General features: G+C 43.1%; 2 protein-coding genes across 2 annotated transcripts; both read left to right on the plus strand.

Moving 5' to 3' along the window:
- Window positions 1-17,431: 17,431 nt before the first annotated feature.
- LOC126252621 (protein enabled homolog) lies at window positions 17,432-166,744 on the plus strand. Its single transcript, XM_049953522.1, has 6 exons — window positions 17,432-17,519; window positions 40,048-40,151; window positions 91,808-91,924; window positions 107,247-107,331; window positions 110,468-110,676; window positions 166,217-166,744. The coding sequence occupies exons 1-6, from the start codon at window positions 17,432-17,434 to the stop codon at window positions 166,742-166,744; spliced, it is 1,131 nt and encodes a 376-aa protein (XP_049809479.1).
- Window positions 166,745-185,843: 19,099 nt separating this feature from the next.
- LOC126252622 (uncharacterized) lies at window positions 185,844-264,960 on the plus strand. The gene is made up of 4 exons (XM_049953523.1): window positions 185,844-186,011; window positions 206,252-206,580; window positions 240,679-240,842; window positions 264,710-264,960. The coding sequence occupies exons 1-4, from the start codon at window positions 185,844-185,846 to the stop codon at window positions 264,958-264,960; spliced, it is 912 nt and encodes a 303-aa protein (XP_049809480.1).
- The last annotated feature ends 23,398 nt before the right edge of the window (window positions 264,961-288,358 follow it).

Here is a 288,358-nt window from a genome sequence, read left to right on the forward strand (position 1 = left end):
CAGCCATCTGACAGGCTTTTACTCACTGCTGGCACCTTGTCGTGGTCTTCTTTGACCAACATAAAGCGTATGACATGGCTTGGCGCCTTCACATTTTAGTTACCTACATGACTGGGACTTCCACCTTCCGATTTTTATCCATGAGTTTTTATCTCACTGGCTCTTCCGAGTTCAAGTTGGCACTTCACTCAGCGGCCCTCAGATTCAGGAAAATGGTATCCTACAGGGTTGTGTGCTAAGTGTCACACTCCTCCTCATTGGCATCAATGGGCTTTTGACTTCTGTTGGGCCTCTGGTTACCTGACGTTGTACATCGACGATTTTAGCATCTGGTGCAGTTCCCACTCTGTAGCATCTGCTGAGCGCCAGCTCCAAGATGCCATCTGATGGGCCTCTGCCATCCGATGGGCCTCTGAGTGGACCACCGCCCATGGTTTCCAGTTTTCTCTCTCTGAAATACGGGTTACGCATTTTTGTTGTTGACCCACAGTACACCCCAGTCCAGAACTTTATTTAGACAACCAGCGCAATGTTGTAGCACAGTCCCGTTTCTTGGGCCTTATTTCTGTTAACAAGCTGACATGCATGCCCACATTTGCCACTTAAAGACTACATGTATGTGGAAGCTTGATGCTCTCTGCCTTCTGGCCCACACATCTTGGGGTGCAGACTGTTCCACTCCTCTCCATCTTTACCATTCTCTGGTCTTGTCCACACTAGATTCTGGTAGTCTGGTTTATGGCTCAGCAGCTCCTGCCACTTTGAAACTCCTTGACCCTGTCTATCATTGTGGGGTGAGTCTGGGTATTGGTGCCTTTCACACTAGTCCTATTGATAGTCTCCTCACAGAAGTGGGGATTCCCCCTATTGACATCCGACAGAGCCAACTCCTTTTTTCTTATGCAGTCGCCATTTGACAATTCCCTGACCATCCTGTGTACCTTGTGCTCTTTGTCAATGACGAATGTCTCCCTCCTTACACCCGTCCATGGGTGGGATTGCCAGTTGGCATGCATCTCACTTCCCTCTGTCAGAATCCCCATCTCACTGGACTGCATCCTGTGTCTTTCCTCCCATACCCCCCCCCCCCCCCCGCTCTTTGATGGTGCCTAGACCACTGATTCCAGGGTTATAAGATCTCTGTCGCTCCTATGGCTTTCTGGTGTCTTGCATGTGCCATCCTTGCAGAGTTCCAGGTGCCACCATCTTTAACACTGATGGTTCTAAGACAATTGATAAGGTGGGATATGCTTTCAGGTCTCCTACTGGCTTTGAACACAATTTATTGCCGGGATCATGTAGTGTGTTCACAGTAGAGCTTCTAGCCATTCACAGGGCCCTCCTTTTTGTTTCTCAGGCCTTCCTCCACACTGTTTTAATTTGTTCCAACTCCACGAGCAGTCTGCAGGCTATCGACCAATGCCACTCTCGTCACCCTTTGGTCTCTGCTATCCATGACCTTCTCTCTACTCCTGAACGAGCCGCCTGTTCAGTCATCGCCGCCCGGAGTGACCGAGCGGTTCTAGGTGCTATAGTCTGGAACCACGCGACCACAACGGTCGCAGGTTCGAAACCTGCCTTGGGCATGGATGTGTGTGATGTCTTTAGGTTAGTTAGGTTTAAGTAGTTATACGTCCTAGGGGACTGATGACCTCAGCAGTTAAGTCCCATAGTGCTCAGAGATATTTGAACCATTTTTTTGTTCAGTCATCTTTCTCTGGGTCCCAAGTCATGTGGGCATCCCAAGGAATGAACTGGCCGACCGTTTGGCTAGAGAAGCTTATACTTACCCCCCTTTCCTTTCACGATTGCAGCTGCAGATATGCGGATCTATGTCAAATCTCATTTTGCCCAAAAGTGGAATGCCATCTGGAGCTCTACTGCTCATAGAAATAAACTGCAGAATCAAGGAGTCTACTGCAGTTTGGCGCTCTTCCTTCTGCTCCTCTCAGAAGAAGTCTGCCGTTTTATGCCATTTATGCATTGGTGATACCCGGCTGACCCATTGTTTCCTCCTATGTAACGACCCAGCCCCACAATGTGGTTGTGTAGCTTGAGTGACGATATCCCACATATCGGTGGAATGTCCCCTTCTAATGGCTCTTCGTGTTAAGCAGGCCGCGGTGGCCGTGCGGTTCTGGCGCTGCAGTCTGGAACCGCGCGACTGCTACGGTCGCAGGTTCGAATCCTGCCTCGGGCATGGGTGTGTGTGATGTCCTTATGTTAGTTAGGTTTAAGTAGTTCTGAGTTCTAGGGGACTTATGACCTAAGATGTTGAGTCCCATAGTGCTCAGAGCCATTTCTTCGTGTTAAGTATAGTCTTCCTAATTTCTTATATTCAATATTAGCAGACGATCCATGGATGGTTGAACTGGTCCTCAGTTTCCCCCATGGAAGTGGTTTTTATTTCCGGATCTAAAGTTCTACATTAGTCTTGGAGCAGGGGTAGGTTGGCTGTGGTTAGGACTTATTTTACAGTCTTCTTAGTCTGTGACCCCACGACCACCCCCTCTTTCTTCCAGTTTTTAGATTTGGTCTCACTTTTTATGCCTTTACTATGTGTGTTTAATGTTCATTATTTTATAATTTGACTCCACTGACTGGATCCGCCCACTTTTAGCAGCCCCTCTTTCTTCTCTGACCCCCTTCGTAATCACGGGACTGATGACTTCGGCACTTGGTCCCGTAACCCCTCTCAATTAATCAATCACTCAGAAGTTATGACGATTTTATTTCATATAGTCCAATAATTGTCAACCTGTAAAAGCACAATTTGTTCATTGTGGTTCCTAAGAAAACCACAAAAAACTATGATTTTTGGGTACCTAAAGCACCAGTTGTTGGGATGGTTTCCTCTATAATTTCTATTCATGGTCAATCTTCGTAATTTTTATCATATGTTCTTAAGATGACATTCTCAGAGGACCCTGAAATTTTTTTCGATATCATTATCCATTACCGAGATTCAGAGATTCGAAGTTGGCTTTATTATACATGTAAACTACACATGTAATATTAGTTGGAAGCATAAATGTAGTTAACTGATGTAGTGAACATGAGACAAGGGTTCTGAGATCGCCAAACGATGTTTCAGTCGCCATTTTTTCAGCAAAAAACATTTATGATGTGCTGTCTTTATATAATGGGCACTTCGCTTCTATACGGACTGTGTCATGTGCCATGAGGCAGCGTAAGCACCTTACAAATGATGTGTATTTTAATGTAAAGTAGGGTAATGTGAACTTCCATTGAAAGGGAAAAGATATTGTATTAATCTTATATTATGCATACGCATTTGTTGTTTATATGTGTAAAAACATGTCAATGTGTCTAACTATATAAATAAATTGTCAAAACCTTGCTGACTTACAGAATTCTTTTTATATAAGCAGCACACACCGCTATAGCAGGGAAAAGAAGGGAACCAGCTGAAAAATAGTCCTGTCAGAGCACAAAAAGGCGAATATGTTCATCTTTAAAGACTCTGACAAAAAAGTGAGGAACCAGCTGCCTCAATCGCATTGCCACCTTCCTGACCAAAACTTTTATCCTGCAGATATATTCGCGCTTTTTTTTGCTGAAAGAGAATAGCTGAGAAACAGATAGTCAGTGGGAGACAGTGGCAATAAAAGAGAAAGAGAGACAGATGGAGATAGTAGCGGTGGGAGCAAAAGAGAGATGAGTCAGTGAAAAGAGACATGAGTGGAGATAATACATACACTGGGCGGAGGGAGGGGAAAGGGGGGGAAGGGGGTTCGCCTGCCCCGCTTAACTGGCGAACTTAAACGGGATAAAAATTGTTCACTTTCCCCCTCTCTTTATACCCACACATTAAGGTTTCCTAGTCTAGGTGTCAAAACCTCAAACAAACCATCGCCAAGGAAATGTGTGGAGAGGAGGCAATGGTAGTTAATAGAAACACAGCTGACTGTTAGTGAGAAACAAAGAGGCAGTGACTGTGGGGGAGAAAAAGAGTCTAACAAAGACAACAGCAGGGGAACAGTGGGACAGTCAGAGTGGAAGAGAAGGAGACAGTGGTGACAAAAAGCAAGGGAAAAGAATGAAGACAGTGACAGTGGGAGAGACAAATGGTAGAAAGCACCAATGGCTGAAAAAGAGGAGGGGTGAGACAGTTGCAGTGAGAGGGAGATGCCGAGTCTGAAGTCTTCACTTCCAGGAGAGACTGGGTGAAAGGATTTAAAGTGTGATTATGTTCGCATGCCAAAATTTTTGGCGAGGAAGGCGGAGTGCGGACTGGAGCAGCTGGTTCCCCACTTTTCCGTCTGGGACTATTGAAGAGGAGAATATTCACCTTTCTTGTGATACGACAGCAGCATTTTTCGGCTGATTTTTTAAAATAATTGTACTTTTTCATATAGAGACATTTTTCAGTGCTATATAATACCTATGCATTATTAAAAATTGGTTTAGTTCTTCTATTCATATTGATATAAGCATAACAGGGACACAACACTGATTCATTTCTGCAACTGTCCCAAAGTATTCTTAGTACATAACATTTACTTAGTGTTTTATTCAGTACTTCTAGGTTCTTTACCCATCTCAAGTGCTCGTCCACCCATACGCCTAGAAAATTTGTATGTGGAGCTTATGTACTAGTGTAGTTCCATAATTCGGCTATTATGCTGCTTCTAATTTTACTTCTGATATTACTGAAATGCATCCACACTGATTTTTCCATATTTACGACCAAAGTATTTAATCCCTAAATCATTTTCCAGCCTCATTTATTGCCTTAGAAACTTTGTGCTGTAGATCATTGTCAGTGCATCCTTTTAGAAAAGTGCTTACTCGCCATAAGCAAACTACACTTCCATCAGCTACCATCAAATGGTTTAGAGATCATTTAAGTTTAATTCTGAAAAGTATTCCTTGCCTTCATGACATATTTGTACTCTCTGTTATCTGTTAAAGAGAAAGGACTTTGAAGCATTTAAAGGTGAGGCTCTGGACCCATAACAATCTACTTGTTGTCGTATGGTGTTTTCGGAAACCGAATTGATGTAGACTGATGGAAAGAATAGTAACACCAAAAAGTAATTAATACAGAGTAATGAAATTTCGAAAATACATTTATCTAGATAACATATTTAAATGATGTACATTGCAAGATCACACATTAATCCTCTAGGACCCACAACAATTAATATTAACTGTAGGTTGTTCTTAGCAGAGTATTATTTACAGTTACCAATATGTTGGAGGACAAATGTATAACTTTTGGCTTTTTTTCATTTTTGAGTGCTTTTTTACACTGCGTTACACATATGTAACATTGGAATTCAAGGTAACGGATGGGTAAGATAAACGTATAATCACAGTTTTGCGTTCTGAATCGGTTTATAACAAAAACTCATACAATAATGCAACAATAAATATATTTACACACATTTCTTTTAGTAGTGGAATCATCTGAAGCAGTTTCCGTTTTCGTTGAAGTACAGAAAAACTTTGCATTTTTGGCATTAACAAAAGTATTCTGATTCTTGCAAATTTTGCACCTTCCTCTTTTGTTATTCCACTGAGGAAAGCTGTCAATTTTGTTCTTCTGGCATTCTAGCATTGGAGTTACTGTAGTAGCAAGTTTCTTGAATTTTCTGGACATATCTTCAGTACTTGGACCTTCCATCTTGAATTTTCCTTGTCCAGCAGATACCAATGCACTTGCAAGATCATCTTTAAACTGTCTGAGGGGAACATGTTTTTTCAGACAGAGCCTTGCAGTCTTCTCTATATTTCAGCCAACTATTGACAACAGCTATTGTTATTGTGTGCCAGAAGATATACAGATATCATCTTCTAGATTTTATGGGATATTTGTATAGCGATGTAAACATTTCATGAAGATCTACTCCTCCCATATTGCAACTGTATATTTGAACAATGGATGGTCTTGGGAGAAGAATATGTTCTTTCTTACTTCTATCTCATCTTTTTGCCATGTCCTTCGGCTCTACACCTGTTGGTGAAGTTAAAAATGTAACACATTTGTTATCATACCGTTCCACAGTGATGAACATGCCCATTGTGTCAGCGTGTGCCGGCCAAAGTGGCTGTGCGGTTAAAGGCGCTGCAGTCTGGAACCGCAAGACCGCTACGGTCGCAGGTTCGAATCCTGCCTTGGGCATGGATGTTTGTGATGTCCTTAGGTTAATTAGGTTTAACTAGTTCTAAGTTCTAGGGGACTTATGACCTCAGCAGTTGAGTCCCATAGTGCTCAGAGCCATTTGAACCATTTTTTTTGTCAGCTTGTGAAGCTATAGTATTGTGTCCTTTCATCTGCTTTCCGTCTGTAAGAGTACATTGCTTGAATCTTCTAGCTCTTATTGTGCCTGTATAACACATGCCCCTTTTCAGTAGGCTCTCAGCAACATGATACAATGTGAACAAGTTGTCTGCATAAACCCGAAAAAAAGCGATTGTCTTCCAATGCTGCAGTTAGCTTCATCACAAACATTGTAGCCAAGACCTTTTCTAGGTACATGCTTTGTTGCCTTAGAAGTTGCATCTTGTTAAAAGTCAAAATCATACAAATATCCTGAGGAACCAGCTATAGCCCACATTTTGAATCCCCGTCTTGTTCGCTTGTTTTGCATATACTGTCGAAGATTGCTGCATCCTTTGAAAAGGATCATTTTTTCGTCAACACACTGATTCTGCTCAGGCAGTTTTCTCAGGCAAGCTTATGAGAACAAAGTAAGTCATGGTCGAATTTTCCAAAGCTTATCTTCTTTCTGTATTAGTTCAGTAATAATAAGATTGTCCCAGAAATGCAGCAGAGATAGTAGTTTCTGAAAGTGGCTTCGAGCCATTGTATGAGAAACCAGATTATACACCTTATGTTTTTCCCAATAACGTCGCATACTAGGCATTTGAGCCAAACCATAGTAAATAAATACCTAAAAGCTGCTCAAGCTCACGTAGGATAATGCCAATAGTTGTACCCAATTTCTGAATACTAGAAATATTAGTTTGTTGAACACAGAGTTTCAGCATTTCACGTGTCACCAGAGATCAAAAGTACTGCAAAGTGGTGAGCACTTCTTCAGGTTCGTCTTCTGGAAGCTGCACAAATGGATGAATTTCTGGAGTAAAGTCACCATCGATCCGTGACAACTCCGTATCTTCTGGGACATTCTCAGTAGTAACTGAATCAAAAACAGTCGACTCTTGCAACACCTCTGGATTAGAAGTTTCTCTGCCGTCATGATACATGCTACCATAAGTTGGAATTTCATCATCATCTTCACCATCAAGTTCAGAAACATAACTTTCATTGGGATTATTTAGAACCTCAAGAATCTCCTCAATCGTTAACTGGAAGTAAAAGAAAATGCCTAAATGTCACAATACGAACATTCATAAACATAGCCCTAAATGCCCACTGCTACACATATGTAACATGAGTTCATTTCAACATTCCTATGGTATTTCAATTCGCAGAACCAAAAGAATGTAAATAATTGGTCCGCTAGTACTCATTTAAAGAGATAATATTTAATATATACCGATTAAAAACATATTATCCACACAGAAAGAGGATCCCACATACCTTGCGTGACATGATGGCGACCATCTTCTGCCCTGGAGCACCTAAAAAGTTACAAACATGGTCTAAGATAATATTTCTACAGTTGTTCCAATTATTCCTCACAGAATAAGCTGCATGGCTTGTACAAATGTGTAACAGTGGGCGTTGGTGAACTAGCAATGGCTAAAGACCAGTAAAACACATATGAAACTCACGTTACATATGTGTAACCAACGGTACTAGAGGATTAATGTAAGCACGAGGTAAGCCACTGCAAATGTGAAATGCTGGTACATTAATAAATTGTGTAACAGCAGAATGTTGAATGCAAGCAGGCAAATGTGGATGCATTGTATTGTGTAGGTGCTGGTTGTCAGTTTGTGTAATGGTGTTCCATGTCTGTTGCACTTCTTCAGTCAATGGAGGGATGATGGTGGAGTTGGCGTCCAATGACGTCCCATATGTGCTAGATTGGAGACAGATATGGTGATCGGGCAGGCCAAGACAATGTGTCGACTCTCTGTAGATCTTGCTGGGTTACAACAGCGGTTGCAGGCGAGCGTTGTCCTGTTGGAAAACACCCCCTGGGATGCTGTTAATAAATGACAGCACAACGGGTCGTATAAGCAGACAGAAAAACAGATTTGCAGCCAGGGTGAGAGGGATAACCACGAGAGTGCTCCTACTGTCATACAAAATTGGAGCCCAGACCATAACGCCAAGTGCATGTCCAGTGTGTCTAGCATGCAGACATGCTGGTTGCAGCCCCCCCCCCCCCCAATTGGCCTTCTTCTTACCAACACTCGGCCATCACTAGCACTGAGGCAGAACCAGCTTTCATCAGAAAACAGCAGATCTCCACGATGCCCTCCAATGAGCTTTTACTTGTCAGCACTGAAGTCGCAAATGGCGTTGGTTTGGGATCAGTGGAATGCACACTACAGGGCGCCTGGCTTGGAGCTGTCCTTGAAGTAGCCAATTTGTAACAGTTCGTTGTGTCACTGTGGTGCCAACTGCTGCTCAAATTGCTGGTGCAGATGCGGTACACTGCGTCACAGCCATACGTCGAACATGATGGTCTTCCATATCGGTAGTGCTACATGGCCATCCGAAGCCTGACCAACGCAACCAGCGCTCATGTGCAGAGGCTACATTCCTTTCAAGTCCTTCTGCAATATCACAGGAGGAACATCCAGCTCGTCGTAGCCCAACTACACAACCTCGTTCAAACTCAGAGATGTGTTGATAATTGCGTCTTTGTAACCTTAAAGGTATTCTTGGCTAACATCAACTCACTTCGTCCAATCTGAAGGGTAACTAACGCTCACGATCGTTACAGCGTGTATTTAAAGGAAATCTGATTAGCATCCTCATGACACACTTGTGCACCTGGCGCGAAATTTGAGTAGACATCACCGTTCTGATGCAGAAACAAGCCTGCCAACTTTCGTTTATGTCTCTCAACTGCTTCCTGATGTTGCAATTTTTCCGTAAGTGTATGTTATGGGTGTTGTAAGTTTTGAGGAGCTAGTCATCTGTTCGTAAACAATGTACTCTGATGCGTCATAATTAGATACTCTGCGTAGGTGGGCGTCAGAAGAATATTTTCGCATTCGGAGGAGAAAGTTAGAGATTGAAATTTCATGAAAAGACCTCGCTGCAACGAAAAACACCTTTGTTTTAATGATAACCAGCCCAATTTGCGTATCAGACCCGTGACACTCTCACCTATATTTCGCGATAATACAAAACGAGCTGCCCTTTCTTTAATTTTTTCCATATCCTCCGTCAGTCTTATCTGGAAAGGATCACATACCGCGCAGCGGTACTCCAGAAAAGGACAGACAAACGTAATGTAGATAGTCTCTGTAGTAGACCTACTGCATCTTATAATTGTTCTTCCAATAAAATGCAGTCTTCGGTTCGCTTTTCCCACGATATTTTCTATGTATGTGATCGTTCTCGCGTTCCATACGCGATCAGAAAGAGAAGAAACGCTAACATGTGATAACATGTTATATGCTTTCTGTCACACCCTTGCAAGCGATTTGCAGAGTATGTCGTAGATGTAGATGGCTTGCTATATGTTACGTGTAGAGAAATCTTTTAAGGAAAAGTGATATCTTGTGGCTGATAGTAAAATGGTTGAAATGGCTCTGAGCACTATGGGACTTAACTGCTGAGGTCATCAGTCCCCTAGAACTACTTAAACCTAACTAACCTAAGGACATCACACACATCCATGCCCGAGGCAGGATTCGAGCCTGCGACCGCAACGGTCGCACGGTTCCAGACTGTAGCGCCTAGAACCGCTCGGCCACTCCGGCCGGCTGTGGCTGATAGATGGTCGTAACTTAAGAGTCGGTGGGAACCAAGGAAAGTGTTCAGTGATGGCTGACAGATGTTTACTTTAAGCCTTTGAGTCCTAGCAATATGAAAAAATATATAGTTTTAAAAATTTTCACGAAATTAACCTTTATTGTCATCATAAGCAACGAAAACAACTAGAAATTGTCAAAAAGCAAATACCCGATTGTTTTATGGAGTTGATTTCACTTTGCAACCTCCCATCATTACCTATGGAAACAAGATCAGGATTACTACCACGGGAGATTCATTGCTTGTACCTGCATTTGGTTTACCTTTTCAGAGTAGTCATGCACACACGTATAGGACGTAAACACTGTGAGTTTATCGTGGTAGGCTCATCTTCACTATCGCAATCAACATCGTCGTCAACTGCATTTTCAGTGAGTATTTCAGAACCTAGCAAAGGAACTGAGGTTCCTGGGGTATTTGGCTGATGGAGAATGTGGTGTCACCGCCAGACACCACACTTGCTAGGTGGTAGCCTTTAAATCGGCCGCGGTCCGTTAGTATACGTCGGACCCGCGTGTAGCCACTGTCAGTGACAGCAGACCGAGCGCCACCACACGGCAGGTCTAGACAGACGTCCTGGCACTCGCCCCAGTTGTACAGCCGACGTAGCTAGCAACAGACACTGACGAAAACTTTCTCAGTTGCCGAGAAGATAGTTGGCATAGCCTTCAGCTAAGTCAATTGCTACGACCTAGCAAGGCGCCGTATTCAATTGCTATAATACTTCTGTATCATCAAGAGCGATGTTCTACAATTGTGGATTAAAGTTAAGTATTCCAGAAGCTACGTACCTTTCTTTATAGCATTCATTACGTATCCTGTTTCAGACCTCACGCCAGCCTGCGTGAGCTTATAGCGTGCATTTCGGTCTCCTCAAAACCACACGGTGTCGGCACTTCTGCCGACACTTCATATTGGCGACGAGGCTTAAAAGAGGATATCGCGTTCGTATTGCACTACTTGTGTCATGGCTTCGCCACACTCTCCAGATGTACTGTCCGAATTTTATCGCTTGCAGAATCAGCAGACGCAGGCCTTATTGGATGCCCTTGGACAGCTCGTCCAGGGTTAACGTGCTATGCAAAACGATGCGGCAGCCGCCGCTCCACCGCTACCGCAGCTACAACATGCAGTTGCACCACCTTTTCGACATTTCGACGCGGAAATGGAAAGCTGGACGGAGTGGTCACGCCAATTTGGATTCCATCTCGCCGCCTACAGAATTCAAGGTAATGAGCGGCAGCCTCACTTATTATCGTGTGTCGGCGTGCACACGTACCGTGTGATAGTGAAATTGTTTCCCCGCCGCGACGTAGCAACTCTGTCCTACGAAGAAATTTTGTCGGCATTAGATGCATATTTCAAGGAATCCGTCAATGTAGGTGCAAAAAGGTATACGTTCTTTCGTACAAAACGTACGGCCGGTCAGACTAATAGGGAGTGGGTTGCAACTTTGCAAGGCCTTACTAGGGATTGTGCTTTTGAGTGTGAATGTGGACTCCCTTATTCAGATATTATGGTGCGTGATGCAATTGCACAGAACGCTTCTGATGTTCGTATACGGGAGCAAATTTTGAAACTAGTCAATCCCTCCCTTCAACAAGTGATAGACATATTGGATAGGCAAGACACACTTGACTTTGCTCAGGAATCATTTGCAACTTCGCCAGCAGTGTGTCACGTTAACCGGCCCACCGGGCGAGCTGCACGGAACAGTAAACTGCCCTCGCGCAGCCACGTGTGCCGCGTAAGCACGCAAATGCAGTGCTAAAATCATGCCCGCGGTGTGCTACTAGACATTCGCGTGAGAATTGCCCGTCACGCCAAGCTATTTGCTTTTTCTGTAATAAAAAAGGACATGTTCAGAGTGTGTGCCAGAAAAAGCTCAGATCGGACACTCACAACGTTTCTAGGCCCTTTGCTTCGCGGCGGAATCGAACCAAGAATACTCAGGCTTGTGAACCTTCGCCCATGGACATTCATGTAGTTAATTCCACTCCGCCCAGTGCCAATCTCTCTAACAGTGACTATGTTCGTCCCACAAAAAGTGTGCGTCGACGTCGCCGGAAGTCACGTCAATTAGCAAGTGATTCTGTACCAGTGTCTGTTCACGTTGCACGAGACAGTCGCTCTTGTCGTCAGCAGGACAATAAACTTTTTGTCGATTTGGACATAAATGGCCACGTAATACCATTCCAGCTCGATACCGGAGCTGCAGTTTCATTGCTCAATAAAGACACGTACAAACAACTGGGCACACCTCCCTTGCGTGCCGCGAATGTTAAGCTCAAAAGCTATTCAGGACAGAATATCCCTGTGTTAGGACAGTGCAGCCTTCTTGCAACATACAAGGGACAAACAAAACTTGTGTCATTTTACGTACTTCGTTCTTCTTCTGCTGTGAACTTGTTTGGTTTAGATTTATTTCAGTTGTTTAACATGTCTATAGTCAATCAGGTCCTATCAGTGAACCAGACTGTGCCTTCAGACAGTGTTTCTCGTGTGTGTGAAGAATTTGCAGACATTTTTGCACCGGGCCTAGGTTGCGCTAAGAACTATGAAGCACATTTGGAACTGAAAGTAAACGCGCAGCCGAAATTTTTCCGAGCGCGCAATGTTCCCCACGCATTGCGTGATGAGGTCGCAAGAACATTACACGATTTGGAATCACAGGTTGTAATTGAACGTGTGCAAGCTTCTCTCTGGGCATCACCCTTAGTAATTTTGCCGAAACCTTCCGGTAAATTGAGACTTTGCGTGGACTTCAAGGCAACAGTGAATCCACAACTAGTGATTGCAACTTTTCCTTTACCCCGCCCGGAAGATCTTTTTGACAAACTGTGCCCGGGTAAATATTTTTCGAAATTGGACCTAGCAGATGCGTACTTGCAAATACCAGTGGACGACGAATCCCAGCGCGTCTTGGTGGTTAACACGCATCTTGGTTTGTATCGCTTCAAAAGACTGTCATTCGGGTGTGCATCCGCCCCTGCATTGTTTCAGCAATATCTGGAAACTGTTTGTGCGTCGGTCCCTACTGCAGCAAAGTATCTGGACGATATTGTGATCTCCGGAAAGACGGAAGAGGAACATTTCGCCAATCTCCGAACATTATTTCAGGTCTTGCGACAAAATGGTCTTCGCTTGCGGAAGGACAAATGTGTGTTTTTTGCTCGTGACTTACCATATTTGGGACATGTAATCAATGCACAAGGCATACATCCGAGTCCAGAGCACCTCTGTGCCATACAGGACTTGCCTTCGCCGCAGAATTTGAAGCAGCTACAGAGTGTGCTGGGTAAAATAAATTACTATAGCAAATATATCCCGCATACCTCTTCCATTTCAGCTCCGCTTCATCGCTTACGCCGTAAAGGTGTTCCGTTCGTCTGGACGACGGAATGCGAACGCGCCTTTCGCCAGTTGAAATCGGCGTTGCTTTCAAATACTTGCCTTACGCCATTCGATCCCCAGAAACCCCCTTTGTTGATGCTAGATGCATCAGATTTCGGGATCGGTGCTGCGCTTGTGCACAAAGATGGATCGCATGATCGCCCTATTGCCTTTGCGTCAAAATTGCTCTCGTCTGCGCAAAGAAATTATTCACGGATCGAGAAAGAAGCTTTGGCTCTCATCTTTGGTGTTACTAAGTTCCATGATTTCTTGTATGGTCGTCACTTTACCATCATCACAGACCACAAACCATTGACATCGCTTTTTCATCCGAACACGCCTGTACCTCCACGTACAGCGCAGAAATTCATTCGCTGGTCTATTTTCCTCTCGCAGTACCGCTTCGATATCTTGTATCGGTCCACTGCTAAGCACGGAAACGCTGATGCGTTGTCCCGTTTGCCTGTTGCTGAGGATAGAACATTTGATTCTTCCGAACTTGCTTGCATGTTCATTGATTCGGAAACCGATGACGTGGTCGAATCGTTTCCGATTGATTTTCGTCGTGTAGCCTACAGCCACAGCTGCTGACCCTGTCCTTGCTACCGTTTTGCGTTTTGTTGCTACGCAATGGCCATTGTCCAAGTCACGGATCGAGGATCCGTTGGTTCGCCTATTTTTTACACACAAGGAGAGACTTTTTGTATGACGTGGTGTTTTGCTGTTGCGTTCTGATAATGATCAGTCCAGAGTCGTGGTCCCACGTTCGTTACAGGCCTCTGTCTTACGGCTTCTCCACCAAGGACATTGGGGTATAGTGCGAACGAAACAACTTGCTCGTCAGCACTGTACTTGGTTCGGAATCGATGCTGTGATTACGCATATTTGCTCTTCTTGCATGGCGTGTGCCGAACAACAATCCGCACCACCGCGGAAATTCTTTGCATGGCCAACAGCTACTTCCCCTTGGCAACGCTTACACATCGATTTTGCTGGTCCATTCTGGAATGCTCGATGGTTGGTTGTGGTCGATTCTTTCAGTAATTTTCCTTTTGTTGTCCGGATGTCTGCCACGACGTCATCTGCCACCATCCAAGCGTTATCCGCTATCTTTTGCATTGAAGGTCTTCCACAGACTATTGTTTCCGACAATGGCCCACAGTTCATGTCCGCAGAATTTCAGTCATTCTGCAAGACCAATGGTATTCAACATCTGACATCCGCGCCGTTTTCGCCTCAGTCAAACGGTGCCGCTGAACGATTGGTCCGGACTTTCAAGTCACAGATGTTGAAGTTGCAACAGTCGCATTCTTGGGAGGACGCGTTATTGCTCTTTTTGTCTTCGTATCGCTCTCAGCCCCGAGATGGTCGCTCGCCGGCTGAGTTGTTGCACGGTCGTCCTCATCGAACCTTGATGTCTTTGCTGCATCCGCCGCATCAGGTTCCTGTGCAGCGGCAGCCACCTGCTTTTGCTCCAGGCGACGTTGTATATTATCGCAACTATCGAGGATCACGGCGTTGGCTCGCAGGGCGCATTCTTCGCTGCCTCGGCCGCGCTATGTATTTGGTTTTGGGGGCCTCTGGTGAGGTGCGTCGGCATCTCAATCAACTGTGCCTCTTTCGTCGCACGGGTTCTGCCGCTCCCCGTCTGCTTTCAGCGACGGTGCCGTCCGGTCAGCGCCCTGGGGACCCATCTACTGGCTCGCCTCATCCCCAGATTTTACCGACGCTGCCTTCCATTTTGCCCCATGGCGACGCGCCGCCGCCGCCGCCTGTTCTCCCGCCGGCGACGCCCGCAGTAGACGCGTCGCTGCAGCCGCCCAGCGCCTCCCTGGGTCACGCGCCGCCGATCGCTTCCCGTGACCAGCTGTCCTCCGACATGGACCTCTTGCCCGCTCCGGACCAGATGTCGTCTTCGCCCGTTGGGTACCCCGACGCGATGGAGGTCGAATCTTCGGCCCCTCCTGTCTCTTTACGGGCGCATACACCGCATGTTGGCGAGCACCCTGGACTAGGTTTTCAGGCGTTTCCTAGCTCCCCTCGGACCGAATGGCAGGGTGCGGGTGGCACAGCCTCGCCTGTTGTTAGGCTCCCCACCGCGTCGCATACGTCACCATGGGGTCCTCCCCACGGCGGGCGGAAGCCTTATAACACGACCGTTCGCCGATTTGCGGGGGAGGAATGTGGTGTCACCGCCAGACACCACACTTGCTAGGTGGTAGCCTTTAAATCGGCCGCGGTCCGTTAGTATACGTCGGACCCGCGTGTCGCCACTGTCAGTGACAGCAGACCGAGCGCCACCACACGGCAGGTCTAGAGAGACGTCCTGGCACTCGCCCCAGTTGTACAGCCGACGTAGCTAGCAACAGACACTGACGAAAACTTTCTCAGTTGCCGAAAAGATAGTTAGCATAGCCTTCAGCTAAGTCAATTGCTACGACCTAGCAAGGCGCCGTATTCAATTGCTATAATACTTCTGTATCATCAAGAGCGATGTTCTACAATTGTGGATTAAAGTTAAGTATTCCAGAAGCTACGTACTTTTCTTTATAGCATTCATTACGTATCCTGTTTCAGACCCCACGCCAGCCTGCGTGAGCTTATAGCGTGCATTTCGGTCTCCTCAAAACCACACGGTGTCGGCACTTCTGCCGACACATCAGAGGATATTCACAGAAACACCCTTACGATCACGTTCTGCCTAGATGTCTCTGAATCCAAATTACTCGCAATCACTTCTTCTAAAAGACAGACGTTTAGATCGTGGTGGCGTTTCGAAACTTCCATGAGCACATAACGCCTAAAAGACATTATAGTCCTAAATAACAAGTAAAGCATGGGCCATAAATTTAATATCCAGTATTTACGTCCAGATACAAAGTTTTATAAAAGTATGTATAGGCAAAAATTCACATACAGTAATTGTAGATACAGTTTACTTAAGCCGGTATTACACTATCAAATTTCTTTGTCAAAGATTTCATCAAAGATATGATCAAATATTCCGTCAAATATATTTGACAAAGATCTTTGACGTAGCGCTAGAACGTGTATTACAGTCATCATATTTTTCGTCAAAGTTCAAGATGGCTGACAACAACATGTTATTAACCGCAGCGGTTGCATGTACCACAATTGCACTGTGTGCACATGCGGAAGAGAAGCGGGGGGAAAAAAGGAAACACACCTGAGTGAAGCCGTGGGTTTTACGACTACACGATAAAAGCATTCAACAGAACTTGTTACGTGAGCTTATAGTAGAGGACGTCAAGTCGTACATCAATTACTTAAGAATGGATGAGCATACATTTCTGTATGTGCTCATTGAAGTGTATCCTCATATCACAAAGTACAATATTCACTTAAGAACTGCTACATCTACAGAAGACAGGCTCACTGTAACACTGATTCCTTGCTACAGGAGAGGGTTAGGTTAGGTTAGGTTAGGTTAGGTTAGGTCAGGTCAGGTCTGGTCTCCAATCTTCGTAATCTATTTTTGTATTCAATGTGCCTCACATTGTAAAGCGCCTCATCAGCTTCATACATCTATATTAATTTTGTAGTTGTCGGCACACACCAATTGTATTTACCGGCAATGTTTATAAAAACACTACAGAAGACAGAATGCAGCGATGTGGTAACATGTCACATTGCAGTGAACAGAAGACAAGCGACTTCTTTGAATAAATCTACAGCGAGGCTCTAGATTTGATCAAATATTGGACGACATTTGACAAAGTTCCCTATTACACCATCAAATATCTTTGACAAAGATATTGGACAAAGAAATTTGTTAGTGTAATATCGGCCTTCTTTCCATTGTCAATGGTCTCCTCAGTATCATCACTATGCAAAAAAATACGTCAGTTAAATTGGATAACAAAAATTTTGAACACTGTAAGCGACTGCTGCATTGCAGTTGCACTACATTTGTGGAAGTGCTTAAAAAATTATAAAAAAAATAAAATTAAAATAAAACGTTAATAAATAAAATGGTGCTTTGAAGCAGACATCACTAGGACTGAAATGCTTTTTCGTGAGATCTAGCTGTTTCATTATTGGCGATGGTGACTGTTGCAGGGAGTGTGACGTCACTAGTTGGCAGCCATGGCGCGCAAGGATGCTATGCAGCTGCAGTTGGAGATCAACTCGGACGAGGAGTGGAACGATCTGATCTCCAAGAGCGGTCTCATAGGTAGGCTACCATCTCTAGAGGCGATTGAATGGTGCTGAGGGAAAAAAGCTCCGACTTGTGACGTACACCATTCCTTTCTCTGTAGCCCTGGAATGATAGTCTAGGTATTGTTTCCAAAGTTCGCGTCTCACTGGCTCGAGAAAATAATCTGGATCCTCTTTGCATCGATGTTATTGCTGGAAAGGAAGGGAAGCAGTGTATCAGATTATTCATATCTTCAGTTCTTATTAATTAAATATTGGCACAACTGCAAAAAGCGTCGTTTACCGAAGCTTAGACATAGCAAACGCTGTTTGGTACTAAACTTGCTTGGCAAGCGAAGTATTTTGGCACGCAAAGAAAAAACGTACCCTGTTGAGTACGGTGTATGATAAGAATGAAACTATAATCTAGGGACGAAACCTTTATCCACTTCAAAAAGATTGAACGTAACTCCACCGGTAATTCAATTTCGGGAGAGATTTTTGACGTGCTTAGAGGCACTATAGTGGTCCACACCATACCAGTAAGGGAATTACGGATTGTTTACCGATGTTTTTAGGGGACCGCTGTTCTGTCGCCAGAGAGAACAGAGCGAGGCCCACGAGAAAGACAGGCCGTGGCGCTTACGTCACAACACGTCACTCTGCGGTTCTAACGAGTGCCAGCAGCCATTTCCGGCGGGGAGCGAGTAACAATCTCAAACTAGTTTGATAGTTCTTGAATGCGCTTTTAAACGCATGCAAGCTCTCGATAGCACACGACAAAGTTAAGACCTGTTGTGGGTACCTTTACATCGACATAAGGTAAACCCGGGAGAGATGGCGCACGTTTTCATAATCGCATATGTAAAGTGTCATGGTGCATTTGTATAACTTTTTTTTTGTACAACTAGACACACTAGTTGTCTATGACATACAATCTTTTTGGCTCTTTCAATGTAACATTTAAACATAATATTTGACCATGAAAACATCTTTACATTGAGGCGTCTGTTCCCTTTGATATGGATGATGTGGTGCATGCTAAAAACTGCAGAACGACCTTGTTTTTTACGTCAGAACCTCTATGTATACACTTATAAATACATTTTTGTTACAAATGTTTTGTGGGGCGAAGAAAAAATTTTAAAGTGCTGGCAATAGTTTTTTAATATCTTGGTTACATATCTACGTAGTTCATTGGTGTGCGAATTTTCATTCAACTGTATATTATTAGTTTTTACAATATTCCAAACAGCTTTCATTTTATTGGATGCGTTTCTTATGTATCCCTCATTTTCCATCATTTTGGCACTTTTTATTACTTTCCTGAGAATTATTTTATAGTTTTTAAAATACCTGTCAAATTCTGATGTTGTGCGACATGTTTTGTAACTCTGTAAAGGAATCGTTTCTCTGCACATGACTTTTTGATCCATGTAATGATCCTTTTGCTTGTGTGGGACAGTTTTGACCTCCTAATTTTAAGTGGAAATGCTACATGAAAATGATATTTAATTGTATCCATAAGATATTAAATTTGTCAGATATATTTCTAGCACCATAAATTTGCTCCCATAACTTTTTTAAAGGATTTCCAAATATTTCAATATTTCTCATTGTAAGATCTGGTCTCATATGTACTTGTCAGTTTGTTCACCTGATCACATTCAATATTGAAACTTAATGTTTGTCCACAGTGGTCTCCAAGTGCAGTCTTTATTATTTCTGCTTTGTAATGTTATTGATTAGAGTTAATTATTATTTGGTCTATTGTGGATTTTGAAGAGTAAGTTTTTCATGTTGGGGAATGTACTGTGATTTGCAAGTTATAAGAAACTAAGGAATTCAGTAGTTCTGTTCTTATTTTATGGACACAGCACCTCCGAGGTAGCAATGATGTGGGAATTTTTCCGTATGACCATTTCACGACTGTAACGTTAATATCAGGAATCTGGTAAAACACCAAATCCCCGACATTGGACTATTGTTGACCAGAAACGTGTTGCTTGGTCGGATGAGCCTCGTTTCAAAATGTGTGGAGCGATTGGACATGTACATGTATGGAGACAACCTCATCAGTCGATGGACACTGTACGTCAGCAGGGAACTCTTCAAGCTGGTTGGAGTGATATGGGACCCCTGATACACCTAGATACGACTCTGACAGGTGACACATACATAAGCATCCTGTCTGATCATCTGCATCTATTCATGTCCCTTGTGCATAACGACGGACTTCGGCAATTCCTGCAGGACAATGCGACACCCCATACGCCCAGAATTGCTATAGAGTGGCTCCAGGAACACATCTGCTGGTCACCAAACTCACCAGACATGAACATCATTGAGCATATCTGGGATGCCTTGCAAAATGCTGTTCACAAGAGATCTCCAACCCCTCTTACTCTTACAGATTTATGGACAGCTGTGTAGCATTCATCGTGTCAGTTCCCTCCAGCACTACTTCAGACTAGTTGAGTCCATGCCACATCGTGTTGATGCACTTCTACATGCTCACAGGGGCCCTGCACTATATTAGGCAGGTGTACCTGTTTTTTTGGCTCTTTCTTAATTATATATCTAAGTAGTTCACTGGTTTAGATAACTAATTCACTTACTGACCCAAGCAGCTTTAGAAGGGTTGAAATGTCCGTTATCGATTTGTGCCTCAGATGACATCCAGTGATTAGTTCACATTGGAAGTCACTGAGCACACCTGACAGAGTCATTCTGCTGTTAGTTCTGTACTGACGACACAATACTCTCCACCTCCTTTTATATAGGCGGGACCACCTCTCGTGACGTCTACTGGTTCAATGCACGTGACATAGAGGTGTCCAGACACTTTTGTTCGGCCATGTATGCAGGGGGCGAGGCTTACTTCCTCCACTCCACCAACCCCCCCCCCCTTCCCCCTTCCCCCCTCTCCCCCCCCCCCCGCCCCCATTGCCATCGGGCGAACACCCTGCACAAAGCTTCGAGAAACATAATAAGTGAGAGATCAGGAAATGCACAACAGCCCGCTACCTATCACTCCTGTAGGCACTGCGAGGGAAAGATTGGTTCAAAAATGGTTCAAATGGCTCTGAGCACTATGCGACTTAACTTCTGAGGTCATCAGTCGCCTAGAACTTAGAACTAATTAAACCTAACTAACCTAAGGACATCACACACATCCATGCCCGAGGCAGGATTCGAACCTGCGACCGTAGCGGTCGCTCGGCTCCAGACTGTAGCACCTAGAACCGCACAGCCACTCCGGCCGGCCAAAAGATTGGTCTAAATACAGTGCCTGAAGAGGCATTTTGAGCAGCCATCCTTCCCGCTCTTCATACGGGAATGGAATAGGAGAAAGACTGTTTACGTGGTACCTTGAAAAAAAAAATGGTTCAAATGGCTCTGAGCACTATGGGACTTAACATCTATGGTCATCAGTCCCCTAGAACTTAGAACTACTTAAACCTAACTAACCTAAGGACAGCACACAACACCCAGCCATCACGAGGCAGAGAAAATCCCTGACCCCGCCGGGAATCGAACCCGGGAACCCGGGCGTGGGAAGCGAGAACGCTACCGCACGACCACGAGATGCGGGCGTGGTACCTTGAGAAGTGTCCACTGTCATGTACTTCACAGTACATTTCGTGAAGTATGACTGTCCGTAGGGACTTCAGAAAGTACGTCATATGTTACACATGTCGTCTCAGGTCTACATTACGTGTAATACTTATCAAAAAATATGTAAAGATATTGACACTAGTAATGTAACTAGCAGGTTAAGATGCGCTTGACGTCTAAAATATGACCGTGGACTGTAAAATTGTCATAATGCTATTCTCACATCCAACGTTGCAGCGTCGTAATACATAACTAAAGAGTGCAAATGGAAAACATTCTCAGTATCATTTTTTTCTTAAAACGCGTTTTCAGTGCTGTTGTGTTCTTGGTACTCTGTTGTAAGTGCCTAGAGCTGACCCAGATGCCAAATTACGGTGATAGATTTTCAGACATGCGTTAGCAGATGACGCCTGGTCTTTCTGCCAAGCTGTGCTTCCTTCTGGAGTACCGGAATTTAAAAGATTTGGGAAGTGGATTTTACTGACCACAGGTCTACTAGTTAAAAACGTATTGCTGTACTTGTACTGTCACAAATAGGTGGTGGTGTCTCAATATTAATGACACTTGCAACAAAAACAATCTTCCTGCTATTTTGTCGAAAACTGGTATTTTCGAGACCATGGCTGTGTGCAAAATACGAGTTGATTGTTGCAAAGGAGAAAACTGTAACCATGTATTTATTTACTCAGATAGCACCGTTACTTTCAGACGGCTGTGCAAGTTTATATTACATTTGATGCTGTTCTGGCTGACTGTTAAAACAGCCACCAGCTAATGAAACAACAACAACAAACCAAACCAAACGTGAACAGCTGTCTGAGGATGAACCTGTCGGTCGAAACTGGTAACGGCGTTATCTGTGTAAATAAATAGCTGGTTGTTGTTTTCTTCTTTGCAAGAATCAACTTGTAAAAACTTTCTTATTGACACTTACGAACAACCACGGCCATGGTATGACACTTAGAGCTTTTATAATAAAGCAGTTATTTTCTAATCTGAATCCTTTTTCTTCCCCCCGCGGTGATGCAGTGAGCTGCATAATTCTGTCGTATCAGAACACCTTCTCAATTTTCTGAACACAAATAATTTATGTACAAATAACCGTGTCTCAGCCGCTTCACTAGGTATCCTTTCTTACACAAGATACGTTGATGATATTCTAGTCATCTATAACGGACCCGCCGATAGTATTGATCATATATTTAAACTTTTTAACGATCTCCATGAAAAAATTTCTTTCACTATTGAACTCGAAAACGATAACCGACAATTAAATTATTTAGACTTGACGCTTACAATAGAAGACAATAACATCACTTTCAATATTTTTCGAAAAGAAACGTATACTGACCAAATCGTGCCTGCTTCCTCTTTTCATCCACAGTCTCAAAAAAATGGCCTTTTTTCACTCTGCCGTCCACCGAGTCACCTCCATACCACCTTCAACAGAAAAGTTTAATGAGGAGATTAATTTACTTAAAACCATAGCAGTCAATAATGAATATACGCCTAACATAGTGGACGATATCCTAAAAAAGAAAACTGCAAGAACTACCACGCCCAACACCTCATGCACTGAAATTAACCCAAAAAAACGTTTTGCTATTCCTTTCATAGAACTCATTTCCTATCAGATTCAGCGCATGCTTCGCAACAAATACAACTGCAATGTTACCTTCTCTACTAATAATAATCTAAAGAGAAACTTCATTCATAATTTGAAATCCATTCGCTCCCCTACAGAAAGTTCTGGCGTTTATAAGATCATCTGCGATACCTGCTCCTCCTATTATATAGGGCAAACCGGACGTGCTTTCACCATCAGATATAAAGAACATCTTTTGAGAAAGAACGGCACCAGTCCCCTAAATTCATCCTTTGCCGATCATCTCTCAATTACTGGACACGTACCTAAAGCCATAGGCGATAACAATATTCTGCATACCGAAAGGTTAGATGTCTTAGAGGAATTGGAGATTTTCAAACATCTCACTGGTCGTGATGGCCTCATTCTCAACGAACAGCTGCAGCTGCAAAATAAAAACTTTTTTGACTGTATAAAGCCAGTGCTTGATCTTTGATTCAGATTTCCTCATGCAGTTTACCGAAATGTTGTTTTCCTGTAACATCTTTGCTGTTTTCTTGTATGTCATAACTAACGTTTTTACGTTACAAAATGTATCTCTATTTAAAGCAGATAAATACTTAACTTCATCCTGTTATTATTAATGCTTACGTTATGCCTGAATCAGCTGCATCACATTTTCATGTGTCTAAAATGTACAGTAGCCTAGTTGTTTTTGCGGCTACTAGATGGCGCTCGTAGCAACACCATGTTTACTTGCCCACACTTTCTAAAGTGGGCACCTCAGTCTTGTTGCAATCCTTGTTCACAGTACGAGCAGCCCTTAGCGGCTCGCCATCTCACAAGTCTTCATGACGTCGCCTTTCCGGCTTAGATTTTTTTCAATATGTGACTTGTAAGTACTGCATCTTTTCGAGTGAGTACAAACTTTAATTTTATTAATGTACTATATACTTAATGTTTTAGTACAGTTGATCTAATTCTGAAGACGACGCTCATAGTAGCGTCGAAACCAGGTCAATTTGACTTAATATTTGTGACCGAGGGCTTATTTGTTACAATATAATACTTTTTTTTTCATTGTCCTGCAAATGTTAGATTTGGGACTTAGAACGTTTTTCCATTTCCGCTCTTCATTTAACATTGAGCGTACAGAAAGAAGGGACATGAAGTGGTTACAGACAGGTGCAGATCCAGGGTTAGGTCACGAGGGGGTTGGAGGGTGTTAGGGGGAGCGCGTGTGTGGTTCATAGTTTGTTACTATCGCCCTCCTCTCCCTCGATATAATTTGCCGTCACCCATACTTAGAACATGAATAATAATAACAACAATAAAAAATGTAACATTTTTAAATGGAACATTTTTATGTTCGTCTGTAAACTTCACAAGTTTGTGTGGCACGAAATTGCTTTAAGAACTGAAAACAGCAACAGAGTCCCACAACTTTTAACAAAATCATAAATTGCATGACATACGACCGAAGTGTGCACTCACGATTATCAGTATTTTCAAGGCGAACGCAAAATTACCTGTCTTACCACGGGAAATATTTCAGTGATCACCTATTCAAGGTCTCACATAAGAGACGAAATTAAGTAACGTGAAGACACAAAACATCGATGTAATAGGATCAAAAGCACACGCTTCAGTGCAGTGACCTATTGCTGTATTTCCCAATTAGGCTTAAAATAATTACAATATCTGAACAAAATACTTCTTCAACCGTCTCTGTAGGGTTGCACAGCTATTTAGTTTCCAAAGTGCAGGTGTGGGATTTCCATAATGTGGACAAAGCAGAGTGGAATAGAACAAAATCTACATACTTAAACCCACTTTTTTCACAAACAGTATCACTTCTGCATTCAAGAGTCCAATATCAAACAATTACATTTTCAAACGATGATAATGGTGGCTCAGTTGTCACAGCCTGTCTTTCGTGAAGGAGTTTTATTTCGGTGCAAGAAGTTGGTTTTACAACCCAGGGTAAAGTCTGATCCTAAAATGACGATCTTGTACATTTACTTGTGGTTTTTCAGAGTACACTCTTACAAAATCAACAGTCCTCCTCATGTACAGCTTATGTTGTCTAAAGGAGCACATTATCAAGATGATGGCAATATTTTGCTGTCTTTGGTGCGTTCTCGGTCGTATTTTATCGCTATTTTGTCTCTTTGCTTTACCAAAGTTCCTCTCTAAGATATTCAATAGGTGATCATGCACATGTTTTGTCGTGGTAACAGATATAATTTTGCAAGCGAGTTGCACCTGTCACTATTCTTGGGATGAGCAGCTTATATTTCAAGAACATTTTCTTGCAGTTCTGAGAGCTTGAGATCACGTACACCCCAGTAGTGGAACAAAGCAGACGTCGCTCCACTTACCATTGTTGCCAGATGCATCCAAGAAGGCAGCGATTACGTCATCCAAGATCGCGACCTGTAGACTTGGACACATGACATCATCCAAGATGGCGGTCGTGACGTCATCCAAGATGGCGGATTGTGGCAGGAAAATAGGTCACTTGGGCTACTTCAACCAAACTAACCCCCTCCCCCAGAAAATGGCGGGAAGTTCAAATTCCATCAGGACAATACAACAACCCTATTTAACCAAAAAAAAAAATGGCTGGAAAATAGGTCTTTAGGGATACCTCCACTAACTTTAGTCATCCGACTGCCACCTCTTCCTAGGAACTGGCGGGAAGTTTGAATTCCATCAGGACAATGCAACACACCTTTACTGACCTAAGAAAATGGTGGGAAAATAGGTCACTTGGGCTATCTCCACTAACGTCAGTCGCCTGACCACCACTTCTTCCTACGGATTGGTGGGAAAGGACCCTTCCTATGCTGGACATAAGTCTTTATTTTGCATGCAGTCTTTATTTAAACAATTTGATCCAGTACAGCCATCCAGTGTATTCACCACGAGGTCTGGAGTCCAACTGACCTAGTACACAGTACCACCACCAGAGGGCACTGTCGTCCATTCCATGACATAATCCAAGATGGTGGTCTGGGTTGGGGAGAAATGGCGGGCAACAGTGCGATCGCCATGGTGTCTGGAGTTCAACGGACCTAGTACACAGTACTGAAACCAGAGGGCACTGTTGTCCATTCCGTAACATAATTCAAGATGGCGGGGGGAAATGGAGGCTAACAGTGTGGCCGCCATTGGGTATGGAGTCCAACTGACCTAATACACCGTATCGCCACCAGGGGGTGCTGTCGTCTGTTCCGTGATGTAACCCAAGATGGCTGTCTGGAGGGAAAGTGACTCAGCCTGTGCTGGGCTGCTGGAGAGAGGAAGGACTGTACTTTATTTATTTTGGAACAATTTATTTAGGGATGGATTTTAGATAGTATATTTATCACACTGATACAAAACACACACTCTGTCATGCTTGGGGTCAGGCCACACAGCCTACAGACTTGTAAACTACATCTAAATTACTGATATAATGCTCTGCAGACACGCAAACAACTCCTCAATTACCGAAATAATTTCAGTACACAACAAACAGACATGCAAACTCCTCCTACATAATGCAGTTCATTGACATAAAGACACAAAATCAACTCGTAAACTGTCCAAATAACGCACAGCACAGCCTACATACCTGCTTGCAAAATAATGCAACAGACATGCAAATAACATGCGCAGGCACCTCCTGCCGCCCACCGCCCCCTGTCCACTGGACCACACAGGAGACTACCGCACAAGCTCCCAGAAGTCGGGATGAACCAGCAGCTGCCAAGCTACGCACAGGTGCCCGTTCAGGTCCCACAAGCATGAGGCGGCGGCAACCCTTTCATATCTGACACCTCAGCAATTCTTCTCAAAATACGTGATTACCTAGGCACCATTGCTGACGTGACCAGACAGGAGCAAAGATCTATTCGCAGAGTGCAGACGCTCCAATGGCGTGTGTCGTCGCCACCACAAGCTATTGCCAGACACAGGCCAGCATGAGTCATTGCTCTCACGCCGTACTGCCTACGGTGAGCAGGTGAGAGTTGGGTCTATTTTTTGGTACACAGAGTTTTTCGAGTGTTATACTGACATTACAGAACTCCAAGGCTTGCTTACGCTGGTCCCATACACAAGACGCCTCTGGGCAGCACGTGTCATTACCATTGCTGACGTGATACCTGCGGATACTGACGTCACAGAAGAGCGCAGGGTGCATTGTTCCTAGCGATCCTGACAGGACATGTGACCTGTATTAGCCATGCACGTGTACCCGCTGTGGCTGACGCATCACGCGAAATGTTCGTCCTGCTATCAATATATATCTCAGAAATGTTAAACGTACTCCTCACCGCTAAAAGCCTGGGCACGCTCGCGAAAACACCGTTAATCATGGATTCTTGTTGTTTGGAAAGACAGCACTCTGTAAACACAGATGTGGGGAGGGGGGCGGTGTGAAGCAGAGCAATTACGCAAACAGAATTCAAAGCACTGTCTTACAGAAGAGAAAAAAATTGCCAGAATTTTCGGTATCCTACAGCTACAGGTCTGGAGATGTCCTAATGCCACAGTGGCAGATGAGAGACGACATCCCCGCTAGAGATGGATGGCCTTCTTCAACTTGTCTTTGAACACTTGCTTTCTCAGAAAATTCTGTACATACCCTGCCTCCATCTTGTTCGAACCACTTTGTAGACACTCCTATGTCCCGGCACAAAGGATGCCCTGTGAATGAACAGAGCATAATTATTGTATTTTGTAAAGATCACCATATTGCACCAACAATTAAACCTTGCAAAGTGGCCTACAGATCGTCAAATATGGAAAGACTCTTACTCAATTACACTGCTCTCCCACTGAGGACAGGAGCTTGAATATTAGAGCGCAAAACGGATGTCCAACCCAGCAATATATCACTGTGTACCATGTCGAGGTAGTAAACATACAATTCGTACCCTGCGCCATACAAAATCAGCTCCTTTTACATCATTTGTACATATACCGCGAAGACAAACAGCATTTTATACAATCCTCACAGCAGTAGATATTTCCTGTGAGTTCAGCTGTCATCCACCCCTGACAGGTGACCAGAGCGCCCTCAGCAGACCGAAGTCACTGCCAGAACTGTTCTACAAATTTGGGTCGTTCCCCCTCTGCAGAAACGCGTTACTGTTTCTGCTTGCTTGCTTGCTTTTTCTACACTCATCTCGAGACTCTGGGATTACAAGAATACATGTATTTTCGCATTGTTTGCCACAATATTATACCATTATCGTGGTACTTCTCGATATCAAGCACACAACAGTATCCTAACGATCTCTCATGCAACATAATTCCGAAAATATAGACTGGAAATTATTTCTCTACAAACCCGAAACTTTAGCTAGGTGGGGCGTGCTGTAAACCACTGCCTAACTAGAAACTTGTCACGTCTGCGAAGACATTTATGTGGAAACTCGAAAAAAATAGAGAAAACTGATATTTCCACTTGCGAATACCGACGTCCGTGATGTAGCAGATTCCAAATCATCCCTATAATTTAAAAGGTCAAGAAAGGTGTTTCCATCTCTAGTCAACCGGCAAACGTGTCTTCCAAATGCTAGATGCACACAGCACAATCGATCTTCTCTCAGGCGCGAAATATGCAGAAGTGGTTAACCGAACAATTTACATGGGAGGGAATAACGGTCCAGCGCAAACACACCTCCATATTCAATCTTCTCAAGTTCCCACGCGGACACGAAAGCTACCCAACACATACTACGTATTAGTTCACTACTCGGTCGTCTACATGGTTAAGTCACCTACATTCGGACACTCCAACAGGCCTCTCCATTCAGACAGCTCCTACCGTTAAGGGGAAACAAGAATCATCCCTGCACAGGTCACCAGCGCTGCACGCCAAGCACTCACAGCTAGAATCATCATCCTAAGAAATCGGTCACATATATATTTTATCCCTGTGCTTACAACTAAATGTTAAGATCGCGATCTCAGTTGAATGACATTCGACAATGAGCGAAGTATCAGAAATACACCCTGTTGATGGCTGAAGCTCTGGAAAGCTGTGGATAAGCAGCAGCCAGCAGCAAGTCGCACTCTTAGCTCACTTATTTGTTTTATAGTTTAATTTTAATTTCTTTGCTTGTTATTGGGTACTTGCATAGTTTAATTCACAAATTTCGGGCGTATTATAGTATTTGAGAGTTGTAGCATCGCGTTTTAGTGCCCGTATAGTGTAAATTCGCGTAGTCGTCAGTCAACTGTTTGTTTTGAACAGCGTGTGAGATAAAAGAGAGGAAAAAAATTGTTAGGAATGGATAGGGACTGCGCCTGTTGTGTGTGGATTCAGGGGGAATTGGCCACAGTCCGTAAACAGCTGGAAGCTGTGTTGGCCGTGGTCGACAGGCTCCAGGCTGTCGCCCTGGGCCGCGGTGACATTGTGACACCCAAAGCGAGCGCCTTGGCGCCTCTGGAACCTGTAGCATCGCCTGGGATCTCTGATGCCACTGCGCCCTCGGAGTCATACGTCCCTGCCGGTCGACACTTGCCTGACGGTGATTGGCAAACTGTGGCAGGGTCGCAAATCCCTGGGCGGAAGGCGAAAGCTGGTGCTGGCCGCAAGGCCTCCGTAACAGGTTTGAGGTACTGCCCACTGCTGAAAGTACTTCTGAGCCAGAAATGGTGGCCTCGCCTGTTCCGGCAGTGGCCGGTCTTCCTGAGAGGTCCGGACAAGCGCAGAGGGTGGGATTGCTTGTCACTGGGAGCTCCAATGTTAGGCGGGTGATGGAGCCCCTTAGGGATATGGCGTTAAGGACGGGAAGAAAACCGATGTGCACTCTGTGTGCATACTGGGGGGAGGCATCCAGGATGTCGAAAGGATCCTTTCGGATGCCATGAAGGATACAGGGTGCAGCCAACTGCAGGTGGTAGCTCATGTCGGCACTGATGACTTGTGTCGCTATGGATCGGAAGAGATTCTCTCTGGTTTCTGGCGGCTATCTGAGTTGGTGAAGACTGCCAGTCTTGCTAGCGAGATGAAGTCAGAGCATCGTCGACACGACCGATTGCGGACCTTTGGTACAGAGCCGAGTGGAGGGTCTGAATCAGAGGCTCAGACGGTTCTGCGACCGTTTAGGCTGCAGATTCCTTGACTTGCGCCATAGGGTGGTGGGGTTTTGGGTTCCGCTAAATAGGTCAGGTCTCCACTACACACAGGAGGCGGCTACACAGGTAGCAGGGGCTGTGTGGCGTGGACTGGGCGGTTTTTTAGGTTAGACAGTCTCGGGAAAGATCAAAAAGGGCTCCAGTCTCAAAGGGTGCAGGGCAAAGAAACGACGAGAATCGACCAAGCAACAGTCGGTATTGTAGTTGTAAATTGTCGTAGCTGTGTTGGGAAAGTACCACAGCTTCAAGTGCTGATAGAAAGCACTGAAGCTGAAATCGTTATAGGAACTGAAAGCTGGCTAAAGCCGGAGATAAATTCTGCCGAAATTTTTACAGAGCCGCAAACTGTGTTCAGAGAGGATAGATTAAATAAAGTAGGTGGTGGTGTGTTTGTGTCTGTTGGTAGTAGCCTATCTTGTAGTGAAGTTGAAATAGATAGTTCGTGCGAATTATTATGGGTAGAGGTTATACTCAACAGCCGTACCAAAGTAATAATTGGCTCCTTCTACCGTTCCCCCGACTGAGATGATATAATAGCTGAACGGTTCAAAGAAAAGTTGAATTGCATTACAAATAAGTACCCCACTCATACAGTTATAATTGGTGGAGACTTCAATCTACCCTCGATTTATTGGCGAAAATACATGTTCAAAGCCCATTGGAAGACAGAAAACATCTTCCGAAAGTGTGCTAAATGCTTTCTCTGAGAATTACTTCGAACAATTAGTTCATGAGCCCACACGAATTGTAAAAGGTTGCGAAAATTCATTTGACCTCTTAGCCTCCTAATCTAATAGAGAGCGTCATGACGTATACAGGAATTAGTGAACACAAAATAAACGCAAAATATATCTGTTTAAAACAGCAGATAAAAATTCGCTTGATGCCTTCCTAAGAGAGAGTCTCCATTCCTTCCAAGCTAATTATGTAGGTGTAGACCAGATATGGCTCAAATTCAAAGATACAGTATCGACAGCAATAGGTAGATTCATACCGCATAAGTTAATAAGAGACGGGACTGATCCACCAAGGCACACAAAACACGTCAGAACACTGTTGCAGAAGCAACGAAAAAAGCATGCCAAATTCAGAAGAACGCAATATCCCCAAGACTGGTTAAGTTTCACGGAAGCTCGAAATTTAGTGGGTACGTAAATGCGAGATACTTTTAATAGTTTCCACAATGAAACATTGTCTCAAAATATGATAGAAAACCCAAAGAGATTCTGATTGTATGTAAAGTACACCAACGGCAAAAAACAGTCAATACCGTCAGTGCGCGAAGGCGATGGAAATGTTACCGATGATGGTGTCACAAAAGCAGAGTTGCTAAATACAGTTTTCCGTAATTCCTTCACGAAAGAAAACGAAGTAAATATTCCAGAATTCGAAACCAGAACAGCTATTAGCATGAGTGACTTAAAAGTAGATATCTTAGATGTTGCAAAACAACTCAAATAACTTAAGAAAGGCAGTCTTCCGGACCATATGGTGTACCAATCAGGTTCCTTTCAGAGTAAGCAGACACAATACCGCCTTTCTTAGCAATCGTATACAACCGCTCACTTGACGAAAGGTCCGTTCCTTAAGACTGGAAAGTAGCACAGGTCACACCAATATTCAAGAAAGGAAATAGGAGTAACCCATTGAATTAAAGACCCATATCACTGATCTCAATTTGCTGTAGGATTTTGTAGCATATACTGTACTCGAACATTATGAATCACCTTGAAGAAAATGACTTATTGATACATAACCAACACGGATTCAGAAAATATCGTTCTTGTGCAACACAGCTAGCTCTTTATTCCCATGAAGTAATGAGTGCTGTCGACAAAGGATCTCAGATCGATTCCATATTCCTAGATTTCCAGAAGGCTTTTGATACCGTGACTATTAATCAAATTGCGTGCATATGGATTATCGTCTCAGTTGTGTGACTGGATTCGTAATTTCCTCTCAGAGAGGTCACAGTTCGTGGTGATAGACGGTAAATCATCGAGTAGAACAGAAGTGATATCTGGCGTTCAGCAGGGTAGTGTCATGGGCCCTGTGCTGTTCCTGATTTACATAAATGATCCAGGTGATCATCTGAGCAGCCCCCTTAGATGACGCTGTAAATTACCATCTAGTAAAATCATCAGACGATCAGTTCCAATTACAAAATGATTTAGAGAGAATTTCTGAATGGTGCGAACAGTGGCAATTGGCACTAAACAAAGAAAAGTGCGAGGCCATCCACATGGGTGCTAAAAGAAATCCGATAAATTTTGGGTATATCAATTCTACTAAATACCTAGGAATTACAATTACGAGCAACTTAAATTGGAAATACCACATAGATAATATTGTGGGGAAGGCAAAACAAAGACTGCAATTTGTTGGCAGAAGATGCGACAAACCCACTAAAGAGACAGCCTACATTACACTTGTGCGTCCTCTGCTGGAATATTGCTGCACGGTATGGGATCCTTACCAGGCAGGATTGACGGAGGACATCGAAAAAGTGCAAAGACGGGAAGCTCGTTTCGTGTTATCGCGCAATAGGGCTGAGAGTGTCACTGATATGATATGCTAGTTGGCAGTCACTGAAACAAAGGAGGTTTTCTTTGCGGCGATATCTATTTACGAAATTTCAATCACCAACATTCTCTTCCAAATGCGAAAATATTTTATGACACCCGCCTATATAGGGAGAAATGATCATCATAATAAAATAAGAGGAATCAGAGCTCGATCAGAATGATTTAGGAGTTCCTTTTTCCCACGCGCCATTCGAGAGTGTAATTGTAGAGAAGTAGTATGAAAATGGTTGGATGAACCCTCTCGCAGGCACTTAAGTGTGAATTGCAGAGTAACCATGTAGATGTAAATGTAGAAATAGAAATATCAGTACCATTCTTATGAGTTGACATACTCTTCCCTTTTCTATCACAGTACTCGGCGTCAAATCCTTACGTATGGATATAGTCATTTCCTTTGCCTGATGCTCAAGGCGAACCTATCATGCACCCCTAATTACTAAGTATCATACTTCATCAATAACTGATCGCTGGCGATACGAAATAATGCTGACCGAAAATCAATGATGGGTGGACCTGTCTCATAAATTTTTCTTGCGAGTGCTAACACTGTTTCTTAGAAAAAGAGGTTTAATCGTCTTACAAACCGCCAGATGTTAAATAAAAAGCGATCCCAACAACTACTCTATGTTACTGTCACAAGCAGCCTTGGGTCTACATGTGAACACAAGTATCCATGTTAAAAGCTACATCGACTTTATAAATCCACGTATGGCATTCCCGACGAATCATGTGGTTTTTCGAGACAAATACCGAGATGGTGATCGCCGGAGTGTATATTGTCAGACCAGCAGTCCAGTTTCACGTAGCCCACGATGCAACCTCGTCATAAAATCGCTGAATTTTGAAAGTGATTCGTCTAAGCAACCCCTCACGCCGCTGCCACTAGATATTTCCTCAGTATATGTAACGTATTCTGTCTCAATACCATGTCAGAGGTTCTGCGATATATCCAGAGTTATAGGTGATGACTAATTCAGGAGGATCACAACCAGTAGTGATTGAGGTCATAAGAAATGTACACTAGCTTTTCAAATGTCTAGTGCTACACTGTCCACTAGAAATGATGTCTGTGATTTGGAATCAAGTCTTCCCATTCAACCACATACATGCATTGGATCTTATGGAGAAGTCTTTCAATGATTACAGCAATAAGTGAATCATATTCCTGGCACTCTCATATCTCGAAGTGAGTCATCTTCCTCGAACCTATCTGCTACAGTAAAATTCACACCTCGTTTTAGGTAGCTCCTATGCATCTTGAAACTACCCCTCAGACTCTGCACTATCATCCCTGCAGCTTTGCGCACGTGATCGTACCAATGTAAGTCGGATTTGAGTAGGGGTCGCAGGAAAACTACATCTACCACCTTCTGTAACCCGTGTAGAAACAGGCGAAGCTGAGTTACTGTGACAGAACTGTGTTTTGACCATTTGACGGAAACGAAGCCTGCTCCTGCAACACGAGGTAGTATAAAAGACGGTATGGGAAACGGGGGAAGGACGTGGATTTTGCTACTGCATTGTGGTGCTTCTCCAAACTACAAGCAGGTACTACAGATCCACGTCCCTCAGGGCCCATTCACGTCTAACGCCCCAACATTCTTTAATCGTTATTCTTTTCCATCCGCCAAAGAAAAATTATGAACTATAAAAGCTCCACTGACGTCATCTGATAGGGAACTCATAAGATTTTTACTGCATCACTCTCCTCCCATATATCGAAAACAAATACTGCACGCATACTGGCATTGAGCACAAGTGACGATCCTATTAAAAATACAGGCATTGATCTACTGCACAGACCAGTTGAAAGTTTCATCATCTGTACTGTAGGAAGATGACCATATCCCGCAGACCATACTGTAAGTCGCAAGAGACACTCCCTGTGACCCTGCATCGTTGTTTGAAACATTGTTTTTTTTTCTCCTGTAACACGCTTTGTACACTGTTTTTTTCTCCTGTAACATGCTTTGTACACGGCTACACATGTTTCTTTTCCACCATGACTTCGAGGTCTGTGTCAGGTTCTAATCTGAATTAACACATTCTGATACATTGCCTCTCACAGAAAACTAGACATTGCACTGTGTAAATCAACTTGTTACTCTGGCTACCGTAACGTGCCACACACACAAGATGATTTTAAATAAAAAACAGTTACAACTTTAGGAAACTCGAAAAGTTTGACGGCGTTGTGGAGAGTTTCCAAGGGCATCCTTTGTGCCAGGACATAGGAGTGTCTACAAAATGAATCGAACAATATGGAGGCAAGGTATGTACAGAATGTTTTGAGAAAGCAAGTGTTCAAAGACAAGTTGAAGCAGACCATCCATCTCTGGCAGGGATGCCGTCACTCATCTGCCACTGTGGCATTAGGACATCTCCAGACCTGTAGCTGTAGGATGCCGAAAATTCTGGCAATTTTTTTCTCATCTGTAAGACAGCGCTTCCAATTCTGTTTGCGTAATTTTTCTGCTTCATCCCCCCTCCCCCCCTTCCCCGCCATCCCTCCCCCCCTTCCCCGCCATCTGTGCCTACAGAGTGCTGTCTTTCCAAATAACAAAAATCATTTTATGATTAACGGTGTTTTCGCGAGCATGTCTAAGCTTTTAGCGGTGAGAACGTTTAACGTTTCTGAGACGTATATTGATAGCAGGACGAACATTTCGCGCGATGCGTCAGTCACACTGGGTACACGTGAATGGCTAGACGCAGCTCGCATGTCCTATTAGGATCGCTAGGAACAATGCATCCTGCGCTATTCTGTGATGTCAGTATCCGCAGGTATCGCGTCAGCAATGGTAAACACACATGGTGCCAAGAGGCGTCTCGCGTATGGGACTGGCGTGAGCGTGCCTTGGAGTTCTGTGATGTCAGTATAACAATCGAAAAACTCTGTGTACCCAAAAATAGACCCAACTCTCACCTACTCGCTGTAGGCAGGAGCAGCTTGATAACGATGATTCACGCAGGCCTGCATCCAACAGTGGCTTGCGGCGGCGACGACGCATGCGCTCTGTCGGAGTATCTGCACTCTGCAAATAGGTCTTCGCTCCTGTCTGATCGCATCAGCAATGATGCCTAGGAGATCACAGATTTCGAGAAGAATTTCTGAGGTGTCAGATATGAAAGGGTTGCCGCCGCCTCATGCTTGTGGGGCTGAACGGGCACCTGTGCGTGGCTTGGCAGCTGCCGGTGCATCCTGACTTCTGGGAGCGTGTGCCTCCTGTATGGTCCAGTGGACAGGGGGCAGCAGGCGGTGCCTGTGAACGTTGTTTGTATGTCTGTTGCTTTATTTTGCAAGCATGTCTGTATATTGTGCTATACATTATTTAGACAGTTTATGAGTTGATTTCATGTCTGCACATCAGTATACTGCATTATTTAAGAGGAGTTTGCATGTCTGTGTGCTGTGTACTGAAATTATTTCGGTAATTTAGGAGTTGTTTGCGTGTTTGCTGAACATTATTTCAGTAATTTACGAGTATTTTACAGGTCTGTAGGCTGTGTGGCGTGACCCCAAGCATGTCAGAGCATGTGTTTTATATCAATATGATAAATATACTATCTAAAATCCATCCCTAAATAAATTGCTCCAAAATAAATAAAGTACACTCCTTCCTCTCACCAGCAGCCCAGCACAGGTAAGTCATTTTCTTCTCTAGACAGCCATCTTGGGTTGCGCCGTGGAATGGATGACAGTGCTCTCTGCTGGCAGTACTGTGTACTACGTCAGTTGGACTGCAGACCCCATGGTGACCACACTGTTTCCCTCCATTTTCCTCTGCCATGTTGTAGTACGTCACGGAATGAATGACAGTGCCCTCTGGTGGTGGTACTGTGTACTAGGCCAGTTGGTGTCCGGACGTCATGGTGAATATACTGGATAGCTGTACTGGATCAAATTGTTTAAATAAAAATTGCATGCAAAATAAAGACTTATGTCCTGCACAGGCAGGGTCCTTTTCCCACCAGTACCTAGGAAGAGGTGGTGGTCAGGTGACTTAGGTTAGTGGAGGTAGCCCAAGTGACCTTTGTTTGCACCATTTTCTTATGTTATAAGACATGTGTTTCATTGTCCTGATGGAATTCAAACTTCCCACCAGTTCCTAGGAAGAGGTGGCAGTCAGAGGACTTAGGTTAGTGGAGGTAGCCCAAGTGACTTATATTCCCTCCATTTTCTTAGGTTAAATGGGGTGTGTTGCAGTGTCCTGGTGGAATTTGAACTTCCCGCCATTTTCTGGGGGAGGGGAGGGGTTTAGGTTAGTGAAAGTAGCCCAAGTGACCTATTTTCCCGCCAAAATCCGCCATCTTGGATTACTTCACGACCACCATCTTGGATGACATCATGCACTGTGTCCAAGTCTACAGGCCGCCATCTTGGATATATCTGGCAACAATGGAAAGTGGGGCAACACCTTCTTTGTTCCACTACTCACCCCCTGTTAGCAGCACAGTTGTGAAAACAGGTCTGGAAATGAAGATTATGGAGCGTGCAAGTGAGAAAGGTTGTTTCTTTCAATCTTCTTGTTGCTACTTTATTAGTGGAAAATCCTTCCCATTTTCTCTTCTTTACTCAACTTGCTGCAGTTTGCAGTTCACCCACAGATGCTGACAGTCATGGTCACTCTTTGAATGGATGCCTTTACCTGGCTTGAAGTTAGCTAGTTAGTTCATCTCTTGATAAACTATATGATGTGAAACATGTCATCAGAATAGATGTGGACGAAGTTGTTAAGAGCAACTTCTTTAATCTATATTTGAAAACAATTCTGCTATCTGTGAGATATTTTATTTCCCTGAGTAGATTGTCAAAAAGTCTTACAGCTGCATATTTTTCTCCTTTCTGTGCCAAAAGGTTGATGGGTAATGCAAAATTTTTCTTTTTAGTGAATATCTCTGTTACTCTTAAAAGGATTGTTGTGTAACAGGTTGATAGGGGAAGGTATGGACATTATTAAATACTCGTATTTCCTCCATTGATGCTTCCTTGCTTGGTTACACAACAATGCCTGTATCACCAGCTGAAAAATACACTTAGCTTGTAACTTTCCATATTTCCTTGCCATCTTCGAGACTCGTATTCTTCAGCTTTATTCTTCGAAAACTATCTCAGAAATATGGAATTTGATATATGTAAAAATATAAACGCTTTTAATAAAACTGCTTTTGGAAGGTGGTGCCATGGTACCCATGACCCCTCCCCTCCTCCAATCTTCCCACACTTCATCCACGAACAGAACATGAAAAAACCTTAAAATGCACGATAAAAAGTATCAAAAGATTTCAGTGTAACTTTCTTAAAACTTTTTGACAGGAAAAATGAACTGGAATCATCATTTGGCTATTTCATTCTGATTCTGTTGGTAAATTTCTCAACTCGCTTGCAGCAAGGTAGCATGACCCTGTTTGATAACATTTTTATGGACAGTACTCAGGTTGAAACCTTTAAATAGCTACACAGTTGTTAATGATCTGTCTACTCACGATGCACAATTAATGGAAATGAACAATGTAGCACCTTACAGCTCCAAGGCTAGTTCATATCAAGCAGTGTGACTTATCAATCAGAACAAGATACAATGTTTTGAAGAGTAAGTTAAAAGAGGTAGTATAGGATGAGTTTCATACAGTAAGAGATACCAGTGTGAAATTCAGTACAATGTTTTAAAAGAGTAGGTTAAAAGAGGTAGTGTAGGATGAATTATATATAAAAAGAGATACCAGTGTGAAACCCAGTATATTCCATAGTTAATTTGTATCGATATTTGAAAGTAGCTTTCCTTAAAATTTATCAAGAATGTTCATTGAGAAAACAAGTAAGCCATGGATAACTAAGGCCATTAAAATTTCAGGTCAAGATCTGACGTTACTTGCATTCTCCAGAAAATACCATAATATTTTAAGGAAAGTCATCGAAATGTCCATAAGCATACATGCTTACACAGAAATTAATAATGCAGAGTATAAAGTTAAAAGTATATGTGACATTGTGAGGCAAGAGACAGGACAGGGATTCAGTATATAAATGCCGCAACAATTAACGTAAATGATAATTTTGCGAACTATAATTCACAAGTTTAAAGTATTTTTAACGGTCACTTTCTAAATGTAGTGGCTAAAATAAGATTAAGTGTTTAATTTGAAGAAACAAGAAAATATTTTTAAAATATCTTTCCATGAAACTTTATACAATTACAAGCAGCCCCGATATTCTTTACTGAAATTTATACAATTATAAAAACTCTAAAAAACAAAACCTCATATGATGCTGATGGAATTTCAATCAGAATTCTGAAAAAATTTTCTGCCTCATTAAATAATGTCCTTACAGATCTATGCAATGTATCACTGGCACAGGGTATTTTTCCAAACAAATTAAAATATTGTCGTTATACCTCCTTATAAGAACAAACAATTAAGTTCAGCTCCTTTTCTCTTTGTGTAATTACTAATCTTGGGAAGAAACGGGTCAACCTCTTGACATATTTTGCATATTTACACTTTGTAACACCATATAGAATAATTTTTTGGGATAACTCATTACTGATCGCACAAAAGCTAGCAGTAAAAATAATATGCTGTGTTCGTCCACAGTGTCATGTAGGTACCTGGAAATGGAAATGAGCGCATGGCATCGTTGGCCCCGAGGCCCCATCTGGGGAAGTTCGGCCGCCAAGTGCAAGTCTTATTTCAGTCGATGCCACATTGGGCGAACTGCGCGTTGGTGATGAGATTGAAATGATGATGAGGACAACACAACTGTTTCAAAAAGTTGGGTATTTCAACTACCCCATCAAAATAGATGTATTCGCTATTGAAATTCGTTGTAAATAACCCATCACAATTTCAAAAGAATAATGATAAAAATGATCTTCATTACTCACTGTTAAAGCTGTCAGCGGGTCAGGAAGCAGTTCAATTTGTAGCAACAACAATTTTTGATAATTTGTTTGACCAATACCATAAAACGTCTGACAGGTACAAAAGCAAGTTTAAATCTAGCGTAATATCGTTTCTCCTGAACAAGTCTTTCTAGTTCATGGATGAATTTTTATGTAAAAATTGGTAGCCTGTTAAAAAGTTAAAGAAACCATCTGTGTTGGATTGGGTTCAAGAACATCGGACAGCAGCTGGTCGATGAAATGTAATAATACTGTACCAACAGTTTTGATTGTTTATTAGGCAACCAGTTTAGACAGTCCAATCATGTCATTTTGAAGCCTGTTGCATGAATGACCACTCGTGCATCTATAAGTCAAGGCACTAATAATCGTACTGTTGGTACAATATTATTACAACATTGTTGAAAGTTGCATGTTTTGACTAAAAAGTTGTATGTTCACTAATGTTAACAGTAATCATGTACACATGTCCTATAAACTTACTCATTCCATATCATCAACAAGAGAATCGTTCAAATGATCTACGGAACTTGTAACTGACTATCATGTACCACACATTTTGCAGTGTGTCTCAGATCATACTTTCGGATGTCGATGCGGAAAAATAAGTACTGTTTACGTAAAACGAAGTTCTTTATTGTGAGATCAAGAGGAATAGGTAACAGTTAAAAGTAGACAGACGACACCACCTGCTCCGTGTCTGATGCGCGCGCGATGCTTTTGTCTGTGTCGCAGTGGTGGACGTATACGGAGAGTGGAGCGGCCCGTGCGCCGCCATGGTGAACCTACTGCGGAAGATCAAGATGGAGATTGGCGGAGACATGCTCGTCCTCGCCATAGTGAGTACACAGATTTTTTCTCCACGATTCTTCGTAGTAGACAATTCCTGCTTAATATGCATACGATCCAAGATGTTTTCCTCTTCTGTATCATCTGCATGAAGTTACTCTCCTCTCCTGTCCTGCTCAACACCTCCTGATTTCTCATTTTGCCGATCCATTTCACTTTCTTCTCCATAACCACATTCCAAAACTACCCAAATATGTTTGTTCTTTCTGTCTGACTGTCCTTTTTTTGTTCTTTCTGTCTGACTGCCCAGGTTCAGAACTATAAGACACCACAATGCACACAAAAGATTTGGCGAACCTGTTCCTAAGTATAAGGGGAATGCTTCTGGCTCTCAGCAAGCCTTTCACTCTCCCCAGAGCTCTCTTTCCCATGGAGAGTCCTCATCTCGCTTTCTCTGTACAACGTCTACTGGAAGTTATCAAGTTTCCCAAATGCTGGCATCACCGAACCTGTTCTAATACCATTCCATTTAGTGATATATCAATTGTGTCGTCTTCTTTTCCGATTCTCATCACTTTGGCCTTGCCTCCGATCAGTTTCATTACAAAGTCTTTAAGCACCCTTACAATATTATCCACCATTTCCTGGAGCTCTTCCTCCATTTCTGCTAGTACAGTCTTATCATTAGCGTACTTGACAGTTTTTATTCTTTTTCCTCCCACTACAAGTCATTTTTATTTTTCCAAACCCTTACTGATTCACTTTTCACCGTATACATTGAAAAGCGCTGGTGACATACAGCAGCAAGCCTGTCTCACACCTCTTCTAGTACCCAACTCTTCATTTTCATCTTGTTCTACTCGAACAACGACTTTATGTCCCGTGTAGAGTTGCTTTGCGAATCTTCTATTCTTCCAATCTATCCCCCTACCTTTCAGAATCTTCAGTAGCATACTCCAGTCAATTCTGTCAAGTACTCGTTCCCAAATGGCAAAACAAACATAAATTTTTCTAATCGTCTCCAGAAATCTTTCTACCATCATCCTCAAGACACCCAATTGCATCTGTGGTCCCTCTTGCTTTTCTAAATACGAACTGATCTTCTTGTATATTCCCCTCTATTTTCCTTTCTTTTCTTTTCAGCACTATTCTGGCCATAGTCTTGGTAACATGGCATATAAAATAATTGTCATACAATGTTTACATTGATTGAAAATTAATTTATTTGGCAAGGGAACCATGATGGTCTTAAGGAGGTCTTCACCTCACAATCTGTGAAGAGCTTTTGGATCGCGCAAATGAGAAAGAGATGTTCATTAAGAGAATCGTAACTGGTGATGAGATGCGAGTCTACGGATCTGATGTTGAGACCTTAGTTTTGGGAGGTTTGAATAAATTATTGCCTGGGTACGAACTTCATGATTAACTGGCCAAATGCAGTTTTCTTTTTATCTTCAGTTTTACTTTTTGAATTGGTATCAAACTTTAACAACACTGTTCATTTAAATATTCTGAAATTGTTGGTTGATTGATTAATTTGGGGGAGGGGACCAAACAGCAAGGTCATCGGTCCCAGCGGATTATGTAAGGATGGGGAAGGAAGTTGGCCATGTCCTTTCAAAGAAAATGCCACACCATTTGCCTGAAGCGATTTTAACAGAACTTTTCCATAACTTCACAAATTATACATTGCATGATCTGAAATAAACTAAACACATTAGAACAACTGGATATTGCTAGTATCACTGCCCTAACATGGAGAAAAAAATCAACTGACTGACTGAAAGCTGTGTCACCCAAACATATGCCCTATGAATACAAGAGCAAAACATTGTAAGACCTTTTTTTGTCGTCTACATAACTGAATGTATAATTAAAATTAAGATTTCCCACAATATGTTTGATACAGCATAATACCTTAGAGAACAGAGGAAAACTTTTGATATAATTACATTGTTGGTTAGTGTACATTTCCAATTTGAGAATCACTGAAACAAGATGTCCAAACAATCACATTGGAACAATTCCTAATTATGTTTTAATTATAACATTGTTTTATACTAAGGCTTAAACAGAATCTTTATGTGGTGTAAATGTTATTGATTAACACTTATGAAATGAACAATTAAGAAAACACGATGTGAGGAACTGATGATATGCCAATCTTCCTGGAATATTCTATGACAGTAAATTTGCATGAAATTAAATGAAGTGATAGCCAAAACTATGTCTTCATGACTGAAAAATAATTTTAAAAAATTCATATTCAGATGGAAACAGTGGACTTGTTAACCATTACCTATAGTGTATGTGTTGTTCTGTACAAGTGTAGCATGTAGGATTATTCACCGTCAAAATATCGACAATTTCATAATGTTGTTTCCTGGTCTGCCATGTCACAATACAAATGGCGGCTCTGACCATGGGTGTACCCAGTAAGTGGCAGGGAGGGCAGTCGCTGGTTCCTCCACCACCTCTCAGAACGTGGCTGGTAGAATGTGCACCTACAGACATTTGTCATGATATCTCAAAACTATTTCGTCATTTGCTCATAAATAATTGTCATCCACCCAAAGCTGTGACCCTGGGCTCACTTTTGACCACTATCACCAATACACTGTTGGCCACGGCAGTTGACTCTGGTGACTATGGTTTTCTGCATAGTGATGAACTCACCTCTTGACGCGGTAGCAAGTGCTAAGCCCAGGGCCTGCTTGTCATCAGAGATGGAATATTCCATGAGCTGGGTACACACTACCCACCTGCATTCGAATGTGCTGCTACTGTGCATCTGGAGCACCCTGTACCACTGTCATGCCGATGACTGGCTGTGTTGGTCATGACCGTATTTTCTATTAAGAAGGGAATCATTTTACTATTTTCAATAATACTTAAATATAGATGAGTACAATTCATAATTGAGTCTGTATAGTTCAACAATGGCAAGTTGATTTAAAATCTCAAGTAGACTTTCTTTCACTTTGTTTGGCAGCAAGTTCTGAACAATGTGAGTTGCTCCATCCAGTTCTCTGAATGGTGTCATGCATTCAGATTATACATCTCGCTTATCATATGGTCAAACTACAGTCATAATTCAGTTTTCCTTTCAAAATCTGGATTCTCTTGAACGTAACTTAATATAAATGTTTTTGTACTTGATATTAAACATTTATTTCGTATAATGGAACATTTATGAGTATGAGTTATGTGTTTGCTACCATAGTGAGTAAAATAGATATGTCCTTTTTTCCAGTTTGAGACTTAGATATTTGAAAAAGATGGCGGATTTCAAATACAGAACATGTATGGGTCGTGTGCGAGGATACAAGTTCAAATATGTTCAACAAGGTGGGAGAGGTCAGTAGGTGGCAACTTAAAAATATTTCTGGATGTACTCCAAGCCCATGTCCGCTTAGTGACTGCTGTCCAGAGTGATTGCTGGTGTATATCTTCAGGTGTCATCCGGCTCAGGTCTTTCACACTGTCCCCTGAATTAAAGAACACTGTGACCTTTCGTGCTGCCATCTTTTGTCACCGTTGTCGCCATTGTCTTGTGTATGGGGATTAGGCACCTGTCTATACCGTCTTCACAAAGTCTGCGTCCATCGTTTCCTTGGTCAATCTATGTTCCTCCTTCCTTTCTTTTTGTAGTTCTAGATTTCCTTGGCCAGATTTCCCTCTCTCATCTTCTTTCCACACCTGTATGTATATTCAGTTATTTCTTCATTAGTTGCAAAAATGGTTCAAATGGCTCTGAGCACTATGGGACTCAACTGCTGTGGTCATTAGTCCCCTAGAACTTAGAACTACTTAAACCTAACTAACCTAAGGACATCACACACATCCATGCCCGAGGCAGGATTCGAACCTGCGACAGTAGCAGTCGCACGGTTCCTGATTGCGCGCCTAGAACCGCGAGACCACTGCGGCCGGCCATTAGTTTCATCTACTTTCAAATCACTCCTTATTAAATCTCTTGGTGTGCAGCCCTTCACTCTCGTTGAGAACCTCATCGCTGCTGCTCGTATTTTACTATCATCTTTCTTTTCATTTATCCAAATTCTGCATCCTTATAACCGAATGCTTTTGCCATTGTTTTATAACATTTAATTTTTGTATGTCTTTTGGTTTTTGGATATGTGCTCTGTTTCTTGTTCCACACATGGCTTGAACTTCCTGCAGCTTTTCATCTATCTCATTATGTGTCCATATATGCTGAAAGATTACCACCTAGTGTTCTACTGTAAGACAGTCAGCCTTTGCTAATTGACAGGTGTGCCCCTAATATTACTGCACATTATGTACCATGGCTTAGAATTTGACTTTAATTATTTCAGTGAACAGGCCCAAGAAATTATTTGGTGTATGAGTCAATGTAACCTCTATTGCCATTGTTTTATAACATTTCATTTTTGTATATCTTTTGGTTTTTTGGATATGTGTTATGTTTGTTGGTCCAAATATTGCTTGAACTTCGTGCAGCTTTCCATCTATCTCCTTATCTGTCCATATATACTGAAAGATTACCATCTGAGTCTTCTATTTTAAGATAGTGAGTATTCGCTCATTGACAGGTGTGCACCTAATATTGCTGCACATTATGTACCATTACTTAGAACTTGACTTTAATTATTTGGTGTATGAGTCAATGTAACCCTTTCTCAAAATTGTTATAGTGATTAATTAGGAATGCAACGAATAACACTAGAATGGCGAGTTGCCATAGGACAATACACACAGCATAGGAGCTCATAACACTTCCTTTGTAACTGCCACAGATTGCTTTTCTGTAGGATTGCTACATTGACTACCTAATTACCACAACTCTTTCTTTACTAATGGCAAGAATAGTGATTATGGGAGTAAATTATTTTCTTTGGGCTTAAATGATAGGAAGTGGTAATAAAAAAAACTTTACATTTTCTGAGCCTCACATTTATTTTATACTAAAGCAAGAAAACATTAAAGTGATAAGTTGCCACATTATTCAAGGTCATAGAGCGCGGTGTTGCCTACAACGACCCTTAAATTTGATTTGTATAGGAACATGGCTATAGTCGCACATGATTTATCGATGGGAGAGTGGTGGAATAGGAACATTACACTCATCAACACAATAAGCATGCCATTTCACCCCCACACGCATGCTACTAGTGCAGTAAAGGGTGTGTACCAAAAGCTATGTAATGCAATGAGAAACGTAAGCAAAGTTAGGGTCTCCACTCGGCAATTTTCTCTACTATTTGGCTGTCACAACCGTTTATGAAACCACTACAACATGCAACTGATTAAATTTCTTTCGTCAATTTATGCTAATATGCATAATATTCTTTCAGTAAAGTTAATAGTAACATGAATGTACTCAGTGAAATCTGTCCACATGGACCCAAACCTGATACTGGCATACAAAGACAAGAGGGTATTAAGAATATACAGGGTGGTCCATTGATTGTGACCAGGCCAAATATCTCACGAAATAAGAGTCAAACGAAAAAACTACAAAGGACGAAACTTGTCTAGCTTTAAGGGGGAAACCAGATGGCGCTATGGTTGACCCACTAGATGACGCTGCCATAGGTCAAACGCATAACAACTGCTTTTTTAAAAATAGGAACCCCCATTTTTTATTACATATTCGTGTAGTATGTAAAGAAATATGAATGTTTTAGTTGGACCACCTTTTTCGCTTTGTGATACATGGTGCTGTAATAGTCACAAACATATGGCTCACAATTTTAGACGAACAGTTGGTAACAGGTAGGTTTTTTAAATTAAAATACAGAACGTAGGTACATTTAACAGCTGCAAGGGGGGGGGGGGGTTTCCTTAGTGGTGGGGGAGGGAGAGGGAGGGATAGGGAACAATGGGTTAAGGACCTGTCAATCAAAAGGAAGGTGCCTTTTAGCAGAACAATAGGTTAATGACCTGTCAATCAATGGAGAACAATAGTTTTTCCCCTGAGTGCGTACCTGCCCCTGATGTAGGCCACCCGTACTAACAAAATGCGCTGGCGTCATTGTTGCCCTACTACTTATAGTCAGTGTTGACTTCAATCTACGCTTGAAATGCTATAAAATTATACGTTTAAAGCCAGTGGCAGGCATAAAACGTCATCTAGATTGTACTGAATGCTTTCTCGAAAATTATTTAGAACAATTAATTCACGAGCCCACTCGAAGCGTAAATGGTTGTGAAAGCATACTTGACCTCTTACAAGGGAACATCCCTATCGCACCCCTCTCAAATTTAGTTATAAGTTGGCACAGTGGATAGGCCTTGAAAAACTGAACACAGATCGATCGAGAAAACAGGAAGGAGTTGTGTGGAACTATGAAAAAATAAGCAAAATATACAAACTGGGTCGTCCATGTGTAATATAGTCAATATTAAGGGCAGTATGAGACGAGGAGCGCCGTGGTCCTGTGGTTAGTGTGAACAGCTGCAGAACGAGAGGTCTTCAGTTCAAATCTTCCCTCGACCGAAAATTTTAACTTTTTATTTTCAGTTTATGTGAAAAACTCTTATGTTTTCATCACTTTTTTTGGAGTGATTATTACATCCACAAGAAAACCTAAATCGGGCAAGGTAGAAGAATCTTTTCACCCATTCGCCAAGTGTACTAGTTAGGTGGGTCGACAACATATTTCTGTCATGCGACGCACACGCTGTCACCAGTGTCGTATACAAAATATCTGACGTGTTTTCCTGTGGAGGAATCGGTTGACCTATGACCTTGCGATCAAATGTTTTCGGTTCCCATTGGAGAGGCACGTCCTTTCGTCAACTAATCACACGGTTTTGCGGTGCGGTCGCAAAACACAGACACTAAACTTATTACAGTGAACAGAGACGTCAATGAACGAACGGACAGATCATAACTTTGCGAAAATAAAGAAAGCAAAATTTTCAGTCGAGGGCAGATTTGAACCAAAGACCTCTCGATCTGCAGCTGTTCACGCTAACCACGGGACCACGGCGATCCTCGGCTCAGATGCCCCTTAATGTTGCTTATCTTACGCATGGACGACCCAGTTTGTATATTTTGCTTATTTTTTCATAGTTCCACACAACTTCTTCCTGTTTTCTCGATTGATCTGTGTTCAGTTTTTCAAGGCCTATCCACTGTGCCAACTTATAACTAAATCTGAGGGGGGTGCGATGGGGATGTTCCCTTGTTAGCAACAAATAATCTTGGACAAATACAGGGATTAGCGACCACGAGGCAGTTGCTGCCAGCCTGAATGCTGTAAGACCTACAACCATCAAAAAGAATCGCAAAGTATATCTGTTTAAAAACCCTGATAAAAATGCTCTTAACGCCTTTTTAAGAGACAGTCTTTACTCCTTCCGATCTGATCTTGTAAGAGTAGAAAAGTTCTGGAATGATTTCAAAGAGATAGTATCGACAGAAATTGAAAGATATATACCACATAAATTAATAAGTGAAGGTATTGGTGCCCCATGGTACACAAAACGGGTCAGATCGCTGTTGTAGAAGCAGCGAAAAAAGCATGCCAAATTTCAAACAACGCAAAATCCCCAAGACTGGAAAAGTTTTACAGAAGTTCGAAATATAGCGCGAACTTTACTGCGAAATGCTTTTAATAATTTCCATAGTCCGTAGTAATAGACTGTAAGTCACCGCGTAAAATAGGAGTAATATACGGCGTTCCTGTTCCTGATTTATATTAACCATATAGGAGACAATCTTAGTTAGCTGTCTTAGATTGTTTGCAAATGATGTTGTCATTTACCGTCTTGTAAAGTCATCAGATGACCAAAAAACGAATTGCAAAATGATTTAGATAAGATATCTGTATGGTGCGAAAAGTGGCAATTGACCCAGAATAAAAAATAGTGTGAAGTTACTCACATGAATACTAAAAGAAATCCACTAAATTTCGTTTACGCGATAAGTCATAAGGCTGTAAATTTAACTAAGTACTTAGGGATTACAAATACAAATAATCTAAATTGGATCGATCACATAGATAGTGTTGTGGGTAGAGCAAACCAAAGACTGCGATTCATTGGCAGAACACTTACAATTAGAAGGTGCAACAGGTCTACTTAAGAAACTGCTTACACCACGCTTGTCCGCCCTATTCTGGAGTATTGCGGTGCGGTATGGGATCCGTAGCAGGTGGGACTGATGGAAGACATCGAAAAAGTACTAAGAAGGGCGGCTAGTTTTGTATTATCGAGGAATAGGGGAGATAGTGCCACAGACATGATACTTGAATTGTAGTGGCAATCACTAAAACAAAGGCATTTTTAGTTGCGACGGGATCTTCTCATGAAATTTCAATCGCCAGTTTTCTCCTCCGATTGCGAAAACATTCTGTGGGCACCCACCTACATACGGAGAAATGATCATCACGATAAAATAAGATAAATCAGGGCTGGCATAGAAAAAGTAAGTGCTCGTTTTTCCCGCTGCCGTTCGAGAGTGGAACGGTAGAGAGACAGCTTGAAGGTAGTTCACTGAACCCTCTGCCAGGCACTTTATTGTGAATAGCAGAGTAATCACGTAGATGTAGATAGATAGTATGACAATGTGATTGGACACCACTCACAAAGAAACTTGGTACAAACAAAAAAAGAATCTCACAAAAAAGTCACAGGCTCTTCTCAAACTGTGGTAATTAACTTTGCAGTGGACGAAATATCACATGGACACAAAAATCACGCTGATTTAATATAACAGGTGGCCACTGGTGTGCCCATATCGTTGGCAACAACTCAAAAAGGAAATGACAGAAGTTAAATACAATTCCCGCGCGAAACGGCTGTTGCCTGAAATATACTGAACCGATTAAACTCCTGCTGGAATGAAATTACTTGCAAATGTAATCTAAGCCAAGTCAGTTTAGCGCAGGACAAATGGCGTGATGATGTGGTCGAACATAAATCACAAAATAAACATCAAAAATTTGATAAGTCTCCCCTGGAAGCACAGTATAGTAGCAATCAAATTCACTCAGCTAACTTTAGAGCACAACTGGAAACACATTAGACGACGTAAGTTCGTGGCAAGTAATGCCACCAAATGGCCAGGTACTGCATACAAAGAAAATCCTGATACTCCTAAACCAATGAACCAAATGTATACCGTTCCAGCAATAAATTTTACACCGAACGAAACTGAGAAATCACCTTGCACTCTTAAAAAAGGAATGTGAACTGGTAGTCTACACTACACATGAACTCGCGACTTATTCCCCTTCTTTTACCATCTAATTCCCCAAAATAATGATTTTTTTAAACACCTGACTAAACTGACTCTGAAAGGAACGTACCTAGCGTTCTGCACGACTAAACAATGTACTCTAATTCCTTCTTTTTACCATAATGTGAGGAGCCGCACCCATTTACGTTCCACAGTTCGCCAGCCAGCCCGCGTCTGCTCAAAATGGCGGAATTACAAGGGCAACGACACTCTGTTCAAACTCAGTGGAGGAGGTAAGTTCTCCTAACACCCTCTACTCTGATAAGTTGGTTTATCTTTGATAGATCCCCTTTACTGAAATGGCTCAGAAAGTTGAGACAAACTTTACTCCACTGCCACTATCTCTCGTCGGCCCTGATATCGCTATATTTATCCCAGACTCACTTTCATGCGCTCAGACGCGCCAGTATGGAAATGGAGGGAAGGAAAAAGGGACTGCGACATGAAAATCAAATACAGAAGAGTCCGCTTTTCAGCCACCAGGCGTACGACGTCAATAAAAAACAAAATAGTTATTGATATCCCAACTAACGATAACAAATTTCCATTTCATGAAAATAACAAATGGAGCGAAATAACACTGACGCTCAATATCAAAAGTAGCAAAAACTGCAAGCAGTTTGTGGAGCAATAAATAGAGCACTTAATTACAAAACCCGAAGAGACACAAAAAACCCTATTAGTCCCGTTTCGTATGGGTCCCATACCTTGAGCATCATTCAAGGATGAGTTGCACGATTGTTTTGTAAGCAGTCTCCTTCCTATATTGATTGCATTTTTCTATTGTATTCTAAAGTCTGCTACCTGTTTTATCCCTATGTTTCAGCTTATGTGATCAATCCATCATCCTTATAAATTGTTAGACCTAGGTGTAATGATATGAATAGTGACTGATTGATATTGTAGTCATAGGACACTACGTTTTGTCGATTTGGAGGCTACACACTTTTTCTTTTATGAACATTTAAGGCAAGTTGCTAATCTTCACTCTCTTTAAAATCTTATTGCTATCTGATTGGAATTTTTTCAGCTTTTTTGAGCTAGTAGTCCATCACTGATAACTGCACTGTCTGTAAAAAAGTCTGAGGTTACCGTTAACCTGCCGTATTATCACAACATGGACAGCGAGCGTCCATGGGGAGACGAGTGGCTGGAAGTGAAGGATAGTAACCTGTGTCTTAGTATAGTCCAGAATGGGGACGCTGTGTACCTCCTTACAGCTCAGCAAAAGGGATGAGGCCCTTCTCACTTTTCTTCGCATAGGACGCAGCAATAGGACGCGTGGCTTCTTGTCCCTACGAGAGGTCCTTCCAAAGTGTGGTGCTTGTGGAGTGCAGATCGTGGTGCGCCATATTTTAGTAGACTGTCTTTTGTTTCAGACAAGAAGGTAGCATCTAATTTGCCACTCGATTTGCCCTCTCTTTTAAATGACAATTACACAAATGTTTCTTGCAGTGTCCGACTCGTTCCATGAACTTTAAGGGGGGCGTTTTTAAAGTGTTGTCAGGGTATCTGGCTTATCCGTGTTTTTTGTAAGTGATCAGCCAGCCTCATATTCCCGTGAATCTATCTTGCTTTACCTCTTGTCTCACTTGTGTTTGGATTCACATTTTTGGAACATGTGACGATTTTTAACTTTACATTTCATGATGTGAGCTAGTGTGATAATGGGTGAGACAGGGAGAGATATATTGGTTTGGGAGAGAGATATATGCATCAATTATTGGGAAGCCGCACCAAAACTTGTCTTCCCAGACAGGCAAGCAGGTATAGATACACGAATGTTAAGAACGTTGTCGCAATTCTGAAACATTACATGAATGTTAGCTTCTATAGTTTTTTGGTCTATGGCTTGGCATTTACCTTTTCTCCCCAACGATATACAACAGTGTCAGCGTGGCTCCGGCAGCTATTCTTTCTTCGAGTTGACTTCCTCTCCGAAGAGTTGAATTTTAAAATGCAAGTCCTCGTCGCGTCGGGAGAAGGAAATTAGGACGTAGCGCGATAGTAGAATGAAAAACTTGCGACTCCCACATATTAGAACTTTTACTTAACGTGATACTGAGACAACTAGATTACATACGTCTTTCTCGCGCCAGCTCAGAAGACCGACAGACACAGACATCTGTGAAAAAAGACAGACGACTTACATAAAGTAATTGCTATTTCTGGTCATCAGTTTTCTGTCAGTGTAGATATGATCATACATCCATACGACATCTTTGCCGTACGGAGAAGGTATATGTGTAGGCCATTTAGAGAACCTACATGATTTTATCTCGGATAGATTTTCTACGTTCTAACCACATTGGTGTGTACTAATTTTCGTATGGGCGTTGATAACATCGTCGCTAAACGACGCTAACCCACAAAGAAACACACACACACACACACACACACACACGCACACACACACACACACACAAGCCGGCGGCTGTGGCCGAGGGGTTCTAGGCGCTTCAGTCCGGAACCACGCGGCTGCTACGGTCGCAGGTTCGAATCCTGCCTCGGGCATGGATGTGTGTGATGTCCTTAGGTTAGTTAGGTTTAAGTAGTTCTAAGTTCTAGGGGACTGATGACCTCAGATGTTAAGTCCCATAATGCTTAGAGCCACAAACACGAACACACACACACACACACACACACACACACACACACACACACACTGCAGTTACTTCTGCATCTATCGATCATTCTGTATCCAAGAAAACATGCTGATTTCGTGATTCTAAGTACAAGTTGTCTGAGTGGTAGTAGATAATAAGTAACATGTGCAGAGAAGCTCTACCGTTTGTGTTTGTGTGTGCAGGCGAACTGCGACAAGATTGAGGCGCTGAAGCGGTTCCGAAACAATTGCGAGCCGACCTGGCTCTTCATAGCGGTGAGTAGCCTAACAGTCATGCGGAGCGTGTGTGGTCTGTGCTCTCCCAATGCATGTCTCTCAGATCGATTCACATATTTCCTGATAATGGTTTCGAAAGACTTTCAAGTCAAATTACGAGGGTTGCCCAGAAAGTATACAGAGAAGTTGCAGCATTAGAAAATTGTAGCGAAATGCAGGAAGATCTGCAGCGGATAGGCACTTGGTGCAGGGAGTGGCAACTGACTCTTAACATAGATAAATGTAATATATTGCGAATACATAGAAAGAAGGATCCTTTATTGTATGATTATATGATAGCGGAACAAACACTGGTAGCAGTTACTTCTGTAAAATATCTGGGAGTATGCGTACGGAACAATTTGAAGTAGAATGATCATATAAAATTAATTGTTGGTAAGGAGGGTGCCAGGTTGAGATTCATTGGGAGAGTCCTTAGAAAATGTAGTCCATCAACGAAGGAGGTGGCTTACAAAACACTCGTTCGACCTATACTTGAGTATTGCTCATTAGTGTGGGATCCGTACCAGATCGGATTGACGGAGGAGATAGAGAAGATCCAAAGAAGAGCGGCACGTTTCGTCAGAGGGTTATTTGGTAAGCGTGATGGCGTAACGGAGATGTTTAGCAAACTCAAGTGGCAGACTCTGCAAGAGAGGCGCTCTGCATCGCGGTGTAGCTTGCTGTCCAGGTTTCGAGAGGGTGCGTTTCTGGATGAGGTATCGAATATATTGCTTCCCCCTAATTATACCTTCCGAGGAGATCACGAATGTAAAATTAGAGAGATTCGAGCGCGCACGGAGGCTTTCAGACAGTCGTTCTTCCCGCGAACCATACGCGACTGGAACAGGAAAGGGAGATAATGACAGTGGCACGTAAAGTGCCCTCCGCCACACACCGTTGGGTGGCTTGCGGAGTATAAATGTAGATGTAGATGTAGATCATCATCATCATCATCATCATTTGTGACGGTGGCTCGATTGGATGGCGCGAAAAATTGGATTGTGTAAAAATGACTGAGCTGTGGAGTGCCCCACAAACCAATCATCATCGTCAAGTTATGTACGTTACAAGCAATTTCTCACTGCAGAGAAAGAAACTTTGGGGAATGTTCACAGACGCTTGTGCAAAGTCTATGGAGAGTCTGCTGTCGACTGAAGTAGTTAGCCGCTGGGCACGGAGGGCTGGGTCATCAGAAGGTAGTTTGGCGAGGCTCCACGATTTGCAGCGGTCGGGGAGACCATCCACGGTTTTCACACCTGACACACCTGACCTAGCCCCGTCGGACTTCCACTTGTTTGGACCATTAAAGGATGCCGTTCGTGGAAGACATTTTGAGGACGATGGGGAGGTGATTCATACAATGAAGCACTGACTCCGCCTCCAGGGCAAGGATTGGTACCCACAGGACACACAAGCCCTCGTTTCGCGCTGGAGGAAGGCCATAGACGGGATGGAGATTACGTAGAAAAGTAGAGTGTATATATAGAACACTATTCTTTCGCGTATGTTATTCTCATTATGCTCAATAAGTAATTGTTGAAGAAAGAAATGCGGTGCATTACTTTCTGGGAAACCGTCGTATTTACAGTAACAGTTGTTAAGAAGGCAAACGGCGAGTCAAAGAAGAACAGTTGCGATCAGGGATTTGTACTTCATCCAAGCAGGCAAGTAGGTTTATTTCAAATTTCTTACCGTACCGCCATTGTTGAAAAATGCAAGGAACATTGGTATTAACTTAACAGCGACTGTCGACTGTAGAAGTATTTCGATAAAAGCAGTTCTCAAACGTATTTAGCAATGGAAAACGCCGAAAACATTCCAGTAATTATTTATCGTGTAACTGAGATTTAAAAAAACATCTTGAGTAAATAGTTTGTAACATAAAATCGAACGGCTTAGTTGAAACTTGGATATACCGTTCTTACTTCAGCATCATTCCTGATCGTTCAAAGTTTACCGGTGGGTCTCTGTAGAAATTAGCTTTAGTAACTCAACATCCATTTTGTTTAGCGCTTCCTGAAAACCCGCCTACTATTTATTTGCGCATTACAAGACGAAACTTGGCGCTGTGGCTCAGTCGATACAAATCGAAGGTACCCAACAGCCACTGACAGCTTCCCCTCGCGGAGTTAAACGACACGCGACACAAAATTCATCACGGCGAAGGCAACACAGAATGGCGATAATAGTGCAGCGGCCTGAAATAAATGAATATCACTGACTTGTAGGTTCTGCTACTCCCACGAGCGATGATTCTGAGTGTGTTTTTCGAGTGCGGAAATACGACATTTCTACTCAAACTGCCGAACGATTCTCATTATACGTCACCGCATAGGCCTCCTACGATGACACTGCAGCATCCTAATATGCCTGAAGTACTTGTGCGTAAGGGTACTTTTCGATCAGTCTGGCACAGCGGTTCCCGAGTGCAATCAGAGGTTACCTGACATCCCAACCCCACCCCCACTATTATCTTCCTTAGTATGTAATAAAAATTTAGAATGAAAATAACTTTTTAAATATTTTTATTTTTAAACTGACAAAGTTAAGGAATATTTCGTTTTTGCGGCTATTTTATTAAACTATGAACGCTTTAAGCAGGTCTTGGAGTCACTCACGTCCATCTAGAAAGTATTTACTGAGGCTAACGAAGGCGATGTTGGCCTGATGTTCTCGACGATGCCCTGTCTAAAGGATCATCCTAAGAAATACCAAATTAAGATCAGCCTGAAGATGCTTAAATAAGGTGAAACGCGTAGTTGATAAATAAAAAACAACTAATATTACAACCAAGACTGTTTTCAACTAATACCGTTAAATACTGGTTTTCTGATTCATGCCACAGACGGATTGGAAGAATTTCTACACTATAAAATAATCAGTTAATGAGAGAATTCGTAATGCATATTACAACACTTATTTAAAAATGATGAAATGGTTCTGATTTCCTAAAACTTTTCAGAAAAGAAAGCTAACTGTTCACGTTGAGGGTAGATGCTTGTTATAAAACCTGATGTCTCTGTATCACTCCTCTCCTTATGGACATTTGCTTCATACACACCCTGCAATCACATTTAAAATCAGCCAAGTCAAAATATGTGCACTATATTTACTATTTGTAAATCACTTGATTGCTGGAGTGCTAACTGTTCAACTGGCGGGAATTGGAAGACTTCATACTGCCATTGATAATGTCTGACCACTGCCACTAATATAATAATATTAATAATAATAATAACGGCAATGCTTGTGTTTGGCCACTGTCGCAATCTTCTTTTCCTTTAGCGTTTGTCCCGCCTGGCGGCAGGGTCCGCTGAATGGATTCGCTGTCTCCATTTTGTTCCATAGTGGGCCATACTTGTATGAAGATTTACAGTCTTCAGGTCGCTGTACAGTGTCCGGTCCATCGTTGTCTAGGTCGTCCCTTGGGTCTCTTTCCCATAACTTCCACTGTCTATGCTGCCTTTGTAATGATATCGTCCTTTGCATACAGCATGTGTCCAAACCATCGCAGACGGCTTTCCCACATTTCCTCTGCATCAGTTCGACCCCGAATTGTTCCCCGATAGTGTCATTGACACGTGATCCAGTCCAGTCATGCCACCTGTCCATCCAAGCATCTTAGTCTCCATAACCCCCAATCGTCATTCTGCCCCTTTTGTAACTGGCCAACACTTGGTGCCGTAGAGACCAACAGGCCAGATGACAGTCCTGTAGATCTTTGACTTCAGATGATCCTTAATCCGACGATTGCAGGTGACACCCACTTCATCCAGGCTGCCTGTGTCCTTGCATTGACCTCGTCTGTAGGATAGCCATCGCTAGAGTTTGTAGAACCGAGGTACTTAAATTTTTCTATTCATAAGAGATCTTATCCATCAACGCTGATGGTCCCAACTTCTCGCGGACCTGATGTCATGTACTTGGTTTTCTTTTTGTTGAGCCTCAGGCCATATCGCACGAGTTGTCCATTCCACTTTTGCGTTTGGTGCCAGTGATCGAACTTGTTCTCTGTAGCCAACGTGACATCTTCAGCATAGAGAAGTGTCTATGGCAGTGGCATGTGGAGGTCTGATGTGTAGCGTCCATCACAAGAATAAACAACTTTGGTGATAAGGTCGAGCCTTGGTGAACTCCTACTGTGATGCGAAAGTCATTTGATGCTCCTGCTGTCGTTTGGACATAGCTCCTCCGTTCTACATACGGAAGCCATACCCAGTTGACAAGGTACTTTGGAATGCCATGGTCTCTTAGCGCTAACCGGATTAGACCATGTGGTACACGATCAAAATGGTTCAAATGGCTCTGAGCACTATGGGACTTAACATCTGAGGTCATCAGTCCCCTAGAACTTAGAACTACTTAAACCTAACCAACCTAAGGACATCACACACATCCATGCCCGAGGCAGGATTCGAACCTGCGACCGTAGCGGTCGCGCGGTTCCAGACTGAAGCGCCTAGAACCGCTCTGCCACTCTGGCCGGTGGTACACGATCGAAAGCTTTTTTGAGGTCTAGAAAAGCAAGGTCCATTGGCTTGTTTCCAGTGTCACAATAATAATAATAATAATGCTGTGTAGGTCCTACAGCAATGTAGTAGCAATTATGCAGGGTGTCACTCCTAAAGAGTCATCAGCCGCATTTTCTCTGGTTTTTGGGCCGATATTTGCAATTTCGTTTTTGTAATGGGTAGCCAGAGTCAGCCCGACTGATACTGCTCATTACGTTTTTCATGCGACGAAGCGTTTCCCGTTGCAAACAAAAATTATTTTTCAAAGAGGAATTTTACGCGCTCCTAGATTAGCCTAGTGCGATATACAAACAGGGACTGTAAAACACAGAGTACAATTGGTATTGTGGCAGCGACTGAGTAGCGCGGCTGTAGGGTGGTAGCAGTCTAGCACGGAGCAGAGCGCTACTCTCACTGTTAGAGAACTGGGGATACTTCGTGTTTTACGCTCCCTAGTGTGGAACAGCTTTATCGAATGGGCAGGTAATATTCCTTAAAATCATCTTGTTTGTAATGGCAAAGCCGACACCGACACTTTCCACCTAGGCTGGGCGTCGCATGGAAGACATAATGAACGGTATTTGTTTGGGCTGACTTGAGCTACACAATGCAACAACGAAATTGCAAATATCTGCCGAAACACCAGAGAAAGTGCCTCTAACGACTCTTAGGAAGGACAGACGGTACAGTTACCATTGCGCTGTGGTGTCAATTAGTTCGTTTATCTGTTGCGCAGTAAATAATGAAGCAACTTGCAGTCCAAGGCAGAAACTACCTAGAACTCAGAAAAGTCATTTTAATGATGTATTTAAGCATATGTGACGTATACATCTCAATTTTCCTGTTATAAATGCATGGTACAAAATACGAAGTATGTGTGTAGTTGATGGATTATGTGACTCAAACGTTGTTCATACTTACTTACGTTTCACATGCACCTCCACCGAGCGAGGCGACGCAGTGGTTAGCACACTAGACTCGCATTCGGGAGGATGACGGTTCAATCCCGCGTCCGGCCATCCTGATTTACGTTTTCCGTGTGTAACGTTGTTGCATTAATTTGTTCTGATTACGGTGCTGATAGACAATAAAAGCGGGTTAAAGCTGTGAGCTGTCTGGGGAAGTTAACCTTGCATTACTGAGCAACTGTTTCACCAGGTATCCAGTCTAGCTTACCAAATTCCCAACCAGACTAACATTAATTATAATCTTTTAATCGTCAAACGACAACCGGTGATATATATATATATATATATATATATATATATATATAAGAGAATTTAAATAAAAAGAAATAAATAAGTTTATATTTGGAAATTTATTTTAACATTGATCATTGAAATTTCAGCATATTAAACTTGAGTCATAACTAAGCTGGTGCCTTATTTAGGACTGTGAAAATGTGAGTTTGTAATCTACGGAACACATCAAATAGGGAGCCAAGATTGGGTGACTACATAAAAACACTGCATTCATAAAATAACACACGAAGAACGTTGTAACATATTCAAGAGGAAATTAACCACAACCAATCGATTCAATTTTCACCCAAAGAAGTTACGTTCGTAGCGCAATCCTGTCCGTCATGTAATTACCACACACTGGTATACTAAATTCATACAAACACTCTGTGAAATCTTCCCGAAAAGAATAGCTGAGGACTACTTTGATGATTACACCACATGCTTCACGTGGTCAACTTGGTTTACACAAAGAGTGTAACTCCACCATAATTTTGATAATTAAAATAAATTAGATCGAAAAGCAATTTACAAAAGAAAAACCTCGAACTGGTTACTATCGTCTTACTATTAACCTGATGGGTCAAACAATTGTACGAGGGCTATCCACAAAGTACATTACGTTTTGGAATTAAAAAAAAATAAAGTATTGGAAATTTTTTTATTATATACAGATGACAGCCACACTTAAATACTACTTTTCTACATAGTTGCCATTTAAATTAAGGCACTTATCGTAGCGATGGACGAGCTTGGAAATTCCTTCGTCGTAAAATTCGACCGCCTGCGCCTTCAACCACGTGGTTAATCAGTAACGCGGTAAATATACGATTTTTGTGGATTTTCTGGAAAGAGGCACTACTATAAACTCTCAAAGGTATTGCCAAACTCTGCACAACCTCCGGAGAGCAATGCAAAACAAGCGCAGGGGAAAGTTGGGCTCAAAGGTCTTGCTGATTCACGACAACGCCAGGTCCCACACGGCAAATGCCACTCGTGAAGTTCTCGAATCTTTTAAGTGGGAGTTGTTTCCTCATCCGCCGTACAGTCCCGACCTGGTACCGAGCAACTTCCACTTATTCCCAGCAATGAAAAAGTGGTTGGCTATGCAGCGTTTTGATGACCACGCACAGCTTCAAGAAGAGGTAACCACGTGGTTGAAGGCGCAGGTGGTCGAATTTTACGACGAAGGAATTTCCAAGCTCGTCCATCGCTACGATAAGTGCCTTAATTTAAATGGCAACTATGTAGAAAAGTAGTATTTAAGTGTGGCTTTCATCTGTATATAATAAAAAAAATTCCAATACTTTATTTATTTTTAATTCCAAAACGTAATGTACTTTGTGGATAGCCCTCGTATAAGCACGTGGTACTGGTCTCACAAAGTACACCCCACGTGGGTTGAACATAAAGAAACGTTGCTATATTGAAAAATATTGTCAAGACGAGACGTTATAATCTCACGCACATTCGCATTTAAGATTGATGAACTTAGTTAGAGTTACTGATCAACACGTGGTTCCACTTTACTCACAAAGTAGTGACAAAGCAACTACCGGAATATATTCTGACCTTCACACTCGAATTACACTGCGTTGCAATTTAAGATAACATTAGATATTTTAGCGCTACACCTGAAATAAAGGCGATTAAATTTTCAGTTAGGCTGAACTTAAGAAATCCATTGTCCTGCGGACTTAGCAGACACGCGCTTAGCCGGAGATCTTACCACTTCAGACGCTCGCCGCTGACAGACTGCCATGGTCCCTTCCTGAGGGTGGCTCACAAATACAAACGGAAGTGGCCACAGGGGCAGCTTCCTATACCAACATGACAAGGGACGGACAGGACCATACTAAGAATAGAAACCTCTCTGCTTTTAGAAAGCGTAGCTACCTGTTCCGACGTTGCTCCTACTGTTCTCTAGCAGACAGCCTTGTCTGCTACCCTCAAGCATACAACTAGAAATACATTTGCTCATTCATCCTCTCACACAGAAGGGAAGCGGGATGACAGTATCTTATCATATACAGTATATAAAAGAAAGCGGATGTAGGTTCCGTATGAGACTGTGTGACATGAATTACATATAAACTGTGTTTTAAAGTGTAGTAGTGTGACAGATCATTCTTGTTTATGTGTAAAAGTAACACGTTCCACTACTCAGTCTCCTCCCAGATAGTCAGAAACGCCACAGTAAATTTAGAAGAGGAATTTATGCCGTAAATGACAACAGATTTAAGAAATGAACATGAAAGGAATCCAACAAAGACCTTTCACGTGATTTCCCTAAATCGCTCCAGGCAAATGCCGGGATGATTCCTTTGAAAGGGCACAGCCGACTTCCTTCCCCATCCTTCCCTAATCCGATGAAACCTATGACCTCGCTGTCTGGTCTCGCCACCCAAACAACCCAACCCAACCCTCACATTCACCTCCACCTTATTTTCAGGCGTTTGTGGTGCCAACAGCAAAAAATAAATATATTACTTATTGGTATCGTATAATCGGGATTACAGTCTTATGAAATGTTGATAATATTTATTATTTTTTGAAGAGAGTTTAATTTCGTGACCGAAACACACTCGTATTCTTTTGTTGTAACCCAGCAGAAAATTTTACTTTACCACTTGGGGGGAGAGGGGTGGGGGCGGTAATTACCCCAGGTTGGCAACCACTAGTGTAGCAGAACGAGCTGATCCGGTTTTAGGAACAAGCGAGACAGGCTACCGCTTGGGACACCAACCTTCAAAGTGGTACCAGGGATGCCCAAATATAATATTTGTGTACAGTGCGTATTACAGTTAGTAGCGAAAACTGACAGGCCGATAGCGTACGAGGCAGATGGGAGGGGCGGGGGCGCCAAATGATAAGTCGCTTGTTTAGAAAAATGTTCTCGAGCCGACCTTTAGGATGGATGTCAAGAAATGAGGTCGCTTTGTGCTTTTCAGGTTACCAGTCCCTTGATTCTAAATAATCGCACCGTTGAAAGTATTGATCACATTTTATTTTGTATATGCACACGAATTCTTTACAGACGAATGGAAAAACTGGTAGAAGCCGACCTCGGGGAAGATCAGTTTGGATTCCGTCGAAATGTTGGACCACGTGAGGCAATACCGATCCTACGACTTATCTTAGATTAAGGAGAGGCAAATCTACGTTTCTAGCATTTGTAAACGTAGAGAAAGCCTTTGACAATGTTGACCGGAATACTCTCTTTCAAATTCTGTAGGTGGCAGGGTTCAAATACAGGGAGCGAAAGGCTATTTGCAATTTGTACAGAACCGGGGGGCATAAAAGGGAAGCAGTGGTCGAGAAGAGAGTGAGACAGGGTTGTAGCCTATCCCCAATGATATTCAAACTCTATATTGAGCAAGCAGTAAAGGGAACAAAGCGGTATAACGCACTGCTTTCAGGGCGTGATGGCGTGCCGGTTCCCGGCACGAATCCGCCCGCCGGATATGCGTCGAGGTCAGGTGTGCCGGTCCGTCTGCGATGGTTTTTAAGGCGGTTTTCCATCTACCTCGGCGAATGCGGACTGGTTCCCTCTGTTCCGCCTCAGTTACACTATGTTGGCGATTGCTGCGCAAACACTTTCTCCACGTGCGCATACACAATCATTACTCTACCACGCAAACATTGGGGGCTACAGGCGTCTGGTGTGACACGTTCCCCGGGGGGTCCACTCAGGGTGCGATTTGTGCTTTTACCAGTGGGGGGGGGGGGGGGGGGGGGGATGTCGTAGGGGGTTAGTACAATTATATATGTTACTAGCTTGGACCGTGGCGTTACGCATGGTTAAACAGCTGTTTATAAATAGATGTTAATGCCGAAACTCACTATTCACGCGTATGCACTATCAGAAAAGCCATCCCTTGTTATATCTTTAAAAAGTACATTATAGGTAAAGGTTATTTACAAAATCATCTACATACAGGTATACGAGGGGAATTCAAAAAGCAGAGGCACATTTGTGAAAAGCTGTACTTACTCTGATGACAGAAAACTGAAACGTATTAATAGTAAGACTTATTGAAAACTTTCAGTGTTCGGCTCCACAAATTTAAATTATATGTAAAGTTTTACTCCAGTGCGTGGGAAATAAACATCCCATGTTGGGATGCATAAACTAAAACCAGAGGAGGGGATGGGCTGATGCAGAGGGGGGTAAATCCCCCCCATCCCCCCCTGCAAATCGCACACTGGGTCCACAGAGGGCCGAACCGCACAATAACCCTGGGTTCGGTGTAGGGCGGCAGTGGGGTGAGTGGACTGCTGTAGCCTGTTGTGGGGTTGTGTACCACTGCGGGCTACAGTGGGGACGAAGCCTCTCCATCGTTTCTAGGTCCACAGTTCCATACAGTACAATACAATACAAAGGAAACAATAGAAAAATTTGGAGTAGGAATTAAAATCCATGGAGAAGAAATAAAAACTTTGAGGTGTCCCGATGACATTGTAATTCTGTCAGAGACGGCAAACGACCTGGAATAGCGGTGTCTTCAAAGGAAGATATAAGATGAACATCAATAAAATCAAAACGAGGATAATGGAATGTAGTCAAATTAAATCGGGTGATGCTGAGGGAATTAGATTAGGAAATGAGACACTTAAAGTAGTAGATGAGTTTTGCTATTTAGGGAGCAAAGTAACTGATGATGGTCGAAGTAGAGAGGATATAAAATATAGACTGGCAATGGCAAGGAAAGCGTTTCTGAATAGGAGAAATTTGTTAACATCGAGTATAGATTGAAGTGTCAGGCAGTCTTCTGAAAGTATTTGTATGGAGTGTAACCATTATGGAAGTGAAACATGGACGATAAATAGTTTGAACAAGAAGAGAATAGAAACTTTCGAAATGTGGTGCTACAAAACAGTGCTGATGATTAGATGGGTAGATCACGTAACTAATGAGGAAGTACTGAATAGAATTGTGGAGAAGAGGAATTTGTAGAACAACTTGACGAGAGGAAGGGATCGGTTGGTAGGACATGTTCTGAGGCAGTAAAGAATCACCAAGTTAGTATTGGAGGGCAGCGTGAAGGCTAAAACTCATAGAGGGAGACCAAGAGATGAATACACTAAGCAGAATCAGAAGGATATAGGGTGCAGTAGTTACTTGGAGATGAAGAAACTGGCACAGGATAGAGTAGCATGGAGAGTTGCATCAAACCAATCTCTGGACTGTAGACCAAAACAACAACATCCACACGTAGCCAGTTTCGACTTTATGGCCATCATCAGATCTACAAAGAGACAATAAAAATACACTGTTTTATCTTCATCTGTGCAAAAGAAAATTATGACGAAGACTCTGATTTCTCTAACCCGTATTATAAACGGCTACGCTAACTCAATCCAAGTGCCGGTTGCCTATCTAACGGCTTCCAGAGACAACAAAAATTTTATTTTCGATATTTCATACTACTATTGGCCGAATTTAAAAATTTAAACTACTGTTATAATCTACGCTTCAAAAGGTACAACCTTACGTGGAAGGTTTTCCACAGTAAGTCAAGTACTAAAGTTAGAAACTTTATCACTTACTACATTACTACATTTCTGCTGTTACTGTAATAAAACTGCAGCACGTGTCATGACTTTTCATTTATTACTTCTTTATTACTAACTCTATTCACAACACATTTCGCAGGTGGTATCCACATATCACTAAATGTACCTGCAAAAATTATATCATTGTATGACACATAGTCAGCACATTGAGACGCGAGAAAAAGAAGGTTTTCTTAAAACAGAGTACAAATTACTGAGACTATACTGATCAGGTGTTTGCTACTGAGAGCACCCTGCGACTTTCAGCAAACTTTAAACATAATTTCAGGCTTTTTCTCTCTTACACCTAAAAAAAAAATGACTTTTTCATAAGTCTGTGGGTCAATAATTCGATAAGTAATAAAGCCAACATAATTAGGTTTTTGCGTCTTCAGCCATAAAGGTTTCAAGTGCTTCTCGTCAAATATGCACCACAGTAACTCATCTGTAAAGTACTCCAACGTTTGAAGCTGTTTTATGGACGGCAGATCGACTGCTTAAAATTTCGGAATGGGAGTTACTGGTTTATCAAAATGGTTCAAATGGCTCTAAGCACTATGGGACTTAACATGTGAGGTCATAAGTCCCCTAGACTTAGAACTACTTAAACCTAACTAACTTAAGGACATCACACACATCCATGCCCGAGGCAGGATTCGAACCTGCGACCGCAGCAACCGCGTAGTCCCGGACTTAAGCTCCTAGAACCGCTTGGCCACCGCGGCCGGCACTGGTTTATCTAGGGTCGACATTGGTACTCATAAGAGCTGCTTCCTGTTTTACAAACAGGCATAGTTCGTTTCTTTAAGTGAACTCGGAAAGTGTCACGCCTCGAAGAAACTAGAATATACTACATCATTTATATTCTCATTTCTGTAAGAGATCTGCTAGGAATGACATTCCATTTGGAAGAAATTATACACTTTTTTCTTGCTATACAGAAAAGGTTCAATATTCTCTTACCACCATCATGGTTCAGAACACGTAGTGTCTGAAAGAAAGTAACATCAAAAGAACTATTTAGTTCCTACTTTCCTTTTTTTCTTACTTCCTTTACTCATCAAATATTCTAAAACATTTTATGTTTACAAAATGAAAACTGAGAATGCGTTAACGTCCTTCTTAAATTTTTAAAGTGAGTCACAGAACTTTTACTCACACTGTTATATCTAGTTGTACATTGTATCGCTGCAGGAAAAGATTCCTCTATCTCGCATTGTGGTTCTAACACATTACCGTCTACTCATCCGCTTGTTGGTGTCTGGTGCGCCTTGGGAACCTGATACGCGGACGGCGCGTCTCCGAAAAGCTGAAAGAGATGCAATATTACTTACTTTGTGCTTCGCAGTCAGAGTCAACTTACTCACTATGTATTACCAGGCTCCGTCAACCCTCAGCTCCGTTGTCTTTCTGGTGCAAAACTGTTTGGCTTATCATTAAGAACACATTTACAGGTATACTATTAGTAAAATGCTTTAAATAAAACGAAAAATACATTTTTGTTATGTATGGACTGGGGAGAAGTTTGTGACACAACTTGACTAGAAGAAGGGATCGGTTGGTAGGACATATTCTGAGGCATCAAGAGATCACCAATTTAGATTTAGTATTGGAGGGCAGCGTGGAGAGTAAAAATCGTAGAGGGAGACCAAGAGATGAATACACTAAGCAGATTCAGAAGGATGTAGGCTGCAGTACGTACTGGGAGATGAAGAAGCTTGCACAAGATAGAGTAGCATGGAGAGCTGCATCAAACCAGTCTCAGGACTGAAGACCACAACAGCAACAACATGCTTTTAATTCTTTGTATATTTGAGACCATACGGGGCACCAAAACATGTGAATTCCAATAGAATGAAAATTTTCTGAGTAAGATCGTGTAAAATTTAATAAAAATAATGATTTTTTTAGAATAGAAGGAGGACGTTGGTATCGGAAAAAATTGAAGAAAGAAAACCACAGTCAAATGTATTGTGAAATGATTTACCTAAAAGTAAGAAATAAAGTACATTAAAGAAATGTTTGATGCGCCTTCGAATGCTTCAAACTATTTGCAGTAGTCGATAGTACGCTAAAATGTTAGTCACATAAGGAGACCTATGAATGAAATTCGGCCATACAAACATTCGCTACTAATCTTTAAAATTCTAAGATTCTAAATTAAACACTGAACTTTTAAATTCTAACTCGGCACCTCATTTGCTATATGTGATTTCGAGCATCATTGAAAGTTGCATCAAATGTTTCTTTGATTTATTTTATTTCTTACTTTTAGACAACTCATTTCACAAAACACTTGACATTTTTACTTTCCATTTCTTTATTTTTGAGGTTTATTCAGAAAGCATGACGTGTAATATATATTTAAATATCGGCTGGTATTTTATTATTAAGAGCGTATTGATCAAGAGAAAGCAGAAAAGTAATGTTATTTTTGCTGTAATTTGATATTTTTTGATCTTTGATTTACAGGAGCAGCTTTTCATCAAATATTTCAGTTTTGTTTTAAATTACTAATGAAAATTTTCTTAATTACCATCACGACTTTCAAGCAATTAATTTTTTTGTATAAATGTAGACATCAAGCTGGTCCATTTGATATCCAGTTTGTCCGTTTCCCACTCTTTATTTGGCTATGAAAATTCTGACAAAAAATCTTTTGTGTAATTTCTAGGGAATCTTATTTTCCCTCTGCTGAAACATTTGACTAAAAAGCATAATTGCATGAGAAGCCAGGTAAAACACAGGATGTGCAGGAAGTAACGTTTAGTGACCAAGCCATTTCAGTTGTCTGTGCTGCACTTGCCAGCACAGTATATACTGACAGCGAACATACACATAACATTACAGTTTCTCAGGTCGTGTAAGTTAATGCTATTATCAGTACTGTTGCATGCTTTTCTTATGTTGTTACTCGTAGGTTAGCACGTCCTTTTTCTCTTTAGACGCATCTGGTGATGGTCTTGTAACCGAAACATAAAATAAAGAAAACATTTTGCGCTAAAAATCATTTTTCATCTTCACAGATTTTGAACATCATAATGTTTTATTTTAAAATATGCTCTAGGATTCTGCAACAGACGGACATCATTGACATTGGATATATGATTTAATAAACACAGTTCTGGTGGAACTTTACCAAGAAAAACTACCTGATTTACATTTCCTACGATTGTGTGAAGGTCTCTGTTTGTGCAAACATGAAACACTTCTGGCAAAAATGGTATGGCGTTGAAGTTATTCCCCTTGCATGAATGGAGACAATCTTAACGATAGAGAATATATGACCACAATAACAAAGGACACGATAGGAATAAAATTAAATTCAGAGTTGGGACACGTCGAATATGGTGCTTGGTCCAGTACTGTTCTTTATCTACATAAGTGTTTCACTTTGGATATTTGAGCCGTCGTCATAAAACTGCGACGTTTGCCGATGTCACTAATATAGTGACAAAGAATCACACAGACACACACACACACACACACACACACACACACACACACACACACGCCAAACGTACCTGGAAGAATAATGGAACATCTGCACAGATGGTTCAAAGAAATGGCTCTAAGCACTATGAGACTTAACATCTGAGGTCATCAGTCTCACAGACTTAGAACTACTTAAACCTAACTAACCTAAGGACATCACACACAGCTATGCCTGAGGCAGGATTCGAACCTGCGACTGCAGCAGCAGCGCGATTTCGGACTGAAGCGCCTAGAACCGCTCGGCCACAGAGGCCGGCGCTACAGCTGGTTCACAGCAAACAGTTTTACCCTTAATGTTACACTGGTTAATATTATGTAAATACAGCAAATCCAAATCGTTTATAGGTACCAGAAGTAAAGATGAAGAGGCACATCTTGGATGAGGTTCCATGTGTGAAGTTCCTAGGCTTATTCACTCTTACAGTTATGTGCCACTATATATACTCCCTATGATATTTTAGGATATTATAAGTGGTTAGTTAGAATGATGTATGAGATTCATGACTATGATATTTAAAATGAAAATAATTGCCGTGTAGGCGTTACATCTAATGTTTAGAAAGGGGTTTTCTGTGCTAGTGCAAAAGTCTGTAAAAGGTTATCAGTATAAATTAGACCGAAATCAGAAATCCCCTGGCATTCAAAATCAAAGTAAAAGAGAGTCTTATTTCCTATCCCTATATTTTGGGCTCAGGGATTCCCATAAACTTTAATGTTCATATAGTCATACTTCTAACTTTTCCAGCGTACAGGAAGCTGATAATGAGGTCTAAAGTCGACACAAAGTTACATAACTGCTGTGTATGAAGTCGTAGATAAAAACAGCAGCAGTGTGATGTAAGACGAAAAATAGGTAATTTTTTCAATGTAGCTGCTTTTCGATTGCAGTAAAAAGTAATAGAGGTAATTATCAATATTAGCAGTGTGAGTAGATTAGCACTAGATGTAACTGGTTGTTAGTATACTGAAGTAGCCTGCAATGAATGTTCCTGTCTTTTTAAAGTATAATTTGATTAGATCCACATCGCTGAAGGCTCTCCTTCATGTAGGGATTTACGCACAGCACTGTGTCAATGAACGAGTTAGTGGAAGTTAACAATTTTAATAATGTCAATGGCTGCGTGGGGAAAACGAACCTCGCTTCCCTGTGGCAGGCGAACGGCTTCACGTTTCATTCTTACAGAGAGTGTGAAGCTCAGCGTTTGGGTTAGACACAATACGTACTTACACTTAGGCTGAAATCATTTGGATTCATTTTAATACCCAAGTATATAGATACTAAAATAGCACACCAGGATCGACTTAAATTCAAAGATTAGAGGAAGCACTTAAGCAGTGGACATAATGCAGTGAATAAATACAAAAAGAGGTTCAATCATATGAGCTGTCTTTAGTATAAGAATATATGGGCCAGTAACGTACATCGCTACATCGACAGGGCTTGGCATAATTTAAACAAATCCTCACACGATAATACACATGCACGTACCACAGCGGAAAACTGAGGGACCTAGGGTATCAAAGCATCTTTGGCAGACATGTCGAGAAGAATAGACACTGAAAACTCATTGAATAAATTAGGCTGTCATGAGCCCAAAGATTGGTTTGGACACCACAGTGTTTTACTATACTTCGTTCATCATAAAAATAAACTTGTTTTAAAGAAAAATAGTCGCGATAATTTGTCAGCAGCCGTAGCACTTGTACACTGGTGCTGCAAGTAGCTTCAACTTACATATCAGATACCTTACTAAGTCACTGTAAGTGAAACTTAAAGATATTCTAATGCATTAAAAACCCTCAACGTTTTCTTTAATCGTACTTGAGCCACGTAGTTTTCATTTAAAAAATCGTGTACAGTGATAGTGGGTGGGGCAGGAAACAGTTTGGACAGGGATCTGACATATGACATAGGAGGTAATCTGGAAAAGATAGCTTCCCTGACTCATGGCACCAACGTACACTTTGTTGAGCAGTTCTGGCACCATGATCGACCACACCTCGATGGAGCTGCGAGGCAAATCAATGTGGGGTTAGGATGGCTCTGAGGACAGCCAACTTTGCTCATCTTTCTCTGGTGCCCGTCGAGACTATCAACAGATGGGGTTTCACTAGACATGGCCTACACCTAAACAGGACTGGGAAAGGAAGATTGGTACAGCTGATTCATGAAAGTATAGGGCGTGGATCTTGGGCCACACAAGGTCAAATACTTGTTGTCATAGGTAGGAAAAGTAGGTCTTTTTTAGGATAAATCCAGACAACAGGATCCCCTGCCTAAAGAGCATTTCCAGCACTTTAAAAAATACTGAAACAATCACTCACAAGACAGATTTTAACACCCCTCAAATATGACATATACCAGATGTCACAAAGAAAAACAAACCATTGGAAAGAATAACATGGGGCATTTCACAGACTTGACAATCCTCCATCAAAATGTGCAATCAATAAAGAATAAGATACAACTGTTAGAAATTGAGCTCCAGTCTTTGAACTGCACAGTAGTTTGTATTACTGAGCCCTGGTGTAGAGACACAGAAATCCAACATGTAGTATTATCATTGTATGGAAAGGCAAACTCTTACTGCAGAACTACTTCAAGGGGTGGAGGATCATGCATTTATATCAGAAAACGAACACAGTTCAAATCAAGACATGACCTCAGTATCGTAAGTGAAGAGAAATACTTCGAAATATCAGCTATTGAATTAACAGGGCTTGATATCACCAAGAAATTAATCTTATTGTGTGTGTATAGATCTCCCAGTGGTAGTATGGACACTTTTTTCAATAAGTTAACAAAAGTTATAGATAAAATCTCAAGTACCAAGGTCAACATAATTCTGTGTGGGGACATTAACATCAACACTAACATCATAAATGAATCCAGCAGCACCTTCATAAACATCCTTCAAACTCTTGGCATGTCCCTATTGGTCAATAGTGCAACAAGGGTTACAACAACGGCTTCATAAGTAATTGTCCGTGTGGCCACTAATATGGACAGGGAAAAATGTGATGTAGCTGTAAAAGATCTCGGACTATCAGACCATCTCTGTCAAATAACAACAGTAAAACCAGGTATCGAATCATTCCCTAAACTACAAGCTACAAACGACATCTTTCAGAAATCAGAATAAAAGATTTTTCAAAATAAATCGAAAAACAAAGCTGAGATGAAGTGTATAAGGAAATCAATGTGAATATGAAATTCTCTAAATTCTCCATATTGTTTAAATTGAACGTTGAAAAGGCATTTTCAAAAGTATGCATGTCTGTATCTCAACAAAAAAAAAAAAACAAAAAAAAAACAGATGGATAAGAGCAGGTATTAAGAAGTCCTCCCAAACATTTAAACACTTCAGTTCCATGAAAAAGATTCACAAAAATTCAGAATTCTTAAATTTCTATCATAGAGACAAAAAGATCTATAGAAAGGTGCTGATTGTTGCAAAAAAGTCATTTAATGACAAAATAATATATAATGCAGAGAATAAAAGCAAAGCAGTCTGGGATGTTATAAAAATGGAAATGGCGAGAGGCAAACAAATGCAGAATAACATACTGCTAAGGGAATGGGATAAGGTAATAAATGATCCACAGCACTTAGCAAACTATGTAAACGAGCATTTTTCAAGTATTGCAGTGAAGTTACAGCAAAAATTCCCCCAAACAAATATAACACCTGTAAATAATGTTGCACTAAATACAATGATGTTACTTCTAACGACAGAGAATGAAGTCAGTAAAACAGTTCAAAAAATAAAAAATAGAAAGTGAGTAGGCTTAGATGAAGTACCAATGTGTGTACTGAAACAGTGCATAGGGATTATACGAGGCCCTTTAACAAATATAATAAATGAATCCTTCACATCAGGGACATTTCCAGAGCAGTTAAAACAGGCAGAGTTGTACCTTTGCTTAAGAAAGGTAATGCAGAAGACGTAGAAAATAACCGGCCCATTTCCCTGCTGTCAGCATTCTCAAAAATAATAGAAGAAATTATGAAAGACAGATTGATGAATTACCTGAATAAATACAATCTTTTAAACGAATCACATTTTGGTTCCCGAAGTGGCAAAAATACGGAGTCACCCATGGTAGAATTCGCAAAAGTTGTACTTGATGCTCTTGATAAAGATGAGTGTGTCACAGGCATACTGTATTCGAGACAGCTTGACTTGCTCGCGACGAGAAACGAAACCCAATAACGTTCCAGAACACGCGGAAGAATACACGGTGTAATGTTTAAATGTGATTACGTCTTCGCCTTCCTTCGACCGTTGATTTGACTTACTCAGCCAGTTACTTGTGGACATACGTTTTAGCGTAAACTCCGAATTTCGGTAGAATTTGGCATTTCTCCTTGAAGTTATCGCCTGGCAGAAAACAACTTTTTTATTTTTTTTTCTTGTCGGCTGTAACTGTTCGGAAATTAAAATACCTTCTTCAATAATCTTTTGCCATATAGTTTTATTGTCGCCATCCATTAGGTTCTGTGTTATCCATTGATCCTCCTCCAATCCTCAAATTCGGAATTGAATGAATGTGTGCGAATTCCTAGGGGACCGAACTGCTGAGATCATCGATCCCGAGAGAGGACTAGAACCTTCGGCGGGAGGGGGTGCGCATCAAATTAGGACATTAAAGGCAAATGTAAAAAATACATAAATTGTAATTTAAAAATCTTCGCACAAAACAAAATAAATGTCATCTTCTTGATTTAAAAATCGTCAAAATGAAATTCAAGTTTTAAAATCAATGAGCGCCAATCTGTCATATGAGCTTACATTATCCTTTCGTCCTTTCTTGTATGATGTAACACTAAAGTTTATTATTCAACTCTGTTATCAATGACTTGACAGCGTTCTTTCTGGACATCACAATTAATCAAAAATAATGAAAAAATCGAGAAAACGCTCTGTTCACTTAAATCTGCACGAATGTTGATTCAAATTTTGTAATTGGCGTGTGAAGATATTGTGTGTTTAAAAAAAAAAATTGGCATAAGTCTCCTTATACTCGTTGTCATGGTTAGACTGCGATGTTGCATGGTGAGATATAGCCATAAATCTTTATTGCATTTGGTACCTTCTGTCAAGATGTAACGGATCGTATGTCACTTAAACCAACTGATAGTATCTCTTTTTGTGTAGCAGTATGGAACACCATTCGGATGCAAAAGCTTGCCAGTGTGATGCTGTTTGGTGCTGTCCTTAATACGTATGCCAGCTTCTGCTGGATAGTTTGTCAGATGTCCTTTACTCCTTCACACACAGTCCTGTGTTCCTCAGTACCAATAAATCTACAAGAAGCACACAATGGCGGCTCTGTTAGATGAATAGCAGGAATTCTGGAGTTGGCTGGTATTTTTCTATACATGACCTTGTACCACATCACTTTCAAATTTGAAGGTAATTCTCAGTGACTAACGTTTTCCAGATTTCCTTCCAGTTGTAATGCGGATATTTCTCTTCTATCATATTTCTATTCATATATTTCATTAGTTTCTGATACATATCTTTTACTTTTATCGCGTTTTTAACAGAGAGTTTAATTTGAATCACTTTTCGTAGCTCCAGGTGCTAATTTGCTGTGAATCGAGCACCAGCTGGATTCTACCATCTCTTTTCTACGCCACCCACAGAGGGTTTTTGTACGAACAAATCACTGGTTCAATCACTTCTTGGTCCAGCTTTACTTGTATTTCTTCATGTACTTTCTACTTGTCCACAGGCGGAGAAGCAGATACTTGCGTGAAAACTTGGTGTAATCCCTCACAGAGAATTTGCATAGAAAAAGTTTTATGGCGCCCAGCTTTCCGAGGAAAACAGACCCATTAGTGTTCAATACATCGTGCAGTACCTCCTTCTATCCGTCCTGGCATCTCTAATCGCTTCTACTTGGTTTTCTATTTGATTTCGTCTTCTGTTGTGGATCGATCACTTGAAGGATAACCATTTCTACTTTCAAAACGTCTCTCTAATTCAGACTTCTGCTCTTCTGATTCAACACAAAGTTTCAAGCAGTTTTTCGGTAGTTGTTTGTGTGGCACGTGATCTTCAAACAGTAAATGTATCGAGTGTGCTTATGTAAGATAAATTTTACGTGACCTAAGTCAGAAATGCCTGATTTGCGCTTAAAAAGTCTATGCCAGAAGTCTGTGGTAGCGCTATCTTTGGCAATCCAACTAGTTTGCCAGGCATCAAAACTCAAGTTGAACTTGGCTGTCACACCTCCGTGCTCTTTCCTGTTAGCGTTCCTTGAACTTCCGTTTTCTATAGTATTGTTGTTGTTGTTGTGGTCTTCAGTCCTGAGACTGGTTTGATGCAGCTCTCGATGCTACTCTATCCTCTGCAAGCTTCTTCGTCTCCCAGTACCTACTGCAACCTACATTCTTCTGAATCTGCTTAGTGTATTCATCTCTTCGTCTCCCTCTACGATTTTTACCCTTCACACTGCCCTCCAATACTAAACTGGAGATCCCTTTATGCCTCAGAACATGTCCTACCAACCGATCCCTTCTTCTAGTCAAGTTGTGCCACAAACTCCTCTTCTCCCCAATTCTATTCAATGCCTCCTCATTAGTTATGTGATCTACCCATCTAATCTTCAGCATTCTTCTGTAGCACCACACTTCGAAAGCTTCTGTTCTCTTCATGTCCAAACTATTTATCGCCCATGTTTCACTTCCATACATGGCTACACTCCATACAAATACTTTCAGAAAATACTTCCTGACACTTAAATCTATACTCGATGTTAACAAATTTCTCTTCTTTAGAAACGCTTTCCTTGCCATTGCCAGTCTACTTTTTATATCCTCTCTACTTCGACCATCATCACTTATTTTGCTCCCTAAATAGCAAAACTCCTTTACTACTTTAAGTGTCTCATTCCCTAATCTAATTCCGTCAGCATCACTCGACTTAATTCGACTACATTCCATTATCCTCTAGTATTAGTAACGGCAAAAAGAGGGTTGTCACAAGTCTTCTAATGCAGATTCCGATATCACCGACAACTGACTTCCCCTATCTAGAATAGCCTCCAGTCTCACATCTCCTATTAATGCCTTGACAACTTGGTGCAAATTTTGCGTGCTCGCATTCTCCTTTACTTCTAGTATTGGTTTTCACAGATTTTCATACCGGTCAGTGTTTATTTCGGATGACCCAATGTCTGCCACCGGTTGATCCATTATTGTTCTCGCGCTAGCTCCTTGTCATTGCTGTGGTAATGGGCCAGCAACCGGGTACGATCAAGGGTCTCAAGATCGAACCTGCTGTTGATGAGGTTATCGTGCTTATTTGCACCCTGTCTAAACCTCGGGTTATAGTTTTACTGGTAACGATTCAATCCTCATCTGTTTGTTTGGTATGGCTGGAAATGACTACGACCATTGGTTTAGAAACGGTTATTACAGTGCTCATTATGAGGTCACTCTGATCCTTTAAAATCTCGTCTCCTACCGGTGCCAGATATAGTCTCCTCTTAGCATAGACACTACGTCTTGTAGCAAGCCGTTAAAGGCCTCGATATCTTCACCACAAAGCCTGGCGAGAATGTGCTGATAATTTTCAGGTCGCATCTGATAGCAAAAGGAACTGTAGGGAACGTACAGGAACTGATTTTTCTTCATCATGTGCTCTAAGAATTTCACTGCACTGCAGACTCCGGATCGCTCCAGATCGTGACCCATAATTATTTCTGCTTTCACTCTTTCCTCTGCAGCCTTTGACCAGTAATCGTCTAGGAAAGCATATCTGAACTCTTTATACGCTGTACACTGGGGTGCAGCCAGACGCATCCTCAACCGCCATTTCGCAGGCTGCGGATAAACTCAAAACGGTGCATCAGCGACCATGACGGTGAAAAACAATGGTAACATTCCTCCAAACAAACCTCGAGATGTAGATTGTTCCCTCTATCATTGAAAGTCTGGAAATTGTGTACAAATAGGTAATGGTAGTAGTGAAATTGATACGACTCACATGACATCGTCTGCCAGTTGGTGACCAGAAATTGTCCTACCTCGATCCTAGGTCACGCTGGTGATCCTAACCGAATATTTCTTAGCTCCTGTACATAGCATTCGACCCAACGTGCACGTACAATGCTTGAAATGAAATGAAATGAAGTCCCATGCTTCTTTACAGAGCGTAGGGGAACGATGCGGGAGACCCGCACCGCCTTACTAGGCAAGGTCCTAATGGAGGTGGTTTGCCGTTGCCTTCCTCCGAACGTAATGGGGATGAATGATGATGATGAAGACGACACAACAACACCCAGTCATCTCGAGGCAGGAAAAACCCCTGACCCCGCCGGGAATCGAACATGGGGCCCCGTGCTCGGGAAGCGAGAACGCTACCGCGAGACCTCGAGGGGCGGACCGTACAATGCTTAGTGGTACGCAATTATTCACGCTGCTGTCGTCACTGCTCCAACCTTAAACTTATCCTATTTTCTCCTTAAAGCCACCATGATCCTATTCAAAGTGTTCAGCCGTCTTCTGCTGTTATTTGTTTAACCCCTACTGCTGTTCTTTGAATGCAAGAAGTGCTTGCACTTCCAGGGCTCCTCGTAGTGGCACCAATGTGTCCGATAGTTTCTTCCTCACATTCTTTATTCCTTCCAGAATTATGGTACAGTTAAAAACTGCGAGCTGAGCTATGGCTGCGCATAAACGTTGTTCAGTTTCATCAGATGTTCGGCTAGATTCGTCTTCAAACTTATTTATGCATTTGTCAATCTTTTTGATGTGGTCTTCTTGTTCTTCTTGGCAATGGTCCACGTCCCTAACATGTTTTAGTACCAGAATTTGCTCCAACTTTATACCCATTTCATGAACTTCTTGTGTCTTCTTCATCTCCTGCCCAGTTTCTTTCCTCGTTCCTTTAAATTTTTCCTTCATACTCTCCCTTGCCTTCTTTACTTCCTCTCTTGCAATTCAGTCCCACTCTTTTGCACTCTTATCCATTTTCTTTAGGAAGTCAAGGAGCCCCAACCGTGTATCCCGCGGCTCGGACGGTGTGTATAGAGATGGTATTGTCGAACTCAACTGAACATTTCACAGAGGTGTGCTACGCATTTCTGTATTGTCCTCTTCTTCATCGTTGCGAATCATCGCGATTGCATCTATTGGCTGTGGTACTATCCAGTCCCCTTAGGCAGTAACATCCCCTCTCACTCCAGCAAATTCCAAATTATCTCTTGGGCCTGTCTCAGTATGCCTATCGTTTGACATCTCCTGCTCACTGGGGAACAACGCCTACTCTCCGGCTGCTCCAGCTCATCCTTATCGCGACCGCCCACCAGATTTTCCATCTGATTATTTTGCTCTAGACCTCTTTCTAACCTGGCCTGACTTCTAATGCACATTCGACAGAGGTTAACTGCAAAGTAACAAGATTCTCGCCACAGTTGTTCTACCTGGAAGCATCTCATATATTCTATCTATACCCTGGCATAACACATAAAGAAACTCATTTAAAAATTTATTCGCAACAATGTAAGAACACTGAACAGAACAGACAAGAAGTTCAGGTATGCAGAAACATCAAAAATAAAATAAAATCTGAAAATAAGCACATCTGAATTAAATAAATACAGCAGCCACTTAAACTTTTTCTCCGCCGATCACCAACATTCTTTAATATGAAACTCAAAATTCTCCTTTGAACAGAACATAATTAATTTTCCTTAAATTTTCTAATTTTCACATATTCGTTAACTATTTTGAAATCAAACTGCTTTTATCATGCATGTGCAGTGCTAATGGCATCCCTACAGTCAAAATTATGTAATCATCAGGTTTAGAATGTGGAAAATAACAAAACAAAAGAAACGCAACCTAAGAAGTTATGAATTTAAGTGACCCACTTGGAGAATACCTACCGTCAAGCATCCAGAGAATGTTCACAAATTAATGCAAGAGTTAAATTATCTGACGCAGTCATACGATTACCTACCAGAAGGAATCCTCGCACAGTTGTCTTGTGACAGCCAGAGCGAGAGCACCAGTAGCAGCGAGTACTGTTTGTATAAAGCGTTTATTTTGCATTTTGTTTACGACCTTCCACTAAGGAAGGGATTCTATTTGTGTTTATCTGCTCTGCATAGAAACTAACAGTTCTTGATCGTTAGGAGAGAAATTTATTTTGTACTTATTTGCTGTGCTTAGCTTTTAAATAGTTTTTCTGGGAAAACCTAGCGTAGTTTTCGCGTCTCGTATTTCAGTGAGTGTTTCTTGATTATCAGAGTAGCTCATCAGAAGATTATCTTGGGAATTTGTCACCGTATAGAGTAGGGTAAACATAGTCATGTGTAGGGACTGTGGTTGTTGTGAGCGGACGCAAGGAGAATTGGCCACTCTTCGGGGGCAGGTGGAGGCTTTGTCTGTTAGGCTCATCGAGCTCGAGGCGCAGGCGTCGGCTCGTAGTGGCGTTGGGGCAACTGTGGTGAGACCTATGCCTACTTCGGTGGCCTTGGAATCACATGGAACCCCTGATGTCGCTGCGTCTTCCGGCAGTGAGCATCTTACCGGTCAGCCATCACTCCAGGGTGAATGGCGGACAGTGGTGGGCTCGCGCGTGCCTGGCCGAAAGGCGAAGGTGGGATCTGGCCGCGTGGCAGCTGCCTTACCCCTTTCCAACAGGTACGGGGTGCTTCCTAGTGGTGATGACATCGTTTCCGAGCCACCACAGGATGCCTCGCCTGTTGGGCCAGTGGCCGATTCTCCGGCAAGGTCCCGACAGTCACAGAGGGCGGGCCTATTAGTTATAGGGAGCTCCAACGTTAGGCGGGTTATGGAGCCCCTCAGGAAAATAGCGGGTAGGTCGGGGAAGAATGCCAGTGTGCACTCGGTGTGCTTGCCGGGGGGTCTCGTCCGTAATGTGGAGGAGCCCCATCCGGCAGCTATTGAACGCACTGGGTGTGACCGGCTGCAGATAGTAGCACATGTCGGAACGAATGACGCCTGCCGCTTGGGTTCTGAGGCCATCCTTGGTTCCTTCCGGCGGCTGGCTGATTTGGTGAAGACAACCAGCATCGCACGCGGAGTGCAAGCTGAGCTTAATATCTGCAGCATAGTGCCCAGAGTCGATCGCGGTCCTCTGGTTTGGAGCCGTGTGGAGGGTCTAAACCAGAGGCTCAGACGACTCTGCGACTATAATGGTTGCAAATTCATCGACCTCCGTTATTGGGTGGAGAACTGTAGGGCCCCCCTAGACAGGTCAGGCGTGCACTACACACCGGAAGCAGCTACTAGGGTAGCAGAGTACGTGTGGCGTGCACACGGGGGTTTTTTAGGTTAGAGGGACCCCCCCCTTGGGCGAAACGATAAAATACCTGACGGCTTACCAGAGAGAACATCAGCATCGTTGATAAAGAACGTCCGTCCTCAGAGACCAAAAACAGGAAAAGTTAACGTAATATTGGTAAACTGCAGGAGTATCCAGGGCAAGGTTCCTGAATTAGTATCGCTTATTGAAGGAAATAGTGCGCATATAGTATTAGGAACGGAAAGTTGGTTAAAACCGGAAGTGAACAGTAACGAAATCCTAGACACAGAATGGAATATATACCGCAAGGATAGGATAAACGCCAATGGTGGAGGAGTATTTATAGCAGTAAAGAATTCAATAATATCCAGTGAAGTTATTAGCGAATGCGAATGTGAAATAATCTGGGTTAAGTATCAAAGGTGGGTCAGATATGATAGTCGGATGCTTCTATAGACCACCTGCATCAGCAACCGTAGTAGTTGAGCGCCTCAGAGAGAACCTGCAGAACGTCGTGAAGAAGTTTCGTGATCATACTATTGTAATAGGGGGAGACTTCAATCTACCAGGTATAGAATGGGATAGTCACACAATCAGAACTGGAGCCAGGGACAGAGACTCTTGTGACATTATCCTGACTGCCTTGTCCGAGAATTACTTCGAGCAGATAGTTAGAGAACCAACTCGTGAAACTAACGTTTTAGACCTCATAGCAACAAATAGACCGGAACTTTTCGACTCCGTGAATGTAGAAGAGGGTATCAGTGGTCATAAGTCAGTGGTTGCATCAATGACTACAAGTGTAATAAGAAATGCCAAGAAAGGAAGGAAAATATATTTGCTTAACAAGAGTGATAGGGCACAAATCGCAGAATATCTGAGTGACCACCATCAAACGTTCATTTCTGAGGAAGAGGATGTGGAACAAAAATGGAAAAAATTCAGAAACATCGTCCAGTACGCCTTAGATAAGTTCGTACCGACTAAGGTCCAAAGCGAGGGGAAAGATCCACCGTGGTATAACAATCATGTACGAAAGGTACTACGGAAACAAAGAAAGCTTCATCATAGGTTTAAGAGTAGTCGAATCATAGCTGATAAGGAAAAGCTGAACGAAGCGAAAAAGAGCGTAAAGAGAGCAATGAGAGAAGCATTCAACGAATTCGAACATAAAACATTGGCAAACAATCTAAACAAGAACCCTAAAAAGTTTTGGTCATATGTAAAATCGGTAAGCGGATCTAAATCCCCTATTCAGTCACTCGTTGACCACGATGGCACCGAAACAGAGGACGACCGAAGAAAGGCAGAAATACTGAATTCAGTGTTCCGAAACTGTTTCACTGCGGAAAATCGTAACACGGTCCCTGACTTCAGCCGTCGCACGGACGCCAAAATGGAAAATATTGAAATAAACGATATCGGAATTGAAAAACAACTGCTATCACTTAGTAGCGGAAAAGCATCCGGACCAGACGAGATACCCGTAAGATTCTACAGTGATTATGCTAAAGAACTTGCCCCCTTTCTATCAGCAATTTATCGTAGATCTCTGGAAGAACGTAAAGTACCTAGCGACTGGAAGAAAGCGCAGGTCGTTCCCATTTTCAAGAAGGGTCATAAATCAGATGCGAATAATTATAGGCCTATTTCGCTTACGTCAATCTGTTGTAGAATAATGGAACATGTTTTATGTTCTCGTATTATGACGTTCTTAGATAATACAAATCTCCTTCATCATAACCAACATGGATTCCGCAAACAGAGATCATGTGAAACTCCGCTCGCCCTATTTGTCCAAGAAATTCACAGTGCCGTAGACACTGGCGAGCAGATTGATGCCGTATTCCTGGACTTCAGGAAGGCATTTGATACGGTTCCGCACTTACGTTTAGTGAAAAAAATACGAGCTTACGGAATATCGGACCAGGTTTGTGATTGGATTCAGGATTTCCTAGAAGAAAGAACACAACATGTCATTCTTAACGGTTCAAAATCTGCAGATGTAGAGGTAATTTCGGGAGTACCGCAAGGAAGCGTGATAGGACCTTTATTGTTTACAATATACATAAATGACTTAGTTGACAACATCGGTAGCTCCGTGAGGCTATTTGCAGATGACACGGTTGTCTACAAGAAAGTAGCAACATCAGAAGACTCGTACGTACTCCAGGAAGACCTGCAGAGGATTAATGAATGGTGCGACAGCTGGCAGCTTTCCCTAAACGTAGATAAATGTAATATAATGCGCATACATAGGGGCAGAAATCCATTCCAGTACGATTATGCCATAGGTGGTAAATCACTGGAAGCGGTAACGACCGTAAAATACTTAGGAGTTACTATCCGGAGCGATCTGAAGTGGAATGATCACATAAAACAAATAGTGGGAAAAGCAGGCGCCAGGTTGAGATTCATAGGAAGAATTCTAAGAAAATGTGACTCATCGACGAAAGAAGTAGCTTACAAAACGCTTGTTCGTCCGATTCTTGAGTATTGCTCATCAGTATGGGACCCTTACCAGGTTGGATTAATAGAAGAGATAGACATGATCCAGCGAAAAGCAGCGCGATTCGTCATGGGGACATTTAGTCAGCGCGAGAGCGTTACGGAGATGCTGAACAAGCTCCAGTGGCGGACACTTCAAGAAAGGCGTTACGCAATACGGAGAGGTTTATTATCGAAATTACGAGAGAGCACATTCCGGGAAGAGATGGGCAACATATTACTACCGCCCACATATATCTCGCGTAATGATCACAACGAAAAGATCCGAGAAATTAGAGCAAATACGGAGACTTACAAGCAGTCGTTCTTCCCACGCACAATTCGTGAATGGAACAGGGAAGGGGGGATCAGATAGTGGTACAATAAGTACCCTCCGCCACACACCGTAAGGTGGCTCGCGGAGTATAGATGTAGATGTAGATGTAGTCCCTAGTTTAATGCAAGACTTCCGATGAGAGTCGAGCTTGGGATTTCATGGCTAGGTCCAAAGCTGAGCCTGTGATCTGCATCAAGTGTACCTCTTGATATGTTGATCTACCCTGTTCAACTATTAATGACCATGACGAATGAGTCGTGGCTATGGTCCTTGACTAAATTAATAATATGAAAGGAGTTAATGGATTAATGTACCTACTGAAATCAAAGATGGTTCCACTTGGACCAATACTTATTGTTATAAAAAAGAGGATGAAAAAAAAAATCAAATACATTATTTATATATGAAACAGTCACGCCAGCAACAGATAAGTGGAAACAGGACTCCAGGCTCCACACAATATTCAGTTAAAATGAAAACAGTACAATACAGCAAAGTCTACTGGAAAGGGAAGGGACTAAACTTGTGTTTAACTGGAAAGGATTAAACACATGATTCTGAATCGGGAAGATGACTGTATTGGTCAGTGTGGAGTAAAGGAAAACACGTGCAGGAACCCAGCTACTTGAGTAACGAGCAAGCCATTGTTCACAATGTAATTCGAAACAAGATCCACTCAGCTTCAGAACAATGCAGCTAAGAGTGACTAGACGGTATCAGTCTGCAATCCCATTGGCAGCGTCAACATATTGTGATGCTGTACTACAAGAAGCTAGACTGCAACATAAGTAGTTGCTGAGGCTGGAGATAAAATCATCTGCAATCAAAGAGCCTCAACAGAAGTGCCCGTAGACGAGATCTCAGAAACGAACCTGTCCAAGAGACGGCCACAGGGTCCTCACAAAGAGCCACAAAGAATGACGTTCCTCAGAACTCTACACAGAGAAGCCACCAAAAGCTGCCTATTTTATAATCCGCAAGATTGTTAGATAAGCTCCCAGTGAGACGCTGCGAAACAAAGCTTGCCCTTTCTCCTCCTAAAAGTTTGTTTATCAGCCAGCCAGTCTCTGAATTTTGCAATTTTAAACAAAATGGCAACAATCTGATACAGACTCTTACTCTTGAAATGTCGCTGCTGCTCAGACTGATGCAAGCAAACCCACACTTCGTTTTCTTGGAAATAAGGTGCCCTGGCTCTCACTCCATTTACTTTTTAGGCACCTATCAACCTTATTGTCTCCGCTCTGTACAGCTTGTGATGATGGTTCAACAACCTCTGAGTGCCGGTGACAGAAAGATGCCAAGGAACTTCTTCAAAAAACGGGCTGATATTCTGCAAGTTTAACACTCCCACAGACCTGACGATGTTATCTCGTGAGTTGGCTATCCACACTCTGTTTGTTTATGACTGGCATCTGTCCTGTGGCCAGCAAACGCTATAGAGGGCAATTTGGGTCAATAGAAGAGACCGTTAAAAAAAAACAATGTTCCCCTACAGTTCCGACGATTCCTTTATTCCACACTGCCGTGGGCTACATTGTGCGGACCATCTGCTTGATATCTGCTCAGTTTCTGCAAACAAACCTGCCAGCGTCGTCACATTGGCGCCCTGCACACAAAGCTCGGCGGACCGATAACTCACCGCAGTCTCTGGCCCAGTGGGTGTGTGACCTACCCTGTGCAGTGGCAAAGCTCTTCCAATGGAAACTCCCCATCACATCGCTCCTCAGACTTAGTGGTAAGACAGCCCAGTGGATAGTCCGTCAAAACCTAAACACAGATCACGCATGAAAACAGGAAGAAGGTGTACTGAAATGCGAAAAAAGAGGCAAAAGAGAAACAGTGAACAGCCCAAACTCAAGATGAGCCACGGCCTAGTGGTTGTCTGGTCACGGTGTTGCACTGCAAAGCGGGAGATCCGTGTTCAAATCTCGCCTGTGCCCCATGTTTTTCACAAAATTGTGAACTTGCCATGTGGTCAGTGACGTGTCTGTTCTCCTTCTGCAGTATTGTCAATTTTGGTACTATACATTGGTTACAGAATATGAGTCATGTGCTAAGAATATATTACCGTCGCAAGTAGATGTGGTGAATAGCGGGAGCAGCCGCATAGACCTCTCAAAGAAATGAAAACAACAATTAAACGGGTGTGAACTATATTACAACAAAGTAATTCAAGAGTCCAAACTTACAAAACGGAACGCAAGACTCGTAATATGCGGACTTGTGTAGAACAAATGGGAGACACGTACGTCTGGAGGTCCCTTCCTTAGATATCACTGTTGCAAATGGACGTTACACCACGACACAGACACAAATTTTAATACAAGGGACAGGCACGTCAGTGACCGCAAGAACAGTTCATAATTATGTGAAAAAAATATGGAGCTCAAGGGCGATTTGAGCACAGATCTGCACCTTTGTAGTCCATCTCCGTGACAACATAACCACGATGCCGTGACTATTGATTATCAGTCGATGTTCCACATATTGAGCTTGGACCGTTTACTGTTTCTAGTTTACTTCTTTTTTCACAGTTCAGTACCCCTTCTTTCTCTTTTCATGCTCGATCTATTTTCAGTTTTTGACAGACTATCCACTGGGTCACATTACCACTAAATCTGAGGGGGATGCAATGGCGAGTTTCCCTTGTTAGAAGTCGTGAAAGTCGGTTCCCACGGAGCTGTACCGTTCAGCCAACGGCACCCAAAGCTGCGAAGGCTGGCTGAGACCTGGCCAATTTAGCAGCCTAGTACAACATTCCATTATAACTACTGGTAGCCTTGGGAGAGCCATCCCTGAGAAAACTCTACCATCTTGTCAGCAGACTTCAAGAAGAATATAATAATTCCAATCCCAAAGAAAGCAGGTGTTGACAGATGTGAAAATTACCGAACTATTAGTTAAATACGTTTCGGCTGCAAAATACTAACACGAATTCTTTACAGACGAATGTAAAAACTGGTAGAAGCCGACCTCGGGAAAGATCAGTTTGGATTCCGTAGAAATGTTGGAACACGTGAGGCAATACTGACCCTACCACTTATCTTAGAAAATAGATTAAGAAAAGGCAAACCTACATTTCTAGCATTTGTAGACTTAGAGAAAGCTTTTGACAATGTTGACTGGAACACTCTCTTTCAAATTCTGAAGGTGGCAAGGGTAAAATACAGGGAGCGAAAGGCTATTTACAATTTGTACAGAAACCAGATGGCAGTTATAAGAGTCGAGGGACATGAAAGGGAGGCAATGGTTGGGAAGGGAGTGAGACAGGGTTGTAGCCTCTCTCCAATGTTATTCAATCTGTATATTGAGCAAGCAGTAAAGGAAACAAAAGAAAAATTCGGAGTAGGTATTAAAGTCCATGGAGAAGAAATGAAAACGTTGAGGTTCGCCGATGACATTGTAATTCTGTCAGAGACAGCAAAGGACTTAAAAGAGCAGTTGAACGGAATGGACAGTGTCTTGAAAGGATGCTATAAGATGAACATCTACAAAAGAAAAACGAGGATAATGGAATGTAGTCGAATTAAATCGGGTGATGCTGAAGGAATTAGATTAGGAAATGAGACACTTAAAGTAGTAAATGAGTTTTGCTGTTTAGGGAGCAAAATAAGTGATGATGGTCAAAGTAGAGAGGATGTAAAATGTAGACTGGCAATGGCAAGAAAAGCGTTTCTGGAGAAGAGAAATTTGTTAACATCGAGTATAGATTTAAGTGTCAGGAAGTATTTTCTGAAAGTATTTGTATGGAGTGTAGCCACTTATGGAAGTGAAACGTGGGCGATAAATAGTTTAGACAAGAAGAGAGCAGAAGCTTTCGAAATGCAGTGCTACAGAAGATTGCCGAGGATTAGATGGGTAGATCACATAAGTAATGAGGAGGTATTGAATAGAATTGGGGAGAAGAGCACTTTGTGGCACAACTTGACTAGAAGAAGGGATCGGTTGGTAGGACATGTTCTGAGGTATCAAGGGGTCACTAATTTAGTATTGGAGGGCAGCGTGGAGGGTAAAAATCGTACAGGAAGACCAAGAGATGAATACACTAAGCAGATTCAGAAGGATGTAGGTTGCAGTAGGTACTGGGAGATGAAGAAGCTTGCACAGGATAGAGTAGCATGGAGAGCTGCAATACACCAGTTTCTGGACTGACGACCACAACAACAACAACAACAGTACAACTTGCAGACCTAATACCAAATTGCTCGGAATGTCGTAATTAGTTGTATGGTATGAGGTCTGCAAATATCTGTGTCCCAATTTGAATATAAGATTTTGCATCACTTAAACAGGGAATAGAAAAACAAGTGTAATTACTTTATGATTGAGGAGGGAGTAATACTAATGAAATTGAAAAGGCAGAATGGCTCCCGTCCGATGCGTTTCAACTTCAGATGAATACTCAGGAAGTGGCTCAATCAAGACCACGGTCAAGTTACTTCGCCATTCTTCCGTGCTAATAACTAAGTTTCAAGTGAGGGAGATGACACTTCAGCTGGCCGGCGGACATTTCTTGTCAGTCACTGAGGTTCGATCGTTTTTAAATTCACTTACAAAAATTCCCGTGGTTCATACAACTTTCACCATACCGTAAAACCAAGGAGAAAATATTTTAGCCGATATTTCATCTGTAGAAATAACAAAACGGATCACTGAACGTTCTTCAGCTTACGTAGAAACTTACACGTCATCGTTAAATGCGATGTTGAGGTCATAAACAAAACAGTTTTTATGTCTCAGCTGTTCTGAGCTCGTCCGAGTGATGCGAACCTAAAGTCATGAAAGTACAAAACTCCTACAAAATGTTTCTTTTCTACATCAGTTTATTTTATTAGTTATTGAATGTCCCTCGTATATTAACTTCCGCAACATTACTTTCCTCTGATCTATCTACTTGGGGGAGTTTGAAATGTTAGGAGGTTTGACCTTCCTCGACGCCTGGTATCTCCAGTTAAGTACAGTTAACACTGTGATTATACCAGCAGCTGACTAACTCATTATGTCTTACGGGTATCCGAAGATTACCAGGGGATGGAACGGTCGAGTACGTCGCAAACTGTGCGATAGACTGTAACTTTTGCCACTGCTCCCTTCCTCACTTGTTTTGTAGCGGAGTCAGGCCTTCCGTGTTATTGACACCACGTTTCGCTCATGCTTGTGACTTCTACTTGGCACTTGGCACCGAAATCGCAGGTAGACAAGAAGTTCAGAGGAAGAAGTACGCAATTCGACCAACAGACAGCACACGGCGTTGCTACTTGCGATTTTTTTTTTCTTTATTGTATTTCAATTCCCCATCGGGGCGGGCTGGCAGCAGCATATGCGATGCTCTTTAGCCGAAAGACATAGAACAAACAACAGAAGACAGTGAAAAACGTTCAAAGGAGAGAATATGGTGAACATAGATATAAAAAAAGGGGGAACATCATGGAAGGCAATAGACAAAAAAAGGGGCGACTGTAAAATGGAGATAAAAAACTGTAAAAAAGTAGCGCACACAAATAGCCACACACTGCGACAATTAAAAGAACACAAGGCACAGTAGGACCGGAGCATAAAAAGTGTCGACAGAGGGCGTAGCACATAACAAACACTGACAGCGAACCTCAAGGCAGTACACAATTAAAATCACACCTCTTGACACACAGGAGAAACAGCACTAAACACAACACTGACGATCAAAACGGAGGATCTGCCAGGCGCAAGGAGATGAGGGAGACCGGAAGAAGGGAGGGAGGGGGGGAGGGGAAGAGAGGGGGTAGATGGGCGGGGGGCGCGCTGAAGAGGGCCAGGTAGGGCGGGATGTGGGAAGGAAAGAGGCAAGTATGGGGTGCAGGGTCTCAGGGGGGAAGGAGGAAAATCCGCTCTGGAAGAAGGAGGGGAGAGGAAAAAGGGGGCCCTGGGGAGGGGGCGGGGGGAACAAGGCCAGGTTATAGTTGGAAGGAAGGGTAGATGTCACGGCGAAGTTCGTCATCCAGGAGGGGGACATGCTGGAAATTGCCCTGATGAAGGAGATGGTGGGTGTGGAGGTGGAGAGAGGGAGGGATACAGCAATAGAGGCGTGACAACGGGTAGGGGGGTGGAAAGGAAGGAAGAAACCAGAAGGTGGGGGAGATCAAGCCTGCGGACAATGTAAAGGATGCGGAGATGTTGGAGGAACAGGAGGAGGTGGGGGAAGGAAGGCGGATACAGAAGGCAAGGCGGAGTGCATGGCGTTCAAGGATTTGGAGGGCCTTGTAAAAGCAGGTGGGGGTGGAGATCCAGGCAATGTTGGCATAACAGGGATAGGACAGATGAGGGATTTCTAGGTGTGGAGGATGGTAGAAGGATGCAATCCCCATGTCCGGCCAGACAGGAGTTTCAGAAGGCGAAGGCCGGAATGGGCTTTCTGCTGGATGGTCTGGAGATGAGGGGTCCAGGTGAGGTGTCGGTCGAGGGTGAGGCCAAGGTATCTCAGATTGGGGGTGAGCTGGATGGGACGGCCATAAAGGGTGAGGTAGAAATCATGGAGACGAAAGGAGTGAGTGGTGCAGCCTATGATGATTGCCTGGGTTTTGGAGGGGTTGAGACGGAGGAACCACTGGTTGCACCAAGTGGTGAACTGGTTAAGGTGGGTTTGGAGGGTACATTGGGACCGTTGAAGGGTAGGATAGAGAGCCAGGAAGGCGGTGTCATCAGCATACTGGAGAAGGTGGAGTGGTGGGGGTGGCTTGGGCATATCAGCTGTATACAAGAGATAAAGGAAAGGGGAGAGGACAGAGTCCTGGGGGACGCCAGCCGTGGGATAAAAGATACGGGAGTTGGTGTTATGGAAGGTGACATAGGAAGGACAGTGCGAGAGGAAGGAAGTGACCAGATGGACAAAATTGATAGGCAGGGCGTAGGTTTGGAGTTTAAAGAGGAGACCGGGATGCCATACACGGTCATAGGCATTTTGGAGGTCAAGGGAAACAAAAATGGTGGAGCGATGGGAGTTGAGCTGGAGGGACAGAAGGTGAACGAAGTTTAGGAATTGGTCTTCAGCAGAGAAGGAGGGTCGGAAGCCAGACTGGGTAAGGGGGAGGAGGTGGTGTTGAGTAAGGTGCTGATGGATATGGTGGGAGACGATGGATTCGAAGACGTTACTGAAAACAGAGGTGAGGCAGATAGGACGATAGGAAGAGGTGGCAGAAGGGGGTTTGTTGGGTTTGAGGAATAAGAGGATGCGGGAGGTCTTCCACAGGTCAGGGTAGAAGCCAGTAGAGTGGATGACATTATAGAGATGGGCGAGGACAGTCAGCAAGGAATAGGGGCTTTCTCGAAGGTGGCAGTAGGTGACACAGTCGTGACCAGGGGCCGTGTTGCATTTGGACCGGAGGATGAGTTTAATGTCTTGTGCTGTGATGGGAGTGTATATGTCGGAGGGGGGCAACTGCCCCAAGTACTGGAGACTAGGAGCAAGTGGAGCAACCGAGGTATCGGCACGTTCCATGATGGTGGGGAAAAGAGAATAATCAAAGTGGGGATCATCTGGGATGGAGAAGACCTCGGAAAGGTGGGAAGCGAAGTGGTTGGCCTTACTGAGGATGTCAGGAAGGGGGCGATCGTTATGGAGAAGGGGGTAGTGGGGAGTGGAAAGAGAAGCAGTAAGGCGATGGAAGGCTGACCAGTACTTGGAGGAGTTGATAGGGAGGGTGGCGTTGAGTCGTGTGCAGGTCTGGCACCAGTCTCGGCGTTTCGTTGCTGTAATAAGGTTCCGTACATGTCACTGTATTTGCTGGTGGCGTTGGAGTGTATCCCTGTCACGAGTGCGCAGGAAGGAGCAATAGAGGCGGCGGGATTCACAGAGGAGGAGGACAGCCGGCAGAGTGAGAGTGGGACGGTGTGGGTGGATCGTTTTAGAAGGAACATGGGCCTCCACAGCGTCAGTAATTACCTTCTGAAGGAAGGACGAGGCATGGATGATGTCGTCAGGATGGCCCCCTTGGGAGGGGGTGCAGGGTGCAGAGCCGGAGGGGGGCGGTGAGCAGACGTTATAGTGAGGACAGGGAGTTAATTGCTACCTGTGGGGTCAAGGACGCCGACGGCGATATGCCCAAGGAGGTTGGCGGAGGCAATGACAACATCGAGGGTGGTATCACTTACGGGTCAGGTTTGCTGGGGACGGGGAACAAGGTCACCTTGGATCGTGGAGAGGAACTGATGCCACCGCCGAAGGGCAGAAGGAGTGCAGCTATGGATGTTGAGGTCAGCAGCAATCACATAGGTGGAGAAGGTGCGGTTAATGTGCGAGATGAAGTCATAAGGAAGAGGAGCAGTGGAGCAGACATAGATGGTGGAACAGGTAATGGTGAGGGAGGGGAAGAAGACGCTGAGGATAAGGTGTTCAGTGGGGTCATTGAGGAGAGGTTGTGGCCAGACGGGGATATGCTTAGGATGGACAATCACGACTCGACCTTGTGCACGAGGACCAGGAGCGTCAGTGCGGTGGAGGATATAGGAAGAGGTGCAGATAGAATGGTGGGGCTGGAGAAAGGTTTCGTTCAAGAGGAAGGTGTCGACCTGGTGGTGGGAGAAGGTGTACATGAGGAGGTATTTGTTGGAGCGGAAGGAGCGAATGTTCTGGAAGAAGATGCGATACTCATGCCGTGCCAAGGCAGGAAGGAGGGGCGGAAGAGAGAGAAGGGAAGAGGCTTAAACTAGGCAGGTGAAGGTGAAGTGGGCTTGGTTGTGGGAGTAAGTGGTGAAGGTGTTTAGGTGAAAAACGGAGCGAGCGGCAAGGGAGATTTGTTGGAAGGTGTGGGGGCACTGAAAAGGGTGAATGTTTTGGAGTACAACGGTAAGGAACCGGATGATGTCCTCGGCCGTGGGGGGTGGACAGAGGGAATTGTTGGGATGGACAGGGGGATCAACGGGACGAACAGTGACTGTAAGCTCAGGGGTGGCTGGAGGGGGTTTAGCTTTACACTTGTGGGAGTAGGTGGGATGGGGGCCATTGCAGGTATTACAGGAAGGAGGAGCAGCAAGGTTGGGGCAGTTCTTAAGAAAGTGGGAGGCCTTGCAATGGGGACAGGTGGGGGAGTTTTTGCAGTTGGGAGTCAGGTGGTTATTGTACATCAGGCACGGCTGGCAACGGTAGGATTGGGGAGGGGATTTGGAGTATTCAACAGGGTGGCGACGGTGGTATATCACGGCACCCTGGGTGAGGAGATGGTCAATGGAGGGGCAGACTCAGAGAAGACCGGTATGAGGTAGGTGGGACAGGAGGCATTGTGGATACGGCGGGCAGAGCGGATTTCCAAGTCCAGGTGGGAGTTCAGTTCTGCCAACACTTCATCCTACCTAATCACCGGGCTGAGCTTGGTGATCACAGCGGTGCAGGTGGGGGGGGGGGGGTGATGGGGAGGCTGGGGCTGACGAGGAGTGGAAGCGGAAAGGAAGGGTGTCAAGTGAGGCGTGGTGGCCAAACTCGTGGGAGTTTACGGAGGAGGTCCGTGAGAAAGGATGGGGATGGGGACTTGATAAGGACTGAGTCCCTGCAGGGAATGAGTTGGGAGATGGGAGCACCAGGTAAGTACTTTCATATCTCCACAGTGAGGGTACGAGCATTGAGGAACTTAGGATCGGGAGTTGACAGGACAAAGGTGTGGAGGGTGGGGGCTGGGGTGGGGTATGGGTGGCTGGAGGAGGGGTGGTGTCCATGGAGACGACAGGAGGAGGGGGAGGTTGTGCTGACTTTTTTTGGGAAGTGGCGGGAGCAGAGTCGGTAATGACGCGCTTTTGGGGTTTTTTGGAGACCGGAGGCTGGGAGGAGCGGAGAGGGACGGGGAGGAGAGGGAGGTGGCGGTTGGCAGATCCCTGTGGCATAGTGGAGGTGCCGGGAGAAGCAGCCGGTTCAGTGGTGGCGATGGTGGCTCATCGCGACGCGATGCGTGTGGGAGATGCAGACGACGAAGCGACGGGGTGGGTGAGAGAGGGGAAGCCGACCACCTGAGGGGTGGCAGCAGAGGCGGCAACAGAGGTGTACGTGAAGGTGGGGGTAGTAGTGGGAGCTGTTGAGGGTGTGGAGGCTGGAGGAAGGGTGTAGAGGTGTGGGTATACAGCAGGGGAGGAGATAGGGGGATGGGTAAGTGGGGGAAGTGGAGGTGAGGTGTAAGGAGGAAGGCCAGGGGCGGCAATCCAGGAAGTGACTGTGGAAGAGGGGGAGGGGGAGGTGTAGATGACAGTGGAGGTGAGAGTACTCATGGCGGACGAACGGCGACGAACAGACGGACGGACAGCAGGCAGCGGCGGCGGCGACGGCGGACGACGATGGACGGCGAGCAGGCAGGCGGACGGACGAACAGCTACAGCAGCGAGCAGCGGGCGGGCAGACAGACAGACAGACCGACAGACAGACACAATCTTCGAAGACGGAGATTCCACCCTGAGAGTAGCCCAGGCTTTGCTTTCAAAGGAGGGGGTCCAACCTTCTAGATGGCTACTTGCGACTCGTCACTGAAATCGCACAGGGAGAAGTGCGAAATTCGGGCAACAGATGGCACAAGGCGTTAGATATTAATGACTACTCTAATTGTGACTGAAATCGCAACTAGATTATGTATAGTTGTTACTGTGATATCTGTGATTTCTCAGTCAATGTGATTTATAACAGATATGCGATTTCTTGCTCACCACTATTTGGCTGCCGTGTCGGCAGGGCGGTGGCCTGGTGAACCTCATGTTCGGGGCGAACGCGCCGCAGCTGCGCAGACTCATTGTGACCGAGCTCGAGATTCAGGCGGCCGTGGAGGCGGGAACTGCAAGGAGGCACCCGGTGAGTCTAGCCGAGTGCAACACTGTGACCAGCAAATAGTAAATGCTGCCTGGTGGCACTGCAACCGCGTGGCGTGCTAAGGTAAGATTGTAAGCGGAACAGAGACGAACAGGGGAATCTTCTCGCTACAATATAGGCCGCAAATGGGCAAATACTTTGACATCAGACACTGTAACAAAGGTTGCCCTCCATTCAGAGGCTGTTTACACGCAACGACTGTTATTAACTTGTAAATAAAGGATTTCAGCTATCAGTCGTCCTTTTGATATGTTATTGGCAGGTCTAGATTTCAGCTAAAAACTAGCCATTCTCAATGCTAAGAATACAACAGTTACATAGTTAGATGATGTCATAAAAAGGTGCAATTAATGACTTAACTCATTTGGTTAAAAAAAATGGCTCTGAGCACTATGGGACTCAACTGCTGTGGTCATCAGTCCCCTAGAACTTAGAACTACTTAAACCTAACTAACCTAAGGACATCACACACATCCATGCCCGAGGCAGGATTCGAACCTGCGACCGTAGCAGTCCCACGGTTCCGGACTGCGCGCCTAGAACCGCGAGACCACCGCGGCCGGCAACTCATTTGGTTTGTATGTTATATACCACTATCATTTTTGATCAATGCATGTAATGGCTGTTGGTCAGGCTTCGTTCACAGTTCTTGAATACTAATGTTTGCAGAAGGCGGCTGTGTGGAGATCACCTCGGTCGGTTACGATGGAGGGAACGAGGTAACACCTTTTTTTCCCTGTATTTTTATTTTAATACCTGAACAATCAGGTAGGCTGGCAGCGGCATGCTACGCCGCTCTTCAGCCATAGTGTTGACAATAACAGAACACAGAATGGAGAATCAGAATGAACATAGTGAGGGCAAAAAAAATAGTGGTCACAGAGACACAAAAAACACGGAGCTGTTCACACTCGACGATAACGACACGGAAAACACGTTGACACGGCGCACATAACACTGATGAATCCGACGGCACAAGTGAACGTAGAAGCGTGACGGCAGACACTAAAAACACAAAACGGCGTCACACACACGAGACACTGATGGCGATGATCTCCGGCGCGCGAAAGTCCACGTAGCGTGTGCGAGTCCGGGGACCTGCCAAGAGGGGAAGAAGGGTGAGGGGGGCATGGAGAGGGGAGAGAGGGGAGAGGGGAGAGCAAAGATGCCAATGGCTGAGGAGATGGGAGGAGGAGTAGAGGGACAGGGGAGGGGAGGCCCAGGCGAGGAGTGGGGACGAGGTAACACCATTTTTTTTTCTTCATTGTTATTTTCAAACCTGTTAACAGGCAGGCCAGCAGCAGCATGCTACGCCGCTCTTTGGCCTCAGAGAAACACACAAGATACAAATGAAGACATCGAGAGAAAAAACATGGTGGACATAGAAACGGAGACAAACACTTTTTAAAATACATGGAGCCGTTCACGGGCGTAGAGTCCAAGATAAAATTTGTTTAGATACTTGGACAGAGACGAATAGTGTCACACGTGAATGTAGGTGCACAAAAACGAATAACACTGAACCACTTAAGCACAAAACGACGACACACACAGAACACGAGACGCTGATCTCCGGCTCGCGAATGTTCACTAACCGTGTACGCGTCCGGGGACCTGCCAAGGGAGGAGGAGGGGGTGGTGGGAGAGGGAGAGGGGAGAGCAGATGCCAAGGGCAGGGGAGATAGGGGGAAGGGAGGAATGGGGAGGGGAAGCCCGGGGGAAGAGGGGAGAAGGGAGGGGATGGGGGAAAAGGAAAGAGAAGGGAAGGGAGAGAAGGGAGGGAGGGTGCCTAAAGGAAAGGACACAGGAAGTGGGGGGGAGGATCAAAGTTGATAGGAGGGGTAGATGGAGGGGAGGAGGACATCATCAGGGAGGGGGAGCTGGCGGAAGCCACCTTGGGAGAGGGTAAGGAGGGTGGAGAGATGGAGACCGGGTGGGACGTGGGAATACAGGCGCGGCAGCGGGCGGGGGTGGGAGAGGATGGGTGAGACAAGCGGATGAGGAGGATCGAGTTTGCGGGAGGTGTACAGGATCCGTATCCTTTCAAGGAAGAGGAGGAGGTGGGGGAAGGAGATGAGATCATACAGGATCCGCGTGGGGGAGGGGAGACAGATGCGATAGGTGAGGTGGAGTGAATGGCGTTCAAGGATTTGGAGGGATTTATAAAAGGTAGGGGGGGCAGAGATCCAGGCCGGATGGGCGTAACAAAGGATAGGGCGGATGAGGGATTTATAGGTGTGGAGGATGGTGGAGGGGTCCAGACCCCACGTATGGCCAGAAAGGAGCTTGAGGAGACGGAGTCGGGAGCATGCCTTGGCTTGGATTGTCCAGAGATGGGGAGTCCAGGAGAGGCGACGGTCGAGGGTGACGCCAAGGTACTTAAGGGTGGGAGTGAGGGCGATAGGACGGCCATAGATGGTGAGATAGAAATCAAGGAGGCGGAAGGAAGGGGTGGTTTTGCCTACAATGATCGCCTGGGTTTTGGAGGGATTGACCTTGAGCAACCACTGGTTGCACCAAGCGGTGAATCGGTCAAGATGGGATTGGAGAAGGTGTTGGGAGCGCTGCAGGGTGGGGGCAAGGGCAAGGAAGGCGGTGTCATCGGCAAACTGGAGGAGGTGGATGGGGGGTGACGGCGGCGGCATGTCCGCCGTATACAAAAGGTACAGAAGGGGGGAGAGGACGGAGCCTTGGGGCACACCGGCGGAGGGGAAAAAGGTGTAGGAGTCGGTGTTATGGATGGTGACGTAGGAAGGACGTTGGGAGAGAAAGGAGCCGATCAGACAGACGTAGTTAATGGGAAGGGCGAAGGTTTGGAGCTTGAAGAGGAGACCGGAATGCCATACGTGGTCATAAGCTCGTTCGAGGTCCAGGGAGAGGAAGATTGCAGAGCGACAGGAATTAAGCTGGTCGGAAAGGAGAGCAGTGAGGTGAAGGAGAAGATCGTCAGAAGAGAAGGACGGCCGAAAGCCACACTGGGTAACGGGAAGGAGGCGGTGCTGGCGGAGATGCTGGTGGATGCGGCGGTTGAGGATAGATTCCAGGACCTTGCTGAAGACTGAGGTAAGGCTGATGGGATGGTAGGAGGAGACGGCGGACGGCGGTTTGCCAGGTTTAAGGAACATCAGGATACGGGAGGTTTTCCACAGGTCGGGGTAGTAACCGGTGGACAGAACTACATTGTAGAGCCGGGCCAGGGTGGAGAGGAAAGAGACAGGAGCTTCACGAAGGTGAAGGTAGGTGACACGATCGTGACTAGGAGCGGTGTTGCGTTTTGTGCGGAGTGTAGCAATGAGATCCTGTGTAGGGATAGGGGCATTGAGTTCCGTGTGTGCAATATTGTCCAAGTACTGGAAACCAGGAGCGAGGGGAGGGACAGACGTGTCGGTTCGATCGTAGACATCCGGGAAGAGGGAGTAATCGAACTGGGGATCATCGGGGATGGAAAAGACATCGGAGAGGTAAGAGGCAAAGTGATTGGCCTTACTAAAGGAGTCAGGGAAGGGGTGATCATAATGGTGAAGAGGATAGTAGGGGGAGGGTTTAGTTCCGGTAAGGCGACGGAAGGCTGACCAGAACTTGGACGAGTTGATAGGTAGGGTAGCATTTAAACGGGTGCTTGTCTGTCGCCAGTCCCGGCGTTTCTTAGCCGCGAGCAAATTACGAATGTGTCGCTGGAGTTGCCGGTGGCCTTGTAGTGTGTCCGGGTCACGCGTGCAGAGGAAGGCACGGTAGAGACGGCGGGATTCACGGAGGAGGAGGACGGCCTGAGGGGGTAAGGTAGGACGGTGCGGGTGGACGGCGACAGTAGGGACGTGGGCCTCCTCGGCCTCAGACAAGGTCTGCTGGAGAAAGGAGGCGGCATGGGTTACATCGTCAGGGTGGTGGTAGGTGAAGGGGTGGCTATCTACCTGGGTGGAAAGGATATCCCGGTAGGCATTCCAGTTGGCATGGGAATAGTCATGGATGCACTTAGGGGGAGGGTCATTACGAGGGTCAGGGCGGGGGCGACGACTGTCTGAAACGGTGAGGAGGACAGGGAGATGGTCGCTACCAATAGGCTCCAGGACATCCACTGTTATGTGGCGAAGAAGGTTGGGGGAGGAAAGGATAACATCAGGAGTGGAGTTGGATTCGGGACGGGTGTGCTGGGGGATGGGGACGAGGTCGCCTTGAAGGGAGGAGAGGAACCGATGCCACCGCCATAACTGGGCGGTGGAACGACTATGGATATTGAGGTCGGCGGCGATCACGTAGGAGGAGAAAGTATGGTCAATGTGGGAGAGGAAGTCGAAGGGAATAGGGGCGTTAGGGCGGACATAGATAGTAGCGCAGGTAACGGTAAAGCCGGGGAAGAAGAGACTAAGGATCAGGTGTTCGGTGGGGTCGGGAAGGAGAGGTTGGAGCCGGACGGGGATCTGGCGGTGGTGACCAATGGCAACTCCGCCACGCGCAATCGGAAGGGGATTATCGGAGCGGTGGAGGAGGTAGGGCGAAGTGTGGACGGTGTTGTGGGGAGGTAACGCCTACAGTCTTGCCCATATGTAGCAACCATTTGCATTATACTATTCGAGTACGATGAGTACAATTCTGAACCAACAGAACTTCTTCCATGATATGTTAGGTCAGATGCATAAACAGTATTATTAACAGCAATTCCATATATTGGTTGTTTTACATGTACAAGGAAAATCGGCTTTAAGGAAGAAAGAGGTTAGCAACCTCTATATCTATAGCGGAATAGCCAAATTGTAATAACCATCCATCTGACTGATGTTTCGCCCCATCTATGAACTATTTAGAAAATATGACGAACTATATACTTATTATGTTTTAATAATGGGAAATATAATATAAAAATCAATATATTTAAGCCATATCAACCAATAGATGTATACAGCACGTGTCTTACAGTGTTTTATAAATTTAAAAAATGTTTTTTAAAAAAAGTTTCACCCACCTGACGTAATTTAAATCTTTTAATAATAATAACGGACTCACAAGGAGTCAACATGGAAATTTTATTACTTGATGATAAATATGAAATAAGTCGGACCACAATGTAAGAATTTTACTTATGTTCCATTTTATGTAATTAAATTTGAAGTGGTTTACTTCCATTGAGGTTTATATGCACTTCACATAGAGGGCGCCATGTAACCAACAGAGGTGTTCTCCACACAACCCGCCTTCTGCCTTCCGTATTCAATGAACTGTGAATGAAGCCCGACCAATAGGCATTACATGCATTGATCAAAAATGATAATGGTATGTAATATACGAACCATACGAGTTAAGCCAATAATTGCAACTTTTTATGACATCATCTATGTACCTGTTGTATTCTTAGCATTGAGAATGGCTAGTTTCTAGCTGAAATCTAGATCTGCCAATAAAATTTCAAAAGGACGACTGATAGCTGAAATCTGTTATTTACTGTAACAAAGGGCAGGTTGTTATGTGTCGGCATGAGGGGACTAGCGCACGGAAACGACGAAGCTGCTCGGCTCTTCGCGAGATACCGTCGTGAGCTTCTATGGGAACCGGCTGAAAGACAGGAAATTACTAATAAGCGATAACGTACTGGACGTCCACGCCTCGACGCAAAGTGTGAAGGTCGGAGGCTTGCCCCCTCTATAATGCAAGATACACTCCTGGAAATTGAAATAAGGACACCGTGAATTCATTGTCCCAGGAAGGGGAAACTTTATTGACACATTCCTGGGGTCAGATACATAACATGATCACACTGACAGAACCACAGGCACATAGACACAGGCAACAGAGCATGCACAATGTCGGCACTAGTACAGTGTATATCCACCTTTCGCAGCAATGCAGGCTGCTATTCTCCCATGGAGACGATCGTAGAGATGCTGGATGTAGTTCTGTGGAACGGCTTGCCATGCCATTTCCACCTGGCGCCTCAGTTGGACCAGCGTTCGTGCTGGACGTGCAGATCGCGTGAGACGACGCTTCGTCCAGTCCCATACATGCTCAATGGGGGACAGATCCGGAGATCTTGCTGGCCAGGGTAGTTGACTTACACCTTCTAGAGCACGTTGGGTGGCACGGGATACATGCGGACGTGCATTGTCCTGTTGGAACAGCAAGTTCCCTTGCCGGTCTAGGAATGGTAGAACGATGGGTTCGATGACGGTTTGGATGTACCGTGCACTATTCAGTGTCCCCTCGACGATCACCAGTGGTGTACGGCCAGTGTAGGAGATCGCTCCCCACACCATGATGCCGGGTGTTGGCCCTGTGTGCCTCGGTCGTATGCAGTCCTGATTGTGGCGCTCACCTGCACGGCGCCAAACACGCATACGACCATCATTGGCACCAAGGCAGAAGCGACTCTCATCGCTGAAGACGACACGTCTCCATTCGTCCCTCCATTCACGCCTGTCGCGACACCACTGGAGGCGGGCTGCACGATGTTGGGGCGTGAGCGGAAGACGGCCTAACGGTGTGCGGGACCGTATCCCAGCTTCATGGAGACGGTTGCGAATGGTCCTCGCCGATACCCCAGGAGCGACAGTGTCCCTGATTTGCTGGGAAGTGGCGGTGCGGTCCCCTACGGCACTGCGTAGGATCCTACGGTCTTGGCGTGCATCCGTGCGTCGCTGCGGTCCGGTCCCAGGTCGACGGGCACGTGCACCTTCCGCCGACCACTGGCGACAACATCGATGTACTGTGGAGACCTCACGCCCCACGTGTTGAGCAATTCGGCGGTACGTCCACCCGGCCTCCCGCATGCCCACTATACGCCCTCGCTCAAAGTCCGTCAACTGCACATACGGTTCACGTCCACGCTGTCGCGGCATGCTACCAGTGTTAAAGACTGCGATGGAGCTCCGTATGCCACGGCAAACTGGCTGACACTGACGGCGGCGGTGCACAAATGCTGCGCAGCTAGCGCCATTCGACGGCCAACACCGCGGTTCCTGGTGTGTCCGCTGTGCCGTGCGTGTGATCATTGCTTGTACAGCCCTCTCGCAGTGTCCGGAGCAAGTATGGTGGGTCTGACACACCGGTGTCAATGTGTTCTTTTTTCCATTTCCAGGAGTGTAGGTGGCGACCGTGGCGGATCCGCTGGCGCAGGCGCGAGTGTTTGGGAGCACAGTGCTCGGCACACGTTGTTCAAGACGGGGCTCCACAGTACACGACCGCTATCGGTTGCCTTGCTGGCCCAACGCCGTCGTCAACTGGGATTGCAGTGGGCACAGGAGCATCAGTTTCTGTCTTGGTGCGGCGGGGTGGATCGGTGTCTCACTATCCTTCAAATAATTGGTCCACCAACCTGGATAGGTTTCAGATTGTCTGTCCCTTCTCTCTGCAATGGTAGCTACTAGTTTAGCCAACAGAATCAGCGTTGACGAAAAGTCGACTAAATACCTACTACGCAATGGTCACATAATTCCAGTCCAAGGGCAGCAGCTGAAACTTAGTTACACTATCGAGTGTTCGTGATTCTTGCATGAGTCGTTTGAAAAAATGTCTCAAATTTCCTTTAAGTTGATTTTTGTCTTTAAAACACTGAAAATGACTGTCAAGTCCTTATTTAATACCCCGACGTCAATTAATGCAATGTAACTGACGGGCTCTATTACAAGTTCGTGCCCGAAAACAGGCAGCAGGTATTTAGTCCGACCGGATATTCTGAACGTCCTGAACAGTCACTGACTCACGACTGCTTGCGAGTTAATACTTTCAGTCGTTCAGTAGACTCCCTGTAAAGAAGTGCACGCCATAATGTCTCGTAATCTGCACGAAACACACCGCGCGGAGTTTATGTACAACATGAAATGTTTACACGCGAATATCTCCTAAAATAAACCACTCACAGAGTTCAAACTTTCACTAAATACTCAATACTGTAGTTGCTTTTTGTCAACGACACGAGAACTGATCAAACGCGCGAATTTCTACAGTTTGGTACAAATGTGATCAGCGTGGTTTAACCCGGCAATGTCGCGCTCCTCGTGGTTGCGGGAGCGGTCGCACCGGGCCTCACAGACCCGAGAGTCATTTTAGCTGTTTAATGTTGTATATTTAGTTCTCCTAAGTCACCTCATATGTTTACCACCGTTATAGAATACAATAAAACGAAACTCAATATAATAATATGTATAATACATGTATTTACCAATTATATTTATAAAGAAATGTTATAGGAAATATATACTAATAAACAATCTTTATAAATGAGGAACAAATTTTAATAGTATGCTTCACGTTTGAACAATCTTTACTTATTATTTACTTCTAAATAGTAATTATAACAATATTTACAAACGAAGATGGAATGATCCTTTATGCAAATGTGCTTTTGCCATTTCATACATTGGTAGTCCGTTTTCCTATCAATATTACTCGAACAGTCGTAACATCTTTTCCTTCCTTGGTTCGCTGTCTTAGAACTGGTTCTACTCGATGGTTGTGGACAGTATTGCAAATAAGTTTCCAATCGATGATCAAAGTTGCCTGGGAAGATGTTGCATGTATTTCCTCCGTTTCACCTGCTCAGCAACAAGACCAAAAACAAGTTCTTTCAAAAAGGTACGCCTTTTTTGGGAAGAGAATCTTTTTTCGAACTGTGCACTACCATTGCATTAATTCCAGTAGCCGGCCGCGGTGGTCTCGCGGTTCTAGGCGCGCAGTCCGGAACCGTGGGACTGCTACGGTCGCAGGTTCGAATCCTGCCTCGGGCATGGATGTGTGTGATGTCCTTAGGTTAGTTAGGTTTAAGTAGTTCTAAGTTCTAGGGGACTGATAACCACAGCAGTTGAGTCCCATAGTGCTCAGAGCCATTTGAACCAATTCCAGTAACATTAAGCAATGAACAGAAAACGGTCATTGGCCAACGTCGAGTATTTCTGGCTACATTCACAGAACTACATATCCTATCCACTATGTGAACCCCAGATTTGGTGACATTGTAAAAAGAAATTATTTCCAGCCTTTTGGCGACTGTTTCACTTTCAATCACAGCGTCATCATGCATACTAGATAAGAGGATAACTTTTTTTTTTTTTGGCCTGATATGCAATAAGAGTTTTTGTGTCATCAAACAAAAATTGGGTGCAATACAAATTTTGTTTATTTGCAATTCCAGATGGTAATTCTCTGTTGTTTTTTCTTACTGTCCCAACCGTTATCTACCATTTATTCAAAAATTCTTCCGCCAGTGAAAAGCTATTGAACCAGTTGTCCACAGTAATATTTGTGACGGTATTGTGTATAGGCTTCGTCACACGCATCACCACTTCATGTGGAGACCAGCCAGTCGAGAAGGATCCAGGTGGCTGTTTTCCAGGATAAATTTCCAAATTGAGGGTATAAAACAACCGTGCATCGGTAAGTGCAAACATCTTTACACCGTACCTGGAGGGTTTCGAAGATATATATTGCTTGAAAGGGCATCTTCATCTGAAAGCCTCAAGCTTTTCGTCAATTGTAGTATATTCCCCAATAATATAGCACGTTTGGAAATTACCAGCTATTTGTTCTAAAAGTTCTCTAATTGCAGCTAATTTATCACCTTTTTCTCTGTCTTTACGAGTTCGTTTATCATCGAATCGTAAATTTTGTAATAAAAATCTAAACCCCTGCATGCTCATCACTGCTCTGGTAAATTCCTCACTGGTTGTATCGTAGGCCATATTTCGGTTAGTGCGATTCAGTTTTTTCAAACCAAGCCCACAAATTCCCTCAATTCTACAAGTCTGTATCCTTCGCATCCTTATCTTTTTTGTGCTAATTTGGAAGTTTGTACACTGAACTATAGTATTTATTATGTCGGCCTCAAAGAAAAGTTCCCAACAGGCTAAATGGGTCGTATCATGCTGTGCTTGTCTTGTCACACCAGGTAAATGTGTAATAATGTTCCTTTCCAGGGTTGTCCTATTTCCAGGCGGAATTTTCTTGGTCCATATACTTTCACCATCACGACCAAGAAGAATGTCGCCAGTGTCATCCTCGTCCGAGGAATTATGTTGTTCCGTGTCAGATGTTTCTCCCTCGATTCTAAATAGTCGTCGCTCGCCACACTTTCCGAATCCTCATCTTCAAATTCATTCTCACACTCGAACTTAGGGGTGTTGCGTAAGCCCAGCTCAGCAAGATCATCGAGGAGCATCGTGTGAATTCGTCGTACACTATCGTCGTGCTCAGGCAGTAATATAAATCGTTCCTGTCCATACCTAAAAAGGCAAAAGAAAAATTTGTTGACGTCTCCATGCATAAACAAAAGTGTTGTGAGAAAAGTAACATGACTAGTTGCGTGGGTCTGATAGACCCCTGAGCCTCAAGGGCTTATTTAGGAGTCCTATTACGCAATAAATGCCTTACATAATGTCAATAATCGATTTGATAACAATATTTTACTCACAAGGGAACCTCCCTATCGCACCCCCCTCAGATTTAGTTATAAATTGACACAGTGGATAGGCCTTGAAAAACTGAACACAGATCAATCGAGAAAACAGGAAGAAGTTGTGTGTAACTATGAAAAAATAAGCAAATTATACAAACTGAGTAGTCCAAGTGCAAGATATGCAACATCAAGGACTATGTAAGATTAGGAGCGCCGTGGTCCCGTGGTTAGAGTGAGTAACTGCGGAACGAGAGGTCCTTAGTTCGAGTCCTCCCTCGAGTAAAAATTTTACTTACTTTATTTTCGCAAAGTTACGATCTGACCGTTTATTCATTGACGTCTCTGTTCACTGTAATAAATTTAGTGTCTGTGTTTTGCGACCGCACCGCAAAACCGTGTGATTAGTAGACGAAAGGACGTGCCTCTCCAATAGGGACCGAAAACATTTGATCGCAAATTCATAGGTCAACTGATTCCTCCACAGGAAAACACGTCTGAAATATTCTATACGACACTGGTGACGGCATGTGCTTCACATTACAGGAATATGTTGTCGATCCACCTAACTTGCACACTTGGCGAATGGGTAAAAAGTTTCTTCTACCTTGCCCGATTTAGGTTTTCTTGTGGATGTGATAATCACTCCCAAAAAAGTGATGAAGACATAAGAGTTTGTCACATAAACTGCAACAAATGAATGCAAGTTTCACAGTCGCACAGTTTTCCCTGTGCTCTGTCAAAGCATACGTTTTTAACGTTTTCAAGTTTTTCCGTGTGTAGACCGTCAAATCCTGCATGTGTCCAAGCAAATCTGAACATGTCCTGGAATTTTGGAGAGCGAAGTTGATCATGTCTGAGTGCATGAACTTTGATAATTGTCTGAAAATAAAAAATTAAAACTTTTCACTCGAGGGAGGATTGAACCAGGGACTTTCCATTCCGTAGCTGCTCGCGGTAACCACGGGACCACGGTGCTCATCAGTGTACACGTACCTTGATGTGGCTTATCTTGGACACGGACTACTCAGTTTGTATATTTTGCTTATTTTTTTCATAGTTCCATACAACTTCTTCCTGTTTTCTCGATTGATCTGTGTTCAGTTTTTCATGGCCTATCCCTGTGCCAACTTATAACTAAATCTGAGGGGGGTGCGATGGGGAGGTTCCCATGTCAGAAGGAAAAATAAATAAAACTTACTGTGACAAGGAAGGTCAGGGGGACCCGCAGATGAAAACTCAACAAAGATAAGAACACTTAGCCAGCAGGGTGAGAACTACAGTTGTGCTGAGGTTTTCCGCTTTAACAGGACGAGTAGAGGGAGAGGCCCACCGGACTTCAGGTCACTACATTACCTCGACACCGGCTATTTCCTGTAGAGCATGTTTGGAATTGTCTGGTCTGTCAGACCCATGCGACCGGCACGGGGTTAACAGAGCCATTTACCAGAAGACGGCTCCCAAGCGACTATATCGAGTCATAGTCGGAGGCACAAAGCCCTACTCAAACGAGCGGGAAATGCTGAATTCCTATTGGCTAGTACGTTAAGCAGCCAACAGATCATCTCTAGAACTTCTGTACTTGTGATATTAATGTCAGCCAATCGGGTTACCACGCATAATCTCGACTACAAATCTCGTACTTCCGAAACTAAATAAAATTTAATGAAAAAATACGATTCCTTTCCCCAATATAAATTACTAATAAATTTAATACTCTTTGCCCCTTCTGGCTACCTTTTATAAAATCAAGCTCACTCTGGCATATGAGGTGCGACAATAAGGTAATGAGACTGATTTTCTTTGTGAGATGTGGCAACCCTTCAGGCTTGTGTAGGCACAATATCTTTGACCTTGGTCTATAAGTTGCTTCTAGTCCAAGCAGCACATCGATGCAACTGCTGAGTTGTGAGTTGTGCTGTAATAAGTTAACACGTGTCTCTCATCACGGAAATGTAACCGCATAATATTGCACAATGGTATACCATTTCTTTTTGCGTTAAAGTGGGTGGAAACGCGGCGGCAACTTACGGTAAGCTTCAGAAGGCTTTTGGAGAGGATGTTATGTCAAGAGCTCAAGTTTTTCGTTGGCATAAAATGTTTAGTGAAGGCAGAACGAATGTTGAAGGTGAAGACCGCAGAGGACGACCATCAGCCTCACGGACGGATGTCAACTTGGCCAGGGTGCGTGAACTCGTACCATCTGATCGAAGATTATCCGTGAAAATGACTGCAGAAGAACTGAACATCAATCGAGAAACGGTTCGTCTAATAACTGAAGATCATAGTATGAGAAAGATTTGTGCAAAAGCGGTCCCCAAAAATCTCACACCACAACAGCTAGAAACACGGAACAATGTGGCAGCCGATCTGTTAGAGCAAACCGAAATCAATCCAGAATTGTTGAGCCGTGTTATCACTTGTGATGAAAGTTGGCTTTTTAAGTACGATTCAGAGACAAAACGCCAAAGTTCGCAATGGTGATCAAAGGGATCACCCTGACCAATAAAAGCTCGCATGTCAAAGTCAATAGTGAAACGCATGCTTGTGTGCTTCTTTGATTCCAAGAGAATTGTTCATAAAGAGTGGGTGTCTCCAGAACAAACAGTTAACCAATATTACTACAAAGAAATTTTAGAAAGACTTTGTAAAAGAGTTCTTCGTGTCCGTGCCAACATGGCTGATAATTGGATTCTGCATCACGATAATGCGCCATCCCATGCTGCTCTGTCAGTACAGCTATTTTTAACCTCAAAACAAATTTCGGAGTACTACCACAGCAACCTTTTTCACTAGATATCGCTCCGTGTGACTTTTTTCTATTTCCAAGAGTCAAAACAGCGGTAAAGAGACAACATTTTCAAACAACACAAGATGTTCAAAAAGCTGTGACGAGGGTCTTGGAGGATATTACAGAAGATGAGTTCCAGAAATGTTACAATCAATAGCAAAAGCGCTGGAAAAAAGTGTGTGCAATCAGAAGGGAACTACTTTGAAGGAGACAACTCTAAACTTGTCTAAAACGGTAAGCAACATTTTTTTTTCACATCAACCTTATTACTTTACTGTCGCACCTCGTATGTCACAAATTCACCTATTGAGCAACAGCCTTCTCACGCATACATTTACGTAGTTTAGTAAAATGTCACATTCTCACTTTACGTATGTCCTCCATTCACTCTCTCAATCTCTCCAAAACACAATGAAATAATAATTTTCTAAAGTATTTTTAATTACGTCAGAAATCTGTGGTAATGAAACTAAAGAAAATTCCAGAAAATGGGATTATGCGCACCTATCCTCTTGGTTGTGGTTTCAATTGATACTGTAGATCAGGGCTTCCCAAGAAAATTTTCTCGAGGACCCCCCTCATCGACCAAAGGTCCATTTTTAACTTCGCGAACTGCACCTTCCGTGAAAAATAACACTTTACAAACACTACTGTTTTCATACAGAATACTGAATATGTAAACAACACGGTCTGTGAAAGCACTGGCAACAATGACCGATTGTCGTCTGAAATGCGAGTTTCTGTGTAAAGTGACTGTCAGTTGTCAACGCAAAGAGGCAGCGCGTGCAGTCTAACGGCATACAGCAGAACTATTTGCCTCTATCTAATTCTAGTAGAGTGTGCTAGTGTCAGTTGGCTCTAGGAAGACGCTAGACGTAGAAGTTAGCGTTCGCTAAAGCTCTGCTCATGCAGGAAGCGGCCAAAACAAAAAATCTATTATCATACGAAATATATTTAATATATTTTTTTATTTATTTTAATAGCATCTTGCGGACACCTCTGGCATAGCTCGCGGACCCCTGGGGGTCCGCGGACCACCTGTTGGGAACCACTGCTGTAGATAAATACATTACAGTATGTAACTCGGTTTCACAATGCCGCCACCCTTATTACGTGTTTTAGGTAAAAATTTATATCTCCAAAAGTATTGAAGCTACTGATTTGAAATTTTAGCCGTATGGTTGTCTTATACATAGAATTTGGTACAATAAGTGTGAAAAAGATCGATTAATATTTAATACTATTTCTTCGGATTCGTACTCGTAATAATTTGCTACGTTACAGTGGGTCATTGGAAAAGTGTCTCGTGGTCGGATGAATCAAGTTCCTTGTTACACCAGGTGGACGGACGTTTCCGGATTTGCGGTTATCCAGGCGAACAGCTGCATCGTTTCAAGGATGCAGACTATGGGTGCACTATTATGCTATGAGGACATTCCTCTGAGCTTACATGGGATCTTTGACACTAATCAAAGGAACCGCAACAGCTGCGGAGTACGTGAACATTATTGCAGACTGCCTGCATCCCTTCAGACTTAATGTTTTACCCAATGGCAGTGGCGTCTATCAGCAGGATAACTATTAGTGTGACAAGGCCATAATCATGCTGCAGTGGTTTGAGAAGCAGGGTAATGAATTGAAGTCTTGACCACCAAACTCGCCTCCTCTCAATACTTTGAAACAGATCTGGGATGCTATCGAACACCAGCTTCGTGCTCACAAACAACCAGTCCCTAATTTACATGAATTGCGTGATCTGTGCATACACACGTGGTGTCACATACCTAATGAAACCTACTAAGGACTTTTCGAATCCATGCGACACGAAATCGCTGCTGTATTGCATTCCAAGGGTGAACGAATGTGCTGTATAGCAGATTCTCATAATATTTTAACTCATCAGCGTATATATTTTTTAATCTATCGTGCATAAGTGAAACCATAAAATTACTTTTAAAAAGATTTCTGATAAATTTCACGTTTAAAAATATTGGTCTGTACATATTTGAGCAGGGACTCAAATCGAATGTCTTCTTTGGCCTCTTTTCTCAGTTCGAATTCGAAATTAGTTGGAGATTACTTAACAATATGATGACAAGTTCACATCGCAAACTGACATTCTATTTGTGTCGTTGCAGATACCGTGGGATAAACTAACAGAGGAGGAACAGAGGAGAGAGGACATCCGAGTGGAGGAAGAACAAAGGAAGCAGCATGAGAAAGGTGAGTGTGTGTGTGTGTGTGTGTGTGTGTGTGTGTGTGTGTGTGTGTGTACTGTGACAAAAAGGAGCAAGCAGCTGTTCTCTCCAGCAGAGATCGGAACTGTTGATGTATAAGACCTCTGATTGGGAATTCATACAGTCTTCTCCACATAAAGCTCTGTCTGTGCTACTTGGGACAGTTGCAACCGCACTGTTCCGTGGCTCCATCCTGCAGCATCAGGTTTTGAGTTACAACTTCAGCTTTCGGAGATATTTACCATCTACACCGAGAGGAAGTGGTTGACTACTGGGACCGATAAGTGTCTCTCATATAGTAGTGGTCTACTTCATTACTGACGGAATAAAATCATTGGCTCGCGCGATTTGCACGCGCAAACGTTAGAAATGAAAAGTGAAGAGACTAGGTCCGCCTCTGTCCCACTTTCTCATATTTGCGCGGTTCACAGAGAATGGAGACCGTCCCCAGAAATACTGCTTTCCTTTAGAATCGAGGTTTTAATGTTTATCCTTTGCGATCGCCCCGTTTGTAGCGCCAAGCTTCATGATCCACTAACATTATACCCACCGTCACTGTGAATTTACTGGTGAACATCCGGCTTACTGCCACGTCACTTCACCAGTGGACCACTGCTATATAAGAGACACACGCCGGTCCTGGCAGTTAATCATCTCCTGACAAAGAAGATGGTGAATAACTTCGAAATCACGAGTTTTAACTCAAACGTAATGCTATTTGAACACGGAGAACCATTTTCCACGAATGCTAGCGCCTTGTCTCACCCAGAAGAGGCGTGCATCAATGCTCCAGTATGTCTCTTGTGACTTGGCAGACAGAAAAATGCTCTTTGCTAACTCTTGTTAATCCTGGTCAAGACCAACATGTGAGACTACAGGGACAGAACAATGAACGAATGAAAATGTGATGCTTTCTTTGCTGATCCACCACACGCTGTGGCCGAGCGGTTCTAGGCGCTTCAATCCGGAACTGCGCTGCTGCTACGGTCGCAGGTTCGAATCCTGGCTCGGGCATGGATGTGTGTGATGTCCTTAGGTTAGTTAGGTTTAAGTAGTTCTAAGTCTAGGGGACTGATGACCTCAGGTGTTAAGCCCCATAATGCTTCGAGCCATTTGCACCATTTTGCTGATCCCTGAAATTTTGGAAATTTGTGATTAGTTCATCTGGGACCAAACTGCTTAGGTCATCAGTCCCTAGGCTTACACACTACTTAAACGAACTTAAACTAACTTACGCTAAGAACAACACACACTCCCAAGCCCGAGGGAGGAGTCGAACCTCCGACAGGAGGAGACGCGCGAACCGTGGCAAGGCACCCTAAGACCGCGCTGCTACCCCGCGCGGCTGCTGATTCCTGATCGACAAGTAATTGACGAATGGTGAATGGCGATGCTAAAACCTATTGCTTCCCCCAGATAATTGTTCATTCAATGTCTACATGCATGAGCATGAATAGAAAATTGTAAAGCAATAAAAACACTGTTCATAGAGCCTCCTAATGCGCGGTTGGATTTCATCAGTATTGGCTGCGGTACAATCCAGGGGCAAACCAAAACATCTGTCGTACTAACTCTAAAGATGGAGATGGTTGGAGCGCTCAGCGTGGACCCGCCTTCTAGCGCACGATAAGCTCAGCCTAACTTGTCACAGTGATTAGCGTCGCGGCCTTCAACTTTTGCGTACCGTGTTCGAAACCCTATTATTGTTTTTATTTATTTAATTTTTTTTTCATTTTTTCTTCTCTAGTCTGTAGAAGATTACTACGGGAACGTTTGTTATCAAGCTGGCCGATACAAGAGCGTTATATTAATTGTAAAGTTAGAATTAGGTTTCACAATAAGTGCCATACGTGTGTGTTATGGTATTTTCAAGGTAAATTTTCATATCCTTACATCAGTTCTCAGTTCTTATATTGTATTCTTATGCTGTCTGCCTGCTTAGCTAGGTGGTAACGTGCTTGCCCCCCATGCAAGTAGCCCCGGGCTCGATTCCCGGCCGGGTTGAAGATTTTCTCCACTCGGGGACTGGGTGTTGTGTTGTCGTCATCATCATTTCATCCTCATCACCGGCGAGCAAGTCGCCCAATGTGGGGTCGACTGAAAGAAGACTTGCACTTGGGGTTGTACTTCCCCGGGTGGGGCCTCCCGACCAACGATGACGCCATACGCTAATTTGATTTCGTTTTTATGTTTATTCTTCAGGAAGATATGGTGCACTCCCTTGGAGGATACCGATCGTAGAAGCATTAGAAATGTAAAAATTCTGAAAAATACGAGCATAGCGTGAAGGCAGGTTCGCCAGAGCGACATTTCTTTGCATGAATCTCGTTCGGCAGAAGATTTCACACGTTAGCAGTAATTTCGCGGCAAACCAAGCATATCCGATCACTTTTCCCAAAACTGGCGCTCGTAGTTGATTATGAATCAAGATACACCACAGGAACTTCACCGAAAACAATTTAAAATAATTTTCCCATTCTTTAATTACTTTTTGTTTTTAATCCATACACCATACAGTTCATAGACGAATAACAACAGAATTATTCCAGTATACATTGGAAAACATTCGTTAATAATCTCCTATGGACGTGGGTAGGTAAATGAAAAAAAAAAAAATTGGGTCTCAAACAAGGGTACAAAAGTGTGAAGCTGCTACGCTACCTACTGAGCCGCGAACTCCTTTGTACTAGGTACTCGCTAGAGAGGCACATAGAGTACGTCAAAAACTTCGACAGTCGCTTTCTCAGAAACGGTCAAGTATATACAGATAAGCCGAGACACTGACCCCTCCTCCACGCAGCGAAGTACCTGGGAACTCGGGTTATGGCACTTGCCGTGTGCTCTTCGTCAGTACAGGACTAAAACACCAGGGGCGCTCCAGTAGACTTAGTTGCTTCGAGTTGTTAACTGAAACAATAAAAACGATCGTATAATTGCCTAGGCTTTCGCGGCCAGTGTCAGTCGACGTAAAAGTTTTCTGTGTATGGTGCTGCGTCATATTGTATACAACTACTGCTGGAGAAAAACCAACGTTTCGGCCACGGTTGCAGCGGCCTTCTTCTGGGTCTGGTTTCACACCCGGCCACGTCAGCGGGCCCTGAGCTCCCCCCTTGGCGTTGCAGAGGAGGCGGAGCGCGCGGCGGCGGCGCGGCGGCTGGCGCGCATCGGCTGGGCGCTGCACAAGTGCACGGTGCTGGTCTACCTGCCCTTCACCTGGGACGCCAACGAGAACACGCTGCCAGCTCACGACGAGATCAGCAAGATACTCGAGGACGACATGTTCGTGCGCGAGACCATCAAGATCGACCTGGACCCCGTCGTCGCCTGCATGGTAAACCCAACATCTTCCAAACCTCCAGACAGATTAAGGCTACGTCTGCATTCCATCCCTACATCGCCCGATCCGAACCGATCCGATGTCGGCCGACCATCGGACTACATCGAAAGAAAAACAAACTCCAAGAGGGCAATGTAAGTCTGGTACCGCGCGCCAAGGAATTTGATTCCGCGCCAGACGGCATGGAGGTCGAAGACCCCTAGAGGTCTCTGACTGCGCCTCCTGGCCCACATTTAGTGTGGGGGCGCCACAATGGAACACGTGGTTCTAGCGGCCAATAGCGGTGCCCCCAATCATGTATTTAAGCGCCTGCCTCTCGCTCAGCCAGCTCCCCTGCCCGTGGCATCTCTGCTCTCCCCTCTCCCTTCCCCCCCCCCCCCCCCCTCCTCCTCTCTTGGCAGGTCCCCGGACTCGTACACACTCAGTGAACATTCGCGCGCTGGAGATCATCGCCATCAGTGTCTAGTGTGTGCGCCTTCGTGTTTGTGTTTAGTGTTCTTTCGCCGTCACGCCACCACCGTTCACCTGTGCCGTCGCAGTCGTCCGTGTTTTGTGCGCCGTGTCAACAGGTTTTAGTGTTTTTCCTTGTCCAGCGTGAACGGCTTCGTGTACATTGTTTTTCGTGTCTACAGTTTTTTTTTTACCCGCCATTTGTATTGTATCATCTGTACCCCCATTATGTTTTATATTGTATCACTCGCGGCTGAACAGCAGCGTATTATGCTGCTGACAGCCCACCTTTGTACAAGGTGTTCAAAATAACAATACAGAAAAAAAGGCTCAGCCAGCCAGTCTAATCCTGCGTGCGTCTCTGGACTTATCGCCTTGCCTTAGACAGTGTCTTTACTTTCTCGTTTTGTGTATGAATGGACGTGGTTTACTTGTGATTCTGTTGTTTCGATCTTGTTGTTGTTATTTAGGTCCTTCGTTGGTCGTGTCCGTCCTCTCCCGTTTGTGTTGTACACGGGCCGCTCCGTGGGTCCCGCCGCGCATCGCATCCTCGTCGGCAAAATGTTGTTAACTGTGACCGGACGGTCGCGGGGTTGACGGGACGGAAAGCGCGGCGGGACCCACGGATCGGCCCGTGAACAACGGGAGAGGACGGACACGACCAACGAAGGACCTAACTAACAACAACATGATCGAAACAACAGAATCGCAAGAAAACCACGTCCATTCATACACAAAACAAGAAAGTAAAGACACTGTCTAAGGCAAGGCGATAAGTCCACAGACGCACGCAAGATTAGACTGGCTGGCTGAGCTTTTTTTTTTATTCTTATTTCAACACCTTACATTAATAAGGTGGGCCGGCAGCGGCAATAGTACGCTGCTCTTCGGCCACAGACACAGTAATAATAGAAACAAGGAAGACATAGAAACACAAAACATAACGGTGGACAAAAATGGTAGACACAAGAGCAAAAAAACACGAAGCCATTCACAGGCGTAGAAAAATAAAAAACTGTCAACACTGTACACTAACACTGATGATTGAGATGACACACGTGAACGATGGAGCGTGGGCGGCGAAAACACTGAAGCACTAACACAACGAGACACACACACAGAACCGATGGCGATGATCTCTGGCGTGTGAATGTTCACGGGACGTGTACTAGTCCGGGGACCTGCCAAAAGCGGAAAGGTGGGGGAGGAGGGAGAGGGGAGACTGTAGATGCCAGTGGCAGAGGAGATGGGGGGAGGAAAGAAGGTATGGTGGGGTAGGGGAAGCCCGGGGGGAGGAGGGGGAGGAAGGGAGGAGGGAGAGAAGGGAGAGAGTGTGCCCTAAGGAAAAAAAACAGGATGTGGAAGAGGAGGATCAAAGTTGATAGGACGGGTAGATGGAAGGGATGAGGGCATCATCAGGGAGGGGGAGCTGGTGGAAGCCACCTTGGGAGAGGGTATGGAGAATGGAGAGATCGAGAGCAGGTGGGATGTGGGAATACAGGCGCAGCAGCGGACGGGGGTGGGAGGGAGAGACAAGTGGGTGAGGAGGATCAAGTTTACGGGAGGTTTAGAGGATCCGTATCTGGCTGACTGAGAGAGTGGCAGGCGCTTAAATACATGATCTGGGCCGCCGCTATTGGCCGCTAGGACTACGTGTTCCACTGTGGCGCCCTCACACTAAATGTGGGCCAGGAGGCGTGCGTCGCCACAGCTCACGGCGTGATGGTGCAGGGACCTCTAGGGGTCTTCGACCTCCATGCCGTCTGGCGCAGAGTCTAATTCCGCGGGGCGCGGTACCAGAATAAGTGCCTAGAGTTAAAACGGAAGACCATTCAGATAACAACCGATGATGCTCGAATATGGACTGATAAGCTGACAGACCAAATATTGGGTTGGTGCATAAGTTCGTGTCTTTTCTTTTTTTAAGTTTAATAAACACAACAGATAAACATAACGGAGACTTTTGTCATCAGCAATACATTTTCCTTCACTGCCTTCAAGAGTCTGCTGACGCTGGGGTAGCTTTTAGATCCGTGACCGTAGAAATCATGTCATTTGAGCCAATGAACTCGTCGAGCCGTATCCGGAGAGGAAGTTCCTTGAAGATTGTGCGATATAAAGAGAAAAACATGAAACTCTGAGGGTGCAAGATCAGGTGAATAAGGTGGGTGCGGAATGACTTCCTAACCCAACTCCTGTACAGCGTTTTTTGTCAATCTAGCAAAAAGCAGGCAGGCATTATAGTGGAGTAGCATCACTTCACGCAGTCTTCCCGCTCATTACTCTTGGACTGCACAATCTCCCTGGTCATTACTCTTGGACTGAGTTTGCAAGACGTCTCTGTTGTTGACAATAAATGTCGACATTGATGCTGACACGTCGAGGAAGCAATTCGTAGTACACTACACTGTCGCTGTTCCACCAGATGCATAACATTATCTGTTGTCGTTATGCGCATGCCTTTGTGGAGGAAGTTGCTCCTTTCTCTGGGCTCAACCATTCCTTTCTTTTCCTTATCTTCCGATACAGCAGAAGATCGCTCGGTGTTGTTCACGAGCCAGTTAACGATGAGCAAGTAGAGATACTCATATTTATGCAACCCACTGATTTTTGTGATTTTGGCTTAGAGCATGCGATACCCATAGACTCAATTTTTGAATATTCCCCATTGCATGCAAATGTCGCATGATGATGGAATGATGACAGTTCATCGCATTTGCCGGTTCTCGAGTACTCTGAAGTGGATCATTGTGGATTACTGCGTGTAAACGATCTTCGTCAGTCCCCAAACGCCTACGAGAAAGTGGAGAGTAAAAACGAGAAAACCATTTTCTTGTCGTGCCCTGCCCAGTGGCATTATCTCCACACGAGGATCAAATGTTTATGGCTGCCTCCGCTGCTGTACCCCCTCTATGAACTAAAACAGCAGGATATGTCGGAAATGGTCCGATGTCTCCACTTTTCAATCCATTTTCTTACGTCCACAGTTCCATTGACTATCTCCAAATGACAAGATGGCAATAAGTGAACTCAAAGACAATAGTGAACTACAGATAAAAAATGACAATCCATAAATAAATCTATAGCAACCAGAATACCAACATGCAAAACAAAAACGCTACGAACTTGCACCAACCTAATACATCTCTTTTTGCCCGCATCTCGTGGTCGTGCGGTAGCGTTCTCGCTTCCCACGCCCGGGTTCCCGGGTTCGATTCCCGGCGGGGTCAGGGATTTTCTCTGCCTCGTGATGGCTGGGTGTTGTGTGCTGTCCTTAGGTTAGTTAGGTTTAAGTAGTTCTAAGTTCTAGGGGACTGATGACCATAGATGTTAAGTCCCATAGTGCTCAGAGCCATTTGAACCATTTGAACATCTCTTTTGTTTCCAATCCGATGTCGAAGTCCAACGGCACATGGCTCTGAGCACTATGGGACTCAACTGCTGAGGTCATGAGTCCCCTAGAACTTAGAACTAGTTAAACCTAACTAACCTAAGGACATCACAAACATCCATGCCCGAGGCAGGATTCGAACCTGCGACCGTAGCGGTCTTGCGGTTCCAGACTGCAGCGCCTTTAACCGCACGGCCACTTCGGCCGGCCAACGGCACATGATGAAGGCAACAGTTCACTATGTCTATCTTATACATAGTCACTCAATAACAGGTCTTTATTAATAATGCCAGTATTCGTGTGAAATTGTTGTTAAACAAAGATAAATGCAACTTCCTGGCACATTAAAACTATATGCCGGACCGAGACTCGAACTCGGGACCTTTGCCTTTCGCGGGCAAGTTCCGCAGAAGAGTTTCTCTGAAGATTGGAAGGTAGGAGACGAGGTACTAGCAGAATTGAAGCTGTGAGGGACGGTTGTGAGTCGTGCTTGGGTAGCTCAGTAGGTAGATCACTGGCACGCGAAAGGCAAAGGTCCCGAGTTTGAGTCTACCTCTGCCACCCAGTTTTAATCTGCCAGGAAGTTTTACATCCGCGCACACTCTGCTGCAGAGTGAAAATCTCATTTTGGGAAGTTAATTGCGTTCACTTACCGTGTTACAGACAGTTTTCCTTCCGGGCTGAGGTATACCCTGAAGTTAGACTGGCCAGCAGGACCAGTTCGAGAAGGGTTTTCGCCTCAAGCGACATATCATTTGGCATCCGCCCCACACTCCACCTCACTCAGTAGAAGCTGGTTTTCCTCAGGCTCTTGATGAGTCAAGGCACAGAGAAATTAACGACATTAGCTGCCATTGGGCATTGATTTAAATCAATGGGGATAGTTGAAAATTGTTGCTGGACCAGGATTTGAACCCAGGTCTCCAGCTTACAAGGCAGATGCGCTGACCATTGCACCATCTGGACACACTGGTCATCGCAAATGCATGGACTACCCTAATGCAACCCCATCAGACCCAAATTCTGAACTTATCCACACACTACTGATGTTGTGCCTCTTGCCCATTATCGTCTTCTGCGCTGAAGTGATCACTTGGTTGTCCTCTCCGTAAATATACGGTACTTGATCAGCCCTTTGAAACTAGATCTACATCTAGTTATTGTAGAGTTTGTTGTCATTTCTTCTAAAATAAGTGTTACATAGGCTTCTCTCCGGAGAAACTTATTTCTAAATCTTATTCCAGTCCTAAATCTACAGTTCACTTCCATTTAAGATAATATCTGTGATCTTTAAAAAACTCTTAGTTTAAAAATATGTTATTGCTATATATACAGGTTGGGCCACATTTAATAATGAAAACTGGCACATGTGAAAGTACACTCTAACACAAGCAGAAACGTTCTAGTAAACACGGGCTCACTGTAGAATAGTTTGCAATGTATGAGTATTTGTCAATGTGTGGTTACGAATGGCCTCTGACTGCAGTACAAAGCGATGCCCTAGTCAGTGTAAATGGGCTCACAGTTCACCAATTGCATGGCTTACATTGTGCAACGTTGGGGAATGGGGTACTTGGACACAGTGCCCACCACAGGCTGTTAACAGAGGTACTAGGATACGGAACACGTTCCCAATTATATTAGTGGATCGAAGACTTTGTAAGTAATAGAACTCAATGTGTTGTCCTCGACGGCGACTGTTCGTCAGAGGCAAGTTTATCGTCAGGAATGCCCCAGGGAAGCATGATGGAACCGCTGTTGTTCTTCATATACATAAATGATCTGATTGACCGTCTGGGCAGCAATCTGAGATTTTTTGCTGGTGATGCTGTGGTGTACGGTAAGCTGTCGAACTTGAGTGACTGTAGGTTGATACGAGATGACTTAGACAAAATTTCTAGTTGATGTGATGAATGATAGCTAGCTTTAAATGTATAAAAACGCAAGTTAATGCGGATGTGTAGGAAGAACAAACCCATAATATTCGGATACAGCATTTGTAGTGTCCTCTTTGACATGGCCGCATCGTTTGGCGTAACGTTGCAAATCATTATGAAATGGAACGAGCATGTGTGGATTGTGGAAGGGAGTGCGAATGGTCGACTTCGGTTTATTGGGAGAATTTTAGAGCAGAGCGGTTACCAGTAAAGAAGACCGTATATAGGACGCTGGTGCAACCTGTTCTTGAGTACTGCTCGAGTGTTTGGGAACAATACCAGCTCAGACAGAAGGAAGACGCCGATGCAATTCAGGGGCGGGCTGCTAGATTTGCTACAGGTAGGTTCGAACAAGACGTAAGTGTTACGGAGATGCTTCGTGAACTCAAATGGGATACACTGGAGGAAGGCGATGTTCTTTTCGAGGAACACCATTGACAAAATCTAGAGAACCGGTATCTGAAGCTGACTGCCGAACGATTCTACTGCCGCCAACATGCGTTGCGCGTAAGGACCACGAAGATAAGATGAGAGAAATTGGGGCTCATAAGGAGGTATGTAGACAGCTGTTTTTCCCCCGCTCTGTCTGCGAGTGGAACAGGAAAGAAAATGACTAGTAATGGTACGGGTTACCCACCCCCCCTTCCGGCAAGCAGTCTATCGTTGCTTATGGAGTATGTACGTAGATGTAGATACAGATGGGTCACAGACACATTTTGTTGCTGATGTTAGTCAATATCTAACGCGTCAATATGGTCTAAGATAAATATGTGAAGCAACGCTTGTACCGCCGTCTCTAAGTTCACCTGACCCCAGTCGTTTGGAATTTTCTGTGTGGGTCCATGTCAATAGTTAAGTATACGGTATACCCATCAATACACCTACAGAATCGGAGCAGCGAACTGTAGTGTGGTTTCACGATTGACAGGATTAGCCAGGTCTGTGTTAGAGATTTCTTGATTCACTCCACAGACGAGCGAAGTAGGTTGCTTCCAAATGAAAGGACGACTCGTGGACATCTACGTGATTACTGTGTTATTCACAATAAAGTGCCTGGCAGAGTATTCAATGAACCACCTTCGAGCTGTCTCTCTACCGTTCCACTCTCGAACGGCAGTGGGAAAAACGAGCAATTACATTTTTCTGTGCCCTGATTTCTCTTATTTTATCGTGATGATCATTTCTCCCTATGTAGGTGTGCGCCAACAGAATGTTTTCCGAATCGGAGGAGAAAACTGGTGATTGAAATTTCATGAGAAGATCCCGTCGCAACGAAAAATGCCTTTGTTTTAATGACTGCCACTCCAATTCACTTATCATGTCTGTGATACTATCTCCCCTATTTCGCGATAACACAAAACGAGCTGCCCTTCTTTGTACTTCTTCCATGTCATCCTCAGTTCCACCTGATGCGAATCCACGCCACACACAATACTCCAGAATAAGGCGGACAAGCGTGGTGTAAGCAGTCTCTTTAGTAGACCTATTGCACCTTCAAGTGTTGTGCCAATGAATCGCAGTCTCTGGTTTGCTCTACCCACAACATTATCTATGTGATCGTTCCAATTTAGGTTATTTGTAATTGTAATCCCTAAGTTCAAAATGTTCAGATGTGTGTGAAATCTTATGGGACTTAACTGCTAAGGTCATCAGTCCCTAAGCTTACACACTACTTAACCTAAATTATCCTAAGGACTAACACACACACCCATGCCCGAGGGAGGACTCGAACCTCCGCCGGGACCAGCCGCACAGTCCACGACTGTAGAGCCTTAGACCGCTCGGCTAATCCCACGCGGCGTAATCCCAAAGTATTTAGTTGAATTTCAGCCTTCAGATTTGTGTGATTTAACGCGTAATCGAAATGTAGTGGATTTCTTTTAGTACTCATGTGAATAACTTCACACTTTTCTTTATTCAGAGTCGATTGCCACTTTTTGCACCATACAAATAACTTTTCTAAACCATTTTGCAATACGTTTTGGTCGTCTGATGACTTTACAAAAGGATAAATGACAGAATCATCTGCAAACGATGTAAGATGGCTACTAAGATTGTCTCCTATGTCGTTATATAGATCAGGAACAAAAGAGCGCCTATAACACTTACTTGAGGAGCGCCAGATATTACTTCTGTTTTACTCGATGACTTTCCGTCTATTACTACAAACTGTGAACTTTCTGGCAGGAAATCACGAATCCAGTCGCACAAATGAGGCCTATATTCCGCAGGCACGCAGTTTTGTTAGAAGACGCTTGTGAGGCACGGTATCAAAAGCCTTCTGGAAGTATAAAAATTGGAATCAATTTTTACATCCCCTGTCGATAGCACTCATTACTTCATGAGTATAAAGAGCTAGTTGTGTTTCGCAAGTACGATATTTTCTGAACCCGTGCTGACTATGTGTCAATAAATCGTTTTCTTCGAGGTACTTCGTAATGTTCGAATACAGTATATGTTCCAAAACCCTACTGCAAATCGACGTTAGTGATATGGGCCTATAATTCAACGAATTACTCCTACTTCCCTTTTTGGGAATTGGCGTGACACGAGTAATTTTTCAGTCGTTAGGTACGGATCTTTCTGTCAGCGAGTGGTTGTATATAATTGCTAAATATGGAGCTATTTTATCAGCATACTCTGGGAGGAACCTGACTGGTACACAATGTCGACCGGAGGCCTTGCCTTTATTAAGTGATTTAAGCTGCTTTGTGACGCCGAGGATATCTACTTCTATGTTTCTTATCCTGGCAGTTGTTCTTGATTTGAAATCAGGAATATTTACGTCGTCATCTTAGGTGAAGGAGTTTCGGAAAACCGTGTTTAAGAACTCTGCTTTAGTGCCAATTTCGTCAGTGACTTCCCCGTTGTTATCGTGCAGTGAAGGTGTTGATTGCGTCTTGCCACTGGTATGCTTTATTTACGACCAGAGTTTCTACGTCTACATTTATACTCCGTAATCCACCCAACGGTGTGTGGTGGAGGGCACTTTACGTGCCACTGTCATTACCTCCCTTTCCTGTTCCAGTCGCGTATGGTTCGCGGGAAGAACGACTGCCGGAAAGCCTCCGTGCGCGCTCGAATCTCTCTAATTTTACATTCGTGATCTCCTCGGGAGGTATAAGTAGGGGAACAGCAAGCTACACCGCGATGCAGAGCGCCTCTCTTGCAGAGTCTGCCACTTGAGTTTGCTAAACTTCTCCGTAACGCTATCACGGTTACCAAATAACCCTGTGACGAAAGGCGCCGCTCTTCGTTGGATCTTCTCTATCTCCTCTGTCAACCCGACCTGGTACGGATTCCACACTGATGAGCAATATTCAAGTATAGGTTGAATGAGTGTTTTGTAAGCCACCTCCTTTGTTGATGGACTACATTTTCTAAGGGCTCTCCCAATGAATCTCAACCTGGCACCCGCCTTACCAACAATTAATTTTATATGATAATTCCACTTCAAATCGTTCCGTACGCATACCCCCAGATATTTTACAGAAGTAACTACTACCAGTGGTTGTTCCGCTATCATATAATCATACAATAAAGGATCCTTCTTTCTATGTATTCGCAGTATGTTACATTTGTCTATGTTAAGGGTCAGTTGCCACTCCCTGCACCAAGTGCCTATCCGCTGCAGATCTTCCTGCATTTCGCTGCAGTTTTCTAATGCTGCAACTTCTCTGTATACTACAGCATCATCCGCGAAAAGCCGCATGGAACTTCCGACACTATCTACTAGGTCATTTATATATATTGTGAAAAGCAATAGTCCCATAACACTCCCCTGTAGCACGCTAGAGGTTACTTTAACGTCTGTAGACGTCTCTCCATTGAGTACAACATGCTGTGTTCTGTTTGCTGAAAACTCTTCAATCCAGCCACACAGCTGGTCTGATATTTCGAAGGCTCTTACTTTATCAGGCGACAGTGCGGAAGTGTATCGAACGCCTTTCGGAAGTCAAGGAAAATGGCATCTACCTGGGAGACTGTATCTAATATTTTCTGGGTCTCATGAACAAATAAAGGGAGTTGGGTCTCACACGATCGCTGTTTCCGGAATCCATGTTGATTCTTACAGAGTAGATTCTGGGTTTCCAGAAATGACATAATACGCGAGCAAAAACCATGTTCTAAAATTCTACAACAGATCGATGTGAGAGATATAGGCCTATAGTTTTCCGCATCTGCTCGACGACCCTTCTTGAAAACCGGGACTACCTGTGCTCTTTTCCAATCATTTGTAACCTTCCGTTCCTCTAGAGACTAGCGGTACATGGCTGTTAGAAGGGGGGCAAGTTCTTTCGCGTACTCTGTGTAGAAGCGAATTGGTATCCCATCAGGTCCAGTGGACTTTCCTCTGTTGAGCGATTTCAGTTGCTTTTCTATTCCTTGGACACTTATTTCGATGTCAGCCATTTTTTCGTTCGTGCGAGGATTTAGAGAAGGAACTGCAGTGCGGTATTCCTCTGTGAAACAGCTTTGGAAAAAGGTGTTTAGTATTTCAGCTTTACGCGTGTCATCCTCTGTTTCAATGCCATCATCATCCCAGAGTGTCTGGATATGCTATTTCGATCCACTTACTGATTTAACGTAAGACCAGAACTTCCTAGGATTTTCTGTCAAGTCGGTACATAGAATTTTACTTTCGAATTCACTGAACGCTTCATGCATAGCCCTCCTTACGCTAACTTTGACATCGTTTAGCTTCTGTTTGTCTGAGAGGTTTTGGCTGCGTTTAAACTTGCAGTGAAGCTCTCTTTGCTTTCTCAGTAGTTTCCTAACTTTGTTGTTGAACCACCGTGGGTTTTTCCCGTCCCTCCCAGTTTTACTCGGCACGTACCTGTCTAAAACGCATTTTACGATTGCCTTGAACTTTTTCCATAAACACTCAACCTTAACAGTGTCGGAACAGAAATTTTCGTTTTGATCTGTTAGGTAGTCTGAAATCTGCCTCCTATTACTCTAGCTAAACAGATAAACCTTCCTTCCTTTTTTTATAATCCTATTTACTTCCATATTCAGGGATGCTGCAACGGCCTTATGATCACTGTTCTGCGCTTACAAAGTCGAAAAGTTCGAGTCTGTTTGTTATCAGTAGGTCCAAGGTGTTATCTCCACGAGCCAGTTCTCTGTTTAATTGCTCGAGGTAATTTTCGGATAATGCACTCAGTATAATGTCACTCGATACTCTGTCCCTACCACCCGTCCTAAACATCTGAGTGTCCCAGTCTATATCTAGTAAATTGAAATCTCCAACTAAGACTATATAACATGCTGAGGAAATTTATGTGAAATGTGTTCCAAATTTTCTCACAGTTGTTCTGCCACTAACGCTGCTGAGTCGGGAGGTTGGTAAAAGGAGCCAATTATTAACCTAGCTCGGTTGTTGAGTATAACCTCCACCCATAATAATTCACAGGAACTATCCACTTCTATTTCACTACAGGATAAACTACTACTAACAGCGACAAACACGCCACCACCAGTTGCATGCAATCTATCCTTTCTAAACACTGTCTGTGCCTTTGTAAAAATTTCGGCAGAATTTATCTCTGGCTTCAGCCAGCTTTCTGTACCCAAAACGATTTCAGCTTCGGTGCTTTCTATCAGTGGTTGAAGTTCCGGTACTTTACCGACGCAGCTTCGACAGTTTACAATTACAAACCGACTGCTGCTTGGTCCCCGCATGTCCTGACTTTGCCCCACACCCTTTGAGGCTGTTGCCCTTTCTGTACTTGCCCAAGGCCATCTAACCTAAAAAACCGCCCAGCCCACGCCACACAACCCCTGCTACCCGTGTAGCCGCTTGTTGCGTGTAGTGGACTCCTGACCTATCCAGCGGAACCCGAAACCTCACCACCCTATGGCGCAAGTCGAGGAATCTGCAGCCCACACGGTCGCAGAACCGTCTCAGCCTCTGATTCAGACCCTCCACTCGGCTCTGTACCAAAGGTCCGCAGTCAGTCCTGTCGACGATGCTGCAGATGGTGAGCTCTGCTTTCATCCCACTAGCGAGACTGGCAGTCTTCACGAAATCAGATAGCCGCTGGAAGCCAGAGAGAATTTCCTCCGATCAATAGCGACACACATCATTGGTGCCGACATGAGCGACCACCTGCAGATGGGTGCACCCTGTACATTTCATGGCATCCGGAAGGACCCTTTCCACATCTGGAATGACTCTCCTTGGTATGTACACGGAGTGCCCATTGGTTTTCTTCCCCTCCCTTGCAGCCATATCCCTAAGGGGCCCCATTACACACCTGACGTTGGAGCTCCCAACTACCAGTAAACCCACCCTCTGCGACCGCCCCAATCTTGCAGACTGAGGGGCAACCTCTGGAACAGGACAAGCAGCCATGTCCGGCCGAAGATCAGTATCAGCCGGAGACAGAGCCTGAAACCGGTTCCTCAGACAAACTGCAGAGGCCTTCCGTTCAGCCCTCTGGAATGTCTTTCGCCCCCTGCCACACCACGAGACGACCTACCATTCTACCACGGGTGAGGGGTCAGCCTCAACGTGGGCAGTATCCCGGACAGCCACAGCCGAAGTCCGATTGGGCGATGTGTGGGAGCAGCTGGCCGTCCCCGACAAACCCCCGTCCGGATCCCCACAGTGATGCCCATTGGCAACAGCCTCAAGCTGTGTGACTGAAGCCAACACTGCCTGAAGCTGGGAGCGAAGGGATGCCAACTCAGTCGCATGCGAACACAGCAGTCGCAGTCCTATCCATGCTAAATACTGTTGGGCAAAGAACGTCTGAACTAATCTACAGACAGCACAAACAATTCGACACAAAATGTAAACGGTTATTAAAATACAAGACTGCCTAGTAAATGCAGTAATGCTGCTACTTGAGCACTGCTGACACACTGCTCCGTACCAGAAGGCTAACTGTACTGTCAGTAACGTACAAAGACTATTTGAAAGAAATAAACAAATGACAGACGACTACGCGACTTCATACGTCACAGATAATAAAATGCAAATCTGCCCCTGCCAATTATGAAACTACACAATCATTTGACGTATTTAACTAAACAAGTGCGCTAAGAACACTCAAAGAAATTTTCAACTTGACTACTACACTTATATGAACATTAAATAAGCCACTTACTGCTACTTGCGCACTGCTGACACACTGCTCGGCGGCAGAAGGAGACTACGCGATTTTACACTATTCAGGTACTAAAACGCGATGCTACAACTCTCAAATACTTTAATACGCCCTAAATTTGTGAATTAAACAATGCAAGTACCCAAAAACACGCAAAGATATTAAGAATTAAATTATGTAACAAATAAGTGAGCTAAGAGTATACGACTTGCTGCTGGCAGCTGCTTATCCAACGGCGGAAGGGAAAATTTCTTTGGGTTCTCTACCAGATTTCGAGACAGAGTTTCGTTGTGGAAATTATTAAAAGCATCTTGCATTGAAGTACGCGCTATATTTCGAACTTCTGCAAAACTTTGTCAGTCTTGGGTATTTTGCGTTCTTTTAAATTTGGCATGCTTTTTTCGTTGCTTCTGCAACAGCAATCTGACCCGTTTTGTGTATCATGGGGGATCAGTACCATCACTTATTAATTTATGTGGTATATATCTCTCAATTGCTGTCGAGACTATCCCTCTGAAATCATTCCACAACTTTTCTACGCTTACATGATCAGATCGGAAGGAGTGAAGTGTGTCTCTTAAAACGGTTTTAAGAGCATTTTATCAGCTTTTCTAAGTAGATATACTTCACGTTCCTTTTTGATGGTTGTAGGTGTTACGGTTAAATGGTTTAAATGGCTCTGAGCACTATGGGACTTAACATCTGTGGTCATCAGTCCCCTAGAACTTAGAACTACTTAAACCTAACTAACCTAAGGACATCACACACATCCATGCCCGAGGCAGGATTCGAACCTACGACCGTAGCGGTCACGCGGTTCCAGACCGAAGCGCCTAGAACCGCACGGCCACACCGGCCGGCGTAGGTGTTACGGTATTCAGCCTAGAAGCAACTGCCTTGTGGTCGCTAATCCCTGTATTCGTCACGATACACACTATTTGTCCAGGATTATTTGTTGCTAAGAGGTCAAGTATGCTTTCCACAGCCATTTAAGCTTTGAGTGGGCTCACGAATTATTTGTTCAAAATGATTTTCTGAGAAAGCATTCAGTACAATTTGCGATGACGTTTTATGCCTGCCGCCGGCTTTAAACGTAGAATTTTTCCAGCATATCGAGGGTAGTTGTGGCACAACTTCACTAGAAGAAGGGATCGGTTGGTAGGACATGTTTTGAGGCATCGAGGGATCACAAATTTAGCATTGGAGGGCAGCGTGGAGGGTAAAAATCGTAGAGGGAGACCAAGAGATCAATACACTAAGCAGATTCAGAAGGATGTAGGTAGCAGTAGGTACTGGGAGATGAAGAAGCTTGCACAGGATAGAGTAGCATGGAGAGCTGCATCAAACCAGTCTCAGGACTGAAGACCACAACAACATCGAGGGTAGATTGAAGTCACCACCGACTATAATTGTATGAGTTGGGTACCTATTTGAAATGAAACTCAAGTTTTCTTTGAACTGTTCAGCAAATATATCTACTGAGTCGGGGGGGGGGGGGGGGTCGGTAAAACTACCGATTGTCAAGTATAACCTCTATCCATACTATTTCGCATGAACTATCTACTTCAATTTCACTACAAGGCAAACTACTTCCGACAGCAAGAAATACTCCACCACCAACTGCATTTAATCTATCCTTTCTGAACACTGTTAGCCGGCCGGAGTGGCCGTGCGGTTCTAGGCGCTACAGTCTGGAACCGGGCGACCGCTACGGTCGCAGGTTCGAATCCTGCCTCAGGCATGGATGTGTGTGATGTCCTTAGGTTAGTTAGGTTTAATTAGTTCTAAGTTCTAGGCGACTGATGACCTCAGAAGTTAAGTCGCATAGTGCTTAGAGCCATTTGAACCATTTGAACACTGTTAGATTGTTTGAAAAAATTTCGGCTGAGCTTATTTCCGGTTTTAACCAGATTTCTGTACCTGTAACTATTTGAGCTTCAGTGCTTTCTATTAGGGCTTGGAGCTCTGGTTCATTCCCAACACAGCTATGACAATTTACAACTACAATACCGATCGTTTCTACAACTAACTTACTGTATTTTACCTGCCCCCTTTAAGACGGACGCCCTTACTGTGGTTCCCTGAGACGCTCTAACCTAAAAAACCGGCCAGTCCCTTCCACACAGCCCCTGCTAACCGTGTAGCCGCTTCTTGTGTGTAGTGGCCTCCTGGCCTATTAAGCGTAACCCGGAAACCCACCACCCGATGGCGCAAGTCAAGGAATCTGCAGCCTACACGGTCACAGAACCTCCTGAGCCTCTGATTCATACCCTCCACTCGGCTCTGCACCAAAGGACCACAGTCGATTCTATCGGTCTTAATCTCGCAAGCAAGACAGGCAGTCCGTCATTGGTAATGACATGAGCCACCTGCAGTTTGCTGCACCCTGCACTCTTCATGGCATCCGGAAGCACCCTTTCCACATCCGGAATGACTTCCCCCCGGTGTGCATCCCGAGTGCACACTGTCTTCCTTCCCCCCCTTGGCAACCATGTTCCTAAGGGGCCTCATTACGCGCCTTAGCGTTGGAGCTCCCAACATGTTTTAACACGCACAAGTAATGTTCGGAAGCAGTATTGTATTTCTTCGCAAGGTTGCCCGTGGATGAAATTTCTGCCCAATTAGATGAATACTTAATCGAGATAATCACACTTCAAACTCATTGCTCTCACTAGGGCAATACTCGTATTCCGTGGTGTCGGCTTGCAGGCCACCATTCTCAGTGACCTTGCAAAAAATGGCTCTGAGCACTATGGGACTTGATGTAACTCTTCAGGCTTTCCCGGCGATCTAATGACATCTTGGGTTGTCGGGTGTTCTGCCGGATATCAGCGTCGTACTTGCACGATATTTCGGTCACGTAGCTCGTAACCTTCATCAGGTGCGACCTGAGTCTCAGGTCGCACCTGATGAAGGTTACGAGCTACGTGACCGAAATATCGTGCAAGTACGACGCTGATATCCGGCAGAACACCCGACAACCCAAGATGTCACTATGGGTCTTAACATCTTAGGTCATCAGCCCCATAGAACTCAGAACTACTTAAACCTAACTAACCTAAGGACATCACACACATCCATGCCCGAGGCAGGATTCGAACCTGCGACCGTAGCAGTCCCGCGGTTCCGGACTGCAGCGCCTAGAACCGCACGGCCACCGCGGCCGGCCAGTGACCTTCCAAACGTCTCGTTTGCGACCTCATGAATACCGGAATCTTTTTGCATCTGTGAGGATTATGCGTGTCTCCTTTCGCTTCTAAGTATTTTTCACTCTATACAGGGCGATTCTGAAAAGACTTTTCAACTTTATTTACGCGCAGAATTTTATTGAGGTGGCTTGCACTGTTAATGGAAGTGTCAAAAATTATGCTAGTTTCATACCATACATTGTCTGTTACTTTAATTTTCACTTTCGCTAATTGTGACTGTTTTTGGTCATACAGCAAACATCCCATCTGAAGTCAGTTTCTTGCTACACTTTATTCACCATATCTGGTGTCACTTAAGCAGATGGTGTCACTTAACTCATGGAGATCCATTGGTGTGACGTACACCCGGCTTTTAATGAAATCCCAAAGAAAAAACGAAGGGAGTCAACTCAGGAGAAAGGGACGGCCATGAAAGGGGTTCGACCAATCCAACGACCTGTAACGCCATTGTCGAGAGCGTCTCGAATTTCCCTGAGGTAGCGAGATGGTGCTCCGTCTTGCTGTAAGTGAATGTGACCATCTTGATCGTCAGCATGTAACTGTCTGAACGGAAAAGTTTCTAGCAAAGCCAGATACATAAAACCCTTTATGGTTTTCTCGTGAAAAAGAAGGGTCTGCTAACATTACTTTTAGGTAAGGCACAAAAAAATAAATAAATTCCGGGCTATCGTGAATGTATACCGCGTACTGGTTTGGCCTTTCACTGCCCCTAATCCTTTAGTCGTGTTTGTTGGCGTTGCCACTGACATCAAATGTTGCCTCATCGCTAAAAACACTGTGAGCAGTGTCTCACTTTCCTCAGTCCGACGTACCATTTCTGCGCAAAATGCGTTACGAACCTCTTTATCTACTTCTGTTAGGTCGCGTAACTAAGTCACTCAACACGGCTTTAGATGCAATCTCTTTCGTAACACTGTCCAGATAGTTTACTGAGCAACTCCAAGCTCTCAGGGCGTGCGATTAGATTAGAGATTAGATTAGATTTACTTTCATTCCAACTGATCCGTAGTGAGGAGGTCCTCCAGGATGTAGAACATGTCAGAAAAACAATAATACATGACAAATATTTACAACTCAAACAAATAAGCTAATGTACTATTCCACAGGTCCCAATTGGAATGATCGTCATTTCTTTTAATGAACACTATATGAAAGAATCATTTTACAAACAGTAATGCACTGAATTTAACATAATTTTTATTTATTTATAAGGTAATAAACATATAATAGAGCTACTATAATACTTGTTTACAATGAACACATTACTGCACTGAAATGATGCAGAAGTTGGATTGTACTTACACACACACACACACACACACAGACACACTTATTTACAATGAACACATTACTGCACTGAAATTGTGCAGAAGTTTATATATATATATATATATATATATATATATATATATATATATATCAGTTAGTTCTACTGAGAAATTCATCAATGGAGTAGAAGGAGTAGGCCGCCAATAAATCCTTTAGGTCTCGCGGTTCTAGGCGCGCAGTCCGGAACCGTGCGACTGCTACGGTCGCAGGTTCGAATCCTGCCTCGGGCATGGATGTGTGTGATGTCCTTAGGTTAGTTAGGTTTAAGTAGTTCTAAGTTCTAGGGGACTAATGACCACAGCAGTTGAGTCCCATAGTGCTCAGAGCCATAAATCCTTTAGGCTTCTCTTAAACTGAATTTCATTGGTTGTTAAGCTTTTTATGACTGCTGGCAAGTAATTGAAAATGTGTGTTCCTGAATAATGTACACCTTTTTGTACAAGAGTAAGTGACTTTAAATCCTTGTGAAGATTATTCTTATTTTTAGTACTGATTCCATGAATTGAGCTGTTGGTTTGAAAAAGTGATATATTTTTAATGACAAATTTCATTAAGGAATAAATGTATTGGGAAGCAGTAGTTAGTATCCCCAGTTCCCTATACAGGATTCTACAGGATGTTCTTGAGTTCACGTCACATATAACTCTTACTGCACGTTTTTGTGCCCGGAAAACTTTATCTTGGCTTGATGAATTACCCCAAAAAATAATCCCATATGACATTATGGAATGAAAGTAAGCATAGTATGCCAGCTTTTTCGTTTTTATATCCCCTATGTCTGGCACAATTCGCACTGCAAATAGAGATTTGTTAAGACGCTTCAGCAGCTCTCTGGTGTGCTCCCCTTCTTTCTAATTTATTATCAAGCTGTAATCCCAAGAATTTAACACTGTCCACTTCTTTGGACTTTGGCGCCTGTGGCACACCTCTCAGCTTGATACCCCAAGAGGCTGTGTGCTTTTCTTGGGCCTTAAACCTGACCTGTTTAACAGTTATATAGTTTCTTATGCCTTGAGAAATATGGTCAAAAGTTTCTACAGTGATAGAGTGGCAATCCTTGAATTTAGCTGGGTAATTTCGAAACAGTTGCCAAGTTTCAAAAAACTACCCCACAGACCTGACGTCGTTGAATTAGTGCAACCAAACATTTTTCTAAATTAGAATTACATATTAATACCTTCTGCTGCTGACGGGCGTTGATATATATCAACGGGGACAGGTGAAAATGTGTGCCATGCCTGGGACTCAAACCCGGGATCTCCTGCTTACAAGGCAGACGCTCTATCCATCTGAGCCACCGAGGGCACAGAGGATAGTGCGACTGCAGGGACTATCCTCTCACGCCTTCCGCGAGACCCACATTCTCTCCTTATATGTCCACACACTACATTCGTAGTGTCCCTACCCAACACACTCATTACTCGTGGAAGGTATTCGTACCAAGTCCCGTAAGAGTTCGGGTAATATGTGTGCATCCGCACAGAAGAAGAAGGTCATGGTCGGTGTTGCCAGAACTATATACTTATATGGATATGGTGTCTGTTCTTTCGGACACGTCCGAAAGACAAGACACCATATCCATATAAGTATAAACATTTTTCTAGGTGTAGTTATTAAGGAGAACGCCTTTCAACTGTAGAAACCAAGACTAAAGTGAGCACGGGATACATAACTGGTGTACATCTGATCGGGAGAAATGAGGATTCAAAGTAGGTGTAGCTTAATATCGTGTGCAGGTCCTAGATTCTAATCTGGAACATCGCCTTTTGCAGACGATTCCCTTACCGACAGACATTGTAACACAGGGAGCTTCAAAACGATTCATTAGATTTCACTGGCACCAGGTTTCAGCCTCTCCCGTGCCTTCATCCATGACAACACAAACCCAATGCCACATTGTACAAACAATCATCGCAGTCATCCACACGAGACAGATACACACCTGACACTTCATAACAGGTCGGTGGGAGGCAGCGGCAGACCACCTCCACGAAGACCTTGCCCAGGATGGCGATGCAGAAATCCCACTCCTTGGCCCCTACGCCCATTTTCTGAGTGTGGGGTTAATTTCGTTTATCTCTTCTACATGGGTGAATTGTAAGCTACGCATAAGACTACAAAGTTTTTATTTGCAAAAGCATCATCCAGTCTATTTTATGAGAGTATATTTTTTACGTGCTACACGTTATCATTTACCTTCCACAAATGCATGTGGCCTACACTGGGCGCAACGCAAACACTTGCACAAGAGTCAAACTACACGTTATAGTCCCATACTTTTGCGAGAATATCTCGAGTTACTAAATGCTCTGCTGTTACTAAACGCCCTCGCAGTTCCCCCATAGTTGTTGCAAGGGGAGGCACGTAGACAGAGAGCCTCTAACCACCCCATCCCCCCCCCCACCCATCCTCTCCCACCCTACGCAGACAACCACACAAAAAGTCACAGTCACACACCAGCTGATAAGTGACCTTGGCAACCATCGTGCGATGTGAGATCCATATGGCTGTAGCAGGTACGGTGCTGTACTTGCAGCCTCACCCTGTTTTTTCTCATATTGTCAAAAATTAGTAACCAAATCTTGTCTTTTAGTTATTACAATTTCTAGTGGCCCAGTGCGCCCGTTCTGTGTTTCTTCACGCGAACCTAACTCTTGGCGTTTCGGAACTTTTACATCGAAAGAAGCGTAAATTTAAAGTTCATCATTTCTGATTAATCATTTTGACTTAGAACTTGCTACTAAATTGGAAATGGACACTGATTTTGACAACATGTAACCTTGTTTAGACCTCAATCTAAACTACTCTTATAAGGCCCTAAGCACTGGATGGATGTGGGATTTATTACTCTCCAGAAAACATACAGTTACAAAACACTTTACTGCACTTCCTACCTGAGCTATCGTTCAGATAACTTAGTGGTATCCACATGTTTTCAGCACAAAGATGAAAGCAGCAACTGATTTACCACTAGTATTTACATATGACAGAAATACCAGAATTAAAAGATAACGGTTGCCAGTCCTGCAGGGACAAATTCGTTACTTTGCTTTTATAATAAATTGAAAAACATTATTAGAAGTCTTATTTAATTTAACAAAAGCAATCCAAGTGAGGAGTCTTCCTCAGTCCCTGTAATGGTTGAGGAATGGGATTACATACATTTTCCAATACAGAATCGGCTTCAGCTTGTCTTTTTTGCAGCAACACCAGTTTCCTGTGGAGATTTTTTCGAGAATTAAACAGCCAACTCTAATGAATACTCTTTTGTCCAACAGACCTGAGAGGTCAACATTGGGAGCGACTGTAATCAAACGTCTCACTTTAAACCATTGTTCATGTGGGATCCTGCCCTCTCGTCTAATATAGGGTGCCTAGAGGATGCTGCGTCCTCCCATGGCTATACGACAATTCAAGGAAATCACATTAATAGTTTTTATTTCAATAAAGCAGATTGACAATACTTAGCTTCGTATTACATGAACGTGTCGCAAGCGATGGGCGACATGCCACTAGTCAGTGTCCTTCTCTATGTACTATGTCCATACAAGCAATGGATATGGATCACTAATAGCTGCTGTCGTAGTGCTCTCTTCTAAGGCGTGGTTTCTACTACTGCCGTTCTAATACTGTACAGTCGAGGATGGCAGGAGCAGCGCTTATATTCTCTTCTTGTAGAGGCCACTCCAGTCGTGATGCAGTCCTTGTCAGCGGGCTATTGGCTAGCGTCGTCTCACAGCCTTCTCTGCTCGTGCATTCTTCATCTTTGTGCCAACACTTGTTGTTACGCTGGAACAGTTCACATGATGGGTAAATGGTAAACATTTATATGGTTAAATGATCACATAGTTAAAAGGTACCCATTACTTACCTCATACTTCTTACCCATTTACCAGTTACCATTTCCCACTTACCTATTACCCATTTACCATTTACTATTACCCATTATTCGCTTACCTTTCACCATTACCTATAGCTGTATTATTATGTGTTTACCATTACCTGTTACCCATTTACCATTATCCACTGTCTGTTATTCATTACCTATTACCCATTTATCGTTTACCATTCACTGTTTACTGTTACCCATTACTTATTACCCATTATCCAATACCTGTTTCCAATTTACCATCTACCATTATCTGCTTAGTGTTACCCATTTCCTGTTACCCTGTTACTGTGACAAGCCTAGTTCTTCAAAAACTTAATTAATTAAGCGTTACAAAAAAGACTATGTAATGCATTACACTGAGCTGACAAAAGTCATGGGATACCTCCTAGTATTGTGTCTGATATCCACTTGCCTGGTGTAAAGCAGCAGTTCGACACGGCATGGATTCAACAAGTCGTAGGAAGTCCCCTGCTGCCTTTGTAGCTGACCATGATTGCGAAAGTGTGCCCAGCGCAAGTTTTAGTGCACAAACCTGACAGGATTCATGTCAGGTGATCTAGGTGACAAATCATTCAATTGAATTATCCAAAATGTTCTTCAAAACAATTGCGAAAAATTGTGGCCTGGTGATAGCACTGTCAGCGATAAAAATTCCGTCATGGAATGGGTACAAATGGACTTCAAGTAGCTGATCATAACCATTTCTGTAGGACCAGAGGACCCAGTCCATTCCAAGTAAACACAGCCCACACCATTATGGATACACCACCAGCTTACACAGAGCCTTCTTGACATCTTGGGTCCACGGCTTTGTGGGGTCTGTGTCAAACTCGAACCCTACCATCAGCTCTTATCAACTGATGTCGGGGCTCTTCTGATCAGGCCATGATTTTCCAGTTGTCTAGTGTCCAATCGATGTGGTTACGAGCCCAAGAGAGGCACTGCAGGAGATGTGGCGCTGTTAGCAAAGGCACTCGCGTCGGTCGTCTACCGCCATAGCCAATTAACGCCAAACTTAGCCGCACTGCCCTGACAGATACATTCGTCGTACATTCCAGATTGATATCTGCGTTATTTCACGCGGTGTTGCTTATCTGTTAGCACTGAAATCTCTACGCAAACGCCGTTGCTCTCGGTCGTTAAGTGAAGACCGTCGGCAACTGCATTGTCCGCAGTGAGAGGTAATGCCTGAAATTTAGTATTCTTGGCGCTCTCTTGACGCTGTGGACCTCGGAAAATTCAGTCCCTTAACGACCTCCGACATGGAATGTCCAATGTGTCTAGCTCCAACCACCATTCCGCGATCAGAGGCTGTTAATTCCAGCTGTGCGGCCATAATCACGCCGGGAATCTTTTGACATGAATCATCTGAATACAAAATGACAGCTCCGCCAATGCTTTTACACCTTGTGTACGCGATGCTACCGCCGTCAGTGAATGTGCCTGTCGCTATCCCGTGACTTTTGTTGCCTCATTGTATAGTAATCTAAAACATTACTTGCATTACTATCTGGTATTGAGAAAGATTCATCAGATATATTCGTTCCATCAAGCTGCCTGAATGAAACTGTATGTTGGTACTAATGATGATACACTGAAAGGTGTCAGGTGCTTTGCACTCGCTTTCCTTTCACTCTAATTATTGACATCATAAAGAAACATGCAATTAGGGTACTTGTATCAAGTTCTAATAAAACTGTGATCGATGTGTTTATGAAGGAGGGTTGACAGCCGCTGCTTACCAAGTGCATTAGCAGCTTACTGCATCGAGTAATTAAAGGAGGCGCGCGGAGTGGCCGCGCGGTTTTAGGCGTCATGTCACGGACTGTGAGGCCCTTCCCGCCGGAGGTTCGAGTCTTCAAAAATGGTTCAAATGGCTCTATGCACTATGGGACTTAACATCTGAGGTCATCATTCCCCTAGACTTAGAACTACTTAAACCTAACTAACCTAAGGACATCACACACATCCAAGCCCGAGGGAGGATTCGAACCTGCGACCACAGCAGCAGCGCGGTTCCGGACTGAAGCGCTTAGAACTGCTAGACCACAACAGCCGGCGTTAGAGTCCTCCCTCGGGCATGGGTGTGTGTGTTGTTCTTAGCGTAAGTTAGTTTAAGTAAAGTTAGTTTAAGTAGTGTGTCAGTCTAGGGGCCGATGAACTCAGCAGTTGGGTCCCTTAGGAATTCACACACATTTGAACATTTTTTAATTAGAGGTTTTCGTGGATAGTTACGGCTGCGGCTGGGCGAAGAGATGCTCGCTGTTTGTAGATGGCGAAAAAGGCCGCTTTAACCCCGTCACTTCGTGGAACAAAGAGGAATGCAGACTCAGGTATGTTGGCTGTACCTGTGCCCTCCGGCTGTCACTTTAACGCAGGAGAACTAAGGCTGGCAGACATGGGGCGAGCAGCAGGTGGTCCTCTTGCTCAAAAAGTAGAGGAGCTGTTACCAAGCCACAGTGTATTGTCCCATACGCCATAGACTGAATTTTTACAATTTATTTAGCCAAATCGCCGACAGCCCAGTGTCCTGATTATTGTTCCTCGCCAGGGAGAGACTATTCTCCTGAATCTCTAGGCATTCACCTGATGTTTCCTGTGGGCCTTCCTGCCGAGATCTGTATCTGCTAGGGCTGTGAAAAACATTTCGCCGTGATGGCTGAAATGGGTTGGCACGGCGGGACGCCCGTCACAACATCGTCGGGACAGCTCTCGCGTGTTTTTGGAATCGTAGACTCACCTTCGCCATGCTGCTTCCTGCAAGCACTTAGTAACAGTTTATTGATTGGGACACCGGCTGTGACGTCAGACAAGTGCCGGTGGCTGCCTATTTTTTGTCACGTATAGTGATAGGATTGGAGGGCGATAATTTGCTCACCTTCTGGAGGGAGCCTGTACGGAGAGCGGAGAATTTTGCGACTGGCGTACGGAAGCACTAGTCCATTATTATTGGTCGTTTTTGCTTTTTCAGAGTACTCCTCGTGGAGCGCTTTTGGAAAAATAGTAGTGAAGAGATGGAGAGGACATTTGGGCGGAGGCCACGGTATGAGTAAGATTCGGCCATAGTTCCGCGGAAGCTGTTGAATCGAATTGTTGGGCAAGAGCCACAATAGGCGTTAGAACGGGAATTCGGGACTTGGACGTGGAAAACAAGGAGCATGTTTACCATGTGAGGCGATGCAGAGGTGCGCTGATCGTCGCATTGTTGACTCCATCAGGTGTTTGCTGAGCATTCCGCAGTTCCAGCACAATAGGAATATTTAAGGTAAATTTTAACCATCCGTTGCGATTGCTTTCAAACAGCAGCAGTCGCTGTACAATTTGCGTTTGATGGTAGCTTGTTGCTTTCCAGTTCACAATGTCTGCCAGTGAACTGGTTTAAGTCAGGTCGCGTTATCCACAGATCATGTCAGAGTTTGTTTTTTGTCAGTTGTACATCAGTGTTCACAGTTCAATTAATTATACATCAGCTTGGATGTGATCAACCTCATTTATGTCTATGTCCAATGTCATTCTGGTATAATAAACTTACAGTAGCTGTAAATCTCATCTGTTATTTCAGAAGATATTTTACCTTGTTCAGTTATTCATTTCTGTGGAACGTGAAACGAATTGTTTTGAAATATTAAACTCGCGTCAATTTCAGCTTCTCTGCTAAGGGTCAAAACTAGTCATTTGCGTGTAAAGTTCCCATTGTGTTGCATTTTTCACTAGTGTAACTGAAAGGTGTTCTGTCCCATAGGATATTCTGAGGCAGAAATTAAGTTGACATATCGCACATGTCTTCCACCAAAACAGGCACATTATAAAATGCGTGAATGCAAAGAACGCTTTTGAAAGAAAAATTATTCAGGAAACTTACACAACATTTTTGGAATAGCTGGACTGGATACTTTGGAATATGGCGCAAGAGAAATAACTCTGCATATACCGATATATAACGCTGCATACACCGATTGGACTGTTTCATTTTAAGTGAAAAATAATACTGTGGTGTCATTGACCATTTCATTTCGTTTTTTTTTAAATTTTTCATCATTGCTGGCTTGGATTTTTAAATTTCCCATCATCAGAGAACATTATGCAGTGTGTGTGTGTGTGTGTGTGTGTGTGTGTGTGTCAAACATTTTGTACTGCGAGATAAAGTTAGTACCCTATGTTGGAGTTACTATAAGTTTAGACTGACTTTGAAAGTCGGTAGTTGAAACCCTCATTTGCTAACTATATGAATGTATGTTACTACTATACGGTAGTGTTTGGTATTATTAGCAGAAGATGTCAAACGTGTGGTAGCGTGTAGAATCGTCAGAAGGTTTGGCTGACTTTGAAAGCATAGCAACCCTCGTTTGTTACTGTACAAATGTGTGTTGCTGCTGTTCAGTACTCAACTCCATCGACGTGTCATGTTGTTTCCACTATGTGACAGCAGAGCTTGGCAAACGTTTCTATTGCAAGATGAAGCTAATATCCGAGCATGGGTTCACTGTAATGTTTGGGTGACTTCGATATCAGTTTTAGAGAGGAGTTTTTGTCGTGATAATAACGTTATTTTCTTTGGTAACTCTCTTCTTCAAGTGAGCTTTAAGCTATAAGTTAAATCAGCAGTAATGCCCCATTTGTGTTTTGTAATGCGTCATGTGTGTCATATTCAGTGCACTGAGATTCAAATGCACTGAATGTCAGCAAGGCAAGAATTGTAGGAACAAGCAAAATGCGCAGTTACCGAGTTCATTCTCATAGTTGCCTGCCTGCATGACTCAAAGAAATTCGAAATGTTGGGATATTTTTCAGCACAGCCAAGGTGACAATGCAGTGGTTGGCTGTTTCATTTTAACGTTCTCTGAAGTATTTTTAGATCTGGAAATAATTCCAGTTGCGCCCTTTATGCCATTTTTTGAGTAGAAGCTTGGACATGGCACAAAAAATAAGAGCGTTTGGACACTTTTGAACAAAGTTTGAAATATTGCGAGCTGCATCCTATATGTAATTTTTTGGATAAATGCTTTTGAAGACAGCACAAAAATAAATTTCAGTATGTTCAGATAATTTTGAGCTCGGTGTGGGGGAAGGGGGGAGGGGGATAAAAATGTAATATATATATATTGGAATCTGATTAAAAATTGCTACTTAAATAAATAAAAAGGAAATATTAAAGAATAATTGAAATTAATTGAAAGGTACACATATCCTGAGTGAACTTTAACTGGCACTGATATCAACATACCTTCAATATTCAATACATTTAAGATCAACATTCACCATTTAAATTTACGTGCTTCTGGTTATCGCCATTGTGCATAGAGCTGGTTATGACGATCGCCCCTCTTCTGTTCACGTAAATTCCTCTTGTTTGCTTCGATCATCTTGATGCAGAATTCTCAGCGCGTCGAAGAATGATGAACAGATGTTTTTTTTATAAACTTCGTCTCCCAAATAACGTTTATAACACTTCTTTAATGTCCGATTAGAATACACATTTTTGAACAATATTAATGCTGCGGAACTCTTCATATGTCTGCCCTCTACCACTTATAGAGACAAACAGAGGAATATAAAGAAATTAAAAAATTGAAGAGCATATCTCTACTTGTTTGGTTTCTACGCCAACGTTATCTATGGTACAAAATTATTATATATATATATATATATATATATATATATATATATATATATATATATATGGTATACAGGGTATCTCACCTAACTCTGCCACCTCAGATATCTCTGGGCATGAACGTACGGCAGGGGCTTAGGAAACCAAATACCATGCGAAACCAAATACTATGCGAAATTTTAAAACGTAAACAAATACTATTTTCAACACAAACTCGTGTATTTTTAAATGGAAAACTCCTATTATTTTGTATGCAATCAATAGCATGAAAAATCACAAAAATAATGGCATTGGTTGCATCGCAAAACGTCAATTCCATCCCGATAATTTACGAAGCGAAGCTGACGCTTGGAATAAATGAAGCTCACAAGTAGTGCACGTCCTGTGGCTCAAGCGTGAACCTCACGCTGCCGGTAATCGTGATTTACATACTACGTCAATGGAGTACGAGGTGCATTCAAGTTCTAAGGCCTCTAATTTTTTTTCTCTGGACTGGAAAGAGATAGAAACATGAGCATTGTTTTAAAATGAGGCCGCGTTCATTGTCAATACGTCCCAGAGATGGCAGCACCGTATGGCAGATGAAATTTTACCGCCAGCGGCGAGAATGAGAACTGTTTTAAATACTTAAAATGGCGACGTTTTCCTTACTTGAACAGCGTGCAATCATTCGTATTCTGAATTTGCGTGGTGTGAAACCAATTGAAATTCATCGACAGTTGAAGGAGACATGTGGTGATGGAGCTATGGATGTGTCGAAAGTGCGTTCGTGGGTGCGACAGTTTAATGAAGGCATAACGTCGTGTGACAACAAGCCGAAACAACCTCGGGCTCGCACAAGCCGGTCTGACGACATGATCGAGAAAGTGGAGAGAATTGTTTTGGGGGATCGCCGAATGCCTGTTGAACAGATCGCCTCCAGAGTTGGCATTTCTGTGGGTTCTGTGCACACAATCCTGCATGACGACCTGAAAATGCGAAAAGTGTCATCCAGGTGGGTGCTACGAATGCTGACGGACGACCACATGGCTGCCAGTGTGGCATGTTGCCAAGCAATGTTGACGCGCAACGACAGCATGAATGGGACTTTCTTTTTGTCGGTTGTGACAATAGATGAGACGTGGATGCCATTTTTCAATCCAGAAACAAAGCGCCAGTCAGCTCAATGGAAGCACACAGATTCGCCGCCACAAAAAAAATTTCAGGTAACCGCCAGTGCTGAAAAAATGATGGTGTCCATGTTCTGGGACAGCGAGGGCGTAATCCTTACCCATTGCGTTCCAAAGGGCACTACGGTAACAGGTGCATCCTACGAAAATGTTTTGAAGAACAAATTCCTTCCTGCACTGCAACAGAAACGTCCGGGAAGGGCTGCGCGTGTGCTGTTTCACCAAGACAACGCACCCGCACAACGAGCTAACGTTACGCAACAGTTTCTTCGTGATAACAACTTTGAAGTGATTCCTCATGCTCCCTACTCACCTGACCTGGCTCCTAGTGACTTTTGGCTTTTTCCAACAATGAAAGACACTCTCCGTGGCCGCACATTCACCAGCCGTGCTGCTATTGCCTCAGCGATTTTCCAGTGGTCAAAACAGATTCCTAAAGAAGCCTTCGCCGCTGCCATGGAATCATGGCGTGAGCGTTGTGAAAAATGTGTAGGTCTGCAGGGCGATTACGTCGAGAAGTAACGCCAGTTTCATCGATTTCGGGTGAGTAGTTAATTAGAAAAAAAATCGGAGGCCTTAGAACTTGAATGCACCTCGTATTAATGTATGGTGTGGTATTGTAGGACAACACATCATTGCCCCATATTTCATTGATGGCACTCCTAAATGGGGATAGTTTAGCTCCTTCTTAAAGCTGTACCTTACTTGAACCGGGCCACCTCTTACAATGTGGCAAATAATGCGATATCAGAATGATGGATGTCCTGCGCATAATGTTTATTGTTGCGAACTGACAACTAGAGGTACAATTAGTGGTACCACACTTGGTTTCACGTTTCTAAACCTCATAAGTTCTGAAATATGTGCCGGCCGGAGTGGCCGAGCGTTTCTAGGCGCTACAGTCTGGAACCGCGTGACCGCTACGGTCGCACATTCGAATCCTGCCTCGGGCATGGTTGTGTGTGATGTCCTTAGGTTAGTTAGGTTTAAGTAGTTTTAAGTTCTAGGGGACTGATGTTAAGTCCCATAGTGCTCAGAGCCATTTGAATTTTTTTTTTCTGAAATATGTGGCTTGTAAAGGGTAGTAACGGCGTCACAGTTTCTGACGTAATCCGTCGTATGTAGTACTGTGCTCAGAGCAGAGGTTGCCAAAACTGGCGCCTGTATCCTGCCGTAAACATGCCAATATCACAACGCACGCTCTAACTTCAGTGTACAAGCGCCTCCTAATCTGGTCTGCTGAACTGCTCTCATACTGTAACGTTATTCACATACGTTGCCACATTAAAACAGTTTTATTTTATTTTATTTTATTTTATTTTATTATTTTTTTGTGGCTTGTTACATTTGCCGTCATCTAGTAGATATGCCGGCATTCAGTAACGAAGAAAAACTAGATATTATTTTAATTTATGGCGAATGTCACAGAAATGCAACCGCATCTGTGACACTGTATGCTGAACGCTACCCAGATCGGCGGTGTCCGTCACGTCGAACCATTGGCAACATCTGCAAGACACTTACGGAAACATGAAGCTGGGCTCCCAGAAAACGTCCACGTACGCCGGCGACTGGCAATCGAAAGGAAATTGCTGTTCTGGCTGCTGTAGCCCACAATCCTCAGGTGGGTGTACGAGAAATTGCACGAGGTGTAGGAATTAGCCACTGTAGTCTGTGGAGAATCTTACATCGGCATCGGTTTCATCCGTTCCATATCTCACTGCGCCAGGAACTGTACGGGAATGACTTTGAATCCCGCTTTGCATTCTATCGTTTTGCACTTCAGCAGTTGCAAGGTTATCCAGTATTCCTATGCAATGCGTTGTTTACGGACGATGCTTCATTGACAAATCATTGTAATGTGAATATGCGGAACATGCACTACTGGTCCGTGCAAAAAACCCCGCTGGATTCGCCAAGTTGCTCATCAGCGACAGTGGAGTGTCAATGTTTGGTGCGGTATCATCGCTAACTGTATTGTAGGTCCCTATTTTTACCGTGGAACATTGAATGGACAGTGATATGCATCATTTCTTCAACACACACTAGCGCTCCTCATGGAGGATCTAGGATTGGAAACTCGTCTATCAGTGTGGTTCCAACACTATGGGTGTCCCGCACACAATGCAAAAATTGCCAGAGAATTTCTAGATGCTACATTTCCAAATAGGGGGATGTGGCGGGGAGGTACTGTGCGATGGCCATCACGGTCCCCCGACTTGACGCCATTAGACCTCTTTCTCTGGGGCGCAGTGAAAGACAGAGTGTATCAAGAATCCCCAACGTCAGTAGAGGATATGCAACATCTTATTACTGCGATATGTGCGGCAATATCTGTAGAAACTCTACAATCTGTGTAACACTCTCTCGTTACCCATCTTCAAACGTATATTGATGCGAAGGGAGGGCACTTCAAACTATTGTTGACGTGACACAGTTTCATTGGTCAAGATGTGGGTGTATTTTCTGTGCTTGATGTAATGCACAACAATACTGTTTCTGTGGGTGACAGGGCACTATTAAATGTGTTTAGCAAAGTGAATTCAAGTGTGTTATCTCTAATAGTAGCTCTAGTTGTCATTTCGCTAGAATAAACATACATTTACAATTTGAAAAACGTAACTTTGCGTTGGGCATGTTACTTGTTTATTTTTGTGGATTGTACATATCTTCCCATTGTGTGAGCCCCTGACACAGGCAGCGTGAGGCGCACGCTTGAGTCTCAGGATGTGCGCTAGCTGTGCGCTTTATTTATTTCAAGCGTCAACTTCGCTTCGCAATTTCTCGGGATGTAATAGACGTATTGCGATGCAACTAATGCCATTATTTTTGTGATTTTACATGCTATTGATTGCATACGAAATAATACGGTGTGTCCATTTAAAAATACACAAGTTTGTGTTGAAAATAGTATTTGTTTACGTTTTAAAATTTCGCATAGTATTTTGTTTCCTGAGCCCCTGCCGTACGTTCATGCTGGTGAAAACCGTTCTTGAATATCTATTGTTGTTCCAGAGATATTTGAGGTGGCAGAGTTAGATGAGACACCCAAACGAGAGGAAGGAAATAATAATAATAATAATAATAATAATAATAATCAAGACGCATCCAACACATGGCTAAGAAAAGGCAATATATACAGTGAGACGGAAGGATTCATGATTGCAATACAGGATCAAACAATAAACACCAGATATTACAGTAAGCATATTATTAAAGATCCCAATACCACAAAAGATAAATGCAGACTTTGCAAACAACAAATAGAAACAGTAGATCACATCACAAGCGGATGTACAATACTAGCAAATACAGAATACCCCAGAAGACATGACAATGTAGCAAAAATAATACATCAACAGCTTGCCTTACAACATAAACTTATAAAACAACACGTTCCCACATACAAGTATGCACCACAAAATGTACTGGAGAATGATGAATACAAATTATACTGGAACAGAGCCATTATAACAGATAAAACAACACCACATAACAAACCTGACATCATACTCACCAATAAAAAGAAGAAATTAACACAATTAATCGAAATATCCATACCCAATACAACAAATATACAAAAGAAAACAGGAGAAAAAAATTGAAAAATACATCCAACTGGCTGAGGAAGTCAAGGACATGTGGCATCAGGATAAAGTTGACATTATACCAATTATACTATCAACTACAGGAGTCATACCACACAATATCCACCAGTACATCAATGCAATACAGCTACATCCAAATTTATATATACAACTACAGAAATCTGTAATTATTGATACATGTTCAATTACCCGAAACTTCCTAAATGCAATATAACATATACCGTACAGTTAAAAGGAAGTGACGCTTGATCAAGGTCCGCGTCACTTTCCATTTTTAACCAGACTTAACGTCTGAGAAAGTAAAGAAATAATAATAATAATAATCACAGCGACTGCATAGAAGCGACGGAAAAAACAGATGCCTATAAATATCTAGGATACAGACAAAAAATAGGAATAGATAACACAAATATTAAAGAAGAACTAAAAGAAAAATATAGACAAAGACTATCAAAAATACTGAAAACAGAATTGACAGCAAGAAACAAGACAAAAGCTATAAATACTTATGCTATACCAATATTGACCTACTCATTTGGAGTAGTGAAATGGAGTAACACAGACCTAGAAGCACTCAATACACTTACACGATCACAATGCCACAAATATAGAATACATCACATACATTCGGCAACAGAAAGATTCACATTAAGCAGAAAGGAAGGAGGAAGGGGATTTATCGATATAAAAAAACCTACATTATGGACAGGTAGACAATTTAAGAAAATTCTTTCTAGAACGAGCAGAAACTAGCAAAATACACAAAGCAATCACTCATATAAATACATCGGTTACACCACTGCAATTTCATAACCACTTCTACAACCCTTTAGATCACATAACATCAACAGATACGGAGAAAGTAAATTGGAAAAAGAAAACACTACATGGCAAGCACCCGTATCATCTAACACAGCCACACATCGATCAAGACGCATCCAACACATGGCTAAGAAAAGGCAATATATACAGTGAGACAGAAGGATTCATGATTGCAATACAGGATCAAACAATAAACACCAGGTATTACAGCAAGCATATTATTAAAGATCCCAATACCACAAAAGATAAATGCAGACTTTGTAAACAACAAATAGAAACAGTAGATCACATCACAAGCGGATGTACAATACTAGCAAATACAGAATACCCCAGAAGACATGACAATGTCGCAAAAATAATACATCAACAGCTTGCCTTACAACATAAACTTTTAAAACAACAAGTTCCTACATACAAGTATGCACCACAAAATGTACTGGAGAATGATGAATACAAATTATACTGGAACAGAACCATTATAACAGATAAAACAACGCCACATAACAAACCTGACATCATACTCACCAATAAAAAGAAGAAATTAACACAACTAATCGAAATATCCATACCCAATACAACAAATATACAGAAGAAAACAGGAGAAAAAATTGAAAAATACAGCCAACTGGCTGAGGAAGTCAAGGAGATGTGGCATCAGGATAAAGTTGACATTATACCAATTATACTATCAACTACAGGAGTCATACCACACAATATCCACCAGTACATCAATGCAATACAGCTACATCCAAACTTATATATACAACTACAGAAATCTGTAATAATTGATACATGTTCAGTTACCCGAAAGTTCCTAAATGCAATATAACATATACCGTACAGTTAAAAGGAAGTGACGCTTGATCAAGGTCCGCGTCACTTTCCATTTTTGACCAGACATAACGTCTGAGAAAAGAAAGAAATAATAATAATAATAATAATATGATTCTTGACCATTGCCCCCCACTGTGCACTGATGTCATACGGAGGTGCGCAGTACCTGGGCTTATTTCACTTTTTATGGGTCGATAACCCTGGCCGGTATGGGCATAGCTTTTATTTTTCGGCCATTGGAGTTATCCTATACGGTTATCAATTTATGTAGGCATGTCAGCTCCCTTAAGACATAAATACATAAGTTTTCCTTCATAAGAAAGTGCTTGCTGTAAGCGCATAGTCCCATTATTGTCAGTCAGTATCTGCTCGGTGTTTAGATTGCGATGCACGCGCTCGCAGCTCGACGTACGTTACCGTCCCTGCTCGCTTTTACGTGTTTAATACAGAGCGCCCGTGTCGTGCGTTCACATAGCCTTCACTGCACAAATTCGTGAAGCTCGCGTTCAGCGGCGTGATCCTTTGTGAAATCTTCGAAGTGGTGACAACTTATTTCCATATCAGCTGCCCGAGGAATGTATTTCAACTTGTCTCTTGCACTTATTCAGCGGGGACACCAGCCGTACACCCGACACCAAATCAAATGGCTCTGAGCACTATGGGACTTAACATCTGAGGTCATCAGTCCCCTAGAATTTAGAACTACTTAAACCTAACTAATCTAAGGACATCACACACATCCAAGCCCGAGGCAGGATTCGAACCTGCGACCGTAGCGGTCGCGCGGTTCCAACAAGCGCCTAGAACCTCTCGGCCACACCGGCCGGCCGACATCCGACATCCGCGCTTCTACGACACCGAGCGAGGTGGCGCAGTGGTTCGCACACTGGACTCGTGTTCGGGAGGACGACGGTTCAATCCCGCATCCGGCCATCCTGATTTAGGTTCTCCGTGATTTCCCTAAATCGCTCCAGGCAAATTCCGGGATGGTTCCTTTCAAAGGACACGGCCGACTTCCTTCCCCATCCTTCCCTAATCCGATGAGATCGATGACCTCGCTGTCTGGTCTCCTCCCCTAAAACATACCAACCCAAGCTTCTACGACGTTGTCGAGCACAGAAAATTCATGTTAAGTGTCGCGTTGCGCGTGGAGAGAGCAGGTCGTAGTTAACTTCCGCCTGCGCCGCAGCGCCGCTTGTGTCGAAGTCACTCAGTCTTGTTGGTGTATGAGTCGGAGTCACATCATAGGTGCGTAGCGGAGTTTGTTGTCGTTTTTCTCTCTTCCGCGCCATGGTGTCTGTCGAATCTTCTAAGTGTATTCCTCGTCGAGCTACTGTTCGTTTCAGTTTTGACAAGAGTACGCGTCTTGTTCATCCCGGCTCTATAGAAATTCACGATTGGTTGGCTGATGTTATCCGTGTTACACCTGATCAGGTAGATACTGCTTACTTTGATTATGATTTGTATGCATTCTTTTTGAAGTTTTATGATCCCGTTCAAGTAGAACGGCTTCTCTCTCGGGTTGGTTCTAAAGTGTTTACACATCGAGATGGTTCCGTTAGTCAAGTCCTCCTTGAAAATGCAGCACTCGAGTAAACTTCGGTTAGAATTTATAACCTTCCTCCTCAAGTGGACGATTCATTTCTTAAAACAGCTTTGCTTCCGTTTGGAGTAATACGGCATATCTGATTGGAACGCTGGTCAACACAACATCGCTTCCAGTGTTATAATGGTGTCCGGACTGTGGATATGTGCGTTAAACACTTCCTTCCCACTTAACTATTTATGGTTACCGGATCCAGGCCAAGAAAGAACCTGTTTTCTCTGTAACGAAAGCGGCCGTCTTAGATCTGATTGTCCGCGCCGTACTACTGTGTTAATGTCGTCTTATCAAAAACATCTTCCTTTTACATTAGCACACATAGTGTCTTTGCAGTCTACTGACAGTCAAACTCCAGCTTTAAGCGATGTTGGGGCAACATAACCCCCTACACCTCGCGAATTTCCACCGTTACCGGCGCGTCTCTGTGCGGCCTCTGTCCATGAGGGGACGACGGCTCCTGCAGCGCAAGTCAAACGCCGGCGGACTGAGGACGGTACAGATTTCGAGAGCGCCCCTCTCTCGTTCTTCTGATACGGCGTTGACAGAGGGCGCACCTTCTGGCGGTAACGAGTTGTCTATTGGCGTTAATTGTGATTCCAGTATTACCAGAGATGATGTAGCTGCTTCTGTTGATGTTGAAATGTGTGTTGAATCTGCGTCTCCCACTTCACCTATAGACGCGACGGTTCCCGTGAGTTCAGATGTTCCCGCAGAGACGTTGCCCGCTGGCCAGTCTTTACAGTGTTCCAGTGAAATACCACCCCTCCCCCACGCTGAGACGGTGGGGCAACGGGATTCTACGGTTTCTCATCCTGATGATCAGGTGATGCAATCCGACACCGGCACTGCATTACCTGTCTCTTCTGTATCTGATGTTGCTGTAAGTCGTTCTGAGTTGTGCTCCCCGATTTCCGATGAGTGGAGTGGAGATGGCTCCTCTACCAAATCGGAGCTTGACGTGCCCCCAACCCTTCCACATCAAGAATGTATGTTTTCACGGAGCGGTGTGAAACAGCGTTTTCAACGTGCACGTGAAGCGGCGCGTCGTAAAAAGAAAAACGTGGATTACTCGGCTTCCGGTGGGGAGGATTAGAATTATACCTTCTTTCCACCGCCTCCGGACGTTGAGGAGAGAAGGGCGTGGTGGATGCATTTTCCTTGGTGTTGCTTCATTGACCTTACATGCGCTGACGGATGCAGGCATATACATTTCTAACCCTCAATGTTAATAGGATATGTTCCCAATTACGGCTTGCTGCGTTACGCCAGCTTATTTACGATTCCCAAGCTGATATCGTGTGTTTACAAGAGGTGTTATTTGATGTGGTTTGTCTTCCTGGACACTCTATGTTTTTCAATGTCGCGCCTGAAAATTCTACCGGTATGGCTTTGCTTTATCGAGATGGAATCCCGCTGACGGACTTTGAAACGCTAGATGATGGTCGCGGTATAGGCTGTAGTTTTTATGATCTCACCTTATTTTTTCTTTACGCTCTGTCTGGATCCGGTAGTTCATCAGACCGCTCGCGGTTTTATAAGGAAGAAGTTGTTTATTTACTCCGACGGAACCCGCGCAAAGTTTTGTTGGGGAGCGATTTTAACTGCGTCGTACGTTGTGTAGATGAGACCCCCAGTTGAACATATTGTCGTGAACTTAATGATATGGTGATGTCTTTGCATCTTCAAGATACTTATGTTTGCAGATATTCTACATTGGTGCGATTTACGTTTTTTACAGTTACTTCAAGTAGCCGATTCGACCGCTTTTATTCATCTGCCTCCATATGTTTTCAGCTTCTATCGATTGATGTAATTCCTGCCAGTTTCACTGTTTCAATGACTTTTAACCATGTCCCGCAGCGGGTCCATCTTTCGCGTTCTTTATGAAAGCTAAACACACTACATCTCACGGACACCTCTCTGGAAGGCATCGTCGCAGACGTACGGTGGCGGACAATCCAGTTCCAGACGCGTTGTCCCTCAATTCTAGAATGGTGTGTTACCTTTGCTAAACCTCGGATTTGAAATACACTCAAGCGTTTTAGCGCTGAAAAAGCGGCTGAAATAAGGTGAACTGGGGAATTTTATCATGCTGTCCTTCGCGATCTTTACGATAATGCTCGTGATGCCCCCTTGAGAGTCGTAGACGTCCACCATGTGAAAGCAAAACTTCTACAACTTAAACTTAGGCAAATGGACGGTGTCCACTTGCGTTCCCAGGATGAGTTGGCCTCTCTCTATAATCTTCTACGGCTTCACAGACGATCTCAAAGGATGTGTCTTACTACCATTCGTTCTCTAGATAAGCGTGAGTGGTCCTCCCAATCTGATATCATGCATGAACTTTACCAGTAATTTTCCGAACTTTATACTGCAGTGGATTCAGACGGTCTACCTCTGTTGATTTTACCTCCCTCTTTGATAGTGTTGTTACGCCAGCTCTCCAGGAATAGTTTTTTCTCTGTTCAAATGGTTCAAATGGTTCTGAGCACTATGGGACTTAACATCTGAGGTCATCACTCCCCTAGAACTTAGAACTACTTAAACCTAACTAACCTAAGGACATCACATACATCCATGCCCGAGGCAGGATTCGAACCAACGACCGTAGCGGCCGCGCGGTTCCAGACTGAAGTGCCCAGAACCGCTCGGCCACAACGGCCGGCTTTATCTCTGTATTCCATCGCTATGATATACTTGATACCGTGGCTCGTTCTCCCTCCCACAAATCGCCTGGCTTCGATGGCCTTCCCAAAGAATTTTATATTCGATTTTGGTCCCTGATATGAGATGCGATAACTTCTATGGTGACTGAAGTATTCCACGGAGGCCTTATCCCGCCCAGCTTTATGGCTGCTAAAATTGTCCTGATCTCCAAGAAGCCGAGATATTGGCGTGTGGATCAGGTCTGCCCTATAACCCTCTTCAACTATGATTATAAAGTAGTGGCACGAGCGATAAATAGCAGTCTGTCGGTGTTGCTGGCTACCATCATCGCGAGCCATCGGAGTTGTCTTCCGGGTCATACTCTCCTGACTCCCGTTGCTGAACGTCGTGGTCTAATTTCGATTGCTTCCACCATTCCCGTGCCAAACGTTTTGCATTTCGTTGATTTTCACCATGCGTTCGACCGCGTTAATCATGGATTTCTCATGCGAGTATTGACGACTGTTGGTTTTAACGATGCTGCACGACGGTTGTTTAGCTCTCTAATTACTGGTGTTCGGGCGTCCATTGACGTAAATGGCCGTCTTATTTCCCCCATTGCGGTATGTCAGAGCGTCCTTCAAGGGAGTCCATTATCTATGTCGCTCTAAGTTCTGTTTCTGGAACCTTTATTGCGATCTATAGCTGCTCGTTTGGGTGGCTGGTCGTTGTTGGGAGAAAAGTTTACCGTTCGTGCATATGATGATGACATTATGGTTCTTCTCCGTACCCCTGATGATATACCACTGCTGAAGTAAGTTTTGGATGCCTTTTGTCGTCTTACGGGAGCGCGTGTTAATGACCAGAAATGTCGCTTAATCAATTTGCGAGGATTTGACGCTTTGAAATTCCATGGGCTTTGAAGGTCACCCGATATCGATCTTTGGTGTTATATTTGACAGTTGTCCGCTAAAGATGCTTCGATAAACTGGAAGTCTGTCACGGATAAGATGCAGGGAGTAATCATTGAACAGGTGCATCAGTCTCTCTCACTTCTTCATAAAGTCCGAGCCATGGAAACGTATGTGTTAAATAAGGCTTATTTTATTGCACAAATCTTTCCACTTCCTGCGATGATGTACCACTAGTTGCAAAGTTTAACTGGTTGGTTTATCTGGCGCAGCTCTATATTTCGCGTGCATTATGGGGCAATGGCGCGCCCCCCGTCTGCTGGGAGGTTTGGGCCTCTCTGACATTCGAGTTAAGGCTTCTGCCTTATTCATCCGTATCACCGTTTTAACATGTCTACGCCCCCCCCCCCCCCCCAGTCACAGCTCGCCTTCATGACCGTATCCGACCGGCAAGTTTAACACTTCCAGTAGATATTGGTAGAATTAGTTATAAACTAAGGCGCATTAACGAATTTTTTCTTGATGTCAGTTATTTAGGAGTAAATATCCTTTCCCAAGCGATATAACGCAGATTCGAGTGCCTTTTCCCAATATATGGTCACAGCCCACTGGACATGGCTCAGGATGCCACGTTATCGAGAGCTTTTTTCTAAGATGCTGTATCTTGTTTTTCATCGACAAGGGGTTGGATGAGTTGAAACCCCCCCCCTTTTTATGGACACTCTTGTTTGGATTTCAATGTTACATGATGTAGAAGTGACGGAGGAAAAAAGGTGTGGGCACGTTAAAATTAACGCCATATTCCTTCATATACGTTTTTCTGATTTAACCCTTTTGTTTTTCTCGAAATGACTTATTTTTTAAAAAAACCTATGAGACCGATGACCTCGCTGTCTGGTCTCCTCCCCAAAAATAACCCAACCCAAGCTTCTACGACATTGTCAAGCCCAGAAAATTCATGTTACGCGAAGTATCGTCATTTTAAATTCATCACGCGCACACCCACATAAATGGTTCAAATATATATATATATATATATATATATATATATATATATTTATTTATTTATTTATTTATTACAGTCAGAACCCGTTTTCAGTTAGAACCCGTTCTTACTAGTTAAAACTAGTTTTTACTGAGCCACTTCGTCAAAACGTATTTTGCCTAGTTAAAACTAGTTTTAACTGACTTTCGCTTTTGACCAGCAGTAAATTCTAGTTGTAACTAAGGCTATCAGCATCAACTAGTTTCAACTAGTAAGAACGCATTCTAACTAAACTAGACAGAACTTGTTTTCACTAAATTTATTTAGGGGTAAATATTAAAATTAAGAGCAAGTTCGTGGTGATTGAAATGAGAAACACCATTTTTTTATTGTGCAATGCAATATTTCTAATACATATTTTTCAAGAAACTGTGTTTTCTTTAGATCTACCACTAAAACCCTTCCTCATTATATAAAAATTAATAATAAATAATTTTTAATTCTGCAACAGCGTTACTACTGTGAAAACCTTCGAATTGTTAGGTATTCAGTTGTTAGATAATCACTTGCCCCCACAACAATCGCACATAAGCGTGTCAAATACGCTGTGCTACAATAAGCGCTAGAGGTGCGGAAAGAATTACATGCTCGGGAACAGATCTAGACGCCAAAACTCCCCACCTGTGCAGCGCTGCAGCGGCCGACAAGAGCCCGCCACTGGGCGCTTTTCGCCACAACAAGCAACACGGTCGAGGGGTTAAGCACGTGCAGATCAGCTTGTACGTATTTATCATGGCAGATCTAAATCAAGAAAGGCGATGGAAAGAAGAATTTGTGAGGATATTTACCCCTAAATAAATTTAGTGAAAACTATTTCTGTCTAGTTTAGTTAGAACGCGTTCTTACTAGTTGAAACTAGTTGATACTGATCGTTGCAACTAGAATTTACTGCTGGTCAAAAGCGAAAGTCAGTTTAAACTGGATTTAACTGCCGGCCATGTATGGAAGTGAAACACGGACGATAAATAGTTTAGGCAAGAAGAGAATAGAAGCTTTCGAAATGTGGTGCTACAGAAGAATGCTGAAGATTAGATGGGTAGACCACATAACTAATGAGGAGGTATTGAATGGAATTGGGGAGAAGAGAAATTTGTGGCACAACTTGACTAGAAGAAGGGATCGGTTGTTAGGACATGTTCTGAGGCATCAAGGGATCACCAGTTTAGTACTGGAGGGCAGCGTGGGGGGTAAAAATCGTAGAGGGAGACCAAGAGATGAATAAAGTAAGCAGATTCAGAAGGATGTAGGTTGCAGTAGGTACTGGGAGATGAAGAAGCCTGCACAGGATAGAGTACTATGGAGGGCTGCATCAAACCAGTCTTTGGACTGAAGACCACAACAACATACAACTTAGAGGATATACTGCCCTTCTTCAATATGTAAACGTTCTCAAGTCTTTTGTGGGTAAAGGCCCTTGTCTATACCCGTGTTCGCATGTGCCAATCTGTATGCTCCAGGGTAGGGGATTTTGGTAATTATGTATGGTCCGATGTATAGTAATTGCTACTTACGGTTCAATTTTCCAATTTTTGTAGATTTAGAAAGTGTCCTAAGTAACAACTTGTGTCCTATGTAAAACTGTGTTGTACGTTTCAGCTTTCTGTCGTAAATTCCTTTCCTATATTTAGCCCAGGTTTCAGGGTTGATTACTGCTTGCCGTATTTTATTATCCAGTGATAATTCCGGTATCGGTATCCATTCGTCTACCTGTTTGCAGTTGAACATCAGCTCATTTGGTGTAAATCCAGTTGATGTATGGGGAATGTTGTTAACAACTTCTATGAAAAGAGTGACATATTCAGTCCACTTGGTATGTTTACGAGGTATATAGGTCCCACAAACCTGATGAATTCCTTAAACACCCTTTCTATGGGGGACGCTTCGGGATGAAATTTGGATACTAAAATTTGTTTGATTCGGTTGGAATCTACAAACTCTTTCCATTTGCATCCCACAAAATATGAGGCATTATCTGTTGGCATGACTTCTGGATTTCCTACTCTTGCAAAATAATCCGTTTTAATTCGTCTTATAATTGAACTGGCTGTAGCTTTCTGTACAGCATACAGCTTTACTTATGTAGTGAAAATATCATAAAGGCCTACTGTATATTTTACTCCCCATTTACCTCTGGGATCCAGCCACATCTAACGGAACCCTTTCTCGAGGTTTCTTAGCCACAATGGGATGTAGTTTTATCTGTTTGGAGATGTTAGAAGCCGGCCGCGGTGGCCGTGCGGTTCTAGGCGCTCCAGTCCGGAGCCGCGCTGCTGCTACGGTCGCAGGTTCGAATCCTGCCTCGGGCATGGGTGTGTGTGATGTCCTTAGGTTAGTTAGGTTTAAGTAGTTCTAAGTTCTAGGGGACTGATGACCACAGCAGTTGAGTCCCATAGTGCTCAGAGCCATTTGAACCATTTTTTGAGATGTTAGAATGTTTTGCTTTGTGGCAAACAATATACTTTCTTATCACCTGTAGTTCTCTTCGTCTAAGGTTGGGGAAGTAACAATATTTAGCTATTTTGTCAGTGCATTTTGCAGTTCCATAATGGCCCCAAGCATTGTGTGTGTATAAGATAAAAATCATCCACATATTCCTCTGGCAAACACACGCGCTATTTCTCTAGTTCGGGAGGTTTCCTATGGAACAGAACACCTTTGTGAATAGTGAAAAACCTTTTTAATTTTTCATCGCTGTTGTGTGGAAGTTTTGATCTTACCTTACTCCAGCGTGTGTCTTCCTGCTGTATTCTCTCCATATGTTTGCAAATGTGGACATAGTATGGTCGGAGTGTTTTGTCCTCCATAACATATCTCTTCACCTTCCTACTCTGTGAAATCGTTGAATTCCTCTAAGCCTTGTGTTAGACGAGAAAAAGCATCAGCTATTATGTTTTGATTTCCTATCCGTCGGTGTAGCAATTTACAAGTTAACAAAAACGATAGCGTCTGATGGTCACAGTACACTTTTGTGTGTTTACCCCAAAGGAAATATTGAAGCTGTTTAAAGGACCAGATTACAGCCTAACCATATAACTCCGTGACTGAATATGAACGTTCAGCTTCGGATAAAGTGCGATTGGCGAAGCTAATTACTTTAGGGATGAAATTTCCCTCTTCTTCTACCATTTGAAAAAGGCATGCACCTAGACCGTGAGAAGACGCGTCGGTGCATAAACAAAAATCTTTCTTCATGTTTGGTTGGGATAAAATATTAGCATTTACTAGGGCTCGCTTGATGCTTTCGAAATCGGTTTGACATTGCTTGCCCCATACAAAAGATCTGTTTTTCCGGAGAAGACTGGGTAGAGAAGCACTGTTCATAAGTTGGTTAGGGATGAATTTCCTGAAAAATGACCCTAGGCCTAAGAACGCCTTTAATTGTCTCTTGTTTTGAGGTACAGGGTAGTTCCTGATGGCATCAAGTTTTTTAGGATCTGGCAGTATGCCTTCCGAAGAAATTACGTGTCCTAAAAGTTTTACCTTTTCTTGTCCGAAATTAGGTTTCTTGAGATTTGCTGTTACTCCATATTAGGAAAAACGGCTGAATACTTGTTCAATTAATCCTAAATGTTCTACCCAATTGGATGTAGCGACTAAAAGGTCGTCCACGTATACTATTACGTTACTCAAAAGTTCGGACTCCAGCACTCTGTCAAGTGCAGAGATAAATACACCTGCACTTACGTTCAATCCAAACGGTAATACTTGAAATTCGAAGCTCCTGCCCCCACACACTAAGGCGGTATACTCCCGACTTTCTTCATGTAGTTTTATTTGCCAATATGAAGACTGGAGAACGATTATAGTAAGGAATTTAACATTGTGGAATTTCATAAGCTGTTCCTCTAAATTGTCTGGACGTGTTCGGACTGGTGCGGTAATCTTATTAATGTTACGTGCGTCGAGGACCAAGCGCACACTGCCATCTGGCTTACTAACAGCCAAAATAGCACTACAATAAGGGGAAAATGATGGTTGTATTATGTCCCGTTCAAGCATCCTGTTAACCTTTTCTTATTGCTTCCCTCTTTGTCCATGGCATAGGGTATGAGGTAGAACCAAAAGTTTCATGAGGATACACTTCCATTTTGTACACGAAATCCTTAATAATACCTAGTCTTTTTTCAAATACATGTACATAAGCAAGTATCATTTCACTGAGTTCCGCTTGCTGTTCTTTAGACAAGCACTTTGATTCACTTACCTTTGTGCTTATTGCGTCGACGTTTATTTCTTCTGCTGACGACTGTTCGTTACTGTATGTGTTGACAAACATAACTATGGGATTTACCGACTGAACTTCAAAATCGTGAGTAACTTCAGTTTTACATCTATTACTACTACCCCTGATTAGGTCTATTACAAATAATTGGTTATTTATAGTGAAATGTCATTGGCCTTTTCCTATATCAAATTATATTTGGTATTTTCTAAACGTATCCACACCGATTAAACAATCACCTATTAATTTCTCTACCATCAAAAATTGCATCGTACAGAAAACTGTCCAAATTGTGTGGGAATTAAGACTTGTATCTTGACTCAATTGGATTTCTGACCAGTGGATATTTGTACCTTGCAATTTTGCACTGGCAGTGTGGGTATACATCGACGTTTCTTCAATTCTTGAAAGATTCCCTGTGACATAAATTAGTCGTAGCACCTCTGTCAGGCACAATGGGTACATCAAGGTCAACTATTTTGGCTTTAATCGTAGCTTGTACCTTGTTCTCTGTCAAGTTTTTCTGCTTACCCCCATTACCTTGATACAGATCATCTCTCACATCATTACCATGATCGTATCTGATAAAGAAAGTCTTGATCAAGCTCGTGTCCCCACTCCCCTTCAAGGTCACGAAAACAGAGAACCATCTGCCTCTAAACTTACATGCATCTGCGTTAAAGGATAACAGAGAGTGGGTGGGGTGATCAATTGAGATGGTGCTATAACGAGGTATGATACAACGGCAGACTGATAATGCACTGTAGAGGGGGAGGGAGATGTTGGTTCAGGTCATTTGACTGTTTTTTTTTTTTTTGGCTATTCTGTCAGGATGCATCAGTCACATGACATAGCCTGCATTGGCTCGTATACAGCCATGTGTTCTGTATTTGACTTAGAGCACTGTCTACTTGAGATCGTTAACAGCAAACCTCTCCATCATCAGAGGACTTCCATCTCATGTGTGATGAAACGTGACCATCCTGTTTCGACACATTCCTCTAAAGAAACAAGATTTACGTGAGTTTCTCCATTCCTTTGTCGTATCTTGGGTATAAAATTGAGACTTTAGTTTCATAACTAAGATGATTCTAAGTTATCGATAGATATTTGTAAGACACTGCAATCCGCATGTATACATCTGCTTGACAGATGTTCTGTTTACATAGTTAGTGGCGGCATGATGTGTATTTTCACATGATGGATGTCGGCTGCTATGCGTTTATATGTTTCCTACTAAGAGGTATTCTCTGCTACTAATGATAATTTTGTATAGGACTGAGGCGAGCATAGTATAATTTCAGAACGGTGATCGGATGTGAACAGTGGACACTATACGTCTCTGGAAAGCAACATTGTGCACGTATGACACAGAATTGATTTTTTAAGGACATAGTTTTTTCATTTTACAGTTTGTTACCATAGTTTATCGTAGAGAAGCCTGCATGAAGGATGTATGTCACGCACTGGAAATATATTTCTTACATTGCAATGTTAACAGCGCTGCATTCCACATGGCTGACAGGTCAGAAACTGGAGCCATCTAACATTATAGCGTGTTTTAAGTGCAGAACCGTGTAGCCTTAGGAGTGTGTGTGTTTATGTTCCCTCTTACCAATACCCTCCTGGTACTGATTTCAGACACTAGAACAATACATTAAAATTGATAACGTAGTTGTTTTACATAAAATGTAAACTCCATCCCTCTGGAGCTCCATCATGCACTAAAATCACCCATTTCTTGTTCTTCTTAATCGTCTGCTACTACATCACAACACTTTCAAATCTACTACAAACACCAATAAGGGGTGCTAACCTCCTCGACATGGGCGCGTCTGGAGAAATCTTGTGCACCTGGATGGGTGAGGACTCGGCAAGCTCCATTTATTCACGAGTTTGGAATGTAGCGGTCTACTTCTGGTCAGCTGCAGATTAAATCGGTAACGGCGCAGCAGAGCTGGTTGGTCAAACGAAGACAGTGCAAGGGTGTCTTTCAGTCTCTAATTTTACCCCAAGACTGCGAGAATGCTCTATGACTCCCATCCACATAGAGATAGATCACAAAATGAAACACTATGCTACAGGTGCTAGAAATATGTAGAGCCGAGTCTGGTATACTTTGATGATGTATGTGTTCGAGAATTAACAATGAATGGACATACTGCACAGTCATCTATCTACATTCGCAATGATACTCGCAGAGTAGAGAACGGGCTATTTAACTATGATACTGAAATTGGGAAAAATGCTGTCACACCATTGGTCGGTGTTGGAATTACTGTAAAATTGCTAAAATTGTTTGCAATATCAAGTGTGATGCTTATTATTACAGTACATCGATGGTGCCTTTTCCATCCAATCCGTCCACCGGTATGCTGTTGGTTAGCACATAATGATTGACTGACATCGCTTGTATGAGTTGGAGTTAGAGTTTTGATGGAGTGGCTACACCTTCTGGGGATGGCTAGCATCAAAACAGTGATCCCGTGCATGACTGCAATATGAGGAATCACTCGAAATGGAACGCAGAGCCATCAGCTATTCCGTCACTGTGACAGATGAGTTTAAATGTAGAGGTCGTCAATCACCTTCGGACAGCAGTTTGGAAACTTTCCACAACGCCGCCAAACTCTTCCAGTTTCCTTTTGTTGTAACTGTCTTTTATTTAAAATCATCCAGTGTGTGTGTGGTGTGTGATGGCAGCAGCAGAAACAACATGACTTATACTATGCGACGTCTAGTTTTCTGTGAGAAGCAATGGATCAGAACATGTTAATGTCAGTTTAGAACCTGACACAGACCTCGAAGTCATGGAGGAAAAACAAAATGTATGGCAGTGTACAAAGTGTATTACAGCAGAAAAAAAACAATGTTTCAAACATGCACCGGGTCACAGGGAGGGTCTCTTTGACTTATAGTTTGCGGGATACGGTCATCCTCCTAGAGTACAAGCGATGCACCTTTACACTGGTCCGTGCAATGGATCAATAGCTGCATGTTTAATAGGATCGTCACATGTGTTCAATGCCGGCATGCAGACGGTACTTAGTTTAGATGTATAGGAGGAGAGACATGTGGTAAAAGTCTTATCGAGCTCTCTATCGGATGAAGTTGGTGGAGCTTTTATACTTCATAATTTTTCTCTGTTGGCTGGTACAGAATAAAGAACATAGCATGTTGGGGTGATAGACGTGAATGGCCCTGAGGGACGCAGATCTGTGGAACTTGTATGTAGTTTGGCGATGCACCACAATGCAGCATCAAAATCCTCATCCTTCTCCCAGTTCCCGTTTCCATCGAATTGTCAAAACACAGTTTTGTCGCAGTAACTCAGCTTAGCTTGTTTATACATGGGTTGCAGAATGTCGTAGATATAGCTTTCTCTGACTTCCACTCAGTTCTGATTTACATTGGAACGATCACATGCGCAAAGCTGCAGGGATGGTTGTGCAGAGACTGAGGGGCAGTTGCAAGATGCATAGGGACTACCTAAAACCACGTTGGAATTTTACTGTAACAGATAGGTTCAAGAAAGGTGAGACGTTTCGAGATATGAGAGTGCCAGAAATATAATTCAATAATGGCTGTAATTATGAAAAGACTTCTCTATAGGATCCATCGAAGGTATGTGGTTGAATGGAAAGACTTGATTCCAAATCTCAGACAGCATTTCTACCAAAAGCGTAGCACTAGAGATCTGAAAAGCTAGTGTTCATTTGTTACGCCTCAATCAGCACACCATCTACTACTGTTTGTGATCCTTCTCAATAAACCATCGCCTATAACCCAGTCGATGTATCACTTAACCTCCAACATGGCATTGAGACAGAATGCGTTACAAATAATGGGGGAATATCTAGCGGCGGCGGCGTGAGGGAGTTGCAAATATCAGTTTCATACCATGCTCCTTAGCCGAATCACTTTCAAAATTTGGTTATTTTATTACGAGGTTGCACTGTCAGTGACATGTAACCGCGCTCCGGCGATCACCATCTATATTCAATGTCACGGTATTTGTCTGGAAAAAACCACTTCATTCAGATCTAATACCATATGTAGATTTATAAAGACAGTATAGCTTTTAACATGGATCCTTGTATGTCCCTGTAGAACCAAGACAGCTTGTGATGATAATATGGTTGTGTTTTTTAACATCTGGTGGTTTGTAAGACGATTACGCCTCTCTTTCTAAGATACAGTGGCACCACTCACAAGAAAACATATGAGACATGACTATCGAAGGCTGATTTTCGGTCAGTATTATTTCGTATCGCTGGCAATCAGTTATTGGCGAAGTATTGTACTTTGTAGTAGAAGGTGCGTGATAGGTTCACTGTGAGCATCAGGCTTATAAAGTATGTGTGTGTGTTCCAACATGTGCAAAGGAAAGGACTATGTCGAGTTGTAAGGAAGGTATGGATTTGACGTGGAATACTGTGATAGCAAAGGGAAGAGTATGTCAAGTCATGAGAATGGTATTGATATTTCTATTTCCAGAGCTACAGCCCTCAGCAGGGTGTATTTGCGATACTTCGCTCATTGTTGCATATTGTCTAATTGAGACCTCGATCATAATATTTAATTGTAAGTACAGGGATAAAATATATATGAGGCCGGTTTTTTTCCTGGGATGATGATTCTGCCTATGTGTTCTTGGTGTGCAGCGCCGCTGACCTGTGGCGGGAATGATTCACATTTCTGGCTAACGATAGGAGCGGCCCGACTGGAAAGGTCTGTTGTGATGCAGGAATGTAGCTGACTTAACTGTGTCGTCCTCTAGACGGCCGAATAGCGAAGTAATATTTAGTATTTGTTTGGTAGCTTTCGTGATCACATGGAAATTTGAAAAAATTCAATATGGACATCTGTTTAGCTGGACCGCTATTCCCTCCCTTGTAAATTGTTCGGTTGTCTGCTTCTGCACATTTCGCGCCTTTATTTAGTTGAGGGAACATCGATTGTGGTGTGTGCATCTAGCAGGTGAAAGACAGGTGGAAGACACATTTGCTGGTTCTATAGACGTGAGGAGCACCTTAGTTGACTTTGTAAATTATAGGGATGATTTGGATTCTGTTACATTACCGACATCGATATTTGCGAGTGGAAATATCAATTTCCTCTATTTTTTCGAGTTCACACATAAAGGTCTTTGCAGATGGGATAAGTTTCTAGTTACTCAGTGGTTCACAGCACGCTCCACATCGCTGAAGTTTCGGGTTTGTATAGAAATAATTTGCAGTCTATATCTTCGGAATTATGTTGTGCGAGCAACAGAGATCAGTTCCATGCTCTAATATTCAATCTTCGGTTCTCAGTGGCAGAGCACTGTAATTGAGTCCTACGGTGTATGTCCTTATGCTGTCTGCCTCCGCGGTATTATGTACGAGTATCTGACAGTCGATAGCTATATGCATGATGCAAAAGGGGCGATTTTGTATGGCGCAGGATATGAATTGTATGTTTACTACATCGACTCAGTATGCAATGATATACTGTCGAGTTGGAGATCGGTTTCACACTCTAATATTCAAGCTTCCGTCCTCAGTGCAGAGCAGTGTAATTCAGTAAGACTCTTTGCATATTTGACGATCTGTATGCCACTTTTGCAGGGTTTAACTGTCAGTGCAATATGGCGATCTGTACAAAATAATTTTGCCGCTGAAAGCCTCGTCTGCAGAAAACAATGGCGGATGTTACTCCCACACCGGCAGCAGCAGCAGTTTGATGGGTAAATATAGTGATGAACAGGCTGCCCATTAGGACTGCTAGGAAGAATGCATTGGGTGTTATTTGGGCTATTTTCGTAAACACGTCGTGTTAGGACAAGAAGAGAAGAGGAGTTAGTGGCACAACTTGACTAGGAGAAGGAATCGGTTGGTAGGACATGTTCTGAGGCATCAAGGGATCACCAATTTAGTATTGGAGGGCAGCGTGGAGGGTAAAAATCGTAGAGGGAGACCAAGAGATGAATACACTAAGCAGATTCAGAAGGATGTAGGTTGCAGTAGGTACTGGAGGATGAAGAAGCTTGCACAGGATAGAGTAGCATGGAGAGCTGCATCAAACCAGTCCTGGGACTGAAGACCACAACCACAACATGACAAATGTCGTGTAATACCTCCTAATATCGTGTCGGACCTCATTTACCAAGTGTAGTGCAACGGTTCGATGTGACATGGACTTGACATATCGTTGGAAATCCCCTGTAGAAATACTGAGCCATGTTGCCTTTATAGCTGTCCACAATTGCGAAAGTGTTGCCATTGCAGGACTTTGTCCACGAAGTTTATATCCTAATTGCTGGCGATCTGGGCGGCCAAATCATGCGCTCGTGTTGTCCAGAATGTTCTTCAAACCAGTCGTGAACAATAATTGTGGCCTGGTGACATGCCGCTTTGTCACTCAAAAAAATACCATCGTAGTTTGGGAGCATGAAGTCCATCAATAGCTGCGAATGGTCTCCAAGTAGTCGAACATAACGATTTCCAGTCAATGACCGGTTCAGTTGGACCACACGACCCAGTCCTTTTCACTTAAACACAGCTCACACCGGTGTAGAACCACCACCAGCTTGTACTGTGCCTTACTGACAACTTGAGTCCATGGCTTTGTGGGGTCTGCACCCTACTACCATCTCCTCTTACCAATTGAAATCGGGACTCATTTGACCAGGCCATGGTTTTCCAGTCGTGTAGGATCATACCGGTATGGTCCGAAGCCAGGAGGGGTGCTAAAGGCGATGTCATAGTGTCAGCGAAGGCACTCGCATCGGTCGTGTGCTGCCACAGCTGATTAAGCCCACTGTCCTAACAGATACGTTCGTCGTATGTCCCACATTGATTTCTACTGATATTTCACGTAGTGTAGCTTGCCTGTGTGCACTGACAATTCAATGCAAACACCGCCGTCGGTCACTGCATTTCTGAGGTGAAAGGCACTGTCTGAAATTTAGTATTCTCGTCACAGTCCTGACACTATTGATCTCGGAATATTCAATTCACCAACGATTTCCGAAATTCAGTGTGCCATGCATCTAACTCCAGTTATCATTCCACATCCAGAGCGTGTTAATTCCTGTTGTGCGGCCATAATCCTTCAGAAACCGTGTCATATGAATCACCTGAGTGCAGATGACAGCTCCGCCAACGCACTGGCCTTTTACACTGATGAGCCAAAACATTATGACCACCTGCTTAATAGCTTGTCTGTCCGTCTTTGGAACGAAATACATCACTGATTTTGTGTATCAAGGATCCGACAGTTTGTTGGTTGGTTTGTGGAGGGTTGTGGCATTAGATGTCTACGCACAGGTCACTTAATTCGCGTAAATAACGGGCGGTTAATTTGCTTACGCGGTGATGGTGCTGGATAGTGAGCCAGACGGGTTCCACAGGAGTTACATCAAGCGAATCTGGACGACGAGACATCAACCCGGGTTCGATTCCCGGCGGGGTCAGGGATTTTCTCTGCCTCGTGATGGCTGGGTGTTGTGTGCTGTCCTTAGGTTAGTTAGGTTTAAGTAGTTCTAAGTTCTAGGGGACTGATGACCATAGATGTTAAGTCCCATAGTGCTCAGAGCCATTTTTTTTCAATGCAATGTCCCTCAAATCACTGACAGTTATACTGCTGAAAGATGACATTACCTTTGGGGAAGTGATCAAGCATGAAGGGATGCTCGTGGGCCGGCCGGTGGGGCCGAGCGGTTCAAGGCGCTTCAGTCAGTCGCAGGTTCGAATCCTGCCTCCGGCATGGATGTGTGTGATGTCCTTAGATTAGTTAGGTTTAAGTAGTTCTAAGTTCTAGGGGACTGATGACCTCAGATGTTAAGTCCCATAGTGCTCAGAGCCATTTTGAACCATTTTTTGATGCTCGTGGTTTGCAGCTGTCAGCATGTCGTCGATTACTTCCACAGGTCCCATGCAAGGGCTGGAGAATGTCTTCCATGGCATAATATTGCTCCCACCAGCCCGTGTCCATTGCGTGCTGCACCTTTCGAGCGCCCTTTTATCTCGATGACGGCGTCTGTGGAGACGATTAACGATCTAGTGTAGCCAAAATGTGATTCACCTGAACAGCTGACATGTTTTCATTGATCGACGGTCGAATCTCGATGGTCCGGTGGCCACTGCAATCGTAACTGACGATGTCGTTGGGTCAACATGTGATCACATTGGGATGTCCTGCTGTGGGGCTCCATGTTGAACAATGTACGATGAACAGTGTGCTCCAAAACACGTGGCAAGCACCAGCATTGTGCTCTTTCGGCAGAGATGTCACACATCACCGTCAGTCCCACATTATACAGCAGACATGCCTCCGAACCCCACACTCTGTAAAGAGTCGTGGACATTCAACCGTTTAGTGCCTAGTCGGAACTGCACTGTCCTTCTACCTCTTTCTGTAGATGCTCACGGCAGTATCATGTGAAGATTCGGCCAGCTTCGGCAGTTTCGAGATACTCATTCACAGGCTGTGCATAATAATAATCTGCCCTTTGTCAAAGTTGCTTATCTCAATGGATTTTCCCATTTGCGACCCATATCTTCGTTAGATAGGTCTCTCATCTGTCTGCTCCATGTACATACTTTAGTTACTGCGTCACATGCCCGCAACACCACCAGGTGGCATCCAACGTTGATGTGGGCAGCGGTCATAATGTTTTGGCTTATCAGTGTATACCTTGCATGCATGATATTACCGTCATCTGCATATGGACATAATTTTTTTCATTATTTTGAATTACTAAAATAATTTATGCACATTAATAACTTATCAGGGAGAAATAGAATGTGTACTTTGTTGTACAAGGGTCCTTCAGTAAGTAATACCCCATTTTTTTTCTCGGAACATATTTATTGATAAGAGTCAGAATTTGGTGACAATATATATCAACATGATCAACATGTCTTGCCCATGTCCTGTTTTTCTACGTAGTCTCCATCACGTTCTGTGATCGTACGCCAATGCAGTGGAAAAACATTTATTCCCTGCCAGTAAAAGCTCTTGTCCTGTAGGCATAGCCATGTTTTCACTGCGTGATTGACACTCTCGTCATCTTCAAAGTGTGTTCACTGTAGAAACTCTTTAAGCTCCAGCAATTCAGATGGAATGGCCTTTCTTTGAATCTTGTCGTCCGCTGTGAGCATTCATGGAACCCATCGTGAGCACCTCTTTGAATATCCGTGAGTCTCGATCACTGCAGACGCACTTCCGATGCTGACCAACAACTGTACGGCCAATTGTCGAGTTGTGATACGCCGGTCGGCACGAATAATGGCATCCACACGATTCAGCATGTCTGGAGCAGTGGCTGTGACAGGACGTCCCGAGCGTGGCTGATCATGGAGTTCTGTTTCTGCATTTCCTGAAGCTGTAACTTTCTTTACCCATCGCCCAACTTTACTCCTATCAGCTGCAGCGTCGCCATACACTGCACACAAACGTTTATGGATGTTCACCACGGTATCTTTTTCTGCACACAAGAATTCAATAACAGCACGTTACCTGTAATATGTGTCGTATGTAGACGCCATTTTGACGCTGTATTACAGCTATGCCATCTGCCGGTGCACAGAACAAACATCAAATGTAAAACATCAACAAGGACATTTGTCTAAATATATTAACTACTTCAAAAAAAAAATGTGGGCATTACTTATTGAACGACCCCTGTACATTGTACTAAAATTCTGTAACTATCATAAATAATAAGAGGTAATTTGCTATTACTTTCAATAGTTTTAGAAAGTTTATACAATTTGTAATTTTCTGCAATGATACATCTCTTCTGTTGTGTACAGTATTTTCCATTTACATAACTAACTTATTTCAAGATCATAAATAATAAGAGGTAATTTGCTATTACAGTAGGGCGTCGATTATCCGAAGTAATTGGGGGAGATGGGTATTCGGAAAACTGGTTTGTTTGGATAATCGAACTGTACATGTTTATTTGCCAAAAAGAAGTACTGTACAGTAAATTTATTCATAAAAGCAGGCATCTCTTTATGTATTACAAAGTAACACACAAAGACAACTTCTTGGGGGCGCGCAATCGTCCAAACTGCTCGGAGCGGCACGCCTCAACTCTAAGCTGGCGCAGCTGTTGCTGTGAACAGCTTTGATACTGCGGCTACTTCTACTGCCAGTGCCAAGCCGACAGAAGTGTGCTGATTGTTGAAACACAGCGACTTCCGGCTTGGCCGGTCAGCAGCGCCTTGTGAAGGCCCCATTAAAAGCAATGTTCCGCCAGCGGTGGCCCAGTGCGGCGACTACTGTGGGAAACTTGGCTTGGGAGTGAGGGGGATGATGGACGGTAGGGTGGGGGAGTGACAGGTGCGAGCGAGCACACAGTTCGGTTAAGCGGTCGTTCGGTTGACCGACGTTCGGATAATCGACGCTCTACTGTACTTTCAATAGTTTTAGAAAGTTTATACAATTTGTAATTTTCTGCAATGATACATCTCTTCTGTTGTGTACAGTATTTTCCATTTACATAACTTATTTCAGGGATATTTTTTATTAACCCTGCTTTTCTAAATATCGTAGGAAAAAATTACAAAAAAGTATTCATCCGGGGGGGGGGGGGGGGGGGGAAGGAGGGAATAGCTTTGGCAGTTCCGCCACGGGCGCAGGATGACCTCAGTATGCCTCTGATCGCCACTGCAATCTGTCAGTCACAAAGTCATTTTATTCCAGGTATATATATTGGCCACGACATCTTGGTAGATGATTGTTGCAGTGTCTGTGTGTTTATGGGTTCCATTTTTTCATATGACTTGTCAAGCCAATGGCAGCACGGCATCTCTTGCCGCAATTGTCACAAATGTATCTGGCTGCTGAGTCAGGAGCAGTGGTAGCACTGCGAAGCTTTTTCTGCCTTAATCTGTCTAACAAGCCTTCATCATGCTTCGACATTCCAGATGATATATCATCACGCCACTCTGGTCTCATGCTAGCCCGTGCCTCCCATCTGTTTGTGTCGATTCCAAAGCTCTCCATATCTCGTTTACACGAGTACTTGAACATCAATACAGGACGTCCCACAGGTCTTTTGGCTATAGAGATCTCTCCAAGCATCAGCTCACGTGGTAATCTGTCAGGATCCATACGGTGGACATGTTCCAGCCAGCGGAGTCGTCTCTGCTTCAAGATAGCTGAAATACTGTTGCAGTTAGTTTTAGATAGCACTGATTCGTTGGTCATTCGGTCCTTCCACGTTACTCCGAGGATGGATCTCAGGCACCGCACGTGGAAAGCATTAAGGCGACGTTCTTGTTTGGCATAGGTAGTCCATGTTTCCGATGCATACAAAAGGATGCTGAGGACGCAAGTTTGATATAGAAGAATTTTGGTGGTCAAAGAGAGTTTTTTGTTTTTCCAAACACGTGTAGAGAGTTTGCCAAAAGTTGTCGCAGCTCTTCCAATGCGAGCATCAATTTCCTTGTCAACAGACATGTTTGATTCTATAGTAGATCCAAGATAGCAGAAGTTGTCTACGACTTGCAGAGTAGTGCCATCTAGTGTGATATTCGGCTTTGTGTTAGTACCTTGAACCATAATTACGGCCTTACTGCTGTTTACACTCATCGAGAATAGGTGGCACGCGTGACTAAATCTTGATACTAGCTCTTGCAGCTCTTCTGCGGAGTTCGCAACAATTGCAGCATCATCAGCATACAGGTATACATGTTCTTTTCCGCAAGCTGTGTTAATGGTCTGTGTGTCCCGTGCGCAGCTGTTCTACGGCGAAGTGCCGGTGAAGGTGATTCCCCCGCCTGAGGAAGAAGTTGTGGAGGGTGAAGATGGGGAAGGGGGCGAGGCGGCAGAATCGCCGTCGCAGCCGCAGCCGCAGCCGAAGCAGAAGGCCCCGGCGCCACCCCCGCCGCCACCCCCGCCGCCCAAGGGGAAGCCCAAGTCGAAGTCGGTGGCCGCGCCGCCGCCGCCGCCCGACGTGCCGGAGGAGGAGCTCGAGAGGTGTCCGCCCCCGGAGCTGGTCGAAGCGCTGGCCGAGGGCAAGACCATCGTGCACTACGCCGAGGCGCTGTCGCCCGCCGTCGAGGAGGGGCAGCTGCCGCCGCCGCCCGAGGACATCGTCAAGAAGGTGGCGCGCGCCGTCTACGGCTGCGAGGCGCCCGCCGAGGGGCACGCTCAGCAGATAGACCCCGAGAGGTACGGCGGCTCCGTGCAGGCCTGCGCCAGAACCGAGCACCCAAGTGGATCGCCCACTTCTCTCATCTCTCCTGCATACACTGCTGCCCATTAAAACTACACTACTGGCCATTAAAATTGCTACACTACGAAGTTGACGTGCTACAGGCGTGAAATTTAACCGACAGGAAGAAGATGCTGTGATATGCAAATGATTAGCTTTTCAGAGTATTCACACAAGGTTGGCGCCGGTGGCGACACCTACAACGTGCTGACATGAGGAAAGTTTCTAACCGATTTCTGATATACAAACAGCAGTTGACCAGCGTTGCCTGATGAGACGTTGTTGTGATGCCTCGTGTAAGGAGGAGAAATGCGTACCATCACGTTTCCGACTTTGATAAAGGTCGTGATTGTAGCCTGTCGCGATTGCGGTTTATCGCATCGCGACATTGCTGCTCGCGTTGGTCGAGATCCAATGACTGTTAGCAGAATATGGAATCGGTGGGTTCAGGTGGGTTATACGGAACGCCGTGCTGGATCCCAACGGCCTCGTATCACTAGCAGTCGAGATGACAGGCATGGCTGTAACGGATCGTGCAGCCACGTCTCGATCCCTGAGTTAACAGATGGGGACGTTTGCAAGACAACAACCATCTGCACGAACACTTCGACGACGTTTGCAGCAGCATGGACTATCAGCTCGGCGACCATGGCTGCGGTTATCCTTGACGCTGCATCACAGACAGGAGCACCTGCGATGGTGTACTCAACGACGAACCTGGGTGCACGAATGGTAAAACGTCATTTTTTCGGATGAATCCAGGTTGTGTTTACAGCATCGTTATGGTTGCATCTGTGTTTGGCGACATCGCAGTGAACAAACATTGGAAGCGTGTATTTGTCATCGCTATACTGGCGTATCACCCGGCGTTATGGTATGGGGTGCAATTGATTACACGTCTCGGTCACCTCTTGTTCGCATTCACGGCACTTTGAACAGTGCACGTTACCTTTCAGATGTGTTAGGACCCGTGGCTCTACCCTTCGTTCGATCCCTGCGAAACCGTACATTTCAGCAGGATAATGCACGACCGCATGTTGCAGGTACTGTACGGGCCTTTCTGGATACAGAAAATGTTCGATTGCTGCCCTGGCCAGCACATTCTCCAGATCTCTCACCAATCGAAAACGTCTGGTCAATGGTGGCCGAGAAACTGACTCGTCACAATATGCCAGTCACTACTCTTGATGAACTGTGGTATCGTGTTGAAGCTGCATGGGCAGCTGTACCTGTACACGCCATCCAAGCCCTGTTTGACTCAATGCCCAGGCGTATCAAGGCCGTTATTACGGCCAGAGGTGGTTGTTCTGGGTACTGATTTCTCAGGATCTATGCATCCAAATTGCGTGAAAATGTAATCACATGTCAGTTCTAGTATAATATATTTGTCCAATGAATACCCGTTTATCATCTGAAGTTCTTCTTGGAGTAGCAATTTTAATGGCCATTAGTGTACAATGCAAGGAAGAATAGCAAGTCACAAAAATTTGCTTATTGTACGTGTATACACTACAGTCTGTTTCTTTACCAAAGAAGTAGATGTTTTCAATTAAGTAGGAAGTAAGTTAGCCAGGGAAGAGAACATCAAGGAATAAGTTTCGGATTGGATGAAAGATTGTTAAAACTTTTATTATTGTCAGTCTGATATAATTATGAATTGGAAAATTATATTCCAAAGCAAAGCTGATGATATAGAAATCGAATTACCTATCATGTTTGAACTATGGACCAGAATATTGGACCTGGACAAAGAAAGATCTGAGTGGAATACGAGCCACAGAGATACGCTTTCTACGACGTAGAAGTAACAGCATAAGCACTCCGTCTTCAGGCCACGAGTGGCCTACCGGGACCATCCGACCGCCGCGTCATCCTCAGAGGAGGATGCGGATAGGAGGAGCGTGGGGTCAGCACACCGCTCTCCCGGTCGTTATGATGGTATTCTTGACCTAAGCCGCTACTATTCGGTCGAGTAGCTCCTCAATTGGCATCACGAGGCTGAGTGCACCCCGAAAAATGGCAACAGCGCATGGTGGCTGGATGGTCACCCATCGAAGTGCCGGCCACGCCCGACAGCGCTTAACTTCGGTGATCTCACGGGACCCGGTGTATCCACTGCGGCAAGGTCGTTGCCCAAGTAACAGCATAATGCTCTGAATATTCATTTTAAAGGTAATATTTTCACTCTTCCACCTCATATCAGTTAGTTAAATAAGACATCAGAGGTACTGTAAATACTAAAGTCATTCTATTCTGAATTTTGGAAATAACAGTATGGGAATAGTGAGTCCTCCTTGATGCAAAACATTTTTTATTATTTATTTACAACTATTAATTCCCCAAATTACTTCCAGCGACAAATATCACCATCATCAGTGGGTTCTTTAAATCTAGAACATGCAGAAAATAGCATTCTAACGAGTGTAAAACACTGTAAAACATTGTTATATTAGTACTGTTTTTTAATGCTGTTTTCTGTGAACACCTTCATACTACCTTATTTGTTATACGTTACACCATGCTTTTAAAATTGTTGTCGCTGTTTGCGCATATTTTCTGCGTTTCTCTGTAGCCGTTTTTCTCGGCATACATCGTGTTATCTGCATCTGTTTGCGCAACCGTTAGTAAACAGATACAAAAACGTGAAATAAATAACAAAAAGTGTTTTGCATCAAGGCGGTCTCACAGTTCCCATAATATTGTTCTTGTAGGCAAACACCGATCAAATGGAAGAGTTCCAAGATGAAATGACTGAATTTCGGAGTTAGACTGTGTGTGTGAAGACAGTGTAATTATTGTGTTCTGCCCACTCGTCTAATATAGGGTGCCTAGAAAGCTGTTTTCTCGGATAGCTAGACAATTCAAGCAAATAGTATTAATGGAGTTTGTTACACTAAGTTAAATTGACAGTACTTTGCGTATTCACAAAGGTGTGTCGGAAGCAAATGGCGACATGCAAATCATCAGTGTACTTCGGTATATACAATTTCATTGCAAGCAAAACAACACAGTTCATGTCGCTGCTGCAGCGTTTGTATGACAGCTCTTCTAGTCTGGGCCGCGGCTAGGCAGCGCGGCGCTTATATTCTCTTCGTGTAGAGGTCACTTATCGCTTGGTGTCATCCTAGAGAGGAGTTCGCCAGCGTACTATTGGCTGACGTCGTCTCACAACCTTCTCTGCTCTTCCGTTCTTGATCGTTGTGCATACTCTTGTTGTTTTGCCGAACAGTAATATGCACTACCTGACACAAAACTGAAAATAAAGCAGTGAGGAACACGATGGTCGCATGTCAAGTTCATACACACAGACACCATAATAAGAGTTACCATAAGAGTTGACATAAGAGTTGCAATACGGTGTGACAGGTATAACAGCCAGTACAGTGTATTAATGTTGTTTGTGTTTACTGTTGTTACAAGTCCTGATGGGGTATATAAGGAGCATGAACAGTGTCGGATGTTCGGTGATCACTACGAAGGACATGGAGATACCATTTATTCGTGTGAGACAGAGCCATCAACCCCTAACGAAGTTTCGTAGGGGCATCATGGTGGGGTCTCCATCCGACTGGCTGGTCGAACATGTTGGACTGCATGGCAATGAATCAGCAAGGATACTCATAGTCAATGTTCTGGTCCATCACATCTGACTACCATGAGGGGGGATCGCCATATTGTGCACCAAGCACATTTAAACCATTCACATCTGCAGCGGTCATCCGAGAACAAGTAATGGGAATGCTGCGACGTTCTGTGCATTCCAGACCACTGGTCAGAGACTAAGAACAGCTGGGCTAGGGAATTACCACCAAAAGGAGAGGCTGCCATTAACAGCACATTATAAACGTCTGTGTTTGGTGTAGTGTTGTGAACGGGAAGAACGGGTTGCTGATGAATGGCGTTGGATTGTGATCAAAAATGAATTGCGGTTCTGTACTATCCCAGATGATCATTGTCGGCAAGAATGGAGGCTGTGTAGAAGTCCCGTTTTTCCATTGTTTGGTGAGGCTTATCTGTGATACTCATGGCACCACGACGTGGGCAGCCACGGGATATGACATCGAGTCGAGGCTTGTAGTGACGGAGGGAACTCAGATGGCCGAACAGAGAGTCATGGACGTACTGGGTCCTTATGAGTTACCTCTCATGTGACAGTATTTTGGTGCCATTTGGCAACATTAGAATGCAGATTAACACAAGGAATGAATCTCTATGAACTGTGTGCATGTCATTGAGGTACTCATGTGGCCAGAAAGATCTCCAGATCTGTCCCCAGTGGAGCACATGTTGGACCACCAAGGCGCCAACTCTATCCCAGTGCCAGTATTCAGGACGTCAGTGGCCAACGTACCTCGGGAGACCATAGAATGGCTTTATGCACGCATCTAGATCAGAGGAGGTGCAACATCATGCTGATAAGTGAGCCCATAATCTCAAGTTCTTGTCCCTTCTTCCCTTCTGTGTGCTCCACTTGTCGAATGGTGTAAATAGTGCCTGGACAGTCATGTACCTTTATTAAATGCTACAGTCATGCTGCAGTTCAAATTCGCTGGACGAGAGTTTAACAAACACGGGAACCAGTGTACAGCACTGATGCTTCAAAATTACAGCCACAATGTGCCATTGAAATGAAGTTAATTAATGATGAGGGAAAAAGTGATGTCAGTGATGAGACCACACCTACTTGTTATCACCAGTTTTGTCCTAATTCATGGTATATGCAAGACATAACCAGAAATGGAAGTGACATTTAGCTACAATATAGCAGGTCAGCAACTGGAAGCACTTAATTCCATAAATTATCTAGGAGTAGGCATTAGGAGTGATTTAAAATGGAATGACCATATAAAATTAATCGTCAGTAAAGCAGATGCCAGACTGAGATTCATTGGAAGAATCCTAAGGAAATGCAGTCCGAAAACAAGGAAGTAGGTTACAGTACACTTGTTCGCCCACTGCTTGAATACTGCTCACCAGTGTGGGATCCGTAGCAGATAGGGTTGATAGAAGAGATAGAGAAGACCCAAGGGAGAGCAGTGCGCTTCGTTACAGGATCATTTAGTAATTGTGAAAGCATTACGGATATGATAAACTCCAGTGGAAGACTCTGCAAGAGAGACGCTCAGTAGCTCGGTATGGGCTTTTGTTGAAGTTCCGAGAACATACCTTCACCGAGGAGTCAAGCACTATATTGCTCTCTCCTACGTATATCTCGCGAAGAGACCATGAGGATAAAATCAGAGACATTAGAGCCCACACAGAGGCATACCGACAATCTTTCTTTCCACGAACAATATGAGACTGGAATAGAAGGGAGAACCGATAGAGGTACTCAAGGTACCCTCCGCCACACGCCGTCAGGTGGCTTGCGGAGTATGGATGTAGATGTAGAAGTGGAAACTCCAGACTGCCGAGTGTTGAGAAAAATAGCATTCTTGGTGTGAGTCAGGTGAGGCATGAGCCATTTATGACAGCAGTTTCCAAGCAGCGAATGACACACCGGGACTAGTACTGGACGACAGTGAGGAGGCAATAGTAATAAGGCAACAAGGGTATCACCCTACACTGGAGATTGCCTACTTCAGGCGTAAGTATGCATTCAGGTGCAAACCTACGATTCTCTTTTGATTGACAGGTCATTAACCTATTGTTCCATGTCAACCCTACTCTCTCCTCCTGCTCCCCCCTCCTCATCTTCCTCCTCCTCCCATCGGTGATACAAGCACAATTTTGATCCCAATTTGATTGATTTATTAATTAACTTGATGAATTAATTAACACCTTCACCCGTAGGAAACCCCTGAGCCCTCCCCCTTCCCTTATCCACCTGGAAAATGGTGGAAAAAAGACTCAACTGATTGGTCGTTTGGCAAGGAATCGATTGACGTGTATGGAATATTGTTTAAACAATTTAGACACAGTGTGGAATATGGTTTATTTAAACTATTGATGGGATACAAGGCGGTGTATCGAATATAGTTTATTTATTTATTTAAAGAATTTGATGGCAAATCGATTGCCGTTTATGGAATGTTGTTTAAACAATTTACACAGTGTGTGGTATATTGTTTATTTAAACTATTTATGAGATACAAGGCGGTGTATGGAATAAAGTTAATTTATTTGTTTCAAGAATTTGTCAGGAAATCGATAGCAGTGTGTGGAATATATAAACAATTGAGGTGCTTTTTCATTCCAATCATTTAAGGAAACACAAAATTACACTGCCACAAATCGCTTAAACATATCTCAAAAACTGTCTCGTGTCTCGTCACGTGTGAAGGCTGTCCAGTCAGGGAATGCTGGAGGACCTTAGAAACGTCAGTGGTCTCGCCCTACTGCGGTCGGCTGTCTGCTGCTCCACAGCTATGCGAAGTACCGCGCTAAACCCCAAACAAAAGCGACAGGTGGCAGGGAAACCTTTGATACTGATACCTGAAAAATTCCTGTCGAAGCACATGCCTCCCCTCTCTCTCTCTCTCTCTCTCTCTCTCTCTCTCTCTCTCTCTCTCAAGGGGACTGGTCATGTCTCATGCCACTGCTGGGTCTGCATCGATTGTGGTCAGATTGAACCGTAAACAAACCAGTTTTTTCCTGGTAAACCTCCAGCTGTGATGTCTTGGAAATATTCCCTTACTCTGTTGGATTAATTAACTAATTAAATAAATCGATACCATTTGTGGGGTACAGTTTTTCCTTGCTTCCTGTTGGTGGATACTAGGATTGGAATATTTGAAGGGATTCGACCCTGCAACCACCAAGTTTCCAAACCCTACTGAATTTGTTTTCCTTTGCCTTCTATTGGTGGAAACTGACACAGTTAGGTCATTTGACAGGAAGTCTATTACTTTGGAGCTCAGTTGCATGCTATGTTTATAAACAATTTTCAGGAGGAGCTGGATAGATGCGTGCTCACAATACAACTATCCAAAACAATAAATTGATCAACTGGGTATTTGATGTAGCGATTGGGTTTTTAAAGCACTGTAGAATTCCTAAACTGGTTCTCTCTGCTCTATTCTGAAGGAAGAGGAAGGGTCAATCACTTTATGGGATAGTAGCACGGACAATAGATACCTCTGCAGCACAAAATCCACTGCGATGTATCGAGAAACACTAAACACGAAACTCTTAAACTGTGATCCAAATCTTAGTAATAAGTTGTCATGGGTAGATGTCAGAGATTGCTATCAACTGAGAATTTGACGTCGTGATTGGGTTTTTTAAACACTATAGAATTCCTAAATTGGTTCTCTCCACTACATTTGGAAGGAGGAAGGCGGTACTGTGTGATGGGATAGAGATAATAGGAAATACCACTGCAAGACCGAGTCCACTGTGCAAAATTGAGGAGCACTAAACACGACAACGTAGAAAAAATGAGTCTTTATGTATTCAATGCAAAAAAGTATTGTGGTTCGACCTGCAACATGTTACTGCTGCGAAGTTAAAGCAAAAAATGCAAACGAAATCATTACAAGATCAAAATTTAGTGAAAAACTATTGCAAATGTAAACTTGTGACATCCATATATAAAAATTGCGATGACTTTCGTCTCATTTTATCTACAAAAAACAGTGAGATCAATGAACTTAAAAGGACTGTAGCCTTACTGGAGAAACAGCTGCAACATCTCGGTTGTAAAACTCAACAAACAGAACATTGACTCAACCTTAAAGAAATATCAGTTACCAGAGATATAAACAAAAGAAGAACGACTGTGGAAACCAGCGCAAAACTTGGAAATATAAAAGTAAGCACATCAAATAGTTACACTATATGATCAAAAGTATCAGGACACCCCCAAAAACATACGTTTTCCATATTAGGTGCAGTGTGCTGCTACCTACTACCAGGTACTCCATATCAGCGGACTCAGTAGTCATTAGACACCGTGAGAGAGCAGAATGGGGCGCTCCGCGGAACTCACGGCTTCGAAACTGTTCAGGTGATTGGGTGTCACTTGTGTCATACGTCTTTACGTAAGATTTCCACACTTATAAACATCCCTAGGTCCATTGTTTCTAATGTGATAGTAAAGTGGAAACGTGAAGGGGCACGTACAGCACAAAAGCATACAGGCAGACCTCGTCTGTTGACTGACAGAGACCGCCGACATTTGAAGAGGGTTGTAATGTGTGATAAGCAGACATTTATCCAGACCATCACACAGGAATTCCACTGCAAGTACTATGACAGTTAGGTGGGAGTTGAGAAAATTTGGATTTCATGGTCGAGCGGCTGCTCATAAGCCACACATAACGCCAGATGCCAAACGACGCCTCGTTTGGTGTAAGGAGTGGAAAAGCGTTGTGCGGAGAGACGAATCACGGTACACAATGTGGCGATCCGATGGCAGGGTGTGGGTATGTCGAATGCCTGGTGAACGTCCTCTGCCAGAGTGTGTAGTGCCAACAGTAAAATTCGGAGGCGGTGGTGTTATGGTGTGGTCGTGTTTTTCATGGAGGGGGCTTGCACTCCTTGTTGTTTTGCATGGCACTATCACAGCACAGGCCTACACTGATGTTTTAAGCATCTTCTTCCTTCCCACTGTATAACAGCAATTCGGTGATGGCAATTACATCTTTCAACATAACCGAGCACCTGTTCATAATACTTGACCTGAGGAGAAGTGGTTACGCAACAATAATATCCCTGTAATGGACCGACCTGCACAGAGTCCTGACGTGAATCCTACAGAACACCTTTGGGATGTTTTTCAACGCTGACTTCATGCCAGGCCTCACCGACAGACATCAATATCTCTCCTCAGTGCAGCACTCCGTGAAGAATGGGCTGCCATTCCCTAAGAAACCTTCCAGCACCTGATTGAATATATGCCTGCGAGAGTGGAAACTGTCATCAGGACTAAGGATGGGCCAACACCATACTGAACTCCAGCATTACCGATGGAGGGTGCCACGAACTTATAAGACATTTTCAGCGAGGTGTCAAGATACTTCTGGTCTTATGGTGCATTATGACAAACGTGAGTCTACAAACGAGTCAGTCAGAAGCATATGAGTCCAGATAATAATTACAAACAACAACAGCTGTTCACTGTAAATTTTTCGCGCATGTCGCATCGTAAACAAAGTAATGTGCAAAAAAGAACGAAAAATCTTAATTTTTGCCCATAATCATGGACGTCAGATAGTAGAAAAGGTGGCAGCTGCACAAACTAATGCAAGTGTCAACGCCTTTGTCAAACCAGGAGCAGGCATTGCACAAGTGGCAAAAACACTCCTGAAATCATGTGAAAACCTTGACTCAGAAGACTGTGTCATAATTTTTGCAGGTGCAAATGATATTTCCAAAGATAAAGGCTTTGAACACATCACTGTTCTTGAAAGTGTGCTGCCCAAAGTAGACAATACAAATGTAGATGTTGTAAATCAACCACACAGACTTGATCTGCCTCCTTGGTCATGTGTAAAGAAATTAATAGGAAGAGTAAACAAAGAGAGAGATGGAGTATGCAAAAAATTTCTGTATGTGAACTTAATAAATGTAAGCACTTTAGACAGATCCATGCACACCAGCCATGGCCTTAATTTAAATCAGAGTGGGAAACAATTTTTGGTTGAAGAAATCTGTCCTTTAGCAAATTTGAATCACAACAGGCATAGTATAGAAGCAGTCCAAAGTACTTTGGACAAATGGGTTGTGGGTTTTACGTGGTGTTGAAACGTAATAACACACTTTCAGGATCGAAACGACATTGATTTTGTCACTTAATAGAGCGAATACAGAAAGATGGCTGTCGACTATAGCGCTAGAACACAAAGGCAAGAAGACAAAACCAAAGAGCATAGTCAAAGAACTTTCTCTTCGCGTCAGAGACGCCACAGAGCTCCCCCCCCCCCCCCCGGTCGGGAGTGTGGAGCATGGCGGGGCAGAGCTAGCACACGTCCACAAAAAAATCTTCGTGCCAGCGCGGCGCGCAAAGTGTGTGACTCGGGCGCATCTTCATTAGGGACCTGTGTGTCGGACAGGTGTACAGGAGGTGGCGAGTCGAAGGGGGACGCGGCGGCGGCAGGCGAAACGTCGGCGGAGGCAGGTCGGCAGGAAGCAGCGAGAAGTAGCTTCCAGAGGGACCACACAGGCTTGTACCAAAACTGTACTCAGGCGGCCGTTGAGCAGAATCACGAATGTGTTGACCCCGCTGCATAATTTCAAGCATGATTTCAAGTCCTTTTGAACAAACACCTGTGGTGTGGTGCGAGCACGAGGTAGAGACAGGTGAAGGCAGGCCACGTAAGTGTGTACTCGTTTGACGAGAGCCAGAAGGTCAGTAGCGTCCATCGGAGAAGTGCCCTTGGCCAATTCGGCAGGCAGGACGAGCGGTTCACCATACAGGACCTCTTCCAACTAAGCATTGAGGTCCTCGTTGTGCACAGAGCAGATTCCGAGCAATACCCATGGCAGAGCCTCAGCCCAAGCCCACCTTGGCACGTGAGTGCAGCTTTTAGCGTTCTGTGTCATCACTCCACTAGTCTATTGGCCTGCAGGTTACATGCAGTCATGTGAAATTTTGGCTCCCCACACATGTCACACAGGTGAGCGAAAAGCGACGACTGGAATTGGCTGCCCTGGTCCGTGGTTAATGACAGGGGGCAACCAAATCTAGCCACACATGCCAAAATGAACGCGCAAACGATTGTCTCAGCCATAATGTTCACCAGAGGTACCGTGTCAACCCAATGGGTGGTGTAGTCGATCATGGAAAGGATGTATTTGTATCCCTCAGATGGGGGAAGGGGACCGACCACATCAATGTGCACATGGCGCAGGTGGCCCCTGGGGACGTCGAACTGTCCTAAAGACAGGTGTACATGTCTGCTCACCTTGGTCTGTTGACAAGGAACACGCGCATGACCACGAGTGGCAATCCTGCCACAAACCTGGCTAGATGAAACGTTTCGTTAAGAGTTGTGTCGTTGCCCCGCATTCTGGGATGGTCAAGATTAAGTAACATATCAAAAATCTCGCTCCGAAGGGGGAAAGGCACCAAGGGTCGGGGCGAACCAGTAGAAACGTCACAGATGATAGGAGTTGACAACCCATGCAGGGCAAAAGGTGTGATGACAAGCGAAAGATTGGTCATCCGAGAGCAGACGTTGTGTGTCCATGTCTTCAGCCTGAAGCTGCTCCAGTTCCTCTAAGTTCAACGAAGTGGAGTTATCGAAATGCGGGAGAGGTAGTCGGCAACTGCATTTTCTGCACCGTAAATGTAACAAGCGTCCCATGAATGTTGGCAAATCAAGTCCATCTGTCAGAAGCGGCGCATTGGGAGATCTTTCGCCAGGTTGCGGGTCATAGTCCGAATAGAGGGTGAAAGCGCGTCCTCTGACGTCGCTCCTGAAATGTTTGACTGCCTTGGCCAACCATTTACACTGACTCCTTGTTAGCTTTTTTGAGAAGAAATGGAGCGGCTGCATTGAGCCTGCAGTGTGCTGTTGGAGGACAGTACCTACCGCCAACTCGCTAGCATCAGTATTGATAGAAATCCGCGCCTTGGGGTCAGGGTGCGATAGAGTGATAGTCTGTACGATGGCCAATTTCAAATTGTCGAAAGTATCCAGCATTGGCCTAGTCCAGTCCAGTTTACGCTTTTCCATTGTATTTTTACTGGAGAGGGCGTCAGTTAGAGCCCACTGGACAGAGGCAGACCAAGATATATGTCGCCGATAAAAGTTCACCATCCCTAGGAAATGGCACAGTTGTGCATAATCTGCAGGGAGAGGGAGGATGATCACAATTCGTCAATCAGTAGGACGGAGGTCGTCGGCTGAGACCGTAAGGCCAAGGAAAGTAACAGATGTGGAACAGAGCTGCGATTTCTCATGGTTGATAACCACGCTGTTGGCCGCAAGAACCGCACACACTGCGTCAATGTGGAATTGATGTTCCTCCACAGATGAGGAAAAGATAAATATGTCATCCAAATAGGCAAAGGAAGTGGTAGTTGCCACGTCTGCGCAGCGGTTTTCAAACTATAGGACATGAAGCAGTATTCGAAAAGGCCGAAAGGCGTAATGATCGCCGTTTTCGGAATGTCTGGTGGGTGTCTTGGAATTTGGTGATATGCCTTTGAACAGTCCAAGACAGAAAAGAACTTTGGGCCATGCAGTAACTGTGTGAAATCCTGGATATGAGGAATCGGATAATTGTCTATAGTAGTCCTAGCATTAGGGGGTCTGTAGTCATCGCACATGTGAAGCAAACCGTCTTTCTTAGGCACCCGGCAGATGGCAGAGGAGCAGTTGCTGTCCAATGATCGGAGCACACCCGAAGCCAGTAAGTACTGAACTATCTCTTTCACTTGCAACAGTTTCGAAGCATTAAGATATTGAGCTTTTTGATGTATGGGAGGGTCGTCCGTGGTGTGGATTCAGTGGTAGGTGCCGTTGCTGATTGCCGGGACCCACAAAGGGAGGCACGTGTGGTGGGGCGAGAGGGGGGGCACGAGTGGCGGTGGTTGACTGATCTTGGTGTGCCAGGATGGCGTGTATGAAGTGTCACCAGTAGGTGACAGCTGAGCACTTGGTGCGGCAGCCGTGGAAAACAGGAACACGAGCGTCTGAGCTGGGCCGGAGTGACGTGGGTGGAGCCTCGGTGGAAGACAGCGATGGTGGGCATGGCATGACAGCCACATGATGCGAAGGAACATGCAAAGCAGGGACAGGAGCGTCCTGTAGGTCCGACTGCGTCCACGTGGAACCGACAGCAGGAAAGGTGTAGCTCGATACAGGAGCGAAGCAGAGCAAAGACACAGTAGGACAGGGAAGCTGCATTGACAGGAGCAGCTCTGCAGAGAGGCAGCGTAAGGTAATCTGTGCATGAGCCAGTTCAGCTAAAGCAGTATCAAAGTGGGAGTGTAACTCCATGTTATGAGTGCATAGTCCGTCGATCTGGTTTGTAGACATCTGATAAATCAGAGAGCTGAGCCGTAATATCTTCGAGCAGAGAAGCACATGTGGAAAGTGTGGCCAAGGACGCAGCGAGAGGAGACGTGCTGCACTTGTTCAAGCACAGAATGATAGAACCAGACTCATGGCAGAGCGTAGCAGCCTGTAGGTCTCGTGAAAACTCATAATGGTGTAGAAAGTCCAACCTGATCACAGGTTCGTCCACGTCGGCGACGTGGATGGTCCAAGGAAGTGTCGCACCCGGGGACAGATGAAGCGACATCTTGATGGAGCTGAGGACTGCAATATGAGAGTGATTCGTGGCAATCAGTGAAAGGTTAGCAGGGGAAAGTGTGTTGCTTGACCGGGATAACGCTGACATTGGCGGCAGTGTCGACGAGAAAGTGCCTGCCAGACAACAAGTCCGTGACGTAGAGGCATCGCGCCATTGGTGTAAGTGGTTTGGCATCAGAAGGTAGGCACCGTTGATGATCATGGCAGGATGAGGCACCTAGATGCGCCTGCCAAGGTCGTTTGGGTATTCACAAGGCTTGCAGCGGTTGCGAGGTTGCAGGTTACCAGCAAAACGGGTAAGGTTGGAGGTCTGGCTTTGCGGGGTTTGTGGAGGATGCAGCCGGCTGCGTTGTAGCTCAGGAACACTCGGGCTGCTGTTCAGGTGAGGACGGCTGCTGTTGGGAGGGCGCAAGTAGTATCTCCTGTAGTCCATCAGGAGGAAGCCCCTGGCAGGTCGCTGAGCTGCTGAGGCACACGCGATGGCCTCTACCAGCAGCACATGGAATCAGCAAAGCAGGGGTGCCAACTGAAGACGAAGGCGATTTCGTCTGTGACAGGCGGTGTCAGTGACAAATGGTTGTGTAGGCCCAATCAGCCATGCGTAGGTGGACCTCGAGAGGGTCAGCGACGTGCAATAGCAGGAAGCTGTAGGTTATGACAGAAGTTTGACCATCCACAGAGTCCACAGTGTGGCATCGAGTAGTGCTTGATCATCAATCAGTGTACATAGGCACTGCCAGAGCTGCGAAAGTGTGTGGTTGTCGAGGTGCTCGTTATGGATGATGTGGTGGATAGCCTCAGCCGGAGGGTGAGAAAGGCATTTGATAAGCAAAGTTTTTGCTGTCACATACTTGGACGAAGCTGGCAGCGAGAGTAGCATATCACTGATTAGGTCAGGATGGTCGTGGAGGTGGCTCACCAGGCAGAAGAAACGTTTGTCATCGTCTGAGATCCCGTGGATATCCAGTAGATGGTCCACCAGGGCGAACCAAGTTTTAGGGTTATCCTTTAGCAACGCAGGCAGCTTAGGAAATCTGCCAGGTAGCACACATGGATGTAGCACAGGCAGGCAAAGATCCGTGTCGACGGTTGAGGGAGCCCCTGATGCTTTCAATGCAGTAGCGGTGGGCAATGCGTCATCGAAGTTCTGCGTGGGAAGGGGGGGGGGGGGGGCGCAAGCAGCACACGAAGAGGGCTTGGGCCGGCGCAGCTGATAGAACAATGTGTTCCAACTGCAGGCCCGAAGGCAGGCACGATGTGGAAAGATCCGTGCGGCGGTTGAGGGACCCCTGATGCTGGCAATGCAGTAGCAGTGGGCGATGCGCCATCGAAGGTCTGCGTGGGGGGGGGGGGGGGGGGGCGGCCCTGTGTCCTCGTGTCGGGGCAACAAATGTGACGGTTTGCCTTCTTTATTTCGGTGTTTGTTATCCTCAGTGTCGACGTACTGGCTGAAAAAATAGGTGGTGGAAGGACAACTACTGTCTACTGTAAATGATGTAGCCAACAGATGCACAGTTGCGTTTCACAGTATTTTACTTTCACTGTTCACAACCTCTAATATTACACAGTTATATGGCCAGTGCACTATAGTTTAACTGTCGATAAGCCTCATTAATAGATTGCTGGCGAACATCCACATACTGCTACAATAGATTAATATTCAACATCTATGAGCAGTAAAAAACATAACCACATAGTCCACAGTTCTTTTGGAATAATCAGGTATGTGTGGAACAGCCACTGTCATTGTTTTAACACACGGCCTAATTGTGTTACACTTATTCTAGCCAACACAGGTTTCTCGTCTGAAACTCGGTCATGGACGGATTGTCTCATGACCAGAAACCGGACCCATATATATCATCACAATAATAGGTGTTGAAACTACACATTGTTCAAAGTTAAATTTACAGAAATTGCAATTAAAACTTAACTCATTAAATTGATTGAATACATCAAAAATTCATTCATTTTAACAGTTTCTTCTACTACAAGATTTAGGCCAAATTATTTGTTTAAATCGTGAAATTAAAATATATAGTTACATAATGAATATTTTTGGCAAAACTGTTGATTACTTTGGAATTAATTAAAGGCTGACTTTGCCATCATGTTTTCAAACAGAGCCAAATACAGTAGATCCTTTAAGAATACTGTTAGTTGTTCCTCCAAATGATTATGATTAGTACAGAATTTATATTTGTTTATACGTCAACAATAGAATTTAAGTTACTAAATAATTACCAATTTCACCCTATAACAAAAGATACTAACTAGGAAGAATCGAAATAAATTAGAAAATCAATTACATACACAAAACTAAGCACAAAATTAGATCTGGTGTTATATAGTTTAAAACTGAGGGCCAACGTTTCTCCTTTACAAAAAAGCAGAATATACTCACGTATATTAATAACAACTAAATTCAAAAATGAATTTTAAGGAGGCAGATGGCAAAACAAGGGGGGAAGTAAAATTATCCCCACTTGCTTCGTCACAGGTCCATACTCGAACGCTCTTGCAGACTACTGTGGGTTATGAGAGCTGTCAGATGACTGGATTCATTTGAGTACAGTGCTATACTACGCTGTCCGACCAGAAGAATACTGTATTTGCGCGAGTTGTAGACAACTGTACTACATTTACAAGTGTCCACCCCGATAGCTGAATGGTCAGCGTGACGGACTGCCATCCTAAGGGGCCCGGCTTCGATTCCCGGCTGGGTCAGGGTTTTTCTCCGCTCAGGGACTGGGTGTTGCGTTGTCTTCATCATCATTTCATCCCCATCTCGCTCGCGGGTCGCCCAATTTGGCGTCGAATGTAATAAGACCTGCACCAAGGCAGCCGGCCGGCCCTGCTCCATAAGGGTCCTCCAAGCCAATGACACAAAATGCTCATTTCCATTTACAAGCAATTTTAGAATATGCAACGAGAAGTGATGCAATGATCGCAGAGGCAGAAGTGGTGTATAATCGATAAAATTACGATAAATGACGGAAAATACATATAAATTGAGGGAAAATATGCCAAAATGGGGGGAAATCGAGGAGGATTCAGGGAGTATTTGCATGTCTCCTGCTTTCTACATGAAAATTCCTGTACATGGGAATGAATATGTGACAGCAAGAGGAATATGAGTAAAAGTTGACATGGTAGCACCGGGCACCAGGGAAACAGTCATTTTTATCGACAGTGGTAAGGTGGCTGGTACAGAATGTTTAATGTGAAAGACCACCAAATGTAGAGTAAAAAATGTTTAAATTTATGTTGGGTCACAAGCCCAGGTGTGAACCCAAACTGCCTCATATATTTTCATAAAGTGTCCTTAGCTAAAGAGCATTGTATTACTGGCTGTGGTGACTACAGTATACAACTACAGAATGATCGCACGTTTGACGCTGTGCAGGACTGTTTAGGTGTTTTAAACCATAGCAAACAGTATTTACAATGTGCTTTTCTGTACTCTCCGTCAATCATAACCTTGTCGTGTGAGCCAACAAGCAGTTCCTGTATGGCAACACTCTGCTATATGTCTACTGAGGTAATAGAAATAACAAGATGACTGCTGTCTTTGATGTTTTCCTTGAAAAGAGAGCCACTTGCCTCTAAACTGAAACGAATCTGCGTTAAAGGGCAATAGGAAGTAGATGGAGTGATTGATTGGGGGAGAGAGGGAGATGTTGCTGTGTGTCATTTATCACGCATGTAACCAATTTTTCCTTTGTTCTTTTGATGTGTATCAGCTGTGTGGTATTACCTACTATAGACTTGTATACAACTGCGTGTTCTGTGTGTGACTTAGAGCACTGTCTACTTGCGATCATTAACAGCTAACCTCTCCATATCACAGTCATCAGGGGATTTCCAACTTGTGTGTGATGAAAGATGCCTATTGGTGGAAAATCTGTTTTGGTACGCACCTCTGAATGAACAAAGATGTATGTGAAGTAGTCTAGTTCTCTGCCACATCTTGGATAAATCGAGTCTTTTGTTTCATATAGGTACGAAGTGACTATTACTATACTTTTCATTTTCGGCCTATAGTAAATGCCTGTAAATGGATCATCGAGAGAAGGCAAGTCTTAGTATTTTTTAGTAGGTTGGTATGTAAGATGCGCAAACATTCTCGTAGAAGATCAGCTCATGGGCACATCAGCTATATGAACATACACATATGGAAAACTATGGAAGAATGTGGAAAACGACATAAAATTGGTAAAATTCGAGGAAAACCTGGTATAATCACGAAAAATTGAGGTAAATACCGTGAAGTACGTAAAATCGCCAAAACCTAGTAATATTATGGAAACTGACTGAGAATACATGAAATCAGAGAAAAGTACCATGAAATGAGTACTGAGCAAAATCAGTAAAATTGTGTGTCCTGGAGGAGGGGAGTAGACTGATGCTACATATATACACACCTTAACAGTGGAGAGAAGAGGCCTTCTAGAGACTTGGCGTCAAGAAAAATACCAATATTATCCCACACATGAGCCATACAGCCAAACATCGGACAATGACGTTTGTGTGCAGGAGGAAGGTTATCAAGGGCGGTGGTAAACTGCGGTAAGACTGTTACATCTCCTCTGGTGTTTATATCCTCATAAGATGTTACTGTTTCTTCGTATGCATTTTTGGTTCTCGGCAATAATTTTATGGGGCTGTTGTGAATATATAATAATTTCCGAACCATAATCGGCTTGAGCTTTGTAAACAGAAGGCGTCATATGCCTCTGGAAACCTATGTAGTGTTTTTGGTACAAAGAATCGATGGTTTTTTTGTGTCCAAGGTAGTAGTTTTATCACTTTACAGTTTGTCACCATAATTTATTATAGAGAAACTTGGAAGGGGAATGTATCCCTTGAGCTGGAAATATATTTATTGCATTGGAATATTAGCTGCATTGCATTCCACATGACTAATAGGTCAGAAACTGCACCACTCTAGCATTATCGCATGTTTTAAGTGTAGCATCGTGTAGCCTTGGGAATGCATGTGTTTATGTTCTATGATCATTTCTCTCTTACCAATATCTTCTTGGTACTGATACTAGGCACTACAAAAACACTTCCGAATTGATAGCGCAGTTTATTTATGTAAAATGCTTCAAACTACACCTCTTTGGCGCTCCATCATACATGATACACACGTTTCTTCTTCACAACTGTCTACTATACACCGATAAGAGGTGCTAACTTCCTCGACGTGCGTGCATCTGGAGAGATCTTGTTCCCTTGGATGGGCAATGTGAGTAAGATTGGTGCAGAACAGCAGTTATGGACTTGGCTTGCTTTGTTCCTTCACAAGACATGTAATGTAGTGGGCGTAGAAGCTTCCTGCTTCTCGTCAGCTGCAAGTAAATTGATGACAGTATTGCAGGTAAGGTTGGTCAGAAACAATGCGGGTAGATCTTTCTATCTCCAACTTCATCCTAAGAATGCGAGAATGCCCTGTGATTCCCATCTGCATAGGGAAAGATTTGTAGTACTAATCGCAAAATACGCATTATGATCAAAGTGCTAGAAATATGTAGATCGGTATAGGATTTTGGGGATCGAGATGTTACGTATGGTAATATCGAACCCAATATTAAGTATTCGCTCGTTTATAATGAATTAACTTTATTTTGATCACATCCACTCGAATACAGAGTTCGGAACACACTGAGAGCAACAGTTTTCAAAGAAGTTCGTTCTCAAAGATGAGGCGGTCGAATCTTGCAGTCCATAACTGCCACAGAGCCCCCGCCGGTAGTGCGGAGCACGGTAAGGATGATGAGAGGCTTGTGTGCACCCGGCCGGCTGATAGCGCAGGTGCGCGTGACCGATCGTGTCGTGGCAGGCGCTAGTGCGAGGCGCGATCCAACCGTTTCTCGATGTCTCGGTAGGCGCGACCAGCGGAGGGAAGGAGGCGCGGAAGGCGTCCACAGGTTGACCGTGGCATGCTGCTGATGGCACACTGGAAGCACAAGGCGGCGGCGTGTCGATGGGGAGAACATCGTAGTGCCGAGGCCGTGTGGCGCAGCGGGGTTTTGATCCGATCAAAGGTGCGGAGTGCGTCGAAGATGCGATGCGATGTATTGCCAAAGTATTTGCCGGCGAGTGCCGTGGTAAGTGCAACGTGTCCGGTAACAGTTTGTTATTGGCCGTATGACATAAAGGAGCAAGCATGCTGTGGCTTAAAAGGTTGCGTAAGAAATACCGGATGAGCAACTCTCATGGTAATGACGGAGTTATAGAGGCGCTTGATGTCGCAGCAGGGGAGAAAACAGCAAGCTGCACACGACTGACCTTGGCGGCAGATGACTTGGGTGTAGACGGAAGCGTCACCTCCGAGTCCGTGGACGGTGAATGTGTTACAGTGGTAGATGGCAGGATGTTACAAGCGGAGTTGACAGTGTCGGTGTTTTGATGTGCGAAACAGCCGTGATCGAGGGATGGGGGGCGTGGCCGTGAGCCCTGTGCATGAGGCATGGCGATGGCGAGAGGTGGTGGAAGACGGACGTGGTCGGTGAAACCATGGTCGGAACAGGAAGGCGTTGAAATGTAATGTGAACGTGAAGAAGTTGAATCGGCGGACGAACTACTGGTCCGTGGCGGAGAGGCGACGCAGTTTGATGAAACTGGAGCTGCGTGTGGGCTGTGGCTGTCAGTGCTGCGGTCGAGTCGTAAAGGCCGGTTCCCACTAGAGCGCGGCAGCGCGTCGTGCGGCAACGGCAGCGGCAAGCGTTTTCCGCTTTGACGCGGCGGCTCGCGGAATTGGCGTTCCCATCTGGAAGCGGCAGACGCTAGCGGTAGCCAATGACGGAATGCCACTGAGGTACGGGGCGGGACCCACTGAAACTCCCGGTGCGTTTGAAAAACTATATCTTACACCTACATGGAGGAAAGACCAAGTTGGGTGAAGACATACCAATTTTTCATTTTCTGTACAATGTACTCTTTCACATATTCTATTATGCATGTTTTCTCATTTCACCATCAACAGATTTCATGACTACCGTTCATCATTGTTCATTATCTAGCACATTGCTTAAGAATCATGAAAGAATAATACATATTTGGAACAAAGTTTTCGAAACCAGTTTTTAAATTATAAGACATTTACCGGTGCAGACGAAAACCTACAATACTTTATTAGTTACGAGCTGCAGTTTACAACTAAAGAGACAGTAAACGGTAACAAATTAAGGAAATGGAACTTGAATAAGTCAAGACCCACAGTTTTTCGATAATCTTAAAGTTAGCGTAATGCAACGACTGACTGAAACAGAGGAAGGAATCCGCTAGAATACGAATGGATATCTTTGAGAAAAGAAGTGGTGAATGCAGCAGAGTATGAGAACGGGAAGAAGGTACAGTAGAAATCGTTAGATAAAACGTGAAATATTAAATCTGACAAGAGGGAAAAATACAAAAATGCAGCAAATAAAGTAGGCCATTGGAAATAGAAATGTCTAAACATGACGTTGACAGAAAGTCCAAAATTGCAACGTGATTTTGCACTTGGAAAACATAAGGGAATGAAAATGAGAAAGAACAAAGAAAACTTTGCTCAAAGAAGAAGCAACTGTCAAGAACTCATTTGGCAAGCCAGAACTAAGCAAATAAGAGAAGGCTAGATAGTGGAAGGAATATGTAGACAGGAGAGGGGGAGGGGTTGTACAAACTAACATAAGCACAATATTAGATTCCTGTGAGATGTCTGAACACGCAAGGCAATACTGGTCCTACCACTTAACTAAGTAGACACACTGAAGAACAGCGAAACTGTGTTTATAGCATTTGCATGTTTAGAGAAAGGTTTTGACAATCTTAATTAAAACATTCTTTGAAGCTCTGGAGATGTCATCGATAAAACACCGGGACACAAGATTATCTACAACTTGTACAGAAACCAAACTGCATTTCTAAGACTTCAATGACTTGAAAGGGAAGCAGTAATTGAGAAGGCAGAAGTAGAGAGGATATAAAATGAAGACTGTGAATAGCAAGAAAAGCGTTCTAAAAAAGAAAATTTGTTCACATGGAATATAAATTGTAATGATTGGGTACTATTTTACGAAGGTATTTGTGTGGAGTGCAGCCTTGTAAGTGAAACGTGGGCGATGAACAGTTCTGTCGAGAAGACAATGGACGCTTTCAAAACGTGGTGATCAATAAGAATGCTGAAGATTAGACATGAGGATCGTGTAACTAAAGAAGAGGTACGGATTTAAATAGAGTAGGAAGAGGAAATTATGGCACAACTTTGACTACAAGAGGAGTAAGTTGACAGGACATATTATGAGGCGTCAAAGAGTGAGGACAAAGGGGTTGGGTGATAGTATTCTGATAATAATCATTTGTTCAAATGCTATTCTACTATTTTATCTGTTAATGTAAGCAGTGAATTTAGTCTTCCATGCACTCCTCCACAAAACATTTAAATCAAAACTGAAATCAGCTGAACACCAAACCTTTCAACCACTGTCTGACAACTACTGCATTCACTTTCAACTTTCTATAACTATCACTGGCTAGCCCCACACATATACAGATATAAGGAGAACAGAAATAAACAAACAATTTCAGCATATAATTCTTTAGGTTGGCAACATGTACATAAACAAACCAAACAGGAAGGGGCATGAGGTGAACACACTGTAGTTACGACTTCAAATCAGTGTTTTCGGTAAAATGTCTACAGCTAGTGACAGAAGAAAAAAGAGCAAACATGAAAATGTGCTTATGTTCCATAATCTAAGTTTTAGTTCAACCTCCAGCATGTGACCAGGTGAGGGGAAACGTATATGTCCGCCAAAAAGTCGATTCACTGTAAGTAATCAGTTATGCATTTAAAACAAAACTGAATCATTCTAGATTCCACCGAAAATGCCTTAAAGTAAAAGGCGAAACGCGTCTTGAACCAGTAAAGTACACTCGATAAAGAAAAAAAAAAACGTTTGTTACTTACCAAAGGAAATAATCAATAGCTGTAGATACTTAGCAAATTACATCTTATGACATACCAGCAAATTAGTTTCTGTTTAACTTCTCATTCCACACGCTATTAAATGCTGTTTAAAAAAAAAAATCATCTATCCCTTCTGAAAAACTGTAGTTTCTTTCATATCTCGGTAGATAAACAGATTTTGGATATTTATCATGCGACGAAATACATGACTTTTTACAAGTTATCGTTTGCAAAAAAACGCTTTCAGATTTCTTGAACCGTATACGAAATTTGCAGTTGATACAACCACATGGTTTATGACGAGCAGGACGAAGTATTGGTCGCGTGGCAAGCGAACCGCGCACGGTCACCGCACAGCCCATCCGCCAACATATCATTCAATATCTCGAGAACGGTGATAGCTATCGTTCTGCTCTCAGCTTTAAAAGCAATTTCGATATGTTGACTAAATTTCATACGCAATAATGTATTACCTAAAATGAACTGTACGCAAAGTCCACGCAATGCGTTTTTACCTCTGCACACTCATTAAAATTTCGTGTAAAGGTTTACGTAAATGCGATACAGCACGCAACCACGACGAATATCGAAAAGAAATTCGGCCCTTTATCGAGAGAAGATATCAGGCTGTAACATGCCCAAGAATCAAATTTTTCTACCGAATAGTTTCCTTGGAATCGGATGATAAGTATTTCATAGCTGCCGCCGCGTCCGCGCCAGCGGTTCGGCGAAAGTTCTTGTGGCCCTGGGTTGCGTACCTGACGTCACGCTCAGCGCGTTCTGTGATTGGCGGCGCGCACCTGGGGCGCGTCACGCGGCAGCGGAAGCGGTTCGACATGGGCAAACCGCGACGCAGAGCCTGCCGCGCCTTGCCGCTGACGCCGTTTCCATGGCAACCACGCCGCTGACGCGCGGTTTTGACGCGCGGCAGCCCTAGTGGGAACCGGCCTAGGCCTAGGCCTAGGCCGGTTCCCACTAGGGCTGCCGCGCGTCAAAACCGCTATTGATTATTTCCTTTGGTAAGTAACAAACGTTTTTTTTCTTTATCGAGTGTACTTTATTGGTTCAAGGCGCGTTTCGCCTTTTACTTTAAGGCATTTTCGGTGGAATCTAGAATGATTCAGTTTTGTTTTAAATGCATAAGTGATTACTTACAGTGAATCGACTTTTTGGCGGACATATACGTTTCCCCTCACCTGGTCGCATGCTGGAGGTTGAACTAAAACTTAGATTATGGAACATAAGCACATTTTCATGTTCGCTCTTTTTTCTTCTGTCACTAGCTGTAGACATTTTACCGAAAACACTGATTTGAAGTCGTAACTACAGTGTGTTCACCTCATGCCCCTTCCTGTTTGGTTTGTTTATGTACATGTTGCCAACCTAAAGAATTATATGCTGAAATTGTTTGTTTATTTCTGTTCTCCTTATATCTGTATATGTGTGGGGCTAGCCAGTGATAGTTATAGAAAGTTGAAAGTGAATGCAGTAGTTGTCAGACAGTGGTTGAAAGGTTTGGTGTTCAGCTGATTTCAGTTTTGGTTTAAATGTTTTGTGGAGGAGTGCATGGAAGACTAAATTCACTGCTTACATTAACAGATAAAATAGTAGAATAGCATTTGAACAAATGATTATTATCAGAATACTATCACCCAACCCCTTTGTCCTCACTCTTTGACGCCTCATAATATGTCCTGTCAACTTACCCCTCTTGTAGTCAAAGTTGTGCCATAATTTCCTCTTCCTACTCTATTTAAATCCGTACCTCTTCTTTAGTTACACGATCCTCATGTCTAATCTTCAGCATTCTTATTGATCACCACGTTTTGAAAGCGTCCATTGTCTTCTCGACAGGACTGTTCATCGCCCACGTTTCACTTACAAGGCTGCACTCCACACAAATACCTTCGTAAAATAGTACCCAATCATTACAATTTATATTCCATGTGAACAAATTTTCTTTTTTAGAACGCTTTTCTTGCTATTCACAGTCTTCATTTTATATCCTCTCTACTTCTACCTTCTCAATTACTGCTTCCCTTTCAAGTCACTGAAGTCTTAGAAATGCAGTTTGGTTTCTGTACAAGTTGTAGATAATCTTGTGTCCCGGTGTTTTATCGATGACATCTCCAGAGCTTCAAAGAATGTTTTAATTAAGATTGTCAAAACCTTTCTCTAAACATGCAAATGCTATAAACACAGTTTCGCTGTTCTTCAGTGTGTCTACTTAGTTAAGTGGTAGGACCAGTATTGCCTTGCGTGTTCAGACATCTCACAGGAATCTAACATTGTACTTATGTTAGTTTGTACAACCCCTCCCCCTCTCCTGTCTGCATATTCCTTCCACTATCTAGCCTTCTCTTATTTGCTTAGTTCTGGCTTGCCAAATGAGTTCTTGACAGTTGCTTCTCCTTTGAGCAAAGTTTTCTTTGTTCTTTCTCATTTTCATTCCCTTATGTTTTCCAAGTGCAAAATCACGTTGCAATTTTGGACTTCCTGTCAACGTCATGTTTAGACATTTCTATTTCCAATGGCCTACTTTATTTGCTGCATTTTTGTATTTTTCCCTCTTGTCAGATTTAATATTTCACATATTATCTAACGATTTCTACTGTACCTTCCTCCCGTTCTCATACTCTGCTGCATTCACCACTTCTTTTCTCAAAGATATCCATTCGTATTCTAGCGGATTCCTTCCTCTGTTTCAGTCAGTCGTTGCATTGCGCTAACTTTAAGATTATCGAAAAACTGTGGGTCTTTACATATTCAAGTTCCATTTCCTTAATTTGCTACCGTTTACTGTCTCTTTAGTTGTAAACTGCAGCTCGTAACTAATAAAGTATTGTAGGTTTGCGTCTGCACCGGTAAATGTCTTATAATTTAAAATCTGGTTTCGAAAACTTTGTTCCAAATATGTATTATTCTTTCATGATTCTTAAGCAATGTGCTAGATAATGAACAATGATGAACGGTAGTCATGAAATCTGTTTATGGTGAAATGAGAAAGCATGCATAATAGAATATGTGAAAGAGTACATTGTACAGAAAATGAAAAATTGGTATGTCTTCACCCAACTTGGTCTTTCCTCCATGTAGGTGTAAGATATAGTTTTTCAAACGCACCGGGAGTTTCAGTGGGTCCCGCCCCGTACCTCAGTGGCATTCCGTCATTGGCTACCGCTAGCGTCTGCCGCTTCCAGATGGGAACGCCAATTCCGCGAGCCGCCGCGTCAAAGCGGAAAACGCTTGCCGCTGCCGTTGCCGCACGACGCGCTGCCGCGCTCTAGTGGGAACCGGCCTTAAGGCTGCAAGCTGCTCGCGCGAAACTGCTGCACGGTCGTGTGTCGGAGCGGAAAGGTGCTCACTCGCTGAAGCAGAAATGGCCGATGTGTTGGTCGTACATTGCAGAGGTAGTGAAGAGGGCGGCAAAGCAAGTGGCACTGGAATGCGGTTGGTTATGCCGTGGAACAGAAACGAACTGTCTGGAACTACCAAGGAAAGGTGGCAGCGGCGTAAATAAATTGCTCGTATCACATCAGTAACGTAGAATTTCCACTTGTGGCGGCGTGATGAAGACAGTTGTGACATCTGGGACATAGATCCATGTAGCGTGATCGTCAGGATATTAGTTGTAGCTGGTAGTAACGGCAAAGGATCGTCAGAACAATGACAGGAGCATCTCGTTGCATGTCGTGCTCGGTCGGTGTCGGCTGCAGCATGTGTAACTGATCTCGTACCAACAAGTTGTATGTCACAATTTACTCACGTAGCTGTCGCAGTTGTTCAGGCGAAAATGTATGTCGTGAAGCAAGCAGTCTGCTGTGTATCACTGAGTAAGATGGCGTCGAAATCAGAATCTATCTATACCAAAGGGTGACCTGGCGTACAAGACAAGGTCGGTGGAACAGTATTGACGTAACAGTTCGAGTAGAAGAGATCGTGTGTGTGGGATCGTGAATGTGAAACTCAGTACTCGGCGTCGGCGGAGTGAGAACACGTTCACTACTGTATGAAGCATTGATACGGCTGAAATCACCTTCTGGGGTGGGTGAACAAGTTGCGGGCGCGATCGCGTAGTGAACGGCGGGGCGGTAAGCGTGCGTAGTGTCGGCGAGTTGTTGACAAGATGCGGGTGCGGTTGCCGTGGCGGGATCATATCTCGCGCAGCTGTTTGTTTTGACTGGGTCGAGATCAGTGAGCCAGCAGGCGGCGGCCGTGACGTCGCTGTCGGTAGTGGTCTAGAAAGAGTCGGTATGGCTGGGGTGCTGCGTAGAGGGAGGCGTGGCACGTGCAGTGTTGCACTGAGAAACAGCCGGCATTGTCGTCAGTGTAATTGGTGCATTGTCGTTGATCGGTAGGATGTCCTTGATGAAATTGTTCCTGTGATGTTGGTGACAGGCGCTGAATTAAAGTGGCTTTCGCTCTGGAGTACTTGTCACTCAAATTGTCACAGATGTTGTTGTTGTTGTTGTGGTCTTCAGTCCTGAGACTGGTTTGACGCAGCTCTCCATGCTACTCTATCCTGTGCAGGCTTCTTCATCTCCCAGTACCTACTGCAACCTACATCCTTCTCAATCTGCTTAGTGTATTCATCTCTTGGTCTCCCTCTACGATTTTTAGCCTCCACGCTGCCCTCCAATACTAAATTGGTGATCCCTTGATGCCTCAACACATGTCCTACCAACTGATTCCTTCTTCTAGTCAAGTTGTGCCACAAACTTCTCTTCTCCCCAATCCTATTCAATACTTCCTCATTAGTTATGTAATCTGCCCATCTAATCTTCAGCATTCTACTGTAGCACCACATTTCAAAAGCTTCTATTCTCTTCTTGTCCCAACTATTTATCGTCCATGTTTCACTTCCATACGTGGCTACACTCCATACAAATACTTTCAGAAATGACTTCCTGACACTTAAATCTATACACGATGTTAACAAATTTCTCTTCTTCAGAAGCGCTTTCCTTGCCATTGCCAGTCTACATTTTATATCCTCTCTACTTCGACCATCACAGTTATTTTGCTCCCCAAATAGCAAAATTCCTTTACTTCTTTAAGTGTCTCATTTCCTAATCTAATTCCCTCAGCATCACCCGACTTAATTCTACTACATTCCATTATCCTCGTTTTGCTTTTGTTGATGTTCATCTTATACCCTCCTTTCAAGACACTATCCATTCCATTCAACTGCTCTTCCAAGTCCTTTGCTGTCTCTGACAGAATTACAATGTCATCGACGAACCTCAAAGTTTTTATTTTTTCTCCATGGATTTTAATACCTACTCCGAATTTTTCTTTTGTTTCCTTCACTGCTTGCTCAATATACAGATTGATTAACATCGGGGAGAGTCTACAACCCTGTCTCACTCCCTTCCCAACCACTGCTTCCCTTTCATACCCCTCGACTCATAACTGCCATCTGCTTTCTGTACAAATTGTAAATAGCCTTTCGCTCCCTGTAATTTACCCCTGCCACCTTCAGAATTTGAAAGAGCGTATTCCAGTCAACACTGTCAAAAGCTTTCTCTAAGTCTACAAATGCTAGAAACGTAGGTTGGCCTTTCCTTAATCTAGCTTCTAAGATAAGTCGTAGGGTCAGTATTGCCTCACGTGTCCCAACATTTCTACGAAATCCAAACTGATCTTCCCCGAGGTCGGCTTCTACCAGTTTTTCCATTCGTCTGTAAATAATTCGCGTTAGTATTTGGCAGCTGTGGCTTATTAAACTGATAGTTCGGTAATTTTCACATCTGTCAACACCTGCTTTCTTTGGGATTGGAATTATTATATTCTTCTTGAAGTCTGAGGGTATTTCGCCTGTCTCGTACATCTTGCTCACCAGATGGTAGAGTTTTGTGAGGACTGGCTCTCCCAAGGCTGTCAGTAGTTCTAATGGAAGGTTGTCTACTACCGGGGCCTTGTTTCAACTCAGGTCTTTCAGTGCTCTGTCAAACTCTTCACGCAGTATTATATCTCCCATTTCATCTTCATCTACATCCTCTTCCATTTCTATAATATTGTCCTCAAGTACATCGCCCTTGTATAGACCCTCTATATACTCCTTCCATCTTTCTGCTTTCCCTTCTTTGCTTAGAACTGGGTTTCCATCTGAGCTTGTGATATTCATACAAGTGGTTCTCTTTTCTCTGAAGGTCTCTTTAATTTTCCTGTAGGCTGTATCTATCTTTCCCATAGTGAGATAAGCCTCTACATCCTTACATTTGTCCTCTAGCCATGCCTGCTTGGACATTTTGCACTTCCTGTCGATCTCATTTTTGAGACGTTTGTATTCCTTTTTGCCTGCTTCGTTTACTGCATTTTTATATTTTCTCCTTTCATCTATTAAATTCAGTATTTCTTCTGTCACCCAAGGATTTCTACTAGCCCTCGTCTTTTTACCTACTTGATCCTCTGCTGCCTTCACTACTTCATCCCTCAAAGCTACCCATTCTTCTTCTACTGTATTTCTTTCCCCCATTCCTGTCAATTGTTCCCTTATGCTCTCCCTGAAACTCTGTACTACCTCTGGTTTAGTCAGTTTATCCAGGTCGCATCTCCTTAAATTCCCACCTTTTTGCAATTTCTTCAGTTTTAATCTACCAATAGATTGTGGTCAGAATCCACATCTGCCCCTGGAAATGTCTTACAATTTAAAACCTGGTTCCTAAATCTCTGTCTTACCATTATATAATCTATCTGAAACCTGTCAGTATCTCCAGGCTTCTTCCATGTATACAACCTTCTTTCATGATTCTTGAACCAAGTGTTAGCTATGATTAAGCTGTGCTCTGTGCAAAATTCTACCAGGCGGCCTCCTCTTTCATTTCTTACCCCCAATCCATATTCACCTACTACGTTTCCTTCTCTCCCTTTTCCTACTGCCAAATTCCAGTCACCCATGACTATTGTCGCAAATAATGTCCGTAATTATAAAGTGATAGTCCTTTAGGTGCCTGAAGAGTACGAGGTATTTTTCACCTTCGTCAGTGATGCCATAAGAGGAGAATATGTACTCCGCGGCCATGAACCACATTGGAAGTTGGTCCGAGAGAAATGTTGGTAGTTTAATGCTGCAAATGAGGGACAAGCGTGGAGAAGCGGTGGAAACGTTGGCGCGAACATTCGATCTCTGGAAGACGGGCTGTGCGGAAACCGGGTCGAACGAATTTGCACGCGGCGCGGAAGACGCGGGAGCCGTGACGGGGTTTGTGAATTCGACCAGGCATGCGATTTAGCCGCAGTTCGGAGTTCGTGCGAAATGGGATTTTCCACATAGTCCCCGTTTGTTGCAGTCCATTGTTTGGCATGATTGTCCAGTGTCGAAGCACTGCACTGACGAATGTCACTGTAATAATTATCACACAAAAGCAAGTCAGAATTGTCCAAATTAATCGGCGAAGGAGCTCTCCACTGTCCCGATGTGAAATTACCGACGCGTTGAGCGGGTTTTGACAGACGACGTGTGCGCCTCGGTCGCATTGTCGATGTGTGAGAAGGTGACGAAAGTTACCGAAAAGGCGCGATTCACGCAAGAGTCGGGAATTTACACACTAATTACACTTCCTGTACACTGCATCCAGATGCGGCGCGATGCGAAGTCGATGGACGTAGAAATCCGACAAAGGGTTGCTGCATTGTTTATCCAAGGCGATGTTCCAGTACACATTTCTGGCGTCGTAAGCGGCGTTCGTGAGCGTCGGGGTCACCAGTTTGGGGATTGTTCGGGCTGGTTGCACCAAACAACACCTCTTTAGCAGTAGTTCATTTATTCACCTAAACACATGCAAGGCTGACAAAGAACTAAACATGGCAGAACAGCCCAAAGACAATGCTCACTGTCCAAAGACGATGCTCAAAGTCCGAAGACGAACGCTTATCGATGCTGGTGTCGACCTCATCGGCGCCACAAGATGCTGTGTGGTATAATTTGGTATATATATATATATATACATTTGAGAATTAACAATGAATGGGCATACATCTATCTACATTCACAGTCTAGCATTTGGTACTCGCAAAGTAGTGGAGGGGATTAGCAATGATACAGAAATTGGGAAGCATGCTGCCACGTCATTGGTTGGCATTTAAATCAAGGAAAAAGTGGTAAAATTGCTAAAATTGATCGCACTGTTCACTGTGGTTCTTGTTACTGTACATCAACAGTGTCTATTCCAGCCCATCCACCCACCGGTATGCTGTTGATTGCCACATAATGATTAACTGATATCACTTGCTTGGATGGAGAGAGAGTCTTGGTGGAGCAAACCCACTGGGGATGGCCAGCACTGAAACAGTGATTGCATACATGACTGCAATGTGAGGGATCAATCGAAATGGAACACCTAGACATCTGCTATCATGTCACTGTGAAAGATGACTTTAAATGTAGAGGTTGTCAATAACTCTCTGACAACTGTTTGGAAATGCCCCACAATGCTGCAAATATTTTCCAGTTTCCATACGTCTCGATGTCTTGCACATTTTTTGTCAATAAGAAACACCACCTCTGTCTTTTATTTCAATCATCCTGTGTGTGGGTTGTGGAAGCAGCAGCACAATGCGGTGTCCAGTTTTCTCTGGGAGCCAATAGATTGAGATATGTTAATGTTGGTTCAGCATCTGACACAGACCTCGGAGTTGTGGTGGAAAAAACAAAATGATGGCGGTGTATGTAGCTGTAGTCATATACTGCTTGGATGTGTTAAGCACAAAAAGACAAAGCATCAAATAATGACACAGGGATGCTCTCTTGTGATTGTTAGCCTGTAGGACGTAGTCCTCCTACAGTACAGGTGACGAAACATTACACTGGTCTGTGCAAGCGACTTCGATCATGAGCCACCTGCTCCAATACCTGTATATTTAATACGATCGCCTTGTATCCTCGATGCCAGCATGCAGATGGTATTTGTTTTCGATATATAGGAAGATGGGACGCAGTAATATATAATCAAGTTCTCTACTGGGTGACATTCGTGTAGTTTTTACAGTTCGTAGTTTTTCGCTGTTGGATAGGACAAAATAATGAGGAGGGAGAGAATGTTTGGGTGACAGACATGAATGCTACAGATCTCCTTCAGTCTGCACTACCTGCATATAGTTTGAATACATAACACAATGTAGCAGCAAAATCCTCGCCCTTCCCTCAGTTCCTGTATGATAAGAAGTCTTCCCAATATTTCTGATAAGATACATCGCTGTAACTGCTTGAACCATATTTTCTACTACTTTGTGTTGCACGAGAGAGCTTCCATTTGCTGCTGGCCTTGCACACTGTACACGGTTGAAAGAGCTACAGCAACATGTCCCCATTTTCCATCAAGTGGTCTAAACAAGATCCTGTCGCATAACTCCGCTCACCCTGTTTCTCCGCGGGATGCAGAAGGTCTTAGATATAGTGTTCTCCAACTTCTGTTCATTTCTGACTTAAATTGGAATTATCACATGAACAAAGCTGCAGGGGGGGGGGGGCAAGGCAGAGAGTGAAGAGTAGGTACAAGATACGGAGGGACTGTCTCAAAAAAACCACACTCGAGTTTTTGTTGTATGGGATCCTTAGCAGATAGGTTAAAAAAGTGATTTATTTCGATATATGAGAGTGGCGTGAATATGATTCGCCAGTGGCTGTAATCATGTATAATTATTAAACAACGTCTCCATAGTATCCAATACAAGTATGTGGTTGAATGGATAGACTTGATTCCAAGTCGCAGACAGCATTTCTACCAGAATGTGTAATGCTATGAGCAACTCTTGCGTGTGCCTGTAGAACCAAGACCACATTTTATGTGGGGTGATGGTAACATACCCCACATAAAATGTAGTCTTGGTTCTACAGGCACACGCAAGAGTTGGGTGATGGTAACATACCTCCCCCCATGAACCATGGACCTTGCCATTGGTGGGGAGGCTTGCGTGCCTCAACGATACAGATAGCCGTACCGTAGGTGCAACCGCAATGGAGGGGTATCTGTTGAGAGGCCAGACAAACATGTGGTTCCTGAAGAGGGGCAGCAGCCTTTTCAGTAGTTGCAGGGGCAACAGTCTGAATGACTGACTGATCTGGCCTTGTAACACCAACCAAAACGGCCTTGCTGTTGTGGTACTGCGAACGGCTGAAAGCAAGGGGAAACTACAGCTGTAATTTTTCCCGAGGGCATGCAGCTTTATTGTATGGTTAAATGATGATGGCGTCCTCTTGGGTAAAATATTCCTCAGGTAAAATAGTCCCCCATTCGGATCTCCGGGCGGGGACTACTCAAGAGGACGTTGTTGTCAGGAGAAAGAAAACTGGCATTCTACGGATCAAAGCGTGGAATGTCGGGCAGGTAGGTTAGAAAATTTAAAAAGGGAAATGGATAGGTTAAAGTTAGATATAGTGGGAATTAGTGAAGTTCGGTGGCAGGAGGAACAAGACTTCTGGTCAGGTGAATACAGGGTTATAAATACAAAATCAAATAGGGGTAATGAATAAAAAAATAGGAGTGCGGGTAAGCTACTACAAACAGCATAGTGAACGTATTCCAGTGGCCAAGATAGACACGAAGCCCATTCCTACTACAGTAGTACAAGTTTATATGCCAACTAGCTCTGCAGATGACGAAGAAATTGAAGAAATGTATGATGAGATAAAAGAAATTATTAAAGTAGTGAAGGGAGACAAAAATTTAATAGTCATGGGTGACTGGAATTCGACAGTAGGAAAAGGGAGAGAAGGAAACATAGTAGGTGGATTGGGGCTAAGAAATGAAAGAGGAAGCTGCCTGGTAGAATTTTGCACAGACCATAACTTAATCATAGCTGACACTTGGTTTAAGAATCATAAAAGAAGGTTGAATACATGGAAGAACCCTAGAGATACTAAAAGGGTTCAGATAGATTATATAATGGTAAGACAGAGATTTAGGAACCAGGTTTTAAATTGTAGGACATTTCCAGGGCCAGATGTGGACTCTGACCACAATCTATTGGCAATGAACTGTAGATTAAAACTGAAGAAATTGCAAAAAGGTGGGAATTTAAGGATATGGGACCTGGATAAACTGACTAAACCAGAGGTAGTACAGAGTTTCAGGGAGAGCATAAGGGAACAATTGACAGGAATGGGGGAAAGAAATACAGTAGAAGAAGAATGGGTAGCTTTGAGGGATGAAGTAGTGAAGGCAGCAGAGGATCAAGTAGGTAAAAAGACGAGGGCTAGTAGAAATCCTTGGGTGACAGAAGAAATACTGAATTTAATTGATGAAAGGAGAAAATATAAAAATGCAGTAAATGAAGCAGGCAAAAAGGAATACAAACGTCTCAAAAATGAGATCGACAGGAAGTGCAAAATGGCTAAGCAGGCATGGCTAGAGGACATGTGTAAGGATGTAGAGGCTTATCTCACTATGGGAAAGATAGATATAGCCTACAGGAAAATTAAAGAGACCTTCAGAGAAAAGAGAACCACTTGTATGAATATCACAAGCTCAGATGGAAACCCAGTTCTAAGCAAAGAAGGGAAAGCAGAAAGGTGGAAGGAGTATATAGAGGGTCTATACAAGGGCGATGTACTTGAGGACAATATTATAGAAATGGAAGAGGATGTAGATGAAGATGAAATGGGAGATATAATACTGCGTGAAGAGTTTGACAGAGCACTGAAAGACCTGAGTTGAAACAAGGCCCCGGGAGTAGACAACCTTCCATTAGAACTACTGACGGCCTTGGAAGAGCCAGTCCTCACAAAACTCTACCATTTGGTGAGCAAGATGTACGATACAGGCGAAATACCCTCAGACTTCAAGAAGAATATAATAATTCCAATCCCAAAGAAAGCAGGTGTTGACAGATGTGAAAATTACCGAACTATCAGTTTAATAAGCCACAGCTGCAAAATACTAACGCGAATTATTTACAGACGAATGGAAAAACTGGTAGAAGCCGACCTCGGGGAAGATCAGTTTGGATTCCGTAGAAATGTTGGAACACGTGAGGCAATACTGACCTTACGACTTATCTTAGAAGAAAGACTAAGGAAAGGCAAACCTACGTTTCTAGCATTTGTAGACTTAGAGAAAGCTTTTGACAATGTTGACTGGAATACTCTCTTTCAAATTCTAAAGGTGGCAGGGGTAAAATACAGGGAGCGAAAGGCTATTTAGAATTTGTACAGAAACCAGATGGCAGTTATAGGAGTCGAGGGACATGAAAGGGAAGCAGTGGTTGGGAAGGGAGTGAGACAGGGTTGTAGGCTCTCCCCCATGTTATTCAGTCTCTATATTGAGCAAGCAGTAAAGAAAACAAAAGAAACATTTAGAGTAGGTATTAAAATCCATGGAGAAGAATTTAAAACTTCAAGGTTCGCCGATGACATTGTAATTCTGTCAGTGACAGCAAAGGACTTGGAAGAGCAGTTGAACGGAATGGACAGTGTCTTGAAAGGAGGATATAAGATGAATATCAACAAAAGCAAAACGAGGATAATGGAATGTAGTAGAATTAAGTCGGGTGATGCTGAGGGAATTAGATTAGGAAATGAGAGATTTAAAGTAGTAAAGGAGGTTTGCTATTTGGGGAGCAAAATAACTGATGATGGTCGAAGTAGAGAGGATATAAAATGTAGACTGGCAATGGCAAGGAAAGCTTTTCTGAAGAAGAGAAATTTGTTAACATCGAGTATAGATTTAAGTGTCAGGATGTCGTTTCTGAAAGTATTTGTATGGAGTGTAGCCATGTATGGAAGTGAAACATGGACAATAAATAGTTTGGGCAAGAAGAGAATAGAAGCTTTCGAAATGTGGTGCTACAGAAGAATGTTGAAGATTAGGTGGGTAGATCACGTAACTAATGAGGAGATATTGAATAGGGTTGGGAGAAGAGAAGTTTGTGGCACAACTCGACTAGAAGAAGGGATCGGTTGGTAGGACATGTCATGAGGCATCAAGGGATCACAAATTTAGCATTGGAGGGCAGCGTGGAGGGTAAAAATCGTAGAGGGAGACCAAGAGATGAATACACTAAGCAGATTCAGAAGGATGTAGGTTGCAGTAGGATGAAGGAGCTTGCACAGGATAGATTAGCATGGAGAGCTGCATCAAACCAGTTTCAGGACTGAAAAACCACAACAACAACATGGTAACATAGCTGTTGTGATCGTGTTTTTGATAGCGCTGTCCTTACGTGAAATACCTGTTGCTTGCAGTGGAATCCTACTGCAGTCAGCTTCAAATGTCTGTTCTCAATAGCATCCCTCAAAAAGAACATTGTTTTACCTCCAGGGATTGCCATTTGAAATACGTGGTGAGTGTAATTCTACTGGAAAAAAAATTACTCGCCATGGAAAGTGACTCTCATTATCAATTTAATTATCTATCAATCTGAGATCAATGACGTGCCACCTTGTGGGTGAAAGCAATAGGTAGGGTATCATGGATATGATTCTTGACTTGGAGCGGTAATGAGGTGTTTTTTTATTTGTTGCAGTGATATCTTTTAAGGAAATACCAGTGTGTCAGTTACACAGGGATAGACGACCATCGTAATAAAATTAGATGTATTACCAAATTTATAATGTGATACATAGTATAAGACTTATATTAACAACTTCTCTGTGCTGTTACCTTAAGAGACTTGGTGTGTGGTGAGGCATTTACCTACTTTAAGGGAGTTTGAAGTGAGGAGGCGTCCTGTGATATTAGCACTCTGTCATGAGCCAAACATTTGTTTAATATTTCAGTCCTGTGATACTTGATGTAACAGATATTAAGCTGGTGAGAACAGATCTGTTTCTACCTGATGAGGAAATACTTAGAGGCAATGTAGCCTATGCCATACTGTTACAAGATTTTCTTCGAAAATAACTTGTGTAAAGGGAAAAAATCGACATTTCACGTGCGAAATTTGAGGTATATGGTCAACAAAATTGCTGTCTTGGAATAAATAAAGCGAATTTCTTTTTTTTCTGGTGGGCTCTATGTTGGGGGCAAAATTGGTTAGAACTATTGTATACGTCCAAGCTGCAGCTGCTTCTTTTGCAGTACACTGCAGCTGGCTGCAAGAGCAATCATGAGGATTTGGCAACTGGAAGTAACGGATTAGCTCAGCCTGCAATGGGCTGTTAGGCATAATGAATGCACCAGCTTGTCTGCTCTTATCTGTGGTAGTGGGGGCCAGCAAAGTGGTCCCAGTGTGCTGGGTAAGTGGAGATAGAAATGGACATGTGTGTTGAGGAGATTTAAAATGAAAGGTGTTTGTGCTGGAAATATTGATGACATCTCAATTCCTACCCCTCCAGTCATCCCTGATGCCCTGCATGGCCGGAGGTGGTGCACTCTGACAGACACATGCATCCATGACTGTGGCTGTGGCCACGGTGGTAGTTTTCACCAATCTTTGAGGGTTGGCACTGATGATATATGACAGGATTGGTGCACTGTGTGTGGACCTCAGGCCATGAGCATGCGAGACGTGAGAGTGTTTCAGCGATCTCCGACATCTAGCCATGACAGCTACTTTTATGGACCAGATTGTGATTTAAATGTGTCATGTTTAGTGCTTTTCAATACACCGCTGAGCACTGCATCTTGCAGTGGTATTTACCGTTGTCTCTATCCTATTACGCAGCAAGGCCTTCCTCCTTCCAAATATAGTGGAGAGAACCAATTTAGGAATTCTATAGTGCATTAAAAACCCAATTACGACGTCAAATTCTAACAAAAAATGGCTCTGAGCACTATGGGACTCAACTGCTGTGGTCATCAGTCCCCTAGAACTTAGAACTACTTAAACCTAACTAACCTAAGGACATCACACACATCCATGCCTGAGGCAGGATTCGAACCTGCGACCGTAGCAGTCGCACGGTTCCGGACTGCGCGCCTAGAACCGCGAGACCACCGCGGCCGGCGTCAAATTCTCAGTTGATAGCGATCTCTGACATCTCGCCATGACAACTTATTACTAGGATTTGGATCATAGTGTAAGTTTGTCATGTTTAGTGCTTCTCACTACATCATAGTGGATTCTGTGTTGCAGAGGTATTTGTTGTTGTTGTTGTTGGTACTATCCCATCAAGTGGTAGACCCTTCCTCCTCCTTCTGAATATAGTGGAGAGAACCAGTTTAGGAATTCTATAGTGCTTTAAAAATCATGAAACCTAATTCCAAGTTTATCAATTTATTGTTCAAGTAGTTGTGTTGTGAGCATTCATCTGTCCTGCCCCTCCCGCAAATTGTTTAGGACATAGCATGCAACTGATCTGAAATTTGAAGTTTTCAGCTACAGTACATCCAAAGTAATAGACTTCCTACCAAATGAACTAACTGTGTCAGTACCCACTGACAGAAGGCAAGAGAAAACAAATCCAGTAGTGCTTGGAAACTGGATGGTTGCAGGATCGACTCCTGCCAAATATTCCAATCCTAGTATCCACCAATAGGAAGCAGGGAAAAACTGCACCCCACAAAAGGTACCAATTTCATTAATTAGTCAATCAATCCGATAATGCCTTGTATCCCATCAATAGTTTGCATAAACAATATTCCACACATTGTCTGAATTGTTAAACAATATTCCATATGTGTCAATCTATATCCTGCAAATGACCAATCAGTTGAGTCTTTTTCCCATCATTTTCCAGGTGAAGGAGGGGAGGGGGTAGGACTGGTGGTTACCTAGAGGTGGAGTTGTTAATGAATTGATTCAGTTAATTAATTAATCAATCAAAAGTGTGCTTGTATCACCAAGGGGAGTTCCCTCTGGGAAGGAAGGAGGAGGAGTGGGAGGAGGAAGGGGAGAGTAGAGCTGACATGGAAAGCCACTTAACTGAACAACAAGTTAAGGACTTGTCAATCAAAAGGATGGATTATCCTCATGGGGTCATAATCTTCTTAGCGGAACTATAGGTTAAGGACCAGTCAATTGAGAGAGAACACTAGAATTGCCACTGAATGTATACTTTCCCCTGAAGTAGCCAACCCACAATGTGGGGCGATACCCATATTGCCCTACTACTGGCGATATGTGCCAGCCCCTATGTGGAAACGCTTTTTATTTTCAATTTTTAAGTTACTTACATGGCAAATAAACCGAAATAATGCTCAGTATATTGTATCTATTAATATTATGATAAAAGGCATGAAAACAAAGGGCAAAGGAGAATTGGGGACCACAAATAAATATTGATGAAGGGATTATAAAGTGTACACGAGAACTTCGTACATAGAAATAGATAGTTTTATTATTTTAGAGTTGATGACTTAGATTTGCTGGGGTTTTATAGTTGATGATATTGATTTGCTGGGGTAGCATCTATCTAAAAAGAGGGGAACTTGTTGCACACATTATAAACACCGCATCTCTACAGTTACATGGTTGTTTTAAAGTTTCAGTAGAAAAACGAACTTGGTTTACATTCATTGATGGCTTACTCTCATCACACAGTTAGCAGTAAGTCACCATTTCGCCAAATATTGGTGAGGATAGCTTGTGATATACAAGAATGTATTTTGATACAGTCTTATTTGGATGTGATTTCTTTTCTGTCGTAGAGATAAGGGCAGTTTTGAAGTTTTTAGATCAAATTCTTTAGATGACGTCAAAAACAGGCATTGTAGGGTTGCACTAGCTGTTTGCATTTGGAAAAACAGCACTTTACTACTGCACAATGGCAACCCTCCTTCATCATGTCATATAATTGTGGATTGGCTTGTCTTCCCCATGAACCAGTTAACGAAAGAAATTTGTTCTCCAGCACATAAGGTTTCATCACTTTGACTACAATATATTAAACATTATCTTAGTATATTTGTGATATAAATAAAGTAAAAATGGAAAATAAAAAAGGTACCATATAGGAACTCGATTAGTATATTTGTAGTGTAAATAAAGTACAAATGGAAAATAAAAAAAGGTTCCATATAGGAACTCGAACCATGACCTTCAAATTATCGTCCTGTACTCTATCCACTGAGCCACCTGCTGCCTGGAAACTGTACTAATGTAAATGGCTTATGCTGTGCCTGATGTGTGTGAAAATTTTTTTCTAAATGCTTGGCCATCTGGAACTTCCACTTTTGTCACTTTCATTTCTGCCGAAGCCCTGTATATACAGTACCATAAATTTGGACGAAATTGGTGATGATGAATGGGCACAGTCCTCTTGTAAGTTAAAGCGACTTCATCTTTTAGTGGCATGGATAAAAATGGCGTCACTCGAATGAGGCGTCAGGAGTCTGTATGTTTCCACGTGCAATTTTGGTGGTGCCACTCAAGTAGCTACTTTCTTTCTAATTTTGGTGATTAAATTTAGCTGGTATAGCATTAATCAACGGAGTGATAGTTTATTGTTAATAAAGTTAATAAGTTTCTACGATTTGCATGTATTTGTATTTCACTCGTTGCACATCCCTGGAGGTTCTCATTGTGAACACCCACAGCCCAGCAGCTCGGTACGCGCGCTCAGAGTTGGTGCCAGCAGTGTGGACGCCGACGACGGTGAGGACCAAGATGGATGCACTGGAGCGGCTGTTCCCACTCAAGATGGAGCGCTTCCACAAGCCGCCGGTGCCACCGCACATGGCCGTCGCCTTCGAGGCGACACGCTACCGTGAGCTGGCACCGGCGCTCAAGGACAACCAGGACGCCATCATGCAGCTGGCATTCTTCTCATCTTCCGACGCCAAGACGGCCAAGCGCGTCGCCACCAACTACCGCGAGTTCGTCCTTACCTCCGGGAAGACTGGGTACGTCCCAACTGCCCTGCCAGCTGTCACAGTCTGTCGTCCGAGTTCAGTTCGACCCGAGAGCTTGTTAGAGCCATTTTTGTTGCCACAGTTGTCAGTCCTGTGCTCTAAATTTCGTCCCTTGTGTACAGTTAACCCATCTTCAAATGGAATCATGTATAGCTCATGCAGTATTATTACATGCAACGAAATTTTGTATGAAGAATACCTCATACAGAGTTATTACTTGCAACGAAATTTTATATCTCATGTAATGTAAAGAATACATGACTCAGTTTGAGGGTGAGTTAACGGTAAACAGGCAGCGAAATTTAGAACACGGGGCTGACAAACCTGCCAATAACAACGATTTTTATGGATCTAGGCATTGAGTCGAACCTAGCTCGGACGACAGATAAGAGTAGTTCATTCCATGCTGCCTTGACTCTACACCCGGCTATGTGAAAGCAGATGGTTGAAATCGGACCGTTCTCTAATCCCTCTAAGTGTGTGTGTAGTATCTTTCGTGGCCAGTCTTGTTTAATTTGGAGTTGTCTGTGGTTCGTAAGTATGTTATTATCAGCTTTTCCATTTATTATGAGACTGTAATTGGTTTGTGGAAGGGAAATCTCTTTGGAATGATGGTTTTCAACTTTGTCTTTGGTGGCTTTCATTTCCAGGGGTTGATTTTGATATCAGTGTCTGTGTCTTGAGTTATGAAGGCCTACTGAAAATTTTAATATTGCTTTTCATGGTTATTGTGGGGTCCTGATATTGCTGTCTTCATTTGAGTCAAGCGAAATAAGCGATTCCAGTTGTACTTTTTATTTTTTTCTTCTGTCCTGAGAAATTCGTGCGTCTCATATTTATGTCATTGTTTCGTGTGCGTAGGAGGAATTATTGTATTGTTATGTAGGCCAAGCGAAATTCAATTCCAGTTGTATGTCTCCTGTGTGACTGACATATTTCGCCTTTTTTATGTTTTCTTGGTCATAATGGTCTATCAAGTGGTCGCCTTCCTGAAGGATGTGATCGTGCTATTATTAAACGTTATTTGCAGTTGTCTTAGTAACTCGTATAAGCTATACTGCTTATCCTTTGTCCACACATTGGTGCCAACAATGGCGCCAACATTGGCCAATGTTTATGGAAGAGCACCCACACATTGGAGCCAACAATCAGTTGAATTCGAGTAGAGCCAGGGTAGAAAAGTCTGCCACACTGATCTAGGCTGGTGCATTTGTGGTATTGAGCGTGAATAATATTGCTCTGCTGTTCCTGATTCAGTTTGAAAAACTCGGCTTGGAAATAAATATGACGAAAAAGACAAGCAAACGAATGAACAAACAAATTTGGTTTCAAGATGGCAAAGACAGAAAACAAACAACATTGGTGCCAATGTTTCCTCAACATATCGATATTTACCCAACGTCCATTCATGTTTGGTCAGAGTACCGACAACAACAGAGTCATACCAACATTAAGGCCAGTGTTAGTTCCAATGCTCTTTCATCCATCCACACACTGGACAAACACTGCTGGTGTCAATGTCGACCCATTGTGTGGACCCAGCCTTGCTCGAAATATGACATTGTGGGTCAAAGCAGATGGGTGGAATTGGATTGTGCTCTAATCCCAAATTGTTCGTTACTAAGACATCACACCATCATATCAGGAGCTGAGAATGTATGTCCACCATAATGCTAACTGCAGAAGTGGAACTCCTTTGATAAGTGATGTGGCGCCACTGCAGTGTCCGCTGTTGTTGCAGGGTGCACCACCTCAGAGCACCTCTTTCTGCTGTCATGCCAAGGGCAGCAATGCAGCAGACCATCAAGGGAAAACGACGCAGCACACAGATCCTGGTGCTACAAAGATCGTCACAGTGCCAGAGCTGATGCTTGTCTTCCTGCAAACAATCCCATTTCCTTGCTCGAAGTACATAACATGGCTGCACAATCCTGCAGTGCTGGTGAAAAATATGTCTATCTTCTCAAGCAGTAATCAAATGGAGCCATTGAGCTCCTGCATAGTCCTGAGTATCTCCCTCCTGAAGCAATCAACACTGTATTTGAATTATAGTCATGGGGCATCGACAAATGCAATTAGCAACATTGCAGAATCCTAAATTGCAGTCTTGAAAGGCCAAGATCATTCAGCTGTCAAGTTCTGTTATGTAGCTGTCGACTTTTCTCCTATTCACAAACAAACAACATTCAAATGCTATTTCTGAATGAGTAACCCACTGCATAACTATTCCTTATAGGCAGAATTTAGATGGCTTTTTACTATTACCTACTTTGTGTGGTTGCTCTGCAGTACTAATTATTTGCATATATAAGCGTGCAATAAACGTCATGCAAATCTGTCTGCAAATCTGCCTGCCCCCTTTATATTGTTTCAGTTATGGTGTTTCAATTATAATAGTGTAAGAATGTGATTAACTGTCCCTCGTAGATGTGGTAATATATACTTGTCTCTTGTACTATCTTTTCAAAGCCATTGAGAAGACTGCTAAATGCCAGACATGTTTGATGGCATTACAGACAAGGCAACAATGCGCAACAACAGGCACAACACTGACCCTGGCTATAGGCATCATACCAATCTCCTGAGTCACCCTTACACCATCAGACTATGTACCATAAGTATGTGAAGCAAGTTCCTCATAATAGCTCAGGTAAAGTGTTCTCTGTCTCCTTATTGTGTCAACAATAGAAATATTTGGGGAGAACTGGCTGCTGCTGCATGGTCCAACATGAACTGCGAGTCTTAAGTTACTTTGATATGATGCTGTTCATTTGAATTGTATGCCAAGTCCAAATCTTTAATATTACATGTAATTGCCCTGTTTCTGCACATTTGTTCATTGGTAACAGCAATGGTGACTAGTTTTGACCACTATGAATGTAAATCAAAAGCTGTCAAAGGACAAAAATTTACTTGTAACAGGTATCTGCCACAAAGGTTTTGTTACAGTTATCAGACTAGTAATAGACATTTAATGTATTGAAAAACATTGAGACGCTATGTAATAAAAAGGAAATACCACAGGCTTGTTTATGTGAATATCTAGATCTTTGACACAGATTTGAGAGGATGGGAGTGTGTTACTGATCAATTTGTTGGATAAATGCACATTTCAAGCACTGTTCGCCAGCAGATACGATTTCTACATTGCAGTCTGAGTCATCATCTATGTTACACAGATTCTGCAATGATTGTGTTAATCTTGAAGTGGTCACAAAAGGAAGACTTGCGATATGGATGGGTGTAGAATATTGAATACGTGATCCGTATGTAGAGTAACACAACTTTATTGAAGACAATGAATACAAGACAGCCATACATGAACAGAGCAAGTTGAAGCAGTCAGAGTGAGACCACAAAGTCACTCTCGCTTGTCTGTGATGTGGTTGCTATGGTTGACAGCCACCAGCACTGCAGAGCATGAGGCATGATATGAAGGAGCGACGCCGAAGTCATGAAGGCGACATGGCAATTTGTTGGCAGTTGGCATTGGGCATCGTGTGTGGCAGCTTTACCTGACCAGCCATGTCTTGGCTGGCCTGGAAGGGAGGCTCAGCTGGACATTTCTCACAGGTATGAATCTCTTCTGACTAACCATGTCTTGGCTGGGGTAGGAACCATGAATGGCTCGAACGTTTCTCGTAGGTGGTGAGGCACAGATGTGCATGACCAGTCATGCTGTGGCTGGTGCTTTCATGAGATACGACTGCAGCATTTCTCCAAGTCGCAGTGAGTATTGTGCAAATTCTGAACAGGCGGTATATCTGTGGTTGACTTGTGAAAAGTCTTATGTGTCCGCACAGGACACCAATAGTGCAACTGAAGAGGGGGTGGAATGTCAGTGGTAAGGATGTCAGCATGTAGAGGCCATGCATACCAAAGGCATTCTAATGCAACCAGAGTGATAACATGTGTTGAGAGGATGGTGCAGTTGATATGAGTGGCTAATTTATTAACTAGTGTGAACTTCAATGTGCATGGCCTGTGCAGTGACTGTCCACAATTGGTTTGAGGGGGAGAGGAGGCAGAAATACTGGACATTGATCCATTTTGGGTCATGGTTGAAGTCAGTGTAGATGGAGATGCAGTCATAGAGTTCATCATTGTTATGTTGAACTTGTGTCAGGAAGAGGCGATGAAGCTGTTGGTGACAGCTGGAAGTGAATAGTGCAACTGACAGTGGACACATGTGTGTCTTGTTGTGTTCAGTTCCTCCAATGTGTCCTTAATGTGGTATTGCAGAGCATCATCAGCCTGTGTTAGGTGTCAGGTTATTGAATGCGAAACCCCATGAATATTACCATTGGTGTAAGTGACGTCATATGAAGATCAGCAGCAGACAATGGTTGAGCTTATGAATGGTGGGCTCCATGTGGTCCCCAAGATAAAGATGCAGTAAAAGATACATTAGTCCATGCACGGTTTGCATTAAATAGTTTAAAGGTTAATAAAGTTGAAGAAAGCCATGTTGCTGTTGCAACTGAAAAAGTTATTTCTAAGGAAGTAAGCAAAGTAAATACAATGTGGTCTACGGAAAACAGAACCATTAAGAGTATAAATAGTAAATTGCATAAAAATAAAGTGATCGTTACTAAAGCCGATAAAGGGAACACTGTAATTGTAGGTAGCAAAGATGAATACATTATGAAAACTAAAGAGTTTTTTGCTAATAATAATATTGTGAGAATTGAGAAAGATCTTACTGGTGAAGCACAGAAAAAACTTAATGATAGGTTAAAAAGATATAAAGATATTTTTACGCCGTTTGAGAAGCTGACTTTGCGAAACATGAACCCACAGACACCTACTTTAAGGGCCCAACTTAAGGTCCACAAAGAAGGGTGCCCTGTGAGACCAATCGTGAACATTATAGGGGGTCCCTTCAGTAAAATTGCACGAAAATGTTTAAACACATTAAAAAAAAAAAAAAACACTTTCAATTCCGTAAACAATTTTCCGTGAAGAATAGTAAACAATTAATTGAGCAGGTTAAAAACATCCCCACTACAGCTAGTATGAAGCTGTTATCTCTGGATATTGTGAATTTATACACTAATATCCCGATAGATGAGACTATTGATATTATGAAAAGTAATTTAATGATGAGTAATTTGATAGACAATGAAATTGAGGAGTTAATAGACCTTTTGTCTCTTATGCTCAAATACAATTTATTCCGGTTCAATGACGAAATTTATGTGCAAAAAGACGGTCTCAGTATGGGAAACGCGATTTCTGGTTTTTCAGCTAACATGTTCATCTATCACCTTGAAACCAGATGGTTTCATGAGAATGTTGAGTTGGCAAAGAAAATTGTCTTTTACGTTAGGTACATTGATGATACATTATTGCTTGTGATTGGCGATGAAAATGACATTCACGAAATTGTATCCTCTTAACGCTTTACATGCTAAAATAAAGTTCACATACGAACTTGAAAGGAATGGGTTATTAGTTTTTTGGATCTATACATAAGGAATAGTGACGGAAGGCTTCATTATGGCATATTTCGAAAAAAGACATATACTGACTGTATCATAAACTATCATTCAGCCCACCCTAAGCGGCATAAAAAGGCGTTTTTCAGATTTGCATTTAATCGTGTTTTCTGTACCCCACTTTCTGAAGAGGATCGTAAAACAATGTTAGATATTATTTTTTCCGTAGCTAAATCAAATGATTATCCACTTCCGTTTGTTCAACAAATTTATGAAAAATTTGCCAATAAATATAAAGACATGGGAGCAAATGAAGTAATTGTAGGGAAAAATGAAGCAATGAAATATATTTCTTTACCATATTATGGGGCAGTTAGTCTTAAAGTTGCAGCTATTTCTTTTTCAACTAAGAACAATTTGGGACAAATTTCAAATCATGGCGTAGGTAAAGTAAAAATTTTACATCATTCAGGGGTTTACAAAATACTTTGTCCAAGATGTAAAGCATGTTATGTAGGTCAGATTGGACGAAAAATTGAAACTAGATTTGCTGAACATGTCGCCATTGACAGAAAGGATGCGGCTGATAGGTCGAATTTTGCAGCCCACATTATAAATAGTAGACATGAACTTCCTCGATTTGAGACGCATGTGAGGTTATTACATAGAGCAGAAAAGGGGAATTATCTTGATTTGCTAGAGGATATGGAGATATTTCGTCATCATAGATCAGCTTGCGTGTGCCTTCTCAATGAGCAGGTGAATGTGAGGAGAGTTCATTTTTGGGAGCTCTTTGCCGCGCATTTGCTTGATGGGAAGGGAAATGATAAGACAAGGAAAGACGAGAGAGGAGTAGATAAATAGATTAGTAATACGAATTATGTTATTGTGACTACGTTGGCATTGACGCCCTTTAATTTTGCTTTTACCGCCTTGTCGGCTGCACCAACAGACATATCGTGATTTATAAAGGATGGGGCCCCTCCACGCGCACACCAACGTGGTGACCAAACCAAAAGTTCTCCTGTCACCTCCGTATAACATGTTAGTTTTTGAATCAGGAGTCACAGGATGCGGGCTGTGATGTTATCCATGTGTATGGGTAAGATTACTCATTAACATGGTCCAGCAGGAGATAGAAAGTGGACGAAGGCGATCGAAGGATAGCGGTTGTAATGGCAGAGGAAAAAAGTGCCAAGGCAAGCGCCAAGGGAAAAAAACCTCTGCGACAGTACGACGGGTAGTAAGGGCAGTAGCGGCTTGCTATCTGCGACAGTGCATGCATGGTGTGGTTATGTTAGTGCGAGGTATCGTGCATCGTTACCTTTGTCGTTGCTGGAGCTCGTTGCGGTACTTGCTGCAGTTGCTGCGTCCCTGCAACAGTTCAAGGTCGTTGTACATTTACATCTACATCTACATTCATACTCCGCAAGCCACCCAACGGTGTGTGGCGGAGGGCACCTTACGTGCCACTGTCATTACCTCCCTTTCCTGTTGCAGTCGCGTATGGTTCGCGGGAAGAACGACTGTCTGAAAGCCTCCGTGCGCGCTCTAATCTCTCTAATTTTACATTCGTGATCTCCTCGGGAGGTATAAGTAGGGGGAAGCAATATACTCGATACCTCATCCAGAAACGCACCCTCTCGAAACCTGGCGAGCAAGCTACACCGCGATGCAGAGCGCCTCTCTTGCAGAGTCTGCCACTTGAGTTTGCTAAACATCTCCGTAACGATATCACGGTTACCAAATAACCCTGTGACGAAACGCGCCGCTCTTCTTTGGATCTTCTCTATCTCCTCTGTCAACCCGATCTGGTACGGATCCCACACTGATGAGCAATACTCAAGTATAGGTCGAACGAGTGTTTTGTAAGCCACCTCCTTTGTTGCTGGACTACATTTTCTAAGCACTCTCCCAATGAATCTCAACCTGGTACCCGCCTTACCAACAATTAATTTTATATGATCATTCCACTTCAAATCGTTCCGCACGCTTACTCCCAGATATTTTACAGAAGTAACTGCTACCAGTGTTTGTTCCGCTATCATATAATCATACAATAAAGGATCCTTCTTTTTATGTATTCGCAATACATTACATTTGTCTATGTTAAGGGACAGTTGCCACTCCCTGCACCAAGTGCCTATCCGCTGCAGATCTTCCTGCATTTCGCTACAATTTTCTAATGCTGCAACTTCTCTGTATACTACAGCATCATCCGCGAAAAGCCGCATGGAACTTCCGACACTATCTACTAGGTCATTTATATATATTGTGAAAAGCAATGGTCCCATAACACTCCCCTGTGGCACGCCAGAGGTTACCTTAACGTCTGTAGACGTCTCTCCATTGATAACAACATGCTGTGTTCTGTTTGCTAAAAACTCTTCAATCCAGCCACACAGCTGGTCTGATATTCCGTAGGCTCTTACTTTGTTTATCAGGCGACAGTGCGGAACTGTATCGAACGCCTTCCGGAAGTCAAGAAAAATAGCATCTACCTGGGAGCCTGTATTTAATATTTTCTGGGTCTTATGAACAAATAACGCGAGTTGGGTCTCACACGATCGCTGTTTCCGGAATCCATGTTGATTCCTACATAGTAGATTCTGGGTTTCCAAAAACGACATGATACTCGAGCAAAAAACATGTTCTAAAATTCTACAACAGATCGACGTCAGAGATATAGGTCTATAGTTTTGCGCATCTGCTCGACGACCCTTCTTGAAGACTGGGACTACCTGTGCTCTTTTCCAATCATTTGGATCCCTCCGTTCCTCTAGAGACTTGCGGTACACGGCTGTTAGAAGGGGGGCAAGTTCTTTCGCGTACTCTGTGTAGAATCGAATTGGTATCCCGTCAGGTCCAGTGGACTTTCCTCTGTTGAGTGATTCCAGTTGCTTTTCTATTCCTTGGACACTTATTTCGATGTCAGCCATTTTTTCGTTTGTGCGAGGATTTAGAGAAGGAACTGCAGTGCGGTATTCCTCTGTGAAACAGCTTTGGAAAAAGGTGTTTAGTATTTCAGCTTTACGCGTGTCATCCTCTGTTTCAATGCCATCATCATCCCGGAGTGTCTGGATATGCTGTTTCGAGCCACTTACTGATTTAACGTAAGACCAGAACTTCCTAGGATTTTCTGTCAAGTCTGTACATAGAATTTTACTTTCGAATTCACTGAACGCTTCTCGCATAGCCCTCCTTACGCTAACTTTGACATCGCTTAGCTTCTGTTTGTCTGAGAGGTTTTGGCTGCGTTTAAACTTGGAGTGAAGCTCTCTTTGCTTTCGCAGTAGTTTCCTAACTTTGTTGTTGTACCACGGTGGGTTTTTCCCGTCCCTCACAGTTTTACTCGGCACGTACCTGTCTAAAACGCATTTTACGATTGCCTTGAACTTTTTCCATAAACACTCAACATTGTCAGTGTCGGAACAGAAATTTTCGTTTTGATCTGTTAGGTAGTCTGAAATCTGCCTTCTATTACTCTTGCTAAACAGATAAACCTTCCTCCCTTTTTTTATATTCCTATTAACTTCCATATTCAGGGATGCTACAACGGCCTTATGATCACTGATTCCCTGTTCTGCACTTACAGAGTCGAAAAGTTCGGGTCTGTTTGTTATCAGTAGGTCCAAGATGTTATCTCCACGAGTCGGTTCTCTGTTTAATTGCTCGAGGTAATTTTCGGATAGTGCACTCAGTATAATGTCACTCGATGTTCTGTCCCTACCACCCGTCCTAAACATCTGAGTGTCCCAGTCTATATCTGGTAAATTGAAATCTCCACCTAAGACTATAACATGCTGAGGAAATTTATGTGAAATGTATTCCAAATTTTCTCTCAGTTGTTCTGCCACTAACGCTGCTGAGTCGGGAGGTCGGTAAAAGGAGCCAATTATTAACCCAGCTCGGTTGTTGAGTGTAACCTCCACCCATAATAATTCACAGGAACTATCCACTTCTACTTCACTACAGGATAAACTACTACTAACAGCGACGAACACTCCACCACCGGTTGCATGCAATCTATCCTTCCTAAACACCGTCTGTACCTTTGTAAAAATTTCGGCAGAATTTATCTCTGGCTTAAGCCAGCTCTCTGTACCTATAACGATTTCAGCTTCGGTGCTTTCTATCAGCGCTTGAAGTTCCGGTACTTTACCAACGCAGCTTCGACAGTTTACAATTACAATACCGATTGCTGCTTGGTCCCCGCATGTCCTGACTTTGCTCCGCACCCTTTGAGGCTGTTGCCCTTTCTGTACTTGCCCGAGGCCATCTAACCTAAAAAACCGCCCAGTCCACGCCACACAACCCCTGCTACCCGTGTAGCCGCTAACTGCGTGTAGTGGACTCCTGACCTATCCAGCGGAACCCGAAACCCCGCCACACTATGGCGCAAGTCGAGGAATCTACAGCCCACATGGTCGCAGAACCGTCTCAGCCTCTGATTCAGACCCTCCACTCTGCTCTGTACCAAAGGTCCGCAGTCAGTCCTGTCGACGATGCTGCAGATGGTGAGCTCTGCTTTCATCCTGCTAGCGAGACTGGCAGTCTTCACCAAATCAGATAGCCGCCGGAAGCCAGAGAGGATTTCCTCCGATCCATAGCGACACACATCATTGGTGCCGACATGAGCGACCACCTGCAGATGGGTGCACCCTGTACCCTTCATGGCATCCGGAAGGACCCTTTCCACATCTGGAATGACTCCCCCCAGTATGCACACGGAGTGCACATTGGTTTTCTTCCCCTCTCTTGCTGCCATTTCCCTAAGGGGCCCCATTACGCGCCTGACGTTGGAGCTCCCAACTACCAGTAAGCCCACCCTCTGCGACCGCCCGGATCTTGCAGACTGAGGGGCAACCTCTGGAACAGGACAAGCAGCCATGTCAGGCTGAAGATCAGTATCAGCCTGAGACAGAACCTGAAACCGGTTCGTCAGACAAACTGGAGAGGCCTTCCGTTCAGCCCTCCGGAATGTCTTTCGCCCCTTGCATCACCTAGAGACGACCTCCCACTCTACCACAGGTGAGGGATCCGCCTCAAAGCGGGCAGTATCCCGGGCAACCACAGTCTTAGTCCGATCGGGGGATGCGTGGGACGAGCTGGCCGTCCCCGACAAACCCCCATCCGGACCCCCACAGTGATGCCCATTGGCAACAGCCTCAAGCTGTGTGACCGAAGCCAACACTGCCTGAAGCTGGGAGCGAAGGGATGCCAACTCAGCCTGCATCCGAACACAGCAGTTGCAGTCCCTATCCATGCTAAAAACTGATTTGCAAAGAACGTCTGAACTAATCTACAGAGAGCGCAAACAAATCGACAAAATTTAAACGGTTATTAAAATACAAGATTGCCTAGTAAATGCAGTAATGCTGCTACTTGCGCACTGCTGACACACTGCTCGGCGGCGGAAGGAGACTACGCGATTTTACACTATTCAGGTACGAAAACGCGATGCTACAACTCTCAAATACTATAATACGCCCGAAATTTATGTATCAAACAATGCAAGTACCAAAAACACTCAAAGAAATTAAGAATTAAACTATGTAACAAATGAGTGAGCTAGGAGTATACGACTTGCTGCTGCAGCTGCTTATCCAGCTTATCGGTCATAGATCGGCTCACAGACGGTATAGGGTGTGTGTGTGGTTGGTTTGCGTGCTGTGTACAGTACGGTTTCCCTGCGGTTGCCTGTTTTTTGGCTGGTCGAACACCTGGGGTTGCCAGTAATAGCTGTGTTGCAGGGGCTCGCCAGTACTGTCGTGTTAGCGTTCAATGGACCATAGATGTTTAGTTCCTAGCCAGTAGTGTCTTTGGTCTGTTATGCTTCCATCTATGGTTGTGGTCGTAGTTACCCAGAGAAAGGATAAACGGGTTGCGCGAGTGTCTCGTGTTATTGTACAGTCGTGCAGAGAGTTTTTGGAATACCTGCAAGATAGTATCTAGCCGGTATTCCTGGTGAAGGTCCGCGATGCATGTGTAGCGCGGAGTGTTGCTTCTGATTTTGAGTACTTTGTTCTGTATGAGCTGCAGACGGCGCAGGCGAGTTGGCGCAGCGTATCCCCAGACAGGAGCTGCGTACGTCATCAGGGGTCGAATGAGTGTCATGTACATGGACCTAGACACCCTCCAGTTCAGTGTACTACGCCTGTTAAGCATAGGGTAGAGTTGTTTGATCCTCGCGTTAGCTTTGTTGGTTACGTGTTGAATGTGGTCCCCCCAGAGTAGTTTCCTGTCCAGCCAGACACCGAGGTATTTGACCTTCTCGCGGAAACGTATTGGGCGTGTGTGTAGTGTTATTGGGTTGCAGTGCTGATGTTTGCGCAGCTGCTTCGGTCTTCTAGTGAACAGAACGGCCTCGCACTTGTCGACGTTTACTCTAACACGCCATTTCACCAGCCAAGGCTCCGCCGTTCTGAGTGCAGTCTGTAGTCGTGAATTAATGTTAGACGGCTTCCAATCTTGCGCAAGGATGGCGGTGTCATCCACATAGATTGCTACCGTCGTGTTGTGTGTAGCTGGGAGGTTGTTAATGTAGATGTTAAACAGTAAGGGCCCTAGGATGCTTCCTTGGGGTACTCCTGCCTGGATACCATGTCGTGTCGATTGTTTGCCCTGCACGTCGGTGTTGAAACTCCTGTCCATGAGATATGAGTGTATGAGACGTACGAGTCCGTGGGGGAACCCTGCGTCGCTAAGTCTGCGTATTAGGCCGTTGTGCCATAGAAGATTGAAAGCCTTTTCGATGTCCAGGAACACCGCCCCAGTCGCTTTGTTTGTGTTGTATCCGTGTGTTATACACTCCTGGAAATTGAAATAAGAACACCGTGAATTCATTGTCCCAGGAAGGGGAAACTTTATTGACACATTCCTGGGTCAGATACATCACATGATCACACTGACAGAACCACAGGCACATAGACACAGGCAACAGAGCATGCACAGTGTCGGCACTAGTACAGTGTATATACACCTTTCGCAGCAATGCAGGCTGCTATTCTCCCATGGAGACGATCGTAGAGATGTTGGATGTAGTCCTGTGGAACGGCTTGCCATGCCATTTCCACCTGGCGCCTCAGTTGGACCAGCGTTCGAGCTGGACGTGCAGACCGCGTGAGACGACGCTTCATCCAGTCCCAAACATGCTCAATGGGGGACAGATCCGGAGATCTTGCTGGCCAGGGTAGTTGACTTACACCTTCTAGAGCACGTTGGGTGTCACGGGATACATGCGGACGTGCATTGTCCTGTTGGAACAGCAAGTTCCCTTGCCGGTCTAGGAATGGTAGAACGATGGGTTCGATGACGGTTTGGATGTACCGTGCACTATTCAGTGTCCCCTCGACGATCACCAGTGGTGTACGGCCAGTGTAGGAGATCGCTCCCCACACCATGATGCCGGGTGTTGGCCCTGTGTGCCTCGGTTGTATGCAGTCCTGATTGTGAGACGGTTGCGAATGGTCCTCGCCGATACCCCAGGAGCAACAGTGTCCCTAATTTGCTGGGAAGTGGTGGTGCGGTCCCCTACGGCACTGCGTAGGATCCTACGGTCTTGGCGTGCATCCGTGCGTCGCTGCGGTCCGGTCCCAGGTCGACGGGCACGTGCACCTTCCGCCGACCACTGGCGACAACATCGATGTACTGTGGAGACCTCACGCCCCACGTGTTGAGCAGTTCGGCGGTACGTCCACCCGGTCTCCCGCATGCCCACTATACGCCCTCGCTCAAAGTCCGTCAACGGCACATACGGTTCACGTCCACGCTGTCGCGGCATGCTACCAGTGTTAAAGACTGCGATGGAGCGCCGTATGCCACGGCAAACTGGCTGACACTGACGGCGGCGGTGCACAAATGCTGCGCAGCTAGCGCCATTCGACGGCCAACACCGCGGTTCCTGGTGTGTCCGCTGTGCCGTGCGTGTGATCATTGCTTGTACAGCCCTCTCGCAGTGTCCGGAGCAAGTATGGTGGGTCTGACACACCGGTGTCAATATGTTCTTTTTTCCATTTCCAGGAGTGTATATTCAACGACGTGGAGGAGTTGTTGTGTTGTTGAGTGGTGATTCCTGAAACCGAATTGCTCCGGTCTCAGGGTGTCGTTTGTGATACAGTGCCTGGTGAGACGTTTTAATATTACCTTCTCAACGATCTTGCTGAGCGCGCTCAGAAGACTGATGGGTCGATAATTTTGTGGGAGGGAGTGGTCTTTCCCCGGCTTCCTCAACATCAGGACCTTGGCCGTCTTCCAAAAGGCGGGGAAGTGTTGGTGCTTGAGTATGGCATTCGTGATGTGTGTTAGGTAGTCTACAGCTTTGTCCGTGAACTCCTGGAGGACACGGTTTTGAATGCCATTGTGACCAGGGGCCTTCCTAGCGGTGGTATGCATGATGGCCCATTTGACTTCAGCTGTGCTAGCTTGTCGGATGATGTTGCGCGCTGGTTGGGCCAAAATGCGTGTGACCTCCTGGTCCATAGCAAGTGTGAACGCTGGGTCTGAGGGATCCAGGTTCGGTTTGAATGACGCTGCGAATGTGAGGGCCATCAGTTCCGCTTTTTCTTCCGCAGAATATGCTGGTTCGTAGGGCCCTTGTAACGTGGGGGTGTACAGTTTCTCCCTGGTGAAGTGTCAGGCCAGCTGCCACACGCCAGATCGCGTGGTGTCCAGCCCTTCGAGTTTCTGGTCCCCCTGTTGTGTCTTAAATGTTTGTATTTTTTCCCGGATTATACCCTGGAGCCTGTTAATGTGCTGTTTGAAGTGCTGGCGCTTGGTACGCTGCCAGTGTCTCCTGAGGCGGTTCCTCATTGAGATTAGGCCCAGGATCTCCTGGGGCAGGGCAGCACTGTGTTGTGGTGTGCGGATTGGTATGGTGTCGGCTATTGCGTCCTGGACGGCGCCGGTGAGGGTTTCAACTGCCTCATCAATTTGGGCTGTCTCGTTAATCTCGTGGGTGGGTGGGATGCAACTGTCAAGCGTTTCCTTGAACTGGGTCCAATTCGCGCGCCTGTAGTCTAACATCCTGCGTTGTTCCATGTGCTGCAGTGTTTCTTTAATGTACAGTATAACGGGTTGGTGATTTGAGGGCAGATCGTTTTCAATGGCAATGTTGAGTGTCGTTGTTACGCCCTTGATGAGGGCCATGTCTAACACGTCTGGCCTGTGTCCCCTCCGGTAGTGAATGTGCGTCGCTTCGGTCGGCGCTAGTGTGATGTAGTTTCGTCCTAGTGCGTGTTCGTATACTTTCTTACCGTTGGAGTTTCGTATTCGTGAGTTCCAGTCCGGGTGTTTTGCGTTAAGATCTCCAGCGCCGATTATGTGCGGTGATATGTTGAGTATTGTGCTGATGTCGCGTGTTTTGATGTTTTTAGGGCTGTTGTATACTGACACCAGTGTAGTGTAGTCTCCATTGAACATTACCCTGACAGCGGTTGCCTCTAGTTTTTCACGTTCAGGGAGCACTATGTTTGTGTGTTCTATGTCTTTGTGTATGATGATGGCTGTTCCGCCATGACCGGAGCCGTCCAGTCGGTCGGTACGATAGACGCAGTAGCCGGTGAAGTTTAGTTGGTTGCGTGGTTTGAGCTGTTTCGCTCAGTAGTGCGATAAGGATACCCTTACGCTCCATGAGCGAGGCAAATTCCGCCCTTTTGTTGTTGATCCCGTCTGCATTCCAGAACAGGATCTGTGTCAGTGTCTGGTTGTTTGCGATGGGGGCCGGGTGTGGCGTGTTATCCATGTATGGGTGTAAACAGTGTGGTGAACGCTGTTTGTATGGCGGCCCAGTACTGCCCAGGTTGAGCAGTTATGAGCCGTGTGACGAGTGTGGTGACGGCCACCGCGAACTTGTTAAAGATCTGAGCGGTCGTGTGATGGGGGAATATTGTTGCCAATGAACGCTCAAGTGTTGTGTTGGTGTTGTGTGTGTCGACCTGTTGCTCGGTTTGGTGTTGGCGGCCGCTGGTGCGGGTGTTGGCGTTCTGTGTGGGCTGGCGCTTGTGTTGTTGTTATGTGGAACATTTTGAGGTGCCTGTGTTACAGATGTGGTGACGGGTAGAGTAGTGTGTGTGTGCTGGTATCACTGGCTTGCTGATTGTGTGTCTGTGTGTCAGTGTTTTGTTGTTGTTAGGTACTTTGTTGTGGTGCTCGTGTGTTCCCACTCCTGTTACCTCGTGGTCGCCTACGCCTTCTCTGGGTTTTTGGTTCTGGGGGTCCTTGTGTAAGTGTGTCTTCCTGTGTGTCGTGTGTAGGTCCGCAGGCAGTGGCTTCAGGGGGTGGGGCTGTGTTGTTTTTGGGGACTGGTGTCGGTACCGGTGTGGCTGTAGTGTTGCATGTTGGCTGGGACGACTGTGTTGTTGTCGCAGCGGTTGTGTTAGGTGTGTGTGCTGGGCGCAGAGGTTCTGCGGCCTGCTCCGCTCCTCCAGGGCGTGTAGCCATGGCGAACGATACACCGTTCCTAACAGGGTTTGGTGCGGGCCTTGGACGTGTAATGACGTTGGGTGGCTTCGACTTTTGATTTTTGCGCCTCTGTGCCTCTTTGTACACGTCGCAGCCCCTGTAGTTGGTCGCATGGCCTTGGCCACAGTTGGCGCAATGGCGTATGTTTTCGTGGATTAGTGTGCAGGCGTTGGATGTGTGTTTGGCAGCGCATCCGCGGCAACGGGGTGCCAGGCTGCAGCGGAGGGCCGAATGACTGAACCGCTGGCAGTTGTTACATTGTTGGGGGACTTGTGGTGGTTCGTATATCTCTACCCTTACGTCCATCCGCAGAAGACTTTATCTGCAGAAGGCCGCGGGAGGCGGCCGCGTCGGCCATCTCGACCAGGTAGTGTGGTAGACGATGGTGGGAGCGGAAGCCCGTCATCCTGGAAGCACTTTTACAGTCGAATCCTAGGAAGTTGAGCGCCGCTTGTACTGTAGTGTTTGGGGTATTGGAGTCCACTCCCTTTACCTCGTACTGCTGTGTTCAGTCTTCAGCAGTCCTGTACGTATAATGTTTGATCCCCTTTTCTTTGAGGAAGATAAGGAGATCTTTATATTCGTTGTTAGTTGACACGTACACGAAGGCCCTATGCCCAAAGTACTTCGTGTGTAGCGTGCAAGGTGTGTGCCTTTCTGCGAATGTTGTGTTGAGGACACTAAGGTCCCCATAGTTTTGTATTACAACTGGGGGAAAACCAGTCTTCTGATGTGTGGGCGTAGCTGCGGTTGGTGTTACTGTGGTGTTGCTGACCGCAGGTCGGGTCGTGTTGTTGTGTTAGTGTTCCTAACTGGAGGTGTGGGTTTCGGTGTAGGCAGCAGTGCCTTTCGGCTACCTTGCGAGTGTGGTTGCTCGCTTGTTTGTGTGCTGTTTCTCGGTTTGCTTCGTGAGCCCTCCACCTGCCAGGGCCCAGTGTAATGGTGTTCTGTGTCCGCATCTGCAGCTGCTGGTTCTGCCGTTGGAGTCACCCAGTTGCAGGTGAATGTAGCGTGAGGTGGAGGGTATTTGTACACGTGGGGGAATCACTTGGGCTGCAGAAGTCGGTTATTAATCGACGCTGGTTCAGCAGTTCCTGTGCTACATATCGCGAGTTTTTTTTTTTTTTTCTTCTTCTTTACTGTATTTCAATTCCCCATCGGGGCGGGCTGTCCGCAGCATATGCGCTGCTCTTCAGCCGAAAGACATAGAACAAACAATAGAAGACATTTAAAAACAACAAAGGAGAGAATAAGGTGAACATAGATATAAAAAAAGGGGGAACATCATGGAAGGCAATAGACAAAAAAACGGAGTGACTGTAAAATGGAGATAAAAAACTGCTTAAAAGTAGCACACACAAAAAGCCACACACTGCGACAATTAAAAGAACACAAGGCACAGTATGACTGGAGCATAAAAGGTATCGTCGGATGGTGTAGCACATAAACACTGACGGCGAACCTCAAGGCAGTACACAATTAAAATCACACCTCTTGACACACAGGAGAAACAGCACTAAACACAACACTGATCTGGCACACTGACGATGATCAAAACAGAGGATCTGCCAGGCGCTAGGAGATGAGGGAGACCTGAAGAAGGGAGGGAGGGGAAGAGATGGGGGAGATGAGTGGGGGGCGCGATGGAGAGGGCCAGGTTGGGAGGGATGTGGGAAGGAAAGAGGCAAGTATGGGGTGCAGGGTCTCGGGGGAGGGGGGGAAAGGAGGAAAATCTGCTCTGGGGGATGGAGGGAAGAGGAAAAAGGGGGCCCTGGGGAGGGGGGGGGACAAGGCCAGGTTATAGTTGGAAGGAAGGGTAGATGTCACGGCGAAGTTCGTCATCCGGGAGGGGGAGGCGTTGGAAATTGCCCTGATGAAGGAGATGGGTGGTGTGGAGGTGGAGAGAGGGAGGGATACAGCGATAGAGGCGCGGCAACGGGCGGGCGGTGGAGAGGAAGGAGGAAACCAGAGGGTGGGGGAGATCAAGCCTGTGGACAATGTAAAGGATGCAGAGATGTTGGAGGAACAGGAGGAGGTGGGGGAAGGGGATCAGTTCATACAGGAGCCGTGTGGGGGAAGGAAGGCAGATACGGAAGGCAAGGCGGAGCACATGGTGTTCAAGGATTTGGAGGGCTTAGCAAAAGCGGGTGGGGGCGGAGATCCAGGCAAAGCTGCCGTAACAGAGGATAGGACGGATGAGGGATTTGTAGGTGTGGAGGATGCTAGAAGGATGCAATCCCCATGTCCGGCCAGACAGGAGTTTCAGAAGGCGGAGGCGGGAATGGGCTTTCTGCTGGACGGTCTGGAGATGAGGGGTCCAGGTGAGGTGTCGGTCGAGGGTGAGGCCAAGGTATTTCAGGGTGGGGGGTCAGCTGGATGGAATGACCATAAAGGGTGAGGTAGAAATCATGGAGGCGAAAGGAGCGAGTGGTGTGGCCTATGATGATTGCCTGGGTTTGGAGGGGTTGATACGGAGGAACCACTGGTTACACCAAGTGGTGAACTGGTTAAGGTGGGTTTGGAGGGTACGTTGAGACCGTTGAAGGGTAGGATAGAGAGCCAGGAAGGCGGTGTCATCAGCATACTGGAGAAGGCGGACTGGTGGGGGTGGCTTGGGCATATCAGCTGTATACAAGAGATAAAGGAGAGGGGAGAGGACAGAACCCTGGGGGACGCCAGCCGTGGGGTAAAAGATACGGGAGTTGGTGTTGTGGAGGTTGACATAGGAAGGACGGTGCGAGAGGAAGGAAGCGACCAGATGGACAAAACTGATAGGCAGGGCGTAGGTTTGCAGTTTAAAGAGGAGACCGGGATGCCATACACGGTCATAGGCATTTTGGAGGTCAAGGGAAACAAAAATGGCGGAGTGACGGGAGTTGAGCTGGAGGGACAGAAGGTGAACAAGGTTGAGGAGTTGGTCTTCAGCAGAGAAGGAGGGTCGGAAGTCACACTGGGTAAGGGGGAGGAGGTGGTGTTGAGCAAGGTGCTGATGGATACGGTGGGAGAGGATGGATTCAAAGACCTTACTGAAGACGGAGGTGAGGCAGATGGGACGATAGGAAGAGGCGGCAGAAGGGGTTTTGTTGGGTTTGAGGAATAAGAGGATGTGGGAGGTCTTCCACAGGTCAGGGTAGAAGCCAGTAGAGAGGATGACATTATAGAGATGGGCGAGGACAGTCAGCAAGGAATAGGGGCTTTCTCAAAGGTGACGGTAGGTGACACAGTCGTGACCAGGGGCCGTGTTGCGTTTGGACCGGAGGATAAGTTTAATGTCTTGTGCTGCAATGAGAGTGTTTATGTCTGAGGGGGGCAACTGCCCCAAGTACTGGAGACTAGGAGCAAGTGGAGCGACCGAGGTATCGGCACGTTCCATGACGGTGGGGAAAAGAGAATAATCAAAGTGGGGATCATCTGGGATGGAGAAGACCTCGGAAAGGTGGGAAGCAAAGTGGTTGGCCTTACTGAGGATGTCAGGAAGGGGGCGATCGTTATGGAGAAGGGGGTAGTGGGGAGCGGAAAGGGAACCGGTAAGGCGATGGAAGGCGGACCAGTACTTGGAGGAGTTGATAGGGAGGGTGGCGTTGAGTCGTGTGCAGGTCTGGCGCCAGTCTCGGCGTTTCGTTGCTGTAATAAGGTTCCGTACGTGTCACTGTATTTGCCGGTGGCGTTGGAGTGTATCCCTGTCACGAGTGCGCAGGATGGAGCAATAAAGGCGGCGGGATTCACAGAGGAGGAGGACAGCCTGCGGAGGGAGAGTGGGACGGTGTGGGTGGATGGTTTTAGTAGGAACATGGGCCTCCACGGCGTCAGTAATTACCTTCTGAAGGAAGGACGAGGCGTGGATGATGTCAGGATGGCGATAGGTAAGAGGGTGGCTTTCGACCTGGGTGGAGATGCAGTCCCGGTAGGCATCCCAGTTGGCACAGTGATAGTCATGGAAGACCTTGGGAGGGGGTGCAGGGTGCGGAGTCAGAGGGGGGTGGTGAGCAGACGTTATGGTGAGAAGGACAGGGAGGTGATCGCTACCTGTGGGGTCAAGGATGGCGACAGCGATACGCCCAAGGAGGTTAGCGGAGGCAATGACAACATCGAGGGTGGTGTCACTTTCGGGTCGGGTGTGCTGGGGAAGGGGAACAAGGTCACTGGATTGTGGAGAGGATCTGATGCCACCGCCGAAGGGCAGCAGGAGTGCGGTTATGGATGTTGAAGTCGGCGGCAACCACATAGGTGGAGAAGGTGCGGTCAATGTGTGAGATGAAGTCATAAGGAAGAGGAACAGTGGAGTGGACATAGATGGTGGCACAGGTAATGGTGAGCGAGGGGAAGAAGACGCTAAGGATAAGGTGTTCAGTGGGGTCATTGAGGACAGGTTGTGGCTGGACGGGGATATGCTTAAGGTGGCCAATCGCGACTCCACCCTGTGCACGAGGACCAGGAGCGTCAGTGCGGTGGAGGAGATAGGGAGAGGTGTGGATAGAATGGTGGGGCTGGAGAAAGGTTTCGTTCAAGATGAAGGTGTCGACCTGGTGGTGGGAGAGGGTGTGCATGAGGAGGTATTTGTTGGAGCGGAAGGAGCGAATGCTCTGGAAGAGGATGTAATACTCGTGCCGTGCCATGGCGGGAAAGAGGGGGGGAAGAGAGAGAAGGGAAGAGACTTCAACTAGGGTGTCGAGGCGGGTGAAGGTGAAGTGGGCTTGGTTGTGGGAGTAAGTGGCAAAGGTGTTCAGGTGAAAAACGGAGCGAGCAGCAAGGGAGATTTGTTGGAAGTTGTGGGGGCACTGAAAAGAGTGAATGTTTTGGAGTACAACGGTAAGGAACCGGATGATGTCCTCGGCCGTGGGGGGTGGACGGAGGGAATTGTTGGGATGGACAGGGGGATCAACGGGATGAACTGGGACTGTAAGCTCAGGGGTGGCTGGAGGTGGTTTAGCTTTACACTTGTGGGAGTAGGTGGGATGGGGGCCATTGCAGGTATTACAGGAAGGAGGAGCAGCAAGGTTGGGGCAGTTCTTAAGCAAGTGGGAGGCCTTGCAATGGGGACAGGTGGGGGGGTTTGCAGTTGGGAGTCAGGTGGTCATTGTACATCAGGCACCGCTGGCAACGGTAGGATTGGGGAGGGGATTTGGAGGATTCGACAGGGTGGCGACGTTGGTATATCAGGACACCCTGGGTGAGGAGATGGTCAATGGATGGAGTGGACTCAGAGAATACCCGCATGAGGTAGGTGGGACCGGAGGCATTGTGGATACAGCGGGCAGAGCGGATTTCCAAGTCTGGGTGGGAGTTCAGTTGTGCCAACACTTCATCCTCCCTAATCACAGGGCTGAGCTCGGTGATCACAACGGTGTAGGTGGGGGGGGGGGGGGGCGATGGGGAGGCTGGGGCTGACAAGGAGTGTAAGCGAAAAGCGGAAAGGAAGGGTGTCAGAGAGGTGTGGGGGCCAAACGTGGGAGTTTACGGAGGAGGTCCGTGTGAAAGTATGGGGACTTGATAAGGACTGAGTCCCTGCAGGGAATGAGTTGGGAGATGGGAGCACAAGGTAAGTACTTTTGTATCTCCACGGTGATGGTACGAGCGTCGAGGAACTTAGGATCGGGAGTTGACAGGACAAAGGTGTGGAAGGTGGGGGCCGAGGTATGGGTGGCAGGAGGAGGGGTGGTGTCCATGGAGACGGCAGGGGGAGGGGAAGGTGGTGTTGAATTTTTGTGGGAAGTGGCGGGAGCAGAGTCGGTAATGACACGCTTTTGGGGTTTTTTGGAGACTGGAGGCTGGGAGGAGGGGAGAGGGACGGGGAGGAGAGGGAGGTGGCGGGTGGCAGATCCTTGTGGCATAGTGGAGGCGCCGGGAGAAGCAGCTGGTTCAGTGGTGGCGATGGTGGCTCGGTGCGATGTGATGCGTGTGGGAGATGCAGATGACGAAGCGACGGGGTGGGTGAGAGAGGGGAAGCCGACCACCTGAGGGGCGGCAGCAGAGGCGGCAAAAGAGGCATACGTGAGGGCGGGGGTAGTAGTGGGAGCTGTTGAGGGTGTGGAGGCTGGAGGAAGGGTGTAGAGGTGTGGGTATACAGCAGGGGAGGAGATAGGGGGATGGGTAAGTGGGGGAAGGGGAGGGGAGGTGTAAGGAGGGAGGCCAGGGGTGGCACTCCAGGAAGTGACTGTGGGAGAGGGGGAGGGGGAGGTGTAGATGACAGTGGAGGTGGGAGTACTCATTGCAGACGATGGTCAGTGCCGAACAGACGGACGGACAGCAGGCAGCAGGGGCAGCGGTTATGGCGATGGCGACGGCGATGGCGACGGCGACGGAAAGCAAGCAGGCAGGCAGGCAGGCGGACTGATGGACGAACAGCTACAGCAGCAAGCGGCAGGCGGGCGGACAGACAGACAGACAGACAGACAGACAGACAGACAGACAGACAGAGACAGACAGACAGACAGACAGACAGACACAATCTTCGAAGACGGAGATTCCAACCTGAGAGTAGCCCAGGCTTTGCAATCTGACACTTTCGAAGGAGGGGATACAACCCTCTAGATGCGCATATCGTGAGGATTTATGTCTTATGATATATGAGCACACCGTAAGAGCCCCTACGAGTTCCCAATTCATCCTATCGAGCCTGTGTTAATTTTCCCATGTATGTAGTGTTCTAGCACTTTATTTCTGCATTTGGTCTTGTTCCTTTAATACATTTGTTTCGTTCGTGTCCGTAATTTTCTTATCTCAACTTAGTTTACTTTACATGTGCATTCAGCAATGTGGCGCCATCTGCCAAAAAAATCCGATCTTCCTGAATATCATTAACTGTACGCTATATGGATGCCAACACCGTTTTATGTTTTGGCATTATGATTAACTTTTGCCCTTCGATAATATGGTAAATAATTTTAAAAAAATTATTTTTAAAGTTTTTAAAATTTTTTCTATGGTGCGCTTCTCACCTATGTTTGTTCCCTTTTACTAATTTGTACAATCGCTTTTTGGCATATATAACTGTACTTTGTCAATATATCCATTTTTTGTAAATATTTCAGTATTTTATCACTATATTTTACCTCACTTTGTATATCATTTCTTCTTTTCATTTTTATTTTAGCTGTATCTTTTTGTATAGAGGGCGGGTTTGCTTTGCAGTGCCCCCTTATGTTTTCTCGTTGTCATAGTCAATTCTCGATGTATCAGTGTATGTTTGACGTCTGCTTAAGCCAGTGTTACTACTATGGGCACATATTCGTTGAAAGGTAAATTTGTATGTGCATTTTAAATGGTTTAATGCGTCTGTATACATTTAATTGGTTTTACATTGCTTTATTTACATTTATTCATTTGGTCACTGTTATTAATTATTTTTATTCTTGTATTTGTAGCACCGTGATGGCTGTTAATCAGTTGAAATCAATTTGCAAAAGTAAATAAAGAAAACATGATTTTGCGATTGGTTGCTGCTTACTTGGTAATTTTAATGACTCAGCTGTTTTCTGCTGAGTCATGCAGAAGTGATGTGGTGACAGCGTGCTGTCCAGCCAGAGAGACGTGCCCAGAGATGCCAACAGCAGAGGAGCAAGATGGCCAGGAGAAACATGTTGTACTGTCATGTGTGTTTTGTTGCATGCCCATGATCAGTGATGGCACAGATGCGGAGTGGACTGGAGAATGGGCATGGTCAGACATCTGGTAGTCATTAACAGTCGCAGGGACTGGGGTTACGTGTACACTGTCACACTTGTCATCATGATGGTTGTGTGTCTAGAGAGTGAGCTACTCACATGCTATGGTGAGAGCTGTGAGTGTGTCATTATTATGTTGAGGGAGCAACACAATCTCTGTACAGAGTGTGTCAAATGCCACACAGCAGCTGGCCTAGTGTTGCTGAATCACTAAGAACTCATCAGCTGAGGAGGCACACTGCTTAAGAGTGTCGACAGATGTACTATTGTCTTCCTGCTGTTTGTCTTCAATAGTCAATGTGGCAGGTGGGGGCCAGTGCGAAAGGTCTTCGGATACAACGGCCCATGCCAAAGTACAGTGATGTGATGTGATGTGATGTACGAACAAGGAGAGAAGTAATTCAGCTTAATGCAGCTGCAATGCTGTAGGTTCATCTGTTGTCAATGAGCAATCAAGCAGCAGCAAGTTGTCTGCCAGGAAATGGTTCATTAGAGGATGGGGTGGAAGCCTCACAGAATACTCATCAGTACCTGAGTTAATGAAAAGATCACATTCATGTGCACAATCAGAGATGTGAAATCTGGCAGCAGTCATTGTCAGTAGAGTGAGACAAGATTCACTGCTGTGTGGAACATTGAGGCAAATAGAATAGTCCTCTCAGATAGATAAATTCACTGCAAGCACTATTGGGTGGGCACAAGTTGGGTGACAATCGTACACAGATGTGCCAGTACATGGAACATGGTTGCACAGTGCAAAGTCATTTCTTCTGACTGGCTGCAGGTCACTGCACTGAGCTACAGTAGGGACATACATTATATGGTGCTGACAGAAGTGGCTCTGCCTGGGTGCAGTGGACTTGGCTGCAAGAGAGAGCTGTGCAATCATGGCACAGTTGACAGTATTCTGCGTTAGTGGGGGCATAGTGTGCTTGGCGTTGTTCTGCTCAGGCCTGGGTGCGAGACTAATGGCAATGTTCTGTGCAGGCATGGGTGTGGAGCAGGTCACGGGGAGATGGGGTTGTTGACATGCAAAGATCATCGCTCCAGCCAGGCACGATGACATCAGAATCGAAAGTGATCGGGAGAAGTTGGCTGGACTTGGCCACTGTGACGAAGAAAGGACACTGAGACTGTTGCAGTGGTACATGGTGGCAAGCTTTTCCATCAACAATGTGAATAATGCGTCTGTAGGTCATGGAATATTCATGAAGTGAAAGTTCATTTATGACACCACTAGCTAGAAATAAATTGACCACAATTGCAGGCCGGGTTTTGAGGTTTGTCTGGACAAACCTGGATATGTTCCATGGTTGTTTTCAGAAATAGGGCAACCAGAAGCAGCAAGGGCAGTTTGTGCATGATGCAAAATGTTTGCTGTCCATGGCAAATGAAAGCAAATCCGTGCACCCAGAATGTTGCAGTCCAGTCAGTGCATAGGATTTCTGCAAGTAGGGTATGGTGACGAGGTTCCACAGTAGAGTGTTGGTCATTGTCAATTGCTCAGCATCATAAGTCGAATCAGAGTTGAAACACTTCACTTACACAGTTTATGTCTAAAGATGGTGGAAGAGATAGTTGAAAGCACTGTCTTGTCCAGAGCAGAAACCATTGGCATGACGTGCGAATTTTGGCGGTCAGTGGTTCACGCTGGTTGCATTGTCATAACAGTATGAATGTGGATTTTATTTGTATGGGGTCGTCACAAATTGTTGGGACCAGTGTAGAAGATCAAATAAATGATCTGTATGTAGAGTAATACCACTTTACAGAAGGCAATTTTCATGAGACATCTGCATATGAGCAAGGGGGGGGGGGGAGGGAGGGAGTGGGGGGTGAGTGGGGGGGGGTTCCACAAAGTCTCTCTCACTTTTCAGTGATGTTGTTGTGGTTGATAGCCACATCAAATGTGAGTAATGACTATGTACAAATAATATTTTAGTTTTCCTTTTTTGTGCGACTTCTTTTTCCATAACGTAATGAGCATTTTTATGTAAAATGTGACAAATGAACACCGTATGGTAAGATATTTTTGTGAGCTTGTCTATTATAAAGATAAAATTTGTTACGAAGTGTCAATAGAAAAATTATGGACAAACATGTATTGCAAATTAAATTTCGTTGTTGTTCATGCCACTTCCATTTTGACTTGTTACGGAAACCATTTTGCAACACTGCCACAGCATATTGTATTAAAACAGAGGCACAGCAATACAAACAAGAGGAGTAGAAAACAAAAAATAATTAGCTCTATCCCTTTTTTTGCTATAACAAAAAATTAGTGACAATCAACTGTGACACGTCACAAACAACTGATACTTCTTTCAAAGCTTTAAGCCAAGTTATCCTAGATATCAAATGCAAATTGCTAAAATGCTTATGAAACACATGTACAAAACAACCCATTTTGGATGTGATTTGTGTAAAACAGCCATGTAATGACGTTCAAAATCTGTGGATCACTTATGGGCAATCATTACGCAGCACCAAAATAACATGAGTTTGTTGGCAATGTATCTTGGTGACAAAAAACTTCCGTAGATCCATATGGTATAGGTATGATGTAATAGATATATGACATGATACACTTTATTTACATAAACCAGTAGACAATATAACATGTGGGTCAGTTCTACTTTAAGCACAGTGTATGCTAAAATTTCACGGTCAATGCCAGTGAGCCTCCATCATCTGTCTGGGCTGATAGTCAGCAAGGTTACATGATATTGCCCAATGGTGGTTGTGCATGGCATCTCACTTTGCTTTTCTGTGCATATGTGTATCCAAACTTTACAGTCTTTTTTGACGTTTAACCACAAAAAATGACCTGTAACAATTTGTGGTGATTGGATGCCAGGGTGCGATTGAATTTGTAGCTGGACAAAAATGATCTTGCGAAATGGTTGAGGTACTAAGGGAAAGTTCAGTTTTGTGAGACATCACACATCTGCTTTGTAGTGCCTGGTATCAGGTGGTGTTCAGTCTTAAGGTCTTTATACTGTTTGTCCTCCTTTTGAGCTTCTTCAAATTCACCATAACTGATTTTTGCACAGACAGCATTGAACTGTGTTAGAGAATCATTGACAATGTTGTCCATGACATTCAGGTGACATACATCAGTTGTGAATCATGCAATGTAGTTGAGTTGGTATCAGTGAGTGGGGCACAAGCCTTTTGATGGGTTACAGATGATTCCACTAGCAGCCAATGATCCATATAGATGGTTAGTGGTAAGCTTCCACATTGTCCGTAAACTGATAGACTGCTTTGTAGGCCACAAGAAGTTCACAGTCATAGGCTGACCATTTGTTTTGGGAGGAATTCAGTTTCAGCAAAAAATATTTCAGTGGTTGTTGGATACCTGCTACCTCTTGTCGGAATACTGAACTTGTCTGCTGTTATTGTTAACTGTGAAGTGGGTGTGCCAGGGTTGTTGCCCAGATGAGATTGTCTTGTAGCTCATCGAAGGCTATCTGCATGTCAGTAGTCCTCATTAGCTTTCAGTTGCCATTATTTATATTTTTTCCTTTTGCAGCTTCTGTGAATTGTGCCTGAATGGTAGCTGCTTGTGGTAGTTGGCGCCTATAGAAATTAATCATCCCTAGGAAATGGCATAGTTCCTGCAATTCTTGTGGTGATGGTAGTTGATGGGTGAGTTCTGCTAGTAGTGGTGTAGGGTGGATGCCCACAGTGTTAAGTAAGTGATAGAGAAAACTAACCTCAGGTTATGAATGGTGGGCTCCATGTGGTTCCTAAGTCATGCAGTGACCGTAAACCATAAAATTACCAAATATGCAGCAACCAGTTGCAAAATAGTGTTTTATTTATTCACCTTTGCAAATCGATTTCAACTGATTAACAGCCATCATCAGTGCTTTCAACAAATATGTCATATTGGCATATTGGTTGCCAATATATCATATGTAATATTGACATATTGGTTGAAAGCACCGATGATGGCTGTTAATCAGTTGAAATCGATTTGCAAAAGTGAATAAATAAAACATGATTTTGCGACTGGTTCCTGTAATTTAACCTCAGGTTGACGCAGCTGGCTTTTTTTTTTTTTTTTTTTTTTTTTTTTTTTTTTTTTTTTTTTTTTTTTTTTCATTGATAATGACACCATTTGCCAAAAGAATATTGTGAACTTGTTTATAATGAGCATCATGAGTGTAATTATCCTGAGGGAAATTTAGTACTTTGTCAAGCTGAGCATAGCAGAAGGATAGTCCACAAACCACTGTCAGGATTGGACTGAGTTTTTGAGGCCACATGGCATAGAAAGGTACTCAAACAGGCCAAACAGTGCCATGATTGCTACTGTTTACACATCTTCTGTGTTCACCAGTGTTTAGTGATAAGCTTGTTTACAGTCCAGGAACCTGAAGACAGAGTCATTCTTGAGATGGTAACTAAGTGCTGTATTTTAGGTATGGGGTAACTGTCAGTAATAGTACATGGATTAAGAGTTCTGTAGTCACTGCATAAACATAAGGTGCTATATTTCTTTGTCACTATTGTAATGGGTGAAGCCAACAAACTATCTGGGTGTCTGAATATTCCTGCTTTCAGAAGTTCATTGACTTCTGCCTTGGCCATGTGAAGTTTATCTGTTGCGAGCCAGCACGGTTTGTGTTGGACAGGGACACCTAGCGTGGTGAGGATCCTGTGTACCATTCTGTTTGTGATGGCTTACTGGTGAATAACACTCACAAAAAAATTTATGGGTTGATGTGAGGTTAGGGAGCACTAGAGCATGGAGTACATTAGTAACGTTGTGGGTACATGGAGGCTGTGTAGGCGGCAACTGTTACTGTGAGCTAGTCATAAGCGTACTGGAAGAGTTAAGCACCTGTGTGCTGGAATCGTCATTGGTGGGTGAGGTTGGTTGAAGATTTTGTAGGTGGTGTCTTGCTGTGGTGAGCTCTTCAGATATTTTTCATATTGTGAGTCATATTATTTCGTTTGCCCCGTTGAATGTGTGGAGACTCCAGTCAGGTCTCGAAGTAAAGAAACTGGTTTTGTTGAGTTTTTAGAGGGCAATGATGCAATCAAGTAGATGATGGTAATGGTCATCAGTTGTGATGCACTTTTGTTTGTCAGATGTAGAAGCTGTAGTGGAGAAATGCTTTGTTTTCAGGGAGGTGTGGTTTATGATGCAGGCGATCATACCCCCTATGTCACACTGGGTGAGTGTACCATTGAAAAGATTGAGAAGGAGCAAGGAGTGGTTGAGGAAATTGGTACCAAGTAATAGTTTGTCAAAATTTGCAATCAGTAAATCCCATTTGATCACCATTTCTAGGCCCATATTCATACCCAGATTCATACATATGATCACAGAATCAATTGCTGCACAAAGCTGCGAGGTTGTTTGGTTGCAGGCAATGGAAGGTGAAATCAGAGGTACCACACTGATTTCAGAGTCAAAATCAAGAAAATAGTATTGTTGTCCAAGTTGATCCAAGATACAGTTTCTGCCATTGTCATGTGCCGGTGAAGTGTGTGATAATCCCATGGTACTTGAGATGAGGTGACTTGCATAGCAATCATGGCTCAGTGTGCCTATTGTGAGCCATTGGCTCAATTAGTCATTGGCTTTGTCCTTTCCCAGTGTAAAATACATCAGTCTTTTCATTCACACATGTTCATACCAAAATACATTTATCTACAAGTAGATTCTGCTAGCAATTTTTGCACAAGATACTGATTATACTGATACTGATTATCGAAGCCTCTTTGCATTTCTGAATGAGTTTCTAATGATGTCACCTTCCCATCCACCACTGCGTCATATGCAAACAGCCTCACAAGGCTACAACACTTTCTCTATCAACTCATTTGTATATATCATTAACAGAAGCAAACCCATTAAACTACTTTCAGTTCTGACGATATCCCCCTCAGTTAAGACAAACATACTGAGTTCTGTTTACTAGAAAATCTTCAATCTAATTTCACCTCTGTTCAACTATTTGGGATGCACGTATTTTATTTATCGTATGGTAATGCAGAACTGTGTAGGAAGAGAAGAAACTCAGCATTAACCTGACCTCTACTATCTACTGCCTTCCAGATCTCGTGAAAGAACAAAGCAAAGTGGGCTTCGTACAATCAGTGCTTGCACAAGCTATGTTGATTCCTACAAAGGAGTCGTTCAGTTTCCACAAAAATCATAATATGTGGGCACAACATATTTTCCTAACAACTTCATAATGAACTCAATCATTCCTTGGGTACATAGTATGCACTTTGTGATGCTGCCAGTTCTCTGAACTATAATCACTATACTGGACTTCACCTTTCTCTGTTATGTACTAAGCAGCAGCTATACTAGTTCCATTTGGCTGTGTGTTTGTGTGTGTTTTATGTTCATGATTTACATTTTTGTAACTGTCACGTGCAAGCTTTTCTAACTGCAGCTGTGCAAAGAAGTACACTGTTTCATTTGTGAGTTGACTGAGCTTCTCGTAAGAAGCGACTTACTGTGAATTTCCTCTGTGCTCTTTAGCTTAAACTCCAGAATTTTGTGCATGTTTATGTATTTATGAGGCACAGTTCCACATTTTAATAACTGCCTAGAGTATATTTCTGCCACCTTTAGTGCATATAGCAACTATGATTGATGTGTTCAGATGCGAGCTGAGTTGGTGAACTTTCCCTCACAGCTCTGGACAGTGCTAGCCTTCAGTCACGCAGCTTGAAGCTGTTGCCAGTGGACATGGGGATCTGAGGGACATCCAGCACATCCTATATGTCCCCCAATCAGTCCACTACTTATGCTGCCCCGGGTACTGCCACTACTGAGGTTGACCCCTCTTCTGTGTTTGGGTGGAAGGCCATTCTGAGGGCCTCCTCATTTTGTCTAATGAACAGGTTTCAGATGCTGAATGTATCTGATAAGCATTATGAACCAGATGCAGTCACTTTTCCTGTTTCAGGGAAAGCTTTTCAGCCTGCAAGCTCTGGGCACTCACAGAGAATGAGTTTACTGGTAGTTTGGAACTCCAACATTAGGTGCATAATGAAGCCACCTAAAGATATGGCTGCTAAGGAGGAGAAGGAATCCAGTATGCACTTTGTGGACATACCAGGAAGAGTCATTCCAGATGTGATGTGGATGCCATGAAGAGCACAGGGTACAGCCAAATGCAGGTACTGCCTCATATCAGTACTAACAGCGTGTGTCACTTTGGACTGGAAGAGATTGTCTCTGGTTTCCTCTGGACACTAAAATACGTTGTTACGGCCAATCTACATAGGACAAAATTGTCACCATAATAAAATAAGATAAATCAGAGCTTGCGCAGAAAAATTTAAGTGTTTGTTTTTCCTATGTACTATTTGAGGGTGGAACAGTACAGAAATAGCATGAAGGCAGTTCAGTGAATCCTCTCTGAGGCACCTGATTGTGAATTGCAAAGTAATCATTTAGATGTAGATACTGTACTAATTGCATCCTGGTCATAACATGACATGTGTCTCTTCCAAATGTCTTCCACTTATTTTGGATGTTTCAGGGGTACACTGGTCAAGACTTTTTCAAATGACAGTGAGCTTCAAGAGAGAGTGATGAACTGTTCAGGGAGTACACCACATTTCTGTGAGACTAGAATTTGAAAAAGGCTGTACTCAGGCTCATAAAATTTTTAGATAAAAACTTTGTGAGAAAATAACTGAAGGTGTGGTTACATAGACATCAAGTTAATAAGTTTAAAGATGAGCCTCACAAATTAAATAAGGGAAAGACTTACAGCTTGTCTCGGTAAGAAAGGGAGAGAGAGAGGGTTGGTATAAATGACAGGCTTGATTTACCCAGTCATTCATTTACACATTGTGTGCCATGAATCCCATCAAGCCTTTTTGAATTAAAAATCAGAAGCAACTGCTGAAGACCACTTCCGTAAATTGTACAAATAACAAATTATGACTAATGCAAAATCCACCCATGCCACAAATTATTGGAATTACTGCTACATTACTTTGTACAGAGTCCTTTTCAATGTTTATGGAAAATAAAGTGCCATACAGATAATACTGAAAGGAACTGAAAGCTTGCGACACATTTTTAGGCAAACCAATATTTACTTAGCTATCATTAAAATTTTCTATCTCTCAAAGAACAGGTCAGAACATGAAATTGACTAATTCATATGTGAATTTCACTATAAATACTTCACGTCACGATAAATATTTCATGTCGCTATAAATATTTCATGCAGCTGCTTCATCTAAGCACATTGTTCATAAAATGCACACAAATTTCAGATGTGAACCAAGTGAAAGTGAGTATGGCATACTTTTCCATGTATATAACCACTGTGTGGTTTCAACAAGAACTGGTAAGAATCATGCAGTGTTGCTTATTCCAACATATGCTCAAGGTTAAATCTGTTCCAGCCATAGGCATTTCATGAAGGTTGTTCCTCTACATGATTACTCTGCAATTCACATTTAAGTGCTTGGCAGAGGGTTCATCGAACCACAATCATACTGTCTCTCTACCATTCAAAATGAACACCTAAACCTTTCTGTTCGAGCGCTGATTTCTATTATTTTATTTTGATGATCATTCCTACCTATGTAGGTTGGGCTCAACAAAATATTTTTGCATTCGGAAGAGAAAGTTGGTGACTGAAATTTCGTGAATAGATCTCGCCACGTCGAAAAACGTCTTTGCTTTAATGACTTCCATCCCAACTCGCATATCATATCTGCCACACTCTCTCCCCTATTACGTGATAATACAAAATGAGCTGCCCTTTTTTGCACCCTTTCGATGTCCTCCGTCAGTGCCACCTGGTAAGGATCCCACACCGCACAGCAATATTCTAACAGAGGACGAACGAGGGTAGTGTAAGCTGTCTCTTTAGTGAACTTGTTGCATCTTCTAAGTGTCCTGCCAATGAAACGTAACCTTTGGCTCGCCTTCCCCACAATATTATCTATGTGGTCTTTCCAACTGAAGTTGTTCGTAATTTTAACACCCAGGTACTTAGTTGAATTGACAGCCTTGAGAATTGTACTATTTATCGAGTAATCGAATTCCAACGGATTTCTTTTGGAACTCATGTGGATCACCTCACACTTTTCATTATTTAGCGTCAACTGCCATCTGCCACACCATACAGCAATCTTTTCTAAATCGCTTTGCAACTGATACTGGTCTTCAGATGACCTTACTAGATGGTAAATTACAGCATCATCTGTGAACAACCTAAGAGAACTGCTCAGATTGTCACCCAGGTCATTTATTTAGATCAGGAACAGCAGAGGTCCCAGGACGCTTTCCTGGGGAACACCTAAACTGTATATTTTGACAGTAACTGTCGCAGTAAAGACAAAAAGAACTGTAAGAGGTATTTTTGTCTGCAAATTATCTGCACATTCTGCAGGCAATGTTTCTATGAGGGTAATCCCAAAAGTAAGGTCTACTATTTCTTTATAAGTACATAGACCTGTTTATTTCTCCAATGGTTTACATCAGCTTACAACTTGAACATTTAGCTATTTTTCAACATAATCACCATTTCTGTTGATGCACTTTTGTAGATACTGTGGCAGTTTTTGTATGCCCATGTCATACCAGCTTGCCGTCATGCTGTTCAGAAAGTTATGAACCTCTTCTATTACCTTGTCATTGGAGCTGAATTGCTTTCTGTCCAAATGTTCTTCTAACCTAGGGAACAGGTGATAGTCACTGGGTGCCAAGTAAGGACTATAGGGTGGATGGGTGATTATGTTCCACAGAAACTGTTGCAGCAGAGCAACGGTTTGCTGAGTGATGTGTGGGTGAGCATTCTCATGGAGAATGTGTATGCCCTTGCTCAACATTCCTCTTCTCCCATTCTGAATTGCCCGTTTGAGTTTTTTCAGAGTCTCACAGTACCTGTCAGCATTAATTGTGGTAATAGCAATTCAGCTCTAACAACAAAGTGAAAGAAGAGGTTCATAACTTTCTGAACAGCATGGCAGTGAGCTTGTATGACATGGACATACAAAAACTGCCACAGCGTCTACAAAAATGCACCGACAGAAATGGTGATTATGTCGAAAAATAGCTAAATCTTCAAGCTGTAAACTAATGTTAACCATTGTAGAAATAAACAGGTCTACATGCTTATAAAATAATAGGAGACCTTACTTTTGGGATTAGCCTCGAATATGCATCAAACAGTCACCCTGCATATATGTATGTATATTAGAAGAAAAACAGCTACAGTGAAGAAAGTGACTGCCGCCCCTCCTTTACTACTCAACTGCTGTTTTTTGTCTGAGACTTCAAACAAAGCATTTATGTAACTTTACACAGATCACTTCCAAACTTTCTGTATGCTGCAAAATTAAGATTGGTTTAATGCAAACATCCTACATCTTGCATCCTAGAGTCCAAATATTCTGATAAATTATGGTTATTAAGGTAGTCCTTTACTTTTTTAATATCTGGAGATTTTTATCTTCCTTTCTGATGTCAATTTCTTATCCCATGTACAGGAGTTAATGTGCTTCTTTTCTTTTGTTCCCAGTAATGAGAAACTGGTAATACAGTTAGACACGACTAACAAGGTACCACTGCTTAACATGGCAGCGCTTGGACCATCCTACTTCAGCCTGTCACCTGAAGAGGGCATCCGGGATTGTGAATACTTCTTCCCACCAAAGGAAGAAACATTTGAGGAAGAAGAAGAGGGTGAGGAGGAGGAGGAAGGAGAAAGGGAGGAAGAAGAGGAAGATGAAGAGGCATTCCTGGCAGCTGAGGAGGCTAAACTGAGGGGAGAAGAACCAATTTCGGAAGAAGGTGAAGAAGAAGCCAAGGAAGGAGAAGAGGAAGGTATATTATTATTGTTATTGTTATTAATTACAACAAAGTTTTCATGTTTCTATGGCAACATTTCAGTTAGTGCATTTATAATATACATACTCAATTACTTATGACCAAAATTCTGTTAATTTATCACTACACATAGTCTTTAGTCTGCTTTGCAGTGTGTCAGGGGAGGACTTTAAGACTTCCCTTAGTAGCCTGAGGCATTCCATGTTCACGTTACATACAAACAAATGTGCGCCCACAGATTTTTTTCAATCTAGTCACTGGATTTGGTCACCTTCCTCCATTTTCAGTTTACTTCTAATATCAGCCCATGTCCTGCATCCCTTTGCACAAGAAAATGAGCTGTGCATATTTTGGGGTCAGCAGGAAATGGAGAAATGGTGCCCCCAATCCAGTGCCCCCAATCTCTGCATTTGCATGAAAATGAAACATCACACAAAAATCTTACTTATTTTTTATCTCAATACATTGATCAGAAGTAGCTGATTACCAAAAACTTGATCATTTGCAATTTAATTATTACTATTAAACAATGGAAAGACCAGGATGGAATAACATTAGTATTAGAAAAAGGAGGATTGCTACTCACCACAAAGGAAATGTGTACAAGTGCACACAGGCTGAGTGAAAAGACTGCTAAGCATTTAAGATTTCAAACAAAAATGCTTTTTTATCAGAAAAAGAAAACACACACATTCACAAAAGCACAACTGACCCACATGTGACCACTGTCCCCAGCCACTGTGGTCAGCTGTTGGACCACAGCAGCTGCAGACAGTGGCCATGTGTGTGTCAGTTGTGCTTTTTGTGTGTGTGTGTGTGTGTGTGTGTGTGTGTGTGTGTTTGTTTGTTTGTTTTCTGCTTCTGAATGAGGACTTTTTCATCTGAAACCTTAAATGCTTAGCAGTCTTTTCCTGGTGCCCTTCTGCAACTTACTGCCTCTCTCTGTGGTGAGTAGCTATCTATCCTTTTCATAATATTGCAATTGTTAATATTGCTGTATTAGCATTAATAATGAAAGTTATAAATCTATTGTGTGCAATGTTTTTGAGGCAAATTTAACGAGAAAATCACATTTTCTTTTAAAACTCCTGGTGCTTCACCATAGACCTGAACTCCCCATCCAGGGAGAGCTTCACAGACAACTACTGCATACTCTTTTTTCCACAATAAATTAATTTACTCAAATAAGGTATAAAAATCTCCACTGCTAAGAAAAGGCAGCTACATAATGAACTAAGATATAATGAAAGTACTGACTCTGTTGAATATGTTAGACAATGCAAAATAACCTCTAAGAAAGTTGTCAAGGGAGCAAAGCAAATGGAAAATGCTAGTTTAATTCTAAGACATGAGAATAAACCAAAGGCAATGTGCATAGTTGTGAAATCTGCATAAGGTAATGAAATTTGTAAAATCAAACTTGAAAATAAGGTTATTGTGAATCCAGCTCAGGTTTCACAATGCTTCAATTAATTATTCATTAACGCAGCAAAATCAGATGTCAGTGATGCAGATTGACAGCAAAGCAGGTCTCCTCAGACTTGATCAAATGTTGGAATGCTTCACAAAATTTGAAGTGGGGTCAGAAATGGAAGTAGATAACATTACATTAACACTGAAAAAATGTTGGGATGGGATACCCACAAAAGTTCTCAGATTTTTGCATAAAATAATAGGGCGCACACTATCTTTAATAATAAAGGGCACCCACTATCTTTAATGATAAACCAGTCTTTTGAACATGGATGTTTGCCAGCGCTGCTTAAGTATGCAGAAGTAAAACTGTTGTTCAAAAATGGGTCAAGAGAGGACATGGGAAATTATCATCATATCTCTTCTCCCAGCACTGGTAAAAGTATTTGAAAAAGCCACTGACATCCAGATTCAAAATATTATTGAAAAATATGAGATTATTTTGAAAACCCAATTTGGCTTCCAACACAGAAAAAGTGCTACAGATGCAATAAACAAGTTTGTTGATAAGATAAGCACATCATTAGACAGTAACAATAAAGTTGCACGGATCATTGCAGGGATCGTTTGTGATCTCAGAAAAGTTTTGACTCAGTAAATTATGCACTTCTTATCCACAAACTTGACAAGTATGGAATTAGGGGTAGTACTTTACAGTGGCTTATTTTTATAGCTGTGCAATAGGAAACAAAGAGTGATTGTCTCTAAAAAATGCAGCAAATTACTTTCCCAAATGCAAGAGAGTAACACAAGGTGTCCTTCAAGGTTCTATCCTAGGACCAATTTCGTTTCTATTCAACATTAATGACCTATCAATCAATATAACTTCCCCCATGAACCATGGACCTCGCCGTTGGTGGGGAGGCTTGCGTGCCTCAGCGATACAGATGGCCGTACCGTATGTGCAACCACAACGGAGGGGTATCTGTTGAGAGGCCAGACAAACATGTGGTTCCTGAAGAGGGGCAGCAGCCTTTTCAGTAGTTGCAGGGGCAACGGTCTGGATGATTGACTGATCTGGCCTTGTAACATTAACCAAAACGGCCTTGCTGTGCTGGTACTGCGAACGGCTGAAAGCAAGGGGAAACTACAGCCGTAAATGATGATGGCGTCCTCTTGGGTAAAATATTCCGGAGGTAAAATAGTCCCCCATTCAGATCTCCGGGCGGGGACTACTCAAGATGGCCGCCGTTATCAGGAGAAAGAAAACTGGCATTCTACGGATCGGAGCGTGGAATGTCAGATCCCTTAATCGGGCAGGTAGGTTAGAAAACTTAAAAAGGGAAATGGATAGGTCAAAGTTAGATATAGTGGGAATTAGTGAAGTTCGGTGGCAGGAGGAACAAGACTTTTGGTCAGGTGATTACAGGGTTATAAATACAAAATCAAATAGGGGTAATGCAGGAGTAGGTTTAATAATGAATAAAAAAATAGGAGTGCGGGTTAGCTACTACAAACAGCATAGTGAATGCATTATTGTGGCCAAGATAGACACAAAGCCCATGCCTACTACAGTAGTACAAGTTTATATGCCAACTAGCTCTGCAGATGATGAAGAAATTGATGAAATGTATGACGAGATAAAAGAAATTATTCAGGTAGTGAAGGGAGACGAAAATTTAATAGTCATGGGTGACTGGAATTCGTCAGTAGGAAAAGGGAGAGAAGGAAACTTAGTAGGTGAATATGGATTGGGGGAAGAAATGAAAGAGGAAGCCACCTGGTAGAATTTTGCACAGAGCACAACTTAATCATAGCTAACACTTGGTTCAAGAATCATAAAAGAAGGTTGTATACCTGGAAGAATCCTCGAGATACTAAAAGGTATCAGATAGATTATATAATGGAAAGACAGAGATTTAGGAACCAGGTTTTAAATTGTAAGACATTTCCAGGGGCAGATGTGGATTCTGACCACAATCTATTGGTTATGAACTGCAGATTGAAACTGAAGAAACTGCAAAACGGTGGGAATTTAAGGAGATGGGACCTGGATAAACTGAAAGAACCAGAGGTTGTACAGAGTTTCAGGGAGAACATAAGGGAACAATTGACAGGAATGGGGGAAACAAATACAGTAGAAGAAGAATGGGTAGCTCTGAGGGATGAAGTAGTGAAGGCAGCAGAGGATCAAGTAGGTAAAAAGATGAGGGCTAATAGAAATCCTTGGGTAACAGAAGAAATATTAAATTTAATTGATGAAAGGAGAAAATATAAAAATGCAGTAAATGAAGCAGGCAAAAAGGAATACAAATGTCTCAAAAATTAGATCGACAGGAAGTGCAAAATGGCTAAGCAGGGATGGCTAGAGGACAAATGTAAGGATGTAGAGGCTTGTCTCACTAGGGGTAAGATAGATACTGCCTACAGGAAAATTAAAGAGACCTTTGGAGAGAAGAGAACCACTTGTATGAATATCAAGAGCTCAGATGGCAACCCAGTTCTAAGCAAAGAAGGGAAGGCAGAAAGGTGGAAGGAGTATATAGAGGGTTTATACAAGGGCAATGTACTTGAGGACAATATTATGGAAATGGAAAAGGATGAAGATGAAGATGAAATGGGAGATAAGATACTGCGTGAAGAGTTTGACAGAGCACTGAAAGACCTGAGTCGAAACAAGGCCCCGGGAGTAGACAACATTCCATTAGAACTACTGATGGCCTTGGAAGAGCCAGTCATGACAAAACTCTACCATCTGGTGAGCAAGATGTATGAGACAGGCGAAATACCCACAGACTTCAAGAAGAATATAATAATTCCAATCCCAAAGAAAGCAGGTGTTGACAGATGTGAAAATTATCGAACTATCAGTTTAATAAGTCACAGCTGCAAAATACTAACGCAAATTCTTTACAGACGAATGGAAAAACTGGTAGAAGCAGACCTCAGGGAAGATCAGTTTGGATTCCGTAGAAATGTTGGAACACGTGAGGCCAATACTAACCTTACGACTTATCTTAGAAGAAAGATTAAGAAAAGGCAAACCTACGTTTCTAGCATTTGTAGACTTAGAGAAAGCTTTTGACAATGTTGATTGGAATACTCTCTTTCAAATTCTGAAGGTGGCAGGGGTAAAATACAAGGAGCGAAAGGCTATTTACAATTTGTACAGAAACCAGATGGCAGTTATAAGAGTCGAGGGGCATGAAAGGGAAGCAGTGGTTGGGAAAGGAATGAGACAGGGTTGTAGCCTCTCCCCGATGTTATTCAATCTATATATTGAGCAAGCAGTAAAGGAAACAAAAGAAAAATTCGGAGTAGGTATTAAAATTCATGGAGAAGAAGTAAAAACTTTGAGGTTCGCCAATGACATTGTAATTCTGTCAGAGGCAGCAAAGGACTTTGAAGAGCAGTGGAATGGAATGGACAGTGTCTTGAAAGGAGGATATAAGATGAACATCAACAAAAGCAAAACGAGGATAATGGAATGTAGTCAAATTAAATCAGGTGATGCTGAGGGGATTAGATTAAGAAATGAGACACTTAAAGTAGTAAAGGAGTTTTGCTATTTAGGGAGTAAAATAACTGATGATGGTTGAAGTAGAGAGGATATAAAATGTAGACTGGCAATGGCAAGGAAATCGTTTCTGAAGAAGAGAAATTTGTTAACATCAAGTATAGATTTAAGTGCCAGGAAGTCGTTTCTGAAAGTATTTGTATGGAGTGTAGCCATGTATGGAAGTGAAACATGGACGATAAATAGTTTGGACAAGAAGAGAATAGAAGCTTTCGAAATGTGGTGCTACAGAAGAATGCTGAAGATAAGGTGGGTAGATCACGTAACTGATGAGGAGTTATTGAATAGGATTGGGGAGAAGAGAAGTTTGTGGCACAACTTGACTAGAAGAAGGGATCGGTTGGTAGGACATGTTTTGAGGCATCAAGGGATCACAAATTTAGCATTGGAGGGCAGCATGGAGGGTAAAAATCGTAGAGGGAGACCAAGAGATGAATACACTAAGCAGATTCAGAAGGATGTAGGTTGCAGTAGGTACTGGGAGATGAAGAAGCTTGCAGAGGATAGAGTAGCATGGAGAGCTGCATCAAACCAGTCTCAGGAATGAAGACCACAACAACAACATCAATATAAATGCCCCATTGGTCTTCTTTGCAAATGTCTGTATTAATTGAAGAACAGGAGCCAGAAAGTATTCGTATCAGCATCATCAATAGAACAGATCATTTATCAACATCCCAGGAAATTAAAATAAATCACAAAAATCAAAATCTAAAAGAATTGGACTCTGTGAAAGTTTTAGGATTATACCTAGACAGGAATTTAAATTGAAATAAAAGAGCTGAATATCTGTTAAAGTACGTAGCTTTGCATTTGCAATGCAAATATTAGCTAATGCCACTGACATGGTACAAGGAAAATTGCATAGCCTAACTACTTCCAGTCAGTTATAAGGGACAGTATTTTTTGGGAGGAAATTTGAACAACTTAACGTGCATACTGAAATTACAGAAAAGAACTGTTAGAAAGATGTGTGCTGAACATCCAAGAAAAACGTGTCGTCCATTATTTTAAAATCTGAAATTATTAACAGTGCCTATATATAACAATTTTAATGTAACAATTTAGAATTATTCCAGGAGAACTGCTTTGATCACACTTACAATACAAGAAATAAAAAACAAATTATGCTCCCTGCTCATCGTTTAAAATTCTATGCTCATACTCCACAGTATACGGGAATTAAAATTTACAACTGACTAAAAGCCAAGAACATTCTGAGAATGAACCTAGAGTCACTATAAATAAAGCTGCTTGATTCTCTACTTCAGCAATGCTACTACTCAGTTTAAGTATTCAAGAATGATGAACTGAATATTTCAGCAGGATGTAGTTTATCAATTGTCTTATTATATAAATATGTGAAGGTATCTTTTCACAAAAAGTTACATTAATGTTTTCCTCCTAGATTTTATGTCAATGAAATTGTATAAACCATACTTTGATGTGTCTCCTGTACTCTAATCAAATGATTAGTCACTGCATTTCGTGACTTTCACTGGTAATTACAAAATATGGGACACGGTTCCTAATAGTGTGTGTGATCACTACGAGTGGGAATACATGAACTGGAACATGCTTCCATGCTGGCAACAAGCATGCACCACTAGCATAGTTGACAACTGCTTAAGGGTCACTGGTGAATATGAACATGATGCAATACCACTTCCTAATGCATCCCACTTATGCTCAATGGGATTATAGTTGGGTGGGAGGGTGCCAAATATCCACTCAGCTCTTCCATGTGTGCTGTTCAGAGCAGTCATGCATTGTCATCCTTAAAAATAAAGTCAGGACCAAATGCACTACTGACTATTGAAAAGATACACATGGGGATGGACTATGTGGCATTCGCCTGCTTTACTTCTTCGCTGATGGTCCTCAGTGTCAACATACTGTGTTGTGATACTGGCTGAAAAAATAGGGGGTGGAAGGACAGTACAGACTACTGAAAATAATGTAGCCGACAGGTGCACAGCTGAATTTAACAGTTCTTTACTTCAACTGTTCACAACCCCACTATATTACACAGTTATATGGTCAGTGCAGTATTGTTTAACTTTAGATAAACCTCATTAATAGTTTGCAGGCAAACATCCACATACTGCTACAATAGTTTACTGTTGAACACCTACGAGCAGTAAAAGCCTAACCACAAAGTTCACAGTTCTTGAAGAATAGAAAGGTATGTATGGAATAGACACTGTCATTGTTTTAACACACAGCCTAATTGTATTACACTTATTTCACAGTTAAGTTGAAGCACTGTTGTTGTTCTAACCAACACAGGTTTCTTGTCTGAAACTCAGCCATGGACTGACTGTCTCAGGACCAAAAATCGGGCCCTTATATATCCTCACAATAATACGTACTGAAACTACACATTATTTTAAGTTAAATTTATAGAAATTACAGTTAAAACTTAACTCATTAAATTAACTGAATACATCAAAAAATTGGATCTTTTTAACAGTTTCTTCTACTACAAGAGTTAGTCCCAATTATTTGTTTAAATCATGAAAGTAACAAATATCATTACACAGACAATACTTTGACAAAACTGTTAATTACTTTGGAACTAATTAAGAGCTGACTTTGCTAACATGTTTTCGAATAGAGCCAAATAGATCCTTTAAGAATACTGTTAGTTGTTCCTTCAAATATTTATAATTAGTACAGACTTTCTATTTGTTTGTAAGTCAACAATAGAATTTAAGTTACAAAACCATTACTGATTTCACCCTATAACAAAAGATACTAACTAGTAATAGTCAAAATAAATTAGAAAACCAATTACATACATAAAACTGAGCGCAGAATTATATCTGGTGGTATATTCTTTAAAACTGAGGGCCAACCTTTCTCTTTTATGGAAATGCAATTTATACTCTTGTATGTTAATGTTCATTAGTCAGACATGAAAAAATAAATTTTAAGGAGGCAGATGGGAAAACAGGAGGGGAAATAAAAATACCCTACTTGCTTCTTCACAACTAAAGTGTCAAACTAACACTGGCAGATGAGTGTGCCATTAACAACAATTTGGAGATCTTAATGCCCATGCAAAATTATACTTCATCACACAATAACACCTGGACCACCAAATGCTCAGGTTTGACAATGTTCCTATGTGGGTCATGTGTTCCCACCTCTTTCTGAGAGTATGTCCAGCATTGTCAAACATGATCATTTTGGTAGTGCAGATGTTACTGTGTGGAGGAAAGGTACGTGTTAATATCAGTGGATGAGCTCCATTGCTGCCAAAGGAAGTGGGTGATGATATTTTTGGCTCAAGTGGTTCAGATCAATGCATGTAGGCAGAAGAGAGAGGGTCATACTAGAGCTGTGTCCTTATTTACAAAGGGCCAGTGTGCTCTGGATCTATTCCATGTATGATTCCAAGGTGACTACTGCAAGTTGTACAAACAAAGGAGGCTCAGTGACACTGTACAGCTGGAGCTACACTGAAGTGAACTGTTGATTAATGGTATAACTTGCAACATTATGAAGTCAACATTTCATTTTCTAGCTATCATATCATTACTGAGGTCACCACTATAAATATGACATAGCCTTCATTGTACTGGCTGGACAGATATCTGGAATTGCTCCTAACCCAGAATCAGACCTACATCATCAATATCCTGGGACCCTATCTTATCCATTCCATTGACAAACTTACAGCTACATGAGAGGGACAGTTTTCTGTAGAGTAGTTGCTTCAACAAGTACAATAATACTGAGTAAACAGTATCACACAGTTGTAACCATGAATGTAACAATATTGGGCATCTTGCTAGCTCTGCCTCTGCTGTGCGCAGCCTTCACCTATGTTAAGCAGAGAACTGTTGACCTGACTGAATCTTCAGTACATCAGTTGCCAGTAGACTGTTGCTAGTGGGCTGGATTACCCATAGCTGATATGGAATAATTAGGTGAAATTTGGTATGGACATTGCTTTGATAACTGTAAGGAATTCATTGAGAGAATCTGTTTCCTGTAAGTAGTTATTAGATAATGCATCAAGAGTAAAGAATCTGGTAATATTACTGTGCTAGTCTGTAAGTGGTCATATGGTGGGATAAATAGTCATAAAAGCCAGTGGACTAATGCCATTTAAGTTAAGTGTACAGCCAATGAACCTTGTGATTTAAGCTGGGTGCTTGTAAGGAAACATTACTGTACACAGTTATCAGTTTATAGGATGTATGCTGTCTTTCCATAATTACCATGAGCTAAGATGTGGAGATCGCATCTACAGGAGAGTGGAGTTATGTAATGCCACCACTATTTACCAGCACTGCTGAATAGAATAACAATGCTGCCACAGCTTTGGCAAGAGGCCATGGGAGCAAGCCAGGCTGTAGCTGGCCACATGTAGTTATGTCAGGGACTTCTTGTCAATACAACAAGAACTGCCACTATGACACTGACCAATTATCACATTGCGGGCCAGGCGAGTGATGCCACAGTAATAATGACGACACAGCAGAAAGACAGAACTGTTGCCATGCATGGCCTGATTACTTCACGACTATGCTATAGGCTCTGCTGGGGCTTTGGGACAAGAATGGATGCTTTGGCAAAACAAGTGTGCACCAGTCAAGTGTAAAGATCCCTTTTTTTAGTTAGATGGATGCAGTCTGAAGCCACAAGTGGAGATCTATGCTGGTCTAGGAGTTGACACGTTTCTACAAGCTGCCACCACAAGACCTGGTGTCTACTAACTGTGGGCCTGCTGCTGACTCTGAATCTGATGCTGCAGATTTAGTCCCTTGCAGCTGGTGGGCCACCCCTGGACCACTCTCAGCCTCATACCCAGGAAGATAGCTGCCCAAGGCCATGGCAATGCAGAGGACTCACTGCCGCTGCCTGCCTCCACTTGTGGGCACTACAGCTGAGAGCTGTCTTCCTATGTGATGTTCACGGTGGGATTCCGTGTCCAGACGCACCTCACTCCAGCATTCCCAATGAGTTTCTGGCTTTACTGCAAGCTGTGGACTGCCTGCTTGCATCAGTGCCTTCACACTTGCTGTCTTCAGCACATGTCTTGGAGGGAGTTACCATCACAGAGCGTCACCACAACTGTTGTCGCTGGTTCAGAAAAAAACTTCTGATTAATAATGATGTTTCCTCCTGTGATCAACCATCAGTCAAGATCCTGACAACAGCCCAGCTCCTCATCACAACTACACCAGTATAGAGATCACCCACCACCAACTTCTACAGTGCAAAGCTTCTGATTTTGATACATAATTTCCCCAATCTTATGTTGTAATTTGTGTCTTTTCACAGTAAATCATCAATTCTCATACAGTTAACAGATGCTATCTGATGCTGAGTTAATTTATACACCTGCAGATTATAAAGAAAAGAATTAATATTTGTCTGACAGACAGCATTTACTTCCAGTTATCTCATGCGACTGTAACCAAGCTATCGACATCAATGCTGCATGTGCTGCAGTGAATCACCACTTACTGTGACATAAGATCTTTGCACTCATGAAGGACACCAAACTTACCAGCTTTATGTTAGCCTTGCTATAGAATTGCACTTTTTCTGATTCTTTTCAAGGTCAACAGAGGAATTGTGCAGGCTCCATCCATCTCAGGAATAGAGAGGCTTTGCCAAAATTGCATTTCTTCTGGAATGAATCCTTTTGCACATGCTTTCACCCCAAAGTGCATAGGGATAATGTTGGATCACCTCCCCACTTCTAGATCACACTACTCTAATATCAACCATAAAGTCAGTGCCAGAAATAATATCATGAGGAAGCTAAATTGGGGTGCAAAATTAAAAGTTCTTATAACCACAGCATTGCTACTCTGCTGCAGATTATCTGTCCCCTGTGTGGTACAGGTCAACTAGTGCCAAATCTGTTGACCCTGCCTTGAACGAAGCTTGCAGGTCAATTACCATGTGCCTAAAACTCGCTGATAGGAAGATATACTGTCTTGCTGGCACTGTTCCTCCAAGTGCTTGCCAAGAAGTTGCTGCCAATCAAGAACAACTGAAGGTTAACAACATTGAAGCACACCCTACATTTAGCCTTCAACAGTCTCAACTTAGGCTGAAACTGAGGAAGAATTTCCTCTAGATGTCAAACCCTTTGGAACTACATACACATAAGGCAAGCTGCATGTGAATATCTTCCAGATGGTTATAATGAGGACTGTGGTGTTTGGAGGACCCTTAACCAAGTAAGAACTGGTATTAGTTGGGCTAAGTCATTGCTTTCGACATGGGGCTCCACATCAGGGAAGAGCAAATGCAAATGTGGCTAACACAAACAGAATGCCTTATGTGTCAATGCCTTCTCTGTCCACTTTCATGCTCAGAACAAGATTTGTTGGTTGCCATAATCAGTGCCCTAGGTGTGGCTCAGTTTTGGAGAATTGTTATCTGAATGTAGATTTGACCAATTCCTTCATATTGTTAACCTTTTTTGTTTTTAATCTATTTGCCAGGTGAGTATAATTAAAGTGCAGCTACTCCAGAGGTCCAGTGTGAACTGTAATTATTATATGGCAGCAAAACTTGGTAGATATACAAATATGTTAATGTGGAACAGTTTCACACTGGAAAAAAAAATTAGTTCCAATTTTGGCCACCAGGTGCTAATTTGGCACTGTACACTGTTTGTATGGTGGTATGACAGCCATGCTGTAATTTGACAAGCTATAATGTGCATGAACAGTATGACTATCAAGAAGAGAGACTATGTGCTGTTAGTGAAACTGTTTTGTGTGAACAGGAGAAATTAACTGGTGACATTACTTTGTACTATAATTATTAATAAAGGGTGATCCATAGCATCAGCCGAGAACCAGTAGATGTACATCTGGTAATTGTGGGCTCAAGGATGCAACAGTTTGAAAAAATTCGAAAACATAGTGCCGCCCTGCCCGCTGAGCACCTAGCCAGCCGGTTACGCAACCCGCCTGGCTCGGCGCTAGGCCGGTGCACCAGCAGACGCGAGCTGTCAGTGAGACGGCAGACGCGCTGTCAGTGAGACAGCAGACACGCGCTGTCAGTGTGACGGCAGACGCGTGCTGTCAGTGAGACGGCAGCGCGCGTACGCTATAACACTTTCCCGCTGGTGTGCACTGAGTGTAAGTCCGTTATCAGCATGTTATGTAACCAAGGTCACCCATTCTCTATATAAGCGGGCAGTGCACACCAGCGGAATCATTCCGCTGTGAGCTCTATCTGCAACAGCATTGAAGCACTGTGCCTCATCGACATGTGTATTGTCAACACCGCCACCGCATGCCTGTCTATAAACATATTATTAGTCTTGAAAATAAACTTGGCACTAATGGCACCGCACAATCTATTATTCTGAATGGACCTATATTCTTCTGTGGTTGTTGAGTTAATTTCTCACTTGATGTCACCATTGGAGCAGCTGGCAGTGGGTGGTTTACACTCGCTATTGTCCGCTGTGAAAATGCTTCCCTTCCAGGACTTGAACCTTTTGCCGACAGAGATGTCATTGCCTGCAAGACCTGGCACTGTGGAATCGACCCAAAGACCCAAAGTAGACCTGCATTGAGAGAGTATTGCTGAATAGAAGTTCTGAGGAGAGGCCTGATGTCATTAAATCAGTTTAAAGAAGACAAAAATAAAATTTGAAAATGCAGATGAGCTTCGTTGTGGCACCTGGCATAATGTTACAAAGCAATATGGAATGGAATGAACACGTAAGGACGATTGTAGGGAAGACAAATGGTTGACTTTGGTTTGTTGGGAGAATATTAGGAAGTGTTGTTAGCCTGTAAGGGAAACTGCATATAGGATGCTAGTGCAACCTGTTCTTGAGCATGGCTCAAGTGTTTGGAATCTACACCATGTCAGAATAAAGGAAGACAATGAAGCAATTTAGAGGCGAGCCACTAGATTCATTACCAATAGGTTTGAACAACATGCAAAGATTCCAAAGAGCCTTCAGGAACTCAAATGAGAAATACTGGAGGCAAGGGAATGTTCTTTCCAAAGAGCACTATTGAGAAAATTTAGAGAATCAGCATTTGAGGCTGACTGCAGAGGAATTCTACTTCCACCAATGTACATTCCACCAATGTACATTTCGGTTAAGAACCACAAAGACAAGATTAGAGAGATATGGAGGAATACAGATAGTCATTTTTCCCATCACTCTATTTGTGAGTGGAGCAGAAAAGGAAATAACTAGTAGGGATACAAGGTACCCTTCACCATACAATATATGGTGGCTTGTGGTTTATGTATGTAGATGTACTTGTAAAAGTAGATCCCAGTGAAAGTTATTGATGAGGTTGCTGTTGCTCCAGCTGACTATGTAGTGCATGTCCCAGTTGCGCTAGTGGTCATGCAATGTCATGAGAATTGTACATCTTATGGTTAACAGTACAGAAATTTTTGCAGTCTGTTTTACACTGGTTCCTGTATAAGATCCACATGGTGCAGCAAATGAGACCTCATGATATGCAGCAAAGTTCTCTTCGGTTTCTTGCATGGATCAAGCTGATGACATGTGGTTGGGCAATATTCTGTGGAGTTCAAGACACATTTTACACTAAAGTGTGCAGTGTATACACAGAACAGTGGAATATGACGTACTGTTAAACCACATGTTGTGCATGAAGAGCCATTGCACTTACCGAATGTGACTATGTGGTGTGCATTCACAAGCACCTTCATTCTCAGTCCATTCTTCTTTGAAGAGAATTCCTCCAGAGGGCCTGTGTGATGATCTGTGATGTCTGCATGTTATTGAGGCCTCATCATACAACTGTATTCCTTGCTTTCGAAGTGCACATCTGTCTGGAAACAACTGTTTTCATGCAAAGATGGGGCAACACCTCATGTTGCTCATCCAGTGAGAGTCTGGTTAATGCTACCTTCCGCGTGAGTTCACCTGATCTGAATCCAAATGACTTTTGGTTCTCTCTACATGATTCGAAGGTCAATATGCTCAAGCACTTTGCTCAGATTCCACCACAACACCTGCGAGGAAATATTGACCACGTCATGTTATGGATGCAGCATCTTGTTGATATCCCTGATGCTCACAGTGAGCAAGTTGTGTAAGCAGCGGTTAATAATAAAATCAACATTAAGCTTTTCTCACTTGTTTGATCTTTTCTGCCTGTGTTCTGTTCCTAGTCCATTACATATGGAAACATATCTACACATCCTTCTTATATTCACAGTGCCAAGTTTCCAACTGGTGGCCACAACTGGAACTAATTTTCTTCCATTGTAAATTGATTGCACATTAACAGATTAGTATATCCATTGTGTTTCACTGCCATACAATAATTACAGTACTACACTGGACTTCTGCAAATAGTTGCATTTTAATTATAACCACCCAGCATATATAACTACTGTTGTTTTGTAATCATGCATATATTTAATTGTATATATTTAGCATGCTTCTGGCAGGAGATTTAAAAAAATAAAATAAAATAAACATTAATCTATATCCCACAAATAAATAGAATACAGACACATTGTACTTGCTATGACTGCTACATTCCACTGAAAGTGAAAGAGTATTGGATCAGTCCAGTTTATGTCACAAAGAAGAACAGCTTAGATTGTTCTTCCCCCTCTCTACCTGTGTTGGGGTCACTGACCTGTTCCATCAGTGGCCAATATGATCCATGAAATGAAAGCATATTCAATTATGGAAATAGATGTAAATAGTCTGCCTATATCAGATAGAGTGAATCAACCTGGCAAAAGAAATATTTTGCAAAGTTGACAAGTCTTTTCTGGAATTTCTAGTCTTAAAAGTGTGTGTGCACCTTTCCTACATATCCCAGTAATCCCTAATTTCACACAGCTCAATTTTATTGGGAATGGAACCTAAGTGAGGAGAAGTCCAAGAAAAATAATATGTTTTTTGATAGAAAAGGTGCCACCCTTATGTACATATTCAGGAACTGAAATCAGATATAGACCTATTGTGGTGTGAATCTTATGCAGATAGAGTACTCCAGAAAAAGCCTAACCAACAAACAGGGTGCCTATTCCCTTTATTTCCTTCATCAGTCCTTTAAAAGCTTCATTACTTGTTAGAAGACATTGTTTGCCTTGCAGACTGCACTCTTCATACGTATCCTTCGAAATCAAATGTCACCTCTAGGTACTTGATTCCTCCTAGCTTACCAACAGGTTCTTTTAACATTCCTGCTCATCCCATAATTGATAACCCTCTTCTCTATTGTACTATGGTCATTCTCGGGAGTTTTGCAATTACTACAATATTACCAAAAGTAAATATTTGTAGCATATTTTACCGTAATCTTGTCCTGTCTTATTTGATACAATTATTACTTTTACATGAGTATTCGAAATATGTCTATAACTGTGTTTGTTTACATTACTTAGCAACTACAAAGATCTTTACAGTGCTGCATTCACACAGCTTTATTGAAATTACAAAGAGAGTTAACTAATTACAACCCAAACTGTTTGTTTTGTATAAACAATGCAAATACAAAACATTGAAGGTACAAAACAGGAGTTATATATGAAAATCTGTCAAGATATAGCAGATTTTGGGTGACCTGATTATTGAACTGTTCTTAATGTGTTTTCTCATTCTGGTACATTACAACAGGATGATACTGTCAAATTTTGCAGGGTTATAAAAATTGTCTTTAGGAACACATTGAGGACAGGAACCTCTGTGTAGTAACAGCATTGAATAATGATACAGGATGTCAGAGTTACAGGGACTAATACTTGTTGCAAGGGCAACCTCTTCAGAGCAGTTACACGCTGATGGACTGCAACTAATGGAGTACCCCCAAGATTCTGTCTTAGGTCCCATTCTGTTTTTGTTTTACATAAATGATCTACCACTTAACATTGGGTGTCACTCAGTTTTATTTTCAGATGACACATCTTTAATCATTGAAAGTAACATTACAGATCAAATTCCACAAACTGTATAAAATACTTAAGGGAACTTAGATAACTGATTTGAATTAAATGGGTTAAAATTAAACATGGAAAAGACACAGTTAATGCAATTTAAAACAAAACGAGCAAAGTAAATGATATTCAGGTCAGTCACACAAACCAGGATTTGCAGGAAGCTAGCTGTCTGAAATTCCTAGGAATGCAACTAGATAAAACTCTATCATGGGCGTCACACATACAGTACCTTACAAATAAATTAAATAGCCTAGCATATGCAATGAGAATATTGTACAATGCTACCAGTATGGGCATAAGAAAAGTAGTATATCACAGCTGCTTTGAGTCAGTAATAAGTATGGAATTGTGTTTTGGGGTAACTCAAACCATATGTGTCAAATACTAAAACTTCAGAAAATCATCAATAAAATCATGCACAATGTAGGGCAGAGGAAATCATGTCGCCCACTCCTAAATGACAACCTGAAAATTTGAGCAGGAGAGAGCAAGTACTTAGGACTATTAATTTTAAAAGTTTGTTACTTTTGAAGAAAAATTATTAATTGCTTAATTAAGTAATTATTCAGTACTTTATATTATATTACTGGTATTATAAGGAAAATTGTAAACAAGTTTTTTGTGTTCTGACAAGTCTCCTGTACTTTTAAGTCAAGGCTTGAAATTGTTTGTTATGAGACAATAAATGTCTACTTCTACTATTGTAACTACTTGATTATTGATCTGTTCTTAATGTATTGTCTCATTCTGGTACATTACAACAGGATGATACTGGCAAATTTTGAAGGGTTATAAAAGTTGTCTTTAGGAACACTTTGAGGATAGGAACCTCTGTGCAGTAACAGCGTAGAATAATGCTACAGAATGTCAAAGTTACAGGGACTAACACTTGTTGCTAGGCGACCTCTTCAGCAACAGTTACACGCTGATGGATTGCAACTGAAACTACTTGTAAGGAGCCTGACAGCATTCAGGGTGGTAATGGTATTGCACATGTTAATGCCTGTCACAATAACACACACTTGCTGCCAATGTTCTTTAGCATCACATTGGATGACATTTCCACCAGATGAATGATCCTGTCCACAATTTGTTCCTTGATATTCCCTCTACATCACCTTTATGTCTGTTAATATTGTTTTACATCATTTATGTTCTAAATTACACTGCATTGTGGCACACTCTGACATGGATGGATGCCAAAGAGAATGAGAGTGTAGACAGCATCTGGCTACTAAAAGTATTTCTACTCCTACATCTACATGGATAATCTGCAAATCACATTTAAATGCCTGGCAGAAGGTTCATCAAACCACCTTCACAATTCTCACTGATTCCAATCTCATACTGCACACGGAAAAACGAACACCTATATCTTTCCGTGCAGGCTCTGATTTCCCTTATTTTATTATGTTGATTTGGGAGTGATATTAAGGCAATTAAAAGTGTGAGAAATGCAGGTGTCTGGAGGAGGAGGAAGAGATGCCTTGTGGAAAGATGGGTGTTTGGAGACAAAGAGAAGCACAGTAGGTCTTTCTGGTACAGCGAGTAGGGGAAGGGTAATGCTTTCTAGATGTGGTAAGGGTGTTCAGAAAATATGAACAGAAGGACATAAAACACAGTACAACTAATAAGAAAAGGAGGAAAAACAAGAGAGAAGGAAAGAGGCAGGGGAACTGTTGTTGTATGCAAAGACATTAAGAGTTGAAACTGCAGGAGGTAAGGCTGAGGAAAGAAGAAAATGATGCAGCGAAAGAAGGGGGTTCAGCAAGATGGAATGATAAAATAGATGAGCTAGAAAAAAGAACATGCAGAAAAATAAACAAAACACATGATTATACTTGAAATGATAAAGTTGTGCAGAAGGGTAAAACAACTATGTGCAATTTCATTTTCAGATGTAATTTATCATTTCAGTGTCTGTCTGATGTGGTTGGTGGGGACAAAACCTATTGAAATTTTTATGATTTATCACTTTTCATTGTCTTTCTGTCCTAAACTTAGCATCTAACATCGGCAACCCAAGCCAGCTGATATTTTTTGTGTATACTCTTGTTCTAATCTTAGAATGACTTGACAATTGCAGTTAACACAGATAAGGAGGGAGCTATGGGTGAAAACCATGGGCTTCAAATTTTGCATGGATAAACGTATATATACAATGTATATATACCACTTTTAATAACTTACACAGTGTTTTAATCAGCATGAAGCTCAACTGGCTGACACAAGTTTTAAGAAATCATTTAGGTTCTGGGCTCCATCGGAGAATATAAGAAACACATTCTGCAGCCACACCTGAAGGATCTCAGTTTACTAGGAGAGTTATGTAAGAGCTATGTTAGGAACGATGATGCCAGTCTTTTTTCCCCCCTCCAGAAACAAATTACTTCTTTTTGAACAGGGCTCCATTTTAAGAATATACACTTTTCCCATATGCCAGCCATTTTTATAACTGCTCAAAAAATTAGGAAGTTTCAGTTCCTCTAAAATGCCCCTCTGTCTCAACTATAACATCCTCGTTTGTGGTATTTTAATCTGTGAGACATTTATTCATGTTGGGGAATAAGCAGAAATTGCATGGAGACAGGTCAGCCAAATATGGCACAAGTGGCAATAATTCATGACACAATTCATGCAGTTTTGAAGTGACAACTCCGGATGAATATTCTGGTCCATTGTCATGGTGAAACAGCAGTTCCTAATTTGCCAAGTGAGATTGTGTTGACTTAAATTACTCATCAATATCTCACTGTAGTAGTGTCAACCAATATTCTCCTTCTGCTTTTTCTATAAATTATGTGATTACCAGACACTTTGCACTTAAAACATCACTGCCATAACTTTTCCAACCAATAGGATCTTTTTTGTCCTCTTTGGAAAAGATTCACTGGAAGCAACTCTTTTTTTAATTTTTGCTTCACTTCTGGGTATAATGATGAATTCAAGTCTCATTAGTATTGTCAACTTGATGCAAAAGTCCTTCAGAACTCTGCAACTCTGCTTATACTGCTCAGATCACAGTGTGAAAGCTGATTTTTTAAAATTATATGTTTCAGCCTCAGGTCGCAAAATTATCAGTCTCTACTTATTATCAAGTCATCATCAGAAGGTCTATTCAAAAAGAAAGAAAAGGAGAAGTAAAATACTAGCAAATGAAATTACAGGCCAAATTAAGTTCTACAGTCAACTATACGCACTGTAATATGTTACATAATAAATTGTCAACTGCAGATGCACACAGAAGCACTCAAATGTAAACATATCTGCACTCTGATTGTTGGAAATGAAGGCTATAGTTGACTATGTAAAATGGTAATTCTTAAACCAGAAGCACATGATTAAAATATTCACAATCTATATTTTAAAATTACATCTCTTATATCATTATGCAGTCAATTGTAGCTTTCAGTTCCAACTATCAGAGCACAGGTATGTTTCCTTTGTGAGTGCCTCTCAAACCCTCTACAACTGTTTCATAATGTACTGCAGTGTGTGTGGTTCTCTATAGAACTAAATTTGGCGTGTAATTTAGTTTGTTAGGATTTTACTACACCCTTTTTTTTATTTTTCCAACAATTCATCTGATGTTCATTGTGACAGAATCTCCAGCTGCAATGAATTTTTTAAATGATTTCATGATGTCTTCAGCTGACATTCTCTTTATCTGATGTACAGTTGCACAATTTTGTCCTTAGGCCATTTTCAGGTATCTAAAATGGAAGCATTATGTATTGGATACATTAGTATCAATTATGAATTTAACACAGGAACAAGTAATATCCCAAAATATGCTAGCAGAGTTATAAATTACTTTAAGGACAATTCTTTAATGGAATATTATGCCATGTATGGCTTTGCTTCTATGGCTGCTTGTAATTCAAATAAAACAAATTAGAAATAGTTTTTCATTATTTTAGGAACAAGTTCCATTTGCACAATTGTTCCAAATCTCTTATATATATGGTTGATGTTTTTAATTTATTTACATAGGAAGATTATAATTATTTTACAGAAATTCATTAATTAATCTAAGCAAGTCTTTGTTCTCTATTATATTTGACTACAGTTCATTGTTGGTGTAAATATGATTGTATGTAATTTCTTTTAAAAACTTGTAAATATTTGTTCTATTGTTGTATGAGCACGTCATTTTTTAGTAGTTCTTACAAAGGTCCAACCACAAAACTCTAATGAAACAATACTGAAAACCATGAAAATTGAGTAAAATCTTTCGTAATCTGATTTATGGTTGTATGATCTTTCATATTTATCAATAAGAATAGCAATACTTATTCATTCTATGGTGCTACAATGCTTTGCTGCATGACATAAATAGTTGTCTAGGAATTTTCCATTTTTCACATCTTTTTGTTCTTTTAAAACTCTGTCCAATGTATAATGCTTCTGTTTTAGATTCTTGAAAATGACCTGATGTCAAAATTGTACGATTGTACATCAGACAAAGAGAATGTCAGCTGAAAGCATCACAAAATCATTTTTTTTAAATCATCTGATGATGATTTGGTAATAAGTTGAAACTGTTAATTATATCACTTGTGTGACCAGAGGTTTAAATACATAATTAAAAAAAAATAAATAACAAAACAATCACTGTATCTCCCTAAGGCAGTATGCAATGCCTATGCTGTCAAAACTGAAAGGCCCACCCAAATTTTTTTCTTCATCAACCACATAGAATATTAGGTACCATTCTTGTTGACATGCACAGGAGCTCTGCTATTCAGTGCATTTCCATCCATCAGGCAGGAAGAATTATGTTTTGGACTTTATCATTTTTTCAGTAACCACTTCTGTTGGACATCTTAGCTGGCCTCTATCAAATGTAGATTGGAACAATATTTAACTGTTGTCAATGATGGTGGATGTTTACCATCAGTAGTATCCAATTTCATTTTTACCCTGTCACTCATTTCCTCATTCAAAAACGAAAAGCGAATCACTGAACAATACATTATATCTTCCATCTCAGCAATAATCACATAGCCCAACTTGCTGATATGGCTGCCAAATCCAATCACATCTATTGATTTTGTTCCAATAAGATCGATGTGTTAAGTTCTGTCTGTGAAGAAATCCTGACTGCAGTGACAAATCTTGTCCAGTGCTCGGTAACCTCATATTATTTCACTAAATGACAGTGCAAAACTGTTTCAACTGCCTTCTTACAATCAAGAAACATGGCATCAACCTGGAAGCCAATGTGTACTGTTCTCTGGTATCTTGATCAAACGGAGTCAGCTGAGTTATGCAACGTCTCTGTTTTCATGATCCATGTTTGTTGTTATAGAAGAGATCATTATGTTCGAAAATCATCAAAATATGTAAACATAGAACATGTTCCACAATTACACAACAGATTGCTGTCAGTGTATAGGCCTATAATTATATGCATCTGTCCTACAACCCATCTTGAAAGCAAGGGTGACCTGGTTTTTCCTCCCCCCCCCCCCCCCTGCAGCCGCTAAGTACACTTTATTGACCCGGTGATCTCTTGCTAGAAAGGGAGCAAGTTCTTTCACATAATCTCTATAGAATCTACTAATCAGTGTCATTTTTGTTTTATAGTCATCTAATACGTGGTGGAATACAATGGTAAAACCAACATCTGCTCTTCAGCCATAGATACCAACTGAACTAACCTCATAAGCACAGTACATCATTCTAAAATGTGGTCGGATCTTGCACTGTCATTATTTTGCGGAACCTTTCATTAGCTGTTACTTAACTGTGGTTGTACTGTCATGATTTTTCATGAGCATAGCACTTAAAAATCAAACCTTACAATTCTCTCATTCTCAGGACGTTAGTGTGGTGACAAGAGCTGTCAGAATTTCTACAGAGGTTCAGCCAATCACTGAACTTGTACGTTTCATTTTTAAGCAAATTCTGTTCTTTATGCATAGTTAGATTATGAAAGAAAATTTAAAACCTACTTATTCTGATGAATATAAACAAGGCAACCTTGCTGGCTATCAATTATTTTACCCTGTTACTAACTTTATCATTTAATGGTGACAATATTATGAAAAGGACAGATTACTACTCACCAAGTAGACAAGGTGCCGAGCCAAGTCAAGCAATAGATATAGACTGCAACACATTTGAGATTCTAGCTGTGACGAAGCAAACTGGGATCTTTTTTTTTTTTTCCTCTCTTGTTTGCCATCTGCCTCCTTAAATTCGTTTCTTCACGTTTAACTAATTACCATTCACTTACGTGAGTATAATCTGCATTTTCATAAAAGAGAAAGGTTGGCCTTCAGTTTTAAAGAATATAACACCAGATCTAGTTTCGTGCTTAGTTTTGTGTATGTCATCAATTTCCTAATTTCTTTTGACTATTCCTAGTTAATAACTTTTGTTATAGTATGAAAACAGTAATTGTTTTCTAACTTAAATTCTATTGTTGACTTATAAACAAACATAAATTCTGTACAAATTTTAAACATTTGGAAGACAAAACACTGGCATTCTTTAAGTATTTATTTGGCTCTATTCAAAAAACATGTTAGCAAAGCCATCTCCTAATTAATTCCAAAGCAATAACCAGTTTCATCAAAATTATTGTTTGTATAACTATATCTGTTAATTTCATTATTTAAACAAATAATTCAGCTTAACCCTCGTGGTAGAAGAAACTGTTAACAAAGAACCAATTTTTCAATGTATTCACTTAATTTAATGAGTTAAGTTTTAATTGTAATTTCTGTAAATTAAACATCAAACAATGTATAGTTCCAGTATCCATTATTGTGATAATATATAAAGGCCTGATTTTTGATCCCGAGACAGGCAGTCCATTGCCGATTTTCAGGTGAGAAACCCATGCTGGTTAGGTCAACAACAATGCAGCAACTTAACTGCAAAATAAGTGTAACCCGATTACGCTGTGTGTTAAAACAATGTCAGTGTCTATTCAATATGTACTGTATTATTCTGCAAGAACTGTGAATTGTGTGGTTAAGTTTTTACCTATTAATGAGGCTTATCAAAATTTGCCAATAGTTAACTGGCCACATAACTGTGAAATGCAACTGTGCAACTGTTGGCTACATCATTTACAGTTATCAGTGTTGAACTTCTCACCCCCCCCCCCCCCCCCTCATTTTTCAGCCAGTATCACAATGCAGTATATCGACACTGAGGACCATCAATGAAGAAATAAAGGAGGCGAATGTCACATGGCCAGAAGGCTTCCTTCTAAAGCAGAACACAACACACAAGCACAACTCACACATACAAGAACATCATCTCTGCCCTCAGCAGCCGGAGTGCCTGTTTAACAAGGTGCAGGTTACCCAATTACAAGTAAATAAAAAAATTCACTGTTAGTGTGATGCAGTACTCCCTTTTTTCCGAATATGCTGAACTTCCCTCCTTATTCCCTAATACATGTATATTAAAACAGTCAACAAGTTTTGTGAGTGACCTCTTTCATCTTTAAAGCATTTGTGCAATATAATGTACAGAAATAAAGCTACACAAACAGAGCATAAAATGACTTTTCCCTCTTTTTCCTCCCTGTGATCTTCAATTGACAACTTGTGGGAGGGAGGAGGGGTGTCTCCTGAAAATATGCTGTCTGCTGTAAAATGTGTTCGATAAACCCTCTGCCAGGCACTTAATGTGATTTGCAGAGTATCCATGTACATGTAGATGTAGATGTTAAATCAGCTGACAGCTGGTATGTTTGTGTGTAAGGCTTTCTTTCACATCATAACATTTTGCAAAAATGACTTGCCATTAACAAATGAGCATTTGCTGGGTCTAGGTGCAGAGGAGGGCGCAGCCGCTGAAGAAGGCACAACTGCAGAAGAGGGTGCAGCGGCTGCACCAGAGGAAGGTGGAGTGCCGGCCGCAGAGGTGCCTGCAGGAGTGGAGCAGGAGGCAGCCCCAGCCCCTGCCGCAGACGCGGCTCCGGCAGCAGAGCCGAGCTCCGAGGCAGGCGATGGCCCAGAGGCGGCAGCTGCCACTCCACAGGAGGAGGACCAAAAGGCTGAAGGGGAGGCACCGTCGGCCTAGCTTCTCTGTTTGTCTCTGCTGGCTATTGCTACATGTGATCTGTCAGTATAATAGAAAATAAACTGTTTGACAGTATGGGTTCAAAGTTCATGATGGCAGCACTGTGCACTTATATTTTTTCTGTGTACAAGTCTACATCTACATCTGCATCTACATTTATACTCCGCAAGCCACCCAACGGTGTGTGGCAGTGGGCACTTTATGTGCCACTGTCATTACCTCCCTTTTCTGTTCCAGTTCGCGGGAAGAATGACTGCCGGAAAGCCTCTGTGCGTGCTCGAATCTCTCTAATTTTACATTCGTGATCTCCTTGGGAGGTTTAAGTAGGGGGAAGCAATATATTCGATACCTCATCCAGAAATGCAACCTCTTGAAACCTGGACAGCAAGCTACACCGCGATGCAGAGCACCTCTCTTGCAGAGTCTGCCACTTGAGTTTGCTAAACATCTTCGTAATGCTATCACGCTTACCAAATAACCCTGTGACGAAACGCGCTGCTCTTCTTTGGATCTTCTCTATCTCCTCTGTCAACCCGTCCTGGTACGCATTCCACATTGATGAGCAATACTCAAGTATAGGTCGAACGAGTGTTTTGTAAGCCACCTCCTTTGTTGATGGACTATATTTTCTAAGAACTCTCCCAATAAATCTCATCCTGGCACCCGCCTTACCAACAATTACTTTTATATGATCATTCCACTTCAAATCATTCTGCACGCATACTCCCAGATATTATACAGAAGTAACTGCTACCAGTGTTTGTTCTGCTGTCATATAATCATACAATAATTGATCCTTCTTTCTATGTATTTGCAATACATTACAATTTGTCTATGTTAAGGATCAGTTGCCACTCCCTGCACCAAGTGCCTATTCGCTGCAGATCTTCCTGCATTTCGCTGCAATTTTTTAATGCTGCAAATTCTCTGTATACTACAGCATCATCCGCGAAAAGCTGCATGGAACTTCCGAAATTATCTACTAGGTCATTTATATATATTGTGAAAAGCAATGGTCCCATAACACTCCCCTATGGCACGCCAGAGGTTACTTTAATGTCTGTAGATGTCTCTCCATTGAGAACAACATGCTGTGTTCTGTTTGCTAAAAACTCTTCAGTCCAGCCACACAGCTGGTCTGATGTTCCATAGGCTCTTACTTTGTTTATCAGGCGACAGTGCGGAACTGTATCGAACGCATTCCAGAAGTCAAGGAAAATGGCATCTACCTGGGAGCCTGTATCTAATATTTTCTGGGTCTCATGAACAAATAAAGTGAGTTGGGTCTCACACGATCGCTGTTTCCGGAATCCATGTTGATTCCTACAGAGTAGATTCTGGGTTTCCAGAAATGACATAATACGCGAGCAAAAACCATGTTCTAAAATTCTACAACAGATCGATGTCAGAGATATAGGCCTATAGTTTTGCGCATCTGCTCGACAACCCTTCTTGAAAACCGGGACTACCTGTGCTCTTTTCCAATCATTTGGAACCTTCCATTCCTCTAGAGACTTGCGGCACACGGCTGTTAGAAGGGGCGCAAGTTCTTTCGCGTACTCTGTGTAGAATCAAGTTGGTATCCCATCAGGTCCAGTGGACTTTCCTCTGTTGAGTGATTTCAGTTGCTTTTCTATTCCTTGGACACTTATTTCAATGTCAGCCATTTTTTTGTTAGTGCGAGGATATAGAGAAGGAACTGCAGTGCGGTCTTCCTCTGTGAAACAGCATTGGAAAAAGGTGTTTAGTATTTCAGCTTTAAGCGTGTCATCCTCTGTTTCAATGCCATCACCATCCCAGAGTGTCTGGATATGTTGTTTTGATCCACTTACTGATTTAACGTAAGACCAGAACTTCCTAGGATTTTCTGTCAAGTCGGTACATAGAATTTTACTTTCGAATTCACTGAACGCTTTACGCATAGCCCTCCTTATGCTGACTTTGATATCGTTTAGCTTCTGTTTGTCTGAGAGGTTTTGTCTGTGTTTAAATTTGCAGTGAAGCTCTCTTTGCTTTCACAGTAGTTTCCTAACTTTGTTGTTGAACCACAGTAGGTTTTTCCCATCCCTCACAGTTTTGCTCAGCACATACCTGTCTAAAACACATTTTACGATTGCCTTGAACTTTTTCCATAAAGTCATGTCATGCTTCAGTAAGGAAACAAGCTTTCAAACGTGTTTATCCTTTTCATCATAAGGACTGAGATTATCTGAGGGCAGGATTTAGTTTAACAGAGAAGCAAGGCTTGCATTATTTACATAATAATGATAAATTGTTACACAACATAGGCAATTGCAGGTCCAGCTGTAGAGAAAACTGACTCTGTCATCCAACTAGCAATAGCCAGATTCCAGTTAAAAGTAGGGCATGTCATTTCCTTGCAATGCAAACACAGAGAATAATCGTGGAAAATGCCATTGCAGGCAGCTGTGATGTCTTACTGTGAATGTAATTAAATTTATTAAGGATGCGAATGAGTAGAAGCTCTGAAAGAAAAAATAGTGGAATGTGCCAACAATATTATAAGTTAAATTAAGTTGATGATCTGCAAATTGTGGACTGAGAGACACTGTGTAGAGCACGGGGGATTTGAATGTCTACAACACAGAAGAAGAAGCAAAGTGTACATGAATAAATGCCTCCTGGTGATATGGAAAAATGCAATACCAGCCAACAAGTTCTTCAATAACAAGAATAACTTTGAAAGTAGACTGGGGGAGGGCAGTGAGAATTTGGATCGAGAAGTGGGGCATGCCAGGGTAATCCGTGCAGTTGTGTGAGTCGCTTTGCAAGGTGGCTTAGTGGCTAAAACACCTGCGTAGTAAGCAGGAGACCCAGATTCGATTCTCACCCTTAGTACAAATTTCAATTTGCTGCTTCAGTCATTATACATGAAAGGATATTGCAGAGACATGGCTTAGCCACAGGCTGGGGAATATTTCCGGAATGAAATTTGCACTTTTCAGTGGAGTGTGCACTGGTATGAAACTTCCTGGTGGATTAAAACTTTGTGCAAGACTGTGACTCAAACTCAGGCCAGAGTTTGAGTCTCAGTCCAGCACATGGTTTTAATCTGCGAGGATGTTTACACTAGCTTTCAAGCTCTTGATCTTTGTTTTTTTTTTTTTTTTTTTTTCTTTTAGTAAATGTACATGTAGGCACCCAAACAGACACCCCTACAACTTCTTTTAATGGATCCCCCTAGATCCAGAAAACTAACAATTTTAAACTTTAACGCAAATGGCGTAAAACCACAAAAGCAGGTACTAGAAGAATTTCTCGACCGGCATGACATCGATGTTGTGTGCCTGACAGAGACCCACCTTAAGCCCAAGGACCGCTTCTCCGTTGTTGTTGTTGTTGTGGTCTTCAGTCCTGAGACTGGTTTGATGCAGCTCTCCATGCTACTCTATCCTGCGCAAGCTTCTTCATCTCCCAGTACCTACTGCAACCTACATCCTTCTGAATCTGCTTAGTGTATGCATCTCTTGGTCTCCCCCTACGATTTTTACCCTCCACGCTGCCCTCCAATACTAAATTGGTGATCCCTTGATGCCTCAGAACATGTCCTACCAACCGATCCCTTCTTCTGGTCAAGTTGTGCCACAAACTCCTCTTCTCCCCAATCCTGTTCAGTACCTCCTCATTAGTTATGTGATCTACCCATCTAATCTTCAGCATTCTTCTGTAGCACCACATTTCAAAAGCTTCTATTCTCTTCTTGTCCAAACTATTTATCGTCCATGTTTCACTTCCATACATGGCTACACTCCATACAAATACTTTCAGAAAAGACTTCCTGACACTTAAATCTATACTCGATGTTAACAAATTTCTCTTCTTCAGAAACGCTTTCCTTGCCATTGCCAGTCTACATTTTATATCCTCTCTACTTCGACCATCATCAGTTATTTTGCTCCCCAAATAGCAAAACTCCTTTACTACTTTAAGTGTCTCATTTCCTAATCTAACACCCTCAACATCACCCGACTTAATTCGACTACATTCCATTATCCTCGTTTTGCTTTTGTTGATGTTCATCTTATATTCTCCCTTCAAGACACCATCCATTCCATTCAACTGCTCTTCCAAGTCCTTTACTGTCTCTGACAGAATTACAATGTCATCGGCGAACCTCAAAGTTTTTATTTCTTCTCCATGGATTTTAATACCTACTCCGAATTTTTCTTTTGTTTCCTTTACTGCTTGCTCAATATACAGATTGAATAACATCGGGGAGAGGCTACAACCCTGTCTTACTCCCTTCCCAACCACTGCTTCCCTTTCATGTCCCTCGACTCTTATAACTGCCATCTGGTTTCTGTACAAATTGTAAATAGCCTTTCGCTCCCTGTATTTTACCCCTGCCACCTTCAGAATTTGAAAGAGAGTATTCCAGTCAACATTGTCAAAAGCTTTCTCTAAGTCTACAAATGCTAGAAACGTAGGTTTGCCTTTCCTTAATCTTTCTTCTAAGATAAGTCGTAAGGTCAGTATTGCCTCACGTGTCCCAGTATTTCTACGGAATCCAAACTGATCTTCCCCGAGGTCGGCTTCTACTAGTTTTTCCATTCGTCTGTAAAGAATTCGTGTTAGTATTTTGCAGCTGTGGCTTATTAAACTGATTGTTCGGTAATTCTCACATCTGTCAACACCTGCTTTCTTTGGGATTGGAATTATTATATTCTTCTTGAAGTCTGAGGGTATTTCGCCTGTTTCATACATCTTGCTCACCAGATGGTAGTGTTTTGTCAGGACTGGCTCTCCCAAGGCCGTCAGTAGTTCCAATGGAATGTTGTCTACTCCGGGGGCCTTGTTTCGACTCAGGTCTTTCAGTGCTCTGTCAAACTCTTCACGCAGTATCGTATCTCCCATTTCATCTTCATCTACATCCTCTTCCATTTCCATAATATTATCCTCAAGTACATCGCCCTTGTATAGACCCTCTATATACTCCTTCCACCTTTCTGCTTTCCCTTCTTTGCTTAGAACTGGGTTTCCATCTGAGCTCTTGATGTTCATACAAGTGGTTCTCTTGTCTCCAAAGGTCTCTTTAATTTTCCTGTAGGCAGTATCTATCTTACCCCTAGTAAGATAAGCCTCTACATCCTTACATTTGTCCTCTAGCCATCCCTGCTTAGCCATTTTGCACTTCCTGTCATTCTCATTTTTGAGACGTTTGTATTCCTTTTTGCCTGCTTCATTTACTGCATTTTTATATTTTCTCCTTTCATCAATTAAATTCAATATTTCTTCTGTTACCCAAGGATTTCTACTAGCCCTCGTCTTTTTACCTACTTGATCCTCTGCTGCCTTCACTACTTCATCCCTCAAAGCTACCCATTCTCCTTCTACTGTATTTCTTTCCCCCATTCCTGTCAATTGTTCCCTTATGCTCTCCCTTAAACTCTGTACAACCTCTGGTTCTTTCAGTTTATCCAGGTCCCATCTCCTTAAATTCCCACCTTTTTGCAGTTTCTTCAGTTTTAATCTACAGGTCATAACCAATAGATTGTGGTCAGAGTCCACATCTGCCCCTGGAAATGTCTTACAATTTAAAACCTGGTTCCTAAATCTCTGTCTTACCATTATATAATCAATCTGATACCTTTTAGTATCTCCAGGGTTCTTCCATGTATACAACCTTCTATCATGATTCTTAAACCAAGTGTTAGCTATGATTAAATTGTGCTCTGTGCAAAATTCTACCAGGCGGCTTCCTCTTTCATTTCTTAGCCCCAATCCATATTCACCTACTACGTTTCCTTCTCTCCCTTTTCCTACACTGGAATTCCAGTCACCCATAACTATTAAATTTTCGTCTCCCTTCACAATCTGAATAATTTCTTTTATTTCATCATACATTTCTTCAATTTCTTCGTCATCTGCAGAGCTAGTTGGCATATAAACTTGTACTACTGTAGTAGGTGTGGGCTTCGTATCTATCTTGGCCACAATAATGCGTTCACTAAGCTGTTTGTAGTAGCTTACCCGCGTTCCTATTTTCCTATTCATTATTAAACCTACTCCTGCATTACCCCTATTTGACTTTGTGTTTATAACCCTGTAGTCACCTGACCAGAAGTCTTGTTCCTCCTGCCACCGAACTTCACTAATTCCCACTATATCTAACTTTAACCTATCCATTTCCCTTTTCAAATTTTCTAACCTACCTGCCCGATTAAGGGACCTGACATTCCACGCTCCGATCCGTAGAACGCCAGTTTTCTTTCTCCTGATAACGACATCCCCTTGAGTAGTCCCCGCCCGGAGATCCGAATGGGGGACTATTTTACCTCCGGAATATTTTACCCAAGAGGACGCCATCATCATTTAATCATACAGTAAAGCTGCATGCCCTCGGGAAAAATTACGGCCGTAGTTTCCCCTTGCTTTCAGCCGTTCGCAGTACCAGCACAGCAAGGCCGTTTTGGTTATTGTTACAAGGCCAGATCAGTCAATCATCCAGACTGTTGCCCTTGCAGCTACTGAAAAGGCTGCTGCCCCTCTTCAGGAACCACACGTTTGTCTGGCCTCTCAACAGATACCCCTCCGTTGTGGTTGTACCTACGGTACGGCTATCTGTATCGATGAGGCACGCAAGCCTCCCCACCAACGGCAAGGTCCATGGTTCATGGGGGGGCGTCCGCAACTATGCCATACATAAAGCCGACCGCGTAGGCCACGTGCGTGGCGGAGTGGCGATCCTCGTAAAAGGCAGACAGTGCTTTCGCACCGTGGACTTACCCTAGACACACAGCATCGAGGCGGCCGGTATAGAAATCAAAATTAGTAACTCGACATACATAATAATTTCCGCGTACCACTCCCCAGCCACCACTATACTGCAACGGGACCTTCAGGCTCTGCTAGGTACTGGCGTTCGTGTAATTGTGGGAGGGGACTCAATTTGAAGCATAGGGCCTTTGGCTGCCACGCCGAGAACAGTAGTGGTGTGAGGTTGCATAGACTCGTCGAGGGGCGTGCCGCCCTCAGCATCATCGCACCCGACGAGCCTACGCACATCCCCACAGACACAACATGCAATCCGGACATCCTGGATATTTTTGTCGTAAAAAACTTCGCTCTCGATGCGACAGTCACTGTGCACCACGAGCTGAACTCTGATCATAATCCGGTCGTTCTGGACATAGCCAGTGTCGAAGACGATGCCGGGAGGATGGCAAGAACAGAAGTAATAATAAACTGGGACCGATATAAATACCTGGTGGGTGAACACGTGGAGGAAATCCCGCAGATGGAGACAACAGAAGAAATAGATGACGTGATAGCGAACTTCACAGACGTCCTCCACACCTGTGCTCGCGCTACAAGCGTCAGGCTCACCACAGAGCCAGGCGCCAGGGACGTGCCCCCTGACATCTGGGACCTCATAGTCTCCAAACGCAGGCTGCATAAGCAGTGGCAGCGTCACCGCGACCCTGCTGACCGCCACCTGCTGCGAAGGCTTGAGGACCAGGTGAAACTCTGACTGCAGGAGCACAGGAGCCGCTGCTGGGAGGAGATGTTACAAACCGCCAAAACAGAGAACAGCAAACGCAAGATCTGGCAAATAGCCCGGAGGCGGAAAGCCCCCACCAGAGAGAACAGGCCACTCCACGGCGAGAACGGTCTAGCTTATGAAGACCAAGAAAAAGTGGAAATAATGGCAAAATCACTAGAGTCACAATTCCAAACTCACGTCATCGATGATGACGAGAGTGAGAGGCAGGAAAGAATAGTCATCGGACGAGTGACTCAGATAAGAAATTCGTGCCAAAACACAGAATTCGTGCCCGTTAACGAGCCGACAATAAGTGCACTCATCAAGCGTCTTCAACACTTGCCTAAAACTCACCTACTTCCCCTCAGCGTGGAAAACTGCTAAGGTAATCACCCTCCCCAAACCTAACAAAAACCTTCTCCTACCCGAAAGTTACAGACCAATTTCCTTACTCACTGGCTCAAATCCTTGAGCTGCTAATACTCACAACCCTCCAGCAATTCCTTACTGACAATAACATCCTGTTGCCTGAACAGTTTGGATTCCGCGCTGAGCACTCCACAGTCCAACAATGCCTGCGCTTGGTAGAGCACGCTTGTCTGGCCAGGGCAAAGAGAGAATCCACAGGAGCAGTATTCCTGGACATAGAGAAAGCATTCGACCGCGTCTGGCACGATGGCCTAATATTCAAACTAGATCACGTAAGGTGCCCAGAACATATCATAAAGATCATTGACTCATTTCTTGTGGAGCGTCACTTCTTCGTAAGAAATGGGACAGGATCGAGCCAGATGCGACCGATTGCGGCCGGAGTTCCGCAAGGTTCGGTTTTAGGTCCCGTCCTCTACTCCATTTACATGAACGACATACCGAAGAAGGTCGGCGGAGAGATCGCTCTCTACGCCGATGACACTGCCATCTACAGGAGTAGCCGCAACCTTGACTTCATACGACGAAAGCTGCAAGCCCACCTCGACTCCATAACGCAGTGGTGCAATTTATGGAAAATTAAAATCAATCCCAGTAAAACCCAGGCCATATACATCACAACCAGGCTAAAACTCCCAGTCCAACAACTAACAATTGGTGGTCGGGACCTAGCCTGGCGAAATTGTATTACCTACCTCGGGATGGAGATCGACAACCGCCTCACATGGAAACAACACATAAAGAAAGCGGCAAACAAGGGGTGCGCGCTCCTGTCCCAACTATACCCTCTTCTGAAGGGTGAAGGACTCACCTTGAAATGCAAAATGCTTCTCTGGCGCCAACTCATGCTTCCGGTCATCTTGTATGGTTCGGAAGTGTGGTCAATGGCGTCAGACATCTCACTTTCAAGACTACAACAGCTATAAAATAAAACCTTCTGGGTAATCACAGGTGCTGACAGACACGTTCACAACACACAAATCAGAGATTTCTTAGAACACCCCACCATCTATTCCCTCATAAAGGAAAAATCTGCCAAACTTTATGAGAGGACACAAACATCGCCCCATCACCTCATTCGAAATTTAGGCTGCGAACATCCAGACCTTCAACATAAGAGACCTAAACTAACCCTTACGCGCCACTTTAGGGACATTTAAAACACACAAACACACACACAAAACAAACATTTACTCAAAAACCCGCACACAAACCAAACCACCATCTTCATGAACCCCCTAGCGCAATCCTAGAAGTCAGATGGGCACAGCCCAGTGGTACTTCATTACAAGAGTGCAAACAGAAGGCCTGTCCCTACAGCTTCAGCAAGATTCACTGAAGCGATGGCTCTGTTGGTTTGGGTGTCTGTGTTGTTGTATGTGTGAATATGTGTACATTTACTAAAGAAAGATCAAGAGCTCTAAAGCTAGTGTAAATACTGTTTTCCATTGCATTTTCTATGTGCCATACATCAGTCAGCTATAAATGAGTAGCTGCCTTTTCTTTATCTTGTATATTATTCCATCCAAGAACTTCCACTGTTGTGCTAAAATATATCAACCATACAATAATCATCAGGCACTCTATGATTTGGAAACCATTTGTGCTTGTTTGATATTTGGAATAGCATTGTGCATTGTTCGCTGCAACAGGCAGGAGATGTTCTTGTTGGTGCCACACATTTTAGCGGTTTTCACCATGTAAACTCCCGCTACAGTATTCTTCTTCAGCATGCCAGTGAATAAGTGTGCACAGAATCAGCTAAGTGAAAGATCTGTGCCATGTGTTTGTTTATTTATATATAAAAGCTGATTTTGGGGTTTTGCTTTGTTTGAGACTGCCGGAATTTTCTTTTGTGTGAGACTGTGTTTACAGGAACCATGTGCTGATTTGAAATTTGAGATTCTTTTATTTTACTGACCGCATTTCTTCTGCCTAATCTTTCATTGATCATATCAAGACCCATTTGTATTGTGATATATTGTGAAATTTTGAACATTTGCAAGTGCAGCAATAAACTGTTACTGTTATCATCAATTGTAGTGTTGAACATAATTGTCCCCTTTTAAGATTTTTGAGAACAGTAGGCCTATCCTTATTCAGAACAATCATTCTCTAATTTCGTTATACAATAATGTGAATTTTTGGATACTTATAAAAATATATTTTCTTAAGTTACCAGTATGAGTGTTTTGGATATGTAATTTATATCATAGCAGATCAGCGATTGTGGTTCACAGCTCTGCTAAGAATATATCACCCCTAAGTATCATTGCACATTAATGCAAATAAATGTGAATTTTTGAGAATTTTCGGAACCTACCATTGGCCTTCACATAATCCATGAGCACTTTGTAGTAAACCAGCATTTTGGATTTAGTTACGGTAGCAGATATTCTAACTAACATATTATGTCACATGTACTTTTCCCTTAAAAAGGAGTAGTCCTATGTATTATCTGCATCTATCGTAAATAACTCTGTATTCAATTTTGCAATCATTAATTAACCTCAAAATGATTTAAAGAACTAGTCATTTTTACCACAAGTTTTGGTGTTGCCTTAATTGCTTCAATTCTCGTAGGGAATTAGCAACTTTTAAGCTCAACAGATTAGAAGACAATCAGTGGGCTTTATTTAAAATTATTTTTTCACTGTCTTGTAACACATTGCAACAGCCAAAATTCAAACTGACAGTGAATGCTGTTGTCGAACATGGGATGAATTGGTTGACATTCATAAACAGCCAGAAACTGCCCTGACTACTGTCAAATTATTGGCAGCTGCTGAGAATTATTGTTTCGGAAGAGCTGCTGTGAGTCATGTACCTGTGATACAGCTACCAGGGGTACCTCAAATACTATCGTCTCCTACAGATCATCTCTCCTCTTCAGAAAGTACAAGATATGTCAGAACTCATCCACTTGACTGTGGGTGTTGTGTCAATGGTAGATCTAGACATCCCGTACAGGGTGAACAGTTACCTGTGAGGACTCAGGGTATTGTACCAATCCCTCAAACCAAAAAGTTTCAGGTGCTCTCTCTCAATGAAACTGAAACTGAGCCAACGGGACTTACTTCTCCTGTTTTAGGGACACCTGTTTTGTCTAGTGTCAAGAGGCAGCCGACGCAAAAGGACAGGGGTCTATTAATCATCAGCAGTTCAAATGTATGGCGAAAGATGGCAGCAAGATATTGAAGAGGCTATTCCAGCATCCATTGAGGGAGCAGGGTGCAACCAATTGCAGATTGAGGCAAATGGTGGAACAAATGATGCCTGTCATCTGGGTTAAGAGAAGATTGAAAAGACCAGCCTTGTGTGTGGAGTTTCAATGAACTCACAACTTGCAGCATTGACCCCAGAACTGGTCATGGCCCTTTGGTTCTAAGTTGAGTGGAAGAACTGAACCAGATACTTCAAAGGTTTTGCGACAAGCTAGGCTGTGACTTCCTGGACTTCACTCACTCACTCACTCACTCTCTCTCTCTCTCTCTCCCTCTCTCTCTCTCTCTCTCTCTCTCTCTCTCTCTCACACACACACACACACACACACACACACACACACAAGGCCATTTTCTTTCTCTTGTGGTCATCTTCTTGCAGCTTTATCTTTGGGGACTGTTCTACAAAGGTTATTAAAATTTGCACAAAAAAAAAAAAGAAAAAGAAAAACTTCTGTGTGAACCCAAGCTTAGAAAAATGTGTGATCACAAGCTGCACTAAGATGGTAGCAGAAAGAATACTAAACCCAGTCTCCAGTACGTACTAAATACGTTGTTTGTATGCCGTTCCCGAGAATTAAAGGTGTTCATATTGTTGAATGTTTCCCCATCGGACACTAATGGCTGGTGATGTCACACTAAATTGTAATCACTCGTTATGAGAAACATAGCTCGTTAAGTGAGTCATTTTCTTACAATTTGTTTTGCTCATTGTATGAATTGCACGTTATGGGAGGCACTCATTAAGCAAGTTCCACTGTAATTAAGGTTTACCACAAGTGAAGAAAAACTTTTACGAAAAATGAAAGACAAAATTGTGGACACATTATGTTAGATCATGTTACCTTTAAATCGAAAACGTATGCTTATAAAGTTGAGGATAAAGAATATGAAAAATCTAAAGGAGTTGTAAAAAATGAAATTACTTACAATGATTATAAAAAAGTTTAAACAATAAAAGAATATAGATCTTACAAACACGAATTATATAGTGTTGAATGTAATAAAACATTTTTAAGTACAGAGGATGATAAAATATTTATATTAAAAACTGGGAAAGGATACTTTACCAAGGGGACATTGTAAAATATAAGAATTAAATCTAAAGAAAAAAATGTAAAAAAAAAAAAAATATATAATTGAGAATTATTATAAATTTTCTCATTTTTGTTATATTCTAGAATACGTTTTTTACACTTATTAGAATATTTATCCTTAGATGTCTGATACTTATAAAAATAATTTAAATCTTTAATTTCTTGACAATTTGTACTATTTTAAATTTCTGTTTTCATCATCATTTTTGTATGTTCATCTTTTTCATTGACAATAATACATTCAAATCTTCATTACCTGGAATTCATTTTATATGTTCTCAATAATAAAATTTAGAAGTATTTTTTTCCATATACACAAAGAATTTGATTTTTATTACATACATTTTTATGACAGAAGTTTAAACCAGGTCTGCACATTGTTCTATAGCCATCTTTTATAAATTTCTGTGAAGTTAAATAATCAATTGATTTCTCAAATTTTAACTTCCATTTATATATAAAAAATTATTACAAAAAATAAAAAATGAAAAAATAAAAATTTATTAGATTTAAAAATGGAAAATACAAAAAATATGTTAGATTTTTTTTTTAATTTAAAAAAATTTTAGATTGATTCGCTGTGTGAATTCCAGGTTCTGAACTCATTATTTTGATATTTTTCATTCCTTTATATATCAATTTAATATTTTTTCTCCAAAATAATTAAAATCATATCTATTAATTAATTTATTATATTTGTTTGGTAAAAAATTTTAAACTTATTATTGAGTTCCAAACAAATTTTTCCATCATATCTAGTATTAAAATATTCACAGCTAGTAATATTATACAGCAAACTTAATTCAAACACATTAATTTTTTGAACAAATTAGTATTAATAGCATTGTTGAGTTTCTTAATAAATGATTTGATTTCAATAGTAAAAAACTTGTTTTATCCCTTTAATCTCAATTCTTAAAACTTTTTCCATGTGCAAAACTTTTTAATTTTTTTATAATTGATTAAAACTATTTAATTCTTTACAGTTTCTTTTTTAATAATGAGATTCAATTAAAGAATTTATTGAATAAAAAGTGGTACTTGATACTGTGGTATTGATAGCATGGATGCCACGGCATAGTTGCCAGTTAAGTTGGCACTATGCCAGACAACAATGACAGCGCCCTCTAGCAGGCGCTGCCCATTTGATCAAGAGCAGACAGCCAGGACATTTAGCTTCAGCTTGAGACTGTGCTCATCTGTACAAGTTATGTATTACTCTTGTTGCTAAAGTAAAGGTGATTTTAATTAACTCTGCAGTATCAAGAGATTTTCACCTTTTCCTGGTCCTACCCACATGCTGCCTTCCAGGCGGAATACAAAAGATACATATTTGTGGTGGCTGATAGATTTACTTATTTTGTTTGGTTACTTTTGAGTTAAATTATGACATCTGGGGTTACTGTTGAGCACCTGGCCAAAATACTTTCAGTGTTCGGGGCACATAAGGGTACATTTTATCGTCCATCCTTGCTGTTGGCACCTCAAATCCTGCTGCTGACCCATCACATCTCACTGTCGGCTGGTAGCGTTGTTGGATTTATGCTACATAAGGGTATGTTTATGCCACATCCTTGCTGTTGGCACCACACAGCTCACAGCTGACACGACACACTTGACTGTAAGCTGATAGTGTTTTTGCATTTACGCTGCAGCCTGGGTGCTCACTGCCTCCCAGTAGTAATTACTCAGCAGCTGTTCAAATATTGAGCACAGTGCTGCTGCAGTGACCTTGAAGCGGCCAATCATGACTCAGATTTCAGGCATACAGCAATGGTCACCGCACGGAACACAAACCAGATCGATATCATCACCTTGTGAGGATCATAGCAAGCAGGGGATGAGCAGCAATGGTGCAGGTTACACAGACTGGTAAGATGCTTTGGGTGCAATTCATCACTGCTGGACCATGCCAGTGAGCAACATTTTAGTGAGCAGTAATGCGCAAGCCCTTTTGCCCTGGGAATTCAGGAGGTTTTGTTTTAATAGTGTGATTTCTCACATGGCAACCACCCACTATTACAGCCCCTGAGTGCCCCCCCAGCACTTCATACCATGAGCTGCCACCTGCAGTTCCATATTATCCTTTCTCAGGGTAGTAGAAAGTTCCATACTGAATGACTCTATTGACTGCATCAAAAATCTGTCCTATTAGCAGAAGCCACCGGCTTTGATTTATTATCAGGGAATGTGTTAGCTGCAAAGGGTTGTGATCTCTGTTCATGAATACTGTGCCTTACGTCACCAAAATGGATATTTTCTATACTTTCCACTCAATGAAAGACTAAGGTGTGTTAGTGAAGAGTGTATATTATCAATCTTCTGGATGCATACCTTCTAGAATGTTGTTTACTGACTACGGCTCAGTAACCCTAAGGCAGGGAGCTGGATAGGCTACTCTAACATCCTCAATGTACCAGACAAATGTCTCGCTACTATTCTGCACAATATAAAAACGTTGGCTGGCAACCTTATTCTAAATTCTACCTGACAAATTTTCCCGTAGCAAGTTTCTACAGAAGTTGACAGATGACTTGCCCTTACCAGAGATGAGTAGTTCTTATTCACCACAGAGGCCAAGTTTAACACAAACAATTAAAAACCGTCAAGTTCATGGGAATGCCACAAAAAAGTTAGCAAAAATTTAACTTACAGTATCCATGATAGTACAGAGAATTCCCATTTTTCTTTTATTTAAGTCCAAACAGACTCGTTGAACTCTGTAACATTAGAAAATCTTGCCAGAGACACTTACTGGGTCTAATAATAGTCTTGGCTACTTGGAAATCGATATTACAAAGACCACAATGTGGATACATTTTGATCATTAACAGAACTTTTAGGATAATGGAACAGGCAACTTCTACACGGGTTTTAGTATAAGTAAGTGAGCATTAGTACATCAATGATCATATGTTCAGTATGGCAGCCAGTGCAAAAGTATGTCATGCATCTCCTTGGAAAAATGTAAATATTGCCAGTAAAAAGAAATCGTGTCCAAATTGTAATGACGAAATATCGAAACTACACGAACAAGTATCCAATCTACAGTTTATTATCAGTACACTAAAAATGGAAGTTACTTAACTTCAAACACCCAAATGTAAACCGCTGATAAAGAAAAGTGTGCCGAAAATTCTGCCAGAAACAACGCCCTTTCCTGAGGAGTGGTCTCAAGTAATCAAGAACGAAGTTAAAAAAGTGTTGCAAGAAGAAAACAGTGTTATGAAGATTAAAATCAAGGATTCAGAAGCAGAAATACCTCATAATGATCAAAATGCAGTATAAAACCGTAACCATCTTTTGTTTGAAAACTCGTGACCTGTTAGGCATCAAACAACTGCTACAAAAAGGAAATAAAGTTATTGTTTTAAGTAACAGTCATGGCAGAAACTGTGGTAGTATACTACAAGATGAATTAGGCAAAAAATTCAGTTTGCAAATCATTATAAAACCTGGGGTGCCAATTAAGGAAGCTGTGAAAAACACAGACAAATTAACTGGTAACTTCTCCATCAACGATACTTTAATCATTATTGGTGGCACAAATGACACTGATAAACCTCTGGAAGAATTGCAGAGGAACATGATAGATTCTTTGGAATACATACTAAAACTCACGCAAAAAACAAATGTAATAATTCATCCAATACCACTTAGACATGACGCACAAGGTCTAAATGTAAAAATTAAAGCTGCAAACCGCATTATGTTAGAAAAAATCAACACTGTCACAGGTGAGTGTAGTAAGAGGTTACCGGATCTGTGAATTTTGAAATCGAATGAACACCTGAAAAGAAATGAATGTACAACTCATGGTTTACATCTAAACAAACAAGGAAAGGTTTGCATTTGTAATAGGCTTGCTTCTTTCGTACACATGGTGAAAACCGAAAAACCAAGTATCAGTACAGGAAAAAAGCATACGCAAACAGTCAGACAGAAACTGCCAGTCTTGAATTGCAAGTGCCATCCATGAAAAAACAGACAGTTATGGACCATTTTATAATAAAAAATAAGCACAATGAAAGTCATAACAACACACTTACTAGGTCGAATTTCAAGCCATCAACTGCAGCAACAAGGCTGTCGTTAATGGACAGATGGGTGAAAATGGACAGAAAAAAGGTGAAAATTGGGAACATTTCGACAGAAGAAATGCAGGAACCCACAAACAGTGAACCAGCAAGCCACACAGCAAACACCATGAATACCATCCCTGGAAAACATGAGGATTTTTTACCACTAAGTAAACTAGCTCAAATAGTGAGGTAAGTGGTCAAGCAAGAAATGATTCCCTCCCTGTCCCTAATTTTAAATTACCCCATCAAAATGTTCAGTTGCTCCCCTAATAAACTAAATGAAATAGAAATAATATTAAATGATCTAGGCTAAATGATATCTCTGTACTATGCTTTACGGAACACTGGCTCAAACAAGATATGTTAGAGCAAACATACCTATCTCAGTTCAAACTTGCAAGCATGTTTTGTGGAAAATATCGAGTCATGGGGGTATTTGTATATATGTTAAAGAAAATATTGAATTCAATAGTGTAACTAAATACCATAAACTGTCCTGTGAAAAAGGTAAAGAACTCTCTATTGCTGGACTACCAAGGCAAAATACAGTGTGTATGCAGGTCACCAGATGGAGACAAAAAAGTGTTTTACAGTCACATGGAGGAACTCTTGGAAGAAATTCAATCTCCCAAGAAAAATATAAGTATATGTTGTGACTTTAATATTGATTTCTCGAAATCCAATAAATTCAAGGTGACATTATAAATTTACTATAATCGTTCAACATCAGTCCAACGGTAACTGAATCAACTCGAGAAACACCTACCCCTGCATCTATTATTGATCAGATCTTGATAAATATATGCAAATATGCCTATAACACTCAAGTTAAACACCTACCTCTACATCTATTATTGATTAGATCTTGATAAATACATGCAAATGTGCCTATAAACACAAGTTTTAAACATGGGTTTTAGCTATCACTATGCTCAAATTCTTGCAATGAATGTTTCAGGACACCAAATTCCCAGTTGAATACAACACACTGTAAGGAATTTCAGTGTAAAAAATGTGGAATATTTTTGTTCTCTCCTAGAGGGTGAAAGTTGGAAACATGTATATGACTGTAATGAGACCAATGAGAAATGTAAGTTTATGGCTACTTTCAAACGTTTTTTTGAAATGGCTTTTCCCAAGAAAACAACTACGTTGAACTTTACTCAAAAAACAAACAGGTGGATTACAAAAGGGATAAGGATATCATGTCAAAATAAAAGGTGATAGTATGAGTACTCCAAGAATAATACCAGTCCTGACTTTACTGCATATTTCAAAAGATAAAACAGAATACTAACACGAGTTATTTCAAAAGCTAAAAAACTAGAAAATGAAAAAATATGGTGTGATGCCAAGAATAAAACTAAAGCAATCTGGCAAATTTTAAGGAAAGAAATGGGTACCAGGCCAGTTAATCGCAGTAATATAGAGCTGATTATGAATAAAAATAAACTAACTGACCCCAAACATGTTGCTAGTGCTTTCAACAATTATTTCTCAAATATAGCACAGTAGTTAATAAATACACACCATGACAAACAGCCAACCAGTCACTCAAATCAAATAATTCATTCAAACACATTATTCCTGTATCCAGAAACACCACAGGAACTGTCAAGAATCCTAAAAGAATTACCTAATAAATATTCAGCGGGTGTTGATAAGATACCAGATGCTATTATCAAAGCTAGTGCAACATTTATTGTGGAACCACTAACAGACATAGTAAATTCATCTTTTGAGAGTTATTTCCAAATAATCTAAAAACTGCCAAAGTAACATCTTTGTATACGAAGGGTGCAAAAAGTGATATTGCTAATTACAGACCAGTTTCAGTTTTGTCAGGCTTCAGCAAAATTATGGAAAAAATGTTCCTTAGAAGATTAACAGTTTTCTTAAACAAAGAGAGGCTGATAAGTGACTCCCAACATGGGTTCAGAGCTGGAAAGTCAACTCAGTCAGCAATTTTTGCCTTCTTAAATGAAGTATTAAAAGCAGTGGATGATAAACGACATGTATCTGGGATATTTCTGGATCTAAGTAAAGCCTTTGAGGTAATTGATCATGACATTCTCTTGCGTAAATTAAGTAATTATCGAATTAGAGGCCAGTCTGAAAAGTGGATCCAGTCGTACCTCAGTAATCGTCAGCAGATTACAGAAATAAAACACAAAGATAGTGAAACACAAAAAATTTCTAGTTTTTTCAGTGATCAGCAGAAAATCAAATATGGAGTCCCACAAGGGTCAGTTCTAGGACCTGACCTATTTCTGCTGTATGTAAATGACTTGGCTAGTAAAATACATGATGGAACCACTGTACTGTTTGCAGATGACACTAATATTCTAATTAAATCACAGAATGAAGAAAATCTGCAGGAAGCTGCAGTATCAGTTATGCGTACTTTAATACACTGGCTCAAGACCAATAGGCTCATCATAAATTCTGAAAAAACTGTGGCAGTTACCTTTCATACCACACAAAAGCTCCATCCTGCAATCCCTGTTTTCACTATTGAAGGAAAAAATGTGTCGAAGGTCAGTCATACAAAAGTTTTAGGTGTACATGTTCAGGCAGATCTGAAGTGGGAGGTACACCTAAACAATTTAAATAAGAGACTGAATTCACTAGCATATGCTGTTAGGATCCTCACTCAAAAGACAAGCTGCTCATCAGTGCTGACAATGTATCATTACAATATACAGTCGCTACTTATGTATGGAATAATTTTTTGGGGGAATTCCACAAATACTACAAAAACATTTAAAATACAGAAAAAAATTATCAGGGTGATAAAAAAGGTAAATGTAAGGATTCCTGTAGACCCTTTTTTTAAAATCTGAAAATATTGCCACTGCCTTGCTTGTATATATAAGAAAAACTAATTTTCACAAAAGGGAACATCTTAAAAAAGAAAATCCTTTCAAACACAACTATGAAATACACACATATGAAACTAGACAGAAGATGAATCTACACAGGAACACAGTAAATACAAACGTATGTGAAAAAGGAGTGTATCATTCTGGATCTACGTTATATAACCATATGCCTTCTTACCTAAAATGCATACCAAAATTAAACACATCTATAATAAAGTTAAAACAGTTCCTGCTTGACCACTGCTTCTATTCTTTGTCTGAGTTTATGGAACATCATAATAAGTAAACCTCATTTACCAAATTTCACTAATTTTCAATTCATAAAATAGTTTACATTGTTCTTACCATGTCACCTCACTTAATAACTGCTATTATCACATGTAGAAGCAATGTAGTACACCACCTTACATTATTATAAATTTTTATTATGTCAACGATGTAGTCAAAATGACTACTGTATTGTAAACTAACTAGGTTTACCACTGTCCTATATCACATGTACAAACAATGTACGAAACTGATTCTTGGACCAATAAATAAAGTAATTATTCACAAGACCAACCAAGGACAAATCCAAGCCAAATAAAGGGGCTGAAATGCAAGTATGTACCAATGAGCAGTAACTGGCTTGACCTTGTCAAAGCCCCAAACAGCCGCTTGCCTTAGTACGGATTCTGTAATGTGCACTCTGAAGATACATTAAATTTACATAACATATAAATGACAGAGAGAATGAGGGCAGACATCTGAGATCATTTGACCCACAAGTACTAGGGGTTAACACATTAGAATTTCCATAACTAAATAAATTACAAGACACACATAAGCATTTTATCTTAACTGACATTGAAAAATATTAAAGATATCTAAACCTGAAGAGTACATGTACCAGTAATGTAGATAAAGAGAAATCTTTTTAGATTATAGTTAACAGACAATAGAAAGAAAGTTTAAAGACACCTAAACATACAAATCATATGAACCAGTAGGACAGGTAAACCAAAGTCTTTCTTGAACACGAATTCACAAACAGAACAAGATAAAATGGAAACCTCCTTGTAATTGAATAAATGTTTAACTTGGGCATGTCCTTATTACTGGGATGCCAATCCGCATTAAGAAGTTCGGCAAAAACCAACGTCCAATAGTATTAGGGCAAAAAGATAAAATGAAAAACAGTAGCAACAGTACATTGGTTTTCATAAACTTTGGTGGAGACTTTACCACACACAGGAAATAATATTCACCATTATTCCAGCATCAGGTCCTGGTGATTTAAGAATGGTGTATATGGCCGCATCTACCAACCAAGGCAGCAGGAAACAGGCCTAATTGAACTCCAGCTGGCTTGCTACCACAAAGGCACAAGTAAGTGGCGACTCTCCAGTTAGTGCAGGCATATCCTTCCAAATGTGGCAAGCAGACCTCCATGGCCAGCAAGATCAGGCAAAAACCCAGAGACATTGTCCCAGCAAACAGAAATTTCACATGAGCTATGAACATTAAATGCGAACATTTTTAGGTTAGGCTTTACCGTGACTGTTACTGACATTAAATGAAACAATAAGTTCACTGTTACCAGTCACCGTTTTATTTATTTCCACGACGCGTTTCGAAGGTTTAAACCTCCATCATCGGGTGGATTTACATTAGTAAGTATTACATTTGTGTGTGTGTTGTGTTACGATTTTTGGAGGAACTTGTGGCACTGCCTAGTAGAGAAACGAGACACTATTTCAGAATATGGTTTAGGATAACTTTTGACGAAAAATTAAACTGATATCTAATGGTAAATATTAAATAAGTAAACTACAGTACCTTCAGTGATGACAGCAAAAGGAACCTGTGATCACTGAAGGTACTGTAGTTTACTTATTTAATATTTACCATTAGATATCAGTTTAATTTTTCGTCAAAAGTTATCCTAAACCATATTCTGAAATAGTGTCTCGTTTCTCTACTAGGCAGTGCCACAAGTTCCTCCAAAAATCGTAACACAACACACACACAAATGTAATACTTACTAATGTAAATCCACCCGATGATGGAGGTTTAAACCTTCGAAACGCGTCGTGGAAATAAATAAAACGGTGACTGGTAACAGTGAACTTATTGTTTCATTTAAAGCTATGAACATATTTAAATGCCACTTGAACTGAAGCTTCTGTCAAAATATCACTGGAAAGAAAGACTGCATAAAAAGTAAAATCCTTCAGGTAGTCTGGTGACAATAAATGAAGACAGTTTCCAATAGCAAGTAGACTACTATGTGTAAAAGAACTTTCTTTTGTCAGGAGTGTAAAATTAACTGGAATGTCATTAATTCATTAATTGTACTCCATAATTTAAAGAAGTGGGTAATAATGTATATTTTAAAATTCCTATTGAACTAGCAATGTTTCTCAATATCTCACTTTATTTTACTTGTGAACTTGTTGACTACAATAAAGCACATAAAGTCATTCTGAACCCTAGACAAGGATGCAGAGGCTACATAAAAATCATTTCTTGTCTCATATTATGTTTATATAATCACAGTTCACTAGATAACTAGTTTTTACTGTCACCAACAAAAACCATTAAAGAGTAACTGTGTTCAGATGTGAATTTAAGAAATCCAAGATTCATAAGGAGATCTTTGCAAGATGCACAATTTTATATTATGCAAAATATTCTTACTGTCCACTTCTCCTGAATAAATACTTTAGGTACTTCAGTCATACTGCTCCAGAAGATAACTCAGCACAACAAGAAGTGAAAATATATAAAGGTATTCATGACCATTTTTAGTTCAGCTTGGACTACTACTAAGAGAAAAAAGCCTGAACTGTGCTTTTTTGATTAGTTCATCTATTTGCTGTCTGCAATTGATGTTGTTATTGAGTGGAACTTGAAGCAATTTTTTGTGCTACATTTCATTTGGTGTGTGACTATTAATCTAGTGGTGTTTTTTAGTTGTTTGAAATTGCATACTTTGTGTCCTTGTGACATTAAGGCAAACTGTTTGTTGTAAACCAGATGTATGCTTGTTTAACTATCATCCAAGATGTGTCTGTTAGAGTTGAGTTTAGACAGTCATACACAGAGAGCTTTTGAATTGTGCTTCAAAGCTTTTATAAGACCATTTATGTAGCTTACAAACATGAGTGAACCTAGTTCTCATCCTTGTGTATACTCAAGTTTACCCATTCTGAAGTTAATTTTTATGTGTGTGACTGTCAGTGAGGCCCATCTGCTTTCTGATATGTAGGTAAGGGTCCACTAACACAAGAGGAATCTCATTAATGCCATAAGATTTTAGCTTGTTACAGGGAATTTGCAATCACAGGCTTTGGCAAGCCAACAAAATATACCAGCAGGATAATTTTTCTTGTCCGACTACCAGAACTTCATTTTTGAGGTCTAGCATGGGCTTATATGGAGAGAATATTTTGCAATAGTTAAACTGAGAGGCTGTTAACAAGTTCTGCCTGGAAAAATGGTTCAGTATTCTATCTTAGGCAGCTTTGTCAAACACTTCTGGAATAACTGGAAGGAATGAGCTAATTGCAAACATTCCAAAAGAAAGAGGCCAAAATGTGGTTTGGAGAAAAATGCAAAGAGTTAAAAGTACTTCACAGAACAGGTGACAAAAGAAATCTGAATATGAAATATTTTTTTTTTTGGAACAGATATTGCACAGAGACTGCCTGCAACAAAGAGTCATAGAAGGAAAGACAGCAGGGAAGCAAGGGCTGGTTATTTAGTTACTTGTTCAATCATATTCACAATAAATGTTATGATGTGGAAAATCTCGAAGGAGCAAACACAGAACTCAAACATATATATGGGATTAGATTAGATTAGATTTACTTTCATTCCAATTGATCCGTAGTGAGGAGGTCCTCCAGGATGTGGAAGAAGAAGGCTTGGATTGCTGTGATGACAAAAATGGGTGAAGTTACCAGCAAATTAAGAAAGGACAGAAAAACATACAGCACATTTAGTTAATATCTGTCGTAAAACAGATATACTGAAGAAAAAGTATAAACAGTGTGTCCAATGCGTTGGGCAACAACAATTTTACGATGATCAAATGTGCTGATACTGTGCTTGTTGCCCATCCTGTGCTTGATTGTAATGAAAATGACCAGTACATAATCTGATGACATCTCACGGACACAATATGCTGAATTATTCCACT

The sequence above is a fragment of the Schistocerca nitens genome, chromosome 4 (assembly GCF_023898315.1).
Source record: "Schistocerca nitens isolate TAMUIC-IGC-003100 chromosome 4, iqSchNite1.1, whole genome shotgun sequence".
Lineage (NCBI taxonomy): Eukaryota > Metazoa > Arthropoda > Insecta > Orthoptera > Acrididae > Schistocerca > Schistocerca nitens.

What these genes read in the sequence shown, in the direction of transcription:
- LOC126252622 (XM_049953523.1), top strand. Translation starts at nt 185,844, where the DNA reads ATGCTGCTGATGGCACACTGGAAGCACAAGGCGGCGGCGTGTCGATGG. An exon ending in ATTTGCCGGCGAGTGCCGTG is followed by an intron (nt 186,012 to 206,251) that starts GTAAGTGCAACG and finishes ACATCCCTGGAG; the next exon opens with GTTCTCATTGTGAACACCCA. An exon ending in ATTTGAGGAAGAAGAAGAGG is followed by an intron (nt 240,843 to 264,709) that starts GTGAGGAGGAGG and finishes TGCTGGGTCTAG; the next exon opens with GTGCAGAGGAGGGCGCAGCC.
- LOC126252621 (XM_049953522.1), top strand. Translation starts at nt 17,432, where the DNA reads ATGGCGCGCAAGGATGCTATGCAGCTGCAGTTGGAGATCAACTCGGAC. An exon ending in CTCCAAGAGCGGTCTCATAG is followed by an intron (nt 17,520 to 40,047) that starts GTAGGCTACCAT and finishes TCTGTGTCGCAG; the next exon opens with TGGTGGACGTATACGGAGAG. An exon ending in ACATGCTCGTCCTCGCCATA is followed by an intron (nt 40,152 to 91,807) that starts GTGAGTACACAG and finishes CCGTGTCGGCAG; the next exon opens with GGCGGTGGCCTGGTGAACCT.